The 245,263-nt window shown below is 45.1% G+C and overlaps 8 protein-coding genes across 12 annotated transcripts; 5 read left to right on the plus strand and 3 right to left on the minus strand.

The window, feature by feature from the left end:
• Positions 1-10,117: 10,117 nt before the first annotated feature.
• Positions 10,118-26,868, plus strand: LOC115915219 (urea transporter 2-like). The gene is made up of 8 exons (XM_030968449.1): positions 10,118-10,283; positions 12,196-12,385; positions 12,796-12,924; positions 19,752-19,944; positions 21,500-21,647; positions 23,121-23,255; positions 25,280-25,329; positions 26,599-26,868. Exons 1-8 carry the CDS (start codon positions 10,118-10,120, stop codon positions 26,866-26,868), a joined length of 1,281 nt encoding a protein of 426 aa, XP_030824309.1.
• Positions 26,869-38,505: 11,637 nt separating this feature from the next.
• Positions 38,506-51,665, plus strand: LOC115915218 (urea transporter 2-like). Its single transcript, XM_030968448.1, has 9 exons — positions 38,506-38,553; positions 43,656-43,818; positions 44,540-44,729; positions 45,162-45,290; positions 46,374-46,566; positions 48,176-48,323; positions 48,914-49,048; positions 50,018-50,067; positions 51,071-51,665. The coding sequence occupies exons 2-9, from the start codon at positions 43,671-43,673 to the stop codon at positions 51,245-51,247; spliced, it is 1,170 nt and encodes a 389-aa protein (XP_030824308.1). The 5' UTR covers positions 38,506-38,553; positions 43,656-43,670; the 3' UTR covers positions 51,248-51,665.
• Positions 51,666-67,178: 15,513 nt separating this feature from the next.
• SIGLEC15 (sialic acid binding Ig like lectin 15) lies at positions 67,179-77,711 on the plus strand. The gene is made up of 5 exons (XM_030969474.1): positions 67,179-67,230; positions 69,068-69,451; positions 74,091-74,450; positions 75,485-75,515; positions 77,639-77,711. The coding sequence occupies exons 1-5, from the start codon at positions 67,179-67,181 to the stop codon at positions 77,709-77,711; spliced, it is 900 nt and encodes a 299-aa protein (XP_030825334.1).
• A 2,001-nt stretch (positions 77,712-79,712) lies between these two features.
• On the minus strand, positions 79,713-134,631 carry EPG5 (ectopic P-granules autophagy protein 5 homolog). Of its 3 annotated transcripts, none has more exons than XM_030968751.1 (44): positions 134,523-134,631; positions 130,016-130,933; positions 127,648-127,891; positions 126,680-126,816; positions 126,012-126,119; positions 124,962-125,035; positions 123,141-123,249; positions 122,717-122,831; positions 122,077-122,227; positions 121,027-121,182; positions 120,517-120,674; positions 116,901-117,055; positions 116,204-116,344; positions 115,841-116,005; positions 114,477-114,596; positions 112,421-112,683; positions 110,411-110,551; positions 109,867-110,011; positions 108,867-109,064; positions 108,028-108,138; positions 107,047-107,166; positions 105,458-105,624; positions 105,042-105,266; positions 103,052-103,175; positions 102,007-102,148; positions 100,769-100,940; positions 99,439-99,601; positions 98,705-98,847; positions 97,291-97,447; positions 96,117-96,311; positions 94,963-95,176; positions 93,995-94,155; positions 93,680-93,887; positions 92,844-92,919; positions 91,913-92,016; positions 91,543-91,718; positions 90,878-91,063; positions 89,197-89,406; positions 88,902-89,046; positions 87,658-87,900; positions 85,708-85,927; positions 83,981-84,196; positions 82,762-82,876; positions 79,713-81,660 (listed from the first exon to the last, which is right to left on the minus strand). In XM_030968751.1, exons 1-44 carry the CDS (start codon positions 134,568-134,570, stop codon positions 81,478-81,480), a joined length of 7,722 nt encoding a protein of 2,573 aa, XP_030824611.1. In that variant the 5' UTR covers positions 134,571-134,631; the 3' UTR covers positions 79,713-81,477. The 3 variants fall into 3 exon arrangements, with proteins under 3 accessions (XP_030824611.1, XP_030824612.1, XP_030824610.1); XM_030968752.1 differs by having other exon boundaries at positions 91,913-92,013; positions 114,477-114,599; XM_030968750.1 differs by having other exon boundaries at positions 114,477-114,599.
• A 1,924-nt stretch (positions 134,632-136,555) lies between these two features.
• On the minus strand, positions 136,556-158,287 carry PSTPIP2 (proline-serine-threonine phosphatase interacting protein 2). Of its 2 annotated transcripts, none has more exons than XM_030968708.1 (15): positions 158,228-158,287; positions 150,029-150,129; positions 148,366-148,443; positions 147,487-147,521; positions 145,910-146,016; positions 145,165-145,227; positions 144,223-144,321; positions 143,323-143,368; positions 142,861-142,940; positions 141,037-141,135; positions 140,449-140,545; positions 140,067-140,148; positions 139,340-139,374; positions 138,989-139,046; positions 136,556-136,758 (listed from the first exon to the last, which is right to left on the minus strand). In XM_030968708.1, exons 1-14 carry the CDS (start codon positions 158,258-158,260, stop codon positions 138,997-138,999), a joined length of 1,005 nt encoding a protein of 334 aa, XP_030824568.1. In that variant the 5' UTR covers positions 158,261-158,287; the 3' UTR covers positions 136,556-136,758; positions 138,989-138,996. The 2 variants fall into 2 exon arrangements, with proteins under 2 accessions (XP_030824568.1, XP_030824567.1); XM_030968707.1 differs by having other exon boundaries at positions 136,556-138,469.
• A 2,922-nt stretch (positions 158,288-161,209) lies between these two features.
• ATP5F1A (ATP synthase F1 subunit alpha) lies at positions 161,210-168,810 on the minus strand. The gene is made up of 12 exons (XM_030968757.1): positions 168,632-168,810; positions 167,458-167,533; positions 166,271-166,440; positions 165,317-165,490; positions 165,073-165,239; positions 164,803-164,951; positions 163,729-163,880; positions 163,374-163,598; positions 163,162-163,269; positions 162,500-162,644; positions 162,134-162,284; positions 161,210-161,463 (listed from the first exon to the last, which is right to left on the minus strand). The coding sequence occupies exons 1-12, from the start codon at positions 168,689-168,691 to the stop codon at positions 161,382-161,384; spliced, it is 1,659 nt and encodes a 552-aa protein (XP_030824617.1). The 5' UTR covers positions 168,692-168,810; the 3' UTR covers positions 161,210-161,381.
• Positions 168,811-173,110: 4,300 nt separating this feature from the next.
• On the plus strand, positions 173,111-181,957 carry HAUS1 (HAUS augmin like complex subunit 1). The gene is made up of 9 exons (XM_030968759.1): positions 173,111-173,178; positions 174,246-174,420; positions 175,389-175,524; positions 176,503-176,637; positions 177,634-177,757; positions 178,318-178,383; positions 179,576-179,647; positions 180,732-180,779; positions 181,716-181,957. Exons 1-9 carry the CDS (start codon positions 173,125-173,127, stop codon positions 181,773-181,775), a joined length of 870 nt encoding a protein of 289 aa, XP_030824619.1. The 5' UTR covers positions 173,111-173,124; the 3' UTR covers positions 181,776-181,957.
• Positions 181,958-188,957: 7,000 nt separating this feature from the next.
• CZH18orf25 (chromosome Z C18orf25 homolog) lies at positions 188,958-234,665 on the plus strand. 2 transcript variants are annotated; one of them, XM_030968711.1, is made up of 5 exons: positions 188,958-189,090; positions 205,676-206,489; positions 224,733-224,915; positions 229,065-229,191; positions 232,754-234,665. In XM_030968711.1, the coding sequence occupies exons 2-5, from the start codon at positions 205,766-205,768 to the stop codon at positions 232,935-232,937; spliced, it is 1,218 nt and encodes a 405-aa protein (XP_030824571.1). In that variant the 5' UTR covers positions 188,958-189,090; positions 205,676-205,765; the 3' UTR covers positions 232,938-234,665. The 2 variants fall into 2 exon arrangements, with proteins under 2 accessions (XP_030824571.1, XP_030824572.1); XM_030968712.1 differs by lacking the exons at positions 224,733-224,915; positions 229,065-229,191; positions 232,754-234,665 and adding an exon at positions 212,620-219,476.
• Positions 234,666-245,263: the final 10,598 nt, after the last annotated feature.

Here is a 245,263-nt window from a genome sequence, read left to right on the forward strand (position 1 = left end):
TAAAGGAACATGGCTGCTCTGCACACTCCTTCAAAATCCTCCACAAAAGGAAGAGCAAGAGAAACCTTGCTCCATCCTGCAGTAAACAAGTCCCCACTTGCAAACAGCACTAGAAACATTTTTTATGTACAACAACAAAAATCCAGAGCAGCTCCACTGAGACTGATGGATACGACCCTTCTCTCACTTATATAAGTGATGTTTTATTAACTACAGAGGAATAAAACCTGAGATGACAGCCAGACTCTATCACATAAGTTTTTATCTGCAGCCCTCACACCTCTCCATCTCTCCCATCTTAGGTCTAATGAAAAGACCATTAACATTTTAGGGGAATCCCTTCCACTGCACTTCCAAAAGACATAAAGCCATTTCTCCAGTGCACAAATGCCAATCCCATGGCACATGAGCAGATAAGCTGCAACAGGGGTGTGGAGACAGCACCCCAAATTAGAGAATCCTTGAAAAGTTTGATTTAGAAGGGACCTTAAAGGTATTTTAGTTCCAAGCCCCCTGCCATGGACAGGGGCACTTTCTGCTCGACCAGGTTGCTCCAAGCCCCATCCAACCTGCCCCTGAGTATCCTGCAGCATGCCACCACATTTCACCATTTTATTCCAATAACTCTGGAGCCAGCAGCTTGGGAAATTTGTCCTGTCGTTTACAATCTTTGAAGTGCAAACTTCAGGCTCACACAGAACAGAGAGCACGAGTGATGTCTGTGTTTTCAGGTGAGCAAAGCTGCAGACTTCAAAGGTTCCGCACTAGTCTGTGAAGCCTCTTAAAGATTGTCACCTGAGTTTATCAAAAGCTGGCAGAAAATGCATCCATACATGCAGATAAATGCATTCTTTGATCTGAGTGATAAAAACAACTGTTTTTCTTCATGTAAACTCCTTTTTTGTAAATGTTTATGAACTGTGGGAAATTATGTCTCTGCCAGAATTTAAAATAAAGTGATTCAATGGGTTTGCCTTACACTTACCATTCATTATGCTCACAAACATTGCAGGAATCCCAATGGAGTTTTCAAGGAAGGTTCACGATGTTGTAGTTACCAGGGAAACACATGATAAATTGTTGTTATCTGAAAAAGAAAATCCCCATTAACTTTCTATTAAGGAGCAAGCAATGTGAACTATATGGAGAAATGCCTTTACAGTTTCCATATTAAAATGCTGAGTGCTTTGTCCCAAGATTAACCAAATAATGGCCATGCTCTGACATTTTAATCCACTGTGAACAGCACCTAGCACTTTACAGTCTGTGGTTTACCATGCATTCCTAAGCACAGCCCAGTATTCAGCTGGATCAGCCCAGGAACAGCAGACACCACGTGATTGTGTTTGCAGTTAAAATATTTACAAGCAAAGCTTTGCTAAGCTAAGCTAGAAAAAAAAAGCAATGTATTTCACACCAAACTGAAGGGGTTTTGCCAGCTCCCAAGGCTTGTACAGGATATCCAAGCCCAGATGAAGATCTTAAAGGTTTAACAACGAGGTAATTTTGCATAGAATAAACAAGGTTTCTCAGTGTATGTTAACATCAGCCATTTGGTCTTGGAGCACAGGTGTTGCAGACCACCAATCACCTGTCTGCAGAGCACTGATGGAGTCATGGATGCTGCAACCCTGCCTTACCCTTTGTGCTCCCCAGCATGAGAAAACCACATGGCACCACCTGAACAGCCACAGAGAAAACCAGAAAAACTTCCTTGTTCAAAGCCCTCTTTGAGCTCTTGCAGTCTGGGTGGGCAGTTGAGGCAGGAATCATCACCCTTAACCACTGCCCCTCTGACAGAGCTAATGTCCCTGCCCCCTTTTGGTCACTCCCCAGCCTTTGAGACTGACCATAAGACTGCCTCCAACCTTACTGCAGCATGAGGAGGCTGCTTAAAATCACCTTCAGCAGAAGCTAAATTAAATCTGCCTTCTTCCATACTAAAATGTCCTAAGGCACACTTCCTTCCCTGTCCTCTCTTTCACACCCACCAGTTATAGTATCTCAGCCTGGCAGAAGGTAGCCCTCAACAAAGAACAGTAATTTCTCTGGCAGCTCCAAACTGATTCACATTTGTCTGCCCATGTCTGTCACACTCAAACCTTACAGAGCAAGACACTGAATCACTATAGTGAGTTAAAAGGGTTTATTCTCATTTAAGAGGTCACCTCTGAATTGATGAGAGACATTCAGTAGCTGACTTGCCCAAGTTTTCACTGTGAATTAATAAGAAAGCAGAGATATTGTCCAGTTCCTTGCTGTATTATTCCCACCTCACTCCTCTCTGGATTAAAGAAGGCATTCATTTCATTGGAGCTCGTGTTAGGATGCCTAAGCTTTGCACCACAGGAGAGAACCCTTAGAAATACTTCTGACAAGTAGAGGCAGTGTTATGGGATGTGGGAGTTAATTTTTCCCTCCTGATGGGACAGAGCAGTGACTGGTTCTGAAAATGAAGGCAGGCAGCTCATGGTCGGTGTGGAGGAGAAAGACAGGGAAACATCAAAGTGAAACTCAGGAAGATGCTGACACAACAAGGCAGGTGTGACCATCAGAACGGATCCTGTGCTGAAGGAGAGGAGATAGGACAGGACAAGAGGACACAGGAATTCTTCATTGGAGTCCCCACACCTGGAGGTGCCTAAGGAAAAACTGGACGTGGTACTTTGGTCTGTGTGACAAGGTCAAAGTCTGGACATTGGTCAAAGTTTGAACTTGATGATCTTGGAGGTTTTTCCCAACCTTTATGATTCAATGAAAGAAAATACAAGGTTTAGACACAACCTGAAAATGAGGCTCTAGACTAAACTGAAAGAGCAGCATGAGCTGAAAGTGGATGACAGCAGAGAGAAACAGGAGAAAAGGAGGGACAGGGAAGGGACAGTGAGCCCAGGAGCACTACTGACAGGGCTTTTCCTTGACCTATCTGCAGGTCCATTCCTGCTCCAGATCAGAGAGGATATCTCACACTTCCTGTCCCCTCTCTTGCAAGAAAAGGCTGATTCTGGTGATGGTCACATATCTAAGGGCATAACACTCTAGGGAAGAGAGGGATATTGGGTTCTCTCTGAAGGCAGAACAAACATCCAACCTCCCTTCCTAGCTGTCAGGTCACCTGGCTGGTTTCTCATAATATCCAGAGGCACAACTTTAGTGGAATGTTTGACATCACACAGCTTCACACCACAGATTTAGCCCTCACTGTAAATCAATGTCAGCAGGATGCAAAATAATGGAACAAAAGTCTCATTTTAGTCTGTTGACCTGTTTTCTTTTTCCTTGCCTTATTTTTACTTTTACTGCTCTGCTTCTTAAATCCATTCCTAAAACAAGCAAACCCTTTTTGTTTCCATTTGCAAAGGATTAAAAAAAAAAAAGGAGTGAGAGGGACTCACAAACACAAAAAGCCAAAAAGAAACAGAGGAGAGGTATGTGTTATTGGACAAGTGTTTAATTTATGGAACTTGGCCGGCAGAACAAGAGTTTGAATTGTACTTCAATAAGTGGAGCTCTTAGAATAAATGTGGCTTGTAAAATTGTTTTACAGTCTGCTTTGCTGAACAGCCAACACCTCATGGAAACCTTTGAAAAACATTCTGTTTAGAAGCTACGGTTTTTATATTTCATATTTTCTCTATTTGTTTTCCCCTCTGGTTTTATAACTGGAACCATATGCAGGAAAACAGGATTTTTGTGTCTTAAAATATCTACCTGACCTGACTACTTTTATTACTAAAAAACAGGTAGCATTTTGAAAATTCCTCACATATGAGGCACTTGGTTCAAACAGGAAGGTGTTCTGGTTTGATATCCCAGTGAGCTACAGATTTCCTGAAGAACCTTAGGACAGTCATTTAGCTGAGACTCATCACGCCTCTCCCTGCATCCACGTGGTGCAGCTGTGTGCATCTGAGCTGTCTGTCTTTCCCATTATAGACAGAAAATGTGACAGCATTTGGGACGTGATTCATCTGTGTAGGATGGGAGAGGGTGAATCATGCTTTAGATGCATACATTGACCAGCTCTTCACTGGAAGTCAAGGCAAGATGCTCAGGTACAGACATCCAGACTGCACACGCCAACCCACCTCAGTCTCTCTGTGTCACTGCAAGGATGATGTAGCCACTTCTGGGAGTCAATCCATCCCATCCCAACAAGGAGGCCCACACACCTGGGTGAGCTCCCTGGAGATGATACTGATCCTTCCATGTCAGCCATGGAGAGGCAACACAATGATAAGCCATTAAATGGTTACAGGGAGTCAAGAGGAATAGAACTAGAGTTAGATAATATATCACAAAGAAATCCTTCCCTGTGAGGGTGATGAGGCCCTAGCACATGTTGCCCAGGGAAGCTGTGGCTGCCCAATCGCTGGAAGTGTCCGAGGCCTGGAAGGTGATCCTGCCCATGGCAGGGGGTGGGACAGGATGAGCTTTAATGTCCATTTCAACACAAACCACTTTATGAGCCCATGAATCCCTTTCTAGCGACGACATTCAGGAGATCTGTGCTAAGGAAGCCAAAGCCTCCTCTTTCACAGTTACACACATGTGCACATGTGTATGTGTGTGTGTGACTGTGGCTGTACAGACAATCCAAATACAAATGGTGCCAGCACAGCTCCTACCACAGACACCAATAAAATCCATTGAATAAACTCTGTGCCTCCACTGGCAGAATGGGACATACTGCTGCAGCAGAGGGGGAAAGAAGAAGTAGTAAACTTTTGCCCTGGAGCAAAGTATTGCATTACACTGTACAGAGACTGGGAAAGGAAGACACAGAAAGATTCCAAGACCACACTGTAAAAGCCAATTATCTAAATAAGGATGTAAGAATCATATTTAGCCCCATTAAACTACCCCAACTGCTAATTGTTGTAGCTGCGCTTGTAAAGATATGATAGAACTGCTGCAGGATATGGCTTCTTTTAATGACTGTGATAGGAAAAAAGGTCACCTGAGCCCCTTTTTGTTTTATTTTTGGGTGTTTTTTTTTAGTTGGTTGGTTGGTTATTTGGTTTTTTGTTCCTTTTTTCTTATTTTAAAGGTCTCAGAAACTATTCTCAGAAACTCTGCTGCATGCATCCTCAGCAACTGTTCTGAAATGCCCTGATTTTTTCATTTGCTTTCAACATCACAGGTTGATCCCTGGTAGAGCCTCACTTGGCAAAATCATTACGACTCAGCCAAGCGTTCTGTCACCATCCCAAAGTTTTTCCCTCTAGCTGTACATGGTATTTCTTCTCCATTCTTTTATGGCTTCTTATGAGAGAAATGTGCTTTTGCAAACTGTTTCTTTTCAAGGCCCTTGTGAGGCCACGTCCCTTGAAGTCAATGCGTTTCTGATGACTGTGCTTTCAGCACAGAAGGGGAAAGATAATTTATCCAGGCTTGGCTTCAGGTATCTTAACACATGGCCAAGCTCCCTACACAAACAGCAGCCCTGTAGAACATTTGGCTCAAGTGATATTCGTCACCCACCACGCTGGTCATGCACCATCCCACTGTTCTGACCAAAAAATCGGGTTTGTTTTTTTTTTTTAATTTGTGTGAGACCACCAGATCACTGAAGGCTTTGTGATATTGGTATGCTGGCAACGTTTTCTTTAGCAGCACAAGCCAAAGAGAAACCCAGAGTTTGATCCAGTGTGAAAGTGAAAGGCTTTAAAAATACACATCTCTGTGCTGTCAGCACCCTGCACCTCAAAAGCAGGCTGCAGCAGCTGTCTGCTGGGGATGAGCAGGCACAGGTAGGTCTGGAGGTGAGTCCCAACCACCTGGCACTACCCTGCAGTCTGGAAAATGTTCTTAACAAGCAGGACTGCTCATTACCACGCTGATGAGTTGGTGTTTGCTAACAAAAGGCCCTTTCTCAAAGAATTCCTCATCAGCCCTAGGTGTGCCATAAGTGATTCAGGCTCTCATTAGCCCTAATTAGATAATTGTTAGAATGATTTCTCTGTTATTCATGCAGCCTGTACCAGTGAGCACCAGCCCATCCATAGACTGGCAGGTGTTCCCTGCAAAGAAATGGTGTTTTTTTCCCAGGGTGGAATGATCCTGCAGGGATCACTGTGACCATCACAACCCTCCAGGGTCTTACCCAGCTGTTGCAGCCCCTCGAGCTGTTCTTACATAAAGCCCCACGAGAATCACCACAGCAGCACTTCAGAGGCTTTCAGCTCCCCCAAATATCTCTCTTTTTTTTTTTTTTTTTTTTTTTTTTTGCTCTACTTCTTTTCCCCCCAAACCTGGTAATTTTTCAGCCTTCTCCTCCAGCCATGTCCCAAGTTGCTTTGTGCCATCTGAGCAGGGTGAGTGTGCTCCATCCAAAATGAGACTTAGTTCCCTCCCAATCCATAAGAAGAAAGCAAGCAGGAATCATAAAGAGGGGCAAGTTTTGGGGCAGTTTTCTTAGCCCCAGAACTTCAATGCCCAACTTGACGTCAGTTACAGGCCTGTTGCAGATGGCTCAGTGACTTAAAAGCATTAGCCTGGGACTACAGATCCATCCCACTCCCAAAATATTCAGGGTTGACCTTGGCAAAGTCTCTTAGGTTGGAACTTTTCTTGCCTGCAAACAGACCTCTAAAAGCTCAGCCACCAGGCTCCCTCTGCAGCCAGTGGAAAAAGAGAGGCAGAACACCCTTTTTTTTTTTTTCCTTTTTCACAACTCAGCTAGGTATGTTAGGAAAAAGAGACACCAATCACTCTCTGGAGATATTAATGTCTTCCTACAGAGAGGAATTGACTGGAAAGTGGTCTCATATGACAACATTGCCCTTAACCCCTGACAGTTAAATGATGTGAGCAAGACAAGAATTTTTAAAATACACAGGTCCCACATCTCCATTTCAGAGGGAATTGAGCTATGCAGCCTTGTAAGTACAGGGTTTAGGAGCTCTGAAGTCATGTTTCTGCTTTGTAAAACCCCCAAGTAATCTTTCCTGGTGGGGTTTAAAATAAGCATAAGCTTTTCATATGCTGTGATGACTTAGACACAGCCCCTTGGCATTTATTCTCCCTGCTGGTGACAGCTGTACTGCACAGCTCATGGAGGTTACTGTCCACAGCAAAGGGACCACTCACCTTTCTTTATTGATGCATCCCAAAAAAACTTCAAGACTGTAAGGCATGTTCCAGTCTTCTTTACATGGATCCAGAGCAGCTCTCTGAGCCCACCTCAGCCCTTGAAATCCTTTGGAAAGACTTCAGGGAGAACATGAGCAAATAAACAAAGCAGACAAAATGGAACAGGATCACACAAGCATAGAATTGTTTAAGTTGGAAAAGCACTCTAAGATCATCAAGTCCAACAATAACGCAGCACTGCCAAGGCCACCTCTAACCCATGTCCCCAAGTGCCACATTCACACAGCTTTTGATCACTTCTAGGGATGATGATTCCACCACTGCCCTGGGCAGTCTGTTCCAGTGTTCACCAGAGAGTTTTCTCTGCTAGCAGATCAATGGCTAAATATGGCTGTGAACCTCTGTAGGGAAAGCAACCCCATTGACAGCCAGGTGCTGGCCTGGCATTGCTCTGGTGCTGTTGACTTCAGACCCCATGTCCCTCCCAAAAATTATTGGGTGCCTCACTAGAGCACCCACGTTGAGTTGTCAGTGGGAATAGCAGGAACTTTCTCTTGGCAGCTGTGGGTTCAGATGGCCTGACTTCCACCTGAAGGCACCCAGAGCTACATCCAAGAAAATTGTGCATCTTACAAAGCCGCACTGGTCATGGGATGCAATATTTTCCAGTCAAAGCTGGTCTCTTCCTGCCTCAGAGGGATGTAAATTCACAATATCTAACCACTGCAAATTCCCCCAGCCTAGCGGACACATGGAAGGAGAAGGGGAACTCCAGCTCAGTGTTCCCTACACCAAAATCTTTCTGGCTAGCCACAAGGAACAGCCAAAAAATGGCATCCACCAAGGATGCCTTAAACTGAAACCAGGAACTGGACCCAGCTTCTGGGCAGAATGAAGTTACAGATCAGAAAACAAAGCAGGATAATAAAACAAACCCTTCTCTCTTCTTTTGCTCCTTGTTTGCTCCTGCACTGAGCACAGCTTTGCAGAACCCCAAAACCTCTTTCTTAACAACTCCATAAAACACCCCTGGGCAAGGGCTGGAGCCCCTCTGCTCTGGAGCCAGCCTGGCACAGCTGGGGCTGCTCAGCTGCACAAGAGAAGGCTCCAGGGACACCTCAGAGCCCCTGCCAGGGCCTCCAGGGGCTCCAGGAGAGCTGCACAGCCACTGGGGACAAGGCATGCAGGGACAGGACAAGGGGGAATGATTTTAAACTGAAGCAGGGAGATTTAGGTTAGATTCAAGGAAGAAAGTCAGCTGTGAGACTGTGGCACAGGGTGCCCAGAGCAGCTGTGGCTGCCCCATCCCTGGCAGTGTCCAAGGCCAGTTTGGACAGGACTTGGAGCACCCTGGGCTAGTGGAAGGTGTCCATGCCCATGGCAGGGGATGGAATGGGATGGGCTTTTAGGTTCCTTCCCACCTAGACCAATCTCCAATTATCTGATTCAAGATTTGCAGGCCTCTATTCCTTGGACAACCACAGTATTTTTTCTTTTTTTTTAGACCATTTAAAGCCTTCTATAGTATTATAGAATATAATAATCCTCCCCCGTTTGCCTCCAACAAACCGAGAGACGCCCAGGTGTTGTTAATACGGCTCCACACAACAGCCTCTCTTGCCGGTGCAGCCCTGCCCAGGCTGACGCCGATGCTGAAGGTCACCCCAAAAAGTGCCGTGGGGAAGAGCTGCCGGCAGAGAGAGCCAGAGCACTGGGAACAGGCGCCGCGCATCGCGTGTGCCGGGCTGCGCCCAGCACCGGGCTGCCAAGGGCAGGGGGAAAGCGGCTTTCCTTGCTCAAGGACCTCCTTCTGAGGGCGTTCAGAGCCGCAGCTGTCTTTGCCATCTTCCCGTCAGTGCTGCTCTCTGCGGAGCAGCCTTTCCTGCAGCCGAGCATCCCTCCCTGCTGCTGCTCCAGGCGGCCACGCTGACAGCCAGCCTCGCCGAGCCGCCCAGCAGCGGGCTCCCACCGGAAGATGGTGCCCATATTCCACAAAACAGGGGGCAAGCCCTTCACAGCACAGTCCGCTTTGGGGCAACACCGGGAGGAAACCCAGCCACACTATATCACAATCACCAGAGCAAATCCCACATGATGCCAGGCTCCCTCAGGCAGCAATTTTGAGGGTGTGACCTGCAGCGTAGCTCACCAGGCTGCAGTGCAGTGTATTTGTATATTTGTTTTCTTTAATGTTCATTGGTAATAGATTTTTAATGAGCAAAGCCCCACAACTGTAATTGGAAAATTAATAAACCCCTACTCCTGCTGAATATTCACCTGCTAACTAAGCATGCAGCCCTGAGCCAATGCTCCTGTCCTTGTCAAAAGCCACATGTGGATGCTGATTTCTGGGCAATGCTTTGATGCTACCCCAGGTTGCTCTTGCTGGTCTGTCGAAGGCAGATGTGGAATGAGGAGCATCATAGATTCCTGGTGATACACAAAAGCACCAACTCACAACATCAAAAAGGACACACACTTCAGCCTCTCCCTCTTGCATTTTCTTGTCCCCTACTCTCTTCTGCTGTACTGGCAATTTGCATTGCTTGCTTCCAGCTCACTGCTGGACAAATTTCATCAGGCTCCCTTCTCAGCACCTGCCACAGTAGCTACACTCAGCCAAGCATGGTCAGCACACAGGTGCTACCCAGTCTCTTGGCAGATATCATGTCTCACGTCCAGCCAGCAGCCTGCCACAGGCTGCATCAGGAGCTGGAGTGAGGGTGGGATGCTGCAAGGCACCTGTGCCATGTCTCTCTTTCTCCCTGCAGCTCTGTGTGTGTGCCGCATCCCCGTGACAGCAGCAGGGCACTGCCTGGTCCCCATCCCTGACAGGAGACACCACTGCAGCACACACCACTCCCAGCTGTAGATCTGGCAGATCCCTTCTCCATAAACATCCCACCCTTGATAAAAGATATCAGCACTGGGTTCTGAAGATTGTCAGAGCCCAACCCAAAAGGATTTTCTAACACATTGTCTCTGTGATTTACAGTTACCCTTTACCATCACCCAGAAGAAGATGGAGCTTGGAGAGATCGTTGTGACTGAACATCCCAATGAGAGGGAGCTGTACAAGAAGGAGATGCCAAGAGCCCAGGACCTGCTGTGGAGAAGTGGAAACTGGATCCACCACAGTTTTGGGTATCTCACAGGAGAAATGAACGAATATGGAGAGTGGATGAAAAGTAAGCAGAAGGATGTGCTTGGGGATATCCCTGTTGCCATCAGTACTTCCAGTGAAATGTGTTTCACCCCCTGAGGCAGAGCAGGAGCAGCATGGTCCAAGCTCAAGGCAAACTCTGGCCTTTTAATCATCTCACTCTCAGGAAGACAATCTCACTGCATCCTCTGGCCATCACCATGTCAGCAGGCAAAATTCAGCACAGTCCTGAGATGTCTTTCACACTCAATCTGTTACATGTCATTAGCATCACATCTCACATAGCAGTGCCAGAATCACACAGCAGGGCTGGGGGTTGAGTCTCCTTTGTAACTGCCTTGGATCAGCCACTGTCTCTCATCCATCTGTGGGCTGATGATGGGGAATTGCCTCCTGATAGAGGCAGAGGCTCTTGAGTTCCCAGCCTTGGGGGAGCAATAAGCACTGAGAGGGTGTTACAATGCCATAAGATAGAAGCCAGGACTGATCTCAAATGTTCACTGTCCACACAGGAGCAATGCATGAGCAGACAGTCCAAGATACCCATAATTACTGGGGATTGAGAGGCTGTGTAAGACTGTGGGTCCTCTGTCAAGGCTAGAGCTGTTAGCAGTACTCCTCCAGCAATGGGAGAGAAAAAGGAGGCATCCATTTACAGCCAGGCCAGCGTTATCCCCAGACACAGGGGAATATCTCCTCCTGCTTTCTCTTTACTCCAGTGGTCCATGCTTTGTCAACAACTTTTCTTATTCAGTGTTCTGGAAAGCTTTGGCCACTGTCCTCTGTTATATTTGAATTTTTACAGCTAATACTTGTGTCTGAGACTGAGTGTATTGCTGATACCTGTTGCATAGCTCAACACCAAATACTAATTAAAATTAGTTCAGACAAACCTGGTCATTTTCCTCTAAGGAACCCCTTCCTCCTCCTTGTTCTGCCTCCTTAACCCTGCCTGGAAGGAATTCTTAGGAATAAGTCATTGCCCATGTTCAGAAAATACCCTGGCACCTTAAGCTGCATCTAATGAACAATCAAATTAAGATGATTAATTTCAAGTTTTGAAGAAGATAAAACCTGCATATGCACATTGTATGAACATCTGAACATCTTGTGCATGGAAGTAGCTCCCCTTTCCCATCCATTCTCCTTGCATCATCCTTTAATAACACACAGCAGTTCAGAAATTGTTGCAGTTTTCCCAGAAGAGAGGCAGAGGAAAAACTCAAGTCAATTTGCAGTAGGAGAACAAGCAGCAAAATGTTATTGCAATGCCTTCATCCCACCTTCCCCCTGCACTCACCTGAGGTATCTGTGCTTGGTGTTTGTTTACTCTGTCCAGGTTCAATAACCTTCTCCAAAGAGCAATAACTCTTTGTCCTCTGGAAGTGCCTCTTTGCCCTGAATACTGTCCAAGCTATAATTACTGCTTTCTAATTTAGGTTCTTTAGCTCTCAAAATACTTTTTAGAAACCTTTGACCCCCATCTCCCATATACACCATACCTTCATGTTCAAGGTTGCTGATTTTCTTCCTAAAACAGCAAAAATCACTTCCTTTTCGTATTTCCCTATATACATACAAAGTATTTTCAGTCCTCGTCTGCATTTGAATTATACACCAAGAGGAGTCTGTCTCCTTATAGATTTTACAGCAGAATCTAAAGTGATCTACCATGCAAATAATCCTTTGACTATTCTCTGGCAAACATAAATAAATCACTTGTGTGTTTGTCCCTCCATAAATTTTATAGCAGGGCCCAGTACATCCCTATTAACTCTCAAGTGCCAGGTAATACGCAGTGACAACAATCAATCAGAGACCTGTTTTACAGAAATGTTAATATTTCACCTCTGTTCTGTGCCCAGAAAGGGGCTGCAAAGATTGTGCTTTGCTAAAATGATGCCTTTTCAACAGCGTTTTGCCTTGATCTCCTCCAGGCAAGCCCTTAATTGTTCAGCTGGTGGACTGGATCTTGCGAGGGACCTCTCAGGTGATGTTTGTCAACAACCCTCTCAGCGGGCTGATCATTTTAGTGGGGCTTTTCATCCAGAGCCCCTGGTGGATGCTCACAGGCTGCACTGGCACCACTGTGTCCACATTAACTGCGCTGGCCCTCAGCCAGGACAGGTAGGTGGCACCTCATGTCCTCATGCACTTAATAAAAATTGATGGTTGTGATATTATTTGGAGCTCACTGGTGAGTCACCGTGCAGAGACAGAAGACTCAGGTGAAGACAGAGTTGTGGCCCAAGAAGAGCTGGCCTGTCCCTGTGGCTGTCTGTCTTCCTGAAAACATAGAGTTATTTCTCCCTGATAGCCATCCTCAAACCATGCTGGTCCTTTTAGTCACGAGGATCCCCCTCCATCATCCAGCAGTCCCCAGACTTTCCCCCTCCCACACGCCAGTGCAAGGCAGTACATCAGTAATCTCACTGCTTTTTCACAGGGGCAGGACACTTACAAAATGCACTTCTGTGGGCCCCAGAGATGGGCTGCCTTCAGCAAAGCTTTCTGCCTCACCGTTGTTTCCGTGGCAGGTCGTCCATCGCGGCTGGGCTGCATGGCTACAACGGGATCCTGGTGGGCCTGCTCATGGCCGTCTACTCCGACAAGGGGGACTACTTCTGGTGGCTTCTGCCCCCCGTGGCAGTGATTTCCATGGCCTGGTAAGCACCACTGCTCCTCATGCCTTCTGAAGGCTGACCTAGAACAGAGACCAGGCAGATCTAAAGAAAAAAGTAGAAGGTCTCCATTTATTAGAAGGCCTCAATGGATCCACGTCGGGCAGCACAAGAGCTCAGCTAAGGCTACACCCAGGATGAACCAAAATGGACACAAAATGGACTGCTGGTCATGGGGTCTCACACTTTTATAAGTTTTGGTCCATTTGCATGTTGGAGTTAATTGTCCAAGTCCCATCTTTCTTGTTTTTCTCTCTTCAGCCCACACCGTTTATGCTCTTGGGCCTGAAATTTGGGTCATTATCCTTGATTCCCAGCTAGAGAAGGAATTGTTTGATCTCCCTGCTCTGTGAAGAGGGCTTACTATCCCCTAATATGAAGCTCAGAAATACACACTAAAGCAGTACAGAATCTGAAAATAAAAGCTAAAACCTGAGGCATCACTCCTCCTAGGGACAATTCCCAAAGGATGGGTCTGGCTACCAGCAGCTCAGGCACACTGAGGGCCCCTCTGCCCTGCGCCAGTGACTCCAGACTTGATGGCGCTGGAGGATTGTGTTTGTGTTTGTCACCTCACAGAGCTCGTGGGGGACGTGGTAGGAGCTGAGGGCACAGAAACACTGATTATAGCGCACAGGCAAAGCAGCACCACCCCAGGCCTCTGAAAATGGCCCTCAGCAGCAGGATACACACGGGATGGAGGTCATTGCACCCAACACCACAAGGCTTCTTCCTCATCCAGGCCCTGAATCAGCACTGTGCTCATCCTGGGGCTGAATTCAATATTCTCCTTCTCGGATGTGCAACTAGTCATGAGCAGAATTAATTCCTCCAAGTAGCTGCAAAGGACAGGCTATGTGCGTCCAGGATTAAATTTTGCCGTTTTTAAATATAGATCTGATCAGCACTGCAGAATCTGTTTAACAGCCTTAACTGAAATTAATTTAATAGTCACATTTTATCACTGTAAGCAATAAGATGCAAACCATTATTGGATTTTCACTGCTTTTAAGATCAGATTTGTTTTATATTTCATTTCTTTAGTCATTCTCAGCAAAGGTCATTTTATAACAATCTCTCAAAACCCAGGACATGTTGCAAGAATGTTTAGTTTGTCTTATCTGCCAGAATTCCTTGAGGCCTTTTGTTCAAAATTTTCTTCATTGTTTAGTTCACAGGTCTTGAGGGTAGAGCTGAAATATTTTAAAATCAGACACTTCAGTGATTTTTTAACCGATACTTTGACTTTCAGCTTTAGAAGTCAGCATTTATTTAACTGTTTCCTTTTTTCCTGACAAGATGTGTAAGTGACAGAAGCTTTGTATTTCAGCACAGAAATTAGGACACCATTTTCACTGAAGTACTGATTTATTTTTTTTCCCTACAGCTGCAAGCAAGGAAATCTGTAAACTCCTTTGGGAACCAAACTTGTCAAAAAAAGAATAGGCTTCATCTGAGATTACACAGGGAGAACAAAGCATTTTTCCCACTGATAGTATCTGTACAGCAGGACACAAGATGTTGCTATTGAAATGTCAAATAACTTGGATGGAATTGTTTTTTATTATAACCAGCTTAATGACCTTCTAGGGCTCAAATCCAGTTCCTTGAAAAAGTTAAAGTCTTTAAATTGATTTTTTACAAACTGTAATGTTCACTGCTACTTGGAGTAGACCATAAGAGCTATTCAGCTCACCTTTCAGCAGAAGAGCTCAGCTGGAAGGAGACAACTGGCCATTTGCACAAAGGACTGGCCATTTCTTCTCTTCCTTGAACTTTCTGGGACCCATAAAAACCAGATATTACCTTGCCAATATGGTCCCATACAGTCCTTCATGTAGGACACACACTTCAAGTGGAAATCAGAGAGTCTGGAAATGTCCTGAGGAAAGCAGATCAGACAAAGATTATATCCCAGGTTCTACAGACAAGAACTTTGGGAAAGGCCGTGGTATTTCAAGGTTTATAAGTTTTTTGTGTTTTGACTTAAGGTTGAGCCTCACCCCAAATATTTTACATGCTAAAAATATTCAATCAAGCTATTTAAAAACAAGTCTCAGTTTTCAGTAAACTGTGTATGATTTCAGGTGATACCTGGGCAGCATAAAATTACATCAGTCAAGGTCTGAGTGAAGTCTGGTACCAGCACCTTGCCCAGCTCTGCTACAAATGGTGATTTCATCTTACACTCTGTTGGGCCTCATAGTCCCCAAAAATATATATATTTACTGTCCAGCACAGTAAATATTTTTATCTTTCTTAATGGAAGATTTTCCACTACCTTTGATCACTTCTGCTTTATTTCTCTTCCAGACCCATCTCATGATACCCTTCATATCATTTAAACAAGAACAAAACAAAACAAAACAAAAAAGACCCAAAAAAAAGCAAATTGGATAATTTCCAACTCCCTCTTTCCTCCTCAAGACAGCAGCTTTTTTAGAGCATCTAAAGTTCTCCCCAGTTCTTCATGTGACGTTCCCAAAATTTCCTTTTCTGCTTTTTGTTCAAATTTTAAACTGAATAGTAAGTCAGATTGCCTGTCTCTGTCCATGCTCAAATGCTGTATTGGATGCATACATGGATGTGACAGTATTTTCTCTCAGGTTGGCTGTTTTGTTCTCTGCCCTGATGTCGTCGGTTGGTCACAAGATTTTCGGGGTGAAGGAAGAGACGAGATGGGCTCCATGATCAGAAGGCTTGATTTATTATGTTATGATATATACATCTATTATACTATACTAAAAAGAAAAAGAAAAGGAGAGTTTCCAGAAGCTGCTAACTACCTAAGAATAGAAAGTAAAGAATGATCAACAAACCTTGCTCTCTCAGACTGTGTCCGAGAGAGCTCAGTTCTGGATTGGCCATTATTTCCAAACACTCAATCTGGGCCAATCCAGAACTGACCTGTTGCATTCCACAGAAGCAGATAACCTATTGTTTACCTTTTGTTTCTGGGGCCTCAGCTTCCCAGAAGGAAAAAATCCTAAAGAAAGGATTTTTGTGAAAAGGATGTCTGTGACATGTCACCCTTTAAATTTAATTAAAATTAAAAGAAAAATGTTTGTAATTTTCTCTGCTGAGCCATGCAGAGGAAAAAACAAACACCTGACAGGTTATCTGTTGCCAATCAAACTCAATCAAGTGCTTCTGTGGGATGAACAGGGAATTTCTTCACCTATAAAACATAAAATTCTATGATATCACTAAAACAATCTTACAATATAAGAAAATGCAAAAACAATGCAAAACAAGTCCAAGTCCCAACAGCTGAGTTTCAGGAAAAAGTCCATGGACTGAAGATGTTCTTCTTTGCCATATCTGAAAGTCTCTTTTGGTCCTGAAACAGACTTGCTGCAGAGAATCCATCAATAGTTATCAAACAGTTCCAAACAATTTTTTAAAAAGTTTCTAAAATGTCTTAGACACAGCCCTTTATTGAACAACTTGGGCTGAAGCTAGGTTTTGGCCCTTCAATGCTTTTTGAGCTGCTGCTGCAGGTATTTCAACCCTTTTTTCTTAAATTTTTTTTTTTCTTTTTTTTTTTAAACAGCAAGCAGCAGAGGAGCCTGAGAGAGACCCTGGGGGGCCAGGCCCCTCAGGCAAGCTCTGCATTAACACAGGCCACCACCCAGCTGCTAGTACAGTGGCAGTGACCAAACGCCTCTGCTCCCCAACACCACCGACACATGCCAGCAGTGAGGGAATAGAAGCACCCCCGAGAGTCTCCGCCTCGGGTTTAGGAACATTTGTTCCCCAAAGCAAGCGAGCCATGAAGGCTTTCTGCGTCTGCAATGCAAATGCAGAAGGTGCTCTTCTCATCATTGTCTTGACAACACCCCCCTTGGGCTGCAAACCAAAGGCAGACCCCTTGGGACCCACTGTCCCCTCGCCACTGGGGCGCACGAGGGGTGTCAGAGATGACAATTTCCAAGGAAGGACCCCAAACCCCCCAAAAACGCTAATTTTGAAGGCAGGGATCTTGGCTACGCCAGCATTCAGCTGACGAGCGACACCCCCCCCACGGAAAGGGAGGCTGAAGCCCTCTTCCCTTGTCCCAGCTCCCCCAGCAGGAACAGCCCTGGGACAACCCGAAAAACTCTGGGTGAGAGCCACGCTGGGTACAGGGGACACCGCAGGCCCATCGCCGCACTCAGATTCCTTTTGGACTGGAACTGGGTCGGCGGGAGGCGGCGGGGCAGTCTTCTGAACTGCGATCTCCGGCATCGGCGCTGTGGGCAAAGGCGGGGCCGCCGGAGGCTCTGGAGCCGGAGGGAGCCCGTCCTCCACCGGGACAGAAGCAGCCGTGGTCTGCAAAAGCGGCGAAGCCGGCCCGGGAGACAGAGGAGGAGGCGGCGGGGCCGGCCCGGGAGGGGCCGGGGGGGGCGGCGGGGGCGGTGAGTCGCTCTTCTCAGGTGGAACATCCGACCTCGGCGCTGCGGGCAAAAGCGGGGCCGCTGGAGGCTCTGGGGGCGGCGGGAGCCCGTGCCCCACCGGGACGGAAGCAGCCGCCGCGTCGCCGTCGTCACCAAGCAACGCCGGGGCTGCGGGGGCGGGGCCGCCGCGGGCAGAGCCATGGCCGGCACTGCTGCCGGTGCCGCCGCCGCTAGGGCCACACGGGGTGGCACCTGCCCCCGCAGCGCCGGCTGGGGCGGAGTGTACGGGACTGGCTGGAGCAGGGCCGGCAGCACTGGCTGCCCCCGCAGCGCCGGCTGGGGCGGAGTGTACGGGACCGGCTTGAGCGGGGCCGGCAGCGCTGGCTGCCCCCTCTGAGAGCGGCGGGGGGAGGGAGAAGGTGGCCCCATCTGAGCATGCTCCGAAGACGGAGGAAAAAAACCTGCAACTCCGGGCGAAACTTCGCCCCCCCTGCTGGGACGGGGGGGCTGGGAAGCAGCCGTTTGTCCCCCTCCGAAGGGTCGTCCCCCGTGAGTCGGGGGGAACGGCGCCTGCCCCCTCGCTTCCGCGATCCAGGGAAAGGCAGCTGCTTTTCGTTTCAAAACCGGGAACAATGCCATGAAGACGGGATAAAGGCGAGGAACACGGAAAGTCCGATCCCAAACAGCTTGGCAGACAAATTCCATGCATTCCCATACATACGAATCCAATGCATATAGAACATTAGTAAAAAATCCAAAGAACTTTGCCCATCGAAAAAAAGTCATATAAATCTTTTTTCAACAGGAAAATTCCATCCTCCTCACCCCATTTTTGCCAGAGGGAAATAAGCCTCTCCTCTGACGGAGAGAGATGGACCTCTGCTTTAGTGGGAAAATTCATCCACCATTCCAGCCACCACCATTGCAGGGCAGCATCTTCAGGAAGGGAAAACCTAATAGTACCTTCTGAGAGAGTCCAGCACGCTCTGGCCAGCTCCTGCTCGAGGCTGAAAGGCTCTCTGGGCATCTTCCTGGAGGCTTCAAAAGGTCCTTTTTGTGGTCAGCCTTGCTGTGAACTCTGTCCAAATCTGGATCTTCGGTTCTTCAGCTCCTGGCTAAATCCACTTCTGTGGTCACCTGTGAGATGACTATCAATGCCACATATTTGGGGTTTACCCAAATGCAGCAATGCTCCTCTGGAGTCTCACCAAGTGATAAATGTCCTCAGAAACACGAGGGGTCACCAATTGTCGTCGGTTGGTCACAAGATTTTCGGGGTGAAGGAAGAGACGAGATGGGCTCCATGATCAGAAGGCTTGATTTATTATGTTATGATATATACATCTATTATACTATACTAAAAAGAAAAAGAAAAGGAGAGTTTCCAGAAGCTGCTAACTACCTAAGAATAGAAAGTAAAGAATGATCAACAAACCTTGCTCTCTCGGACTGTGTCCGAGAGAGCTCAGTTCTGGATTGGCCATTATTTCCAAACACTCAATCTGGGCCAATCCAGAACTGACCTGTTGCATTCCACAGAAGCAGATAACCTATTGTTTACCTTTTGTTTCTGGGGCCTCAGCTTCCCAGAAGGAAAAAATCCTAAAGAAAGGATTTTTGTGAAATGGATGTCTGTGACACCCTGAGATGCATAGGATGGTTCTGCTGAAGCCCGTGCTTTTGAAGAATGAGTCTGGACTCTTCACTTTTCAGTCTTGAGGTTGTTTATTAATTCTTATCTATAAAATTTTCTTTTCTTTCTGAGATCTGCTCAGCAAGGCAGCCACAAGCACTCTGACCACCCCCGAGGCAGTGTTGTCCTTTTATGCTACAAATTACGTTTATCATATTTACTTTTAATTCCCAGTACCTATCACCTATGTTAGACAGTGCACTTCTACTCTAAACCAATCCCAAAGTGCCAACATCACAGCAGAAAATGGAGAACAAGAAGAAGAAAGAAGGACTAGACATGCCCTGATTCCTCCATCTTGTCCCTATAACCTGAATACCAAAAATCCTAAAATCTACATTTTCACCCTTTGAATATTTTATTATTACACCATTCAACCTGTGTGGCTTTCACATCCCCATACAAAGCTGTCAATTCATTGGAAGGGTCGAAATCAAGCCACCAGGTGTTCCGGGCAGCATGCCAGGGTCTCCGAGCCCCCCAATGGGGTTCTCGGCAACTCTGGACACCCGAAGGGATGTGCTGAGTTCCCACAATTTTCTTCAGAAAGATAAACAGTCTTTGACAACTCTTTCTTTGATGCAGATTAAGATATTAAGGTATTCACCACCTGGCATTTCTACAAGGAACTGTATTGACCTTTGTTTGCCAAAATTATCATTTTGTGGCCAAAGAGGCAGGCTGTCTCACCACTATAAATTGTGATGAACAAGTTATGATTGTATTTCTTCTCCTGTTTTCAGCCCAGTACTGTCCAGTGCTTTGGGATCCATCTTCAGCAAATGGGACCTTCCTGTTTTCACTCTGCCCTTCAACATTGTGGTGACCCTGTACCTGGCAGCCACAGGACACTACAACCTCTTCTTCCCCACAACCCTCATCAAGCCCATAGCTGCAGTGCCCAATATCACCTGGTCTGACATCAATGTGCCACTGGTAAGCTTCACACCAACAGGTTTATGGTATTTCACTGAGAAGGTGAGCATGAGGGCGTTCTCCTCTGGGTGATGCTTTTACGTGGGTCAGAATTCACAGAAGTACATGGGTTGGTTCAGTGCCACAGAATCCCCAGGGACAGTCCTGGTTCACCCAGCAGAAAGGCTGGTGGAGCCTCAGGGAGCAGAGAACCCGAGCCTCTCATTCCCCTCAAACTTGGCTTGGCCCAAAACTAGTCTTGATTGTACATCCAGCACACATCTGGATATGACTTCCTCCTGTCCAGGTTGAAAAAACATCAGCAATACTGCCAGTGGCAATATGAAAATTCAGAGGGAACATCAGGACTTCAAAGTGACAGAAACTCATTTATATCCAGTCCCCTCATGTCTAGCTCTAGCCCTGGAGGATCACCTTCCCAGAGTGGAATAGGGTAACTGATCCAGAGGGTTGTGGTGAATGGCTCAGGGTCCCAGGGGGTCCCTCAGGGGTCCATCTGGGCACCAGTGTTATTGAATATCTTCATTAATGACACAGACAGAGGGATCCAGGGCACCCTCAGCAGATTTGCAGATGGCACCAAGCTGAGAGGTGCAGCTGACACACCTGGAGGATGGGATGGCATCCAGAGGGACCTGGACAGGCTGCAGGAGTGGCCCAGGGGAATCTCATCAGGTTTAACAAGGCCAAGTGCTGGAGCTGCCCCTGGGCCAGGGCAGCCCCTGGGATCAACCCAGGCTGGGATGAGCAGAGGGAGCAGCCCTGGGAGAAGGAGCTGGGGGTGCTGTGGGTGAGAGCTGGGCCTGCCCCACCTGAACCCCCTGCCCTGGGCTGAGCCCCAGCGTGGGCAGCAGGGCAGGGGGATCCTGCCCCTGTGCCCCTGGGCTCAGGTGAGAGCCCACCTGCAGAGCTGCCCCAGCCCTGGCTCCAACAGCACAAGGAGCTGGAGCTGCTGGAGGGAATCCAGAGGAGGCAGCAAGGCGATCAGAGGGATGAAGCAAATCTTTTATAGGAAAAGGCTTGGAGAACTGGGTTTATTCATCCTGGAAAAGATGGCTTTGGGGTGACCTAAGGCCTTCCAATACCTGGAGAGATTGTGTAGAAAAGTTGGAGGGAGACTACTTACAGTTGGAGGGACTTTTGAAGGCATTCCCCCCAAGGAGAAATGGCTGCACTTTGAAAGAGAGTAAGTTTAGATTAGATATTGGGAAAAAATCTCTTCCCTGTGAGGGTGGGCAGGCCCTGGCCCAGGGTGCCCAGAGCAGCTGTGGCTGCCCCCGGATCTCTGGCAATGTCCAAGGCCAGGCTGGATGGGGCTTGGAGCAGCCTGGGACAGTGGAAGGTGTCCCTGCCCATGGCAGGGGCTGGAATGAGGTGATCTAAGGTCCCTTCCAATTCAAACTATTCTGAGATTCTATGAGGTGCTCAGACTCCAGCTCAGAGCCAGCGTTTCTTCCTTCCCTTTTCAGCCAATAGCTTGGACAGAACATCTGCTGTGACCCTCAGGGCACAGACAGACAATAAATAACAAGCCCTTTTCTGCCATGTGCTGCAGCTCTTACAATCCATCCCAGTTGGGATTGGTCAAGTGTATGGTTGTGGAAACCCCTGGACTGGAGGGATTTTCCTTGTGGCTCTGCTCATCTCCTCCCCACTGATTTGTTTGCATGCTGCGATTGGATCAGCCGTGGGGATGTTTGCAGGTAAGAAATACTGAGCAAATTATTTTTGCAATCAAGGTATCTTGATCCAAGCCAGATTCTGTCCAGACTTTAAAGTTGCATCAGCTTGGCTGCAGCTGGGACAACACTCTCATCTTTCGAACTGTCTCTAAATTTGAAAGCTCTTAGCAAAAGTCACACAACAGAGTGCAAGCAACAACTGAAACAGGTTTTCTTTAAATTTTGCATTTTTGTTAGACTTGTAACTCAGACAGGTGGTTTGTTCCACCTTACTTAACTCTCTAGCTACTGGATGTGATAAATCACATGGAGATCATAAGGAAATCTGGAGAAAGACTTTCAGAACTGATTTCTTGCCACCACAATTACTTTAAATGATGACCACAAGCAAAGGTCTGCCACAGAACTAATCAGCCAAGGAAGAGAAACAGACTTCTCTGGGGTGCAGTTTGCTCAGCCCTGCTGTGGATTTGTCAAAATACCAAAATGAATGCCACCAAAAATGTCCTGTCTCTCCACTAACCAGAGAGAAACAATATTGAGAGACATGAACCAGACCCTAGAGGTTAGATAACATTAATGCCACTTAAGAGACCAATTTTAATAAATACAGATGACAGAATAAGTGTAGTCTGATTCCTTGGAAAAGGCAGTGATCCAAAAATTTCTCTGTTCTCTGAAGCACTTTATACATGATGTAGCTGTCTTATATTCATGATTTTAAACAAAACTGTCCACAATTTGTATGGCTAAGAGTGTATGGCAGATCTTGTAGAGGTGTGACATTCAATCTAGAAGGGAAAGGTCAGGGGAAAGCTTCTGGGAACAAGCATGGTGAAAAAACAGAGGACAGATGAGGACAATATAGAAGGAAATGCATTAATATTACTAGTGGTCTGTGCACTACCTATTGAACTCTCCTTTTCACTGGTACTCCTGAAGCCTGTGAGAAATCCTACAGAAGTTTCTGAGAGGTCAAATTTGTGGCAGACCCCCAGCTCCCATCCCCGTGGAGAATTTCCACTGCACAGGTGAAGCGACCACCTCTACTAACTAGACCATATCTCACAAAGGTCACTAGGAAAAATGGAAAACTCTGCTTGCTCCCACAAAAGACATGCAGTTGTGCCTCTGATACTCAAAATTAGGGTAAATATGAGGTGTAAAGAGTGTGTGTGTGAGCACAGCAAGGAGGACACCCAGGTGAGAAGGTTTTCCCACACTCTGGCTGGATCCTCCACCTGTGTGTGGATACACTCAGTGAATACACAGGAAGTTTTGTCTGAATTAAGCCTTTGAGACTGGTCCAAATTCCACCGCAGGGACATTACTAGAGCTCCAAAATAATGAGAGCCTCCTTTGACATCCTCCTTTTCCTGCGTGTGCGTGTGTGAGAACAGACAAACCCACCTTGATGTTATGAGGAAGAGATGACAGATTCCTCCTGCATGCTCCTCTCACACCTGAGCTCACAGCCTTGCCTTTGTCCTGCAGCTCTGAGCATTGCATCCCCCTTTGACAGCATCTACCTTGGCTTACACAACTACAACTGTGCCCTGGCCTGCATTGCCATCGGGGGCATGTTCTACGCCCTGACCTGGCAGACACATTTGCTCTCACTTGCCTGTGGTGAGTATCTTTTACATAAAGGGAAGGCAAACATTTGGGCAGCTTATGAGGAGCTGTCTTGGTTTGAAAAGACAGGTGTCCTCTAAGGAAGGCAGGAGCCTCCCCTGAAATGGAAAATGCAAACCCTCTACCTCCAAATTATTATAATTTTTAAATTAAGAGGCTCTCAGGCAAAGATATGGGAGTAGGAATATCAGATCTTTATTAGGAAAAAACTAAAAATTAAAAGAAAAAATGAAAATAAAACACAATAATACAAAACAACACTGACAGAGTCAGGATAGGCCCTGCCCCTTGTGGGTCAGGGTGGGGGCACAGTCCCATTCCATGGTGGCTCAGCCCTCCTGCAGTGCCAGCTGTGGTTCTGCTGGAGCAGGGATCCTGCACAACGGTGGAGTTTTCCTCTAAAGGTCCAGTGGTAGTGTAGATGGGCCTGGTCTTCCTCTGGGAATGCAGGGGAGAACAAAGCTGCTCCTCTGGGAATCCAGTAGGAAAAGGCTTCTGTGGTGTCCCAAACCTCAGATTATATCCAGGTAGGAATGCTTGACTCCTCCCACTGGGCGGAGCCTCTCCCAATGGGATGATGGCATTTTATCAGCCCTGCAAGGACACTCACTGGCCATGGACAGAAGATATTTTCCAGAGGGAGGATCGCTTGTGGAAGAGATTGAAAAAACCTGCCCCACCTGGTTTTCACAGGTGGGCCAATTAATTGCCCCACCTCTAACAGATGGTGATAGAATACACACCCCCAGCCACATCTTGCACTTCCAACCTAAGAGAGGAGCACAGGGTTAGAGCCTGTGTGTCCCAAAAATAGGTACAGTGCAAGTCGTGTTTCCCTGGTAGCATCAGCACTGGGCTTGATTGTGCAAGTACAGAGAGAAGAGTGTTAGATCCTGATAACATGGAAACATCTAGAAAGGGTAGGAGTACTGTTTGTGGAATGAGCTCAAGTTAATCCATGAGCATGTTTCACCAGTTAGGAACTCAACAGATTCATAGAAGCAGCCTTTTCATGGTTATATGTATCACTGGGGGAAATGTGTCATAAGAAGGGAGCTGTTGCACCAGGCCAGTTTAAAACCCATCCACCCAAAGACCCCACATCTAACAGCAGCCCAAACCAGGCACTATGGGAACAGTTGGAGAAATTTCCCAGTTAAGACATTCCTGTGAAGATATGCCCAGGCTCCAATTACATTTATCTCAGTGTCCTGAGCACAGTTTCTGGGTTTCTGAGTAGCTTTTCCTTCCTTGATTTAACCCTTGGGTGCCTGACCTTGCCTCCTGTTCTGCCATTCTGGCATCCTGGTGCAAAGACACCCTTTGGTAACTGGTTGTGGTATGAAGGCACAGGGGAGAGAATTTCTGAAGTCCAGCCCTGCTGGAGAATTTCAGCAATTCCCACTGCATGTGGGTCAGGTAGTGCCAAAAAAAAAAAAAATAAAAGAAATGCCACCATCACTTCATCTTGACAAAACCATGTTCTTCATTCACCATCCATCTCTACAGAGCAGACAGGACAAAATGCAGTCACAGAATCATTTGTGTTGGAAAATATCTCCAAGATCAAGTCCAACTGTGGCCCCGGCCCTGCCAAGGCCACCACTAACCCACATCCCCAGCTGCCACATCCACACAGCTGCTAATCCCTCCAGGGATGGGAACTCCACCACTGCCCTGGGCAGCTGTGGGGTGGGACACCCCTTTCTGTGAAGAAATTTTTCCCTAATATTCAACCTAGATCTCCCTTGGTGCGACTTTAGGCCATTTTCTCTAGGGACATTTCAACTAATTGTTGAAATGCAGTAATCCTAGCAGTAATCCTCACATTAGGTAACTGGGAGAATATTTTGCTGTGCATTTGGACAATGTTGCTTGGGTTTTGGTGGGGATATTTTTTGTTTTGTTTTTGGGGGTTTTTTTGGGGTTTTGGGGTTTTTTTGGGGGGGGGTGTTTAAGAATTGAGAATTGAACAATGTTTTCCTCATCCTGAGCTCTCTTTGGTCTTCTCTTCTCAGCATTATTTTGTGCCTACTCTGGAGCAGCTCTTGCTAATGCACTCTCTGTGGTAAGTGTGGGGTTTTGTGTTTTACCTGAGGTTTTTTTATTATTTTTTTTAACTGCATCTTGATTTGTTCAAATATAACATTAAGGAAATGCCTCAAAATTCTCCATGTCAGCTTTGACAACACTGAAATGAGAATGCTGCAGCCAGTTGGCAGGTCTTGTACAAACCCTGTGTTGGCTGAATTGTGTCCCTGAAGACTTTATATCTGATAATAAGATTTCAAAGACCTTTGGAGCATGTTATCCACAACAGGGCTGTGCATGTATATGTGAGTTACAGGAACAGCATGTGGTTTGAGATTAAATACTTTGTTGAACATTATCTTTCAGCAATTCCAAATGATCTAAATTTTCATTTTCTTCATTCAAGCTCTTTCTCCAACACTGCCCACTGATATTATTGATGTTTGAACTGGGTATGAGAACTAAAATGAGGGGGAGACTGTTCTCTTAAGTACAAAGTTATTATATTTGGACAAATCAAGAAAGGAGTGAAGACAGAAATGCCAGACTCTGCTTCTTCTTTAAGATCTGAGAGATTAAAGCAAAACCATATTTTAATTAAATTGATTTACTAACTTAAAAGAAAAAAAATATTAGAACTAGCAGCTTCATGCACTGAACATTTTCATCTGGCACCCTCTCAGTACCACATAGGTCCCCACATATGGGCTGCTATAAGCACACCTGCTTTTGGGAGGCATCAGGAAAAAGGACACCCGTTTTTTGTCCCTGTGATCTTGCTTTTGGAAGACCTCAATTCAGGTCCAGAGGCGGGGGAACAGAGAGGACAGAGGGTTGGATGTGATGCCAGCATCATATTGTCACTGGGGAGAGGGAATATGCGTGAATAATACTCTCCATACGTATTTTACAGAACAGAGAGGTAGAATTTGGCTCTTCTGTTAGAGAATTCAAGTGTCCATGTGTAAGCTGGGTGTCTTGCTTTTCATTGAAGTGATGACAGCTCTGGAGCCTGATTCAGTTGCTTCAGTGCTGGTTCCAGGTTCCATCAAGCACCAGCATTGAAGCTGCACCTCTGGCAGGGCTGAGGTCTGCAGTGTCAGATGCTTGGTGCAGCCCCAGCCCTCCAGCTGAAAATCAGACCTCTGTGTGGCCAGCTGAATCAGCATTTGGTGCCCACTGTGCCTTCAGGGAAAGCAAGGCCCTCCCAGCTTCCCGAATGGAAGAGTTTAGCCACAAGCAGGCATAAGCACAGAGACCAAAAACGGTACCAAAGTGGTGTTTTGTGTGTTGTGTCCCCTGACAGCTCGGGCTGCCAGTGTGCACCTGGCCCTTCTGCCTCTCGGCGCTCCTCTTCCTGCTGATCACCTCCCAGAACCCGGCCATCTACAAAATGCCCCTCTGCCAAGTCACCCACCCAGAAGCCAACCGTATCTACTACCTGAGGATGAGGAGAAGGGCCTCGGAGAGCAGGAGGGAAGAGCAGAAGCGAAGGGAGCAGAAACCCTCTGACGGCTCAGGAATTAACAGTGGGGGGACCCCCCTGTGCAGCCCCAAGAGCCGCCACGGTCACTGATTGCAGGTACCCACAACTCTGCAGCCTGGGGGCAGACTGGGGGCAGCTTTTCAGAAATCACAACAAAGCACACAAGCACCACTTTTGCCAGCAGTATGCAGGCTGGGGATTCAGCATTCCACACTGGAGATATCACGGTTTGCCCTTGAGCTAAGCTTTCCAAAAAGCACTCAGGTAACATAATAACAGCTGCCTTATCAATCCGCTGGCTGTTAACTTGAAAGTCACCTCTTATCAATAATAATTATAAGAATAGGCAGAAGAACATTAAAGCTGACAAGAGGCTGCATTTAATTTCAGAGGTGTAATTTAACAAAATAAATATGCTGAAAAGGCATTGGTGTCTAATAATAATAAATAATGTAAGAACTAAGTCAAGAGCTGCACTTCAAATTAAGAGCATGTATATTTGAAAGTGAAATAAACAGACTGTTCTCTTCCTTTCTTGTGTGCCATCAATGTCTAACCCATTTAATACCTCTTAACAGCTACAACACACACAGGTAAATATTCTTACAGAGCTCTTCCTGTAGCACTTCTGATGCCATCTCCTGGCTCCTCATTAAGTGCCAAGGCAATGAATATATATGCTTTAATCAAACTAGAAGAGCAACTAGCTAGCAGTGATCAAACATTCTTCTTTTCCTTGAATAATTTTCTGTCTTGCAAATTGAAGATCCCGCTCTCCTGCTGATTGCAGGATAGCAAGTCTAGATCCCTACACACATCCATTGGGAAATAAAAAAAACTTCATGTAAAGAATCGGATAAACATTTACTGCTGGTGGCAGTTCTTTCTCTGCCTTTCACAGAGGAGCAGATCCTTTCCATTAGACCTTGAGAAATTAACAAATCAAAGGTTAGCACTGCCACTTTATACCCCCTCAAAATCCTTACAGCAGGGAAGCTCCAACTGCCCTAAGAAGGATTTTCTCAGGAACCTTTGCCAAAACATCTGTGAAGAAGGCCTGACAGAAAGGCTTCCTCACTCTAAAGTTGTTTTACCAGGTCAGTTTAAAATCACAGACCCAAGGGATGTGAAGATTTAAAATCCAAAGGGACTATGCAACCACAAACACTCAGACCAGAAGCTGCCCTCTCTGCCTCCCGATGTGGGGCTGTTTTGCAGATCCATGTGAGCATTTTTGAATAGGTGGGATCCCACCTCCAAAAACCACTTTTTAAGAAGGTGAGCCTGCATTGTGCTCATGGGATTATTTGTGCCTTAATCACCTAAAATCCAGCAGCACCAGCATCTGCTACCCCTCTAAATGTCCCCTAGAACAGCATCCAAGAATGACTCCATCCTGGGAGACAAAAACACCGTGTTGTTTATGTTCAGATGTTTAAGTTTTTTCAAACAAGGGAGGCCATTCCAGGAATTCTGGTAAAATTTAGGTCCTACTTCCTCCCCTCTTTTCCAAGACATCTTTTGAGCCATGATATCAGCAAACTAATGCTAGCACCAAAGCAGTCTCCCAAGGTCACTGCAAACTGCAAGATCAGGGACATCCCCCTGTGGCTGCTGCTGCAGAGAGACAAAGAGAGGAAGAATCACACAAGACGTGACACACAACTGTCTGAAGACCTTCTCTCTACAGCAGTCAATGAAATATGAAGCACACAGAAACTAGGAGAACTTATTCATGAACAGCTTAATTTAGCTCATGCACAGCGTTAGAGAAATATTTGAATAGTAGAAATGCAAGGTTACTGGGAAAATTACTGCAAAATAATGCTTTTTTTCACCATATATGTGAAGAAAAACCACAACTGCAGTTAGTTATGCCAAACATATTGTTTGTTTTCCTAAAAATAACAGTGAAGCCCAGGCACAATATGGCTATTGGAAAGGATTTGTCATCTAAGTGCCACTGCAGGCATTAATTCCTCAGCCACAAGAAAATCCATTCTAAAATCAATTAGTAAAGCAATTTCTAGAGTTGAAGCCTTCCATAAAAAATAGAGTATAAACAGCTTTTTTAAGTCTCTAGCTAATCAAAAGATTTGAGTAACTATAGCCAGTACTAATAATTCTTGAAAACAGGCAAGACAAATCAAGTGTCTCCTGCAAGGGAACAGCAGACAACAAAAGCACTAACTGAAGCTATCAGTGGTAGCCCAGCAGTGTGATACCTAGAGAGTTCTATAAAAATTTTCATCAAGAGAGAAAAAATGTACAGTTTTCAGTGGGACTAATAATTTTGCGACAGCTCCCAGAGGCCTAACATAAAACAAATATGACCATTAAAGGAGAAAAAAAACCAAAAGTTTCTTCTGCAGTTAGAGTCATCATTCCACCCAGCTCACCTCCACCTTAATCAGCATTAAATAAATGGTCCTGTACAAACCAACACCTGGCCCAGCCATAGCACATGAGAAAACCAACCTCCTAAAAATTTGCCTTAAAAAATTAAAAGCAGATCAGACTTAGCAAAGTGAAGGAATTACAAGAGAGCTCCCCAGTGAATTAAGACAACTCTAAGTGGAGATCAATGTAAAAAATTGTAAATACACTATGCAGTTCCAAGAAAAATACTTACTTTATTGCTTATCAAATATAATTTTTCTTACTTTTGCATTTTCTTCATACCCCCTAAAAGGTAAAAAAAAAAAGGCAACTTTGCTCTTTGAGAGGAAGCTCTCAACTCTTCTCCCATAGACATAGGTGCTTCTGTTGGTAAGATCAGTCACAGAACTCATACAGAAAAAGCTGGGGCAAGCCCTTTAGATGTCTTGGCTTGGGTATTGGTGGCTCCAGGATGACTGACCTGGTAATGACTCCTCATGAACAATTAGCAAAGCTGCACAGAGGGAAGGTGGAGGGAAGGGATTTGATTTCCCAGTGGACATTTGCAGCAGAGGTCAGAGCCACGCTGCCACCTGCACTGGAGCATCCTCGTTGCTGAAGCACAAAGTTTCCCTCCTGATTCACAGAAGCACAGAATCCTTTAGACTGGAGAAGCCCTCTAAGATCCTCAACTCCAACGATTCCCCCAGCACTGCTAAAATTTCCACTAGTCCATGTCCCCAAGTGCCACATCCACACGGCATTTAAATCCTTCCAGGGATGAGGACTCCAAAACTGCCTTGGGCAGCTGTGCCAGTGTTTGAAAGCCCTTTCCAAAATGAATTTTTTTCTGATATCCACTCTAAAACTGGTTTCCATCATCTGATCTTCTTTGAGACTTAATCTGTCTTCCAAAAATCTCTGCTCTGCAGAACCACCCAGCCAGAAATCAGGTAGATTTCTCCTGTCTTTGGAGAAAACAAAAAAGTCAGGGCTCAAGAGCTGATGGGAAGGGCAGCAGCACAGAGAGAGACCACAACAGGAAATGGTGGCACCAGGGAAGTGCAGACATGGAAAACCCAGTGCTGTGCTTCCAAACAGTGATGGGGCAAAGTGGCTGCAGCACTGCATGACACTCCCAGGCCAGCAAAGGATAGTGAGTTAAAGTCTGATGAACAGATTTCCCTGTTGGCCTCTACTCTCAGGCAACCAGGGCTGCTTTGCTGCAGAGCCTGGGCCCTGCTCCTGTTCCATTCAACATTGCTGTGAACTTAAAATAAATATTTTCCTTTTCTTCAGCCCTTCTGCAATGCAACACCTCTTCTTCCCATACCTGCAAGCAATCAGAGCAGACCTGCACTGATTCAGGAGCCTGAAATCATCAGATACAAGGAGAGTGTGCAACTCTCCCCAGCACCTAGGCTGCTGGCATAGGGAGCCAGCCAGCATCCCAGCAGGCACCAGAAAATACCAGAAAAGGCTCTGTGTTCCAGAGGGGCAGTCAAGCAACACGGGGCCTTCCTACAAGCTGAAAAACCCAAAACTTCAAAACTTGTCAGAATAAGATAATTCCTAAAAATATCCAGCTGCTGGGGAGTTGCTCTGTGCTCTGTCCATGCCAGACATCTCCAGTCTGCAACGACAGACATCTTGTCCAACACTGCAGAATTATTTAGGCTTTCTGTAGATCACATTTGCCAGGGTTGCAGAAATGTCACCACTCTTAGGGGGAAATGTGTTTGCTGAACACTTTCCCTCGCTCTCTCTTCTCCACATCAGTTTTAATTTGGGAGATGGAAGTAGTTCAAACAGGAAACAAGCCCTTGATTGCAGTTGATTTTACAGTTCTCAGGGGGCTTTTACAGATTCCTACAGCTGTTGCCACAGCTGGAATTCACACATCCCAGTGGTGGGATGAGACGTGGGATGGCTGTGTGGGAAGCAAAGGTTTCTTCCACCGCGTTTTGCCTGGCAATGAGTTTGGGTATCTCTGACTTGTCATTCAGCAGCTCCTGAGTGCACTCAGTAACCTCTGTGCATTCAAGAGCTTAAAGCCTCACTGAGCTGCATCTTCACATCCACCTCCAGGGGCAGCTTTTTGCATAGACAGCTGAGGCAGACACAAATCCCTGCTCCCAAAATGTGCATCTTCACACAGCACAGCAGGGTTGAAACGCCAAGTGTTTGCAGAAGCCCTTCCAAAAACACCCAGCTACGTCACCACCCAAAATGCACAGTTGTTGGGGCTGTTTAGCACATCCCAGCCCCTGCAAATTAAACTCTGTTGCGCACTGAATTGCAAAAGGCAAAGGCAGAGAGACAGAGGCATCCTTGACCTGTGCCCAGGATGGTCTGGAGTATTATTCCCCCAGCACACCTTGTCCTGTGCATGACATTGCTTTTCTACACTTTCCTTGTTTCAGCCAAGTGCTGACAGGTCTGTTGCTCTGTCTTCCAAAAAGCTCTGCTCTGCAGAACCACTCAGCCAGAAATCAGGTAGAGACTTCCTGTCTTCGGAGAAAACAAAAAAGTCAGAGGTGATGACAAACTGTCAGCCAGCAATGGTTTCTTGCTGTTGCCAAGTGAGCTTAATTCACTTGTGCAAATTAAATCACATTTAGGACGTTTACCTTCACAGAAACTGAGTTACCCAATAGATATGACATTTTTTTTCTTTTGCCTACACCAAAATGTAAAATCTTCTGCAAATGGATTTTTACCTGTTTGTGTTTGTGCATGAAAATGTCACTTGGTAGCACTGCTTGCAAAATCCCATAACCACCCACAGCCAGAGTAACTCTGCCTCTATCCATTGCACTGACTATTAATTTTCAGTTGTTTCCACTGTCTGATGCTTCATTTCGAGATGCTACCAGTCCTCCTTCTCCTGTTGATCAGCAACCCATGCTATGTACAGCATCTTCCACTTTTAGTAAGAATTACTTGGCAAGAAAGTAGTAATCACTGGGATTTATAGGCTGGAAGAGTTTCTTGCTGGAGAAATTATAGCATTCTGCTCTATGTTAAGGCCTAACACATACATCTCCTACAACACACAGCTTTGTGAGGATTGATTATTTCCTTGGAAGCAGCCATACCCTGGGTGACACTCACAGCCCTATATCAGGGCAAGGGAAGCAGAAAGGCAGGGAAGTTTATTAAGCTGAGAGTGGATGCAGGGAAGTGAATTGACTCTCAAATTGCCTTGCGTCGTAAAAAGAGGCAAGTCTGGCCAGCTTTGTTATTTCTAACAGGATCCTGCTGGCTTGAGGTGGATTTAGGAAAAGAGCTTTTTTGAATTTAGGTTTTTCCTTGAAGCCAGTAGAACAGGAAGGAAGTTTGAAGTTGAAACTTAGAATTATTACAGTTTCAATTTCCCATCTTTACTGAAATACAGCAATACAATCAACCTCAGTCTTTCAAACCCCTCCAGTATTTCAGACAGATTCAATATAATGGTTGGATTCAATAATCTCAAAGCTCTTCTCTGAACAACTATTCTATAATGCTGTGATTCTAAAGTGGATGATCCAGTCTGTTATGCTGGAGATGACCAGAAAAACAAACAGCCTTGAGGTTCAGACTCAGGCATGAACCAGAGAGCTTTTCTCCCTCTCAGCTCCTGAGTCCCAGGAGTTGCTACTCAATCTCATCACCACAGGCAGCCAGACCAGCCTGGAGAAATGTCCATTGCTCCAGGAAAGATGATCCAGCTGATTGGAAAAAGGGAAAGGGACACAAAACCGAACAAGAACCAAGGGGAACCAGCAAGAACAACACACTGGGCTTTTTTTTACCTGTATTTCACTGGGTTTCATGACACACATGAGTGTCTGGTCCTTCCTGGAGCCTCAGGCACATTTCCTGAGCTGGACACCATGGGAATCTTGGCACTGGTGAATGGGATGGTTCCAGGGGGCAGCTCCTCATCACCAAGCTGCTGGACCACCCTGCAGTCTTTGGCATGTGGTGGCCTTGGCTAACTGGTGCCTTTCCAAACAATTCCCCCCTCCCACTAGCAGCAACGTTTTGAGCAAACACCTTGAAAAACTTGCAGCTGGAATAGAGGAGTTGTTTCCTACCCCAGCACTCAGAGCACCAGCCTGCAGGAGGAGAGTCTGCACCTCCCTCTGAAGTTGCCACTTATTTTGCCATGAGAGAGCAGAGCTTTTTTACACACTGCTGTAGCTGCAAGACAACTACAACCTGCTCTTCACACATTCCTGCCCCACTCCTATCCCAGGATGCAGAGACTGCCACTCCTAATCAATAAGCTGGTTGCCAGGTATCACTTATGCACCTTTGGAGCTGCATGGACTGAGAAGGTGAGTCATGAGAGCATGTCAAGGTGGACAGAAAGGACAGTGGGTCTCCAGAGCAGGCAGGAAGAGAAGTGATGTGTGTGCATTAGGAGAACTGGAAATTTTGGGAACATACATCATTAAGAGCAGTGCACAGAGCAGAAGATAGAGCACAAAGAGTTTGGATTGTTCCAGGGCAAGGGAACTGCTGTTTGTGAGCCCTCTGAACCTGGAGATCTGAATATTTGCTGCGATTCCCACAGCTGCACATGTGGCTGTGCTGGAGTCACACCACGAGAGGGAGACGGACACTGGAGCAGAGCACAGACTGTACCCAGCCCCATCCCACTGCCACACAGGGGAATGTCAAACAGCAGCTTTCTCTGGAGAGTTTCACAGGCCAAAATGCAGGGATAGACCTTCCCATTCCCATCCAGCTGCTGGCTTTGTATAAACCCAAAACTATTGCTCTTAGCAAACCAGTCCTATATTGTGACAGACCCTGTGGTGCTCTGTGCTGAAACAGATTTTTCCACTCTTCACTCACTCCAAAAAAAAAGGTGATGAAAAGAAAAGTGGCCACAGATGTTGGTGGGGGCTGACCTGCTCCTCCTGCCTGTGGGACAGGACAGACCATGGCTGGCCAGAGCAGCCGTGTCCTCAGCCAGGACACAAGCTCTCTCTCACTCCTGCCACACTTCCATCACCACTGCCAGCTCTCCACACACCTCAGAAGAACCACAGACTGGCAGTACTTCTGGAAGTGAAACATTAGGTTTGCTTACAACCAGCCCAGGTGAGCTGCAAAAGTCCCTTACCTTGCTGTAGCAAATTTGGAGCATCACCTTATTTTGACACTCTGTCCCATAACATCCACACAGAGAAGTTAATGGAGTATGGGCTAAATAAATGTGATGCAAGATGGATTGAAAATTGGCTGAATGGTTGGGCTCAAAGCGTTATAAACAGTGGCACAAATTACACATAGAAGCCAGTCATTAGTGGTGCAAGCCAGGCATAATAAGTTTAACTTCTTAATTAAAGACCAGAATGTTGGAGCACCCTCAGCAAATTTGGGGAAGGCAGAAAACTGGGAGTAGTGTTGGGTATACCAGAGGGCTGTGTTGGCATCCAGAGGTCATCAGCAGGCTGGAAAAAATGGGCTGACAAGAGCCCCTTCAGGTTCCAGAAGAAGAGTGGGGTCCCACATCTGGGGAGGAACAATTCCATCCGTACATGCTGGTGGCCTTCCAGCTGGAAAGCAGCATGGCAGAAGAGGCCTGGAGGGTCCTGGTGGTCACCAAGGTGACCACAGTGCAGCAAGGTGTCCTTGCAGCAAGAAAGCCAATATCTCTGTGGGCTGCATTACGAGGAATTCTGTCAGCATTTCCAGGGAAGGGATACCTCCCCTTCTCTCACAAACCCTGGTCATGTATCACATAAGCACCCCCAGCCTGGTAAAAGCAGACCAGGACTTGGGGTTTAGCCACCTGCAAAGCTCTATACATGGATTTACACTGTTTTAAAGCACTTGTTGGAGTCCAAGAGCTGATGCAGCTCCCTGAGCAGGCCTATTCCCATTGGTAAAATGAGTCAAGGAGTGCAGCCAAAAACAGCAGTAAAAGCCAATCTGCTACCAAGTGGTTTTAATGCACCACTTCAAGGCCATTTAGGCTTGAGAAAGGAGTGAAGCCAAAGTGTGTGAAGCTGAATTAGGGCCATTAGAATCTTTCCTGGCACAGCTGACCAGTTCAAGCTTTGTACCCAGCTGATGCAGCCGGGCAGCTCCTGCCGGGCGAGCTAAACCAGTGAGGGATCATTCAGCTTTTTTCTGGTGCTGTGTCTGGTTGAGATCCAGTGGTGACATGGTTCTGACCACATCCAGCACTGGGCTTAGTCCAAGGGATCTTCTCAGAGACACCCTCCCAGAGAGCACAGAAGAGGAAACATCAAGCATCTTCACCAGCAGAGAGCTGATGAGGTAAGTCACAGATTTAGACCTCCTAAATCACACAGAGCTTAGCTGTCAGACACCAACACCAGCTGCCTTGTCCTCAGCACCAACTGGTCTTTACACATGCCTAAAATCAAGAGGAAACTCTTTAGTGCCCTGTGTGACCTGCATGATCAATTTGCACACATTTACCTCATGTCCCAGGGCTGGTGGCCCACTCCCAGTCAGGTGGATAAGTGATAACTGGTAAGTGACAACTACATGACAAACACATGGCACATCTCAATCCTTTTGCCTAGGAATGGCCACTGCAAGTTTTTTCCCACCTAGAGCCCCAAAGGATACCTACATCACTTACAGCACTGGAGGTTAGTGCTGGGCACCAGAACGGGCACTGAGTTACACCTGGGAGATATTCTATCATTCCCACCTTTCTACGCCAATGCTTTGCAGGAATCTCAGTCCTCAGGCAACCAGGAGGGTTTTCCTAGGGCACACAGCTGCAGGGAGACATTCCTGCATCCACCTTTCCAGCAGCTGGCTGCGCCTGGGATCCAGAGATGTGTCACATGGCACTGGAGGCTTTCCCTGCTCTGCCTCCATCCCAGAGCAGGCTCTGCCAGGGACCTCACTCCCACACGGGCATCAGCAGGCTGTGATCCTGTTACTGATTAACCAGCTCTGATAATCCAAACAATGCTCCACTCCAAGATATCCATCACTGACCCGCCAGCCACTGGCTTCTTTGTGTGTCGCTCCAACCTGTCAAGTAGCTCATTAAGGCACCAGAATCAGACAGAGCAGTCCTGAATCTGGTTCCTTTGTACAGGTGGTGACAGCACAGGTGGGAGCGGCTTCATGCTGACAGAGAGCAGTCGAGATCAGATGTTAGGAAGAGATTGTTCCCTGTGAGGGTGGGGAGGCCCTGGCACAGTCCCTGCCTGTGGCTGCCCCATCCCTGGAAGTGTTCCAGGCTGGGTTGGGCAGTGCTTGGAGCAACCTGGGAGAGTGGAAGGTGTCCCTGCTCAAGGCAGAGGGTGGAATGAGATGGGCTCTAAAGTCTCTTCCAACCCGAAACATTCTGGGATTCTGTAACCAACCCAAATCCTCATTTCCTGTTCCCAGGAACTCACCCAGAATTCCACATTTCCCATTCCCATTCCCCATTAAATTCTCATTTCTCCCTCTCCATTCCCAGTAACTCCCTCATATTCCCATGTTTCCCACTCCCATTCCCAGTAACATCCTCTTGTTTCCCCCTCCCATTCCCAATAACTCACCTGGAATTCCTCATTTCCCATTCCCTCACCCTGACATTGGCTCGGTTGGTCAGAGCATGGTGCTAACAAGGACAAGGCTGTGAGTTCATTCCCTGTGTGGGCCACTTACTTTAGAGCTGGACTCGATGACTCTTCTTCTCCAACTCAGAATATTCTGTGAATCTGTGATTCCCTGGAGGAAAGAAATACCCTACAGCACAACCCAGGAGTGAGCCCTGCCTGCCCCATGTGCTGAACCCCTTTAGGGGAGAGCTGAACAGATGTTGCTTGAAATAATTTGAAGCCAGGCCTGGGCATCCCTGAATTATGAGAGGTGTGAATATTAAAATTAGGTCTGAACAGGCTCCCTGTGAGGCTCTCCCATCCAAATCACTCAATGCATTTCCCTTCTTTAGCCATGCAAGGATTCATTTCACCAGTCAGAAAGCAAAGGCAGCCTGAGGAGAAATTAATGGTAAAGGGAAAATATGTTAACTGCACCAGAGTGAGGCAGCTTCCCCTGCAAAATTTCATGTTCTGCTGGGTGCAAAGGCGTAGGATGGCAGTGTCTGGCTCACCCACAAGGGCTGCTGCCTGTTTGATCAGAGGAAGAATAGCTCTCGCAGCAATGCTCAACTGACAGCTTGTATCAGATGCCCTCCTCTTAGGGGAGAAAAAAAAACCCCAGTCTGCTGTTAAAAACATCTCCATCAAAAGAGTTGCACCCTGGGAATGAGTGCAGGGAGAATAACATCCCTCCAGCTCATGTGCATGCTGAGGCTGCTTCCACAGGGCTGGGGGAAGCAAAGCCATAAAGCTAGATGGGCTCTGGTTTAACAAGAAACCATTCTCTCCAGCACCCAGATCAATTTGCAGGGTTGCTTCTCCCAGCCATCCCTGTGAAAGAGTCCTAAAGAGAATTCTCCTATGGATTAAATTAGCCTATAAGGTCCCTTAAGTTCACCATCTTCTTCTCTGCCCTTTCTCCTGCATTACTATTCAAGACTTCCCTCTCCAGCCTCCTCTCTGTCATTTGCAGCACTTTCACAGCCTTATAAACCTCTCAAATATGCCACACTTCTGATATTCCAGATTCCTCCAGTGAGATGGGGAGGATAGGTTAAAAAAATAAAATAAAATAAAATAAAATAAAATAAAATAAAATAAAATAAAATAAAATAAAATAAAATAAAATAAAATAAAATAGAAAAAGAAAGACCTCTTGAATTCCTCAAATAATATGTAAAAGCAATTAAACATTGGAAGGTCACCAGGTCTTCCACTGCATTTCATTAACAGAACAGTGCTTCTGAAAGGGACCCAAAAACAGGAAAGCTTGATAGGCTGCTGAACACAAAATGCTGTGTTGCACATTCCCAGGTCAGAATTTTGATAGGGAAGGATGCTAAGTTGTATTGGATAAGTAAGATAATGTTGAGGATGATCTTGAGGTCAAGCTCAGGTATACTGAGAGTCCATTTTAAAATCTTCTGTTATTTTAAGTGGTAGAGAAGGAGAAAGGACAAAGTTAGAAGAGAATTAATTTTTTTAAAGAAGGAAAAAGTAAAAATAAAATCATTTAAAAAACTAAAAAAAAAAAAAAAAACAAAAAAAACTTAAAGAAAAAATCCAGCAGGAAAGAGGACATTTGGATAGATTGTTGGCAAGAGACCCAGGACAGAGCAAGAGGAAAGGTGGAGAATTCAAAGGGGAACTTTCTTAACATTCACTTGGAGCTCGCTAAGGGGGAGGAGAAACAAATCAGTAATATCAGGACAGGAGCCATGCTAGCCTATATAAGCTGGTGGGACACTTTCTTCTTCCCTACTTTCCTTCTGGCCTAACCAGCAAACCTACAGCTCCTCCCAAGCTCGTCTGAGAGGTAAGAGCACTCTGTTCTTTCCTTTTAATGCTCCCTGTTACTGACTTACCTGGGTCTTTCCTCTCCTCAAAACACCTGGCAAACAGCATTTGAGCAGCCCTGCTGAAGGAGAGCAGCTGAGGCTCAGGAGGAGCACAAGAATATGAGTTATCAAGCAGTTTCTAGCAGGGTGAGGATTTATTAGTACTGCATAGCCCAGGTGGCCGAGCTTTGGAGGAAATAGAGAAAGAAATAAATTTTTACAAGAAATAACCAGAACTATTTAACATTTCCTTTTACTGCCTTTCCATTCTGCCAAATGAAAATGCCCGGATAGTAATAATAGACAGCTGATGAGATAGTGTCTCTGTATTTCTCTGCCCCTGAGAGACAGGTCTCTGAAAACTGAATTGCATGCGAGCTTAATGAATATTTGAATCTGAGGTGTAAGCTTTCTTTGGATCTAATACTTTGAAATATATCTTCTATGGGAGAACCTGAGCTATTTTCTTCCAGTGAGGGTCAAGTGCATTATAACCTGTTTCAAGGATTGTGCTTGTGCTTGCGTGTGTTCCTATGCCTAACACAATATTAATCCAGCTTTACTACACCCCTGGTAACATCACACAGGCTGTGCTGGAATTAGAGCTGCTGAGAGTCTGGCCCTTTCCTCCTATTGTGCTTGGATGCAGGAATTCCTCTAAAAACAGGCTGCTCACAGAGCTTGGCTGCCTGCAGACTTCACAGCAACAATTCAGAGAATGCAAGATACAATGGCCGCAATTGTGCGGTAGCAGGTCCTTGCACAAACAAATACCTCACCATAAATTAAACCCTCAGAGAAACCTGGATTTTGGCAGGGAGAGAGGAAAATTCCAGAAAGAAGAGAAAGCACTAGATAGTTTTGCTGCATTTCCACAGGTAAAAGCCCCATGCCCAAGCTTGGAAGTGCCCATTACCTGGAACATTAATCAGCCAAACTAAAGATTCCATCCCTCTCCCAGCTGCAAGCACAACGCTGCTCTTACCATGCACAACACAAAACCAACCTGTGGCCAGGCTTGTCTCCTCCTCAGCAGGCGGATAAAGGAGTGTTTGCAGGGCCAGGTGCTGCAGGAGTGCAGCCCCGGCTTTAGAAGGCATGACTGGGATGCCGTGGGTATGGCCTGGCAAGGGAGGAAGTGCACACCAGTGGAAGGAAAATTGATTTAGGGAGACACGGGGTTGCATAACATCAGCACTTTGCTACAGGACATTTATTAACTCTGAAAGGACGATTAGAAAAACACGGTAGATTAACATCTCGACCCTGTGATGATTTCGTCTTCATAGAAAAGAAACATCTTCTATGTTTTCTGCTTTGTTTCATGGGAAGCTCTCACTTCCCATAAAAATGGTTTTCAGTAGTTTCTCTGCACTTACAGCACACTACAAACCACTTGCAGCACTGAGATGAAAAGTGTGTTCAAACAGGCTCTGCCTGGGTTCTGCTGCTGCTCGTGTATCTCACCAGTTACACACCAGTACTGAGAGCTTGCAGTGCAGGGCTGGAACACCTCTCGAGAGTTTATGTGAGACGAGGCAGTGTGCTCCAAGCTGCCTGCCTGAGAACAGAACTTAGTCTTTAATTTTTTTCTTTTTTCCCTGGACTAATAGAAATCAAGAATACAAAAATTACCAAACCGACCCCCCTGCAGAAGCCAAGCAGTCTGTTCCAGCAGAACACTCCTTTTGCAATTATTTCCATTTCCTTGCTTTGTGCACTAAGAAAAAATAACACTTTCAGTGAAAACCATGTGTTTGCATAACTTCAGCTGCAGGCCTTCAAAAGACCTGCTGCTGATCAGCACACATGAAATCCCCATCAGAACATGTACACTTCAGTCTGCATTCTTATTCAGATATCACTGTGTTAAAATTCTCTGAGCATATCCAAAATTCTGAGATAAGACACCTTCTGTATTCTCTCCTTTCCTTAATACCTGCTACAACCTACTCCCTGAAGCAACATAATATGTTAACAAATCATTAATCCGCGCATATATATGCTAGGTACTGCTTTGTAAAATCACTAAAAATGCCTAAAAATGTTTATGCTGGTACCAGTTTCCATGTGTTTCACTACCTCTTTATGCTCTTATTGGGAAACTCAGTAGAAGTGGTGCAAGTCCTTCATACTTTGTGTTTCTGAACAGATGGGACAAGCCTCAGGGCTGTGGTGATAACAAAACCCCCTCAGACAGGATGCAGCCCCCACACAGTGCCTGGGATGGGATTCAGGGGAGTCATGAAACCAGTGGGGCTGGATCTGGGTCTTTACTGTGTCATGAGGACCACAAACCAAAGGTTTTCTTGGCCTACACCCACTTCCCACCTGGCTGTTCTGCAGGTGAGGAGGCTGTTCAGTAATGGTTTCATTCTCCCTCAGCATAAAAAAATCGCAGAATGGTTGGGGTTGGAAGGGGTTTTAAAGCTCATCCAGTCCCACTCCCTGCCATGGGCCTGGACACTTTCCACCATCCCAGTTTGCTCCAAGGCCTGTTTATCCTAGCCTTTAACACTTTCAGGGATCCAGGGGCAGCCACAACTTCTCTGGGAAATCTCTGACAGGGAATCTGACATGGAACAATTTCTTCCTGGTGTTTAATCTAACCCTGCCCTCTCTCAGCTTGCAGCCACTGCCCCTTGTCCTGTCACTCACCACAAGCTCTACTGAAAAATGAAATTCCTGTGGTCCCTCTAGAGAGACCCATGGCTAGCTCAAATGGGAGCGCCTGAGGGTCTGGAATAGGTGAGCTTTAAAGGTCCCTTCCAGCACAAAGTATTCTATGATTCTGTAACATAATGAACACGAGTTGAGCAGCCCTGCAGGACAGAGGGTAACCAGGATTACCCTGCAGCCTCTGTGACTCGGAATGCTCCGGAACTCGCTGGGCATTCACAGGGTGTGAAGCTGGAGACAGGTTAGTGCAAGTGACTCACCAGGTCACCTGGTCTGATTGCCGTGCCAGCTGCAGTGAGATGGCCTCATTTCTGCCCCTGGAAAGGGCAGAGGAGCCCTGCCAGCTCACTCTTGCCTTTATATGGCAAAGAAATACATCCATTTTTTGGTGAATTCAGGCCCTCAGCCTCATCTATTTTTTATCTCCGCTGTACAAGTAGAATGGACAGTGACTGCAACACTTCACATGCACATTACATCCCATTCTGCAGACCCCTGAGTGCAAGCAGCTCCTCACTCAGCATGCAGGGGAACACCCAGGGACTCACAGCATCGTTCTGCACTGCAGCAGCACTTCATTTTGCAGGTTAGCAACAGAGAAAGCCCAACTGGCATAAAGAGGGAGATCCTTTGAAAGGAAAATGTAAATGCACTTTCACCAAACGGAAAGTGTTTATCTTGGCTGGAAATTTTGATTTAACTGAAAGTACATTCCATTCACTTATTCCAGAATAAAGTATGAAAAAAGTGAAGGTTAATGAATTAATATAATAAGTTATAATAGACACAAAAAAAAAAAGCCTTTCTGTATCAAGACACCATCCCTAGCACCCTCTTTCCTCCTCTTCTTTTCTTCCTTAGCCTTTTTATTCCAGGTCCTTACCTTCATGTCCTACACAAAGCCAAACTCAATACTCTTCTGTATTTACTGGTCCTGTAATCAGCTTCTCATATGGAACCTATCCTTTTATTAGCTGAGCTCTTCCAGAAGGCAGAAAATGTCCATTAATTATTTGTGCAAATATTTACTCCTTCCTGAAATGTCACCACCATCCCTCCAGTACCACAAAAGAAGAAAATGTCCAGGATTAACCAATGGTGCATGGACCAGGCTTTCTCCTACACAGAGTCAGAGCTGCTTAACCACACTGGAGGGTCTGGAAGTGCAATGCCCAGGGGTGAAGCAGCTTAAGTACTCAGCACCTGTGTTTCTGAGCTATAGGTTCTCTCCCCACGCTGTTTACAAGGCCTTTAATAAAGTTTTGAGAGAGTCAAGAACACAAGACCTATGTGTCTGTATCATCCCATTTAGACTATCAGCTCCCAGTATAAATTCATTACTTTCTTGCACAAGCTGGCATTCACCAGTGAGACCTGAAGCACCACTGGCTCTGTATTCACACAACAACACACTTTGTCTGATGCTTGTTTGATAATCACCAAGAATTAGTTCAGGAAACAGAGTATGCTCCAGGCACAGGGCTTTTTATTTATTTGATGACTTCACACTCAGAATTGTCTCTTAGACAAACAATAAACTGGCTATAGGCACTGGTTTTTACTGTTAGGTGTAAGCCTCTGAACCATGTGTCTGAACGATGCTGTCTAGGCTGTATGAGGTGCCAAAGGTTATTCCAGCAACCCCTTATGCAAAGGATGTGTGTCCCAAAGGGGACCCATCTCCCAGCCCTGCACCCCAAACACCTTATTTAGGCCTAAACACCTGGGCCTAAAACAGTCCTTCTCCTTATTTAAACTTTTTATAGCATCTGGTAAATTTAATGTGTATTTTCATTTGTCTCAGAGGGTTTCTTACTACAGCTTCCAACATGCAGTTCCCAAAACTGTCTCAGCAGAGAAGAAAGCACCATGACTAAGGCAGAGTGGAAAGCAAGAACTGTGAATTCTGGCATCAAACTCTTGAATCAATGCTGGGTACTTCTAAAGTTTGGTCAGCTTAAAGTGCAGTTCAAATGAGAAAAAGGAATGTATGAATGCGTGCGAGTTATGGAATAAGACACCATGGACAACCCCAGGCTAAGCCTGTGCTCACAAGAAAGGTTGAACTTATCCCAATAGGCGATTATAAAACTGAATTTAGGTGCCTATTATTGATGGCTGATGGATAAATTCAAACTGGAAATATGGGTTAAGCAGCAGAGAAGCTTAATAAATGAGGCATATTCTTATAACTGCATGGAAGTCTGGGAGGACAGGGAATGTGAAGAGGGAATGTGCTCATGGAGACAAAAGAAGCAGGTGCTCAGAGCAAGGATTTTCCTCTTTCTGGTTCCAAAGTAACATGTGGCGAGCAGTAATGTGGCAAAGAGAATAAACAGGGATCAGAAAGAGACATTGTAATGAACTCTTGTTTTTTCTTTTCCCTTGAATTTTACCAAAGGTTCAGAACATCAACATGGAAAACTGTGTTGATGTCAAGATAGAAACCAAGGGGGAAGGAATGCCAATAAAGCAGAATCCACTGAGCACAGGTGGGAAGAGTTTCTGCAGAGCTGTGGGTTACCTCACTGGAGACATGAAGGATTTTGGAACCTGGCTGAAAGGTAAACCTACTTCATTGTGACTAACGACAGTGGATTCCAAAAAAAAAAAAGTACATCAAAGGAGTAATAACTAACTTCTTAGTGATGTGATTCAAGTTAGAGTAGTATAGAAACTACCTCTACCCTGATTTATGTTCGTTTTGTAGGGGAAAAAAATCAGTTTTGTGCAGAGATCCACATAGTGCTTAAATCTTGGGGATGTCTGAGATGACATTTACCTCCCAGCATGCCATGTACAAAGTGAATTTAGTCCCACAGAACATAGCCCTGGATGGTTATTCTGTGCTCTGCCATTCTTCTTAACACACCATGTCCTTTCAGCTGAGCAGTTTCTGTCAAGCCTAATGCCACTGTGAAGTTAAATTACACATAGGTAGGTGTGTTTGGTCCCTGTAATAAATCAGCAGTGGGATACACACACGATTTGCCATCTGAGCCACAGACATCATAAATTAGCTGGTTCATATGAATCTGGTCCAGGGTACTTTATAACACAGGGTTCTGGCAACCTCACTGTTCATCTCAGTTTTCCAGCTGTAAGCCTTCACTGTGGACCATAATAAATCCCTGTCAGGTTTTACAGTCTTGTTGATTCATTGCTTCAGCAGTGGTGCCAAGTCCCACTGCCAAAACTTTTTCTGAGTTTCAAAAATACATCCCAAATCAGTACCATCTGCAGATTTGGGGGGCTTGTTTTATTGCTGGATTTGATCTTTTCCAGACAAACCCCTCGTGATCCAGCTCCTTGACTGGGTGCTGCGGGGGATATCCCAGGTGATGTTTGTCAACAACCCCCTCACTGGGCTGGTCATTCTGGCCGGGCTCCTGCTGCAGAACCCGTGGTGGACACTCACAGGATGTGTGGGAACACTTGTCTCAACTTTAACAGCACTTATTCTGGGTCAGGACAGGTAAGCCCATGCTTTCCCCCCTCAGATGGCCACTTCAGTGCTGATTTATGTGTTAGATGTTTGGTGTGGATGAGGAGCCTGAATTTAGTGGGCGGTATCCCTGTCCATAGCATAGGGTAGAACAAGGTGGTCTTTAAGAAGCTCTTTCCAACCCAAATTTTCTGTCATTGTGTGATCCAGCCTTGACTGGGCATGTATCTGGTCTGGTAGGGCCAGAGAGTTCCCCCAGCAGCTGCACCTGGCGCAGGGGGACACTGGACAATCCTGCAGAAGGGGGTAGGTGCTGACCCAGGTGTGAAAAATCGAATTTCTGTGGATGAGTTCCAGCAGGTCATCCCCAAACAGAGCCACAGCTGGATGGGGAGGGAGTGCTGATGTGAGCAAAGCACCCTCAGGGGAGAGGGCTTCAGGACAGCTGTTCCCTCCCCACAGATCAGCCATAGCAGCAGGCCTGCACGGATACAACGGGGTCCTGGTGGGATTGCTGATGGCTGTCTTCTCTGCTGATGGAGACTACAACTGGTGGCTCCTCCTGCCTGTGGCACTGGTGTCCATGACCTGGTAAGACAGATGGCTCCTCTGCTCCTCCTTCCACCCCCTAGAGTCCTCACACATGAGTCTGAGCCGCTGCATTTCTATGCAGGCAGCAGTGGAGAGGCAACACAACTAACACATACGTACTGTTAAATCTGCATTGTTATTTACACTTTTAAACTCAGATGTAATCCAGAAACAAACAAAAACACCCACATAATCAGAAATAATCCCAGTGGGGAAAACAAAAATCAGTGACTGATCATATGTAATTCAATGTTCTGAACGTGAGTCATATTGCTGTGATGCATCAATTCATTTCTGTTCAAGAGGAACATTATTTTCACTATTTCCTACCATCATCAACCACAAGTGTTTCATCTATTTAAGTCACCATATAAAAATGTCATGAAAATTTACTTCTCCAAGCACAGAAGCTGTTCAGTGGTCCCAAGACATGATGGTTGACACTAATCAAAACAAACAACTAGTAATATTTTACTCATATATATGACACCATAATCCGCTGGGTATTTGGCCAGCAAAAAATTTTGAAACCTGGTCTTTGACCCCAAAATGTCTAGCTGCAGATTGCTAAAACCACACATGTAATTTGTCTGCCTGAATTTCATGTGGTGTTACAGTCACTTTGATGTCAGCTTTTACTGCTGATTCACAAGCTTGAGCAAGGGCACACAGCCTCATTCACAGTTCACTCAGACCCAGCATGGGTATCATAGTCCCAGTCCACCTCAGGTGCTAAAAATAAAAGGTAAACACTGAGACTGAGCTGGGGAATAACTCTGGATCCAGTCACCTTCACATTTCCAAATTCACCATATATACTAACATAACAAGACAGGAATCTGTACATTGATAATTGCATTTGGAGGGGGAGCAAATTTATGGAGTCAACTTTCTGTCTCTGATTTGATCAGAAAGGTTGAGGAAATTAAACAGCTAGAAGGAAGAGAAGGTTGTTTTGGTTTGGTTTGGTTTGGTTTTTTTTTTTGGTTTTTTAAATAGACCAAATATAGAGCAGCTGGGTTTATAGCTGGATGTGGTGTGATTTTTGCCCATCTGACAAGCTTCATTTTGTTCTTCTTTCAGCCCTATTTTCACCAGTGCTTTAAGTGCAGTTTTCTCTAAGTGGGACCTGCCTGTTCTCACCTTGCCTTTCAACTTGGCCTTGACCCTCTACCTGGCTGCTTCAGGACCACACAACCTCTTCTTCCCTACGACTGTGATTCGTCCTGCAACGGCAACACCGAACATCACCTGGGCAGATGCTGAAATCACAATGGTAGGATGTCTTAAGGGTCACAGTCCCCTCCATTTACAAGTTAAAACACTACAAAAATGTATTTTCTTCCTTTGTAAATTCCTATGGATTGGGTTGGATGGGACCTTAAATCTCATCCAGTCCACCCCATATGCCATGGGCAGGGATACCTCCCACTATCCCAGGCTGCTCCAAGCCCCATCCAGCCTGGCCCTGGACACTTCCAGGGATCCAGGGGCAGCCACAGCTGCTCTGGGCACCCTGGGCCAGGGCCTGCCCACCCTCCCAGCCAGCAATTCCTAATTCCCAATATCCCAAAATCTGTCCCTGCCCTCTGGCCCTGGGAAGCCATTGCCTGGCTGCTGTCCCTGCATGCCTTGTCCCCAGTGGCTGTGCAGCTCTCCTGGAGCCCCTGGAGGCCCTGGCAGGGGCTCTGAGGTGTCCCTGGAGCCTTCTCTTGTGCAGCTGAGCAGCCCCAGCTGTGCCAGGCTGGCTCCAGAGCAGAGGGGCTCCAGCCCTGGCAGCATCTCCGTGGCCTCCTCTGGCCTGGCTCCAATGGGTCCACCTCTTTTGTTACTGCATTATGGCCTGGCAGTGCAAAATTTGATTTATAAGAGAACTATTATCCAAAATATAAGGGTTTGTTCTAGGAATGTAAATTTTTTTGATAGCTTGAAAAGGAGAATCTTTTCATGTGCAGTTGGAGCCAATTGTATAGATTATAATCTTCAAATACTCTCTTGAATCTAATTACCTATTTCTATTTCTATGCATATACTGATCATCTCCCCATAGCTAAGGTTGTGCTGAGAATTCCAGTTAACTCACTGGGTAATTTTAATTTTTCAGATACGGGCTGTTTGTAAAATTGCATCTTTCTGATTAGACCATGAGCAAGCAGATCTTACTGTGTTAGAATGGTCAAAAACTTGGGCGCAGGTACACATTCACACATTTTTAATTTATATTCAAGTGGGACCTTTCCAAAGGAACATTTTATTCTCCTGGATTACACCATATACAATACAGATACCAGAGTAACTATTTTCTCCTAAGGCTCCGCTGACTATTTTAAGGGGTTCCCAGGGAGTGATTAAGAAAAGGGAGTTAATTGACGCTAAATAGAAACCCACAAGTGACATTTCTCAAAGAACATTTACCATGGCACATAGTTTTATGGGGACTGTATACAAAAAGTGCCTCAAAACCATCTCTAAGCTGTGACCAAGCTGGGCTCTGTCCCACCAGTCCAGCAACTCTTGCTCATATTCCCAGTGGATCCCAACCATCTCTTAAGTTCACTCTCATGGTCCCTATGGATATGCAAAAATCAGCACATGCAAAGAGGATGATTAAACCCTTTCACAAAATCTTTACCTTTGATCTTAGAGCAAAAACCTGGCAGAGGAGCTCAGGGCAAGGGAACAAGCCATGACTCATTTTCATGGAAGGGGAAACCCTGTGGAAATGCCCTGCTGTCTCCTGAGACCTGTCCAAATATTCCAACTAAAAAGAAAGACTGCATCCAACAAATGCCAAATGTGAGCCTGGCTAAGAAAAATAGGTTTAAAAAAAAAAAAGTTACAAAGCTGGTAACAAATTGTCTTGTTTGGTTTGTTTATTTCCACAGCTCCTGCAATCCATCCCAGTCGGCGTGGGCCAGGTTTATGGCTGTGACAACCCCTGGACTGGGGGAATTTTCCTGATTGGTTTATTTATCTCCTCTCCACTCATTTGTGTCCACACAGTGATCGGCTCAGCAGTGGGGATGCTGGCAGGTAATGGTTTGGCTTGTACCACAGATTTATATAAAAGCGTGGAGAGTAAAACAGGAATTACAATAACTGGAGCAATTAAAGTCACAAGTGTTTCATCCAATGGAGAATGGCTAATTGCAAACAAAATATGCTCAAACTTCTGCTTTAAGACTCCTTTTGATTCACTTCCCCATTCTCTTACCTTGTTTTATGAGGATGAAAACTTTCAGAAGAAAAAAGTGTCTGTTCTGCTGACATTAATTTTTACCACAAAATACTTAATTTCTGGGTGTATCCTGATGGGTTTAGGGGCAGATCAATGAAAGTCATAGCCATCGGCCTGAACGTGCAGGCCTCAGGGATTCATTTAAGGTTCACATGTAGGCTCATTCACTCATGTGTGTTCTGCCGAAATGAAATCACCAAAGCCAGCTCAGCAGCAACAGGAAAATTCTGCCACGATTCCCTTTTAGACCCTAGCAACACGACTACAAACAGCCCCATGTACAAATGCTGGCCAGAACCCTTGAAAATCTGGATTGATGCCACTTCTCCACCGCTTTCATCCCTTTGGCCAAGGAATGACACATTTCTCTGGCTTTATTTTCCAGGGCTGAGCTTAGCAACACCGTTCAGCCAAATCTACTTGGGGCTGTGGGGCTACAACAGCTCCCTGTCCTGTGCTGCCATCGGGGGCATGTTCCTGGCTCTCACCTGGCAGACACACCTCCTGGCCATGGCCTGTGGTAGGTACCCAGCAGGTTCTCACCTCCCTTTGAAGTGAGACAGGATGAGAAGAGACCTCTCCTCACAGCAGAGGTGGGCTGGAGCCAGATGGGCACCCCAGGCGGGCAGATGGATGTAGGTGAGGCTGACGAGTGGTGGGGCTGGGTGTTGGAGCCACGGCTTTCATGCACTCTGTGCTTTCATTTTTGGCCAAGAGCTGTGTTTAGAGAAAGAGCTGTGATAGGTGGGCACGTGTGAACTGAGGTCTTTGAAATCAAATCAGCTTTGTTTTGAGTCATTAGTTGTGTTTGTTCGCTCATTGCTGGATGAATCATGGGTGGGGTTTTTTTTCCAGCCATAGATACCGGCTCAAATTCCTTCTTTGCAGAAGGACATGCCTAATCTTTGAGAAGAGTGGGGCTCTGCTCTAGTTAGACAGTACACACTCCCCATTCTCTTGAAATGGATCAAAGGCATGAGCTGGGCAACACAGCAGGATAGAAGAATTATTTATAAGGCAATTCCATATGAAATTTCAATATCAGAGCGAGCTGGGAGAGAAACTATTGCTCATTCAGTGCTCATATAAGAGAGATTTAGCTCTGCATGTCATTGACCCACCTTCAAGCCCTGGAGGCAGGACAGATGAGAGTGGAAGGGTTATTTTCCTATTTAACCCCATCCATCAAGCTACATACTTTCCCCATCAGTGCATTTTTCAAAAGCCCATTATACCATTGCACATTTTTCATCACTCCAGTTTTGTTTGTTTGTTTGTTTGTTTGTTTGTTTGTTTGTTTGTTTGTTTGTTTTTCCCCTCCCCTAAGCTCCAGGTTGGAGGGGACACAGGAAGGGGTTTAGCAGGGTAGTGCCCAGACAGGGTCATAATCATTGGCTGAGCTACCCAAGGCAGAAGGAGACATGTTTGTCATTGCTGTTCTGCTCCATGAGCAGCTGAACTCACCAGGAGTTGCCTTTCTTTTCCACAGCACTCTTCAGTGCCTACCTGGGAGCCGCAGTGACCCACATGCTGTCTGTGGTAAGTAGGGTGTCAGCTAAGGGCTGATTTCCCTGACTTGTCAGACAAAACACCAAGATGTGGAGAAAAACTCAGCCAAAGGCAGAAACGGTCTGGGACATGGGGTTACTATCTGCCCAGGGGGTTGGTGTGATTCCTGGTGGAACCAGTAACTTGGAATTATCACTTGCCACTTTCCATCCTCGGAGTTTGTGTGAACTTCCACAGCTCAGCTCCAGACACTTGTGAGATCACAGAATCATGGAATGGTTTGGGTTGGAAGGAATCTTAAAACTCATCAAGTTCCACCCCCTGCCATGGGCAGGGACAACTTCCACTGTTCCAGGGTGCTCCAAGCCCCATCTGCCCTTGAACACTTCCAGGAATGGGGCAGCCACAGCTGCTCTGGGCACCCTGGGCCAGGGCCTCATCACCCTCACAGGGAAGAATTTCTTCCCCATACCCAATCTAACCCTGCCCTCTGTCAGAGGAAAGCCATTCCTCCTTATCCTGTCTAAGTCCTTCCCCAATGTGCCTCCCCAGCTCTCCTGGACCTGCTTTAGGCACTGGCAGGCTGATAGAACATCTCCCTTCTTTCAGATATTTACTTCATGCCTGAAGCAATTGGAAAAAGGGCCCTGCACATGTTAAAGAGACATTAAATTTAGGTTAACTTCTTTTCGCATTTGCCAAAAGTCAGTCAGTACCACAGCCCAGGGAAGAGCTGAATGTTTCTGGTATCTGCTCTCTTGTCTCATTGTCACCCTCTCCTACCTCATGTGCACCCAAGAAACCTTCCCCGTGGCAGATGAGGTAGCCCTCTCACCAGAGCTGGTGGATGTTTCAGGCTGATGCACAATGTCAAGACATCATAAGGAAACCCAGCCTCCCTAAGGAAAGACTCAAAGCCAAACTGAGTCTAGAATTCCTCCAGAAGCCTTGCCCCAAGGTGGCTGGCCATGGGTGTCAGTCTAATAAAAGAAAGACACACGGTAAATGCGTGGTTTGTTGTTTTTCTTTGCAGTTTGGGGTGGCATCTGGAACCTGGCCCTTTTGCTTGTCTGCCCTGACCTTCCTGCTAATGACCACGAACCACTCTGGGATCTGCAGGCTGCCACTCTCCAAAGTCACCTACCCAGAAGCCAACAGAGCTTATTACCTGATGATGAAGAAACATGAGAAGTCTTGCTGTGAGGCATAGAGACCCAAGAAGAGAGAAACTCAGCTCATTTTAAGGCAGGAGCATGAGGTGTTTGCCCAGCAGACTGTGATTTGTGTGCTACAATGTCCAACACTACTTCTGCGTGCAGAGACTTTTCCCACCACCTCTGTTCTATTCAAAAGATTTCTATTGGGTAGGACTGGGCTGTGCTGGAAGGACCATTCGCTAATATCAACCCGTTATGATTTTAAAGCACACATGTCTGAAAAGACACTTGAATTATAAGCAATGGGAAAATGACTTATAAGCCGAAAAGAAAAATCTCTCTGTGAAGTTGAAGACACCGAAATCAGACGTAAAGAAATAAAGAGCATCTTTCAGCATATGAGAGGACTTCAAATTAATGGCTAAACACCTTATGACAGCAATAGGAGGCATCTTAGAGAGTTTCATTGTAGTAGAGAAGTGGAATAAGAGTGCTCCTTGCCAAGCATAAAATAGGTTGTGAACAATTCTACCTGGAGGACCTCTCAAGCCTCATGGAGGGAGATGTTCATTAGCAATCAACAAACATAAGATAGACATGATTTTTGTGATTTTTTGTGTTAATCTCATGATTTCTTTTAATACTTGAACTTGGTGATGGGTTAGCAAAGGAGGGGCAGCAAGAAAGTCATTGCTGTCCCTTTCCTATGCAATAAAAGGGCTCTGTTCAGTCAGTGCACAAATAGAACTAATCTGAGCTGATCTTCTGAACTCGTCTCCCTACACTGTTCCACTCAGCCCAGGAATATCCAACAGCAAAATGTGGCCCTGTCCCAGCTTGCTGCTGAAGCTCAGGAGGCTCGTGGGGACCCTGTGGCTCTGCAGAGCTCCCTGACAGGAGGGGACAGCCAGGGACAGCTCCAAGGGAACAGGAACAAGAGGATAGGGAATGGCCTCAGATTGTACCAGGGAAGGCTTAAATTGGATTGGATTACTGGGGATAATATTGGATTGGATTATTTGGGATAAATTGGAGTGGATTATTGGGGATAATATCTTTGTAGAAATAGTTATCAAGCCTAGGAAGAGCCTGTTTGGGGCAGTGGTGGCGTCCCCATCCCTGGAGGGTTGTAAGGCTTTGTGGGGGTGGCACTTGGGGACATGGGTCAGGGGTGGCCTTGGCAATGACTCTGTGGTTCTGTGAAGCTGCCGCTCTGCCTTTCTCTCTGTCCCACGGTGGGAAGGGGACATTTGGGGTCAGTCCAGCAGAGCTCTGCAGGGCACCAGCCATGTGCCACCTCTGCCCAGGCTCCCAGGGTGCGCAGGGAGGGAAGAGGGAAGCTGTCCTTGCACCCAGCAGTGTGGATCACCTCAACAGGCATCAACCTTTCTGCCTGGCTCACTGACATACTCTGTCCCATGTTGAAGCTGGTATCTTCACCAAAAATATTCCATGTCCTCAGGTCCTTCAGCTGACAGGAGCTTACATGCATTAACATCACATCAGGAAAAGCAAACCAAAACCTGCCTTCCTTATAGCAGATGAAATAAAATCTAGCATGATTTCTGAGTTTGGGAAGGGAGAAAAAAAAAAACAAACCATGTATTTTTGCAAACATCACAAAGGCCTGAGTGTAAAATATTTGTGATGAACTGTAGGCAGTATCTTCTGGTGAAGCTTTAGGTTTTCAGATGTTCAACAGTATTTCTGTATGACTGACACTCACTTGTAAAATGTAGCATTTCCATGATTTACTTAATAAATGTCTACACAATGTTCTGTGGAGTCAATTTCTAAAACAAACATTCATATTTTTTTGAGTTTGCTATAAGTTCCTCTCTCTTTATTATCATTAAGCTCTTCCAAAGACAGGTTACCTCTTAAGCAAGTAGCGTAGAAGACGCTGGAAAATTTTTAAATCAGTGTGTGGGGAATACATGGTAAAGTTTTAAATTCTCCTCTTTGTTCTTATCACAGAACCACAGAATCACAAAATCGTTTGGGTTAAAGGGTCCTGGTTCCAGCCCCTATGCCATGGGCAGGGACACCTTCCATTATCCCAGGTTGCTCATGCCCCATCCAGCCTGGCCTTGGACGCTTGCAGGGATCCAGGGACAGCCACAGCTGCTCTGGAAAATTGATGCCAGGGCCTCATCAGCCTCCCAGACAGGAATTCCTTCCCAATATCCCATCCATCCCTACCCTCTGGCAGTGTAAACCCATTGCCCCTGTCCTGCCACCCAAGACAGCCAAAACCTCCTCCAGCTCTCCTGGAGCCAGGTCAGACACTCAAAGGAGCTCTAAGTCCTCCTCAGAGCCTTTTTCAGGATGAACAGCCCCAGCTCTCTCAGTCCTTTGGCATTTTGCAGTCCTTTGGCATCAAACCTCCTTAAACCTGCAAGTGCAAAGCCTGGTTCTGTACAGAAGGCACAATCAGCCCAAGGGACAGCACTGGGTCAACAGAGCTACGGAAACCCCCTCGAGACCAGGCAGGGATTCATTCCTAGGGGAGATGCTGGACAGGTCCCCAGAGGGGGCTAGATGAGGTCAGGTTTTTCTAGAATATTCCTGGAGCAGGCACAGAGGGCCAAGGAGATGCCCTGGGCTTTGGAGTTCCTCTGCTTTGGAGCCAGGCTGGGAGAGCTGGAGGTGCTCACCTGGAGAAGAGAAGGCTCTGGGGAGATCTTTTTGTGACCTCTCAGTACTTAAAGATCTCTTTAAGAAAAATGTGAACAAATTTTTTATCAGGGCCCGTGATGATGGGAAAAGGGTTTGTGGTTTTAAAGTAAAAGAGGATTGATTCTGACCAGATAAAAAGAAGATATTTTTAATGGGTAGGGCAGTGAGGCACTGGCTCACTGCCCAGAGATATGATGCCCCATCCCTGGAAAAAGTCAAGTTGCAGCTGGGCAGGTCTCTGAGCCACTTGGTGCAGTGGAAGATGTCCCTGCCCATTGCAGGGGGCTGGGCTGATGACATTCAGGTGTCCAACACAATCCAAATCATTCCCTGGTTCTGTGATGTATCAAACTGTAAAAGGGCATTTTAATGCCTGAACTGAGATCTCCCCACCCAGGACCACGAGTGCCCCAGAGAGGCAAACCAACAGAGGCTGCTTTCACCCTTCTGTCAAAATATGCACTTGAGCAAGAGAACACAGTTTATGTCCAGTGTAAATCAGTAGATTTCCTCTGACTGGTGCTATTCCAGCCTGCTGTTGCTGAGCAACAGGGACATTTTGGCAGTACCATAAAGAAATCATACACACAGAACCAAAAAACAACAGAAGATGAAGGCTATGTCCCAGCCATTTAGAAAGATTTTGCACATCATTCAGAATTAATTCTACATTTTACACTATCCAGCGAATTCATTCTTCCCATCACCTCTCAGGAAATAACAGCCATTTGGAATTTTCACATGTAAGTCAGTCAGAACATGCATATTATGCTTTTTCCCATTATCGTTCAAAACACTGTCTTTGCTAACAGAACTAATTTATCTTATTACTGAAACTGGTTTTTTTGGCTGGTTTTTTTGGCATTTTGGGGTTTTTTTTGGTTTGTTTTTTTCCTTTACATCAAATAAATATATTCAGATCACCCCTCTTCTTCGAGCATTCTTTTTTCAATGTTGTTTCTGATACATAGGTGATGCCAGACTCATAAGAAACACACTGGGCAGAAATTTTGGGGTATTTTCCTGGACTACCTCCCTCCCAGTGCCAGCAAAGAGATGTCATTCTGTTTACAGTTCTGAAAAGAAATACATATATAAATAAAATACATAAAAACTATTAAAAGTAATTCATGGGGGAGAAATTAATAAAAACCATTTTTTTTAAAAACCCACAAAAACTAAAATAAATAAATAAGTAAAGTTTATATAAATAAATAAAACCCTAAAAAAATAAATACATAAGTAAATAAAGTTTTAAAAACCATAACTACTGGGAAACATCTTCTGGGAGTCACATTTTATCCAAAAGTCTAACTCAAATGAACTGCATGACTGCCACTTCCTAAGCTGCTCTCATTGAGGATGTCTGATGTGCATAATTCTCCCCCAAGACTCCCAGTTTGATGTCAAGTGCTCAAATCTGGGGAAATGGAACAATGCAATGTCCTTTATCTAGATCCTCCAGGACTGCTGCAGGTTCTGTTTGGTTTTACTGAGCTGCACATGAAATATACCCAGTATAAAGAATGCTGGTTTTGATAATTATCTAATCTTTGGAATCTTGACACTAAGTGAGAAGGGACTGACACAGAATTTGGCCATAGCTGGGCATAATTCACCTGCTAAGAAAGATGCTACCCACAAGGAAGCAGGACTGTGCATTGAAAAGATTATTCTTGATTATTCCTTGATTGTTTCCCTCTGCCTCATTCACTGCCTGACAGGTGAATTGTTAGGCACAAATTAACACCTTTCTGAAGTTTCTCTTTGTCTTGGCATGGAAAACTGCCTTCAGGTAGTAAGGCCCATTTTGTTACCAGCAGCTGAGCTTTTTCCAGGTTTGCAATGAGATGAGGAAACTGAACAACTCTCAGAGCAAATTCACCTCCATGACTTAGGGCCCTCCATGTTCTCAGAGGCACAGATAGACCATGGCAATTAATTTCACATATATTGAAACAGAAACTGTTTAAACAGGAGTTGGAGGCCTTAATATTTCAGGGATGTGGGTCAGAAGGATCATTTTAGGTCCCCAAAGGTGCTTTACTTGCAAAGGGGCTGTGAAGATTAAATTACTTACCTTGAGGCTGAGGCCCCCTGACTTGCTATTACATTCCAGTGCATAGCAGAATCATAAAATAGAATCACAGAATGGTTAAGGCTGGAAAATATCATCAAGTTCCCCCCAGCACTGCCAAGGCCACTACTGGCCCATGTCCCCAAATTCTATATCCACACAGCTTTTAAATCCCTCCAGAGATGGGGTCTCCACCATTGCAGAACCACCCAGGGTGGAACAACCCTTTGAGTAAGGATATTAATTTTTCCTTAATATTCATAACCCAACACTTCACTTACCTCCAACTCACCCTTATCTAAACTGTGTGGGTGACTCAGCCCTGCCCACACACAAAATACCTTGAAACACAAACTCTCCCTCCCCAGAGAGAGAAATACCACTCAGCAGCATGTGTCCTGTGGTGGTGGCTCAGCAACCTCTGCGCAGCTTTTCTGCCAGGCACCATGAGCAGTGAGCAAGCTTGCTACACAAACCAAACAGTTTTGTCCACAGACCAAACAAATCCCCTGAGGGATACTGAATTTCTGTTCTTTGCCCCAAGATACACCTCCTGTTTTTGGCTGTCCCATCATGAATGGCTCTTTGAGCCATCACTGCCTTTTCCATTTCCCCAACCCTGTTTGCTCACAGTGCACTGGTGGTGGTGCACATGGTCACCAACCCCTCTGGGAAAGAATTCTGACTTCTCCACACCTTTAAACATCACAAATCCACTAATCCTTGACATTCTTTATCCACAACACCTCCAGTTTCTACCAGAGCTTACTCAGTGTCTCCTTGCACCCACGTTCCTTTACTGTCCACCTGCAGTCACCCATGAGCAGGACCCTCACTGGAGCTCACCCCAGCCCAGCTGCCCTCAGCAGCTTCTTGAAAAGTACATACCATCCATTTCCCCCCTGGAAAAAAACCCAAAAGACACAGAATTCCACTTCTATGGGATGAAGAATAATAAATATGTATTGTATAAATTATTATTATTATTATTATTATTATTATTATTATTATTATTATTATTATTATTATTATTATTATTATTATTATTATTATTATTATTGTATAAATATGTATAATAATATAATAAACATGTAACCTGACAAAAGGCTCCACAGCTCCAGCAGCTTACTCCACCCAGGGGCAGGATCAACACCAAAGAGCTGGGAAATCAACAAAACCATCACTGAGGCATTCAGAAAGGGCAGATTATGTGTGATTTGACACCTTTCAATCTCATGACAAAGAAGACACTTTTAAATTACATTTAACAGGAAAATACAAAAAAATTAATTGGAAAATACAAAAAAAAAACTGATTCAAGAAAGAAAGGATGCACACAGCAGTGCAACAAAAGACCAAAACAAAATGAGGTTTCAAATAAGAGAGCACAAGATTACAAACATGAGTGATACAGCTTTGGGATTAATTTGCCACGTTATAGTTTTTTATTTTGCTAAGACAAGGGTGAATGCTGATTCGAGGCAGAGAGAGGAGATAGAATAGTTTTGAAAGGGCAAATTCCCCTAAAAAACAAAATGAGAGATGTTTGACCTGGCCTCAAGCTGTGCCGGGGAGGTTTAGCCTGGATATTGTGAAAATTTTCTTCACAGAATAGATGGTCAGGCACTGGAAGAGGCTGCTCAGGGCAGTGGTGGAATCTGGAAATGCTCAAAAGGCATGTGGCACCTGGGGACATGGCTGAGTGCTGAATTCAGTGCTAATTCAGGTCAAGGGCTGAACTCCACAATCTCAGAGTTCTTTTCCAACCTTAATGAGGCTATGATTTTATGTTGTGAGCTGCAAGTCCTGCTGGGAATAAGAGCAGAAAAGGAGATGTGTGCTTATCCCTGGGGTGTTTGTAGATGTGCTGAGAGGCAGCAAAGGGGTGTCACAGAAATTAGTGACATCTAACATCTAGTGTCCTGCTCCAGACACAGGCTGAGTGAGACTGGGACATCCAGGCTCCATCCAGAATATGAAGGCTTTTTTCATTATCACAGAGGAGTTCATTTTATCATATTTTGCCTGCAATGGAAATTCCAGAAGAACATTTTCCCCCTGACTCGTACCTGCTGAAAGCAGAACTTGTCTCTCACCCTCAGCAAAAGAGGAATTACACACAAGGGATGCAATCTGCACAGCTCCAGCATAAACTCTGCTGAGACTTTGTGGGATGGTCCTTCACAGCAAACCAAGCCATCCATCAGGTCCTTCCCAGTGCTGGAAATCTCAGCTGTAAGCACATCACTGCCTGCCAGGGTGGGAATTCTGCAGGGAACCCACCAAGCTTGCACACTCCATCCAGGCAAAACCAGTGCCACCCTCCAAGCTGGAGCACGTGGCAGGCCAGGGGATTTGGGAGCCCAAACAGATGAGGAGGAATGTCCACAGGAATGCCATGCAGGAAAGTCACATTGTCCACACAATAATGCTTCTCCCAGAGGAGCCTGCTAACTTGTGTGCTGCTGCAGGTTTAGGTAATAAATCTAAGGAGGCAACAGAAGCCCCATTTGTGATGTGACTGATAATCATGCCAGCAATTTCTGCACATTTCTTTGTTCCATTTTCCTTCCAAAGAATGATGGCTGTTAGTAAGACCTGCAGAAGTGCATGATTTTAGATGAAGCTGTGAGAAAGCAAGAGAAGGAAAGCACCCAAACAGGCTGGCTTAGACACGTGGGGCTGCTCCAGTGCTCCTCATGCACACATAACCAGATTTTCCACTGGTCACAGGAGGGCTAACCACAAACCAGGACTGGAGAAGACAGCTGCCTACAGGCATGTTACAAGATTTAAGTTCTCCTGGGAACTTATCCAAAAGCATTCAGAAGATAACTCGGAATTGTTTATATACTCATAGAAAAGGGGCAAAACCCTGACTATTCAAAATAACTGAACCTGACAGACAAATGAGTGATTTTACCTCAGAGGATGCACATGTCTGCTCTTCCTCTCATTGCTAAATCATGGGCTAATCTTTCCACAGTGTGAATATCTGTAACAAAACAATGCTCTTTGTCTACAAGAAATTGGCTCTGTTTCGTCAACATGGGCTTAATCAGAAATTCTCTCTATGGCAATACTGGCACAGGGTGCCCAGACAAGCTGGGGCTGCCCCTGGATCCCTGGAATTGTCCAAGGCCTGTTTGGATGGGGCTTGGAGCAACCTGGGATAGTAAATGGTGTCCCTGCCCATGACAGGGGATGGAATGGGATGAGCTTTAAAGATCCTTTCTAACCCAAACTATTTTATGATGCTACGACCTGCATTCCACTCCTTCCAAGCCTGCCTGTGGATGGCCTTAGTTACCCCAACAGAAATAGAAACCTCCTTTCCACCTTACATGCTGGGAACTGCAACATGGGTAATCCAGGGCCACGTGTTTTTAACCCTTTGCATGCTTAAGGAAACGCTACAAACAGGGCAGAGTGAATTTCAAACAGCCCAAGGTCAGCCCAGGAAGAGTTTGCCCCCAGGGCCTGCAGAGCCTCTCAGTTAGCTGCCCCAGGTCTCTGAGGATGTCACATGAGAAGCAGAGCTTTGTGAGAGCAAAGCCGGCCTGCCCTGACTGCCAAGAAGTGCCATTAATGCTCTCTCCATCCATCATGTCCACTCCCAACCAGCACAGTCCCTTCACCACCTGCTCTACCTGATCCCAGCTTTAGTCCACCAGTGTTTTTTCTGCCCTGCAGCCTGACCTGATGCCATTGTGCTGATGCCCTGGCCCCATCCCATCACACTTTAAGGCAGTCTCTCCACAAAGGTCACAATCCATAAAGGGGGCTCAGGGCTGGAGAGAAGAGAAAGGACTGTATGGAAATGGCAGGCAGAAATCTCTGCTGGGACAGTACCCAGGGAATGGTTGGAGCTGTGCCAGGTAGGTTTAGGTTGGATATCAGGGAAAGGTTCTTCCCCCAGAGGTTCCCCAGGGATGGGCACAGCCCCGAGGCTGCCAGAGCTCCAGGAGGGTTTGGACAGTGCTCTCATTGTAGGTGGGATTGTTGGGGTGTCTGTGAAGGGCTGTGAGCCCCATGATCCTGTGGGTCCCTCCCAGCACAGGACATTCCATGAAATATCCTCATGCAAGGGTCAGCTCCTGCCCTCAGCTCCGTGGCTCTGCTGCTCCCTGACACTGCAGCGTCACCTCTGCCCGGGCCCAGGCTGCCCCTCTCCTCCATCCCCACTTCCCACCACGCTTCCTCAGCTTCCCTCACCCTGCCAGCCCTGTGTCAAGCATCTTCCCTCCTCTGGGGAAGCTTCCCTTTCCAATCCTGCCTGGACAGGAACGCTGGGCTCCCAGCAAGGCCCTGCCAGTGAGGCGGCAACGTGCACACGGGGCTGTGGGCGGGGAGCACTGCGGAATGTAAATTATCTATTGTGCGCTCCAACCCGCATGAGGGAGAGGCGATATGAACCATGCACTCCCCATAGCACCTCTCCTCCACCTTATCAGCCCCTGATCTTAATCCCAGGAGTCAATGCCACCATCAATCACTGTTAATGAGAGCGAGCTCCCCTAGGCAGGGGCCTTATCTCACTCTGCATCTCCAGAGCCACATGAGGTTATGTCACTCTTGCAATTAAGTAAAGGTTACACTGGCCTGAAAGGGTTAGCACCGGCTTTTTTGGGAACACTTCTGGGCCCTCAGAGATCAGAGGAAGCAAAAGTAAAAAAGGAAAGTTGTCTTCAAACTGAAAGAGAGTGGGTTTAGATTAGATTAGATTAGATATTAGGACAAAAATCTTCCCTGTGAAGGTGGTGAGGTACTGACTGACACAGGGTGCCCAGAGCAGCTGTGGCTGCCCCATCCCTGGCAGTGCTCAAGGCCAGGCTGGACAGGGCTTGGAACAACCTGGGATAGTGGAAGTTGTCGCTGTCCATGGCAGGGAGGTTGAAAATAGGTGATCTTTAAGGTACCTTTTAACGCAACCCACTCTATGATTCTACACATTCCTTTACATGCTACAATTCACATGTTACTTCAATTTTTGGTACTTTCTGATCCAGCAGACCAACAGCACAGAAACAGCAGGTTTGGACACTTTCACATATTTTCCCACCTATTGCCACTAAGTGTTCCATTCTCTACCAAAAATGTTTCCTGTGGAGGTTAAACTAATGAGTAAACACACAGGCAGTAACCCTGATTCTGTGATTCTGCATTTATGTTATTTTGATTTAATACGTCCTCTGCACTCCTGCTGCCTGCATCAGTCAGAAAACCAGACCCACTGAGAAAACCAAACTCTAAGAACGCCAGTGAAAGTTAAACTGCAAGAAAAGCCCACCACCAAACTGCTTTCTGGGGAACCCCTGCACCAGGGCAAAAATTACTCCTGCTCTTGGCTCTGCCAAAGCACATCACTCCATCAGGGCAAGGGAAGTTGCTGCCTTCATCTCTCTCATCTAATTCCTGTCCCAGCTAGAAAGGAGCTGATCTTGCACTGAGAGGCTCTGCCAAGAATTCAAGTCAAGGTCTCCTGTTCCAACAGCAGTTCAGAACTGCTTGCTCCTCACCCAGGTCATGTGCTCCCTACAGAAATTATTTGTTGTGGTCTCCTTAAAGGCACAAGTATCTACAATGCCATTAAAACACTCTTGCCTCTGCCTATAACTCAGCTGCAGATTTAACTGCAGCACAGACAATCCTGGGACAATCAGGTCAAGGCTGTCAGTGGATATTGCCTCTGGACACAGCTGGTGGGGAAGAGTGATCACTCAGCCCTGCCTCGTTTATTATCTCAACAGCTTGGCTCCAGAACTGCAGCTCTGCCCCCACGCTGGCCCAGTGTAGGGGCTCTGGGAGCTGTGGTAACTCAGTACCCAGCTCAAATCCAAGGTTTGGAATTCAGTTCAGGAGAAAACGGATGAAAACCCTCTGTGCCATGCTAGAAATTACATAGCAGAACAGATTAGCCAACACAGTGGTATCCTCTGGCCTTTATTAATTTCAAACTCATGCTGGGCCATATTTAAGAGTAGAGGTGATAGTGGGGTACCCTTGCAAGGTGAGAAACCTGTGGATGATGCTGACAGATGCTGAGGAGCAGTCAAAGCACTTCTGGAGCAACACAGCAACAGTGTGAGAAATTCAGCTGAAGTTCACCAACCAGGGGAGATGGCTAAAGAGTCCAGGTTTAACCACCAAGGTTCCCCAAAAAACAAAAACAAAAAACCAAAAAAAAACCAAAAACACCCCAACACCAAACCTAAAAAATCCCACAAACAAACCAAAAATCCACTAAAAAAAACCAAACAAACAAAGACCATGACAGCATTCTGGTTAAACTTTGCATTTAAATCAGTGAAAACACTATAGAGCTATCAGAGCTTAGGAAGGACAAAGGACAAGAGGATGGAACATTTCTCAGAGAAGATGCCACAATAAATGCCACTCCAAAGGGCACAGGATCTCAGGCAAGGCAGGATGTGGGTGGGTGAGTGACAACATGAGGTGCAGAGTTATTCTCCAGAGGTACATCCTAGAGAGGTGCCACATTCATTACCACAGATCTCATTCTGGGTGCTTTTGAATCTGTTTGGAGCCTGTGAAGTGAGGCACCAAAGCTCAGATCATGGATCAGACCCACCCCTTCACTGGCCAAGAGTGTTCTGTCAAGGGAAAGTTCAGGATGTGCTTCAGATATTGTGTGGCCTGGTGGGAAAAAACAGCCCACACTGCTTTCCAAAGGAGAGCAGCTCTCACCCCAGAGAAGGGCTATGAAATGTACAACTAGAGGAGCATAAATCTCTTAAATCACCAGCTGTGCCCATTCAGCAGGGAGAGACAGAGCACATAAATAAATCCCCAAAGGCTCACTTTCAGTAGGAAGGGTAGGCAGGGACCTCTGTTCTGTGGCATTTCAAGTGCCTTTGATCAGACACGTAATTTGGATTAGTCTACAGGGATGTGTGGTGCCTCTGCCCTGCCAGCTGGCTCAGGCTAATCCCAGCATCACACAGAGACCAAGCCAGACCCTCTGTGCTTGTTTGGGTGGCAGAATGGCCAGGCCAGGAGAGGACACTCAGCTCTGGAGAGCTGGCATGGGGCTGAGGAGGGCTGGCAGTCCTAAAACATTCCACAGCTGCCATTTAGCAAGTCAATGCAGATGCCCTGTGAGTCAGAGGTCTCTTGGGGTTCCTGCAGTGAGTGGCCACATCAGCACAAAGCTGTGATTGTTGGCTGGGCTTGGGAGCAGGAGCAGCCTGCAGGAGGGAGCAGCAGCCCTGTTGTGGCCCCAGGATCATCCCTTGATGGCTTTGCCCTGCCTTGGTGTGGGCAGAGCAGGGAGCAGCACAGCGCTGCCTGTCTGCAGGTGTGCCACACTCAGAGCAGGGCACAGGATGAGCACAGGCAACAGGAATGCAGAAGTTTGGGAGATCAGAGCAGCTCATCCACCTCGATGGATGTGACTACACCCAGCTACATCCACAAACAGCTTGGAGAGAGACACTTCCTTTGCCTTTCTCCACAGCCACGCACACGAGCTGGTTTTCATGCAGTAATTGCCCACTAGGTGCAAATTACCCAATTATACACTTAATTTGCTTTGGCTGATGCTCACCAGAGGCAGCAAGGGTTCACCAGCATTGGTGTTCCAGCTCCACCAGCCTGCCAACCCAGCTTTGGTGATGGAACAGCCCCACACTTGGAGCAATGGGATGGCAGGCAGGAGAGCTCCCCAGGTCAGGAGCATTGGTGAGGGGCTGAGCAAGCACCACAGACAAGAAACTGAACCTGCAGACTTTCAAACCAGATCAGCAGGAGCTTGAGGCAGTGGTGACAGTGCTCTGCAGCAACACTCAAAGCCAGGAAACAGCATCAGTGTCACCAACAATAATGGTGCCTGCATTTTACACCCTCCATCCCTTTCTACCTTCCCTGCTCTGTAGGTTCACTCATAATTCTTTTTTCCTGCCTCTTGCTTGGTGAGGATGAAGTGGACACAGAGGGAAGATGGGCAGTCCACAGCAGCTTCACAAAAAGGGGAGCATGGCTCTACTTTCTGCTGCTGACAGGGACCAGACTGAGGGAAAATCCCTCTGTCCTCCCAGCTCCACTCCCCAGTACTTCACAGGGCCAATCCCTTCAGGGAGGAGAACCAGATGTGACAAAACACGAGGATTTGCTTTGAATGTGTGCAGGCTGGCACTCTCAGAGGACTAAGAACACACATGATGCTGAAATAATTGAAGTGGAAAACCTTGGAGCTGAAACTAAGACCTAAAGGGAGGGAGGGGGAACACCTGTCTTCACTCTGGCCCCTGAATAAGTGGGTGAATTGTCAGCACAGGTACAACTACACAAGTAACTCTTTGCTTTGGTCCTCAGTGACAAACCTGGGACCAGGAGGGATGAGCTCTGACGTGCTTATCTCCAGCCACATGTTGCAATTTGGGTGCAGATCATCACCACCCAACCACAGAGCCATGGAACCATTTAGGTTGAAAAGCCCTCTGAAACCATCCAGTTCATCACAAAACACTGCAGGAATTTCTTAGGGAGGCAGGAGAAATGTCATTATTTGCAGCCTTTAAATTTACTAGTACTAAAACCAGTATTTGATAAATATGGACAGCATCCTGGTTTTGGTATTGGACCAGAAGCAGGCTTCCATACTGAAATCTTACACACAATTTAATCACGGACCAGGGAAAAAAGGTCGCAGAGTCTGTGGATCATCATAGCCATGGAGGATTTTGTTTACAAATTTTTTTGGCTGATTCAAATAACTGTAAATCTTTTCAGCTATATGTTACCAACTCTGTATTTTAAACACTAAAATGCTTCATTCCAAGAGCCATGGTCCAAGAAGAAAATCAGTCCACAGATAAAACTCAAAGGATTTGTAGTTCTGCTCTGATTTACCAGATATTTTTCTAGGAGATGCTGCAGTAAAACATTAAAGAGGAAGAGGATCATACTGGTGTTAACTGCAGCTATTCTTCACATGAATCATTTATGCTTCACTGTAACAAGATGTTTTTAACATGGATTTCGCTTTAATCTTTTACTTCAATCCACTGAGTCCCACTGTGCCATGAGTGGTGAAAGGCTTAAAAAGAGTCACACCACCAAAAACTTTACATCACAAATAGATGAAATCAAACTGCACATAGGGGAGGAAGGGTGAGGTACACAGAAAAGGCACATATCACAGATGTGATAGGGATTACAGGTCTCTCACTTGCTGCTTCCACCACCTTCACCTCAGGTTTCTCAGCTGCTGGTGGCATTAATTATGTTTAACAGCTACTAAGGACAGTTTGCAAAGTAATCAGACCACTGGTCCTGATGCTCCTGCTCAAGGATGACATGCAGAGGGGACAGGGCAGGGATCTAAGTGGGTATTTGAAAAACTAACACCCTTGGCTGTGTGGCAACAGGTGCAAACAGCCCTAAATAAGAGCTGGGTACTCTCAGAGCCTCCCCTGAAAAGCCTGGGGAAAACAGAAATCTCTCCCTTCACAAACACTGTAAACAGGAGGAAGCAGTGAACACACTGCACACTACCACAACTCAGGGTCCCTCCTAGGAGATTTTCCTCAAGCTCATGTTAGGAAAATTAATCCACAAACACCAGAGGTTTATGTCCGAAAAGGAGACGGGGAGTCCTTTTTGCTTTATTCGAATAAAGGGAGAGGCCATGGGGCATTCCCCTGGGGTCTCTCAAATATTTGGAGGATGCAGCCTCCCTTTTTATCCCAATTTCCCAGCCACATTTCCCTTCTCTCTCTCCCCACTGGCTGAGGTACTTGAGAGGGACAGGCTTCCCAAAACACCTGACACCAAGGATTTCCCTCTAGTGTATAACCCTCCCTTTTAATTTTTAATTCTTACGGAATCTAGGGGTTTTTCTTCTCCATTGTTTCTTTTGTCTTTCAATGTCTAATTTCATTTATCAGCAACCCTAAAGTTTATTTGTAAAGGCAAATATCTTTTTCCATTCATCAATCAGTGGAATCCTTTGCATTGTTTCTTTTATCTCCCAGTTCTGGTTTTATCTACCAGGTTTGTAAAGACAAACCCGCTATTCCTCTCAATCAGAGGGGAGCAGAGGCGCAGGGGAGAAGGGCCAAGGGGAGCCCTGCCTGGCTCCTGCGGGTGGGCGCTGGCTCCGGGCTCAGAGACAGCGGCAGCAGCGACCCAGCAGCATCTTATCCTGGCTCTGGGAGCCCTCCAGCGGCTGCTGCAGCGGGAATCACGGAATGCTTTGGATGGGAGGCGCCTGGAACATCATCCCATCCCTCCATGGGCAGGGACACCTTCCGCTGGACCAGGATGCTGCAAGCCCTGCCCAAGTGAGTCCTGTGGGTGCTCTGTCCCTGTCACCATCCTACAGCAGCACCCTAGACAAGGTGAGACCGTTCAGGCACACACCTGTGGCCTGAAGCAAAGGCAGCAAACCTCAAGGTGAACCCAGACAGGGAATTCACACCCCAGGGTTCTTAAACATAGCATGAGATCGCCGTAAGGGAGATGGCGAGGGGAAAACACGATCAGCTCCCCACAGGCTCTGCAGATGAGCAAACTGCACAGTTAATTTGCTAAAACTAAATCCAGCAGGAAAGCAGCAAGCGTTTGCACAAAGGTGCTGGGCAGAAAGCTGGAATTCATCTTATTTCTCAGGAGGGAATGAGTCATCTCTCATCAGGATCATGTGAGTGTGGACAGAGTGGGGTGCCAGGGGACACCAAACCACTGATCCACCAGTGAACCTCAGAATAGACACACTTCTTCTTCAAAAGAGCGGTTTGGGGTTTTTTCTATACCTAGGGATGACAAGGGGTAAAGCACAGTTGGTTTGCAGGCTCCAGGTACAGGAGAAGGAAGACAGAACAACAAGAGCCTTGCTTGTCACAACCTCAGGCAGATTGCAAGGATTTCCTCTAGGCTGGTGAATGGGTAACAAAAGCCATCCCCTCCTGCCCCATCACACACATGGCATGGATGTTTGCAGCTCCAGTCTGCAATTCCCCCCCTTTAGCTGGAAAATGGTTAACACTGTGATTCCTTCTGGTGTAATTTTCATATGACTGACCACAGAACTATTAATACCTGAGCCCAGAGCTGGTTCAGCTAAACAACTCATTCCCTCCAGGGAGAAGAAAACCACAACTTCTCCTAACCCTGCAAAAACCTTTTGTCACTGCAGGGCCAGCAGCTCAGATGTGAGGAGATGGCTCTGCTGTGCTGATGCCCCTCAGGGGAGGACATCGAGCAGCATGAGAGAGCTCAGCTTGGTTCTCCTGTGCCTCCTTCGCATCTCCAGGAAGGGTGAGTCCCGAGCCTGCTCCCAGCCCCTGTCTGCTTACAGCTCCTCCTCTCACCCCAACCCAAGTGCCAGGGAACTGCCTGCTATGGCCAACTCTGCAGGAATCACACTCTCTTAAAGGTGTCCTGAAATTCCAAGCGCACGTGACAGCAGTGGGAAGACTCAGGCTTAGCAGTTGTCAGAGAGGCCATCAGTTTGTGGGGTTTTTTGGCATTTTTCTGCTTTCCTAACTTGAGCAGGAAGTCCATCTGACTTTTCCCCAGCTCTGTCGGGTGGATGCAGTGTTTTCATCCCTGCCCTGCTTCATATTCCTTAGGAGTTATTATGCAACAGGCACAATGTTTCCCAGTTCCACTGAGCACTTAAGCTCGCATTACTTCAAATGTGTGCCTAAATTCCATTAAACTCCATAGGGTTTGCTTAGCTTCACTGCCAAACAGCATTTGCCAGAGCAAGGGTAGCTGTGAGCTGGTCCCCAGCTCTTGCTGTTTTCCTCATGACCTTTCTCACTGACCACCGACTGTAACCCTGAAAACTCCTTTTGGGAGTTACCTTCTGCAAGGTGTGCAGGCTGTTTGCCTCTCTCTTCCTTGTGAGAGCCTCAGTTCCATTAGCAAATGGAGGCAGGATATTAACAAAAGGAATGTGAAAGACCTGCCACGCTGAGGCTTTAGAGTTAAGGGTAAATTATACAGAGAATGTTGACAGCTCCCTCCACTCATAACTAGGCAAACTGTGTTTCCATGGAAATGGGCGGAGATGCTAACATTAAAAGCACTTATTTTTAACATTATTTTTCATCTGGAAGGCAAGGGGGGATTATGTACTAAAAAAAAAAAGTGTTCTTTGCTTAAGATCGAAAAAAAAAAAAAAAAAAGAAAAGCTAATCAAAGGGGTGGCAGAGAGAAGCAAGTCATACTCAAAAGCACACAATCTACAGTTCTCCTAAAGTAAAGGTTACAGTGACATGCTGCAAAATAACTAAAACAAGAGCAAATAAGCTAGAAAGCAATAGCAATTACTGTTTTCAGTGCCAGATCTTTGTGCTCAAAGCCCATGAGCTTCATGAAGCTCCTGCAGTGCTGCAGCATTGTTTATTAGATTACCTGGGGTGGAAAAGGTGCCCATACCATTATTGTGTATGACAGGGCAGCACGACTCCAGATCTCAGTAATCAAAATGCTGGCTTGGAGCTGACTCTGTGTAAATATCTGAACAGGGAACTGGCCCTGGGATGGCCTTTGTCCATTGTGTAACACACAATAGGTGAATACAAGCTGCACTGCCACGCAGGTGTTTGTCAAGTGTTGTGGGCCACAGATGGAGGAACAAAAACCAAATCTGATCTTTGAGTCTGCAGGAGTAATCCGACAGCTGAATGCCCATATGGTGAAGCCAACAAGACCAGGGATGGGTGGAAATACTTACATTTACATTTTACAGGTATTCTCAGCTACTGAGAGCCCCTGATCTAATGGAGTTTCATGAGACAGGGATGTAGGCACAGATGTGTTTCTGAAGCCACAATCTGCTGCAACAGCTGTTGATAGCAGCAGAACACTGGGTAGACAGACATGTCTATATATTAAACTGAAAGAGGGGAGATTTAGATTAGATATTAGGAAGAAATTCTTGGCTGTGAGGGTGTTGAGGCCCTGGCATGGGTTGCCCAAAGAAGTTGTGGCTGCCTCTGGATCCTTGGAAGTGTCCAAGGCCAGGCTGGATGGGGCTTGGAGCAACCTGGGCTAGTGCAAATCGTCCCTGGTGGTGGAATGAAATGAATTTTAAGGCCCCTTCCAGCCAACCTTGTGCGGTTCCATGATCCCTCCTTGCTTCCAGGTGTGCAGTGCAATGGCTGGTCTGTCCACGTGCCATCTGACGTCACTGGAGAGCTTGGGAAGATGGTTATCCTGCCCTGCACCTTCACTCACCCCTACAAAACATTTGACCGGGCGCTCACGGCCATCTGGAGGATCAAGGAGCCTTACAACGGCACGGTGATCTTCAAGTGTGTGAGCCAGAGCAGCAGTGAGCTCTGCAGGACTGCCATCAGCCACAAGAACAAGTACAAGCTGCTGGGCAACCCCCGGCACAAGGACCTGTCCATCAGGGTGGACAACCTGACCTGGAGCGACAGCGAGAGGTACTTCTGCCGGGTGGAGCTGGCTGGAGACAGCCAGGACAAGTACGAGAGCAGGAACGGCATCAGGCTGCACGTGATTGGTAAGAGGGCCTGAGAGGCACAGGAAGCAAAGATACCCTCGAGGGAAGAGCCACAGGGTGTGGGAAATGACAAATGGCAGCAGGAGTTTACCTGAGGTGGTTTTACAAAGGGCTGTGTTTTCTTTCTCCATTACAACAGGGAAAATTCATTGTCCTCCCCAGTCTTTGTTTTCCAAAAAGCTGGGTTTTCTTCATTATAACAGGCCAAATTCATTGTCCTCCTCAGTCTTGGTTTTCCAAAGGGCTGGGTTTTCTTCCTCCACTGCAAGAGGGAAAATTAATTGTCCTCCTCAGTTCTGGTTTTCCAAAGGGTTGGGCTTTCTTTCTCCATTGTAACAGGCCAAACTCATTGTCTTCCTCAGTTTTGGTTTTGAAAAGGGCTGGGTGTTCTTTCTCCATTACAACAGGCCAAATTCATTGTCCTCCTCAGCCTTGATTTTCCAAAGGGTTGATTTTCTATCTCCATTATAATAGGAAAAATTCATTGTCCTCCTCAGCCTTGGTTTTCCAAAGCATTGGGTTTTCTTTCTCCATTGCAAGGGGGAAAATTGATTGTCCTCCTCAGTCTTGGTTTTCCAAAGGGCTGTGTTCTCTTTTTCCATTATAATAGGGAAAATTCATTATCTTCCTCAGTTTTGGTTTTCCAAAGGGCACATTGTCTTCCTCTTTTTCCAAAGAGCTGGCTTTCTTCATTATAACAAGGAAAATTAATTGTCTTCCTCAGTCTTTGTTTTCCAAAGGGTTGGGTTCTCTTTCTTCACTCAAGAGGGAAAATTCATTTTCCTCCTCAGTTTTGGTCTTCCAAAGGGCTGGGTTTTCTTTCTCCATTATAACAGGGAAAATCCATTGTCCTCCTCAGTCTTGGTTTTCCAAAGGGATGGGTTTTCTTTCTTCATTACAACAGGGAAAATTCATTGTCCTTCTCAGTCTTGGTTTTCCAAAGGGTTGGGTTTCCTTTCTCCATTACAACAGGCCAAATTCATTGTCCTCCTCAGTCTTGGTTTTCCAAAGGGCTGGTTTTCTTCCTCCATAATAACAGGGAAAATTCATTGTCCTCCTCAGTCTTCCAACATGAGACAGTGGGCACAAGGCAGGGAAGGGAATAGGAACAAAACTGGTAAGGAAATGGTGAGGCTCAGGCAGCTGGGGTGAGACTCCACCAAAAGCTGTGCATCCCACTTTGTCCTTGCAGCACAGGATCAGGGCAGGCAGCAGAGGGAAGCTGAGGCTAGCTAAGCTGGGGTTAAAGACATCTGTTAAAACTCCATCAGACCCTGAACTGGACAGCCCAGGTGCTGAGCATGAGTTCACTGGTGTTAGCACTACAGGGCCTGGGTGGTAACAGGGGATTGGAAAGACAAGATACATGATACCCAGGTGCCATAAATCCAGAATCCTCTGGAGCATTGTCATGGTTTGACACTGGCACAATGCCAGTGCCCCATGAAAATATACTTCCCTGGTGTTTGCTGTGAGATGTGACCAGGAAATAAGCAAAGCAGGCCTCTACCTTAGAAAAAAAGTTTATTAACTAAACTACAAAAGGAAAAAACCACACACACACACACACACACACGCACACACACACCTGGAAAATGAAAACTCCACAAAAAGCATTTCCTCCTCCCCCCACCACATTTCCAATACATCTTCCAAATTTCAAGTCTCCATCCATCACCCTGTAAATACTCAATTTCAGTCCATCAAGAGGAGAGGAGTCCTTCTTGGGGCCATGGTGACCTCTTCCTTGCATGCCCAGCGCTCTCACCACTGGACAAGGAACAGAGCTGCTTCAAGGGTTATCCTTTTAAGGGTGCTTTGACCAGTTCCAAAAAAAGCACAGTTTTCTCTCATCTCGGGACCTCTTGTCCCCCCCATACTTGTCTACCCCCTGGGGCCGGGGGGTCTCCAAAACTGAACCCTCTCAGTTCTGAGCCATTGCCTCCACCCTGCATGCAGCCTCTGTGTCGCGAGGAAGCGTGGTTCTGTCCATGGCTGTACCAAAAAGAGTCCAGCAACCAGCTACTCCATCATCTCTTTCCAGCCTCTTCTTTACTCTCCCAGCCTCACTCACTGCTCCGACTGTCATTCTCTTGCCCATTTCCTCTTTATCATCCACTCCATCTCCCCTCCAGGAAAGGTCCAAATGCTCTGTGAGGTCTTCATTGTCCAGAAAGGGGTTAACAAACTTCTGCACTCAGCCAGGCTCCTTCCCTGCTGCACTCCCCCCTTCCCCCCTCCTTCTTCACAGGCCGATATCACTTCAAGGCCACAGGCCTGTACCAGCTTTCCCTCTCTCGTCTTCTGGCTGGGGGGCTGCCCAAATCTTCTCGGGGCCTCTCTCCCTCTGTCTCTCCTGGGGGGGGCTGCCCAACGCCTCCTGGTGCCCCCACCACCCTTCCATCTTGAGGGGTCAGGCCTACCTCTGCTGGGCCGCAGGTTTTCCCCTGCCCCGCCCAGCTCGAAGCCGGGCAGGGGAGGCCTTGGCTCTTTGCTGGCCGGAAAAGAGAGAGCCCAAGGGAGTGCTCTGCTTCTAACCCCTGTGTTCTCAGAGGCGCATCCACCCTCAGTGGCCAAGCCTGGTGTCAATTTAAAATCTGAACACCTATTGGCCTCTGGCCACTCCATTCCCAGAAAACCTGCTTCCTGTAAACCCACGACAAGCATGAAACACAAACCTGGAAACATTTTCTTTCCTGGAAAACCAGCTCAGAGCAACAAATGTCAAATGCTAATCCCACTTTCCAGGGCAAGTTCACAGATCAAGGGTGGGCTAGGAGACACAGGAGGCCTCAGAAGCAGACTCAGATCTTACCCAGGCCATTGAAGTTGGATGATTTTGGTTTTGAGAGGGAAGCTCCTTATGCCTGCAGTGTGGGTGTCCAGGTGGGACCTGAGGATGAACTTGGCTATTTCTTGAGAAGTTCTGCACAGCTGAGGCTCTCCTTCAGTCGCACCAGCCTCTGACACCCACACACAGCAGGACCAGGACAGGATGGCAGCAAGACTTGTCTCTCAGGGGCTGCCTGGACTTTAACACCAGAGGAATGATAACACACACAGATACAGTACCCTGCTTGGGAATGGGCCCTGAAACTGGGATTGGGAGGGGTTAATTAGTGCTTGAAATGTTAATTTAAACACCAAAACACACAGACCCATGACACACAGACTCAGATTCCTCTTGCACTATGTGGACAAAGAGGACAACTTGTAGTAGGTGTTTGCAAACTCTGTTTTTGTTGTCTAGTCTGAAAAAAAAATTAATTTCTGCTCTTCCTCTGTGAGGACACTCATTTAGTGCCCTTCACTTTCCATAACACCTTTTTGAACACTTCCAGGGATGAAGGCTCCACCATTTCCCTAAGCAGCCCCTTCCAATATCCAGTCACCCTTTCTGTGAAGAAATTCCTCCTAATGTCCAGCCTGAAAGTGACCTGGTAACTCTGGGGCTGAAAAAAAAGTAATCAAAAATAGGTTGTGGCCAGAAGCAGATATTTCCCCTATAACTAACCTGCCAGATCTGGCAAGTCTCAGGCACTGAGCAAAGGGCTCACACAAACAAGTCCATCCACGTGCACTCTGGAGGTGAGAGATCAAAGGAACAGCCACAAAAAGCTTGTGTAGAACACTGTGGGTGACATGTCCTGGACCTCATGGAGATGCAGCCAAGTCCAGAAATGTCACCAGCTGCACCTGTGCCTACAATGGGGGGTGGCACTTCTCTGCCTTCTGCCAACGAGGAAGGGCAGAGCTGAAGTTGGGCAAAGTTCAGGAAAATGTGTGAGCCATTGCTGGGATAGAACATCCAGGCTTTGCTGAGTGAACCCTTTTGCCCCTCTGTCCAACACAGGCGGGGTGGGGAAATCTAGAAGAAAGTGCCAAGAAAAACAAGGAAGGAGGGGGCTGATCCCAACATCCATGGAGTCATTACATAGTTTCTGTTGAAGGGAACCTTTAAAGCTCATCTTGTTCAACTCCCTTTCCACGAGATGATGTTGCTCCAAAGCCTGTCCAACCTGCCCTTGGAGACTTCCAGGGATCCAGGGGCAGCCACAGCTTCTCTGGGCAAACCTCTTTTCAAAAAAATTCCTCCTTACATCAAATCTAAATCTCTACTCTTTTGGCTTCAAAACATCAACCCTCACCCTGTCACAAGTCCTGCCAAAACATTTATCCTCATTTTGCTTGTAGCCCCTTGGGGCGCTGGCAGGGGCTCTGAGGTGTCCCTGGAGCCTTCTCTTGTGCAGCTGAGCAGCCCCAGCTGTGCCAGGCTGGCTCCAGAGCAGAGGGGCTCCAGCCCTGGCAGCATCTCCGTGGCCTCCTCTGCACTGGCTGCAGCAGCTCCAGCTCCTTGTGCTGTTGGAGCCAGGGCTGGGGCAGCTCTGCAGGTGGGCTCTCACCTGAGCCCCGGGGCACAGGGGCAGGATCCCCCTGCCCTGCTGCCCATGCTGGGGCTCAGCCCAGGGCAGGGGGGTTCAGGCTGGGGCAGGCCCAGCTCTCACCCACCATTACCCATCTTTACCCTGACAGAACAACGCTGGGGCTCCACCAAGACCAAATCTTCATTGCAGCTGTTTTACACCAGATCTGCCTTTGCAGCCTGACCTGCTTTCCCTCCCCGTTGCCATCCCCACAGCCGCCCCCAGGATCATTAACATCACGGTCAGCTCCAGCAGGGATCACACCTTCCAGGCCCGCTGCACGGCCGAGGGGGAGCCAGCGCCTGCCCTGACCTGGACAGGACCCCCCTACAGCAACCTGAGCTCCAGCAGCAGCTCCAGCCACCGCGTCACCAAGGAGCTGCGCTCCCTGACCCACGACGGGAAATACACCTGCACCGCTGTCAACAGCCACGGCCGGGCAGAGGGGGCCGTCTACTTCTACAAATTCAGGGCCTCTGACAGCTCCTCCTTCATGATCCTCATCTTCGTCCCGCTGGCAATCAAGGTGGTCATTCTGCTGGTGATCCTGAGCTTTGCTGCTTTCTCCAGAGAAGGTCGGTGTCCTGATGCGCCTCCATCCCAGGGAGGGATGTGCAGACAAACCAGGCAGGAGGTGTGGGAATTTGTAAAATTAGAGGGTTTTGGGAAAGCTGCAAGAGGCAGGCTTTAGAGACAGCAGAACTGTCAATAAACAGGGACTGGGTTTGTCTGGGGGGAGGGAGTGTTAATGATTTCATGATTTTCTGCCCTAGGAGAAGGACATTTCTAGCAGGAAACTTAAAAGCCAAGAGCTGGCTGGTCACAGCCTGCTGAGAGAGGAAATTTGGAAATTTCCTTTGGAAGTTCAGAGGGAGCAGGAGTTTCCCTGTGCGCAAGAAGAAATGTTAAACCAACAGGGAGGAAATCAGTGGAGACCACTGCCTACATAACCTGATTTTTTTTTTTCCTTGAAGCAGGCTAATTAGCAGGTTCTCTTCCCCTGTAGCCCACAGCCAGGATTTACCTTTGCTGCATCCCACACAAGTTTAATCTCCAGGGATGGACATCCTCATTTTACAGACCGCCCCTGTCAGTCCCCCAGGGCCTCAGTAGCCAGTACTTCCCCAGCATTTGTGAAAACTTCCAGGCTGTGAGAGCAGGGAGTGCCCAGCTCACAGGAGATGGGAATCACCCCATGGACTGAGGGATACCACATCCCAAGCAGCCAGGAGGCCACTGGTCCCCAGTGCTGGTCTTCCAGCGCTGCTGAGTGGTGGCACGGGCAGGAGGGGACTGGGAAGAATAAGATGTCACATCACCCTGACTCATCTGTAGGGACAGTCTGGTGTCACACACTCATGGAAGCCACCACTTGTCCTGAATAGTAGAAGTTGTGAGACCAACCAAAAATGCTTTGCTCCTTATATTCCAGTGCCTAATTCCCAAGCACATGGAGAGAACCATATGCCAGACATCAGGGCTTCTTCCCATTCATTGTAGTGTCACAACCACCCTCCAGTGCAGCTTCCCAGCAGCTCTAGGTCACTCCTGGCTCGCCCAGCTCACTCTGACCTCGTGGCTGACCCACATCATCATTTCCGCTCCACAGGTCCCCCCTCTGCTCCACCCAGCCTGGCCAGGTAAGGATGTCTTGCCTTCTACTCGTGTTATCCTGCAGGAGAGTGAGGATGGCCCAGGTGAGAAATGCAGCGTGTCCTTGGTCGTGGTACAATTTTCTGGCCTCAGAGCACCCTGTTCTCAAGGAGAGGGTTGAGCTGATGGCCCGGTGAGCCAGTGTGAGGGAACAAAGTCTGACACTGCTGGGAGGAGGTTCTGGCTTGGGCACAGCTAAGAGGAGACCCCAGTGGAGTGAGGAGAAGGGACTGGGCAGCAATTTGGAGAGACCAGAGCACAAGGCTGCTGCACCAGAGCCTGACAGAGGTTTAGATGTGCCATAGGCCCAGAGCATGGAAGGCTGCAGACAGCAGAGCTGGGGCTGCTCAGCTGCACAAGAGAAGGCTCCAGGGACACCTCAGAGCCCCTGCCAGGGCCTCCAGGGGCTCCAGGAGAGCTGCACAGCCACTGGGGACAAGGCATGCAGGGACAGCAGCCAGGCAATGGCTTCCCAGGGCCAGAGGGCAGGGACAGATTTTGGGCTATTGGGAATTGGGAATTGCTGGCTGGGAGGGTGGGCAGGCCCCGGCCCAGGGTGCCCAGAGCAGCTGTGGCTGCCCCTGGATCCCTGGGAGTGCCCAAGGCCAGGCTGGATGGGGCTTGGAGCAGCCGGGGACAGTGGAAAGTGGCATTCTACCCCATGGCAGGGGGTGGCACTGTATGAGGGTTAAAGTTCCTCCCAACCCAAACCATTCCATGGTTGTGTGGTGCCACATTAAACCAACAATGGATCATCCACCCAAGGGAAAGGGATGGGGTCTGTGCTGACGCTGTGAAACAGAAATCTTCCCCTCCCTCTGCACCCCAGTTTGTAATGGAGTAGAAAAAGTTGCCACACCAAAGCTGATGAGCTCAGCCAAGTGTGCAGGGAATGTATGGAGAGACAGCAAATATCCCAGGTCAGGTGTGGCAGGGACTGATTCTTGGGCTGGCATCCACACCACTCTCCCATAAACCCCTGGTGTTCCCCATGATTCAACACAACACTGATCTTGGACACTCCTTCCAGCTGGGGTGGCCAAACCTCTGGGATGGGAAAAAACAAATTAAAAATTAAAACAAAACAAACAAACAAACAAAAAAACCAAAAACCCCACAAAAACAAAACAAAAACAAAGCAAACAAAAACATTAAGAACCAAAAAAAAAAAAAACCACCCAAAAAAAAAAAACCCAAACCAACAACACCACCACCAAAAAAAAAAAAAAAAAAAAAAACACAAAAAAAAAATCCAAATCCCACCAAAACCAATCCTTGATCCAATGGTAAAGAAGACTTGTCTGAGGTGAAGGATAATTACATCTGCATGGGGCCACTCCCTTTCAATCCGAGTAATTTCTTTGTGATACTTCCTTCCTGAGTTATCCCACATGTCTCCTTCCCTGACCATTCCTGAGAACAACAGCCATTCCAATCAAGTGTACAGGGCACAGCTAAAGAAACAAGGAATTTAATCCTACATTCAAATCTGTAATTTCTTATAAAGAACCCACAGTTTTGCTGATTTACCAGGGTCTAAACCATATTGTACCCCAGGTTATATTTATATAGAAACCTACACAGATAAGCTTACATGAGAAGATTCTACTAAGGAGAGGTTTCCCAGAATCCACAGCATCACTGGGTTGGAAGAGATCTTAAAGATCATCCAGTCCAACCCATGCCCTAACACCTCAACTAAACCATGGCACTGAGTGCCACATCCAGTCTTTTTTTAAACACATCCAGGGATGGCGACTCCACCACCTCCCCAGGCAACCATTCCAGAACTTTATCACCCTTTCTGTAAAAAACTTTTTCCCAATATCCAACCTACACTTCCCTTGGTGCAGCTTGGTTTGTCACAACCTCACGAGGTTCTGGGCAGGACAGCAGCACAGTGGATGCTAAAGGTGCAGGGGATTGCTCTGCATGCTTTAAGATGAAAAAGCTTTAAGGTGTAAAACAGCAGTTGCAGCTGAGACTACTGTGAAGTAGAAGAGGCTCTGTCTCAGAGTATCACAGACGCTTCCCCTGACATCCACTGAGCCACTGGCAAATCCCAGAGCAGCCTGGAATGCCCTCACCTTTCCCACCTGTCCCCTGCCAGGCCCCAGCAGCTGGAGTGCACCTACGAGAACTGTGAGCACAGGCACGGCCAGAGCCGGCCCCGGCGCAGCTGAGGGACACACGGATCTCCTTCCCCAGGGAGCACAGAGCCAGCCTTGGCTGAGGCACCAGGGTCACACCAGCCTCGGGGAGGATGGAACTCCATCATCTCCAAGGTCCCATGCTATGAGCTCCAGCCCTGCGTCTCCTCACAAGTGACAGCAGCCTTTATGGGGAAAAGAGAAGAGTGATGGAGCTGGAAGAGCAAAACGTGGTCAATTGTAACTTATCTGTGTTTTTAGCCCCTATCAAACATTTAGGCAAGCAGACAATATTATACAATAGTATAGAATTGCCTTTTGGTATTTTTCAAACATTGCTTTGAAAAGCATTTTCACCACTCCACTTCTTCAACCGCATCTAAGTGGGCTACTGACATGATGGAAATCCTTGCTGTGGCAAAACACTACTGGAATTTCTGATGGGGCTTGTTCTGCTTTTAAAATTATTATTAATATTTCTAAACACCCAGAAGAGTTTATTTTAAATGAAACATTAACTTTAAAGAGGACTCCAAGCAAAAAGATATTTTCCAGAAACTGGTAGAGCTGAAAGCAGGACATGAGAAGTCTAAACTAGTCTGTGTTCAAACTCTGCTTCAGGTCCTGAAACTTAGAGCTTTGTGATAAATGTTCCAATACACAAAATTGTTGGGTTGTTGGGTTTTTTTTATGGCTAAAAAAATGTTTCAAAACCATTTCCATCCCTGCGCTGCACAAAGGAGTTTCTTTAAGGTCTGACTACTCATTTCTTAAATCTCTCCCTTCTGAGATGAAGTCACTACTGCAAAATCACGAAGGCCATGAAGTCACAAAGGCCAACCACAGACAAACCTCTTACCCAACTGTGAACATCCTCCAAAATGTTAATCAGGTGAAGAGATCCAGCTTATGGTATAGGGCAATGTGGGTCAACCTGGAGAGGCAAGCAGAGGCCCAGGACAGGGCTGGAGACAGCAACAGGCTGGCACAGATGAGGAGGAGGAGAAAGAATTAAGAAAAAGCATGTAGCTTGAACTTACTTTCACATTTACACTGCTGGATTTGATGCTCTGTGCAACCATCCCAGTGCAGCAGCTCCAAAACTGTTCCCCAAACAATCCTGCTCCTGGTGACAACCACCAAACTGCTACTGAAATATCAAGCTTGCAAACTCGATCCCAGGCTGGGAATCATTATTTTAAAGTTCACCTCTTCACAAGATCTGCACTGGGAAAGCATAGCAGAATTTTAAATGACTTGGCCAGAACTATAAGGGGGAAAGAAAAAATAAATGGGAGGATATATTTGAACCTGATCTTTTAAATCCCTGCTTAAAATTCCAGCAGTGACAAAGCCAGATTTAATAAAAAATAAGAAGAGATGCAAAGAGAAAAGGGAAGTTACAGCAGACAGTGTAGTCACAGACCTGTAAGCTCAGTTTCACAGGTGTCACAGAGGAAAGATACTTCAGAGATATCAGTTGGACAAACTGAATTGGATTTCTGAGCCCTTATGATTTACAGACATACAGTAATGAGAACTCACTTCTCCTTGTGCATGGGATTTAGGCTTGGCTTCCTGCATTTTTCTCTAAAAAACTACTTCTTTAACTCAAGTAGTTTGGGTCCAAATAGAAGCATCAGACCTCGTGTCCCAAAACCAACTGGTTCCCCCTGGTCCTCATGGGAGAATCAAACACCCACTCAAACCAGTATAAACTAGAGGCACAAAACACAGCAGTGCACCCACCAGGATGCCTCTGGTATTGGGCTCATCTGGGGGGTGCAGGGAATGCCAAAGCCCTTCCAGTAAAACTAGAAGGAATAAAACGTCAATCAGTTGGGCACCACCTGGAAAATAAGGCCCCAAGCTCTGTAGTTCACATGTGCACAGAGAAGTGCAATACAGGTTCAGGCTTCAGCCACTGCCAGAAGATTGGTCTGCAAGGGGCACATCCAGCAATGATTTGTTGTCTGATGTGGATCCTTCTACCAGGCTGAAAACATCACAGTGTCTGTCACCAACTGCTTGATTTTCCGTTTTTATTTTGCATGGTCTTTGCAGACAGAGCATGTTATAAATACAACATTTGTAAAAACTCAACAGCTGAAACAATTCCTCATTTTGAAAGTGCATGTCAAGCACGTACTTCTGACTTCACATTTATATGCAACTGATCAATAACATTTAACCTAATAAACCCAGTGCTTTTAAGTCTTTGCGGGGGAAAGCAGCAGAATGTATTCCTCCAGACATGAATTTTCCAAAAGAGTCTGTTAAAAACCGTGCTGCATTGGTATCTGGTTACTATACAGAGGGATGTACATATATATATTTATTTATAGGCTCGCAGATAGAGCAAAGAACTCTAAGACCACATTAAAATGATGGTGATCGAATGACCCAGCTGGCATAATTAGCAGAATGTGCCACGAAGGAAAAGGTGATCTGTCCTCTAGCACCAGAACCATGGTTTAAGAGCAACAGCTCAAAGCATCATTGACCAGTAGGTAGCACATTTCTATCCCCTATTGACCAGAACTCATGTTTTAACGTGCAACCATGTCAAAAACACAAAGGCACAATTAATGGAGGAAGAGAAAAAGTGATCAGTTCCTTCACAGAGCTGTAGGGACTGGGACTGCAGGACCTTGGGCCAGCTCAAACACACCAGTGATTAAAGGGACATCAAACAAGCACCAGGAAAAATTCGCCTTCTGCTTTTCCTAGACAAAAGTGCATCCTGTGATCAGACAAGGCAACAAAAACAGTGATCATTCAGCTGAAACAACAGATTTACAGGCTCATGGTTCATGCTTTGGCAACAGAATTTTAACAAGTGATCACCAAATTTAATACAACAAAAATACCTCTTCACAGTGTCATCTAAAATGCTGTTATGTCATGTCCAGCCAGGCAGAAGAAAATAAGCTTAAGTGGTGGTGGTGGTGGTGGTGGTGGTGGTGGTTAAACATTTCCTAAACAACCAGACTAAGGAATTAAGGAATCCTATTTAACATGATTGTAAGTGACTGTTCCCCTCTCAGACACTGGAGATCCAGAAAATATGTCTCTGGATTTAAATCCCCTTGAACTTGGCTAGAAGTTATTTGCATTTAATCAAGCAATATAGATGCAGACACACTATGTTTAGAAAACAGGAAAAAACAATGTTCTTAGTTCCCATTTGTGCTGATATTTACAGAAGTGGGTAAAGATTGTAGGCATGCCTCTAAACTACAGATTTCTGTGGGATAGCAAAAAAGTCAAAATTTAAAATACCATCCTTTCAAATACAGGGATTTCACAAAAATCGCTAGACACACACTCATCAGGTAAGACTCAGAGGGACACTGGTTAAGAAAGTCAAACCTCTTGTACACACAATCCTCCACTCACTTTTGAACTGGCCTGAATGATGACACACTGGAAAATAAAAGAAGGCACCAAGCAAAAACTTCAGACACTACAGTGAGCTGTGCTGACTAGTGATTTGTACACCTATCCCCAGGCACCCTTCTCTCCAAAGAGCACCACACACAGAAGATATTCAAGTGCTTTCAGTAAAAAAAAAATAAATAAAACCAAAGCCCCCCCCCGGAATTGCAAACCATTAAGCAATTCCACAGGCCTAAAACTCAAACAGAAATCAAGAAAACCTTGAAGTGGAGAAAATTGACTTTGTGTAGCTGTTCTTATTCACAGGTCTGACTTAATTAAAGTGGAACTCTGAAGGTAAAAATCATTTGTGCAAGAAGGACACTGTTTGTAAACCAGAGCCACCGCCCACCCGGCGCCGCTACCGAATGCTGTCCAAAAAATGCACTTCTGGGTACAGCGTGTTCACCAGGAGGGACAGGAGGTTATTGCCATCCTGCAGGCAGTGCTCAGGGTGCTTGATGAACACAGAGGCCTGGGAGAGCTGCTCCTGGTAATCCATGTATTGTTTGTTGGATGACATGGCTTCGAGAGCACTCAGTGCCTACGGGGAAAAGGGAAAATTCTGTTAGTTTTGTGTATTTTGGTCCATAACACAACACCATCTGCACAATTCCCCTAAAGGATCCTCACCTACTACAGAACACAGAGTACTCAGAACAAAACAGTTGCAAACTGCCATCTCCTAACAGTGCTTCAAGTCAACTTGTATTTTTCAAGCTGTTCTCTCCCCAAGATCAACAAAAACTGTCCTATTATTGCTTCCTAGGATTCTGTAACCCAAATATTGTCAAATATCTACTTCATGAACTCAAGACATGGTTTCACAGAAATTATGTCAAACTACAGGCTGCAACACACTTAAATCTTCACTTTAGGTTGTTCTTATGAATATACTGACTTTCACAGAAGTATTGTTTTCCTCCCATTAATAGTATTAAAGTTAAATACTAACTGTCACATTAAAAATCATATGTTGGCAGGACTAGCAAGGGCAAATGTAGAAAATATTTCTGAACAAGTTTTGTACTTTTCTTAGAGAAACAAGCTGTACCAAGCTACTTTACTTTGGTTTCTAACTAACTCCTCCTTCCTCTTATCAAGTGCTTACTGAAAGAACACCGTGGTCAGTGCACATGCTAAAGGGGGAATGTTTATTTGTCACAGGCCTTTTAAGCCCTGACCTCACATAAACAAATGTCAGCGTGAGTGTAGCCCTGCTTTATCACTGAAAAGCAGTGCAAATCACAGCAGCACTGTTTTTTCCTGTTTGTTTAAATTCCTTCTACCTGCTACTCTCCAAACTTTCTGAGTCGGGCTTTAGAGACGTAAGTTCATCTGCCCCTTTTAAATGTGTAAGATTCAAAAATGAAGTTTTGAAAAAGAATGAATTCTTCATATTAACACAGAACACTGTATAAAGTTGTATAAAGTTGTACCCAGGATCACCTTTAGGACAGAGTCAAACACAAAGTCCTGCTGCCAAGGTTTAGCAACAAAGTGAGAGCAGGATTTACCTTGAAGAAATACTTGCGACTCTCGTGTAGGGGTCACAAATACTTGTGACTCTTACAAAGCTCACCCCAAAAGCTGAACGAGCATGCAGAGAGGGCATGCCAAGCAGGCAGAGATGGGCACACCTCACCTGCTGAGCCTTCTGAGACAGCCTGGGCTCCGAGCCAGCCTTGAGGCGCACCTGGCTCTCCGCAGGGATCTGCACCAGGAGGAAGGTGGACAAACTGCGGGCAACCACGCGGAACCTGCATGGAGAGACCGAGGGGCACAGTGACACCAGATCTGCAAGTCTCAACAGCAGACAAATTGTAAGAGCTACCCACTAAGCATCTCTTGCATGAGGAACAGAGTAAAGGCTTGAGAGGATCTATTCCAATGCATCAGAAACCACTTCAGTATCACAGAGTCCCAGAATGGTTTGGGTTGGAAGGGAACTTAAAGCTCATCTTGTTCCACCTCCTGCCATGGCAGGGACACCTTCCACAAGACCAGGCTGCTCCAAGCCCCACCCAACCTGGCCTTGGACACTTCCAGGGGTGGAAGGGGATCCTAGGTATTCTCTGGGTATACACACAATAGGACACAACACATACTAGAAGATAATGTAATACCTTTATAGGAAATCCTGCCTCTATTTCAAGCCTAGCTGAAATACTCCTCAGGTGACAGAATGTAAAACATTACTATCACCCAAATCAAGGGATGAGTTGGATGACACCAAGAATTCAGGGCAATTTGAACAGCAATGCATCCCAGATGATCTTTAAAAACATGAAGTTATGTTTAGGTGCAGGGTTGAATTGCTGTTGCACAAACATTTATGGGGTTTTTCCTCAGTATTCTTTCCAGAGTGAACTTGATTTTGACACATGACAACCAAACTTCGTGTCTCTGTTTGGAAGGTAGAGTGAATCACAATGCTCGTTTGTGCATCACTTAACATTTCCAATACCTCAAGGTTAGGACAGAAATTCCAATGTGTCTGTTTTTATACAAAATCTTGAGAAGTCAACTGAATTAGTTTTTTATAGACCAGGTAGAAGTACCTTCCTCTAACCAACACTCTGCCTACAAACTTTGCTTGAGGGGGACATTAAGTCAGATTCAGAACTGCATTTTCTTTCCTTTTTCACCACAACCCTTGCAGAGGTTCATACTTGCTTCTTAAGCTGATTAACACACTCACTGTGCTGTTTCTGTGACAGGCCCAAAGAACATTATAGCTCTGGGAGCAATGTGGGTTCTCATCCCCTTTTAACACTGCGCTGGACCCAGACTGGGCATGCTGGACCCAGGTTTTTAACTACCATGACTCAAACCAATTAACTCCTCACAGCCTCAGCCCTCACCTGGGTGACAGAGGAGACCGCCTGCCCAGCCCAATAGCACCAAGTATTCCAGAGGTGAGTCTCTCTTCAGCCAGCTGGCTCTGCCGGGCCTGGATGGACAGCAGGGTCCGGATGACAGATTCAATCAGAACGGGGTCATCCTGCTCCAGCTGCACCAAGGATAACTGCATGGCTTTGTGCCACCAGAGAAACAGCTTTGCCTCTTCCTTTGCTGAGCTTTAGGCAAAATTTAAAGAAAAATGTAAGAGAAAATAAAAATTTAAGAGTCAGCGCACAGGTTAAGAAGTTTATTCCCCTCCCCATTAGGTCTGTGAAGTTTGTTAATTAATAGCAGCTAATTTTATCACATGAGAATAGCATAACTATACTACCCCACCAGTTATTATACTGCTACTGTTATGGATTTGCTCCACCAGCCAGCAGGTTTTAAGGGCCTGTGACTGGACAAAGAACAGTGCTTCCTTTTAAGCTTTACAACTGGAAATAAATGATACTGCAGTCATAAGTGGATTTAAACTTGCCTAAGACTTGGCACAAAAGGAATGAAGCTGTTTCTCTACTCGTTTGTTCTTTTCTTTACTTACCAATAAAACACTTAAGAAAGCACTGGATGTTGTTACCACAACAACTTAGATGTTTAACATGATCCTTGAGAAAAGGAAACATTGAAGCTTTTTGTTGTAAAGCCCAGAGTGAAGTTCCCCCTATGCTATTTTAATCTTTCCCCAAACAGTTGGCAGTTTAAGTTAACAAGCTCAGATTTTCCACATAAAGCACATCACGAGTTTCCTGCATCAGACTATCCTCACATTCCTCCTCCCAGTTGTTTCCCATCACAGGCAATCTCAGATCTGATGTTTAGAGCAAGGTTTAATCTGCTTTATATGGTGGCTTTGCTGTCTCCTTCATACCTTGGCAATGAAATTACTATAGCACCTACCACAGTGAAAGTATTTTTTGCATTTCAAGAAAACAGTGGGAACATACATTTTTCCAAATTGTTCTTTTACAGAAAATATGAACATTATCAACATTAACATGGAAAAAATAACAATCAGGTTTACTAAATCCTGGCAAAACCAGGAGCAATTCTAACTCCCATTGCTACATGCATTAAATATTTTTATTTTGACCCCAAAGCTATGCATCCTTTCCCCTCAGAACCCAGTTATCTAAGGTGTTTTACAGCAGCACAGGGCATGTTGACCCTGGGCATCCCATCAGATGCTCTGGCTCCAGGTTTGGATCAGAGCTGCTGCATAATCCTATCAGCAGCTTTCAACACCAGGTCTCTCAGAGTGCCAGACTGAATACTCAGCACATAACTCATCCCACCTTGTGGACACGCTGGGAAGTGGAACTCAGAATCATTCAGGGTTTGTTTTGAGTCATTTTAACAGAACACAAATCCAGGCTGTCATTGAAACCAAGCTCATCTGACTGAAAAATGACTCAAACTCACTAATTTTCTATCAGACTAAATTCCTTCTTCCATTTAACCACCACAACTACCTTTAGTTGGCACTGCAGATGGAGAGACCCTGTATTAGTAAATCCAGCACGACAGGCAATTTCATCCAGCACTCTGCTGAAGTTAACTTATTTAATCAGGACTAGCTAATTATACCAGCTATATAACCTAAATAAACCCTAAATAAACTTTAATCTAAATAACAATAATAATAATCCAAAAGTCCAGGCACATTGAGAAGCTCCAAGTTTCACACCTGGGGTACACTTGCTCCAGCCATTTGCTGATGGTCAGCAGGATCTTCATTTCATTGGTAAGGGTTTGGTCAGTGTTCAGGCACTGCAGCAGGTACACATAGAGGGTCAGGTAACTTCCTAAAGACAGGCACTCCTGCAGGAATTCTTCCATGGTTAGCTCAGGAACTTGGAGGGAAGCAAGTATAGGGCCCCAGCCTAACTCCTGGTGGTGAGGGGAATCTTTGAAGAAAGAAGAAGGAAAGAACAGAAAGCATGTGAGAAAGCAGCACTTGGTAAAACCTAAAAAACAGGACTCCTAGTTAAGGGAATCTGGGCTGGTTAAGCTGTTTTTCAGGTAATCAGAATGTCATGCAACTCTGATAGACAGAACAGAAAATTCCACTATCACAGGGCACCTCCTTGAGGTCAAGGTGAGATATTTTCCCAGCATTCAGCCAGGACTAAAATTTGAACATTCTAGCAATGGAATTACAAGTATTTCCCTCAGGTGTACTGAAATCTTCCACACAGTGAAAGAAATAAAAATGTAGTTCCACAAGGATTATATAAACAGAAAGAAGGAAAGAAAAAAAAAATCATGCATGCCACACTTTCAGAGTTTTACCAAACCAGAGTGGTTTTTTCCTTAAATTAGCTTACAGAACACTAGAGAAGGGAAAATGGAGAAGAAAAAATGTCTTCAGTTCTCCTGGGGTGATTTTTTTATAAAACGACTTTATCTGGAAAAATGGCAACACTACACAGAGCAAATCAGTTTTCACAGAGATGGGTATGGATATTAAGAAAACACACAATTAGGGCAGCTGTAAGACCCAAACCACAGTTACAGAATCCCAGAAAGGTTTGGGTTGGAAGGGACATAAAAGACCATCTTATACTATCCCCTGCCATGGGCAGGGACACTTCCCACTATCCCAGGTTGCTCCAAGCCCCATCCAACCTAGCCATGGACACTTCCAGCGATAGAGAAGCCACAGCTGCTCTGGGCACCCTGTGCCAGGGACTCCCCACCCTGAAAGGGAAGAATTTCTCTCTGATACCACATCTACAGTGAGAAGCCATTTCCCTGTGGCAGAGGGGCTGGAACAAGGTGATCTTTAACGATCCTTCCAAGCCAAACCAGTCCATAATTCCAGACAACTTGTGCTCAGTGGCATCCCATATCAGATTAAGCCCTTTTCTGACCTAGAGATGGGGCAACTGAGAGGCATTTTAAAAACTTTTATTCCGTTTTCAGTCTCATGTGAAGAGTGAGACAATACAGGTATTATAATTCATGCCATCACAATCAGAAGCCAACTATTTCTTAATTGCAGTATACTGTAAGCGTCTCTTGGCCTCTCAGTTTTTGCCACACCATGCTGTAAATGCCTTAAAGCCAATCATCTAACACTACTCGTTGTGGGTCCCACTACAATGCACTTTTCATAGTTCTGTTTCTCCAAAGTATCCAGTCTTATTTGCAAGGCCATCCTTTGAAACTTGTTTCTAGCTCTGTTTCTCTCTCAACAATGTCTGTCCTATTCCATGGCATCTCTAAGTCAGCATTTTGTATCTCAAAGTTTGCATACAGATGCACACTGTGTGGGCCATCTATGGTACATCAGTATGCCTCTTCTACTTCAACACTGTCAAGTTTTCCTGGTTTTACAATTTGGAACCATTTCTGAGTCACAGAATCATAGAATATGAAGGGTTGGAAGGGACCTTAAATACCATCTAGGTTCCACCCCCCCTGCCATAGGCAGGGACACTTCCACTAGATCAGGCTGCTCAAGCTCTAACCCAATGTGGCCTGAAGCACTGCCAGGGTTGGGTACCTCCAACTTCCCTGAGCAACCTGTGCCAGTGTACCACCACCCTCACAGCAAGAAGCCAGGCCCTGAGAACTCTCCACAAATCTATTTCCCACAATCCCGGAGTGCCCAGAGACACAGACAAGCTCCTACCGTGGCTGAAGTAGGAGGTGATGCAGGCCTCGGTGGTCTCGGCCATGTGGCGCACGGAGGCCAGGCTGTGGCAGGCAGCTGTGAGGAGGGGCATGGCCAGCAGCCCCTGCACCCTGCCCTCGATCCAGCGGCGCAGGCTGCCCCGCAGCGACTCGGCCGTGGTGATGCTGGAGTTGTTGAGCATCATCAGCGTCTCCGTGAACAGGCTGCTGAGGGCCAGGTGGCGCGTCTGCAGATCCATGTCTGCCAGGAGAAGCCACAGAACCCTTTCAGGGACAGACACTGGAACCCAGATTACCACTGGGAAAAGCCTCTTCCTCGTTACACACCCATGGCCAGAAAGAGACACAACCCCTCATTTACTCCATTTCTGTGGAGTACCGTGAGACATGGATTTCACCTGAATTCACAGACTGGCAGACGAACCTCAAGATGGTACTAGTACAAAAAATGAGACCTAGATGATCTCACCACACAGTCCTGCATGTCTGGACATGTTATACCACTATGGCACATCAGTATGCCTCTTCTACTTCAACACTGTCAAGTTTTCCTGGTTTTACAATTTGGAACCATTTCTGAGTCACAGATCATTGAATATTCAGGGTTGGAAGGGACCTTAAATACCATCTAGGTTCCACCCCCCCTGCCATAGGCAGGGACACTTCCACTAGATCAGGTTGCTCAAGGCCTTACCCAGTGTGGCCCAGAGCACTGCCAGGGTTGAGGCACCCCCAACTTACCTGGGCAATCTGTGCCAGTGTATCACCCCCCTCACAGCAAGAATTTCTTCCTAATGCCTAACATAATCTTCCCAATTTCAGTTTGTACCCATTGCTCCTAATCCCTCAGGACCAGGAGAATGGATTCGTGCCCTTCTTCCCTTTAAAAAATAGGTAAATGACAAGTAAAATAAAAATTAGAAAAAACTCCAAACCACCAGCTGACAAAGAAATTAATCACTCAAGCTCCTGTATGTCAGACAGTTTTACCCACAAACTTAACCCCTGTTTTTAATGTTGGTTCTGTCACTCCTGACAGCTCTGTAGGGCAAGATTCATATTTTTGCTTTGTGCTAATATACCACCTATGTACACATCACCAAAGCACCATGCCCTGCTGCCCATAGGGGAGATGTGACAGTAATGCAAATAATTAAACCATCGAAGATGTTCATCAATCCACTCAGTGGAATAAAGGATTTTGACAGCTTTAAAGTAATTTGCTGTTTCCTCAACACAAACCTGGGGGATTAAAGATGACTACATCATCTAGCAACTTGGCCATTTCTTGTTCCAAAACTGCAAGGGTTATCTTTCCACTTTGTTCTAAGGTGCTGAGGAACTGAACCACCTGGCGAATGTACACTCGGCACTTCAGTGTTGCATCCTGTCAAGCAAAATTAAAAACAATTAGGGACAAAAAAAAAATAAAAAAAAATCACACCTAGAACTCTTTCCATATTCTATAATATACACAAACAGAACTTCACAAAAGCCAAGAACAGCAAGGAGATGTTTCAAAACTAGTTCAACTCACAAGGTGGATGTGACTATCTGAAGATGCCCCAAAGCCTGCTGAGATTTTCAGGAGCTTCACAATCAGTTCAGCTCCAGCATCCTTAGCAAGGATAACAGAGGGAGGGTAGTGACTGTTGCAGTAGCTGATGATGCTTTCATAGGATGAAATGCCCACAAGCTGCCAAGGAAGGGAGCTGGTCTGTCCAAGAAGATTTATGAGTGGAGATTCCTGCAGATTTAAAGACATCAGTTTAAACTTCTTTGCAGTTTTCAATTCATACTCACAGTACTCAATATTGGAAGGAAGCTCTGGCTTCAGAGAATTTGAAGGAGATGGAGCTGAAAACCCACAAAAATAGATGACCTTAGGGAGTCTGTCTGAAAAGCAATTCCTTATTCAAGCAGTAAGCTAACACATGTACTTCATCTCCAGCACTTGCAGAACTGTATTCAGACTGTTGCAGCAGCTCTAACAAAGTCTGTGAAAAATATTAAGATTTGACAAGTAAACATGTAAAATATATGGAGACCCTTCAAGTTAAAGTCACTTCAATATGTGTTTAAAAGAGGCATTAAAATATTATTTTTGAAAATACATTAATGCAAGTTCACAGGAGAAATCGTGTCCCTCATTTTCCATTTAGTGAGTCATCCACCAACCTGGGGACTCCTCATGTTGTTATTCTCATAAAATACCACCCTGAACAGCACAGCAGTCCCACAGCTCACACAGGCAGCACCAGTCAGCAGATGTAAAAGCCTCTTTGTCTATGAGCAGTTCTCATCTATTCTTAAACAACTGCAGTGAAAAAGAGCCCCCTGGACACAGAGAAACAACAACTGGTATGGAGCTTTGTTAGAAGTTTACACTGAATATCAGGGAAAAGCTCTGCCCCCAGAGGGTGCTGGCACTGCCCAGGCTCCCCAGGGATGGGCACAGCCCCGAGGCTGCCAGAGCTTCAGGAGCCTTTGGACAGCACTGCCAGGGATGCACAGGGTGGGGTTGTTGGGGTGTCTGTGCAGGGGTAGGAGTTGGACTCGATGATTACTTCCAGCTGATGATATTCTATATCCCATTCTATGTTTCTACAGGTTTTAGAATGAAGAAATGCTAAAATTGTGGGGACAATCCAGAACCAACCCAAATTACACTACTTCTACAGGAATGTGACACTGGTACAACAAGTACTCCTCAGGTTGCTCATGCCCTGGAACACAGGGTTGAGAAAGTCTGAGATTTAAATCAAGGTGTCACAGGAGTGCTCTGGGAGGCAAAAAACCTCCTGACAGTGGGTCAGTTTAGCACACTGCTGGAGGGAAGGAGGGAATTCCTGAGGCTGACTCACACTGTGTGCAAACAGCTGTCTTCTGAAGCTTGAGAAGCTTCTGATAAGCAAACACATTCAGGTCAAAGCACATAATGCTGGTAATTTTCCTAAACTGAAATACAACAATGGTCAAAGGCTGCCAGGGACATCTTGGTGCAGCATCTTGTAATGCCTCAGAGGAAATGGAGAGCAGAAGATTCTGCAAGTGGAAGAAAGCTGACAGATGTGAAATGGGGCTTTTTAAGATGATCAAGACCCTCTGAAGAGTCCTCCAGAAGCAATGAACTGGATTTAGTCACAAGATCTCATGTCCTTTCTAGTAAAGGATTATTTTCCTTTTAAGAGATGGGTATGAACAGTCACAAAAATTACCTCTTCGCCTATAAGCTGTTCCTCCTTTGCCAGCAGGACCATCATATACAGCAAACAGACAATCATGCTGTGAGTCTGAGGGTGAGGGTTGGGATTCCAGGCATCAGAGAGGACACTGACCCAGTTCACTTCACATAAAACATAACCCAAGAACAAGAAACAACTCTTGGGGCTGCCTCTTTCGATCTAGGAAGGAGAAAGGGAAAAAGACATGTGCATAAAATTATGTAAGACATAAGTACTTTTATACTTTTCAGTTCCTTAGCCAGCTGTAAATCTACAGCAGCACTTTAGGTCAGCAGAGAAGTAGAAAAATGTCTTTTCTCCATCATTTCGTTCTCCCTCTTGCAGCTTTACCTTGTCTCAGACAACTTGGAAGTGAGAACAACATGGCAATAGCAAAATATACTGAATCTACCTAAAAACATTAAATACATATGCAATAAATGAGACACTCCAGCAGATCAGCAAAGAGGGAGCTGTACAGCTCCCCACAACTTAGTCTAAGACTCAAAAGCACTTCTTCACAAAAATCCATCACAAATTGAGCAGCTGTGAATGCTAAAACAAACTTTAAAAGCCTACTTGCTAATAGAACTGTTCTCCAGCTATTTTCAAGGACAGCACTGACTATGAACTTAATTCAACAGATGCCACAAACTCACTTTAAAGAACTCTTCCATAAGCATCTGGTCTGGATGCATTTCCTTCCATGGAAGCCTTCTGAACTCAGTGTGGAAAGCATAGAGGATAAACTCTGGCATTTTGGGGGCTGTGCAACACTCACAGTAATGCATTAGGTGTAACCAGAGAGCCCCATGGTGGCTTGGCAACAGCTTTTCTAGAATCAAAGAAAATGGCTGAATTAACAACAGAAAAAAAATCAGATAAAACTTGATTGCAGAAAAAAGTCTATTTTTGAAGATTATGAACTTGTAAGTTACACTAAAATACACTCGAAAAAACCACACACTAAACTTTAGTATTTTTTTCCTCCAAATCAACAAGTGGGGAGGCTTAGGATTTCATGCTCACCTTTGAAGCTCTCATGCAAAAGCTTGATGCAATCTGCAAACAGACTGACCACGGTGGAGGCTACAGGAGTGTCACTCTCCAGCCAAGGGTAGCAGGGCTGGCTACTGAAAAGAAGCACAACACAAATTTCAGTGTTCAGTTACCCGAGCATAAATATGTGCAATTTAAATACTCTAAAGCAGTGAACAATAGGTATCAGCAGTCCTCCCAATTTCAGATTTTTGGGACTCTTCTTCCTTAGAAGAGCTGCGTAGTTCACTATCCCACTGAAGATCCACTGAGTAAGCATAAATTACTTGTTTCATATTTCATAACAGAGTTGAAACAACAGAGTTTCTCAATAACATTATTCACCAGCTGCAAACAACCTTCTACCTTCAGTGCTGAAGACTGCACTCACAAGTACAAAAGCTTTTAATTTTGAAAGAAAGCAAAATTTGAATGTATAGTAGCATAAGTAACTTTTCATGTGAAGACAGAGGCACACAGGGCAATAGATGATCACAGCATTCATTTAGCCTAAAATTTCTCTATACATACCACTGGCACTTGGGGTTGTATTTGTTTGGCTTTTTTGTTTTCTTTTAAACAGGTATTATAGATATTATGGAAGTTAAAAAACAGGAATCCAAAATTCAAGTTTCAGCATTTTTTAAACTGAGTGAAACGCTTCAAATAATCAAGCCTTGCTCGTATTATTACAAGATCTTTCTCATATCTAAAATAATTATTCTACCTAAACCTTGGAAAAATTGATGTAGGTCATGAAATAGTTCTGTAATTATTAAGGAAATGACAAAGTGAGAGCTATTTAAATGGAAGGCAAGACAGTCACAAATTATTAAAAACCAGGTAATAATGAAAGCCATTCTTACAGGACTAAAGTCTCTACTTTAGCAAAAATTCATTAATTTTAAAATGCAATATATACCTTGCATCTTCTTTCTCCAGGACCAGTATCCATGGTTTAAAGAGTCCAGCAATGACTGAGTACAAGGACTGCAATGCTAAAAGGAAACAAAACAAAGTTGCTTTTTTCCTTCAAATCAAAACCAGTGAACATATTACACTTTTCTAAATGTGGATATAATATCCGTTTCTCATTCTAACATTCACAGAATTATAGAATAATCAAGACTGGAAAAGATCTCTAAGATCATTGAGTCCCACCACTCAATCAGTTTTTTCTGGTCAAATAAAAATTTAAAATACAATATGCTTAATAATAGCTTAAGTTAACAATAGGGCTGTTTTAACAACCATCATAAGCATTTTGCATTGTTAAGATGTTTCATTAATACACTTTTAATAACACACCAGAGATTGTGGGAGGAATAACGATTCACACTTTAAACTTGCACATATTAAAATGTGTAAATTAATATTTAAATTAAAATTAGTTAAAATAAAAAGTAAAAGCTGACTTTTTCCAGATTTAAATCATGCATGATGAAATTCAGCAGTGTCTCCTTCCAAACCTCTGCTCAGTGCGATTGTACTTTCTTTTTCTTAAGAAAGTACAATCGCCTCATAAAATAATCTTGAAGCAAGCTCAAATATTAAAAAAGTTTCCTCTTAGATTATAAAGCATAAAGTCCTACATGGCCATGAAGTAGCAGCAACATTTCCCATCCGTATTTTAATATTATCATTATTGCACAAATGCAAAGCAAGAAGATTTTGCTGTATATTTAAATGGTCATTAAAAGAGGGAATTGGAGAAATCAGGTGTCTGTTCTTAAGTAATTTGCTTTTAAGACACATTACCTGCTAAAATTCTGCTACTGCCAACAGGCTCTTGGGCTAAATTAGCAACTTCAGTGTCAATCAGTCGTTTAATGAGATACTCCAGGAGCGTGTTCACTGCAGCCACATAAGGAGTCCATTTGGAAAACAGGCCAAAAGTCCTGAAGTCCACTGAGGCCAGTCGGAGTTTGCAGAAGGATGTAGAAAGCCATTCTATTGTCTCTCTGACCTGTAAAAAGAAGGAAGCTATAATCAGCTGCAGAAAGGCTGCACAGCAGTGTTATCTGTCACTGGAGGGCATCTGTATCACCATAAATCAACTCAAGAGGCACCCACCTGTTCTGTGGAGAGCAGAGTTTTTGCAGCATCCCTCACCACAGGACCTTCAGCAGAATCACTTTTCTTGAAACTGCCCTGCTCAGGCACTGCTGAATCACACCCCAAAGCCTGAAGTGATGCCTTCCAACAGTCAGGGCTTAGAAGCTGCTCTGATGAGCCTTAGGAGAAAGAAGAAGGGAATGCATTTGTGAAAACCAGAAAGATGTTAGCGCCTTTCTCCAAACAAGTCAAACAAGGTTGAAATTAGAGCTCCCTGCTTCATGAAAAATTAAGTGAAGTGAGGGTTTGAAAGCCCCAAGTTTAAGGGTGAGAGATCATCTCTAGTTTGCAAATGTAACCGACTCAACATTTCCTTTTGGAATCTACATTGTTTCTCTTCTTAGACAACTTCCCAGGCACTTTGTATATCCCTGGCTGCAAACACCCACTAAGACACAGCTGCTCCCTCAATAGGTATGGTCTGACAAAGAGAAGCACTTTTGTTCTCATTTGAGGGGTACATCAGAATATGAGTGGCATCAAATGTCAATCAGGACATTTTCAGCAGATTTCAGCATCAGTTACACATCTTCATAATTCCAGCTCTCCACCTGACATTGAAGGGTGATGAAAAACAAGGGTTCTGCATAACAGACTGTGGCACAACCATCATTAGTAAGTGCTAAATTGGCCTAATTGGTGCTAAATATGGACTAATAGTCCATTAACAGAAGACTCTCCTCCATCCTTCTCCTGTTACATGGGCTGAATATCTGTTGTCACTGATGTGTATGCCTTGACACACAGAAGAGCTACAATATGTCTTAAAAAACCACATTACATAGCAAGGCACATAAAAACACCCAAGGTAGGAACCTAAGGAAGAGTAAATCATTCTGCAGTTTAACTCTACTGCACAGAGTTCATATTTTTAAGCCAGAAGGGTTCTGCACAAAGGCTTAAGATGCATCATCTCAGATACTCACTTTGCACGAACAACCTTAAGAAATCACTGTAGTGGTCAGGGAACTGATACTGGAGAAGGTTAGTCCAATGCTTGCAAAAGATATTAAATGGCATCAAAATATCTTCTTCAGGTTCCAGGCCACATGCATTGAGAGCCAGGTGAATGGACTCCAGGAGCTGGGTGCGCTCCGCGAGAGGCGGCTTGGCCACGCTCAACCACTGCGTCAGGTCAAACTGCAACAGAGCACAGGAAGCATTTGTGAGCTGGAGATTCAGCAGACACAACACCTTTGGGAGGAGGGAGAGGTCACCAGGGAAGTTAAATCATGACATTTTTATGTATCTAAGAAAAACCTCATGAATTTGCATGTTGTTAGCCCGAACTCCCAACCTCACTCTCCAAAGGCTATGATTTAGCATACTGCAGAAGTATCCAAGATCTATGGAACAGTCCTTGGCCGAGGGGCTCAGATTCATAAAGATGAGTCTGAGTTTCCACACAAGCATTAAACTGGACTGATGCTCACAGTCCATACATTTTCAGGAAGAGGAGCAAAGCTTTTGTAGCCCTTGAGCACCTGCTCAGACCTTGGTCAGCAAGGCCAATACTGCCACCATGGACAGCTCAGAGTCCTGCCCAGCACAGACTGCCTGCTGCTCCCAGCTGCCTCCCTGTAACTGAAGAGGAGAATCACAGCACAATGGAAGGCCAAATGTTACACTAGTTTCTCCACTGGCAGTACCATGAGATGTGCAAATCACATCTTGCTATTACCTTACTCCGTTTTAAGACAGGCAGGAAGGACACGGGTGCCAAACAGAGCTGGAAAATGCAGACACTGTCCCAAATTTTGTTTTGATTGTTAGATACCTGGCATTCCCTGGCTATTGTAATCAATGTCTTTGCAGAGATACCAGGCAGAAGAAGTCATCAAGAGACGGTTTTAATTTCAGCAAAAAGCCCTGGGAAGCACAAACTGATACTATGTAGGCTTGAAATGGCTACTTAAGCTATTTGCTTTTGACTCCAGCCCCTCTTGAGCTTAAATGTAACACTCATTCACTATGACCAACACAGCTCTACAGAACCTGTCAATGCTATTTTAAAGTACCTCTTTCCTCTAGCTCAAGGACATGGTCTTTAGGCAAAGAACACCCACAGACCAGACTTCACCTTTGTCAGCAGCATGAAGACAACATCGCTGTTATCCTCACTCAGAAAGGCCACGACTTTTTCGTATAAAGTCACAAATTCACTGGGAGAGGCTGCAGGAGTGAAGTAAGGAGAGAGGAGAGTACAGAGCCTCCGGTTCTGCAGGATGGTCTGGAGCAGACGCTTGCACTCTGATTTGGTCCCACTGATGAACACCTGAGAGAAGTCGGAATGGTGGAAAAAATAACAGCCAAATATCAGTCAACTGGAAAATATGCCTCTTAAGCTTGTTCATGAGACACACAGTTTTGGTCCTTTTATAAAAAGGAAAACTTAATAAGAAGTTTTTCTCAAAAGAAGAGACTGAGATTATAAGATTAACATCAACTAAATGCTGTTATTCCACAAGATATAACACAAAATATGCTTCCCTAGCTCACTTTAGACCAGCATTTGTGATAACATATGTTGTCTAAAATACCCAGAAATACTATTTTTTCTGATAGAATAGCATAAGAAAATTAATCCTGATTTCACCAGCCCTGCTTGATAATAGGAAAAATTTAACAGAATTACAGCTGTGAAGAACTTCTCAGTACTTCAGCTGTTAAGAGGTGCTCAAGGACAGCTGCACATTGAAATAAGCTGTATCTAAGATAAAAGTAAGTATCTGGATCCAAAACAGAGGCTAATGATTTTCTCAGAGCACAAACAGAGCAAACATTACCACCACCACCAAGCACTTGTCTTCTCTGCCAGTAAACTTCTGATATAACTCACTAGACAGAGAACACTGCAAGGCTGTAGAAGAAAGGTGTCTAAATACAGAGGCTGACAAGATGTGCATCAACCAGAAAATTACAGGTAAAAGCAAAGTCTATGCTGAAACACGCTTCTACAAACTGAAAGTATCCAAACCTTAGTTACCTGCTCAAAACTCCAGCATTTAAATTAACTAACACAATGACATTTTATTAGCACTAAGCAGAGGCACCACAGAACAAGTTTTTATTTTGCTTAAAGCAAAATATAAGCTTCACCTCTCCTAAAGACTGTGCACATTGCACAATTAGCTTAAAACAAAATGGGATAGAAGTTCAGAAATTAAGACTTCTTTGTCTAGGACCACCTCCCCCCATTAAAAGCAGTGAATAAAAATTTAGAAAATACTTTCAGATTCAAGAAATAAACTCACTTGGCCCAGAATCTCAATGCAGGATGTGAAGAACTGTCTTGTGGGAGGATTACGTTGAGTTTCATCACACACATATTCTACCAATGTAAAAAACAAACCAATTCCAACCTTCTTGATTGCAGGCATAGGCTGCACCTTGTAGATATTGATCAGGGCCCTAAAAAAATTAAGTTAACAAGTCAAATTAAATTTACATACGGAGAATAACCTGTGATAATAAAGAAAGGTTTCTTGCCAATACAAAGCCTTGAGATGAGTATTTGTGATACTCCCCGAGTATCCCTCCTTCTCATATCCAGACTGAAGTCACAGATTTAGCTCATGTAATTTTGCTGCCTGAAATGGATACTTCCAAACCTTACAAAGTCTTCATAATCAGAGTCAGAAAGTGAAAGATATCCAAAGCATAATTCCAATGGATTGTTTCTCCCTTTAATCATGTATCCCTCATATTCTGATGGCATCTCAACTGCCTTGCGTTGCAAGAAAAACTACCCTATTTTATTTCACAGGCTCAACAATAAAAGAACTAAAACAGAATCAATCTTTTCTTGTGCACTGCCAAATAAATGTTTCACTGAGACCAAACCCCTGTCTTCACTAAATCTGAATAAAAACAGGTGAAGAAGATGCAATGCCACAGACATAAATCCCAAGAACTAGCTCATTCACAGAATTTTTCAGATTAGTGATCAAGAATGAACAAGTAGAAGTAGTACATAAATCTTCTACTTGTACAATCATTACACTCTATAGTAAACCAGTTACATTAAGAGAATTCCAGCAGAAATCTGGAAGATTGAGGACAAAGTTGCTAAAGTGGACCTCTGGGATAAACTGTAAAAGTGAGGAAGAGAGCCTTGGATGACCCCATTTCATTCATACCCATCCCCCAAAAAAGTGCTATTATCTAGCCAGCTTTCATTGCACCATTTTGTTTCACCTATTGAAAAACTACTTCAAACTTTAGGACTCTATTAAAGATTTATGTCCTGCACTATAATGAAGAAAAACCCATAAAGAGTCATATTCACATCATGTAATTTAGCCTGTGGCTGAGACAGCTGTGGTGCAAGTTTGCCACTTCGTAAAGTTTAGCACAGCATCCTTGTCATCACTCAGTGTCCTCTTACAGCATTAGGAGGGCTATTATATGCACAGAACAATAAAAAGAAGTAGAAAATAATAAACAGAGTACAACACCATACTGTGTGCCCTTCTGAGCCTGAGTGACCCTCTGATAATAAGAATCACTGTGTCACAAACACACAGGTCTCAGGATTCCAGCTCTGTTGTTGGCCTGAGCTGATGAGCACGACGGAAACCACATGAACAGGTTCCACATTTTAACTCTTTAACACACCAAAATGGAATCACAAACACCACTACCCAGAGCAGCATCTGAGCAACCTACGTTATGAAATTCTCCACGTGCACAGCTGCCTCCACAACACCCAGGGAAGGTGGCTTCATGGCTTCTGCCTGCAGCTGTCTCACTTCTTTACGAAAAGCATGAAGCTGCTGGCTCACTGCTTCATTTTTGTGCTTCCCTTCAAACTAAATGACAAAAAGACACACATTCATTGCAGAATTAACACGGTTTTGCTAGAACTCTTCCATGTTGCAGCTGTTTCCAAAAACTAAGCAGAGTCCAGTCAGAGAAGTCTGATTTTGGATGGCTTTCCCCCTGAGAGCTTTCATCAGATTTAGTACATCGTGCCCAAGCACACATCCTTGGTCATGTTCCTAATTAATTATCACACACACTAATAGCATTCATGTCTTTTATCTGAGGCTTTTAATCCACAGGGACTGAAACTTAGAGGGGATCAAAAAATTAATTTACTAAGCAACATGGGAGTATTTCCATAAACATTTTCATGCTTCTATTCCTATCAGCAAGCAAATTCCCACATCCATACACTGGGAAGCAGTTTAGAATGGATGCCACGAGCAAAACAAATTATGCAACAACTTATTCTTCAGCTGTTGATCTGCTTCTCCTTTTGAGCATTACACACAAAGTGTTTCAGATATGTGTGTGGATTTATTCAGTCAAATGCTATCACTTTTATAATAATTCAGCCATTTCACACTCATCCTCTCTGTTCACCAGCCCCAAAACAGAGGTGGTGCCATGCCTCTGACCTGGATGGTGAGCTGAGCTGCTCCCTGGCAGCCTTTATTTGAAATTCCCCGGCACTCCAGGTGGAGGGTGATCTGCTCCTCCCTGTTGACATACAGCTTAGGCACTGTGTCCAGGATCTCACTGTTCAGAGCAACGTGCTGAGACTCCCAGAGAGCTGCAGTTCTGAAAGGCATTTATTAATAAGATTACCAAAATCTTTCCTGAAAACAGCAATGCTGAGAATTTTTAAGAGAGGAGACTTCAATTTAATGTGCTGTACAAAGACTCATGACACTTTCCTGGAAAACATAAAAGGTTATTAAATGAAATTGAGCTGAAACTTCAAAGTAATAGCACTTCAAAGTAAAAAAAAGGCAAAAAACCAGGCTCATAAGAACAAAACTACTCAGGTAAGTGTGAGTTCTTTTGAATTACTTGATATGACAACCTGGAAGGAAACTGAACAGAATAATGTCTACAGGAAATGCAATTTTCCACCAGACCAAAACAAAAACAAAACAAACCAGAAAACAGAAAAAAGAGAATCCACCTAAATCTGATAGTGGAATTGTTTAGACACAGCCCCTCATGGGCTTAATAGTTTTTGTTCTGGTTCATAATATTGTTATTAAATTACTACATTAGGTAAGAACAGCTATAGATTGACCAGTTGTGACTGAAAACAATTCAGCTGGATTATCTGAGTTGGAATATTAAAAACAGAAAGTCTCTTTCATTAACAAAGCCACCAGAACCAGAAATCAAATTTCTCTCCTGGGTGCTTCACATTGCAACTACTACCTTAGTGCAAAAGGGTTAAATAACTCATTGTCAACAAATCTAGCCTAAAAAGAGGCTTTAGATCAGGAAATATGCCAAATGAGAAAGTAAACTAGATGCCATCTGATGTAATCTCAGTCATTAGGTAAGACTTGTGCACTCCTATGTCAGTTGAAGATGTAGAATAATGACCTGATAGATCAGAAGAAAGAGGAAACAAATGGGACAAGAAGCAGAAGTCAAGTACTGACAGTCTTGTGCTAGCACCATAAATGAGGCTGCTGTGAAGGGCATCTTTAGGAAGAAACTGTTCCCTGTGAAGGTGCTGAGGCCCTGGCACAGGGTGCCCAGAGCAGCTGTGGCTGCCCCTGGATCCCTGGGAGTGTCCAAGATCAGGCTGGTGAGGCTTGGAGCAGCCTGGGACAGTGCAGGATGTCCCTGCCCATGGCAGGGGTAAGATGGGCTGAGCTTTAAGGTGCCTCCCAACCCAGGCCATTCTGTGACTCCACAATAATTTCAAGGCACTGCTGGACCCACTGGAGAGGTACAAGGAGCACAAACATGACTCACTTGGCATGCTGCTGCAAGATGTTCAGGTCCCTGCGCATGAGCTGGATCGCGTCTTTCTGGCTCACCAGAGTGGCAGAGGAAATCACTGGTACGGGAGCTTTCATCGTCTGCAGAGGCAGAGGGGGCTTGGGAGTATCAAGCTTCTTCAAATTATTCATGATCCTCACTTTGGCTACAAAAAGATTTAAAAAAAAAAAGCAGAAGCAAGTTTGGTCAATAAGAAAACTTTAGGGGAAACTGAACAAAAACATTAGTTTTTTTGCATTAAGCATTTTTAACTGCAGGCAAATATTCCTCAGGTTTCCCCCTTAAAAAAATCACTCAACTAATATTCTTATTTTTGTCAAACTTTATTTCACACAGCTAATTTTCATGACCAACTCTTCCATCACACAAAGGTTAGGATGAAAAGTCCCACTGGTTTCTGTGTTTTCCCCAAACACTCCTAACTTCCAGTTTTCCTGTCACTCCATTTATCTTACTCATCTGACACATGCACCCAGACAAATTCTGAGAAAAATTCATCTTCCTTTCCCTAAACTGATCCTCATCAGTAGTCCTGTCAGTGTCAATTCCTTCTCAGAGCACAGCCTCCCTCTGGGTCAGCCCTCTCCTCCTGCTGATCTCCATTCAGTTTCCCCGTCCAAACAGTTACAAAACTATTCCAGTTCCCTTCTATTCCCTCACTCCTTCCTCTTCTTTGGATCAGCCCCAAATCCAATCTCTCTACATCCTTAATGTATCAGCTGTGACTATCAGCCCTTTCTGTGCTAGAACAACCCTTGCACTATGCCAAAATTCCAGCGGAAACACACAGGGAAAGAAACAACACAAAAACAAACAAGCTAAACTAAACTAAACTAAAAAAAGCACCCAGAGACAATATGTTTTCAAGAACAGTTGGTTTTACCTTTGCTTTCACCTGTATCTCCCTAAATTTTGGGAAAATGTCTGGAGCACACTCTGTGCAGAGGAACTCTTGGGGAGCTCACCCATGGTGCCCTAGCTCTGCTGTGTGACATGGCAAACTTGAAGCTAAAAAGCATCAATGTCATCATTTCCATGTCATCATGAAAATCTGAGTGAGAAAACCATGACAACTCCATGGAAAATATTGTACCCACAGAAAACAAACCATATTAAATATCTTTATTGACAGGCATCATCAGAAACCAGGGCTTTGACATCCCAGTAATTCTTTAAGACACAGTTTCCTTAACAGTATTTTTATCTCTTACCTGACAAAGGGTTGGTGAAATCTGTTTCCCCTGCAGAAGCACAGGTTGGATGTGATTCCAGCTGAACCTGCAGCCAAAGGTTCAGAGCTTCCTGAAACTCATGGTGAATGAGTTCCACATTGACATATTCCATCCACAGATCCTGGAGCACAAAAGAATTAAATTATCATCTCTGTTTTGGTCAGCACCACGTGCTGTCCACCCATTCTAGTAGCTGGGCAACCAAAGTAGCTACATAAAATATATACCCTGCAGTTTTAAGTCACAGGAAATTTATTATTAAGGGCAAAAAGAAAAACTAAACTGAAGAAAAACATTGAACTATTTTTATTACATATGTAGATATCTACTGAAAAGCATTTGTGACACTTAAAGATGAAACCTGACACATGGTATAATTTATAACACATAAGAGACAAAGAGAAAGACAGGTTATTAAAAATCTGCTCCTAAAAAGGGAATAGAAGAGATCGAGATAGTCTAAAACATCATGGCATGATTAACTGCAGCCAGGCTAAAGCAGGCTGCATTTCTAGTAGTCATAGACACTGGAGGAGTGAAAACAAAGCAAGTATAAGAAAATGCCCTTCCAAAATAAGTCTTTAGGCTTTAAGAATAGAATAATAGAAGAATAATTGAAGAATAGAATAGCACACACTAACTTATATTTGAACCTGACATTTTACAAACTACCAACACAAGCAGGTTTTGGCTTCCAGTATTTAATTATTTAAAGCTGCAACTTAAATAATCCTCTAACACTAATGCAGAACATAAAAAGAATTACAGAGCAGTACAGAAAAAGGATTGTGTTGCAAGAAATGACAGATATGCAAAGAATCTACATCTGAGTCCTCTTTCAAACATAAAAGAAGGCAGTTTGGGATAGCACAGGATTTTAGAAAAAAAAGGTTAGAGCTATGAAGGTATTATACATGCTGTATGTGTATTAAAGACCAGTAACACAACTCTCTCACTGATTTCAAAGAATCATTTTAGCAAGTGGACTTTAGATTTCAGAATTTCAGTGTTATTAGCAACCCACCTGTTGATTCTGCATAACTTTAGCAAGCCTATGTGCATCATACTGCTTTGGTAAAGAGGGAATGTATGTATCTCCTTTCTGGAAACTCTCTTCTTCCAACCACAAAATTAAAACATTACAAAGTCTGAGGGGAAAAAAGTAAGAAAAAAAGGGAAAAAAATTCAGTGTGAACTTGATTGTTCTGAAGTAAGAATTAGGGCAACAAATAATGCTACAAGGTGGCATGGTCAAAAAAAATATTTCAGGTTCATTTTCACTCATTTACTGCCAAGTTAAAGACCCACAGTGGAAAGGAGGTACTTAGAAAAATATGAAGGACATCAACAAAGATTAAGAGGACAAATTCTGGAAAGGAAAACATTTATGCAAAATAGCATAAGACCCAGGACTAGAATAGTGTCGTATGTCAGAAAGTATCACCACGATCCCATACAGAAGACCAATGGAATACAGAGTACATGGGAGCAAGCTTCTCATCCCAGAACCTCTCTGCAGTGCCTGATGAAAAAAGTCATGCCTGAGTTAAGTCACATCTTTTAATTTCTTTTCAGCATTTCATTCATGACTAGTTCATTCTCATTTCCTCCTTTGTTAAAACTTTAATGTAAATACACCTTTTTTTTCAGCTGACACGATTCCACCAACTGCTACCATTTTCACAGTCACACCATCCAAGCCTTCCTGACAAGGAAGCACTAGAATGCCATTAAATCTTCACACTGTGGTATTAAATATCACTATCACTAGCAAACTCCTGCTTCCTTCATCAGTGTCACTGGTGAAAAAATGGAAGTAGACCAACTCTGAGAATCAGCCCCTATAAACCCTACCAATAATTTCCCTCCTGTCTAGGAAACCAGACAGGTCATTAAACTTCCTGAGTATAAGATTTATTTGGGCGTAGAGTACTCTGGTTTTCTGCTGGAGCAGGAAACTTATTTGAAAGCAAAGACTGAAAATATTAATCAAGTTCACCCTCTGACCATCTCTGGATTATTTTTCACAGACAATCAAGTGGTATTTATGATCTCCCTCGTTTGTTTGTACAGTACCTACTGACTGCTGAGGGGAGCACTGAGCAGGAGCTCCGATTCCACACATCCAGGGTCCCTGAACAAGGAACTCTTTACAAATATTTCAAATAATCCTTTCAACTATTTCCTAGCAATATTCATATACTTTCTCAGGCTTAGAGTACATGAGGTATAGATATCTCTTAGGAGCTATTATTGCCCACAGAAGTGGGAATTCACCAGCTGAGTAGCAGCGAGTGACTGCGTCTCCCTTTTTAGCCTACTCCAAGACAAAAAGTGAGTCCTGTGGTGAGGTTTTGGTAAACAGATTTACCATTTTTCAGGGGGCACAGAACACACTTGGCAGAACTAACCTTTAGGTCACTAACCAAGCAAACTGCTTGAACCATGTGCTTAAGACAACAGTAAATTATGTGATGAAGTAATCTTACTCAGACATAAATTCAGGCTCTGGTCTGTGACAGGCATATATATATACACACCAACTTTTACATTTATAGCTAGTGATGTACATGAGTGGCAGATATGCCTAAATAATAAATATTTTGCCAGCATGGGGCTACCATTCATTAAAAAGCAAAGCTAATCCCCTAAAGGGAGTGACAAACCTATCAACAATGTTTTATTTTTAGTAGTAAAACCTCCCACTCCCCTCTCAAACTAAACAAGTTATGCAAACAGAGGAATGAATTTGAGCCCAACTATGCACTTGGGGACATAGGTTAGTGGTGGCCTTGACAGGGCTGCTGGGTTAAGTGCTGGACTTGATGATCTTGAAAGGCTTTTTCAAATCTGAATGTTCTATGATTTTATGCTTTTAATAAGTGCCTGCAGTACATCTAAGGTCACATCCCTCCATTCCTCACACAGCCACGACTGTGCTGTAGCAGTTACTCAGGCAGTTGCACTGATTAACATGAAACTTTGGCAGGTTTTTTTGTTGGTTTTTTTTTTACCTGACAAGTTCCTTATGCAGCTCAGGTGAAGTCAGGTAATCAGGTGAGCAGCTGGCCTTCTCTGGTGACGTGTCACTGCCCTCAGGACTGTCTACTCTCAGTGCTTTACTGGCAGCGTGGTGGAAGTCTGCCACCTCTGTCAGCCGCTGCTTCATCTCATTTAGCAAGTTAACATGAGCTGCACTCTGAAAAAAGCGTCTTCCAATACAGCCATCTACAGGTAATCTAAAAATGAACAAAGAGGCATAACTAAGTCCTGCTGCAAATGTCAAATCAGCATCTCTGCAGACAAACTGGCTCACCAGAGAAGCTGCTGGTACCCACTGCTTTCGGGAGCAGTCAGTGTAATGCATTGACTCTCACTTGCTGTGCAGTTAATTAGTGCTTGATAATCTGCTGGAGCAGGTCAGACTCACCCATACTGTGGTCCTGGTCGGTGAAGGTACAGGAGGAAGAATTTCTGCCAGACCAGCGGCATGAGAGGGTGATCTGCAGGGGTAGCAAGGGCCTGGTGAGCCCAGCGGTAAATCATGAGCCTCTGGAGGGAAGGGACGATGGGCAGCTTCAGCTGGGTCTGGGCTTTCTGCAGAAACAACATTTCCAAACATGTGTGGTGCTGTAACAGGCTGTCACAGGTTAACTGAGCAGATTAACACAGTGTGAACACTTGGTAATTACAGAGGAGAAAACTCTGGAAGCAGTCACACATCTGTTATAAGCCTTGAAAGATGAGCTGCCCATCTCATAGTTATGCTGGAGAGCAGACCTACACCTCTGATGCTTACAAACCCCCAGCGTGATGGCTCTGACACAAGGCAAACATATGGGCCCTGGAGTTAATTACAGTTAATTACTGTTCTTCCTCACAGAAGTAGATGTCCCTAGTTTAGATCTCCAGCATGCTTTTAGATCTCCAGCTCCAGTTTTAGCTTTTTCCAGATTACATTTAATACAGCTCTAGTGAAAATTCAAAATGCACAGCATAAGTAATGTGAAGAAGAAACACAGAAGAAAAAGCAGAACAAAAACAAAGCAAACTATGAGTAGCAGTATCCCATCTTAGCAACACCACAAATCCACTAAACCATTAAACAGTCTCACTCCAAGCTCCCTTGGACTGTGCCTGAAGCAGGGGACTGAGAGGCTTTTCTGAGCTCCCAAAACTGGGAGCAGACCCTGGCACTTCCTCATCCCCTACACCAAACTTCTTTTCCACACACTGCCCACACTCTTTCTGTTTTCCGGCTAAATCAAGACATGCAAGCCAAAGAACAAATGCTCTCCAGACCAGCTCCAAGGATGCAAGACATGCACATGACATGGCCAAGCAAACCTATTTTTACAGGGCCACCTCCTTTATTGAAACACGCTGAAACAGCTGAGATGAACGATGGGCCATAAGTTACACTTGGAGAATGGATAGCTTTGGGTTCCACTTGCTTCTCTCCAGAATTTCTAACTGAATTTGGGCAAAGAAGCTGGAAAAGGCTGCAATGTAGCCTGAAGTACAGCTGATTAAGTGCCTTGTTAAAGGGAAGACCTAAATAGTTTTGAAAGCCTTGGAAAACAATTCAGAAAGCAGAGAAAAGCAAAGGCCAGTCTTCTGCACAATTCAGGTCATCTAAGAAATCATCTGTTTGAAATACAGACACATTTTCCCACCTGAAAAATAAGCACTCCCCATATCAGGGGTATAGAATAAATCCACTGAAGGTTGTGAGGCATTTAGATAACCCAGAAAATTATGCAAAAGCACAAATTAGCTTTCTGTAAATATTGATATAATCAGGTATTTCCATTGTAGCTTTTAAATGTAAAAGAACTCAAAGACACTCAAAATGTCAATGAAATTTTCCCTGTTGTATATTTTCTCCTGCACAGCCAAGTAAAGCATAATTTATACATTTATCCTGGCAAGAAAGTAGTACATAAGAGAAAAACTAAATTATACAAGGGAACACTTTTCTCTCTAATTTTAATGAAAAGACATGACCAGTTCTCTCACCTTCAAAGCTTGATCAGGAGTTAAAGCATTGATAACCAGCTCCCCCTCCACAACTCTGCGAAGCTGTGAATCTTCTTCAAATATTGATTCCATATTTAACACTGTCCATGCAAACCAGACCTGCACAACACAGAAATGACGGAAATATTGATAACAAAACGGCAGGGGCAGGATCAGGAAGCCTGATGATTTCTTAAGAGGAGTAAGTGTTTGATGGATTCTCATTGCAGACTTGCAAAAGGCACTATCACATCTCAACAACAAAACCTCTTCATCCTTTAAATTCAAACTTTCCCTTTGTACAATTTTGGGAAAGAAGGGGAAAGGTAGACAAAACTAATAGAATCACCCAGGGAACTCTGGAGGAAACAACCTTTTCAAACTCCGTAAAATAAGATCTCCCCTCTTCCATCTGCACTACACATCTCTGTCTGGGATACTGCAAGACTTTTTATTCCTTTTTGCTTGAATAAGGAGCTCACTTAAGCAGAGAGAAAGTAACTCAAATTCAAAATATTTATCAGATGAAGACTGACCTGAAAGAAAAGTCAGGCTTTACAGATTTTGTCTTGTTAAACAGATCAAGAACAGTAATAGTTTAGAAGAAAATTTAACTAGTAAATCCTACTATATGAATTCTTGGATGCAGATTAGACCAACTCTCCTTGTGCAAAATATCCATGTTCCTTTTATTGCAATAAACCCAAAGCATTCTCTTAGGCTAAACTGGGATTCTTTCACAAGAAAACTCTGAGGCAGGAAGAAAAAGTGACCAAGAGAGAAAACTGGGAAGAAAAAAAAACAAACTCAAAAAGGGAAAAAAAAAAAACAACCAAAAAAAAGGAACAACAACAACAACAAAAACCACCAAAAAAAAAAAAAAAAAGGCAAAAAAAACCCACAAAAAACAAAATCACCCCACAACAAACCCTAAATCAGTATGCTGCTTTTCCCATCACAAAACACCATCATGGCACTCACCTGAGAGGAGTTGGCATTGCCCTCCACAAAGGATGGTGTGACATTGCCTGCCACGATCCAGCTGACCAGTGAAGACAGCATTCCCTTGTCACAGTGATAGCCCAAAGCATTCTGCACAGAAAGAGAAAACATTTGGGGTTTTTTCATGACCAAGTGATTTAAAAGCTACAGGTGGATCACTCAATCTTTATCCAGGTTCCTTTCCACCTCCTGTTGCTACTTTCCAATCTCAGCTCAGCCAGGCACCACTGAAATGCCTGCTGAGACTTTCTATTTCAGTGAAAAAATCCTGTCGCAGTAACTGTGTCTGTCTGGCTTTTTCAGGAGAGGGAGCTCCATTTTTGTCCTAAACACTCCATCAAAGATTTGAAATGCAAAGAACACAAAAAAACAATAGACGTCATATGAAATGAAAACTGTGTTCCAAACTGGTTTTAGAAGTAATTATTATCATTATTATTAAAATATCAGACACTTCATTAATCTTGGCCCACTCAGAAAAAAAAATTTCTTGAGCAACTCAGAAAAAAAATCAGATAACCTCATCACTGCTCATCATCATGACTGGCTGCTCAGAGAAGCTGTGGCTGCCTCATCCCTGGAAGTCCTGAAGAACAGTTTGGACAGGTCTTGGAGTAACCTGGGATAGTGGAAGGTGTCCCTGGACAGTGCAACTGGATGGGCTGTAAAGGTCCCTCCCAACCCAAACCACCCTAGGACTTCACAGTCGTTCTTGCTGCACTTCAGGAAAATACATTCCCATCAAAATCCGACTGTGCAACACACGAGCTGACCATTTACCCAAGAGCCACAGCAAAACACCACAGCTATCTGCTTACCTTGTGCTGCTGGTAAAGCAGCTTTTGCACACAGTCCTCCTGGCTGTACTGGAAAGCAGCTTTGCACAAGTCATCCAGCAGGCAGAGCGTGGCCCGGTCCCTGTGCCACAGCTGCTGGCTGGTGAGGACCTGCACCCAGAACTCCAGGACTGCAGCTGGCCCCACTCCATTTGGATGGTCACTTAGGAAAATGTGAGTCTGACAAATTAAAGGGTAAAACTGGTCAACAGATTGCAGCTTTAGAATTTATTGCAGGACTGTTTGATTTCCTTGAGGCTGTGGGGCTATCCTTAAATTAAAATAATTTACAACAATACTCTCTATGCCCAAGAAAGGACAGCTCTGTCATCTTCAGCCTCCAAACTTCTGCAGATTCTGAAGCCTGGAGAGCAGAGGATCTTGTGCAATCAGCAAAAACAGACACAGAAGCCTTAAGCAGGACACCTGCAGGCATAAACAGCACCTATTTCCAAAGTCCAGGCTGGTGTTCCTGCAAAAGGCCTTCCCAGAGTAAGTCTGTTTCTACTATCCCTCTAATGTTACAGGGCCCTGGGTTTTGACCTCTCTGTATTTAAAAAAAACACTACTGCTCCCTAACTCAAGAACATTTTTCCATTCCAGGGCCCCAACTTAATGGTAAAAAGCAGAACTTGCAAACATTAATATCTCTGCTGCATTCCTCAAATAACACAGACAAGAAAGGAGTGCTGCATTTTACATTTCCTTTTTTAAACAGTTTTGACCTGGTGTGGGAAAATGAATTTTCCAAGAAGTCTGAAAGGTAAATATTGTTGTTAGTGTCACATGCCTTGCCAGATTTAGGCAAGTTTAAGCAGGAGCATTTCAAGAAACCAAACCCAACAACCAATGCTTGATATAGGGTACTCTGTGACTGAACTGCTAGGTTCAGTATCCTTTCTAACCTTTAACACTAACTCAGCCAAATAAGCTTGGTTTTAAACACTCTCTCCCCCCTTTCTTTTTTAAATAATCTTCTTACCTGTATCATACTACTGAGCAGCTTAACATTTTCTCCATAGTTCACTCCTGTCAAGTGCTGTGTTACTTTATGGGTAACCTGCTGGGTCACTCCTTGAGGGACTCCACTGTCCAGATGAAGGAACAGTTCCACATAAGATAAAAACCTAGGGATGTCAACAAATGAAATTAAAATACCTCTTACTGCATATTAAATAGAAAGCCTGCTTCTAGAGAATTTAAAATCAGCTCAACAGCACCAGTGAGACACATACACAAAGGCTTTGATTCACAGCCACAATGCAGATTTAATTGCTCTAGTTCAGCCATACACTGGGCACAGCACAAACATTTCACACCAGCCTGTAATTCAAGGCAGCTCATCAGAACCAAATACCAGCTCTTGATCTACATCAGCACCCAAATCTTACTCAGGATTTGTCTGGGAGACTGTCAGGTGTCTAAACCAGAACGTTATTATTAACTTTTAGAGCAACTGTGAATAAATTAGGTAAACAAATGTATAACATTTAAAAATTAACATATCATGAACATATAATGCTTACTGTTCATTCTTCAGGAGGTAATACTGGCAAGAGTAAAACAAGGGTAAAATTTTATCCAGCACATGGACTACTGTTCTCAGATGTCTAGACTGGACTAGTACACCCAAAAGAGGGATCCCTTCAGCACAGAATTTCTCGATGCTGTCAGAAAAAAAAACAAAAAAAATTTAAGAAAAACACATTCACTATCAGCAGAAAGGAAGACAAGGTGTTGATTTAATTTTTATTAACTGAGATGTAAATATATTCAGAACTTCACATTTTATCTTTGAAAATATAAATAGCTAAATACAGAGTTCTTTTCTTCAGCTAGGTGTCATTCAATAACTGACAGATTTGCCAAGTATTTCCTTCTCAAATATTTACTAAGTACCCCCTTCCTTCACAAATTCCTTTCTGGGGATCAGCGTCCCATCTCCCAAAAATCACTAGAGATTCAAGTCTTCATCAAGTTTCTATCACTTCAAACTCACTATTCTTGCCTAACTTGGACAATTCACTTCCCTCTCCAGGGAAAAGAGCCAAAGACCAAACATAGAAGGTGCAGGGGAACAAATTAAAGAGGTTCTTTGGTTTTTTATTTCATGCTCAAAGTTATAGAAAAATTTCCACTCTCAACCAAAAATACCTTAATATCAGTCTCAAACTACTCCAGTGCTTTAAAGTATCCATGGCATAATCTTATAATGAAGCAATGGCTTCCCTGGGGAAGAAGAAAGGCCAGACAATATTTCCTTAAAAGAGTAATATAATAATATATGTAGAAAACAAGTTAGTGAAAATATTGAATAGCACAGCACATAACCAAAGGGATCACAGACTCAGGGAAAAGAGTTCTAGTGAGAACTGATCAAATTTTGTGCGGCACTGTATGTCAAACAAGAACATTTGATTACATTCAAAAACCTTACCAACTTAAAAACCAGCTAGAAGCACTGGAAAAGACTGTGTTGGAACACAGTCAGGGCTAAAAGGTCTACTGCTCTTATAATGCTTTTTATTCTCCATTCCCAGAGTGAGTGGGGTTTTTTTCCCTCACTATTTTCTGAATGTAGTGCTGCCCTGATAAAAGAAATTACCTCTAGTGCAACCCTTTCAGTAAGTGTGGCTCAATCTTACTCCTGTCCAGAGAAATTACTGTTAAGCCCCAGTTTCAGTATTATTTCTTATGACTGAACCCTAAAGTGCAGAAGGCAAAAAAACTATTATTAGCAAAATAAAGGAAATAGCAGGTTGTTTGAAAGAATTCAAGAATAATTTCTTCACAAAAAAAGGATTATTAAGCACTGGAACAGGCTGTCCAAGAAGCTGTTGGACTCCCCAGCCCTGCAGGTGTCCAAGGAATGACGTGGCACTCGGTGCTCTGGGCTGGGTGACAAGGTGGGGATTGGTCACAGGTTGGACTTGATGACCTTGGAGGTCATTCCCAACCTAAACGATTCTGGGATTCTGTGAAACTACTATCACAGAATCACAGAAAGATGGGGTTGGAAAACGCCTTGAGATTATCCAGTCCAAACACCTCCAAGGCAGGGTCACCCAGAACAGGAGACAAAGGAATGAGTCCAGGTGGGTTTGGAATGTCTCCAGAGAGGGAGAATCCAAGTTCCATGGGCAGCTGCTAAATATTTTTAGTATTTGTAATTGTTTTGGTGGGCAGCTGTTCCAGGGCTCTACTATCCTCAGCATAATGAAGTTCTTCCCCATGTTGAGGTGAAATTGCTTGTTTTTTAGTTGTGGCCATTGCTTGCTGAAAAGAGTCCAGCACCATCCTCTGGACATCTGCCTTTGAGATGTTTATCTGCATTAATAAGATCCCTTTTTGGTCTTCTCCAGACTGCCCAGGCTCAGCTCCTCCCAAGAGAGATGACAAGCTGCTCAATGCCTTGCATCACAAGCCCTTTACTCTTTAAACAGACACAAAACTGTAAACGACCCTCAGCTCAGCACTAGGGAGGCTGCTCAGTCCCTGGGGCCACCCACCCGAGGCAAACACCCAAAAAGCCTCACCTGTGTCCCAGGGTGGTCATTGCCAGTGCCAGGTAGCAGCCGATGGGGACGTTTGCCTTGACAGCCTTGAGCAGGGGGTGCAGCGTGACCGACTCGGCCGTGTCCAGCGCGCTGTCGCACACAGGGACAGCAGCCAGCCCGCTCTGCTGCACCCCACGGTCGTTCCTGTGCAGCTTCAGCCTCAGAACCAAACTCCAGGCCCACTGATTGAAGGAGGTCTCTGGGGTTTCCCCGTAGCGAACGATGCTGGCCAGGTAGGAGACCTGGAACAGAGCAGCAGGAATGAGAGGAAGCACAGCCATGACACAGCATGTGTGGCACTGGACTGGGACTTGGTCCATGGAGGGGGAACTGGATGATCCCTGGGGTCCCTTCCAACCCAAACCTCCTAGGATTAGACCAACAGCAATTATTTTTTAGACAGACCATGTAGTTTATCTAACCACTCTCTTCCTATGGCCTCAATTTCTACCTCCCTCTCCTTCCCCCATCCCTTTAAGTAAAGGCCATCAACTTACACTGTCTGCTTAAATTTTTCCAAGCTATATACTGACCTTGAATTAAATTTTAATTTTAATACTGAAAAAAAAACAGGCACAACCTTTAATAACATTTAAAACATTTAAGACTGTTAGTGAAAGGAAACAGAAAAATCTATGCAAAAGTATTATCTGTCAACAAAAAGCCTAAAACCTGGCAGGCTTTCCTTAGAAAAAAGCCTGTATGTGGACAGGCAGAGTCACATGTGTATGAGCCCACTGTCACAAAGACCATGTCTAAATCATAAGGAATTATAAATCTCTGGAGAAAAAAATATGTACATGTTCTGACAGAGCAGTGTAAATTGCAGAGCTGGAGGGCAAAGCAGATATTTCAGCCTCTCTGAGTAGGGGTACACGAACCTAAGCACTATTTTCTCTCAAATTCTAGTTATAGGCTCATGCAAGTCAGGACAGATTCACCAGCACAAGTGGCAACTAGGGCTGACAGTGGATTAAAAAAGAGAACTCATCTGGCTGGCACAAGACAACAAACCATGGGTAAGTGCAAAGGAGCAAGTCAGAACAGAGCAGAGACAACAAAGAACATTTGGAGTGTGGGAAGAAAAATCTGGGGAGAAAAATACAGAGGAGGAGAAAACACTGTACAAAAAATACTGAGAAGACAAAGCCCAGCCCAAAACCTCTTGGACTAAATATCCAACACAGGGATTTTTTGATCTTTCTATGCTTCCATTTGCACTCTGTAACTTGGAGCTCTCCCCTACTGAATCCAGTGTGCTGTAAAATCAATTTAATAAATGTCTGTTGTTTGTTCAGGTCACATAACATTGCCCACTGCTGAGAAGCTCCAAAAGGGATTAACAGTTAAGTCTTCAAATAAGATAAGAGCTGAAGTGAGTTCTCTTATGGTCACCAGTAATGGAAAATAGCCTTTCTATTTTATAGTAAGTATTGTCTACCTCTGCATGAGTAAAGGAGGAACAATTTGTGACTGCTCACAAACCTGCAAGTGAGTCAAAATTAAAATGTCTGTTTCAAGAAAGATGGAGAGAGACTGTTAAGAGCATGGAGTGACAGGACAAGGGGGAACAGCTTCAAACTGAGAGAGTAGATTCAGATCAGATGCTGGGAAGAAATTCTTCCCTGTGAGGGTGGGCAGGCCCTGGCACAGGTTTCTCAGAGCAGCTGTGGCTGCCCCTGGATCCCTGGGAGTGTCCAAGGCCAGGCTGGACAGGGCTTGGAGCAACCTGGGACAGCGGGAGGTGTCCCTGACCATGGCAGGGGTGGCACTGGATAATCTTTAAGGTCCCTTCTACCCAAACCATTTTATGATTCTGTGATTCTCACACAGACGCTCAACAGAAGCCTAATAGAATTTTCAAATAGTTCTGTGGGTGCAGACAACACTGAGCGCTGGCATGTAACGAAATTGTAGTTGGACAAAGAACAGCTTTAAAAAGAAGGGAAAAAAAGTGAAAACAAGGTCTTGCCTGCAGCTTTTCCCATTTACAGCCATCCATAAGTTACTCCTTGTAAGTAAGAAGAAAGGATACCTGTTTTATGCTTTCAGAAAGCAGCCCAGCATATGGTTTTTGGGAGAGATATTTCTGATACGCTTCCAGGACCATCAATGCAACTTCAGAATGGACAGCTGGATCCAGGTGAAGAGTATTCTGCTAAAAACAGTGTCAGAACACAAAACCTTGAGTCATTTAAGAGGTCTCTACAGCTGTACACTCAGCTGCATCACAGAGAAATAAATTTTCTGGCTGTTCAAATTAATTATTGCAATATCAAGGCAAAAATCTTCCCCAGTGAAAAATTTCAGCTCAATGTTAAAAGAGTACCAGGCTCACACTGGGCAATACAAAGCCCAACAACTAGATTATTTTTTTAAAAGGCATCATAACATTCACTTTCCACATATGATAACATATGATAATTAATCCAAAAATCCATAGATGCTATTTTAAATTAGGTAATACAGACACTTGAAATCTTGCCTTTAAAAACAAAACCAAATCACATCACCATGTTTTTTGTATGAAAACACAGCAATTCCTGTATCAAGTGCCACACTAAAGAGCCATTTTTCACCACATCAAAGGGTACAGACATGGAATTGGTATTGCACAGCAAAGAATTCTATTCATTATCCCTAACATTCATTTTTATTTACATGTCTACAAGAAAGAGGGAGAAAAAAGTGAGTCCATAGCCATGTACAACCATCAGCATGGCAAAGAGAAGAGTTCAGCATGACCAAATGCACAGAATGCAATGCTGAACTATATCAATGAACACAGGCAACATTATTCCCCCAATCTATTTCTGTTTTTCTCTGAAAAAGCATTCACCCTCAATTATAACCCAAACTCATGGAGCTCCTGGAGCAACCCAATATTATGGAATATTTCCCCATCATTTAAATGATGCTCAGAGTTTTGAAATGTCTCATTTCAATAATTACTTTTCTTGCACTGTGAAAAACATACCTAGATACCAGCATGCAAACTACAGTCACACCAGTCTCCTGAACATTTTTGGAAGATTCCTCTATTTCTGCTAAAAGCATTTGCTTTTAAAGAGCATTGCTTTTTAAAATGCTAAAAGCATTTTAATCATATGATTCATAAAAATTGTCCTGTCAGCTATTTCCTCCTTTAGAGAGGGAAAATTCCCTGCTTAAATATCTCTTTTAAACTCAGCTGCAGCACTGAAAGAAACCAGCACAAGCAAATCTTCAGGCAGTGTTGTAAAATTATTATGACATTCCCATTTTGTGCCATTAGGTGTACAGCCATAATATAAAAAGCATGCAAGTAACTGTTTTCAAATTCTGCTCTACTCCCCAGCTGAGTTAAACTTTTGCTCTGAAAAGGTGAGAAGGTTCAAGGCTCCTGTTCTCAATACCTACATGCTCACCAAATCCCCAGTTCAGCCCTTCCAAGATGATGCAGGCCAGTTTATTCTCCACTGCTGTCAGGCTGTAATTTAACAACCAGTCACGGATCAGGGCTATCTCGGATGAAGAAGGCTTCCACAGGTACAGGGGCAGTTCTTTAAACAGATATAAAGAAACCTTTGAGGAAAGAGAGCAAAAAGTGCAAATCACTACTCAGCACACAACAATAATCAGCACTGTGCCCTGCCATCTAAAAGGGACCAAAAGCCCCACAGAGAGCTCTTTAATACATCCATTCATAACAACCTGGCATGGCCTCTAGGTTTAACTGGGTGTCTGATTTAAATTATTTAAATTATAGACATCAGCACTTACCATCCCCACCTTCTCAATGGTCTCTCTAATCCGATCCAGCAGCACAGAAATAATCTGTGTGTGGATGCTGGCAATGGCTCCCAAGAGTTCCCGACCAACCTTGGAAAACGTCTCCCTTGTGGAAAGACTAACATAGGACACCTGAGAAGATGAGCAGGGAGAAGTTATTGCTTCTGGCTGACCTCCACTAACATGGAAATAAAATGTCTTTTGGAAAATAAATTGCTCTTGGGCATCGCAGACAAAGTTGATAAATGTCCATATGAAAAGTGAAGCTGACTGCCCTAAAAGACCAGGAAAGTTCTGTGTCACACTGCCGAAATAATGTCCAAAACTAAACACAGGAACAACATAGTCACAGGCACTAAAAAAAAAACACCCACAAAAAACAATGGAAAAAACACCACATAAGGAATTCCAGAGCGACAAGTTAGGTCTGCATGAGAAAAATAAAACAAAATAAACGCATTTTATTTATTTGTTTCATTCTGGCTTCACTTACAGAAAAACTGTTCTTGTTCCCAGAAAAAACAAGTACTTCAGGCAATTTTAATTCACAGCTTTTTGAATACATAGCACTTTTTTAATTCCATGGAAGAACAAACTACAGAAGCCATGAAAGCTCCACACCTTCCACTGTTACAAATAAAAAGAGCATTTTCATTCTTTTCCTGAATGGACCAGTAACATTACTCACCTCATAGATCTCCAAAACAACAATTTTGATAAAATCCTCATCAACATCAGCCCGTTTAGTTTGTGCCATCTGAGCAAATGTGGTGAGCAGACAAATTTCTTCTGAGCAGTTCATTGACTGGAGATACTTTTCAAACTGTGCAAGGTGCTCTGGATCTAGGAAAAAAAAAAGTCAAGTGAAAAAAACATGATACAAGTGCAATAGGACACACATCAGCAGCATTTATACAGTTATTCACTCAAAAGTGATCTGTGGAGATCATTCCATGCCAATTACAAATAAAAATTCTGCAAGTATCTAGCCCCAGGTCTTGATTACACCCAAGAGCTATAAAGAAAGGCCAGTCTGACCTTCCCAAATACAATACAAGAAAAAACACCGGATGCACTTGTTTGCAATCCATCTCTGAAAACAGAGAACAGAACCTGTACAAGCAGGAAGGCTAAGATACATTTTCACTCAAATTCAAAGCAGGTTTTTCTCTTTAAACCCAAAAGAGATATTGCTAAAAGCAAATAAACATTCCATTCCTCAGGGTGTGGGACAACAGGAAGGTAATGATACAAAGGAACCTCTACAGGGCTTTAAAATGTTTGGGGTTTTTTTTTGCTTGTTTCTTCCAAACAACTTTAAATAGAGTCTGTGCAGCAGAACAACCACTGAAAGCAGCATTTGAGCTGTAAAAAGTTTTGGAGAGTGAACTGCCTTCTGTGAACCACAACAAGCCAACAAACTCTGTTTACAGTGATTTTATCATAGCAGCTGAATATACAGAAAAAGCATTCATTGTGCACTCAGCTATCTAACCTGGACACGCATGTGCTCAGCGTGCTTGTGATCAAACACTTGCACTTAGGTTACATTCTATTTTAAGGGCTTTCAAGAATTTTGCAACTGTACTCCAACCTGAGAAGGTCAGGCCTGTACAGGCAAAACAGCTCATGGAACAGCATGCTAGAGGATTGTGCAATTTCAGAAAACAGTTTCTTCCAAACAGTAAGAGAAACCACACTGCTGACAGATACAGCAGGCAAACAGGGGGCGCCTCATCCACTCACCTCCATTTCCTAATGCTATTTTTTATCCTTAATGCAGCAGTTACAGACAACTCTGTTTCCCCTTGTACTTCAGTTTGGTTTTTTTAACATGATGGAGAAGGACATTAAAAATGACCACATCATTATTGTATCAAAAGGCACAGCAGGGTGACAGTGAGGAGAAGGGGTCAGCTGTGGGCTCCACACTGACCTCAAACCCACACCAAGCCATAGCCTGGGACTGAAGATGGGGACAAGGAATAAGGGAAGCAGGGAGACTCCCCCTAAATCCTGTCCTCTCATAGTGGAGAAATAACATCATCACCATCAGCTTGGTACTTCACCCTATCCTTTCTTCTAATCACACTGTAATTCAAGTTCAGGACGCCCTAAAAATCACTGACTTCCCAAACCTTGTTACTGGTAGCAAGGAAACTCTGACCACAAATAAACTCACAGTATCCCTGGATTAAAGGGATATTCAATATTATCTAGTTTAAAATCCCTGCCATGGGCAGAGATGCCACTCACTAGAACACCAACTATGCTTCTGATGCCTTAGGATTTTAGCTTTTCTATTTTTCATATATTTGTAATCCTGCAATTCTTTAGTGTATAACCCTAAACCCCATATATAGTTAGCTACTTCTTTGCCATTTTTGTCAGACAAAACAATTCCTCTCTAGGCCTGGGAATCAAGGGAATATGGGAATCAACCTTACTACCTCAGACCCTGAGAAATGTAAACAAAAGCGAACTGGGGAAGAGCAAACTTGTGAAGCTTTAATTGGAAGATTAACCCCCAATATGCAAATGGACCAAACTTATTGAAGTGTGAAAGACCATGACCCACTGTCCATATTTTGGGTGCAGCCCTTGGGGGGTAAATGCACCTGAAGGCCCTTCAATAAATATAACTGCTTTTTATTGCCTTAATTTTGTCTGGCCTCTATTTTTAGGTAATCCCAAAAATGCATTACTCCCAACCCCTATGGACTTGCTGCCTAAAGCTTCCATCAATTACCAAGGTTTGCTTCCACCTGTAGATTCACCACCCTTTTCTCATGCTTAATTTGGGAGAGGAAAGCACTAAAAAACCAAGAGAATGTTAATGTCATGGTCTTCCAGGGCATGAATTACAGGAAATTAGGCATTAATTTGTTAAGTGTCCATTGAAAGAAAACATTTCAGAAGATTAGATGGATTTCACTGGAAGAACTGCTGATATTCTCTGTCTAGGTCTAGACTGGTGAAAAACAGCATTATGCTGACAGAACTCACTGAGGAGGATAAAGAGGATAAAAAAATCCTGAATCAGCATACCAAGGACTTTGAAGCATAAAAGTTAGCTAGAAGCAAAACAATGCCTGAAAAAGATAATTATATTAAAAAAAATCTGTGTTTGTTACTGCAACCCATAATAGATGCAGTAAAAATTTTCTAGCAAAACCAAAAATAAAGATGTTCTACTGACAACTGTAACAGTTACTGTTTTGGCTGGCTAGTGCTTATCAGATCAGCACCTCATCAAGTGCACACAACTACAATCTTGGTATCTCTCTCCCTTTCTGTGTAAATCACTTTAAATGTTACCTGAGATTGCACAGAGTCAAGATACTCAGTAATGTCTCAGAATCACCATTTTCTTTTGCTTCTCCACCAAGACTGGGTACATGGGGTAACAGCTACCTGGGATACCAGCCAGCTGAGAAGTGAAACTGACAAAAACGAGATCTGCTCTCCCTGAAGACAGCAAAGAAGCTGCGAAGTAGGGAGCAGTAAACTGTTTGTTTACCTAGCCCCCTGTCAATCAAGTCCTGAAATATTATCCATGAATGCAGCAGAAGAGGGAAACTAGCATTCCAGCTGGCCTCTAAATAGTTCTGCTACAACTAAAGACACCACATTCATTGTGGAGATCAACATGGGACAAAAGTCAAGAGGAAATAAAGTGTGCCACTGAGGACAAGAAATGCATGAAAAGAAGGCTTGAGACAAAGGAAACAGAGGTGGGGATGATAAGCAGTCTCCCACGATGTGAGTTACTGAAGCCAAAATCAGCAAGTTTAGCGGGGAAAAAAGGACTCTAAAAACATGTTACTTATAGAACTATCAGCAGCTCAACAGTCAATCAGTCACACAAAAAAAATAAACACACAAGAAAAAAAAAAAACAACAACACCAAAAAAAACCAACAAATTCAAAAATTTGCCACACCAACCCTAAGTGATACAAAAGTCCGTACTTCAGGATTTCAGCCTCACTTTCCAAATACTGTTGAAGGTCAAGATGGGAAATCATACAAGAATACACAAGAGGTACCTCCTGCATGTCACTCCAGCAGCTCTGAGGCAGCCACAGAGAAAACCAGGACAGTAAATCTATCAGTTGCTGTTAAATGACAATTTGGGCAAACAGGTACTGGAAAACCATGAACTGCCCAAGACATTTCAGCAGCCATTGGACCAGTCATGCTGCCAAGGGTGCATTTAACAATGCAGCCTGCCAAGAGTTAAACCCACAGCTGATGCAGCAGCTGCTGAATGGATTAGAATTGGTTCTGTGTGGGGAAATTTTACCTTTGAGTCTCTGCTTGTAGTCAGCAGGTTGAAGAGTAGAGCAGAGCTGCTCCAGGTGCTCGTTCTCAGCACAGTGCATGACAAAGAAGAGCCTCCAAAGCATGCTGCTGGACAAGGTTCCATAAGGCATCTCAGACATGAACAGCCAGACACCCAACCTGTTGGATTTGAAGAGGCTCTTAGAAACAGTTCCACCCTGATAAATCCCAGCATTTGGAAAGGAGACATCTCTGGCCCACACTTCTGCTATGTAACAGAATTAGGAACGTGAGGATGTGTATTAGCACCTCAGATTCTGAGCCAACCTCATTATGAAGTGACCAAGATTTCAGAGCTTCTCTCAGGTGCTACAATTCATGGCCTAATTCCTCCCCACATTGATGCTACCAATGCACTGAAAAATCCTACTTCTTTCAGTCTTGTTTAAACCATTAAGTATTTAAAGCTATCCAAATCCCAGTTTCAAGTATTCAACTCCTCCAAAACTAAGCCAGTGAAGAGATTACCCACCTTTTTGCCTTCAGAACATGTAGAACAGCTCTAAAAAACAGCTCATCAAACTCCAGCTGCAATTTTTCCACAGAGTAGGGGTGCTCTACTGATCCATATTGTTTATTGCCACTAACATACTGGGCCCAGTGGTCACTCACATGACACAGTGTCATCCTACACAGCAGAGCAAACAAGACAAAGAAGGATCATTAAGTATGTCACCATCACAGGAAAACACAGACAAGGGCAACCAGGTTAGAGTCTAGCCACAAGAGATGTGTCCAACATTTTGCCTTCTGGGTTCCAGAGCTTTCCACATAAATTGTATCAGTCAAATTTCTGTGTTCTCTTTCCTTGGTTTTGCAAGCTCACAAGGCACAACATTCTGTTACAACAAATTAGTTTGTGTGTGACCTTTGGAGCCTTAAGGTAACTGTACAGGATGAAATGGCAGAAAGCTCATATGGGAATAATTACACTGAGAAAGCTACTGCCTCCATAACACAAAGAAAAAGACAGATTCTGTTTCTGATTTGACTGTATTCCCCATTGAGAATACACTTATGGAAGCCATGTAGACTAAATGCTAGAGATTTAAAAATAAAGAGCAACATTTAGGCTTCAAATACATTTACTTACTGCAACAACAGGACAATTTGCAGGAAGCAAACTAAAAACCCCAAAACAAGTTTTAATAACAACAGAAATAAAGCAGTAACATTGGTTATAGATATGAGAAATTCAAGGAGTTCCTGTTTGTTGGGTTTCAGTGACTACCCAAGACAAGCCTAACAACAACACAAATGGAAGTCAGCCTGATGTTCCACAGCTCACCTGGATGCTCCTTTGCACCCACAGCATTTAGATTTTGCAGTTTCCCCAATTCCCAGATTGCCTAACAGTGAACTGACCAAATGTCACAGCAAAACCCACCTGAGAATCATTTGGGCGGAGTTTGAATTTTTTTGGTTGTTTGATGGTTGGTTCTGGGGATTTTTAGCAGCTCTGATTATCTAATCTATGTATAAAATGGGCTAAATCACTCCACAGAGGAAAAAAATCTCTTACTTGATGAGCTGACCAATTCTTTTCACAAACTGTCGGTACCGTGCTCTGTTAAACGTTTCTAATCCCACAGACAGAAGTTCCACTAAGGAGTTTGCAAAGGCAAAAATCTTCATCATCTTCTGGGGAGATGTTTTTTCAGGAAAATAAGCACCTATGAGAGAGACACAAAAAGAAGTGTGGAAAAAAAAAGTGAATTTTGGATTTTTAAGTAACTTAACAAGCACTCACAGCATCAATATTGTGAACTGGAATGTATGCTTTGTTTATGAAATGAACAATAAATACCTGCTAAGTATAAAATACAAATAAAATATGCACGTAGTAACACCTCTGGCAAGCAATTACAACTAAGAAATGAGGGGGAAAAATAGGTCTGAAAGCACTTTTGGGAGTTAACTGACAACCAAACCCAAACTAAGGGAAAAGACTCTAATGTTTTGCATATTGCTATGAGGTTTTTATTTATCCCATACACATGGCATATACATCCAGCTCATCTCTTTAGCCTGCAAGCTGCTGCACAGGTTCATTATTATTTTTCTCAGAGAGTTTCATAATACAGTAGCACTCTTGGCAGTGGCAGTCATTAATAAAATTAGCATTAAAAAAATGAAGAATAACTGTCTAGCAAGTGATTTACCTTCAGATGTAAACCCGAGGAACTGCTGAAAGAGTTCATGAAATGGGAACTGTGACAACAGAGCAATCAAGTCATCTTCCAAGAGCAGAATCCAGCTTGTTTCAGGATCCTCATCCTGTAGATAAACACAGGTATTTTCAGTATCTCTACAGTGAAACCAGTAGTAAAGGGCTTCACTATTGTACTAATTACAGTTTTGTTAGGAGCAACTGAAATATTTGAATTCTCTCTGCTAATACTCACTACTGGAAGCTCCTCTCTACAGTTATACCACAGAGATAAATGAGACTAAAATAGAAGCAAATTCAAATCATGCTTTTTAACTTAACAAGTCAGATTTTCTTCACCCATTTCACAAAGATAAAGCTTGAACAAAAGCATAAAGGACGAAACAAAGAGAAACAAAAGAAGTCATCTTCTGTACCTCTTCTCCTCCTTCATCTACCAGAGTCCAGTTCCCAGATTCCTTCCCAGAAGAAGAGGAACTTTTCCTTTCACTTGGTTTCATATGGCACATGAAGTCCACACGATTTCTGGTTTAAAGTGAAAAATCAAATGTAAAAAATTAGAAAACTAAAAATTCTGAATTTAATAATCTTTCAGTTAAGGGAAGATATTAAAAAATCCAGATGCAAGAGGAAGAATTTAGCAAGCAAAGCAGAAAGATGCCTGGCAGAGAAGGCCCTGGGTGTGCTGGTGCCAGGGGCTGGACACGAACCCAGGGTGCCCAGGAGGCCAATGGCCCTGGGCTGTGCCAGCCAGGCTGTGACACAGCCCCAGGGCAGGGCCTGTCCCTGTGCCGGCGCTGCTGAGGCACCTCCAGTGCTGGGGACAGCTCTGGGCCCTCAGGACAACAGAGACACTGAGGGGCTGGAGCGTGTCCAGGGCAGGGAACGGAGCTGGGGAAGGGGCTGGAGCCCCAGGAGAGGCTGAGGGAGCTGGGAAGGGGCTGAGCCTGGAGCAAAGGAGGCTCAGGGGGGACCTTGTGGCTCTGCACAGCTCCTGACAGGAGTGCAGTGTCCCCCCCCGGGACAGTCAGGGAGGGTTGGACTCTGCTCCCAAGTTACAAGTGACAGGACCATAAACAGCCTCAAGTGGCACTAAAGGAGGTTTGGATTAGATATTAGAGAATTTTTTTTCATGGAAACTTGGTCAGACACTGCAACAGACTGTTTAGGGCAGTGGAGGAGTCAACACCTCCGGAAGTGCTCAGAAGACTTGTGGATGTGGCACCAGAGGACACATGGCTCAGCAGTGGACACAGTAGTTCTGGGTTAAGGGTTGGACTCAACAATCTTAAAGGTGTTTTCCAAACTAAACAATCCTGTGATTGTAAATGACTCTAGGATAACCTGGTTCCTGACATGCAGGAGCTGTAACAGATAAGCCTCTGCTCTTTTACCAGTAAGAGCAGAGCCTGTGGAGGCTCTGAGTTCTGGTATCAGCATTTAGAGCAGCACCCCAGGCACATTAAGTTGGCCCTTGTTCCAAACACAAGTGTCAAAACACACTGGCAACACACATTCCCTCAGGATACACTGGTTTTCCCAGGCAGTTCTAGAAATTAAACATAAAAATTATACCCTTTAAAATACCAGTTTTCAATAACAAGACTCCCACTTAACTCAGACCTAAGCTATCAAGATCACAGTGACAATCCCAAATACCCACAGTTTGATTCTTTGACCTCAAAATTTGGGCAGAGGCACAGGCAAGTTATGTATTTTATCTACAAAATACAACTGCTTTCACTCGTGACTGATTTCATTAGCTACCTTCTCCAAGCAACACATTCCTACAAGATTTTTTTTCTTTTTTTTTTTAAAGGATGAAAAATATATCAAGAGTCCAATCAGTGTGTACACCATCTCAACACCTTTACTCAGGGGATTCTATTGCAGCAGAGAGTATAAAAAGAGGAGACAGTATAAAAAACAGGCCACAGTGCAAAGCAAGAGATATTTCAGAAGCCACAGTAACAAAATGTGTAGGTTTGTCAGTCTTCACAGCTATTTCACAGCTGAAAGAAAGCTGCATCATACTGTGTACAGCACAGGAGGTACTGCCAAGGCTGAATTCTAACATGAATGAGTAAAAAGAGCTTAAATTAAACTGCGAATCTACTTGTGCCTACTTTTATGACTTTGCCTGCAATGAACTTTCAGAGTTTTACATGTAGATTGTGTGTTGTGTCTTCTACTCTTAAATAATCAGAACATATTTATAAAATTATGTTCATACTTACTTGACAGGAGACATAAGCAAGGCAAGAGATTGCATGAAATGAAAGACACCCGATGGGTTACCCAAGACTTTGATCTGAAATTAAATGCAAAAATCTAAGTAAACGTAAATAAGCAAAGGGCAAATTATTCTCAGCAGGGGAATTCACATTTCTCATTAGCTTTTTGTTAAGACTTAGAAGGATCCATAAAGGACAGCACCCACACCCTGGACAAAGTACTGCCATGGCAAAATATTGTGACTTGTCAGAAGAATTACTTAGAAAAACTAAAGGAGGGGTGGGAGGGGAAAAACCCAGATCAAAAGCTCCACAAAAAAAAGACAACGTCTCACTTTGTGCCACAAGGTAGGTCTGGGCACCAGGGGTAATTCAGACTCTGAGCACAGGCAAAGATAAAATCCTACCACATTAGGTTAATTGGACTCAACAATATTAAGGGTCTTTCCCAAGCTAATTTATTCTATTCTATACTTCTATTGCATTGTTTTCCCTTCCTGTTAGTGTAATTTTCCTGTGACTAAATTTCCAATGTTTTCTCCTCTTAGAAGAGCAAATATGTTCTTTGAAAAACACCCCAGTGCCTTTGGATATCCACACTCCCTCTGACCTAGACAAAGTGAACCCTTTGTCCCTGAACTTTCCAGGGAAACCAGTCCCACTTCAATGCATAGGATATAAAGAAATCTGCTCCTCCTGATCAGCAAAGAGCTGACTCCAATCTCACTTTTTATATACAGCTGCTGCTTCAACTTTAAATATGCCTTCCACTTTTTGGAGAATACTCCCAAAACCTGGTGCATAAGGCCTTGACTGCCTTTCATGGAATCTCTCCAGTCAAGAGTGAAGTGTGTTCCCCTGTCAACCTGCACATGGTTGGCCTAACGTGGAAAAACATATTCCCTGGCAAACCCCTCACTGCCACCATGATTCCACACATCTGGAAAGGCAGTGTGGGTCATGAGGGATTAAGCAGGCACAGGACACTCTCCTCCCCTAGTCCATGCCACCGCCACTCCAACCTGCTGGCAGTAAAGAATTAAACATTCACACCTGGATGAATGGACAAGCCCACTCGCTGATGCCAGCTGGACACCGAAGGATGTGGTTGAAGAGGAAGAGATGGTCACCTGGACAGCCAATTCTCTGCAGCACAGACACCTAGAGGGAAGGGTATTGAAATCAACTAAATAACTCTGAAATTCATTTACTTACAGTCTTGCTAACTAGAGTAATACTGTTCATTTCTCACCCTTTCTAACAAACTTAAATTTTCAGTGCATGTTACAGGAGAACAATATTTAAAATCTGTTTGCTTGCCTTACGAGCCACATACCATTTTTTGGTGTAAAGTAACTATTTTTTCTACAACTGCATTAAAATCTAATTTACTTAGAAATTGGCAAGAACAAAGGTTTCTCCAACATGGCAAGTCTGAACAGCTCTAATTTCAAAATAAGTAAAAGCACAATGAGTATTATTAAGTTCACTGTGAGTAGTATTGGCTGCACAGGTGCCAATCCTCACTATGCTGCTTGAGTTTATCAGACAAGGGAATCAATTCTAAAGATCTGCTAAGAGATTCTGTTCCTCAAATAGAACAAATCCCATCAAAAAAAACATTGCCCAAGAGACAGGAAGTGCAACAGTGACACTTCCAGAAATTATTCCTGAATTCATCCTGTGTGTTGGATCAGATATATCCATGTCTACTCCCTCACCAGTCTCTGCAGCCACATGAGAAGGTCACTGTGAAACTGAGGATCCTCAATAACTCTGCGAGTGAAGCTGAAAAGGACACTGATACATTCCTTCAAGTGGCTTAAGTCTGAAGAGAGATTTTCTGACTGCTTTGAAACTGTAAATTAAAAACAGAATTAATGAAGCTTTGACAAGAAGTAGCAGCATGAACAATGGGTTTGGGGCTGGACATAAAACTGCTCTTGTATGTGCAGACACCAAGACATTTCAACATTAAATCTGTCAGAAGAGAATACTTAAGAGCACTTTGTTTAATCTTGTAATTAAGCTCTGGACACTAATTATAAGAAGAATATACTGTGGTTACTCTCACAAAAGGCCTTCCCACAACATCAGCTTTTTAAGAACCACCATTTACCATGCACATAAACTATCTGAGAGGTGGAGAGCAAAAAAAGAAAAATCTCTGGGCCAGGAGGAGGAGAAATATTTTAGTTAAAAGATTATATTGGCACAAACTCAAACAAAACACTCAGGATGAAAACCAAAAAGATAATTCTAAATATTAAGAGCTTAAGATTTCAAAAGGCCTTCTGAGAGAAAGTAAACTAGGAAAAATATCCAGCTTATTTTAGAATTGGGAAAAAGAATTGTATCAGACATTGCCTTGAACAACAAAATATTGGGAATTTGGGTGTCCCATCCACACAGTGTTTCTGTACAGCAATCAGTGTCAGTCTGCAGCTCAGACAGCAGAAGTCACTTCTGCATACAGCTTTTACTGCCCAGGTGATAAAGCCAAGAGAATTGGACATCTTCCTGTGAGAAAAAAGTTTCACTGATCCCTACAGAAGACCAACAGTTTTCTGTAACAGAGGAGAAACACTCCAGCACACAAATTCCACCACAAGAGCCCAAAACTCCAGCCACACAAGGAGCTGGCACCCTGACCACGAGGACTGGGAGCAGCCCAGACCAGCAAACACACCTTGCTCCTGCTGCTGCAGGGCCACAGATCTCAGCAGGGACGAGCTGCTGAGCAGCCTGTAAACATAGGACTCCACCTGCAAGCGGGACAGCACTGAGGTGTAGGAGTGCAGTGCCAGGGTCTGGTGCACGTGCTCTGCTTTGGCCTCAAAGAGCTTCTTCAGCTCCCCCAGCACGCTCTCGTTCAGCTCCACTGTCTGGTAGCGGTGGTGACCTGTCACCTTGCACTGATCTGCACACACACCCTGAAAAGAGAGCAAATGTTTTATGTCAGTAGCTCTGACATTTTGTTGGGTCACCCCAACTGAAATCAATCACGGTATAACCCTCTCTTAAACAGATTTCAAGGCTTTCATAAAAGGGGACATTTCATAAATGGAAAAGACAAACATTTGGCAATATCCTACGTGCTTCTTAGAGGTACTAACCACTGAAGGTTCATAGCCTTGATTTCTGAAGAAAAAATATTTCATGAACCCTCAGTAAATCAGGTTTGGAAACAGCCACTTGCCTGCAGCACTGAGAGATGTGAACAAAACCAGGTGTCTCACTCCCAGTGAATGCACCTGCTTTTTAGTTTACAGATTTCCATATATATTTTGACCTGCTATTTTAAAGCTAAAACATTCACTGGAATGAGATAAATATTTCCCAAACTCCCAGGACTAATAATTTGCAGCAATTCCCTACTGCATGTTTAAAATGTTTTCCTCTGCCTCATCACTACTTCAGCACAAGAAGAATACAATAAATAACATTCTTGCTATTTCTACAATAAGTAACATTCCTGTTAATCTTTTATGCAATAAGGAAACATTCCTAAGAACCAGCACTGTGAAAGCTTACCTTGAAAGCATCCCTGTGTTTCCTAAATTAGCAGAATAAGAATTTTAAATTGATATAAAGACAACAACTATTCTGTACACACAATAAATATATAGTGAATTGGGATGAAATAAAGCAAGTAGCAATCTTACACAACTTTATGATGGCCTTAGAAGATGCAAGAGTGAAGCCAAAATTGCTTTTGGTACAGAAAATGATCACTGCAACCCTTAGAATCCAGTGAGGCTCAGTGTTATTCCCCAAGAAAAAGGAAAGAATTCGGATATGTTCAGTTCCTCAACTGTGATGAACTACACTCGCAGAAAGGGTAAAATCTACCCTATGCATAGGTGTAGAGCACCCTTGGACAATTTTGATGATGTGTGAGCTATAAACAGCATCAGAACAATTTCACTCACTCCCACTGTAATGCTGAGCTCCAAAGGCAAGTGTCACAGAAGGAGTCTGGGGGAAAACTTTTCTGATGTGTGCCCCAAAGAGCTCCATAAACCCCTCTGGTTTGCAGGTAAAAATGTTAGAGAGTACCATGCCCATTCTGGAGGTAAGAAAAACCACAGCTACACTTATGGAACAAGTTACAGCAAGTGGATGGCCCTAATGCTCCCTCTGAGCTATGGAGCTGCTCCTGAGCACAACTCGAGCTCCCCGCAGCAGGAATGACATCAATGGAAACTGTCCCTACACTTGGCAGCAGGCCAGATGGGACATCACTGCTACAGTCACTCCACCACTGTCCCCCACGTCTGCCTGGAGTGCTGGGAAACTTCATCTGACACCACGGGCAGAACTGGGTGTACACAGCTCATCCTTTCTGACCCAAAAAGAAATCACCAACATATATCCCACTGTCCTGCACACGCCAGAGGTTAAAAATCAAACAACAAACTGTCTTTAATCTCAAAAGGATGATATTCTGAAGTACTGGGGGTCAGTGGAGAGACAGAAAGCAAAGGCAATAATCTCTGGACATGGAACTTTAGAGCCAGAGGAAGTCCAGAGGAAGCAAAGAAGTCAGTAAGAGGACTGGACCATCCTCCCTGTGAAGACAGGCTGAGAAAGGTGGGGCTGTTCAGCCTGGAGCAGTGCAGAGACCTCACAGCACCCTCCAGTATGTGGAAGGGGCTTACAGGGAAGCTGGACAGGGATTCTTTATCCGGAACTGTAATAACAGGACAAGGACTAAAGGGATTAAACTGAAACAAGGGGAAATTTAGGTTAGATATTAGGAAAAAAAAAAACTTTACTGTGAATGTGGTGAGACACTGGCACAGTCTGCCCAGGAAGGTTGCCCCAGTCCTGGCAGAGCTCAAAGCCAGGATGGATAAGGCCTTGAAGAACTGGGTTTTGTGGGAGGTGTCCCAGCCCATAGAAAGCAGGGTTGGGATTAGATGATTTTTAAAGTCTCCTCCAACCCTTAACATTCTGTGATTCTTTTACAACAAAACACCTTAACTATGATCAACCTGGCAAGTAAAGTTAATTTCCAAATAGTCTGGGTTCAAAAGCAGCTTCAGCAACAGCACCTGCACAGTTTTCTGCTGTTCCTTGAAAGTCCATAATCTCCCCTTCACATTCTGGCAGTCTGTTGTCATGGCCTGCAGCTCTGCCTCAGCCAGCAGCAGCTGCTTCCTGCAGCGCATGTAGTTCAGGAGCAGCTCATAGAACTCGTGCCTGTCCTGGTGAGCCACACTCTCGAATTCCTCGGCATAGGAGTCGACGTTCTCCAGCCAGGAGCAGGGCTCAAAGATCTTCAGCTGCTCCCTGGTGAAAGGCACCAGCTCTGGCTCGGAGGGCAGCTCTGGGTACAGCCTCTCGTGGTGCAGCAGGGGTTTCACTGCCATGATGGTGGGCTTCTCGTAGGACAGCTCCAAGGACAGGTCTGGATAAACCGGGCGCGGAACGCGCGCCTTGGATTTCTCAGGGCGCTGTGAGGTGCTGGGGGGAAGCTTCTCTGAAGAGCAGGAGAGAGGATCTCTGAAGTCTTGTCGGTTTTCAGCTCTTCTGCCCTGTACAAAGCCCATCACTGACAGAGGGGGAGCAGCACTGGACTGAAAGGTACTACTCAATAAGTCAGAATTTCTAGATCCACTAGCAACTGCCTCCACAGGGCTCTGAGGTTTGTCCAACTTGCTCTTCTCAACATCCCCCACACATTCCTCCTGGGAAGGATCAGTTTTGACCTCTTCTGCATCTTTGGGAGGCTCCAGAGCCACTGCCAGAGCCCCTTCATTTGCTGAAGATAAATTATTTTGGGGGGTGTCAGACACATCAGTTATAGTTCTTCTATTGTCTACTTCATCTCTGAGCTGAATTTCTGTGAATTCTCCAGGATGTTCCACCTGCACTCTCCCGGCTTGAGAAGACCCTTCTGCCACAGGAGGCAGGAAAACATCATCAGGCTCTTGTACCTGGGGCTCTTCATTACTTCTTTTCTTTTTTTCCTAAGAAAACAAAAAATTAACAGCGTCACTGCCAAATTAATCCCTTCATCTTGCATCCCAAATCCCACCAACACCAAAAGAAGTATTTGTCAGCATTATGACTCCAAAAGCCCTTTCAAACATATTAATTTTCATAATATTAAAGATAAAAACAAATATACCATACAAATCTGTTCTTTAGCTGCCCTATGAAGACTGTCTACCAGCGTGTGGTTTTGTGCTCTTGCACAAGGCTTCAACACTTCTAAGCAAAAATCTATAAATATCACAGGACAGACTGTTTCATCAACACAGAAAATAATCAACATAACAGGTCCCTGACACCTAAGAAGAGTTACTCAATTTCACCTATTGACAAGAAAGCAATAAAAAAATTGACTCCGTGATCCAGATCTATCTTAAGTTTTACAGAATATTTTAGTGACTGGAAAAATATTTTCAAAACAGTAATTTCAGAACAAAGCAAGTCTGGAATGTAGCCCTTAGCTACATTCTAAAATCATGGTAACATCTGAACAATTACTGAAATACCTATTTTCAGTAGGCAAAACACACTGGAGACGTAGAAAAACTTAACAGTGCCATTAAAACTGTTAATCAATTTAAAATTACAATTAGTTTAAGGCTAAATAATTCCCATAAATCTAATCTAAAGTGTAGATTAGTTTCCTTTCCAAAAACACAACATAGGAAATGAACTAAGATTTTGATAATCTGTACATTGTTTGCCAATTTGTAAAACAAAAAACCGGCACAGTGATTAGCCAATCTGTAAATTGTGTAGATCTAGCACTTTATTAGGAGCAAAACTGAGGAGTTAGGTCACAGTGCTCCAGTTTTGGATGACCTAGATAATGTAACAATGAATACAGGTGAAATGAGTACAAGCTTTTAATTTTGGGGAAATAATAATAGGAAAAAGACGACAGTTCTGGAAACTTGCTTGCAGTATCACATATAATTTTACTAAATATTTGAATGTTTTTGCCTTAAGAGAAAGCATAAATGACAACAGCCCAAATCAAGGCACTAGCTCACCTTGATCTCAAGGCTAATTTTATTCTGAACATATGGTCATAGGTCCTTTACAAAAAAAAAGGAATTACTATGGCTTGGGTTTCATACTGTTTTCTGGTGTATTAAAAGCTGTAAACATTTCTGATCATAAAACAGCCCTGACTCACTACCTAAAGCTGCAGGTGAGAGGCTAAAAATACATCAGTGCAATTCTTTAAGCCGGGACTTGTCATAATAAGCCTCTCCTGACAATTACCTCAAAGTCAATAATGTCCACAGGATACTGTATCGCTAAATCATATTTGTTCAGTGTATTGATCCACATACTTCAGGAAACACATGCTGGTCCTCTCCTCTCTACAATCTCAACGTTCCCTCTTACACTCCTCATACAGACTAAACTCCCTTTATCACTCAGTATCAGCCTGCATCCCTCCCAGACACAGCTGTTTTTTAAAATTTATGATGTGCCTTTCAGTTCTCACTTTCCTAGGCAAAAAAAATGGCATAATCATTAAAAGAGATTTCATCTGAGAAAGAATGAGAGAAATCAAGTTCTGAACTAACACAGAGGAAAATTCTGCTTAAGCCACATATGAAAGAACCAGGGACCTTAAAGACCATCTCATTCCAACCCTTTGCATAGGCAGGGACACTCCCACTAGACCAGGTCACTCCAAGCCCCATCCAACCTGGCCTGGAACACTCCCAGGGATGGGAAAATGGCAGTTGCTCATCAGCCTTGCCCCATGCCTGATGCTGCTGGTGCTGCACAAGTTTAACTTTGGGGCTACTATTGTCAGAAAGCCCTGGGCTCCATTCCACCACTTGGCAGCTCTGTAGCTGAGCCAGCCTTTCTCTCAGCTCACAAGAATTCCAGCTTTTCAAAGGATTACATTACAGCTTTTCCTGTGGCATGGGAATGGAAAAGTCCTTAATGTGACTGACCTGCAAACTGCATCCTCAGGCATGCCTGGGTATTAACAGAGGTGAGCACAGTAATAGCAACAGAAATACCAGAAATGGGTCGTGTGCAGCACTGGAGAATTCAGGGTTCTCACATGTGACACCTCCAGTGAATTGTTTCACAGTGAATTTCACCTGGAAGGGATGGCTAAAGACTGGAGTCACCACACACATGCCCTTAATGAAACAGCAGTGTCATCCATGACTCACCACCTTCCTGCAGGGAACCAATTCTCTTAGGCAGCAGTTTGAAGGTCTGACTGCCTTGCACACGACAGGGGGCTGAATCAAAACCAAAACAACGACACAGTAATTCTTCTGGGATTGCTTTTCCCTGCAATCTTTACTTGCCTTCCCTTCAGGAAGCACACCCACACCTGACACTTAGATTTAACCCTGGTTTTACAGAACACTGATCGACTAATTCAGTGTTTTCAAAGAGCTTTGACAGTCATGACTTCAATGTCCTTGCTCTATATGGGTGTCCGTAGGGACAACAAGAAAGAGGTCAAGAAAACAAGAAAAACATTTCCACTTTGTCAGGTAGTTCAAATCATTCCCATAAACATTCTGTGTAAAGAAAATAAAGCCGTCAGAAAACTGTCAGTACTAATATCATTAACAAGGAACACACTCAAAACTGAATAAAAACCTAGGAAGAGTGATACTTAAAAACTGCAGCACCAACTCACGAAGAAGCAGCACTATCGTGAGCTACACACAGCATCATGTTCTCAGCATCTCAAAGCCAAACGCAAACAAGATGGAGTATCACAGAATCACTGAACGATCTGGGTTAGAAGGGAACTTAAAGATAATCTCATTCCACCCCCTGCCATGTGCAGGGACACCTTCCACTATCCCAGGCTGCTCCAAGCCCCATCCAGCCTGGCCTTGGGCACTCCCAGGGATTCAGGGGCAGCCACAGCTGCTCTGGGCACCCTGGGCCAGGGCCTGCCCACCCTCCCAGCCAGCAATTCCCAATTCCCAATAGCCCAAAATCTGTCCCTGCCCTCTGGCCCTGGGAAGCCATTGCCTGGCTGCTGTCCCTGCATGCCTTGTCCCCAGTGGCTGTGCAGCTCTCCTGGAGCCCCTGGAGGCCCTGGCAGGTGCTCTGAGGTGTCCCTGGAGCCTTCTCTTGTGCAGCTGAGCAGCCCCAGCTCTGTCTGCAGGACTGTCTGCCCACACTACAGTGAAACACTGTAAATGCGGGTGAGCTCCAGCGCTGCACATTGCCCCGGCTCTCCCACAGGACACGGGACCCCTGAGGAGGCCGCAGGACAACGTAATAAAAACCTTGTTTACATCCAGCTACAGCACAAGGCCTGTCACCACCCTCACACGCCCGGCAAACACTACAAACCATGGAAATGGAGTACAGAACAGCAGGAATCCTTTTACGGAACAAAAGAAAAAAAACAAAACCCACAACATCACACACACACACACACACTCCCCCACTCTCCACCCTCCACCATTAGAGGCCGCACAAACACGGATGTAAACACGGCCTGGCGCGGCCACCCCCACACGCGGGTCGCTCCCTCGGCCCAGCGGCGGCGGAGCACGCCCCGAGTCCCCCCGGTGCCGGTGCCGGTGCCGTTACCTTGGGGCGGGAGCGGGCGCGGCGCGGGGGTCGCACGGCCTCAGCCATGGCCCCGCTCCCCGCGCTCAGGCGGCACCGGGCCGCGCAGGGACGGGCGGCGGGACACGCCCCCGCCGCGCGGCCCAATCACACACAGCGATGGGCGGCGGGACACGCCCCCACCGCGCCGGCCAATCACAGGGCGCGGCTAGGGTGGGGCGGGGCCGAGGCCGTGAGGGAGGGACGGGGCGGGGCGAGGGGCTGAGGGGGGGGGGGCCAGAGAGCGTCTGTGGGGACAGACGGACACTCAGGGGAACAGACGGACGCTCCATAAGGGCTGGCAGATACTCTGTCGGGACAGACAGACACTCATAGGGACACACAGACACTCCGTGGGGACACACAGACACTCTATGGGGACAGACAGACGTTCCATGGGGACACACAGACACTCCGTGGGAACGGACAGACACTCTGTGAGGACACACAGACATTCCATGGGGACAGACAGACACTCTATAGGGACAGACAGACATTCATGTGGACACACGGACACTCCATGGGGACACACAGACACTCACATGGACACACTGACACTCACAGGGACACAGAGATCATTCATGGGGATACAAAGAGTGTTCGTGTGGACACTTGGACCATCCATAGGGAGCCACAGAAACTGCACAGGGACACGTAGACCATCCATGGGGACACGTAGACCGTCCATGGGGTCACACAGGCCATCCATGGGGACACAGAAAGCATCCATGGGGTCACACAGGCCATCCATCAGGACACAGAAATCATCCATGGGGACACACAGAGCATCCACAGGGACTCACAAAGTGTCCATGGGCACACAGAGCATCTGTGGGGACCCCACAGACCAGCCCCAGGTGAGTGGGGTCTGCTGTAGGGATGCAGAAACCAGCCCTACGGACACACAGACAGTCTGTCCATAGAGACTGACAGATGCTCCATGGATGACCAGGGCCTGCTACAGGGACCCAGAGATCATCCACAGGGACATACAGGCCATCCATAGGGACTGACATAGGGACAAACAGACCTTCCACAGGCACAGACTGCCCAGAGGGACTCACAGAGAGTCCACAGTGAAGCAGAGACTGCTACAGGGACTCAAAGGCCATCCATAGGGCCAGCCCAAGCTTCTGCCACAGGGAATGTGGGATGAGAAGCCAAGCCCCCACTAGCAGGATGGGGAGTGTGAGGTCACTTCCCCAGGTGTGCCCCAGAGCGTGAGACATCTGCAGGAATGCTGGCTCAGCCCCAGAGCAGGAACTGCTGTCCCCCAGAGCCCTGTCCTGGCACCCAGCCATCCCCAAGGAGCCACAGCTGGAGCAGGAGGGACTTCTCCCAGTGCCCAGGAGGATGAGCTCCCCCAGAGCTCAGTGGCACTCTGCAGAACACATCACAGTCCCGTTAATGGCCTTGAACAGGCACTGCTCTCTCCCTGGGACCTTGTACCTAGGGCTTGAGAAGTCTTTGTGTTACTAGTGAAACCTGGAATTTGTAGTACCTATGGGAAAGGTAAACTGGACATGGGTGTAGGGGGAAACCTTCCCCAGCACTCTGATTTTGGGATTACTTCTGTGCTTTTAGTAAATGTACAAGCCAAATTTTAGCCCAACGGGGCACCTCTACATCGAGAAAAGCCAAACAGCATCTGTTGTGCTCAATTAGTGGAAAAATCCCGGAAGAGAAACCATGCAAGTTTTTGCAGAGCAAACACTCCTCCAGGGCAAACAGCCCTGCATGGTCTGCAGCTCATGGCTAACAATAAGCACTTCTCATGCCATTCTTTTTTGGGGCTTTTTCTCCCACTGCTGTGTTGGTGTTGAGCAAGGACTGAAATAAAGGATGTGATCTTGTAGGTTTCCATCCAGGAGAGACTACGATGCTTTGCATGGATCCCAAACCCATCCCAACAGAAAGTGAACACGACAACTTTAAAAAAAGAACAAATATCCAGAACACAAGACTCAGAGGTTATTTTTTAAAATATATATTTATAGAACTAAGACTACAGCAGGCTCCTTCAGAAGAGTATTTGTATCCTTGGTCATTCAGAAATAAATAGGATAGCGGATTCCTTGCCATGTGCACTCTGCACAGCTCACTGAGAGGCAGCAGGGCAGATGTTGGAGCTCACTGCCATCTTCCCCACACAAATAAATCCAGTGAAGACCCCAAGGACTGGTGAGCTGAGGCACATGCTGAAGCCATGCAGATTCAACTTGAAAAACATCATAAAAACAGCAAATCCTGTTATTCCAGGTTAGTGGCCTGGCACCAGGTTTAGACAGGTAAACTGTATGTTTATCCCCATGTCCTGTGTCCCTGTATCCAGTGAAATAAGGCAGCGAGGAGCAGTGGAGCAGCACTGCACACAGGGACATCAGAGAGACCAGCAGCCCCAAGGCACGTAAGCTTCTGAATCAAAGCCATAATCATATCTATATCTGTGGTAACAGCAAGGGCAGGAATTTTCAGGAGAAGTGGTCAGAAAAACAGGTTTCATGGCTCCAGTAGTAGATAGGTTTGTTTCCAGTGGTGCATAGTCAGAACAAGTCCAGAGTTTAGAGAATCACAGAAGTTAATTAAGTCACAGAATCAGAGAATCCCAGGATGGTTTGGGTTGGAAGGGACCTTAAAGACCACCTAGTTCTGATACCTTAGGATTTTACCTTTTATATTTTTCAAATATTTGTAATCCTGCAATTCTTTAGTGTATAACCCTAAACCCCATATGGAGTGTTAGCTACTGCTTTCCCATTTTGGTCAGACAAAACAATTCCTCTCTAGGCCTGGGAATCAAGGACCCCTTACTGTCTCAGGCCCTGAGAAACATAAGCAAAAGTGAGTTGAGGGGCAGCAAACTCGGGGTAAATGTCTTCATTACCTGAAGCTGCAATTGGAAGATTAAATCCCAATATGCAAATGGACTGAACTTACAAAAATGTGAAAACCCATGACCCATTGTCCATTTCTTGGAGGGCTTTGTCTACCCAAAATCTATCTGAAGGCCAATCAATAAATATAACTTTTTATTCCCTTAATTTTGTCTGGCCTCTGTTTTTAGGTAGTCCCAAAAAGGCATCAGTTCCAACTCCCTGCTATGGGCAGGGACACTTTCCCCTAGACCAGGTGACACCAAGCCCCATCCAGCCTGGTCTCCAGAGCCTACCAGGAGCAACCTGATAAACCTAAAAGCCCACAAGACCCTCATCAGAGAAGTGGCTGGAAGAGTTGAATAAATTCCTTAGAACCCTCCTGGGACCTCCCAGCAGGTTGGATGTGACACAGCCCCTCCCTGGGTAGATGCAAAGCAGCTTCCACTTAAGCCTGGAGCACAGCTACAGCTAAGCCAGATACGTGGTGCAACTGCTGGTGCCCCTCTAAGTAAGACTTCTGAGAGATATGAGTAAAATTTCACCTAAATGACCTAAAGTTTCACCTAAATTTTACCTAAAGTTTAATCCCCACTAATGAAAGACTTCAGGTACAGGCAAGAGCCTTTAGGAACAGGCAAAACCTGAGATCTGAGAGGGATGCACATACCCTGGACACAAGCCAGCGTGCCCAAAGCATCGTGCAGCATTCCTCTCAGCACAAACAACTTCTTAGTTATACAGAGAGTGGGAGGCCCCAGACTTTCTAGATGGCTACACTTTAGAATAACTTCAAATCAAAACCTTCTTCCAACAGAGGTCACCCCTGTGTCTGGTCCTTTTCCTCCTCTGAGTGTGAAGATCCATCCAAGGAGTTTGCTGATCAAAGGCATAGGTTTTTAGTAAGCGCTTTCTGAATGTACAAATAATTATCGGAGTCCTCAAATATTCTCTTGAAAAGCAGAAGCACTTCAGCTCTGTGTGTCTGGGAATAACTGAAAACACCATCTCTGCCACACTGGTCAGACCAACAGTGTCTTCTGCCTTCTGGAAAACCTAGAGAACAGGATCAACAGTGTCTAAACCACAGCTACAGCTCAGACAAATGATGGGAGGGCTGACAGGAGCGCCACTTCCAATTAGTCACCCCAAAATGTCATTCCTTAACCAATGGCCATTCTTTCTCCACTGTCCCTCCTCTGTGTAGCTTCACCTCATAGTACATTCTAGCATTACAGAATGCTAGAATGGTTTGGGTTGGAATGGACCATCAGGACCATCTAATTCCAACCCCCTGCCATGCCAGGGACAATTTCCACTACCCCAGTTTGCTCCAAGCCCCATCCAACCTGGCCTGGAACACTTCCAGGGATCCAGGGGCAGCCACAGCTTCTCTGGGCACCCTGCTCCAGGGCCTCCCCACTGTCTCAGGGAAGAATTTCTCCCTTCTAGCTGATCTAAATCTACTCTCTTTTAGTATAAACCATTCCCCCTTATCATATTACTATATGCCCAGGTAAAAAATTCCTCTCCCTCTTTCTTTTAAGCCTCATTTCATCAAAAGTGGGTACTCACTGTGACTGTTAGAAATGTACCAAGCTGTAGCCATCAACTGTGGCATAATCAGGCTCCCCTGAAACACAGAGCACAAAAAATCCCCTCAGGTTTCCCAGAAGTGCTCATTATGTGACTTTAAACAGAGCAGAAGCACCACACACTGGCCATCCATGTTAAGGTGAATGAGTGAATGAGGTTCAAGCAAGGCTGGGAGAGCTGGGGGTGTCCACTTGGAGAAGAGAAGGCTCCAAGGAGACCTCAGAGTTCCTTCCAGTGCCTAAAGGGGATCCAAGGGAGCTGGAAAGGGATTTTGGCAAGAGCTGAAGTGATAGCTCCCATGGCAAGAAAGCCCAGGAAGCCGTAACTCACCTGGTGCACTGGTCGGGGTGGGCAGAGGTCCCCTCCTGCGCAGAAGGAAACAAAGAGCTGAGGATCTGCATGGCTAAGAGACTCCCCTTGCCCTGGTTCTGCACCCCCCAGCTGCCCCCCAGAGCTGGTGGGAGGGAAGGAGGTTTGGCCAGGCTGTGCTTTATGGAGACTTGACAAGGCAAGTCATGGTGGGCTCACCACCCACAGCCCACTTGGCAAACATGGAAATTGAACCTGACACAGTGAGTGGGGAAGAGGAAAAAATAACCAGAAAGCACTGACTCAGAGGAAAACTGACAAGTGAGCCTCAGGGCATGTCTTTGTACGTGCCTTTGCCCAGAGTGAGACATCAGGAAGCCATAATTGGACATGACTGCTCTCTCAGTGTGGCAGCCAAAGTGGCAATTCATCCTTAGCATGAGTCTTGGCCCCAGTCATCATCTTGCCCCTGACAGAAAAACCCTCCACCGTGTCCTCCCTGCCCAGCTTCTGTCCCACAAGAGTGAATCCAGCTCTGCAGTTCCTCCCTCCACTCACAAATGCTTTTAATTCTCCTCAGATCTCCTCCTGTGATCTGTGTTGGTGACATATCACACAATGAGCCATGCAAGCAAATAATGTCCTCTAATACCTTTAAGTCCAGTTTCCAATAGACTGAAAGGAACAAACTATGCCTATTCTAGGAGAGTGAGCATCATCTGCAATAACAATTGCAGTTGTACCTTACCTTGATATAGGCACAGGAGCTGGACTTCTCGCAGGAGTCACATTTCTCTGGGCATTATAGTAGTTTTCATAAACAACAGGAGCTAGGAAAAGTTGACAGTAGTAAAATACAAGCCTCTTACAGACATAAAATACTTGCTAAACCAGCATTCAGCTGCCAAGTCTTTCCCCTCTCTGAGAAAATGCCTGATAGGAAACTAAAAAGATTTGAGACTATGATCTCCAGGGGCTGTCAAAGGTGGCAGAGACCAGTGCTGCAAGGCAGTGAATGAAATGCAAAATGAGTGTTTCCTGCACACAAAATGATGCTGACCAGAGCAGCCAGCTCCATGAGGAGTACAGAGCAGTCAGAACTACTTTTTGAGATTCTACTAAGCTCTTACCTGGGGCCAAACTTCCAGTTTTGCGTAAATTTACAAAAAAATCAACATCCTTCTCAATGCTGCACATTTCTAAACTCTTGCGGATTTCCTCGTATTTCTGCAAAAGGGAAATAAAGTGCATTTGTATACATCAGGTCAAAAAACAAGGCTTTTCTCTTTGCTTACCACACATAGGGTGCAAGCGCAGTACTCACACAAGCTCCAGTGTCAGGGGAATCACAGAATCCCAGAATGGTTTGGATTGGAAAGGAAATTGGACACCCATCCCATTCCACACCCTGCCATAGGCAGGGACACCTTCCACTACATCAGATTGCTCCAAGCCCTGTCCAGCCTGGCCTTGGACATTCCCAGGGATCCAGGGGCAAGCACAGTTTCTATGGGCGACCTGTGCCAGGGCCTCACCACCCTCAAAAAACGTGGAAATCCCAGAGGAAACCTCATTTGCAGGAGTTTTGGCCAATCCTTCTGCTCGCCTACTCATGCTGGTGTCTTTGGTCAACTCAGATGTAACACAGCTTAGTGCACAGGGAAACAAACTGGGCTTTGCTTTCTACACAGAAGAAGGAAGGTTTTGAGTTGAGGTACCTCATCATTCTGGACACAGCCTAGGGAGAGCTGGTTGACGTGGAGCCAGAGGGCATTACGGAAATAGTTGATCCGCTCGCACTCCTGAGTCTCAAAGAACTGAAATGACACAGACAAAACTGCCCATAACATCTTCAAAATGAGGGCAAATCTCCTTTGTCCTGATTGCTTCCCACCCCCATGTGCCACAACAAAGCTAACTGCCAGGAGCATTGGTCTTCTGCAGGAAGCAAGGAAGCTGTGAGTCCTCTGGCTTGTCCAGAGCAGAAATAATCCTTCTATGCATCCAGGTGATGTGCTAGGCTTGGAAAATCTGCAAGATTAATGTAGAGGGGACCACCCAGCACATTTCTACCTCTGGGGAGACCAAGCCAGCTTCCTAAAGGCAGTACAGGTTCCCAAAGTATCTGGTCCTCCTGTGGTCCCAGCCCACTTCCCTCACCGAGGTACCCTTAAATCCCAGAATCATTTAGATTGGAAAAGCCCTCTAAGATCATCAAATTCCACCATTACTGCTGCACTGCCAAGGCCACCACTAACACATTTCCCCAGGTGTCACATGTACATGGGGATTTTTTTAACATTTCCATGTTCAAGATATGGACTAATAAAAAAGAAGAAGATGTATGAAAACAGAGGTGTTTCTGTTTCTTTCCTGCCCAGCCCTTTTCCAAGCAGGGTTAAACCCTTTTGAAATCTGCTGTCTGGTACACCTCAATTTCACATGTTTTTACACATTCCCATGAACATCCACACTTCTTACCACTTATGACCTTTGCAGAGGAAAACCTCCACATCATCCATCTGCAAAAGCAAAACTGCTGCTTTCCACTCCCCACCACAGAACCATTAGGGTTGGAAAAGCTGTCTAAGAGCATTGAGTCCAACCACTAACCCAGCACTGCCAAGCCACCACTAGACTGTGTCCCATCCTAGAGGCTTCAAGAGAAGACACCAAAAAAGCAGCACACCAGCACAGAGAGACCCACGCATACCACACAAATCAGAAAATTCAGTTCAAAAGGGAAAATTGGGATAGCGGCCTGAAGAGAGGTAACTTGGAAGGGATCAGCACTGCTGGGAATGGGAAAGCTGGTAGCAAGCCTGAAGCAGATCTGAGATAAAATCTGTTTTTGCAGTCCCAGTCCACCCCTCAGTCACAGATCACAGGCCAGCAGCAGAGCAGCTGCTCAGCCCTCTTGCTACCAGTCTGGAATTCCCCAGAGCATGTGCTGGAAATCCCTGCTGGACCACTTCCCTGTGAGGCTGTCTGCTTCAGGCTGATACACCCTCTCAGAAGGGTTCCCACACTAGTGCATGGTCTGTGAGACACCAGGTGAAGAGCTCTTGGCACAGTGTGCATGTGGAGATGGTTTCACCTGCATCCCCAGCCACCACCAGCCTCTGCTGAAAAGTCATGTAAAGTCTTCCAGAGTTTCAGACAGTCTTCTGAGCAGCAAAGGTGTTATTGAGGCTCCAGGACATACTGGCCTGGGGTTACTGAGGCAACCACAGCTGTCCAAGATGACAGCCATGCCACACCTGCAAGCAGGTAGTGGGCAAAAATGTCACTACCTTGACTCAGGCAATTTTAGAAGCTGGTGGAGAAAATAATAAAATGAGAGCAGAAATCTTGAAGCAGTGGGGCCTTGAATCCAGAAGCCATTCTTCACACACGCACACAGGATTAGCTGCAATACATCCTGATGCCTCACTGCCAGGGGAATACAAAACCAGGAAATCTGCACTGTTCCTGAGCCCTGCAGCCAGGACTGCAAACCCAGAGGACCACCCTGCCTCGTGGAAGTGTTCAGGGACATTTACCTCACAAGCTTTGATGTGCTCGTTCTGCCACTCGTCCCGGATCTTCTCCATGGTGGTCACACTCTGCTGGTAACTCCTGTCTGTGAGACAAATCATATTTTGGCTGAAGGTGCCTCTGCCCTTCAGTGGGGTTGGAATGAGGTGACCTTTAAGGTCCCTTCCCACCCAAATCATTTTATGATACTGTGATTCCATGATTAACATTCATTAAAAAAAATCCCTTCACTAGAAGGTAATTCTAGGGCTGGGAAAAAGGGGGGGGAGATCAGGGATAAAGCAGAAGGACATGGCTTTAGTTGGATCATGTAGGTTTCTCCAGGGACATTGTCCACTGCTGCTATCTTGGGAATGTGTTTCCAAGGAGTCATGCCTGACCCAAGAGCTAGAGCTCATCCATGAGCCGTGCCACAGCTTCACAACCCTCTGCCCCTCACCTTCCCAACATGGCATTTCCACACTCACCAGTGTCCTCCAGTGCTGATTTCGTCTGAGCCAGCTTCAGGAACAGCTGCCAAAACCAGCAGAGACAAGGAAGGTGAAGAAGAGGCAGTGTGCATCACCAGTGGCACTGCGGCCCCACTGGGGAGCATCACCAGCCTCCCCATCTCACCCCAAACCCAGAGCTGGAACAAGAGCTGTGGGGCATGAGAGCTGCAAGAAAAGACATCCCTTTCCTCCCCCTACACCACGGCCTGTTGGGAAGGGTGAAAGTTTGACAAGAAAGTCTCACAGATATGTATGTTTAGCAGAAAGACTTTTAAATGTAGAATCTGAAAAAGGAATAGAGATGGAAGCAAGTTTTGATATAGAAGAAAAGAATCGCTGAGCCAGTCTTACCGGATAACCAAGGAGGCAAAGGGTGTGTTAGTTAGAAGGGGTTTTTATGACTTATAGCAAAGGATAAACCCTCTTCAAACAAGAAGGTGTTTTTACCAAGCAGAAAGATAGCACAGGCAAAGAAGTCAGCAAATGTTGCAAGTAGAAAAAAGGTCTCAGAATCTTCCACTGCAAGAAAGCTGAGAAACAACTTCTAGCTTAAACTGTAGTGTACTAACTTTTAGTGATTGGAGAACAGTAACATGAATATGGTAATTACAGTAGTTATGATAGGCTAATATAGATAGCAGTTAAGGTATAGATTGGTTCTACTGCATTAAGATGCTCAGCAAAGAAAAGTATATAATGCATTGTAACCTAAACCAAAGGGTCTCCAGGCCTGCCTGCAGCTGGAGCTGACAGCTCTGTCACCCACAACCCTGGGCTGCTATAACATCTTGGATGGAATAAACTGCATTTTGGAGGGCCCCTGGAGTCCTGCAACTCTCATTCAGGGTCTTACAGGGGATGAATGCCTGCCCATACCTTCTCCTGCTGCTTCTGCGTGACCAGGTTGGCGTTGCGGTGCACGGCCTGCTCCGCCTCGTCCTTGTCGCGGCAGCGCTGCTCGTACAGACGCTTGGCCTGGGACAGACAGCACACACACGGATGTTTGATACAGACACAGCATGGGGGGGAAAAGCTCAGCCTGCGAGGGAACAGCCTGCCTGCAGAGCAGGGAATGGCACAAAAGGTGCCCTGCAGCTTCGGAAATGCCTTGCGAGGCAAGGACTGGGGTGAAAAGCTTCTGGCAATCGAGGGCACGTCCAGGGAAGGGCTGGGGAACAGGCAGGAGCACGAGTGGGATGAGAAGCAGCTGAGGGAGCTGGAAGGGGGCTCAGCCTAGAGAAAAGGAGGCTCAGGGGGGACCTTGTGGCTCTGAACAACTCCTGACAGGAGAGGGCAGCCAGATGGGGGTTGGGCTCTGTTCCCAGGGAACAAGAGACAAGAGGAGAGGAAGTGGCCTCAAGTTGCATCAGAGGAGGTTTAGAGTAGATATTCAGAGAAACTTCTTCACAGAAAGGGTTTTCATGCCCTGGAACAGGCTGCCCAGGGCAGTGGTGCAGTCACCATCCATAGAAGTGTTCAAAAAAGGTGTGGATGTGACCCCTGGGGAGATGAGTTAGTGGTTGGCTTGGCAGTGCTGGGCAAATGGTTGGACTCAAGCATCCTAGAAGCTTTTCCAACCTGAATAATTCTCTGACTCTAAACCATTTGTATCCAACATGCAAGGCTACCACTGGCCTTGTCTTTGGCATGCTCTTCACTTTTTCTGAGCACACCCTGCACAGCACTCACACAGACACAGCATCAAGAGTCACAGCAGAGGAGGAAACCCCTCTCATTTAAGCCTGTCTCAACGCTCTGTGTGTGTGTGTGGAGCAGCATTAACCCACATGGCAAGAAATAGCAGCACATTAGCTTTACCTCCATGGTCTTCTTGTACTGAAGATTCCTGTTTTTGTGAATGGCCTCCATGATCAGTTCTATCTGTGAAGACAACAGACCTGGGGTCAGCACATCAATGACCATCAAAGCTCCAGGACACAGTGTCTGTGGAAGAGCCACAGACCACACTGAGATGTGTTTAAAGACCTTTATTCACTCAAATCATCTTCACAAAATTCATCTTTTGTGCTTCTGCCTAAGCCTTGAATTGTAGGCAATTGTAGCCTTTGTGTATGCAAACGAGCTCTACAAATTAAATCCTAGCAATATATAGTACTGTACCATCTCCACAGACTCTGGCAAAACTGGGAAACCCACTCCCCTCTGCTAGGACCAAACCAGTCCCTGGTTCTAGCAGTTTTCCCTGGTTTTCCAGACAAAGCAATCTCAAGCCAGAAGAAGTTAAAAGGCTTGGCCATTTTAGCAGCCCATATGGAGGAGACCACACAGCCCTATAAATAAATGTTTTAAAACCATTCCAATGCTGTGGCTGGCCCCAAAACACACACGAAGAAGATGTAGAAGTGAGAAGAAGGAAGTTGGAGGTTACTACACAGTTCAACACAGTTACAACACATAGGAAGGAGCTCAGTACTTCCCAGCAGCACAGGCATTGGGGGCGTGGCAGGGGCTGGGACATGGCATGAGACAGCACCGGGATCAGCCCCTTGCAGGGGCAGGATCAGCACCCTGCAGGAAGGCACATCTTCCCACCGTGCCTGACCTTTTTCCGATGCAGCTTCTGCTTTTCCCTGAAATCCTCCATCTTCTTTGCTTCCTCCCGAAGGGTTTGCGCCAGCTGGATGTGACCTTGTCCCACATTGTCTATCTCTGCAAAGAGAAAACAAATTCATTATTTATATATATATATATATATATATATATATATATATATATATATATATATATTCCTAAAGAGACTGTTTCTCAAGTCAACTTAGAGCACACCACACGTCCCCTTTCAGAAATGTGATAAAGCTCCAGCTTGTTTAAAGCAGCCTCCAAGCAGCGCTCACCAATGTAAGGATCAGCCCTGCTGGGACCTGCTCCCCAGTTTGAGAAAACTCTCCCCCTCGCACAGGTAAATCTGGGCATGTTTCAACACATTGCCCCAGACCAGCAGACAGCAGCTTGGAGCACAGAAAAATGAAGGCTAAAACACCCTCAGGCTCCTCTGGCTGAAGGCGAGGTGGCCACACTGTGAAACACCCTCAGGATCCACCAAGGGAGCAGAGCCAAATGGCAGCTCCTGATTCAATCTCCAAACCCACAGCTGTGAACTGTCAGCAGTGCTGAGGGCAGAGCCCTGTTAGGGAGGTCCAAAGGGGCAGCAAAGAAACCTGGGTCAGGTAGGGGATGGACTGGGCACAGGATAGCAGAGTGCTCACCCTCCAGGTGCTGTCTGATGGTACCACGGCAGGATGTGACACGTGACAATGTACAGTGGCCAAAGCACCACCTTTTAGATGCCCCAGTTAGAATCACACAATCATTTAGGTTGGAAAAGCCCTCTTAAGATCTTCAAGTTCAACCATTCTCCCAGCACTGCCAAGGCCACCACAGACCCACGTCCCCATGGGCCACATCCATATAGCTTTTTAATCCCTCTGGGGATGGGGACTCCCCCACTGCCCTGGGCAGCTGTGCCAGGGCTGGACAACTTTTTCCATAAGAAAATTTCCCCAATATCCAATCTAAACCTCCCCTGGCCCAGCCTGAGGCCGTTCCCTCTCCTCCTGTCCCTGTTCCCTGGGAGCACAGCCCGACCCCCCCGGCTGTCCCCTCCTGGCAGGAGCTGTGCAGAGCCACAAGGTCCCCCCTGAGCCTCCTTTGCTCCAGGCTCAGCCCCTTCCCAGCTCCCTCAGCCTCTCCTGGGGCTCCAGCCCCTTCCCCAGCTCCGTTCCCTGCCCTGGACACGCTCCAGCCCCTCAGTGTCTCTCCTGTCCTGAGGGCCCAGAGCTGTCACCAGCACTGGAGGTGTGAGTTGCAGTGGGTTTGTGAAGAGGACAAGCCTGTCCAACAAACTCCAGATGAGCTTCCTATGCACAACACAAATGATCTCTGAGCTGCAGCCAGACCTGAAAGCCCAAGAGATCCCAAAATGATGCCCTGTGGGTCTCCCGTCCCACACATGTCCTGGCGCACTTTGTCCCAAGCCCCACACACTGGGATAAACCAGGCCAGCAGTACAGCCTTTGCCTGGCCTCAGCACTGCACAGCTTTAGAGATTTCTCTGCTATTTTATTTCCAAGCAGTTGCCTTCAGGCTTTGGTGTCCTGGCAAACACAAAGAATTACTTACGTTGCTTGAAAACATCAAGGGATCTCTTCAGCGTGCTGAAAAACACAGGCAGGGCATTAAAAAGGGTGGAGAAGCACAGTCAGGCACAGGCACAGCAGAGCACCTCCTCCAAAACAGAGCTCACTCAACAATGCCCAAAGAACCTCAAAGCACATTTATTTACCCTCTTAGTACCTCCAGCTTTTTCCCCTCTCAGCAGGTACAACACAGTTCACTTGGTTTGACATCTTTCTGAACACTGGATGCTATTAAAAATTCAAAGTTTCACAACAAACGCTTCTGGCAACCTCCTGAAACCATCATTTGGGACAATTTCAACATGGTGTGTTTGCCAGTGGTTGGAAAAATAGGGAGCTTTTCTCCCTATTAATATTGCACAGTAAAGATGGTAAAAACGTTTTAAGTGACACCTCAGTATGAAACTGTAAGTAAATGACCAGGGCGTGTATAAAGTGCAGAAATAAAGGAGGAAGCAGAAGGCACTGAGGAGCACTTGGGAAATGGAACAAGCCGTGGTGGCCACAGCATGCTGGGCTCTAAAGATGTGCACGGTTTGAGTCAGGGAAGTACCTGTACTTCCCTCTGGCTACAAAACCTGTCCGGAGGTAACCCAAGGTCTCATGATCCCCAGCCTTCTGCTGACCCACCAGCCCACATCCCCCTGAGCATCTAACAGTGCCTTGGTTAATCTGTGGCTAAGGGGAACCTGGTGGGCTCCAGCTCAAAGCCAATTAGAACCCAACTGAGCGCTGCTCATTCATGAGAGCGATTTCAGCTCATCTTCTGACTGTCTCAATTGTTTCAATTGTGTTTTGTCTCATAGCCTCCTTCCTTCTCTTCCTCCTTCAGGGACACCCATAAAAGCAACTGTGAACTTACTTCAGTTCTGTCTGCCCACAGGGCTTCTTCTTTGACAAGTTAATGAGCTCCTTGCCATATTTTTCTTCTATAATTGCTCTGTTGAGGAAAGAGAGACATCACAGAGAGAAATCATCGATTGGTTTGGGATGGAAGGGACTTGAAAGCTCATCCAGTTCTACCCTCTGCCATGGGCAAGGACACCTTCCACTACCCCAGGGTGCTCCAAGCCCTGTCCAACCTGGCCTTGGACACTTCTAGGATGGGGCGCTCTGGACAAACTGTGGCAGAGAGGGTCCTACCACCCTCACAGCCGGGAATTCCTTCCCTATATCACATCCAGCCCTGCTCTCAATGTGTGGCAATAAGTACTCTCTGTACCTGGCACTAATCCTTAGGGTGAGCATCTGAAAAAGAGACCAAATCTCATGAGGTGACATAAATAACATCTTTGAGAGACCATATTATCTCCCCCTCTTGGAAGAAAGGAAAGAGGAAAAGAGAGCTCCTGTGTTGCAGTGTAAGGATAACCAGTTCTTTGTTTTTTAAATCACTACAGACAACCAGGACTTGGTCAAATGTAGTTCTCTCCATGTGGCCAGCAGAAAGCAACAAGAACTGCTAGAGGCTGCCATTGGAACATCTACTGGATAAAACAAATAACGTTCTAAAATGCCTTATCTACTAGCACAGATGGAGACCCTTGTGTGGTTGATTTCTGGAGTCTGGCAATGAAATTCTCCAGAAGCTAATAGGGAAATCGAAAAAAAATGTATTATAGATTGATTTTTTTATATACCTAGCAACATTCTCATGAACTTTGAGACAGAACATCCAGCAGGCACATTTTCCATATCTGGAACTGTGTAACAGCCATGCTGGACAACTGGGCCAAGTCCAGAGAGTGGCAAATCCAGGCCCAGCGTCTGATCTCCTCCTAGCCAAACACTGCAGGGGCAACCCACACCTCCTTCAAGGCCAAAGAGGGCACAGGGTATAGAGGAGGCTTCTGGCACTCTGCATTGTCACTGATGAGCAAGACTTGGTTCTTAGGGTCCACTTCCTCATGTGGAAGGTCCAAATTTTTCTGGAACGTGGGATTACAGTCTGAACAGATATAGGTGCATTAGACACTTTTAGGCACAGCTCCCCTCCTGTTCATCCCCATTTTGTTTGTTCCAGGATGCTCTGTACAGAGTGCAGTCAAGACTGCTCTGTGCAGTCAAAGGTTGGTTTTCTCCAGCTGTCATTACCATTACCAAATGACATTAATTCAATGTATGGTGTTCTACAATGCTCTTCATATTTAGCCACTGTTAACCAGGTGAGCCATAAAGGTAAAATACATCAGATTTTAGTCAGATCATCACCAGCCACAGAACCTTTGCTTATGCCTTCTCCTCTGATTAATAATGGCAGCACCTAACCCTACCACTTCTTAACACTGAATCTGTGGGGTGTTCATAATGCACAGAGACAAAGACAGGACAAAGCTATGGCTCTCCTGGGCCAAGATCTTCTAACTTGATCTTCTGCAAGGCAAACAGCAAGGTGAACTTAATGGGACAGCCTTTTAGCCTCAGTTAAACGCGGCAGAAATCAAACTGGGAACACCAGGAGAAGGAGCAGTGCCGCAGCACCACTCCCAGGCTCCACCCAGCCCGCCCCAGAGGCAGCTCCCTACCTTTCCTTCAGAAAGTCTTCAAACTCTTTGCAGTTCTTCCTGCCATCGTTCAGGTGCTGAATGATGCTGTCGTAGCCAACTGTGCTGGTCAGGTCCGTGCTCTGGAAACACAGGAGCAGGAGTCATGTCCCTGCCAGTGCAATCCATGGACACTGCCACCCCCTGAGGCATTTGCACAGGCCATGGCTCAGGGGGAGAAAGCGTGCAAGTGCCTCTTTATGAAAGAAAATATTTTATTTTAGGGGTGGGAGAAACTCCAGAATGAGAGCAATGGTGGCAATTTGAGACAAGGTACATCTGTGCCACCCACACTTGCCAAAGATTCTGAAGGGTCATTGTCTTCCATATTATTCTTTAAAAACATATATTGCATGTATGCATGTAGAACAAAAGAAAAAGGAAAGGAAAAGGAAAAAATAATAAAAAGAAAAAATGAAAAGGAAAAGAAAAAGAAAAAGAAAAAGAAAAAGAAAAAGAAAAAGAAAAAGAAAAAGAAAAAGAAAAAGAAAAAGAAAAAGAAAAAGAAAAAGAAAAAGAAAAAAAAAAAGAAAAACAAAAACAAAAACAAAATAAAAAAGCAAATGGGAAAAGGAAAGAAAGAAAAGGAAAAAAAGAAAAAGAAAAAAAAAGAAAAGAAAAAGAAAAAGAAAAAGAAAAAGAAAAAGAAAAAGAAAAAGAAAAAGAAAAAGAAAAAGAAAAAGAAAAAAGAAAAAGAAAAAGAAAAAGAAAAAGAAAAAGAAAAAGAAGATGCAGCAATGATGTAGGCTGACTTATTCTATTCTAATCCTCATTCTTTCGCCATTCTTATGCATGGCTGCAGAAAAGGGAGCAATAGTAGGAGCAGGTATGAAACTCAGCAACAGGACACAAAAGCCACGAAAGGTTATCAAGAAGCCTGAAGAGGATTGTGGCAGGATGGAGAGATTCAGGAAATGGTTCAAAGGCAGGACGAGCATGCACCGATCTGGCATGACAGTGTGGGCAGCAGAAGAGGGGATTTCTCAAGAATTTATTCCTGCTGCAATAAAGGAGAAGGAACAGGGCTGGTATCTGTGATAAAGGAACAGTTTAATTAAGTGGAATTCCCTATTCAAGTACTTGATTGTCAGTGACCAGAAAGCAAGAAGTGAAGGGGAGATGTGGTGGAGTGGGACTGGCAGAAAATCCACAGGTATCCCAGACCAGCTTTGCATGGGAAGACAGGACTGTGGAGCAGGATCTAAGCAGAAAACAAACTTCCTTTACAAAGTACAAATGTCCCTCCAAAATGAGGTTGGTACTGATAAACCCACAACCAGCTCTCAGGTTCACATCTTCACTAACCAGGTCTGTGAAAAGGAAACACTGCACTGGAGTCAGGCTTCATCACACTTGCAAAACACAGGATCAGGAATTCACTCACTTGAATCCCTGTCCCCACTTTCAAAGGACACAAAATGGATGCAAAGCACAGCTGCTGGTCACTGCAAGGCCAGGCAGGAGGGAGGCTCAGAGCCCCATCACTGATCACTGCACATCCCGGGGAGGCTCAGAGCCCCATCACTGATCACTGCACGTCCAGGGGAGGCTCAGAGCCCCATCACTGCACGTCCAGGGGCACCCAGAGGCTCATGCATCCTGCTCTGCTCCCCAGGCACTCTTGGCCTCTCTGTGCCAGGCAGAAGGGTCAAGGGGAAAACTGGGAGTATCCATCAATAATGTGCACTAAGCTCTTTGTTTTAATCACTGTTCCTCCTACAGTAGAAGGATATAAATCCAGCACGTGTTGTTTCCTAAGCCCCTAAGGCAGGACCAGACCTCAGGGTGCAAGGTGTTATATGAAACACAGAATCACAAAATTGTTTAAGTTGGAAAAACCCTCTGAGATCATCGAGTCTGAAAGCTCCCCAGCACGCCCAAACTATTCACCTACCGATGTTCCTGAGTGCCACATTTATATGGCTTTTAAATTCCTCCAGGTGAGTTTTCCATGGGAGGAACTCCCGGCCCAGATGGAGCTGGGCAGGGTTTTATGGTCTCAAATCAGCCTTTGCAGAAAACTTCTGGGCAGGTTTGGCACAGAAAGACTCAAAAGGACCAGCATGACTGGGGGTGCTCAACCTGGAGAAGGCTCCAGGGACACCTCAGAGCCCCTGCCAGGGCCTCCAGGGGCTCCAGGAGAGCTGCACAGCCACTGGGGACAAGGCATGCAGGGACAGCAGCCAGGCAATGGCTTCCCAGGGCCAGAGGGCAGGGACAGATTTTGGGATCTTGGGAATTAGGAATTGGTGTCTGGGAGGGTGGGCAGGCCCTGGCCCAGGGTGCCCAGAGCAGCTGTGGCTGCCCCTGGATCCCTGGGAGTGCCCAAGGCCAGGCTGGATGGGGCTTGGAGCAGCCTGGGACAGTGGGAGGTGTCTCTGGTCATTGCAAGGGATGGAATTAGATGGTCTTGGGGGTCCCTTTCAACCCAAACCATTCTGGGATTCTGTGACTGCAAATGCAGGGCTGGCAACAGCAAGGGAAGAGGAAGTGCAGCACGGCAACCACAGAGCCACGGGCACAGAGAAGATTCAAAACCATAATAAACTAACCCAAAGGCAAGTATGAAAGATGGGGAGCTGCACCAAACCCTGCCTGAACAGAGCATGAGGATCTCTCCTGCCATTTTCCTGCACACATCTGTCCGGGTCCTCCCTGCTGGGCACAGCTCTGAGCCCACGTGCTATTTAGAGGCCAGCCCATGGAAACTGCAAACAGATGATTTCAAGGTGACAAAGCAGCACCTGATGTTTCCCAAGCTCACAGGACATGCAACCCCCCTCCCTTCCTGATCTGCTGCCTGGATTTGCACCCAATGGAAGCAGTAACGAGAAGGAATTTGCGTGCTGCTTGTGATGTTTCGGGGTTTGGTTACACCTTCAACCAAAAGCAGGGCTAAAACGCTCTGCTGGGGATGGGAAAGCACGTCATGATCCTGTCTGAGTCACAGCAAGCTGCTGAGGTTGATGCTTCCATCTCCTACCCCGATTTACACGGAAAACCCGTGCAGACACACACCCTGTGAAGAAAATGACAGTGGAGAAATGTTTCAATTAGTAAAGTTCTCTAAGACTGTTAAGTCTTAGAGGGAGTTAACCACTCCCCAGTATTGCCCACCCCACCATTAAACCATCTCCCCAGGTGCCACATGCCTTTTGAATCTCTCTGGGTATGGGGACTCCCCCACTGCCCTGGGCAGCCTGTTTCTAGGATTAATAACCCTTGCCATGAAGAAATTTTCCCTAATATCCAATCCAAACATCACTTCACACAGCCTGAGGCCGTTCCCTCTCCTCCTGTCCCTGTTCCCTGGGAGCACAGCCCGACCCCCCCGGCTATCCCCTCCTGGCAGGAGCTGTGCAGAGCCACAAGGTCCCCCCTGAGCCTCCTTTGCTCCAGGCTCAGCCCCTTCCCAGCTCCCTCAGCCTCTCCTGGGGCTCCAGCCCCTTCCCCAGCTCCGTTCCCTGCCCTGGACACGCTCCAGCCCCTCAGTGTCTCTCTTGTCCTGAGGGCCCAGAGCTGTCCCCAGCACTGCAGGTGCCTCAGCAGTGCCGGCACAGGGACAGGCCCTGCCCTGGGGCTGTGTCACAGCCTGGCTGGCACAGCCCAGGGGCCATTGGCCTCCTGTCCCCCTGGGCACCCTGGGCTCATTCCAGCCCCTGGCACCAGCACCCCCAGGGCCTTTCCCAAAGGGCCCTTTCCAGCCCCTCTGCCCAGCCTGGAGCTGCAGGGAATGGTGACACCCAAAGCAGGACCCAGCTCTTCTCCTTGCTGCCCCTCACCCCACTGGCCTCAGGCCATGGATCCAGCCTGCCCAGACCCCTCTGGCAGAGCCTTCCTGCCGTCCATCTGTCTATCCCAGCCTTCCCAAACTGAAAGGTTTGGGGCTCTGCACATGTTCATGGACCACCTCCTGAAAGATCCACATTTATTCCAAGCTCCCAGTATGTTTCCTCAGCCTTGTGTGCTTAGAGAAACGCACCAGAAGCTGGTGACTTATTTTAGTAGTTGGAAACACTGCAACTGTGGCTGTCTGTGCTGTCCTTGCTCAGTCAGTGCCTGCAGAAGTTACTGAGACAAAGAGAAGTGCTTCATGCGGGTGCCCGCAGGGAGCAGGGCGAGGAGAGGCTGCACAAGGCTGCAGCTCCTCCCCACCCCACAACCAGGAGGGTACAACAGGACAGACAAAACTCACTGCAGGGAGGAAAAGGCCTCGCTGCAAATCCACCCACCTGGGACCAGCATCCTGCAAAAGGCAGCTTTTTGATTAGTAATTTTCCACTTGACATTTCCTTCCCCTGCACCAGCACCTTCCCTGCTCGTCCCAGAGACACCAAAAGACATGGACTGTTCTGCCTTGATGCAATTTCTTCTTCCCAGAAATCCCACCTTGTTCCTTTGAAACAACGACCTGGGGATTTCACAATGCTGCTGCCAAGTTCCACCAAGCCAGTGCCCATTTAGAGAAGGACAGGCAGGGCAAAGGGGAAGTGAAACAGCCACCATCAGACAGCAGCCCGGGAATAAACCCAGGAACGCAGGGCTACATCCCCCCAGACATGGGTTGTTTTAGCAGCATTGGTAAAAACACCACAGGGAGCAGAGCACTGCCTCGTTGAAGGCAAAATTACCGAAATTTCATTCTCCAAGCTGCAGCCTGTTTAGCCCACAGATCAGAATTAGAGTGGTTCTTAGCATTAATGTAATTTCTGTTTTTACCACATGGTTTTACAACACCAAGGTGCACTGATGAGACCCAAGGCTGTGGGGTTACCCGAAACATGTGTAAGAACAGGCTTGTGGAAAACAAGGCATGTACTAAGAAAGTGGAAAAAAGTGAAAGAAAAGACCTCACACAGTGAAAGAAGAAGAGCAGATTGCAAAAACAAATGAAAACAAAATGTCAGGCTTGCCCAAATTGCGGCAATCACTACAGGCAGGACAAGGGCAAACAAACATGAGCTTTGGGGTATTTTTGTTTTTGCACAGCTCACTCACAGGCTGAGGGAGTGAGTGACATGGGAGTCAGAGCATGCAGGGCAAAAAATGTTCAGCTTCAGGCATGTCTGGACTTCAGTCCCTGAGCAGCAGGAGCTGCAGTGGGGTGCCAGGGAGCAAACATCTTTATTTAAGGAAATTCATCATCTTGTATTGGGACCCGGGAGCATGAGCAAACTTCAGTGCAGAGAGCCAGTGGGGCTGTGTTTTCCCACCAGAGCACATCAGGAATATCACACCACCAGCTCCAGCAGGGAACAGGAGCCAGTGCAGAAGCAGACACAGCACCCACTAAAGGAACCACAACTGCTGGGGTTTAAAACTAAATCAATCCCCAGGTGAGGCTGGAAGCACAGCCCTGCTATCCCAACAGAGCAAAGGGTGGGCTGCAGCTTAGCCTGCAATCACAGAATCCAAGAATGGTTTAGGTTGGCAGAGACCTTAAACCTCATCCCATTCCCCCCTTCTGCCATGGGCAGGGACACCTTCCACTATCCCAGGCTGCTCCAAGCCCCATCCAACCTGGGCTGGGACATTGTAAGGGATCCAGGGACAGCCACAGCTGCTCTGGGCACCCTGAGCCAGGGCCTCCCACCCTCACCCTTACCATCCTATCCCCACAAAGAAATCTGGAGGTCATCACTCACAACCAGTCACACTTCAAAGCTGGAAGATCCAATACCAAAACTGGCCTAGGTTTTGAGAGTTTGAAAATTTTTTAGACTTTGTCCCATCAGTTGGAGCATATTTCCCCTGAAGCACTCCCAAAGTCTCCTCCTTCTCATCAGGCTGTCATAACCACCAAGAAATTTGTTCCCACAGGAGTAACATACATTTTTTTCCCAGTATTTAGGGATTCTGCAGGTAGAATGGGATGATGAGTTAATTTGGGGGGGATAATATGTGTACATTTTGTATCAGCAGATCTGAAGCTGAGCCATCATCACCCCTAAAAAACAGTGTGTGGCAGCATCTGCCACATGCCCAGGATCATGCAGCAATGGCCCTCTGGGTCTCACCTTGTCTGACAGGTGAAGAACCTACAGAAGACAAAAGCTGTGTCTCACCAAGCTCTTTGTAATGACAGGACAAGGAATTATGGTTTTAAACAAAAAGATGGGAGATTCATATTAAATACAGGGAAGGAATTGCTTGGATTGTTTATGAGTGAGGGTATTAAAACACTGGCACAGGTTACCCATACAAGCTGTGGGTACACCATCCCTGGAAGCATTCCAGGCCAGGCTGGACAGGGCATAGAGCACCCTGGTCTTGTGGAAGGTGTCCCTGACTATAGCAGGGTGATGGACTGGATGGTTTGTAAGGTCTTTCCCAACCCAAACTGCTCAATGCTTCTATGATTCTAAGAAATCACTTGCTTCAGCAAAGACTTCTATTTTTTGCCTTACGCAAAGCAATCTAAGAGGAAAATTGCAGGAGGAAGTGCTTGCCCACTCACAGCACTCAGCAGCAGGTGGAAGCTGGATGTGCAGCCCTCCACTCTTCATCTTGATTTGGTTTTTTCCCTTCCCATCCTTATTCACCCCTCCTCCAGCCCTCGCAGCTGATGCACAGTCACCAGTACGTGGTGTGGCAGCTGCTTTGGGGTGGTACCTGCCTTTTCCATGGGCCCAAGGACTGCAGAAGGGCCTCAGTCTCTCCACTGAGTCACATCCATCACGCTCACATCCAGCCTCAGTCAGGGGGCTTGGAGCACACAGGCTGCAGAAAGGACAAAACCCCGGAAAAATCCCTGGCAGCAGTGGTTAAGCAGGGGTGAGTGCCCCATGCAACACCCCAGATCCTCCTAGTCTTGGGAGCTGGAGGCTGCTCCTGTCCTGGTGTTTTCTCCCACTGAGCCCCCTCCTCCAAGATCCTCCTTCAAAAAGCACCACACCACTGCTGGAGAGAAACGAAGCAGGCAGAAACAGCCGAAGTCAGCCCTGCGGCGAGGAGCTCTTCTTCAATCCCATGTGCCACTGAGGCACCACAAACCCTGCCTGCTCAGCCTTTCTGCCATCACAGTGGTTCCTACAGCACCCTCAGAACCTCCCCTCTGCACGTCTGCAACGCAAAGGGAGCACTGTGGAAAACTTCTGTGTAACAAATAGCTGGGAAGCAGCTGCCAGACACAGAGCTGGCTTTATTCTCCACAACAGGTTTGACACCTGTGTGGGATTTACGTGTTTGACAGTGCTATGCCAGTTAACTCGTTAATGATGCTGGGCAAGGCTCTCCACTGATTCCTCAACACTCAGGAGCCCCAAACCTGGTGCCAGCTCTTCCTGGGGCCTGTGCTTCTCTCCCACATCCTACAACATGGGAGATGCTTCCAGGCAACATCTGGGAATCCCCAAGCAGCACCATTCACAGATGAAGATTTTCAGCCCCACAAGACCAAATTTGGTAATTTATTTCCTGGTCACCAATACCTAGAATGAAGATCCACCACAAGAGGAACCGAGTAGCCACAGAGTTTTAGCTTTGCAGCAGATATGTGGGTTTCCTGCACTTCTCCTTTTATAAAAGCATAATTCAGACTGAAAAGAATAAATTGTGGTTTTCCCTGAACTGTGGGTTTTCTTCCATGGCTCAATAGCTGGCAGCAGCATCATACCAAGTGACTTGCTCCTAGTCCAGGATTAGCTCCACAAGAGGAGAACATTTTTTACCATGGTGTCTTCAAGTAGTTCACCGATGGCAAATTAATGGTATCAAACCTTTCAGCCTGGCACTGACTTCCTCCAGCAAGACAGCAGCCACTGCTGGGATTCTTTCAGCTACATGGGGCAGGCTGTAAAGCCACAACTCTCAAGACATGCATGATGGGCAGTGCCTGCTGGGGATCACAGAATGGTTTGGGTTGGAAGAGACCTTAAAGCACATTTCATTCCATCCCCTGCCGTGGGCAGGGACACCTTCCACTATCCCAGGGTGCCCAAAACCCCGTCCAACCGGGCCTTAGACACTTCCAGGGAGCCAGGGGCAGCCACAGCTCCTCTGGGCACCCTGTGCCAGCGTTCTATCGACAGAGAGCATTCAGCAAAGTCACCCCACGACCACGATCGTTGGCTTTGGAGCCAAGTCCAACCAGAGAGCAGTGATCCCTCCACCTCCAGCTGCGGCCCCCGGCCCCGGCTGGCTCTGTCCCCGCTGTCCCGGTCCCGCCGTGCTCCCACTCACCCAGAAGTTGTCCCTGAACCGCGCCTCCCGCATCCTGCTGCCGCCGCCGCCTCGCTCCGCCGCTCCCTGCCCTGCCCGGCCCGGCCCGGCCCGCCCCGCCGAGTCTCCTCCCACGCACGGTGCTCCCGCCCCGGGATGCCCGCGGGTGGACGAGCGGGACGCGCAGCGGCAGGCGGGCGGGACCGGCGGGGAAGGCAGGCTCGGCACCGCGGGACGAACCCACCCGTGCGGTGCCCCAAGGACAGAGGGAGCGGAACCGGAGCAGCTCGGCCGCCGGCTGCACAGCCCTGCCCACGCCACCTGCAGCACCCTGCCCGCCCGGCTCGGAGCTCCAGGAATACTTTGGGAAGGTTTCATGGAATCATAGAGTTGCTTAGGTTGCAAAAGCCCTCCAAGGTCATCGAGTCCAACCATTCGCCCAGCGCTACCAAGCCTACCCATGTCCCACACATCCACATCCACAGGACTTTTTAATGCAAGTTTGAGTTCACTACTGCCCTGAGAAGCCTGTGCTAGGGCAGGAAAACTCCTAGGGCAGGTCAAGAAACTTTCCTAATATCCAATCCAAACCTCCCCTGGCCCAGCCTGAGGCCGTTCCCTCTCCTGCTGTCCCTGTTCCCTGGGAGCACAGCCCGACCCCCCGGCTGTCCCCTCCTGGCAGGAGCTGTGCAGAGCCACAAGGTCCCCCCTGAGCCTCCTTTGCTCCAGGCTCAGCCCCTTCCCAGCCGCTCCTGAACACACACAAACCTCCTTCACCACACACATCCTGTGTCACAGTTTATTAGGGGCCATTGCCTGACACAAGGCGCTCCATGACTGAGCTCTGAGCAACGCTTGGAAAATATGAAAGCAAAGATCGGACACTGTGTACTGAAATGCCTCAATCACACCCACCACACTCAACTGCTGCTTTTGCTTGAACACAGGGACAGCTAAAATACTCCAGTAGTGTAAAAAAATGCATTTCCAACTTACTGAAATAAGTCTGTTCAGTTGTAACCTGAGGCTGCTTTAGGCATACTAACCCTGTGTGTAGCCTCCTGACAAAGAGAGCACAAACCATCAGCATGAATCCACGCCACCAAGCACCTAAATGTGCTCTAACAGAGCTGGCGAGGGACTTTGGGCACAGAGTAACAGAGCAAGGGAGAATTGTCTTTCCACTGAGAGAGGGCAGGGATAGATGGGATGTTGGGAAGAGACTCTTCCCAGAGAGGATGGTGAGGCCAGGGCACAGGTTTCCCAGAGCAGCTGTGGCTCCCCACCCCTGGCAGTGTCCAAGGCCAGGCTGGATTGGGCTTGGAGCAGCCTGGGATGAGGTGGTGGATGAGCAGGTGGACACAGATGATCTTTAATGTCCTTTCCAAACCAAACCACTGTGATTCTGTGATCCACTTGCCATTTCCCAGCTGCCCAGTCCCAGCCCTAGAAAAAAATACGCTACTAAAAAAAAATACATCTCTGTTTTGGACTGAGATACTTTTGAGCTCAGGACTTTCCAACTACAGCAGCACATGAAACAAGGCACAGCAACATCAAGTAGTAACCAGGGTTTAGTCACTGGGCAGAGAGTCACAAGCTGTAAAAACTGTCCTGGAAGGAATGTGATGTTGGGCAGATCAGAGTAGAAATGTTCCACAGCAGTATTCCCTCACACCTGTGAGGCCCCCCAGCCACCTCTTCTGGGGCTGTGGGGTAAAAGAAACAAGATGGTGAAGTAGCACAGGATCCTCCTTCTGGAGCACAGCACTAACTGCTCCCTAAAAGGTACCGGCCATCGCTGAATTTCAAGTGTGTGTTTATTTTTGCCTGGTACTGCAAAGCCCACTCTCTCAAAGCACTCAGGCCATTAACAAGAGAAGCTTGTTAGCCTGAGCCACATGAGAATGTTTCCAGCTGCCCATAACTCCACAGTTAGACTGGGAGGCAGGACACTGCAGTACAGGAAGTTAACTGGGGACAGTGCACACACATCAAGAGCAGTCCTGCCCCAGCCTGAACCCCCTGCCCTGGGCTAATCCCCCAGCGTGGGCAGCAGGGCAGGGGGATCCTGCCCCTGTGCCCTTGGGCTCAGGTGAGAGCCCACCTGCAGAGCTGCCCCAGCCCTGGCTCCAACTGCACAAGGAGCTGGAGCTGCTGGAGGGAATCCAGAGGCACCAGTGTGATCAGAGGGATGGAGCAGCTCTGCTGAGAGAACTGGGACTGTTCAGCCTGCAAGTGGCAGCTTTGGGGTGACCCAATTGCAGCCTTCCAGCCCCTGAAGCGAGCTGACAAGAAAAATGAAGAGATTATTTACATGGGCCTGGAGTGACAAGGAGCAATGGCTTAATAGTGACAGAGGCCAAGGTTAGATGGGATATTGAAAAGAAATTCTTGGCTGAGGCCCTGGCACAGGTTGCTCAGATCAGCTGTGGCTGCTCCTGGATCCCTGGAAGTGTTCATGGCCAGGCTGAACAGGGCTTGGAGTGAACTGGGATAGTGGAAGGTGTCCCTGCCCATGGCAGAAGGGTGGAGCGAGACAAACTTTAAGGTCTTCTCCAAAACCATTCTGGGATTCTCAGATTTAAATCTCCATGTATTACTGCTGTGACAGCTACACCTGCAATAGTCCCAAGACACAAAGGCTGGTATTCCAAAGACCAGGCACCAGGATGGGTCAGACAGCAATTCCAAAAATGCTCTACCAGTGACACAGTTAAAAGGATTCCTGTGAAGCCCAGTGGGTTATCCCTGTGACCCCACCTGCAATGCCCTCTGCAGGATAAGCTGCCTGGCACAAATGATGAACACTGAGAAAGTCCCTCAGCTCTGTCACTCTCCTGGCTTGTGTAAGGGGAGTTTGCCCACTCAGCCATTAAGGATATCCCTAATTTCCAGAGTTCCTCCAGCAGGGCTGTGTCCAGGGGAGTTCAGATCTGTGATTGAACAGGTGCAACAGCAAGCCAGAAGTACAGACAAAAAGAAATCACACAGAACACAGTATTTTTACATTCAGAACAGAGCCTTTTTACATGGGAACCTTTATTCTCACCGAGATCTGTACATTCAAGTCGCACATGCTTTTGTCGTCTTTGATGGAGCTGGAACACTGGATCACAACAGCCTGGTCTGGCCTGCTAGAACCAGCCTGGTCTGGTCTGTTAGTTTTAAGAGTTTATGCCTCAAAAGTAGACAGGAATTTTGTGACTATTTCCTTCAACTTTGCTTCTGTCTGGTCAGAGATCTTCCCTTCGGTCCTGTGGGAAGAGTTAAGTTAAATTCCGACACAGCAATCAAAACAGGGTCAACCCCAAGACAAACACAGAAGCTTTACAACAAACCTCCCCATTTCTAACAAATTCAGTAGATAAACAAACACACTTGTTTGGTGTATGAAGCCATCCCACTGATAGAATATCCCTTCTCCTGAAAGAGCCAGTCCTGTTTAAGAACTGAAGTTTGTTCACAAATTCTTTCAGAACAGCTATATGAATTCCAACAAGGCCAAACCTACAGAGCTGGACCCCAGAGATAGAAGGCATATGATTGTCTTCATGACAAAAAAAGCCAGGACCAGTTTCCAGGACAGGACTATGGAAATAATCCCCAACAGTTCACTCAGCAGCACTTAACCCACAGCACTCCAACAGCTCAAAGCTGTCCACAATATGGGAACTGAACCAATCAAGATTTCAGGAACAGTTAGAGCAGACACATTGCCAGAAGGTTCACTTTAAGCATCAGCTGCTTTTCCCAAGAGCTGAAGCTGAGGACAGCAGATGGTAGTAAGGCTGATTTAACCCCCAGTTTTGATACAGCCAGCTGAACGCCTGATGTTCTAGCATACACTAAACTAACAGTTAAGTGACCATTATCTGCATTCCAGACATCAATACCCTTGGGATAAAGCAAGGTAAACGATCATACCTGATTGTGGAGAGGAGGTCCTGGTGCTGGCTAAGTACATGAGCCAGGAAAGCACTCTCAAATTTTGTGATCTTGCTGGGCTCCAGCTTGTCCAAGTGACCTCTTACACCAGCATAGATGACAGCCACCTGCTCCTCAATAGCCATGGGCACTGCAGGAAAAAACAGCACTCACACCACTGGAACTCTTCCATCAGGACACAACAGACTACAGGAGTCCTTGGAACACCAAGCACACACGGACAGCTCAGTTCAAGCAAATCTGCATGTACCACGTGCACAGAACAGACACAAATGCTAACCAAGCCCAACCTCGCTAGCACGAGGCACCAGTGGCAGGCAGCCCTGCCAAGCCTGGGGCACTCACCGTACTGGCCCTGCTTGAGCAGCTCTGTCAGGCGCACGCCGCGGTTCAGCAGCTGCTGCGTGGCTGCGTCCAGGTCAGAGCCGAACTGGGCGAAGGCAGCAACCTCCCGGTACTGAGCCAGCTCCAGCTTCATGGTACCGGCCACCTGCAGGGCACAGTCACAGCCACTGACACCACCTCTAAGTGTGTCCAGGAGTTTGAAGGTTAGCTGGCAGCTGACAGGTGCTACAAGTCAGCTCTGCCTTGCACTCCATAAAAGTCAATTTAAAAACTAACAGATGATTATAAACATTACAAAAATCCCACACTTTATCATAACCACACTATTTCTCTGCTGAAACAGCAACTGTTGATATACATCTGTCTAATTCTAGATAATTTAGTCTGGACTAAAAGCCTGTGGTTAAGAGAGCATTCTCTATTTTGTAAGTGATCAGTACCCAGTTCAACACATCAAAACTGAATCCTGCATCTTTATGCAGACACTACTTCCCTTTCTCCCATGCCTTTCTCAGCAGGCAGTGGAAGCATTAAAGAGATATCTAAAGTTTGTTCTTTTATAATTTTGTAACACTAAGAGATGCAAAGCTTTAATCCCTCTCTGATCACACCTACATACCACCCATCTCTAGCATGAGGAGGAACAGCAATTTCCCAATTACCTGCTTCATAGCCCTGGTCTGAGCAGCAGAACCCACACGGGACACAGACAGACCAACGTTGATGGCTGGACGGATACCTTTGTAGAACAACTCAGTTTCCAAGAAGATCTGCAGGACAGAATTGTATCATTATCTTGTTCAGAAGCATGGAGGCCTCCTCAGAGACCAGCCACTAAGCTCCACAGAGATGCTGGGCTGTGAGGAAGTCCTACCTGTCCATCAGTGATGGAGATGACATTGGTTGGAATGTAAGCAGACACATCCCCAGCCTGAGTCTCGATGACAGGCAAGGCGGTCAGAGAGCCGCCCCCAAAGGAGTCGTTCATTTTGGCTGCTCTCTCCAGCAGCCGAGAGTGCAGGTAGAACACATCGCCCGGGTAGGCCTCACGGCCAGGGGGGCGGCGCAGCAGCAGAGACATCTGACGGTAGGCAACGGCCTGTGTGGAGCAGAGACAGCCTTCAGAGCTCTGCACCCCACTGAACATTTTACAGTACTAAACCTGAAGTGTTCTTACGGCTACAAACACCAATGCCACAGCACAAGGCCTAAAACCAAAGTTTGCTGACCTGTTTGGACAAGTCATCATAGATGATGAGTGCGTGCTTCCCGTTGTCTCTGAAGTACTCCCCCATGGAGCAGCCTGAATAGGGAGCCAGGTACTGCAGGGGGGCCGCATCGGATGCCGTGGCAGACACCACAATAGTGTACTTCATGGCATCTGGAAAGAATTGGAGACACCTCTGAGTGCATTATGTCATCATGCCCAAAATCAGCAAACACAGTAAGCATGTGAAGGACCAGTGCTGAAGCACATCCAGGCAGTGTCACTGTTGCTACAGGAAAGCCCAGCACACCAGCTGAACACATCTGCTAGCAAAACTGACTCAGGAAGTCTCCAGGGCAACTTTGTGTCAGCTAAATCTAACACTTGCAGACTTCTTTCCCATTTAAAACAAAGCTTAAGATGAAGACAAATTTTTCTTCTTAAAAAAACTCATATTGAAAGCCCATGGTTTCCTGGCTGCTGTAATAGAGTACAATCCTCTCTGACAGTCTCAAACAAATTACTGTCCTTAACACATGGGTTCTTCCATGACAGCTGCCAGGACCACCAGGCATGAGGTCAAAGTGCCTGATGTCCTGAGAGCTCTGTTAAATGTGGAGCCTTGGTCAGGGAAATCACTGATTCTGAAGAGATGCTATTATTTAACACCTTGTGTTTGGGCAGTGAAAGCTCTTCACTGCATTTCCAGCTGCCATTCACACTGACTGGCAATGGAACACAAGGAACAAATGCCAAGTCAATGACTATTTGAAGGCCACAGCTTGTCACCAGGCCTGCCTGACTGCCAAGATGAAGCTTTCAACTCTGCTGAAAGAAACCTAAATCCACAGGGTGACTCTTCCAGAAGCAATTCAACAGTTTGGGGGCCTCAAATTAGTCTTCCTAATTGTGATACAGCAAAAATGAGATTTATTTTTCCCCTGGACAGGTAGAGAGATTTCTTGTTCATAAAACTGAGTAATTCACTCATGTAATATGAATTCTGTCTACACCTGCAGCCAGGAGAGGTCACAGCATTACAATGAGAACAGGATGCCATTAGGCGCCAGGCTCAACCATCTCCCAAAATCCATACCTGCATCAGTGAGCCTCTTTACCAGCTGAGCAACAGTGGATCTCTTCTGGCCAATTGCAACATAGATACAGTACAGCTTCTTCTTCTCATCTGTGCCATCATTGAATCGTTTCTGGTTGATTATGGTGTCAATTGCAATAGAAGTTTTCCTGTGGAACAGAGAGGCTGGTGAATTAAGCTGCCCAAGGCTCTCCCAGCCCTTCCCCAACCCTGTGTCCAGCACCTGAGTCTCTGTTTAAGGAACATTTTAGGTTTGAGCACTTAACTTACCCGGTCTGTCTGTCACCAATGATCAGCTCACGCTGGCCACGGCCAATGGGCACCAAGCTGTCCACAGCCTTAATCCCAGTCTGCATGGGCTCACGCACAGAGATCCTGGGAATGATGCCAGGGGCCTTCAAGCCAACTCTCCTACGTGTCTTAGATGCAATAGCACCCTAAAAGAGAGAAAAAACTGCTGAGCTCTGTATCACACAGATAACAACAGAGGTACTTAGCACCCAGCTACACTTACCTTCCCATCAATTGGATTGCCCAGGGCATCCACAACACGGCCCAGCAGCTCCTCCCCCACGGGAACATCCACAATGGCACCAGTCCGCTTCACAACATCTCCCTCCTTGATCAGTCTGTCGTTACCAAACACGACAACACCAACATTGTCAGGCTCCAAATTCAAGGACATGCCCTGGGACACAGATCACATCACTCTGAGAAAATCCATACTGACACGCATAAAAACTTTGATATTGACATGACCATTCCACTGTGTACAAAAACCTACATGATCTACCTCAACCTTGTGACAATGTTCTGCTTTTATGTACAAGTGTCTATTTCCTTCCACACTGGCTAGAGAACCTGCCTAAGTTTTCAACCTACCAGGTAGTTATACACCAGCAGCCTAGCACCCAAGTCAATTGTTTCTCTAAAAAGAACAGAAAGGGTAAGCAAGGCTCAAGTACAACATTACTCCCTTGCCTAGAAGCTGGACAAGAGAAAAGGACTGGCTTCTTCTCTGCGCAAGGTGAAATGGGTCATTAAAATGCTCAAAGAGCTGTTACAGTACACTTGAAACAGGCTTCAACCCTAACCCACTGATAGGACTACAACAATCCAGCAAGCTGCATAATGTATTGAAGCAGAGAGGTCATTATTAAACAACAAACAGAAAAGACACCCTGAAATCAAAGAAAAAAATCTAGTGCCAAGTTAGTCCTTTTACTTTCTAAACGAAGACAAAGACAGCTCAAATGTTCAAACTCTGGCTGAGAATGAGATGCTGCTACTGAAAACAGTGTTATAAATTAAAAATAAAAATCACCAGTTACTACATATTGAAGTTGCAATGAAGCTAATGCAACATTCATAGTGGTGCCTCCAAGCATAGTCTCAGGTTCTCCTTAAAGAACTGTAATTTTAATATCTCTGTGCTACAGAGAGACTGTGCTAAGTGGCAGCAGCTTACCTTCAGCCCAGAAGAGAACTCAACCATCTCCTCTGCCTGGACATTCCTCAGGCCGTACACACGGGCAATACCATCACCGATGGAGAGCACGCGGCCCGTCTCCTCCAGCTCGGCCGAGGTGTCGGCTCCCAGGATGCGCTCCTCCAGGATGGAGGATACCTCGGCAGTACCTGGGAAGATGTTTGAAATCAGATTAGCATCTTAAGGTACAATGAGCACTCAGTAAGCTTGCCTCCAACTCACAAGATGCCTTTTCTCAGCTGTGCTCCCAAGTCTAGCTAGTTACACCTCTACTTAGGGTAAGATAAATACCAGCCTCTGTATTGCCAGCAAATAAAAACAACTTCAACTCATCATCACCAGCCAGCTTCAACCAAAACAGGCCTGATGTGTAGTTATCCACTTTCCTGATTATATCCTATGCTCTCTCTGCCTAGAAAACAATCAGATTAATTAATCAGCCCAAGCCCAGGCAAAACAGGCCTGCTGGCAGAGCAGCTACTAAGCCTTGGATACATCAGAACACCCTGCCAAATGATTTGTGATCCAAGATCCACACATAAATAAATGAATTTCATTATGTTTCAGGAGCAAGTCGTTTGATGTAAGATATAAAAACATATTCTCCATACTTCAATTTGACTTCCAATAGCTTGTTATCTCCTCAGCTAAGAAACAGTAAGTAACACTGTAAAACTTATTTATTAGTAATGCCCTTAATCAACTTAAACCACTTTAAAAAAATTTGCATAAAGCGCTGCCAAACACATGCCACACAGTGCAGCTGTCTTCTCTAAACACTAGACTGCTGGCAGCAAAATAAAGTTATGCTCAAGGACACAAGGTCAAACCCATGCAGGCCTGGGGAAGTCACCCAGTCCTTCATTCTGCCGCAGGCAACTCCAGTCTGGGGCTATTTTTTTCCAAATAATGCTGCAGGCGACTGGAATGCTAGCGAAGCAGGTACTCCATGTAAGCCAGGTGACACACAGCCACTCCCTGCTCTGGGGGCATTGTCAAGGTATTAAAGTGCAGTTGGCTGCATGTGAACAGGTAACAGTTCACCTAAATATGCTCAGAACATAAATGTCCTGAAATCCTGTCAACTAACACTCATGATATTCAAATTCCTTTATGTATGACAGATACAATTCTTAAACCACACTCAAGACCTTCCTCAGACTCACCAGTTTTCTGAAAGCATGCTTTGGAGGCATGGAGGTTTCTTGTAGCAACAAATGCTGCACCGAGGTTTCTGGAAACCTAGAATAAGCCATTGTTTCAGTAAGATTTCTTTATTCATGCAGAAAATTGCTGAGAGATTAACACATCCTTGATCTTGAGTTGCTTATGTGTGTGTCAGCTTTGAGCTAAGCTCCACAGCACCCCATTCACACCTATGGAACCAAGTCCAACACCACAAAGAAAGGACAAATAATGAAGGAGATTGCTCCAAATCCCTCGATGCATTCTTCCGCAGTGTGCTGATGTCACCATCAATCGCTGCAGCAGCTCCCAAAGAGAAATCTCCTCACATTTGTCATTTCTGTGCTGAACATGAGAACCTCGGGGCATAAAGAAATCACTGCACCAGTCAGTGCTCCGCCGAGAGAGAAGGTTGTGTCTTCTAACACAAATCTGACTGCAGTGATTTTGGTATTGTTTAAACACATAGAAAAAAAAAACCCACAAAGCACCATAACAAAAATACCTCAGAATCACAATTACTTTGGAAAAGAGCTCTGATATCAACCTATGATCAAGCACCACCTTGCCAACTAGAACATGGCACTAAGTGCATTAAACATCTCCGAGCCTGGTAACTCCACCACCCCCTGGGCAGCCCCTTGCAATGTCTAATCACCCTTAGTGACAAGAAACTCTTCTCATGGCCAACTTTGAACACTGAAGATGAAAAAAAAAAATGTGGTAATGAATGCATTATAAGACCATGCTTTTGCACTTTAAGCAAGGCTCCCAGGGCACCACCATGCAGCAACGGTGATGCCATTTAATATCCTGCACCCCAAGCAGGCCTCTCCCCCGTTCACAGTCATTGGAAAGACTGGTTCCTCACGGCTCTTCCCACTCTCCATTTCCTCACAAACACTGAGGTGTGAGAGGGATAAACCCCTCACCCCCTCAACCTTGACCTTCCCCTGACAGCTTTAAACCACTACCCCGAGCCCGCGCAAGGACACCCCGTTCCTCAGGAGGGTCTGTCCCACAGCGCTGACAGCACACTCCGTGCTTCCCTCCCCACACTCCGAAGTCACCCCCTCACACCCTCAATGTCACCGCGGCCCCCAAAATGGCGGCGGCGCCGCGTCCCCCCGGCCCCGGGGAGGGCATGGCGCTCACCAGGCCGGCCTGCCGCGGCAGGGAGCGGGCAAGAGCGGCGGCCACGCGGGCGGAGAGCATCGCGGCGGCGGCGGGTCCCGGGGGAGGCTGAGGCTGGCGGACGCTGAGGACTGCCGGCCGCGCGCTCTGCACACAAAATGGCGGCGGCGCCTCACGCCCCTTTTGGCGCCGAGGCCGCGCCCAGGGGGCGGGGAGCGCCAGGGAACTGCTTCCCGTGCCCCTGATTTGGATGCGTGTGTGTGTATCTACCTGTCTCTCCGTCTACACACGAATATGTAAAATGGGCAATAAAAAAAATAGAAATAATTTTTAAAAACAAAATAAAACACTAAATGAGGCTTTTAGAAAAAAGCCCGCTGCGGGATATGTCCTTGAAACGGCCCTGAGCGGGCGGAAGGGGCGGGGAGTGAGGGACGACGGGAGAGGGGACAAGGGCAGGGACACGGGAAGGAATAGGGACAAGGGCAGGAACACGGGAAGGAAAATGGACAGGAACTAAGACAGGGACAGGGATAAGGGCCGGGGACACGGGTAGTGACAAGGGCAGGAGCACGGAAAGGGACTGAGACAAGGGCAGAGACACGGGCACGGAAGAGAACGGGGATAAGGACAGGAGCAGAGACAGGGACAGTGACAGAATCAGGGACAGAAGTGTTACCCCGCGGGCTCATTCCCCGGTGTGTAGCACCATTTCACACACCGAGGCAAGGTATTTCTACCTCTTTTTCTAGTTAGCACAAAGAGCAGGTAATTGGGTGTGTAGATTACCCATGATCAAAACGTTACTCTGTTTATACATTCCAACAACCAAAGGCGTCAGCATTCATTGCTTACCAGTTACACAATTTCTCTGTTAGTTAGTACCGTTCTATTAACTACTACTTCAATTAATTACCACTCAGACCCTTCTTTCCTAGTTAAATCTCTCACTTTTCATTTTAGTAAGTCTGTTTTGAGTTGGTGGTCAATGAGATGCTGGCCACAATCTCCCGCTGCCAGAATTACTCTTCTCCCAGGTACTGACTGCTCAGTCCTGCTGACTTCAGTCCTCGTGGCTCTCATCCAAACAGCCATTCCTCTTGGAATAATTTTGATTTCCTTAAAAAAGCCAAACACACAATGCTCACAACATGCAGCTGCTTAATCATAGCTGTCCTGCTACAGCTACTGATTAAATCTTGAGGGGTGCAAAGGTATCAGGGGTAGGAAAAGGGATGGGGCAGTGACAATGCTGTCTGCAAAAATCTGATTCCTTACCTGTTGTGCAATAAGTCAATAATTAGACACACAAGAGAGACATTGATTATTTATTGCAGGGTTGTGCAAGACTGGGTGCTCAGTGGTATTCTAGAACAATCAAAATGCTTAACAATTTATACTTTTTCGCATACAAAGGAACTAGCATCCATTGGCTACATGTTACATAGTTCTATTAATTAGTATTGGTTAATGATTCTATTGTTCCTCATGCCCAGTCTTTCTCTTCTCTTGGGTCAGTTGTCGCAGATTCCCCCTGCCAGAATTACTGTTTACCCAGTCAGAGCTGATTTCAGCACAGATGCTGGGTTCACCTTATTCGTTTCTTCCTCATCTTGGAAGTTCAAACAGTTGTCCCTGTGGCCTGTAAACTCTGCATTCTCTGTGCCCACTATTACTGAAACATCCTTTCTTCCCAAGTTTTGTTAACCTCCCACTGAAGCATATCAAGCTTGACAAGGCAATTCCACCAACAAGTAATTTGTTTTCTCTAACACATGGACATTACTCAGAGCTTGCTTGTTAGCTGCTATCTGTTTCATGGATTAAATCTGGTTGGCCTGAGTACAGAAGCCCAGAAGATTAGAGGTTGTGTGCCTCAAACACCAATATCTGGATAATTGTATAGCCAACTACAGGTTGTTGGTAACAAGAATCAAGGTTTGTTGGTAAAAACACAGCTGTGAGGAAGAACAGGATGTGGCTGGAAAAGGGGCCATTCAGAGATTGGGCAGCGCTTTTCTGGGACAAACATCCTTGTTCTAGTTCTTGGAGACAAACACAGCACAGCCCAGCAATGAAGCCTAGATACAGTCTAGGACTGTACAGGGAATCAAGGCCACCACAGACCCTTGAAGCCCTCCAACTTATTTTGAGAAAGAAATGAAGAATGAACTGCAGATTATAAATTTGCATAGAAAGTGAGAAAGTAAACTCCAGGGCAGGGAAGGTCATCTATAAAAGGTGCCCCCACCAAGACCTTATGTACAGGCACCCCAGAACCCTAGATAATCCACCAGCCAGATCAACACTGGAGCCAAGCCTGGTGATCTCTTTCTTCCTCTCTCCCCCTCTTTAATCCTTTCTTCCCTTTCACCCTACCCCTTTATCCAAAACCCACTGCCCTGGGCTTATATGAGGAGGTCAGAGACTAACATTAATTTCCATGCCAAGTGTGTAATTTAACTTGAAAAACTTTTGTGAACGCTCTGAATTTTGTCGTTCCTTTTGGCCAGGAGCACGTTTGAATCTTGGATGCTCCATTCCCCTAAAGGGTTGGGCACCACACCAAGCTCCGTCCAGCCTGGGCCAGAACACTTCCAAGGCCAGGGCATCCACAGCTGCTCCGGGCACCGAGTGCCAGGGCCTCCCCACCCACACAGTCAGCAATTCCTTCCCAATATCCATCTATCCCTGCCTTGTCCCCAGTGGCTGTGCAGCTCTCCTGGAGCCCCTGGAGGCCCTGGCAGGGGCTCTGAGGTGTCCCTGGAGCCTTCTCTTGTGCAGCTGAGCAGCCCCAGCTGTGCCAGGCTGGCTCCAGAGCAGAGGGGCTCCAGCCCTGGCAGCATCTCCGTGGCCTCCTCTGCACTGGCTGCAGCAGCGCCAGCTCCTTGTGCTGTTGGAGCCAGGGCTGGGGCAGCTCTGCAGGTGGGCTCTCACCTGAGCCCAGGGGCAGAATTGCAACGCCCCAATCCCTCAATCTGCAGCTGGGGATGATTTTATGTCTCACATGTGAGAAAGGATTTGGTCTGCAGTGAGAAAGTGCTGAAACTCAGGCACAGTGTGATCAGTCCCGCCAGTAATCCAGAGAGGTTGGTAAAGCCACAGATTCCAGTGAATTTCCCTTCTGGGAATTGAAAAGGTTAAGTGAAAAATCCTCAGCTACTTTGGCACGTGTTGTACCAAATGGGATTCTTCACCAATTCTTTCCATGCTGATTATTTTGGAAATCACTTAAATTTCTGTAAAAGTGCCCGAGGGAAAAAAAAAAACCAACCAAACCCACATGGATGTTAAGAACTAAGACCACCACTCCCCCCGGCCAGGACTTCAGACCCCTTTTTGTGAAGACAATTTTCTGAATATTAGATCTAAATCTACCCTGGCCCAGCCTGAGGCCGTTCCCTCTCCTCCTGTCCCTGTTCCCTGGGAGCACAGCCCGACCCCCCCGGCTGTCCCCTCCTGTCAGGAGCTGTGCAGAGCCACAAGGTCCCCCCTGAGCCTCCTTTGCTCCAGGCTCAGCCCCTTCCCAGCTCCCTCAGCCTCTCCTGGGGCTCCAGCCCCTTCCCCAGCTCCGTTCCCTGCCCTGGACACGCTCCAGCCCCTCAGTGTCTCTGTTGTCCTGAGGGCCCAGAGCTGTCCCCAGCACTGGAGGTGCCTCAGCAGCGCCGGCACGGGGGACGGACACTGCCTTGGTGTTAAAAACGAGAGCAGGCTCCCGGTACTAGAGTGATTTCAGCATTTATTATAATAAAAAGAAAAGCCTAAAGCAGGAGGCCCGCGGGCCGAGCAGGAGCGTTCCCGTCGGGGGTGCTGCAGCGCCGGCGCTGGGGCTGCTCAGCAGCGATGGCCCCGATGTCCCAGATGGAACGACACAGGTTCCCCGGGTCAGAAGCCCCTTTTTATTCCGGGTTTTTTTTTTTGTTTGTTTGTTTTTTGGCCCCTTTATATTGGTTTCTGTTTGGATTCTTCATTTGCATGAAGGTTTAAGGTCCTTAATTGGCCCATTACAGTTCCGTCCAGGCTGGCTCGTTTCGCTTGGGGGCCTGGTGCACTTTACTTAGGTGTAATATGGTACATTGAGTACCCCATTTCCTATAACTACCCTTTTAACCCCTTTTACAATAACCAAACTAACAGTACACGCTTAACGGATCTACCAACTATTTTACAACCGTTTCTAACCTATTTTTAACACTGGGGCTGTGTCACACCCTGGCTGAGACAGCCCAGGGGCCATTACCCACACGGGCACCCTGGGCTCATTGTCCAGCCGCACCCCCAGACATCTTTCTCCTCTACTTTTTGATGCCTTCCTCCTGCATCTCTTCTATTTCGTTTTTCTGTTGCTGGGGTTCGTTTGGCGTTTTTTTTTTAACATCTTCCCTTAACTGACAGACGGCGTTTAACGCTCCGATTAACTGTTAAACACGTTTCCATCGCTATTTCCCCGGCTGCGGGGTAAGCCGCGGCGGCGCCGCCCCTCAGCCGCCCACTCCCGACAGGCTCCGGGCAGGATGGCGGCGGCGGGAACGCCGGGCGGCGATTCCTTTCAGGAGAAGCTCACACGGGTAACGGGGGCCGGCGGGGCTGGCTTTCTCTTTTTTTCGCAGTTTTCTACACACACACACACACACACACACACACACACACACAAGAGACATCGTTCGTGCTTTTTGCGCCTTATGCTGCGGTGGTTTTCTCCATTGTTGCGTGTGTGCACGTACGGCAGCAGGATGAGGGAGGAGAAGAAATACACTTAAAGTTATACGGCTGCGTCCATTCTCCGTCAGGTTAATTAGGCGGGCTTATGCGAGAGTTTGTGTTCGTTACATGCTGTAGAACTTCCATGTTCTTCAGTTATTACTGGTCATAATCTAACCTTTCTAATCTAATTAAGTTGGATATTAGGGAAAATTTCTTCGCTCAAAGGGTTGTCCAGGCCTGGCACAGCTGCCCAGGGCAGTGGTGGAGTCGCCATCCCCGGAGGGATTTACAAGCCGTATGGATGTGGCACTTGGGGACGTGGGTAGGTGTTGGGCTGGGCAGTGCTGGGGGAATGGATGATCCTGGAGGGCTTTTCCAGCCCAAACAATTCCATGGTTCCACGATCACAGCCCTACCTGAGAGCGCTGTGTTGATCTCTTATTTCTGACCTTGTTTCTGATGGTACAACTACTTTGCAGGGCTTTTGGCTGCACATTGTGGTGACTCTCTCCCCCTTTCCTGCAGAGACACTGTTCCCAGTGATGACTCAGGCAGTTTTATCCCACACAATTTAACACAGTGTTCACTATTTTTCCAAACGCCTATTTAACATCTATTGGGTTGTTACTGTGTCTGTAGCCAACAGGTCACGTGAATAAAAAGGTAAAATTTTATCACATGGAGATAAGCAGGTATTCCAAGAAATGAGGGAGATTAAAAAGGATATAATATAGTTTTCTAGACCACAGAAGGTGTTTAAAGAAGAGGGAAAGGAATTTTTCTCCCCTTTTCCCACCCATGCCTCCTGGACTGATGTAGGAGTTGCTCTTCAGGAATGCAGAGTTTGCAGTGGTTTACGTTCCTCACGTCTATCAGCTATTTTCTGTCATTTCACATGATTGCTTGCTCTTTTGTCTCCCTTCTCTGGCAGGTTACTATATGGCTAAAGAAATTGTATGGGGGTGTCCCTTTTCCAGAATATGAGGTGAATGAGAGGACAGTGGATATTTTGCATGAAATTATGGAGAGCAATGAAGAGAGAGACAAGGATGTTATGTTGCTGATAGAGGACATGAAGGACAGGACAAGCAAATATGAAGCAGAAGGTGAGTTTGAAGCTCCATTTCTCAGTTCCACCTGAGTCAGGCTGTTGTGAGTGGTCCTGAAGATTGTATTTGTTAAAAACTTTGGAATATATATGTAATTGAAACAGACTCAGCTTTTTTTTTTAATGCGGTTTTTACTACAATTTACAGCGACGTAAGATTGCTCAAGGACAGTTTTTTAAGCCATCTTGAGCAGGCCATAAATGTGGACAAGCAGGTTAATTGCTAAAACCTCCTAGTCTGCTGGGCCTGATAGCACAGCATGTAAATATTGTCTGGGTAGAAAGGGAAGTGTCCCTACAGCTCATTCAAGAGTCTGAGCTGGTGCTAAGCCACTGTTAAGGAAAGCCCTGGGGGAGCCTGAAACAACATTGAGATGATTAAGTTGTGCTGAAGCTGCCTAGAGTGACTATTTTTAAATTTGTTTGGGTTTTTTTGAGCAAGTGAGTGGTTCAGGGGACCAGAGTGTGTTTTTAAAACACATGATAAAGGACTGTCACTTCATAGGCTTTTCTCAGGAAGCAATTTTACTTTTCTGTGGAAAGGCTGGCATAGTACACATAAAGATGTTTTTGTTCCTTCAAGTGCCTTGCCACCAAACAAAAAATGATGGAGACACACTTCCTGGGTCTGCCATGATCAAGGCTCAGGCTGAGCTCTGTGGGGAGGTGACCTGGATGTGCTCATTGCTGTAGCACAAGGTTGAGCTCTTGTTTGTCTGATGTCAGACAGACTGGACGGGGAGAGAGTGGAGCAGTGCTTTCTCCCTTTATACACTGAATTTGTTTGACAAACGGAGATATGGCATCAGTTTTGTATGTTTAATCCTTTTTCAAAAATGTTGTTTCCTCCAACAACAGGCAGGTAGCGAAATGCCCAGTGTGGGATTGGGTTCTAGCTTTGAAGAGTTCCATTAAAGAGCAGTAATATTAAAAAAATCACTGCTTTGTTTTGTATATATTTTCCAGCTGACTACTGGCAGGATATTCTTGGAGAAAGCCTGGGTTTTTTGGAAGGCAGTATGTCCAAAGAGGCCAACGATGACCTCACTGACCTGGTACAAAGTGCAATAGAACTCGAAGTGGAGGACACGTCTCTTACCAGGTAATTCTTCACACTCTGCATTCGTGGTCAGGGTCTGTGCTGTTTTCCTCTGTTTTTCCACATCAGCAGCTCCAAACTTGGCACTAGGAATCTTCTTTGTCAGGCTTATTTTTCACCCCTTGGGCAGCTTTGGAGTGCATGGGAACTGAGCACAAAGTGCTAGCTCTAAGTTATCCCAGCATGGAATCGCTGAAGCCTGAGAGGAGCCTGGGATGGAGTTAAATCCCTCCTTTTTCTTCTGCTTTTGTGGTCAGTGGCTGCAGGCTGCTGCCAGTTGGATTGCTGTGCCAGGTATGCCAGGCTACAGCAGTGTTCACACTGCTTAGGCAAGGACTGGGGAACTGTGACTGGTCTTCCAGCCTCGGCTCCTCATCCTTGTCTGTCTCATCTGGCCTCAGTTCATGCGAGGAGATTCCCTCTGCCATGGAGAAATGGCATCTGCTAGTCTGGTCTCCTTGGGCCTCTCTCCCTAGCATGGCTTTGCAACACTTGCAGCAAAGAAGGGGCAAAGTCTGCCTTGGAACCCAATTTTTATGTGATATTTAGGATCTTGGCACTTAGATCTCTCTTCCTGAGCTGGAGGGGGAAGAGCTTTGGGCCACTTGGGAAGAGGAGGGTACTCAGCTGCTGCCAGGCACATCTTGTGACTGTGCATTTTCAGGGACTGAATACAGTTTCTCTCAAAGGCAGTGAGGCAAGCCAGGAGTGGAGCACATGGTGGTTTTATTCACCAGAGTGCCAGTTGTGTTGTTCACTTGCTCTTACTCAGGTTGCTGGACTGTTTTCCCTTCCATGTGGAAATCTGTGTTAGTTATGGAAAGCAAATTCCCGTAGTATATCTTATTTAAATTTACTTCTGCCATAACATCAAGAGGAAACTAAGTCATTCATTTAAAGTGTGGAGAAAAGAATAACAACAACTCTGACTTTCAGAAGAAGCTGACTCCTAAGCATTCCCACTGATTCTCTCTTCACCAGCTTCTACAGTGCCATCAATGACATGACCTTGGAAATGTATAAAACAAAATCAAAAAATGAAGAAATGGAACAGAAATTGAGGACCCTCAGGAAAAAACTAACTTCAGCACTGATGGTGGAAAAGCAGTTAGAGAAGTGAGTAATGGATGAGGAAGAGGGAAAGATTAAAGTAATACTGGTGATTTCTGTCTCGGGCAATGTTGGTTATGGTAACTAACGAGGAAAACTGAATTTTTAGGGGTTTGACACATCTCCAATTCAAAGTATTTGGAAGTATCTATCAAAACCCATGTTATGGATACTTTCAGTAGTCAAAAGAGATCTGGCAAAGCATCAAACCAATTATTTTAAAGCAAAAGTGATCTACAAGCTGTTTTCAGATACAAGTTTCCATCTTCCAGTTACTTTTGTCTGAGGCTGAAGACAAATCTGATTTTCTTAGCACATTTAGCATGGCCTCTGTAGTCAGACTAAGGGAGGAAAAACAAAAACCATTCTCAGGTAAGAAGTTCCCTTAACCAGTGTGTAGAAGACATAATAATAGTGATAACTCAAAAAAAAAATCAGTGTCAAGTCATTCCCTGGAGGATATAATCTGAAGGGCTTTGCCAAGCACAGCACGATCAACTCCAGCCTTGAGTGGGGGCTGGCCCAGATGCTCTCCACAGCTCCCTTCCAGTCTAATTATTTCTAGAATGTTTTGGGTTTTTTTTTTGTTTTTTTTGGTGGTTTTTTTGGGGGTTTTTTTTGGTTTTTTAAGTGGTAATTGGGCTTGTAAAAGAGATTCCCATGTGCTTTTTGCAGGTTTGCCTCCTCTTGATCTGAGGTTTAGCTCATGTAACAGGTCTCTAAGTGAGTTGAGGAATTATGCACAAGACTATTACCCTTTGCTTTTAGGCATATGGCTTTCTTCTTTGCCTCTGTTTTCCCTGGTCTGTGGGGTTCTGGAGGTAATAGCTGTATATGTTCCCATTGGAAAATCTCACAGGGAAATACAGGGTTTTCTCAGTTTTCTTTTCTTGTATTTGTTGTATTGCCGAATTTAGCTTGAGCATAGAGGTAAGTAACAGTATTTGTATACTGATACATCTTTGAATGTAACAGCTTTTTCTTTCTGTGTTATTTCTTAAGGGATATTGAAAAACTGAAGAACTCACAGGAAGCACAACAGGCCAAAGCTGAGACTCAATCCAAGAACATGAAGTTCCTGGAAGATAAATCTAAGGATCTGAAAATAAGGATCTGTGATGCTGAGGTAGGTGGAAGGAGTTTTCTTACATGGCACTGTGATGGGATGACAGCTGTGGTTGGTTGAGCCCAAATTTGTAGTTACAGAGACATTCCATAAGATTCCTAAACTCCCCTACTGGGGACTCTTGAGCTAACAGAACAACATGTGGATATAGTTCAGTTGTCCCTGCTGATCTCTCCTCAGTGCATCCTGTGATCAGTAGAGTGCTTTCTCCTCATTCCCTGAGAAGCTCTGGCAGGTTACTTTATGGCTAAAGTAAAGCCATACCTGATATGTTGACAAGCACGGGATGGAAAGTGTTGTGTTACAATTGACTTTTTCCTGAGAAGCCTTTCTTCAGCCTTGCCGTGTGCCCTTCTGCCACTGCTTTTCTGGAAAGACTTGTTATCCTTAATACAAATTTTAGCAGCACCTCCTTTTTTACACCAGCTGTAGCTGTGGCTCCAATAGCACACGTTTCTGCCGTGGACAACCTGTGTTCTTCCCTGCCTGTTTAGATTTAAACAGAAGGAAATGGTGAAATCTTTCTCCTTGTTGCATCTTATGCCCTCTCCTGTTTGCAGGCTAAGCTTGTTGCCAGTGGGTTGGACCAATCCCTGACACATGAGGCGCTGGTGAAATCATCTGAGGTAGGTTTTTGGATACAAGAGGGATGTTGCTGCAGTGGGACAGGCCAGGCTTACTTGTTGGGTGCTTTCAGGAATTGTAGTTTGCTCTTTGGCTGCCTGAACAAATCTTAATGGACAAAGAAAGCACAAATAAAAATCCTGTAGGTGGAGTCCCATGAACTGGGCTCTTTTGGGTGGGTTTGTCTCTCCTAGGGCATCTACTGGAGAATTTCCACACAATAAATTCCCTGCCACCGAAACCAGATCTGCCTCCTTTATTTCTGATCTGTGTTATACACAGAGTGGATATTCTGTGGACTATATCCCATTACATGGCTACCTGTGTATTGCAGTTTCTTGATAGAATGACCCACGTGTGAAGTAAATCCCTTCCAAACACTTAAAAAAAAGGAGATAAGGTTAAATGAAACCCAAATTCAGAATCACTGTGTGCTATTTTTTTTTCTTTTGCTGTGTCTTTAAACAACATTTTTCAGCTTTATTGTAAGCCTAGTGGAACATCTTAAAGAAAAAACACATTTCTTGAGTTTGTAACTACAGACTTTACATCTTTGTCCTGTGCACTCAGCGCATCTTCATATTTTTTGCTGTTATTGTAGTGGGAACTCAGTCCTTCTTGGTACTTTTGCTGCCTTTTTCTTTATGTTTTCGAGTGGAGCAGTGACAACAGGTTTCCTGGTTTCTCTGTTGTACTTCTCACCAACCAGCACTGGGTGGCAGTGCTCACATTGCCCAGTGTTACACGAGGGTGCTGACCAGAACTCATTTTTGTTGGAATTTTGCATCCAAAAAGCCACAGGCAAATTTTCTAGGCTTGTCATCTTCTATGGCCCAAGCATAAGGTACGGTTTGACTCCTTGACATTTATAGAACTGCTTTGCCAGGACATCAGTGAAATGGGCAGCACAAATGCCTTCATCTTTTTTATTTAACTTTGATTATTTGAAAAGAGTTCAGGACTGTGGAAGGTACTCAGTTTGCAGCCCCAAAAATAAATTACTCCCACTTGATAAGCATAAGGGAGAGTCTTGTTGTGCCTGTGTGTGCAAAATTTTGTTTTTCCATGTGTTTTATAGAGGATGAAATCTCTCAAGTTCTCAAATGTTGTAGGTAACTGTGGATCTATCTCACCCCTTTCCACCAATTCTGCAAATAATTCCCTAGAATATGATCTGCCTTTCTCTCTCTGCAGGAACTGGTTGCACTGCGTGAAGAAATCAAGCCGTTGAAGAAGGAACTGGCATCCTATCTTGATTTACCTCCTGTAACTATTTATTCCACTGTTATGTTGTATTTGCCATCAGGTTAACTTTGGTGGACTTCAGAATGTAAGGGATATCCTTGTGATGCCTTTGGTGGACAGGTAGTTGTCCTACAGGTCTGGTAATGATGCAAACCAAAGACTTGATCTCTGTTTATTAATCAAAGCCAAGAAATTAAGCTTCCTCGTCAGGCAAACTTTGTTCTAACAGAGTAGACAGATTTGCTGGGTAAATTAGTATTCAGGTGAATTAGCTAGAAATTGGACAAGGAAATATGGAAGAAAAGGAATCCCCTAGTATAACCAGCTTCTTGAGATTTACCAGTATTTTAGCTATAATGCTCGTCAGGCCATATTGGTGGACACAGCATGTGTTGCAGAGTTTGGAGCTCTGAACAGGATTTTAAGGATCCTGAAGAAATAGCCAAATGTAGGTTTTGTCCCCTAAACTGGCTGCTCCATCATTTTCTTTGATTTCTCTTGAGGGTGCTGGGCACTCAGCTTTATGAAAATGCAGGTTTCTCTTCTCCCTTATACAAACACTGATGTCTTGCTACTAGAAAAAAAAAAGCCTGTGGCTGGAAAAGTGGGTCTGCTGCTCTGTTTAATCCGTCTTCCTCCAAGAGGCAGCATTCTCCTTCTCTCAAGTGGAACAGGACATTCAAATGGGATTAGGGTCTCCAGTTCCCCCCTCCAGCCTTGCTGTCAGTGGAGACAGGGAGAGCCCCTGGTGCAGGCAGGAGGAGGGAAGGGAGGTTTATCCTTGCAAACTTACTGTCCTTTGGAAACATCTTGCACAGATATTGTTGAAATCAAGTCCCTTGGTTGGGATATTTGGAAAATTGCTTAAAATGAAGGGGTTTTTTTAGACTTTAGGCCATACCAGACTTTTGAAAAATACATGATTGCCCAAACCAAACCAATACTAGACTGGTAATGGGAATACCTTCTGCATGTGAAGTGCCTACACAAAACTTCATTAATTGTCCATTAGTTTACCTGAGGCTCATCATTAGACTCTTGTAAAGGTGCAGGGACTCTTGTATCTTGATGAAATGCTGATTTTTATGCCATTTTCTCTCATTAGAGCATTCCCCTGGCGCAAGTGAAGGTTGAAGAAGTGAAAAAAGAACTTGTAAGATTTTTTTTATCTTTTCGGGAGCTGCATGTATTAATTGATTACAGATTTACCCACCTTAGACTGTAGTCTTAATGTTCTCATGGGGAGATTTGGTGATGCAGAAGTTGTAGATACTGATCAGGGGAACTAGTGGAGCTGCAAAAGCAGTTGGGCACAGTGATATCAGTGCAGATTAGGTAGCTATATCCCCAGGAATTTTGTCTATTGGAATCTTTATCCACTCACTGTAGGTCTCAGAAGCTTCCCTGCTCCTCCTGAACGCTCAGAGGGCTCCAGGCTTATTTTAGTCAACATCTGCCTTGTAGACTGCAATGGGGACGTTCCCCTGTAAAACACAGCGCCCATTTCCTCCATGCTTGTGTAATCTGCAGGTGTGGCTGTTGAGCCAAACACTTTAAAACTGTTTGGGAAATTCATATGTATCTTTCCTGAGTGAGTTGAGCCACATTTGAGCCCCATAAAACATGTTTTTGTTCCTTTGGGCTACTGCCTGCTTACTTGTAAAGCACAAGTGGTAAGCCTTAAACCTGTGATCAAAAATCACATCTAGGTAAGAGCATTTTGCACATTTTCAGGTGAGACTGCCTGGGTTGGTACACCACTTGTTTTTGATTCAGGGAGTACCGGCTCCCCTTACCAGCCTGAGGCTGTTCTGAGGTCAGAATGCTCACTTCTGGGGAAGACCAGTGAGCTGGGACGTGTCCAAAATCACATTGGGGCACAGAGTGAAGGCAGCTGAGCTTGTCCAGCCCGTCATTTGGAGGTTTCCCTGTGGCTGTCTCCCCTTTGCAGTGATGAGTCCATCCAGCTCAGCACCATCACTGCTGACAGCCTCCCAGGGTTTGATCACTGCAGATGTGTTTGTTTGCCGGCAGCTGTGTGGAAGCTGTCTCGTGGTCCCTGATTCCTCTTGGTTTTCTCTCCCGCTAGAAAGCCTTGGATGAAGAGCTCACAAGGGAGATTGAGGCTCTGCCTTTCGAGCTGACATAGCCCAGCAAACCCCAGCTCACCTGAAGGGGCCTACCTGGAACATGATCTTCCTTCTGTTGCCTACCTACTTGCACTAGCAATGCACTTCAGAACTCTTACCTGTACCTTGACAGCTTCCTGCTGTGTTCTTCTCTCTGTCAGCCTTGTGTTTATAAACTTCGCCTCTTTTTCATTAAATAGCATCCAAACTTGCTGTTGTCTTTATGAGTTATTTTTCCCTCTGTGATAAACATCTGTGTAAAGCAGCTCTATGGATAGTGCAGGCAGGCATAGTTTTCTAACAAAACAAAAAAAAAAACCACAGAGTAAGACCTTTCTAGGTCTAAAAACAGTATTTTTGCAGAACCCCTGTGGGACATGATGATTTTGAAATCAGATTGCCCTTAACAATTTTACCTCAAATGTCATCTTCCACAAGGGTTCCCTGAGCCCTGTTATTTCCATGCCATCACCACACCAGCCTTCCACACTTTCAGAAGTGTTTTGCATATGCCAGCTTTTAGAAACCTTTTAATTCCAAAGCCAAAAATCAGAAAGTCTCCTGTGGGTAGGGAAAAAGCAAAACCTAGAAAGAGTGGTAGCACCAGAGGACATTGAGCATGGGCCTGTTTGGTGTGGGAGGCATCCAGGCAAATAGTGGTGGTCTCAGTGACAATCTGTTTGCAATTGGAGTTGCAGGAGAATATGGCCATGAGAGCTGTTGCTTCACTGCAAAAGTTGATTTTCCACTGATCTGCAGGACGAGAGATTCAAAATTACACTGGTGTGAATAAAACACCACAAGTGTGACCTCTGTCCTCTCCTTTTTTGATGTGATGGGGAAGAACAGAGGGATGCTCAGAGAGCCACTGGCCATGGGAATCTCCAGCCTCTTTCATACAGCAGAAGGAGTTGCTGTTTAGTTCCAGGTATTTAAATCAAGCTGTGAGGAAAGGGTGAGTTGCCTTTGTTTTGGGGCTATTTATCTTCACTCCTTCTGGGGCAGGAAATGAGGGCAAAAGCAAGTGGAAAATTCATGGGCTAAACTGGCTGAAGAGAAATTACCTCTGGGGTGACTGATGTGAAATTTGGAGCAGGCAGCATAGTGCAGGGATGATTACAGGTACAGCTACTGCTTAAGAGTAAAACCCACACAAAAGCCATAGGAATGGTGTTTGAACCTGGAAAGAACAAGAATATAATCTGATTTTCCTGTTGTAGTTGAAAGAAGTTGTAGTCTTGGAAGATGTGAGTACATGGCTGGGTAGACATCAAAGAATGATCTAACAAGAAAGCCAGTGTAAGGCACTGGAGGTCATAGCCTGGCAATTAGGAAATCTTAATCACTGGAAGCTCTTAAAAGCAAATTAGAAATTATTTGTTCATGTGTTTAAAATGTGAGGGAGTGTTAATCACTCTTTAGGATACAAAGATGGGATAGATGAGGGCTTGAGGGTGCTGCCAGCCCTGCTTTTTAACGAGACCCTCAAGACTTACTTGGCTAAGATTAGGAGAAGACTTTTTATCTCGCACGTGTAACCATGACTCCAGGCTTGGGAGGATTTCCTGGGGACTGTGGCACTTCCATAGCTCCACCTCATCATGAAATGCTGCGCCGGTTGTGAAGCCTGGGGCTGTTCTTCCCTCCCCACGCCCACGGAGCAGCTGCACCGCTCCCCGGCTGCTGCTGTTTCACAGCACGTGAAGAGCCTGAATCCAGAGAGCAGCAGGGCCAGGCTGTCTGGAGAGCTGCCCAAACACAGCCACGTGTTGCTTCCTAGCGCTGGAAACTCAAGGAGGAAAATAAAAAAAAATCCCCAGCAGCTGCATCTGAGCCATGTGTCGCAGCTGAGCTGTCCCCGGTGCACGCAGTGTCAATCAGCAAGCAGCTGTCAGGTCTGACTGCTCAGCTCTCGGTTGGAAATCGGGAAAAGTCAAATAAACGAGATTTGTGGAGCCCTTTGGGAAGGTTTGTCAGCTCTCTTTGGTCAGAGTGCTTTAAGGGAGCCCTTTCCTTTGGTGTTTTGGGACAGACCGGCTTTTCCCATGTGGGAATGGATGCTGGAGGAGGAACAGCTCGCTGAAGTCCGGCTGAGACAGGAACACACCAGGCTGGCTGAGAAAACCCCTAAATCTGGGCTTCCCCTTCTGCCCTGGCAGCTGTTGGGTGTTTTCACGGGAGTCACAGCGGGTGGGTGCCAGCTGACCCTCGGCTGTTGGATGGTATGGAACAATCACCCAAGTGAGAGCTGGGGAGCCTCCACTGCTTCACTGTCCCTGCAGGGCACATCAGCTGCTCCCCTCTGAGCTCCCAGACTGAGCTTTGGAGACACCTGTGTTAACACCTGCAAGATGAGAGCAGGTGCAGGGCCAGGCTGAGCTGCAGACATTCCGTTTTCCCAACAATGTGCAAGAGGTGTCTGTGTTTTATTGCTGTGTGCTCAGTTCCTCCTCTTGGAAAACATGAGGAATTCCACCAGAAAACAAAACAAAACAAAACAACAACAACAACAAAAAAAAACCACCAAAACCACACACACACAATAAAAGTAATTAAAATTGTGAATTCAATGTGAAAAAATGGGGATCAGCCTCAAGTGAAAACTCATATGCATTTTATCACAAATTGACATACTGTTCTTATCAGGCCAATATGCAAAATAATAACTCCTTCAGGAAAAAAAATCATCTGCAGACTAGCATAGTATTGTGAATCCATTTAAAAGAAAACATTCAGATACTAAACCCAGAATAACTAAAGTAAAATGCTAGAGAAATACTGAATCCATCAGTTAAATTTAAGGCTTCTGAGGTGACATATGTATCTTTTTACTTAAAATGCATTGAATCAAAAGGTGGGGCTGGAGTCTCTTTTGGCTGTATCTTTTGGCTAGTACTATAGAAATACTCCATCTGTTGCAAACATTTCATTGTGGTTCCTTTCCAGTCTTCTTTGACTGTTGTGGTTCCTTTCCAATCTTCCTTTGACAGAAAGTATTCAAAAATATCCTTTCATTTATATAAATCCTTTGGTAGATGTAGGATATTAAGATGGGACCTTAATTAAAAATAGCTAAAAATATTAAAAGTTTCAAGACTTATTTTAACAGTAAGTTCGTTGTATTTGGTACCATGTCCAGTAAAACATTCCAAATATCTTGATACTCAATGCTGTTTTGGGTACTTAAAGCAAAATTTTATGTGTCAAATGGTAAGTGTATAAAAGATTTTTCAAATTACGTTTAGAACTGAATGGGTCTTAGAGGTCTGGGAAATGTTTTGTATTTCTAAGCTAGTCTTTGAATTTTTAAAGTGCAGGGTCAGCAGTGAAACAATAGTGATCCTGGTCTCTGTGACCTTGCAGGAAATCCTTCACTTTGCCTGCAAGCAGGCAGTCTCTGTGTAACTTCAAGCAACTTTAGAAACATTTCTTATTTTGTTAAATGCCCACTTCTCTAAAGATTTTCAGCACTGGGCTGTGTTTCTGCTTCTCCAATTCACAAATATTTCTCTTACAGAACAACAACACATTGGTAAGCAGAGGCTTTTACCAATGGGAGTGTTTAAAGACTCGTGATTCCTTCTGTCTTTGCCAGATACCACCTACATGGGAGGAGGACATGGAGCTGCCTCCCTCTGCCTTGAAGTCCTCCAGCATTGCACCGTCCTGAACTGTGCAAATTCTAGTAAAAAACCATCCAGTAACTCCAAAATTACAAGCTAATTTAATAAATGCTTCCTTTAGCCCCTTGATAAATATGCCTCTAATGCTAACGAAGCAGCTGTGCTGGTTAATTAGATTATGTTGGCTGGTAAAACCTAGCAGCAAGGAAATGTTTTATTTCTTTTCCTTCCCAAGGAGATTCTGGCTGTACATTGTGGGTGGATGAACACTGTGGTGTTCTGGATACCTTTTCCGTGGTCCCTGTTTGGCCACTGCTGTGTCTGCAGGAGAGCCTGGGTGTCCTCAGGAGGAGCAGAGGGATGGCTTGGCTGGATCTTGGCAGCACATTTGTGATTTCAGAGACTTGGAAAATGGGTGTTGTTTAAATGTGGCTTGGAAGGTGAAGCTTCCTTTGCAGAGGACGCTTGGTAATGTGCCTAAGGATCTGAGATGAGCTCTTGAAAAGTCATTCTTCAGTCTGGAGCTGGAGGGAAACTTTTGGCCTGGGGCTGGGAAAGAGAAGGGAACAGGGACAGAGGGGTGTCCCCCTGCCAGGAGCTGGCTGAGAGAGGCCAGCCTGGGAGCCCCAATGAGCCAAAATGCTCTCACAACCAACTTTTACTTTGACGAGAGAATGTGGCTCAAGGTTGTGCTCCAGCACTGAGCCGGTTTCCTCCCATTGTCCTTGGGGAAGTGCCGAGATTCCCTTTGCTCAAACGCGTTTCATCCTGGCGGGGGAGTTCTTATCACGTCCTTGTGGGGTAACTAACGCTGAAATCATTGCGCTCTTGGCAGACACAGTCAAAGAATGATAACGTGGAGCCAGAGGAGCCTAGAAGATGTGCTGGGCTGTACTCCCAAAATTGCTGGAGCCAGCACCACCTCCAGCCTTTCCTCTTCCCTTCCTAATCTTTCACTGCAATCTCCCTGATGTTTCAGAATGAGTCCCTTGGTATTTCCCCTAATCTATCATTTAAAATCTCAGGCAATAAAGCTTTCACCACTTCCCTTAGGGAGACGATTTTTCCAGCCCGTGCTTCTCCATTCAAAAGCTTTCCACACGGATTCCCAGTTTAGACATGTCCTTCTGTAATTTCACCCCATTAAAATAATTAATGTACCCTCAGCCCTCTCCCTTGATGCCACTTGCTTCATCCAGACATTTACACATGACTGCTGTCTCCCTGCTCAGTTTACTAATTCCGCGGTACTTAAGGCAGTTGGGATTCCTTTTCCTCTCTTTTTGTAAAGCCTGCCACTGATTCCTTCAGTCACGGAGTCCTGAAGCTCCTTCCCGTGTATCATTCTTCCTGCAAATCCAAGGCAGATGCTCTCCACCCGCGTCTTTGTGCTGTCCTGTACTCCATCCAAAACTGTTCCCGACTGCCTGCGAGCTGCGTGGTGTCCTCCGGGTGTCTTTCAGGAGGCAAAGCACATTGTTCCCCAAAAATGCAGGTTCTGGGTGTTTTGTCCCCCCTGGAAATGCAGGTTCTGGATGTTATTCCCCCGTGGAAATGCAGGTTCTGGATGTTATTCCCCCCTGGAAATGCAGGTTCTGGATGTTATTTCCTCCCTGGAAATACAGGTTCTGGATGTCATTTCCCCAGGGAAATGCAGGTTCTGGACGTTATTCCCCCCTTATTGCTTTCCTTGGTGCTGACACCACAAATGATGCATTCACCTTCCTCGACCAGACTTTTTTTTACATATTTGTGAGAAGCACGTTGCAAAGTACCAGTTAAAAAAATAATTGTGGAAGCCTGAATGCGTGGTTCTGCTTCCAGATGCATCTCTCCATCTCTCCTAATATGATAAATGCTTCTGGGGTGGCACGATGCCTGTTTTCCCGAGTCCATGCCCACGATTTGGGTGGTGGTGCAGGTACATTTCCCACACGTTTCCCTGCTACCAGCCCTGGCACTGAGTCCTGCTAGGAGCAGCTCTACGGTGAATGCTTAAATCCTGAATTCCCCTGGTGCTCCCAGCCCTGATCAGGGCTTACAAACCGCGCTGAAATTATTTCCTTCCACCTTTCCGAGTCTCAGGAAACACCTGCAGCTGCGCAGGACAGCTCTCGGGGTGCAGAAACGTGTTTAAGAGGGCATTACAATGTTAACATGTGCATTACAGTGATTAAAATGTGCATTACAATTACTGAAATGTGCATTACAGTGTTTAAAGAGGGCATTACAATGTCGCTGTGATTGAACCACAGCTTGCCCCCAGGCAGCCCCCGGGGCTCGGGTCTCCAAAGGTGCCTCCCAAACCCAAAGATCCCGAGATTCTGCGGTCTCAGGGAGCGCAGGATCGCCAGGATCGGTGTGCTCGGAGCGTGTGAGGGGTGCTGGGGGATGTGTGTGACAGGGACAGAGTCAGTGACAAGGGACAGTGATGGGGACAGGGACACTGAGAGTGACACGGTGACATGGGCAGTGACACAGGGCTGGTGACACAGGGACAGTGACTAGGGACTCAGGGACACAGGTGGACAGGGACACAGGGACACCGACAGAGGGCCAGGGACACAAGGCTGGCAACACGGGGACGGTGACACAGGGACAGTGACTAGGGACACAGGGACACTGACACATGGGCAGTGACACAGGGCTGGTGACACAGGGACACAGGGACACAGTGACACTGACACAGGGACACTGACACAGGCACGCAGTGACAGTGTGTGTGACACAGGGATGGTGATAGTGGCCCAGTGACACAGGGACACAGGCAAACAGGGACACAGTGGCACAGTGAGAGTGGCACAGTGACAGGGACACAGTGACAGGGACAGGGACACACAGGGATACAGATACAGAGACAGGGACGTAGAGACACTGTAGCAAGGGGATACAGGCACACAGGGACACAGGGACACAGGGACACAGGGACACGGGGACATGACATAGGGACACGGGGACATAAAGACACAGGGACACAGGCACACAGGGACAGGGACCCAGGGACATGGACATGGGGGTAGGGGCATGGGGACATAGGGAAACAGGGACCCGGGGACACAGGGACATAGGGACACAGGGACATGGGAACAGGGATACAGAGACAGAGGGATACAGTGGGACGGGAACACGGATATGGGAGCAGCGGCACGGGGACACAGGGACACGGGGATGGGGACATGGGACAGGGATACAGGGACATGGAGACACTGGCACACGGGAGCAGGGACACAGGGACACAGGGACACAGACACAGTGACACAGGCACACACAGTGACACAGTGACACACGCACACGGGCACACAGACACACAGACAGACACACGGACACAGACACACAGACACACAGACACGGGCACACAGACACACAGACAGACACAAGGACACACACAGACACACACACAGACACACGCACAGACACACACACGGACACACGGACACACGGACAGACGCACGGACACTGACGCGCGCACGCCCCCGGAGCCGCTCCCGCCGTTCCCTCTCCGGCCGCGCGGGGTCGCTGCGGGGCACGGGCGGCCCGCGCGGGCGCTCGCGGCGCGGCGGGCGGAAGTGACGGCGCGGCGGCCGCGGTGACATTCCCGGAGCTTCCCGGCGGCCGCTCCGGCTGCTCCCGCGGCTCCGGCTCCTCCGGCCGCTGCCCATGCCCCGGCCGCTGCCCCCGCCGGGCAGGCCGCGAGGGGCCCAGCCTCGCACAGGTGAGCGCGCTGCCGTGCGGGCGGGGGGCCGCGGGAGGGGCGGTACCGGCCCGGCCGCCCCGGGCGCGGGCGGGGGCTGCGCCCCTCAGGGTGGTCCCGCGGCTGCCGCCGCTGCTGCTGCTCCTGCTCCGGCCCCTCCGCCCTCCTCTGCCCTGATCCCGCGGGGGTGAAACTCCCCACAGATCCCTGGAGCAGCTCGGGGGCCGCTTTGTCTTTCCCGGGACTTTTGTAACGTGCCTATTTTTTTTTTTTTTTTTTTTTTTCTCTTCCTGCAACGACTTTTGAAGTCGTGTGAGCTGTTGGAGGGTTGGAGAGTAGTCCTTGTTTCTCCAAGGGGTCCCTTCCGTGCTTCTCCAGGGGTTTCTTTGCGTCTTTGTTTACCTTGGATGGGGTGTTCGTCTGGTGGGAAAATGTGTTTTCTATAGGAAGGACGCTCGAGTCGCTCGTTGCGTATCCAGCCCAGGTTCCCCGTGGGCTCCTGACATCTAATGGGTTGCAGATGTGGCTCCGAGCCGCACAGCCATCCGAGGGGAATATAAAAACTTAACTGTGCTACTGGTTCCTTTTTAAAAGCGAAACAAGGTGGGCTGAGCAGACTTGTAATATTTTAACTATTCCCCCAGTTCCAGTATTGTAACTTTATTTGCCTGGAGGTTATTGGACAACAAAGACCACTTTCTGAAAGACTTGTTGTTTTGGTTTTGTTTGTCTGGCTTTTTAAAAATTTAAAATTTTAGGGTTACATTGCTTCCACCTTTGTTAGGTAGCATCAAAGTGTATTTATGTGTTAGTTTGTTAACCATGTAACAAGACAGCTTGCCTCAAAGTTTGTGGTCCCTTGGTGAATCTATAACTGTAATAACTTAGTTAAGCAAGGTCGTGGTTGTAACTAGTTGTGCACTTTAAACCAGCACAAAGTACCTAACAACACTTCAAAAGCTGAAAAGAAACTTGTGTGTCGAGATGGCAGAAGTCAGTCCTGTTTGACTTTTTTTTTTCCCCTGACAAGTAATTCTAGCTTTTAAAAGTCAATGAGTAAGTAAATCTTTGAACCCTTGAGCATCCCTTTAAAAATGTGAAATTTATTTTCATTCCCCCTCCCAGGGATTTTATTAGGTTTTAGATCTTTTCTGGTACTTGCCAAGCATCAAATAATAGTTTCACTTACAGGCGAGGTCTGTACTATTTCCACTCTTCAAGCTAAAAATTTAAGTACGAGCAGTAATGCCTCTCTCCTTGGAACAGGAAACAAATGCTACATTTAAAATGTTTCTCTTAAAGCATGCTAAGTTGCTTAAGTCTATTAAGAACACAGCGTTTGACCTTGAGGTGGAAACTGAGCGTGGTGCTCTTTGGAGCTCCCCAGCGTGTGGCTCTCCTGCCCCAGTGCCACCTGCAATTGCTGCTCCTGTGGTTCCAATGCTGGGAGCCAGGCAGCCAGGGCAGCACAGCTTTCCCTTCTGCCCTGGAGGAGGGAAACCTGGCCTCTGTGGAGGAAACAGGTCTGTAGCAAACTCCCAGGACAGCAGTGAGGTGCTTGTCATGTGTTTGCTAAACCCAGACATCCCCCCCATATATATACACATATATATAGATAGATAAATATAAATAGATATACGGTAGGAAAGCAGTGAGAGGAAGTGTGGGGAACTCATCTGTCCAGCAGCAGTTGTTCTGAAGAGTCATCTTCTGATATTTCTCACCTCCAGTGATCTAGAGGAGGCTGGTGCTGGCTGGGGAGGCTCCACAGAGGGTGGTTATGTGGCTACTGAAGGCCAATAAAAGCAGTTTTCTGTGGTTCTGGCTTTCCAGGGACACTGGTGCTCTGTCTGGGGAACCAAGGGCAGGGAGGCTGCAGGTGATGGAAGGCGCTGTGTGAGTCTGGGCAGCTGGTATTTCTGCTCGGGTACATGAGGGCAGCAGTTCTGACTCATTTTGAAACACTTGAATTTTTTAATTACACTGTGTCAACTATTTTCTGTTTGCTCTCCAGCCCAGTTGCTGGTTGGCGTGGTGAAGAGGTGCAGGGACAAGTCAGGAAGGAGGAAGGGCTGTGGCCTTGCACATGCAGACGTGTGAGGTGTGTGGCAGTGCAGCTCTGCCTGCTTGGAGGGAATCACAGAGCACAAACCAGGAGTGGGTGCTGTGGAGGGAGGGGAAACGGGAAGGAACCTGAAGCCACCCACAAGGCAGTTGAGAACAGCCACAGCACACAGAAAATGTTGCCCTGCTCTAGCTGATAAAGAGGAGGTAGGAAGGATGTTTGGGTGCCTTTGACAAATGGGCACTGCGGAGGGGATGGGATTAATGGGGTAAGTTAAGGTTCAGTGAACAAAGAGTAAATATGGATTATCATGAGGGGCTTTGAACATCAAACATTAGGGAGATAAGTTGCTGTAACTCAATGAGAGCAACAAGAAATAATTGCCTTGCTGTCCTGACCTCCGTCTCCTTGCTGTATATTTACCTTTAAAATGCAGGATTCTTTGCCTGGATCCTGTTCACTTTCTTCCCTTTCCCTTGTATATTATCACATCAACTCCCTGCACCACCAGGGATGTATGTGCCATCTTTGACCTGCCTGTACATCAACATCTCACTGAAACATCTGTTAATGAGATGGGGGGGTCTCTACGTACCACACAGAGAAGGGGCTGCACGCTGAGTGATTCAACTCTCTGGTTACCTCTGACCAAAATACCACCAATTATGTAGCGATATGAAAGCTTTGGAAAGTTTTTCAAATGACTAAATAGTTTCAAGCAACCTACACGTACTTGTCTATAACATTTCAAACTTGTTTAGTTCATGGTACTTTTTGACAGATTGGGTCTGTGGTCCATCGCAGCTTCCGTGTTTTTATCTGCAGTTGGCAGAATGGCTTAGAAAACTGCAACCATTGACAGAAACTCAGCAGCAGATTTAATAACACGTGTACTAGATCAAAGTAAAAGATTTAAATATCATAATTCCCAGCATGTAACTTGTACTCTGGAAAAGAATTACTAAAACTTGAATATTTTTGCTGGCTTGAACGTTATTGGTGGTGATGGGAGCTCAACATGAAGCAGCACTGGGAGAGGGGGCCAGGCATAGAGCTGGGAAAGAGCTCTGAGATAAAGTGTGGTACAGTGTATGTCGCTGCTCTGAGATGACCTTATGTGGAAAGGAAACAACTTTTGGTTTTCCAGAACCAGAATAAATGTTCAGCACATGAATGGGAGTTCAGCCTTTATCACTCTCAGGAGCAGCCAAACTTATGATACTGGAATCCGTGGCAGCAGATGTTAATTGCAGGGAACTTGGACAACAATCACCACAGAAATAGTACTTTCTGTCACATCTTTGTTCCAGGTTTTTAATGCATATTGCAGTTCTGAGTCTGCTACTTGAGGTTTAGAACACAACGTCCACAAATGTGCAATTTTGAGCAAAAAGAGAACTGGATGAAAGGGGCTGTAAATCAAAATGTGCGTATGGTCTGAACATCAGCCTGTGCTGTTGCCTCCTCTGATGGACGCAGTCGGTCTCTGAGCTAAGCTGTGACTGATACCTCATCACTTACTCAGTGTTACTGTTTAAGGATTCAAATTTAATCTCTGCTTGCCCATTCCCTCTCGTTAGTGTTGCCTCTCCCAGTGTCTGATCAATATGAATGGAGCCTGTAGCAGTTTCTCCTGGATGTGGCTGGCTCCTGCAGCTGGGCACGCCTGGGGTAACTCACGCAGGGCTGGAAATGAGGTGCAGCTCAGCAGCGCAGGTGTTGCAGTGACGCCGTGTCAGATGCATTGCTGACTGCTCCAGGAGGTCGAGTAACTTGCCCATGGTCATGAGGTGTGTCAGCTTTTTGTTCAGAATGATTCACCTCATTATTTAAGAAGGTGTTTCAGGGGTTTTGTATCAATTTGACCACATAGTCTGTCTCTCCAATGCTCATAAATGATCTAAGTAGCGGAATAGTGTACAGGCTTCAGCCTTACCGTGCCTTGTGATATTTGGTCTCCAAGAAAACAGCTTGGAAGCTGTTAATACTCAGTCTGACAACTCTTGAGTCATAAGTGGAACAGGTGGTCACTTTTTAAATAAATGCAAGTTTTTGAACATTCCTTCAAGCTGACATTCTTGTTTCAGTGTGTGTGGATTGTGGATTTGACATTATAGTGAGGATTCTGCAGTGTCCTGCAAGATGCTCTTCTGTGCAAGGCTTCAAAATTTCCTGAAAATGAGCAGGAAGACCCAGACTTGATTGTTCCTCTTGCTACCTCTTTGCTCTAGTGTCTTGTTTCATGATGCTTGATGGTTAGCATTTCACAACTTATTTTAGAAAAGGCAGATTTCAGTTCCATTCATCCAACATGGGTAGAGGCCAAGTGACTCACAGTAACAGAGCTGGGAATAACTAAGAGCCAGACTTTATAATATCAGTTGTCTGCATGATGAAACAATTACCATTTCGGTAATTTGTTTTCCACTGGGACTGTTTCATTTTCGGTGGTTCCAGTATGAGGCCGGTGCTCAAACATATGAAGAAAAAAAAAAGAATCAAGTTGTCCTGATAGCAAGGTGGGGCTGAACCAGTGCCCTTCTCTTGTACTTTGGATTTCTCATCAGCTGGTAATTCTCCTGGCTCCTCAGCTCACTCTCTTGGTTCATGCTCTCTTGGAATGCCTGATCTTGCCAGAAAGACATTTCTAAGTAATCTGGCAATTTTGGGAAAAAATCTTGGTAAAGAATAGATCAGGAAAGTTGTATAGTAATTCTGTCTGTTTGTGGTTGGAAATGCAATGATTTAAAGGCTGCCTCCTAATGAAGGAAGTTGTGAGCCAGTGAGGAGCGAGGGGTGGAGCTTCCTGAGTTGCTGCTGAGTGGCTGATTGCTTATAAAAGATCGTTGAGCAGGTGAGACAATTACCATTGTGAGCATAGTGGATGCAGGAAAGGCTGTAGATGTTGTTTATTTGGATTTCAGCAAGGCCTTTGACACTGTCTCCCACAGCATACTCCTAGACAAGCTGGCAGCCTGTGGCTTGGACAGGAGCACTCTTTGCTGGGTTAGGAACTGGCTGCATGGCCGGGCCCAGAGAGTGGTGGTGAATGGTGCTGCATCCAGCTGGCGGCCAGTCACCAGTGGTGTCCCTCAGGGTTCTGTGCTGGGGCCAGTTCTGTTTAATATTTTTGTCGATGACATGGATGAGGGTTTAGAGTCTTTCATTAGCAAATTTGCAGATGACACTAAGCTGGGAGCATGTGTCGATCTATTAGGGGGACAGAGGGCTTTGCAGAGAGACTTGGAACGGTTGGATGGATGGGCAGGATCTAATGGGATGAAGTTCAATAAGTCCAAGTGCCGAGTCCTGCACTTTGGCCACAATAACCCCCTGCAATGTTATAGGCTGGGGTCGGTGTCGCTGGACGGTGCTCAGGTAGAAAGGGACCTGGGGGTGCTGGTTGACAGTCGGCTGAACATGAGCCAGCAGAGTGCCCTGGTGGCCAAGGCAAATGGCTCCTGGCCTGGATCAGGAATGGTGTGGCCAGCAGGAGCAGGGAGGTCATTCTTCCCCTGTACTCGGCACTGGTGAGGCCTCACCTTGAGTATTGTGTCCAATTCTGGGCCCCTCAGTTTAGGAGGGACGTTGAGATGCTTGAGCGTGTCCAAAGAAGAGCATCGAGGCTGGTGAGAGGCTTGGAACACAAGCTGTATGAAGAACAACTGAGGGAGCTGGGGTTGTTCAGCCTGCAGAAAAGGAGACTCAGAGGTGACCTTATCACTCTCTTCAACTTCCTGAAGGGTGGCTGTGGTGAGCTGGGCGTCGGTCTCTTTCTCCGGGCAACAACAGACAGAACAAGAGGACACAGTCTCAAACTGCGCCAAGGGAGATACAGGCTAGAATTAAGGAGGAAGTTTTTCACAGAAAGAGTGATCAAATATTGGAATCATCTACCCAGGAAGGTGGTGGAGTCACCATCCCTCGATGTGTTTAAAAAAAGACTGGATCTGGCACTTGGTGCCATGATCTAGTTGAGGTGTTAGAAGATGGGTTGGACTCGATGATCTTAAAGGTCTCTTCCAACCTAGAAATTCTGTGATTCTGTTGGGTGAAATGCTTGTGAGGTCCTCCTCATGTTTGGTGAGAAGTTGTTTAGAAATGAAGTTGCCCTTGTAGGAAAGAATGATCTTTTGGATAGTAGCGCCTGTGAGCCCATAAGTGCAATTTCTGTTTCCAATAACTAAGGTTCAGCCAGAGGAGGTAACACCTTTTGGTAGCACTGTGCAGAATCTATGAGGAGTTACAAAAAACCACATATTTCTTTGAATAATGTGTTTTGAAAGCCTTCAAGGTGAAGTTCTATTTTTCATGGTTCCACTTACTGTTGTCAGCAAGTCATCTTAAATGCAAAATACAGGCTTTGGATCCACTCACTGTAAAATCCAGGAATTGTTGAATAAAACTAAGCTAAGGAAGTTCATTGACTATCTTGCCAGGGTTATCTTCATAAGCCCTCAATAATTACTTATAAACCTCACCTCAACCTTAAGTGAGTTTGATAACAGACACCTGATTTCTCTTGTTTGTTTTACAAGATCAAAATGGTCTTGCTGTTTAACACCTGTAGTGGATATCATTGTTTGTCTGTATGGAGCTCTCCAAGCTCCAGCAGCAATAAGGCTGTGTTGAATTAATGGAATGAGGTTGAATTGATAATCCAGGCTCCATGTTCTTTTGGTTTTTTTCTTCCATCTCCCATTTTACTGGGAAAGCTGTTTATATAGTTTGTCTCCTGTTACTAACCATTAGTTCTGCCAGCTGAGCCACTTTTTCCTAAACAGGAATAATAATGTAAGAAGCAGTTTTGGGGTAAAAGATGCATTTTAAGGATTGTTTGGTTTGCGTTTTTTGGGTGTGGGGGGGAGAGGGTTAATGTTTGGTTTTATAAATTTTTTCTCTCATCAGTGCTTGCTTGCATGGTTCTACTGAAAATTGCCTTTTAATTTTCTTTTTCTTTTTATGTAGCTGGTAACTTGGTATCTTCTTACATACTGTTATTTAATTTCTGCAGTCAAATACATGCAAAGTCTTTTGTGTCTTGTGGGAAAGAAATGTCTGTGTTCTGGTCTGTCTGTTCTCTTGAAGTAGAGCTCAAATTTCTTCTCCTCTGCCAACTGGAAGTAAATACTGTAGAAAGATAGTAAAGCCCATGTTAGAGGCATTTTTGGTTATCACACATGTGACTGGCTTTTGACCCAGTCTGTTCTTCTTTTTTAAATACCTAAAGTAGTTTTTGTTCATTTGTAGAGCCAGCCTGTGTTTGCTTCATACTGAGACCTGGGATGTGAATCCTTTGCTTTTTTGGGAGCACTTTGGACATGTAAAGACTGCACTGTGATTGTTAGCAATCTGGTGGATGCTGAAATCAACTGGCACCTCTTGGTGTCAAGAACATCCCAACAACTGTTAAATTTCATCATTTGAATGCCACATGACTTTAGTGTACTGATACCATTTATTTTTCTGTGGTATACCTCCTGTGAATCTCTATTGCAGTATTTAGATTTGATACTGCTAGCTCAGAAATTAAAGAAGCAAGTGAATACTATGAGTGGCTGTGTGGATAAGAAAATTATTTGAGATCAGGGCTTGTTGGGCTTGCAGCTCCTTTTCAGCCCTTCTGTAGAATTTGGATGTGTCACCTGATGGTCAGACCATAGAGTGGATATCTTACTGCCCTATACCTTATGGCAAAAACATTCATTGGTGTTGAATTAAAGCCTTTGAAACTTTAAAATACCTGAGAGTTGGTTTTGTTTGTTTACCATGGCAAAGATGTGTAAAAACATCTGACCATAAAATATTTACAAACTGTAGAGTTACTTAGTATCTCATAAGTTGTCTTTGTTAAAGGGCTGTCCTAAACCCACAGCAAGTCTAGTTCAGTGCCTTGAGCTTTTGGGGAGATGTGGAGATGCTGGAAAATTGCTGTGGAATGTGGCTCTTGAGGACATGGTTTAGTGGTGAACTTGAGGACTAAACTTGAGGACATGGTTTAGTGGTGAACATGGTGGTGATGCTGGGTTGAAGGTTGGAATTGATAATTTTAGAGGTATTTTTTTACCTTTATGATATCCATAGTGAATATGGCACTGCTGAGATGTATTTACTAGTTGGAAGTTACTTTGCAGTTGTCCTGATGTACCAGTTGGAGCTGTTGGCAAATGACATAATGTTGATTACTTTCAAATATTCCTAACTTCTGCTCTGAAAATTAGGATTCATTTGTTACATGGTGTTCAAGCGATTCAAAATGTGGCTTTTACGTGAGCTTTACTTTTATTCTAGTAGAACAACAGACCAGCATTTCTTTAGGATATCTGTTTGTATGTAGTGGGGAAGCACAGAACCTATTTTATTCAAGAAACAGAAATGGATGGGTAAAGTGGGAAAACCTGTTAAACTCAGTATCTTAGATAAAGGCGGTCCATCCCTGTGATGATCCTCTGTAGAGTGATCTGAAAACCAATGTGTACCAGAGAGAAAAGGGAACTTTTGTTGTGTTGATTTCTGCCACTTGTTTTATTGAAAGAAAAAATGTGAAAGTGAGTAATTTAAAGTTTTAGGAACAGGTAGTAATAAAGATATGCCCTCTAATTTTTAGAGTAGAGGGCTTTGTAGACTTTTGTTGTGCCCTTGAGAAAAAATGGTTTCATTATGAGGAAGAAAGGAGATTCTTAGAAGGCTAAGTGCAGCCAACCCTGCGTGCTTTTATCTGTGTGCAAGGACTGTGATTTTTTTATTGTGGGGTTCCAAGTGCACCTGGTGAATGTTTATGGAAGCCTGTGTGCAGAGTTGTGAAATAAACCTTAGCTGGTACTTGCCTGTCCTTTGAAAGTGGCAGAATGTGTGCATTAAGCATTACAATGCAAAAACCTGTATTTAAATGTGCAGTCTTACTTCTTGTGTACGATAAAAAAATGTTGCTTTTCAAGATTGCAAAGGATGCTCTGCAAAGCTTTGTATTAACACATACATTGTAATTTGTATTCAGGCCTTGGTAATTTGTATATGCAGCATGTTGAGCACTCAGTAGGAGCAGCCTGTTTTTAACCTTCATTTATTTATGCAAAACCAGTAGAAACACAGAATTAGTTTAATCCTTTCTTCTTTTGCTTTGTACTGCAATTCTGGTACCCTGTCTGTTCCAAAGGGTCCTATTCTTTGGGGTTGCTACCAGGCCTGATTTGTGAATCATCTGATAAAGATCCAGCTCCACTCCCAGAAATGTGCCTTAGGTAGAATCGCATGCCAGTGAGTCAGCTTTAGGGCAGCATTTTCAAAGGAACGCTATATAAATTACACAGTATCCCTGTGGGGGCGGCTCAGTGTTATGAAAAATCTGCTGTGGAGCATCGTGCACACACATCCACACAGAGCTGAGTCAACTGTCTTGACTTAAATTGACTGAGTGCTGGTCTCACTTCTGTTGTTTTAAGTGCACCAGTTTGTGTGAGACTTAAAAGAAGATGAAAAGGAATGTGTGGTATCTTTGGGAGGAGCTGAACAAGCTGGGAAGTCCAGAAAGTGTCAGTATTTCTACATTTGTCTGGATGCAGATTGGTCTTTCCTGATAGATGTCTGATTTTTTGAAATTTTTAGTTAATTAAGCATTCTGCTCTCTGGCGTAAGGTAATGGCTTTAAACTGACAGTGAGCAGGTTTGGATGAGGTATTAGGAAGAAATTCTTGGCTGTGAGGGCGGTGAGGCCCTGGCACAGGATGCTCTGTCCCAGGAAGCGTCCAAGGGAAGGGTGGATGGGGCTTGGAACATCCTGATCCAATGGATGGTGTCCTTGCCCTTGGCAGGGGACTGGAACTGGATCATCTTTAAGGTCCCTTCCACCCCAAACCATTCTGTAATTCTCTGATATGTCTATGTGTTTTTTGTACTAAAATGTCACTGGTGAGTTCACTGGATTAGTTGTGTTCATTTTCATTGGAAAGGAAGGTGATTTGAGAAGAAAGAAAGGATGATCGAGACACCTACAGCAGCAGTGGGTTTTGGTGAAGCTTCAAAGTGGACAGGTTCTTTAGCACTTCACATCTTCAGAGTTACACGTCCTTCTGTCAGAAGAGAGCCTAACTTTGTTTTTTGCCAACAATTTATCCTGTATTCTGAAGCATACATGTATTACAGTCAACTCTTGAGTACCCAGGCTGTTTGCAGCTTCTCTCCTTTCCCAACCCACCCTCCTCAGACACACAGTCTATCAAGTATTTGAGTCAGAGTTCTTAATGAGCTTGTCTGTGTGTTTACATTTTTAAAAATAGTCAGCTGTTTTACATAATTTTATTAGCCTCTGTTTTATGCATTTGTCGTTACCTCTCTCACACCTCTGATTTATTCCATCTCTGTTGGGTAAATGTGAGATAATGTAATCCACTGGAGATGGAAATAATTGTTTGTGTAAAAATGAGCCATTATAGCATTTAGTTCCTTATAAATATAAAAACATTCATATTTAGATGAAAATAACTGACTTCTGTGGCACTGAAGCTGTGAGGCTGGGCTGGAAGGATATGGAAGGATCTCTAGTTAACTCTGTACTCTGAACAAATAACTTGTATGCAGCACTGCAGTTTAACTTTTCATTTATGTAGTCACAAAAGCCTAAAGAATGTACATGGTGTTATTTGCTTCAATAATATAAGTACAGTTTCTCATTAAAAAAAAATGTATCTTCCAGTTGAATGGTAAGTGGTGAGAGGAGTTGGGTTGTTCAAATTGTTTTCTTTTAGCACTAACTGAAAGGGCACTAAAAGACAGTGTTCTGATAGATAATTCTTTTTCATTTCAACAATTGCTAGAATTGGCATAAGAAGGTTTTATGACCATAAGCAGGGAAAAGAAGTGGTCTGTTGGACTGTGATTAAGAGGAAATGTGTTAGTAATAAGCTAAAGTGAGTTTTCCAGCAAGCTGCTGTGAAAGCACTGGTACCTGTAAAACGAGAATCTGTCCTGTTCACAGGTTCAGAAAAAGAAGAGCTGGCTTGCTGCATACAAGCTAGGCATTCTTTATCATTAGTCAGCTCAATAACACCTAAAATGACAACGTACAATTAACGTTAGGGTGTCATGGGGTTTATTAAGTATTTCAGGCCGTTGAGAGGTACTCCTTGTTCAGCTGAAGTAAGTAAGTTGTAAGTAAAATGGGTAACATTCTAGCTGTTAATATATGACACATGATTTAGTATGTTGATTGCTTGGCCTAAGTAGCTGGATTTGATGAAGCCTTCAGCATTAAGCTGTGTAATTTAGCTAATCTTCCTAATAGCTGATACAGAGCTGTGTTTTATCTGTGTTGTGGGAAGGACATGGATAACAAATGGATATTTTAATTGCTGCTGAGGACTGCTTACCTAGGTGAGGGCTTTTGTAGTTCCCTGTGCTCTGCCACGCAGAGGCATCAGCAGCTCAAACCAGAGATCAGCAGGCAACCACCACCAGCAGCAGCTGCAGTTCCACACGAGTTGAACAGCCTGCCTGGACATGGAGAAGGACCCAGTAAGGTGCTGTAAGGCCCCAAAAATCAGCAGTGAACTAAGAGGTGCAGGCAAGATGGGTGAGGGGCAGGTACCTAAATTCTCTAATTGCCTGGGGATTTCTTTGTTCAGGGTCCCTCTCCAGAGACACACAGCTTATCTGCTGCTCTAAGACTCTGTTAAATTATTTACTTTTATAATCTGATGCCTGAAACTCTGCTCTGGGAAACCTGCTGTCTTTAATATAAGTTTTTGTGCTGTAGTACATATTACATGAAAATTGTTCTTTAGGAAGCTACCAACACCTCTGAGGCTTTTTGCTCTTAATCTTTTTTTTTATTTACAAAAGTCTCTTCCCAGAGCAAACGGTGCTGAGAAGGAATGCTCAGGACCTCCTTCTGTGTCTAGGCAGAACCTGTGAGTTCAAGGTGTGATGATACAAAACAGCAAGCAGCTTTAAATCAATTTTTTTTTTTTTTAATAGAGATGATTTGTGCTTGCTCTCCCTTCCCTCCTTCCTGCGAGCTCTCGCAGAAAATGTCACTTACTTTCTCATTTTGACTTCTGCTGGCTTATTGAAAGGCATCTACACACAGAAGGGTGGGCCAGTTCTGTGCACAGGAGGGAATATGATGGTGCAGTCACAGTTAGGTGGGGAAAGAATGGGGACAAAACCAAGAGAGGCTGGGCTGTCTCTGCAAATCTGACCTTCAAAATCCTTCTGGATTTTTCCCCTGAAGTGCAGATTCCCCAGTGTACAAATTGTGTGCCTTTACAAATGAGTCCATGATTTGAAAATATTTCCCAGGATAATTTAGTGGCTTCCTCACACTGGTGTGTTGTATGTGTGACTTGGAAAATAACATTTTCTGTTGGAAAAATTAAAACAGAAGTTTTTGCAAAATTGCCTTTTAAAATTTTAGTTGCAATATCTGTTCACCAGTAAATGGAGAATGCCATTTCTGATCAACATCTAATTAAGTATCTATCTGTGTCTGTAAGCATCGCAACTTATTTTCAGTGCTGTGTTCTCATTTCAGTAAAAAAATGGTCTTTTGCTTGCACCACCTTGAGATTTCCTCTTCTAGTAGTGTTACTAGAAAGGTGAGTGGCAAGAAAGGAGTGGGAGTTTTTCAATAAAGTCTCTTCTTGCTGTTCTGTACATTTTTCAGAGGGAACTAAATACAGACATTTTTTTCTTTCTTTGAGACAAGGATTTCCTTGGCATAGATATTTTTGCGAAATGGACTATATTCTTCCGTGAAGCAAAGTCTGTTTGAGTCATGGTAGGGTTATTTTTTTCCCACTGAGAGAAAGGCAAAGCTCTGGTGTATATATATATATATATATATATAAAGGAATTGATGATGTCTGAAGAGCCAGCTCAATGGACCTGTAGAGTACAAACCTTACCAGAACATGTGGGGTTTTTCTATATACACAGAAACACATCAGTGCCATGAAATTACTATTCCCTCCACTACTGCCAACTCACTGAAAGTCACTGTGTGAGGGATCAAACCAGTGTGGTTGGAGTAGTTAAAGATCACACTTAATATTAAAAAAATCCAGTAAAATAATTTTAACTGAGCTGTTAGCAAGGTGGCAACGTGCAGATGAAACATATTTTTTTCTGGCTGATAGACCAGAGAGATAGAAAGGCCAGTTCAGGTGTTGTTACAGCCCCTTTGGGAGCTGTGAGGTAAAGGATGTTTCCAAATAGGACATTTGTGGAGAAAAGTCTACAGCTGACTTTGGCTGCCCTTTAGCTTCATGTCAAGCTCTGTTCTTTGTGCTCCCCAGGCTAAAAGGGTGAACAGTGCAGAAATTGTTCTGCAGTTATTAGTATGAATATTTAAGTATGTTTTCATTTGGCCAAGCTAATACTCTTTTGGTTTGTGTCTGAGCAACCAATATTTTCTCTGTGTGTACATTTCAAAACTCTCAAGATATTTTTCATTTTAAAGAGGAAAGCTGGGAGCTGCACTAGCAGGTACAATACAAATTCCACTTATTCCATCATCAAATCTGTGTTTTACTTACCTGTCTAATAGGAGAATTATTTGATAATACATATTTGTGAGTGAATTACGTACAAATATTGATTTTACTGACATGCATTTATGTCTCAGAATGTGTGTATTCATCATTTAGGTTTGTTGGTGCTCTGCAGTAGCTTTGGAAATAAATTGTTCCTACATGATGTTTACTGCTTACATGAAATTACTGTCTCCAGAAAGTCTTCTTTGAAGTTGCTTTCAAGAGAGGGTTACTCAGTGAAAGTATGCACAAATATTTTTCCTGATATACACGTTCCTCTTTTCCACAATATGCATTTTTGTCTGTTTTTTGGAAGGGATATGCTGAGTTTATTGTTTGGGATTTCAGGTTTGTGGGGTTTTTTTCCTCATATTTAGCAGGTTTGGTCTTGCCATCTCCATCTTTCTTGTGACGTCTGTTATTAACCAACCCTTCTTTCCTGAGTTGGCGTTTCTCTCCCATGAGTGTTTTCATCATTTCCTTGCACCATACAGCAGTTCATTCATTAGCCTGAAGGAAGCATTGTTGCGGTGCGGTTGCCCCGCATTTAGGTTTACAGTTATGTTTAAAGTTCAAGTTATAATTTCATAGTTGTCCTGTATTAAGTTAGTATGTTCCAGTTCCCCCCTATGTTCGGTTACACATGATTCTGTCTGGGCTCCTTTTCCCGCCAGTGCCCTGTCACTCCCTTTGGTTGCTTGGTAACTGCTCCGGCCCTTTCAAGTCACTCATTTGGTCCCTCCTCAGTTTCCTTGGTTACTTTGTCAACCCCTCCCCTATTACCCCGGCAACCTCAGTGTCAGTCACTCTCTGTCCCCACCTCGGTCCTAGAAACTTCCATCCTGGGCAGGGAGTGATTGGCCCAGGGGTTGCTACCCCTCCCCAACAAACTTCTTATTGGTCCCTGTTCCCTGTCAAGTATTCTGTTCTGTTACCTGACTGGACAAGGGGTGGGTTGCACCGCCCCTCCAGGAGTATTTATAACCTCTGTTTTTCCCCGCCCGCAGTGCCGTTTCTTGTAGCCTTTTCTGTTCTTTCGAATAAACTCGAACCCTGCTGCACAGAACTGTCTGGCTTCTTTTCTTTCCTGCGCGCTCAGTTGGAAGCTTTTCCTGCTCCAGCGGCCAAAGGTGAAGCTCCTCTACCTCGGCCGTAGGGAGTCACCTTAGGGAGCGGCCAGCCGGAGCCTGACTCCGCATGGAACCGCCGCCCCCAGCCAGGCTGCTGGTGTGTTGGGAGCTAGCCGGAGCTCAAGGACTTGTGATGTCTGATATTAACCAACCCTTCTTTCCTGAGTTGGCGTTTCTCTCCCATGAGTGTTTTCATCATTTCCTTGCACCATACAGCAGTTCATTCATTAGCCTGAAGAAAGTATGAGCTGTATTTTGGTATTCTCTAAAAATGAAGTTTCAGAGTGGGTTAAGGTGCACAGGACAATGCTGAGCTGGGCACAGCACCTTTAGAAGCAGGGAAGTACCCTTATATTGTGTATTATGTGCATGTATTCTGTATTACATACATGCTTGCAGGCAGCTTGGGATGGATCAGGAAAACAAAGAAGGATTCTCAGGGTACAGAAAAATCTCTCTGAACCATTGGTGCTTCCTCAGGGTGCTCAAGTGCTGATTGGCTGCCTCTGCAGAAATGTAGTTTTTCAGATAAGATCTCACCACTGCTTTTTCTTGCCTACACTTTGTTTTTTGAAGTGCCATAAATTTGTTATTTATTGTACTTCTGAAGCTGTAAAGGATTTGTTCCATGCCATTCATCTGTAAGTGAATGTGGTAATTGAAGGGTCTTTATTCTGTGTTGTATTCCAAGAGAAAATTCAGGTGAAAGGCAAAGTGTGAATAATGAAGACAGAAGGGTAACTATTGATCTCTTCAAGAAAATTTCTTTGCAGTTGCTTCAGGTAGTTTTGGGTAGATAACGTGCAAGTTATCAATCAGATAAATAGCTTGGTCTTTTTATTTGCAGTGAAGCAACACAATTTATTAAATTATAACTTAAAGTAAAATGTAGGATACTGGTGTGGTGTGGGTAGATAATGTTTTTTGCTTGCAGCCCCTACTATTTAATGCTTTTTTCCTGGCAGATTTGAGAGAAACTAAATCAGCCTTGAGGTTCTCATATAAACAGGGTTTGTATGGGAGACAATCAAGGACTTCTTGAATGGTACATTAGATATTCCTAAAACATCTTTGTGTGACTCACCAGCATGGTGGTGCTCTGCTGAGAGCAATCTGTGTGACACCTCTGGAGACAGAGCCTGTAGCTGTGCCTCTGACAATTCAGTAGCACTTCTTTATTTAATAAGTCTTTGATATATAAGGTTCCCATGCAGAATGGTTCCACTAGGAAACCCATTCAGTGTGACTCCAGTACCATTTTTCATGGGTATGTAAATGAAAGAATAATTTGGTGTAACAGGATGAGTTCACTAGGAAAAGGTAAATTAAGAAAACCAACTTGATGCTGAGCAATAAGATGCTCTTCCGTAGAGCCAGCCTGGCACAGCTGGGGCTGCTCAGCTGCACAAGAGAAGGCTCCAGGGACACCTCAGAGCCCCTGCCAGGGCCTCCAGGGGCTCCAGGAGAGCTGCACAGCCACTGGGGACAAGGCATGCAGGGACAGCAGCCAGGCAATGGCTTCCCAGGGCCAGAGGGCAGGGACAGATTTTGGGCTATTGGGAATTAGGAATTGCTGGCTGGGAGGGTGGGCAGGCCCTGGCCCAGGGTGCCCAGAGCAGCTGTGGCTGTCCCTGGATCCCTGGGGGTGCCCAAGGCCACGCTGGATGGGGCTTGGAGTAACCTGGGATAGTGGAAGGTGTCCCTGCCCATGGCAGGGGGGTGGCACTGAATGAGCTTAAAGGTCACTTCCAACCCGAACCACTTTGGGGCTCTGTGAACCCATTCTGTCTGGAACCAAAAGCAGTGTGCTGTTTAAGGTAACACTGTGGAGAGCAGGCTGAGCTACTTGTGTAATTCTTTCCTGCTGTTCTGTTCCTGTGCAGGCTGCTGCATTGCTGGAGACCACATCTAGCTCACCCAGCCTCTTAGACAACGTGCTCAATGCTTTGAGACTGGAAGGACCTTGCTCTGCAATGAAGATGGAGGCAGTAGGAAAAGCAGAAGAACTTGTTGATTCAGAAATTCCACCAAAGACTTCTGAAAAGCAAGAGACTGCTCCTGATGAAGACAGACCTATAGAACTTGAGACACAACCTCAGAAGGACAACACGCCCACTGCAGCAGACTCTGCGGTGCTCTCTTCCATGCCTTGCTTGCTGATGGAACTCAGGCGGGACTCCTCGGAGTCTCAGCTGGCATCTACAGAGAGTGACAAGCCAGCGGGTGGCCGAGTTTATGAGAGTGACTCTTCTAACCACTGCATGCTTTCCCCTTCCTCCAGCGGGCACTTGGCCGACTCAGACACGTTGTCTTCTGCAGAGGAGAATGAGCCCTGCCAAGCTGAAGCCGCCGCGGAGGGAGACCCTTCTGCAGTGTCCGGAGCTGCAGTTGGGAGGAAATCCAGGAGATCCAGGTCCGAAAGTGAGACTTCAACAATGGCTGCCAAGAAAAACCGACAGTCTAGTGATAAGCAGAACGGCCGAGTTCCCAAGGTGAAGGGTCATCGGAGCCAGAAGCACAAAGAGAGGATCCGGCTGCTGCGGCAGAAGCGGGAGGCGGCTGCTCGCAAGAAGTACAACCTGCTGCAGGACAGCAGTACCAGCGACAGTGACCTGACCTGTGACTCCAGCACGAGCTCGTCAGACGACGACGAAGAGGTTTCAGGGAGCAGCAAGACAATCACTGCAGAGATACCAGGTAGAGGATGTTTTTTAAACTGAACTGTAACGCGCCTGACATCGTTTCTCAGCTGTCATGCTAAGTTAGATGAGTGACACTTGAGAAAAACCCAGGAGAACTGCAGCTCTGTGTAAATTTGAAGAGTGCAGTGTAATAACAAGATGTGGGCAAATTAAAAAAAAATCTCTTCTGTGAGGTTCCTGTGCACTTTTGCACACCAACAAAGCATAGATATGGTAAATGGGAGGAAGGACTACCTTTGAATTCTGGATTTTTCAGATCTTTGTAAGCCTATATGAACTCATGTCAGTGCTGTCAATTCCCCTTAGATGGTGATAATCTAATTCTTAAGATAAGTGGCCAGCTTTGCTTTAATATAAAAAGCCCACAGCTTGGCAGCTGTGTTAGGAATGGCACGGCACACCTCTTGCCTGTGTAACAGAAAGGCCCTGGCCATTATTGCACTTTTTCTGTGCTTTCAGCTCAACATGACAGTGCATGACAAACCTGCTTAGCCTTATTCTAAGTTCTTTCAGATTGCAGCTGGTCACCTATTTTAGGATACAGATATGATTACACAGGTGCCCAAGCTACATTCACACGTAAATTTTCAATATTTTAGACGAAGTTGTTAGCATTTTCCTATGTCGTTAGGATCAATAATTTCTACACTTCAAACTTTCTGACATATCTGTGTTAAGATGGAAGCCAGCAAATTATAGGGGCCTTCTTGTCATTTTGTTAGCAGGAGAAAGTTGAATTCTTCAAGGTTTTTGTCTGCCGAGTCTTTGTTATTTTATTAGTCCAAGTGCTGTGGACAGGACTTTGTGTGAATTATTCTTGCAGCATATTATACCATAGAACCATCATCATATGGCAATCAAAAATAAAATCCATAAAAATAAAAATGCATAAAAATAAACTTTTTTTGCTTGCCAATTTTTACTGGGTTACATGCCTTTTTGCCTGTTGTGCTAGAAGTTTTTTCCTTTTGAGAAAAATAGCATCTTGTATAGGGCAAGAACATTTAAAGGAAAACTGCAATATTAAGTTGCTAAACTAATGCTTTCTGGATGAATTATTTAAAATACTGAAGCAGATTTTACAAATAACTGACTTAACTGAGTTGATTATGGTGGATGATGTTGTCACCATGAAAACTGGCATTTTTCCCACACCTGCTAGGAAGCAGGTTGCACAAAGGAAGTAAATGTTTATTATTAGAATGTCTGGAAGAGGCATAATATCCTCCTATAATTATTGTGTAGTAAACTTTTAATAGAAATCTAAAATTATTTTTACCAATTTAGTAGTTAGTCTTGTATCTTTCAGAGTTTTTGCTTTTTTATTTATAATATTTACACTTCGGGCAATTTAATCCTAATTTAAAGCCTGTTGAAGAATAACTATTTCACTGATTTTTGGGACAGGTTGTTCCCCACCTCTCAGAAAACCCCAAAACACACAGAATAAGTCCCTCAGGTCACATTCTTTTTTTAAGTCATAAAAGTACCTTGTGACCCAGAGTGGCACCACATGGTATTTTCAGGTTTCTGTGGGCCATTATGGGGACGTGATGGGACCATTCCTGGATATTGTTTGTGTGTCCCTGGGTGCCTCTGTATTTGACTCTCAGTCCTGAGCACGAACCAGATGCGTTTGGTGGAAGGATCCCATTGCATCGAGAGCTTGACTATTAGTGATGATTACACCAAGGCCCAGCTTTACCTGCAGTACAAGATTGCCCAAACCATCCTGAGGGAGGGACAGTAACATTTATTCTGATTTCACAGCACGTGTCATCTGCTCGGTGCTGAGTTCTGTGTAAACCATTAAAAGATTTGAGCTGCCCCCTTGGTGCAATGGGGTGTGATGTGTACCTGGCACATTGTGGTTTTCCTTTAAATAGAAATGGCTTTGCTTTGTGGGAAACGCCTTCCAAGTGCAAGGGAAAAATACCCTCTGTAGAGATAAGGATGTGGTTTGTCCAAAAAACGCATCCTGTGCTGCTCTTGGGTGAAGGAGACGTTGTGGTTGTGAGAGCTGTGGTGGAGCTGCGAGTCTGGTCGGACTCCCAGCGCTCCATCACTGCAGTGGGTTCCCAGGCCATCTGCCATCCATCTGCCTGGAGCTGGCAAAGGACTCCGTTCCTTTTTCTGGCTAGAAAGCCATTTTAGTGCACTTAGCAAAACACTGCAAATAGCCTCAAAATTGAGGGAGCGAATTGAGTGTGGATAGAAAACAATGCAGGGTATCAAAAAGCGTTACTGGAATTTCAGTCTGCCAGTGTTCTCTGCACACAGTGGAAAGCTGAAAGGTTTGACTTCAGTGTCAGGACATAAGCGTGGAAAGCTTTTGCCTTTACTTTTAAAAGAGTTACCTGTACACATTGATGCAGAAGAGTTTTTTACAGGCAGCTTGTGTTTCCCTTAGTCTGTGCCTGGACATTTTGCTGCAGTCTTGGTTACTTACTCAATCACTTATTTTCATATAATTTTCATTTTTAGCCTTCTGTTGCCCGAATACCAGGTTTGCCAACAGAGATACTTAAAAAATTTAGTGGCAGGTGATTTGGCCCTCGTTACAAAAATTACACAGAGTCTTAAGCTGTCAACAACACAGGTAGTGCTAACAGCAGGCAGTTTGCTTGTGTGTGGTCTGAAAAATTAAATTGCCAGTAACCTTTCATGTTGTGGCACTAAAACTCTTCAATTTAAATAGCGCAATAGTTTAAATGAACCTTTTTTTTAAACCATCCGCATCACTGGCTCTGAAATATGTTTGGCTAAATTTGTAAGGTAAAGAAAATGTTTAGTGCAATACATGATGATGATGATGACGCCATTAAGTTAAAAACAGAGCAGTTGGTCAATAGACAGTCAGGTCTCTCTGTTGAACTTAAAGGTACTGTGGATTAAATTAGTGCCAGGCTTGTTTTTCTCCTCAAGGAAGACTGAAGAGTTGAGATTTTAGTGGTGATATTTCAATACCAGAACTGTGAGCTGCACAGGAGCTCAGCACAGTGCAAGTTATGCAATTTTGACTGCATCCTGTGGTGTTAATTTACGCCTGAAAGTACAGGTTCAGTCTAAACTTCAGGGGTGCTCCTGAGAACCTTTTCATTGGCATGAGCAGTCATAATCTTTGGCTCTTCGTTTCAGGGAATGCTGTGATTTTTGGATTGTTGCAGATGAGGAACAACTTTTTACCTTTTAATGACTGACACTCTCTCTTGGCATCTAAAATTTTGCCATTCTTCAGCACTAGATAAACATGGCATAGGAATCCTGAAATAGATTCTGCTAGGCTTCCTGCTGTAATAGCAAGTTTTTCCTTTAAACAATTTCCACATGATGTTGCCCATTAACTCTGAATGAAATTGGCATGAGAACAAGTCTGGGAATCAATATTTATTGCTGCATAAACACTTCTCTTTTGGAAGAAGCAAGGCATTTTTTAAAATTCAAATAATATACAAAAATATTTTGTGTTTTACCACCATTGTGGTTTCTACAACTCAGAAAAATCTGAATTGAAATAGGGATGACTTATGTTTTAGGCTATCACAAAAATCTGTCCAAAAGTTTGAGTCTTAATATTGAAAAAGGCACATCTCACTTTGTTAAAGACAAGTCTTTTTAAATATGCAGTAAACCAAAAGAGATGGGCACAGGTTCCTTCCTCCTAAGGATGCATAGATCTTGGATAAAGCATCTGCAAAGGATGAATTCAGAATGACACTTATAGTTAATAGATATGAAAAAGAATTAGTCTGGTAAGAATGATTTGCTGATACTTATTTGGAAGTGTCTGCAGCAGAATAACACAGAGGAACCAACCATTGCTAGTTAGAATGAAGATGAAGCATATCTTACATTGTTATGTTGCCAGACTTATTAAATTAAATTACTGTGGATTTGGTTATTACTTAGATTGTACTTAAGAGATGCCATAAAATGACAACATCTAGGCATTTCTTGGGTGCTGTTTTGCAGGAGGTGTCGTCTTGAAAATGAGAGAGGAATCTTTGATTCTGACCCCTTTGTGACCTCAAATTTCTTCTCCTTTAAGCTTAGCATAATCAGAAAACTACAGTTTAAAGTTTATAGACAGAAGAGGGACCAATTAAATAAATGCTAGCATTTTTAATATGTAAAAATGCATTTTTAGGCTTGGGGATTTTTTTAAAATAAAGATTGAATACAGCTTGTTGTAGTAACTGCACAGGAAGTATTTAAAACATTGTTTTGCTGCTGCTGTAAATTTGAGATACTCTATCATGCTCTATGATGCCTTTTAAAATTTGTATTGCAGGGCTATATATATTTCAATACATACTTTATTCAGTTTATAAGACAGTTTTGTCAACTTTGACCATTCTAGTTCATTTTTAACTTCAAAAACTTGAAAAGGTTGTCTCACTTATCAACATCAATAGTTTTTACTTAAATTGCAATTAAAAATTAACATTACTTATTTGTATGTCTATGGAAATCAGAAAGATTGTAAGTTAGTTCCTTGAGTTTAAGTTAAGATCTGGGCTAAAGACAAATAAACTGAATCATATTTGATGTTCAGTTGTAGAAGTAAATGAACAGAAGAAATACTTCTTTTAGGGAGGAAAAAAATTATTGAACATACAAAAGGAGCCATGTTTTAGGAAAAAAAATACCATTTTACTTAATTTGTTTTGGTTAAAATGCAGTTGGAGGCATGTAAATTAGTATAAAGTACATATTTTTAGCAGAGGACCTGAATGCTGAATTTTCAGCATGTCTGATAGGTAAACAGATGGGCAAGAAAGACATAAAACTACTCTTCAGAAATGAGAGAATAACCCAGGGCTTTGTTTAGCTGTCCCTGTAGGACCTGTGTATACCTCATTTAAACAGTTCCTAAAAAGAATGTAGTGTTTAAGTGATACTGTAATTTTGTGTACTCAGTGAAATTCCAATAAAGATTTAGTGCCTTAGGTTTTTATTAGTAAATATTTACTTAGGTCATGCAATGATTTCTCTCATTCTTAGGGTATTTTGTATTATTCTTAGGCTAGAGAGTGCCACAAGTTTCACATTTAGATATTAAATTACCATCTTCTGTACCTTTGTGTAGTTTAATGTGATGCTTGTCTTGTTTTGGTATTACCTTAGGTGACATTTGTGTGTTTGGATGGCATGCAGATACTGTTTATTATTCCTCAAGCGGGTACAGAGCCTCATTTTCTGTGGGGTTTATTGCTTCCCAAATGATTCCTGAGTGAACTCTAGACTTTTAAAATATAGTTTCCACTGCCTTTTGTTATTGATATGTAGAGTAAGGCCATGAGGATTGGCCTTCTCTTCAGGCTGCTGCAGTTCTTCGTGATAATCCCAAAGCCAGTCACTTCCACCATCCTTCTGATGTGTAACTGGAAGCAGAACAGTTTCCTTCCAACCATTCCCTGTTTTCTGCCTTGCCTGGGACTGGCTGTAGGAATAGTGGCTCAGGGCAAGGTCCTGGCTGGTGTGAGGCTGGTCAGGGCTCCACAGTGTGCAGGTTGTCCCTGTGATGGAGCTGTGTCCATCATGCCTGGCAGAGGATGCTCTCTCCTCCTGTGTCAGCAAAACACTCACATAACTCCCCCATGTTCTTGTGTTTTGTGTCCTATGTTCCCCTCATTCTCTGTGCTTCCCAAAATCAGGCCAAGGGCTTTGGACCAATTCCACCTGTGTTCAACAGCCTATTTATAAAAGGGTCCAAGTGTGAAAGCAAAATACACATAATTATTTAGGTTTGTCAGTTAAAAAATAGCATTTTGGATTGCAGCTTGATAGAACTAAACATGTTACTGTACAATGTTTTTGACACCTTCAGTTGAATTCAAAACAAATTGCAAGGGAACTGGAGTAATTTGGTAAAAAAAGAGACCTTTGTGACAGAATTGTCTGAGACTTTGAGAATGATGCCAAAATTTCTATTATAACCTCAGTGGGTGTAAAATTTTATTATAAGAGTAATACTGTTGGTTAATATATGCTAATTCCTGTCCTGTTGTTGTATCCAAGGGGCAGAATTAGAAAAGTTGTTTTCCTCAGTTAACATGCCTTAATAAACAATATTATGTTCTTACTTAATGATGTCTTATCAAATGGCCTCAATGTCTTTAAAGCTGGCTTCAGTCGTGCTGGGGGATCTGGAGGAGCGACCAGGGAAATTCCAGGATTGCTTGACAGGGGCACCGTGTGGGATAGGAACTGCATAGGCAATGTCCTGGAAGAGGCCATGAACTGCTTTGCCGAGATGCAGAGGCAGACAGAGGAGAAATTCCGCATGTGGATAGAAAAGCTAACCCACCTTGACACGGACGAAGAAAGCAAGCAGCAACTGGAGCCCAGGGAACCTAAAATCCAACTAGTTGGCCAAAGAATCCCCCCTACCACCCAGTCAGGGGCTTTCGTGCAGATGCCTGATAGCCAAGTGCTTCCTCAGCAGCCCTTTAATTCGTACGTGGGCTATCAAAATGCCGATGCCGCGCTGGAGTTTCCAGTGACTTTTAATAACAATTTTACACCAGTCTTTCCAGAGAATGGGAATATGGCAGAGCCTGATCTGAATAAATCATAAACTTAAAAAAAATTAAAAATAAATCTGATTTTGCAATCTTGATGTTATTTTGGATTCTGCTAAAAACGAAGTTTGCTTTTCTCTTTGTATGTGTTTGTTTTGTTTTCTCTTTTGGGTTTTATTACCATGATATTATTTGTTTTTCTTAATTTATAGTGAATATATGTAGTTAAAAAAAATCACAATATACCCACCTGCATGTGCCAGTGCACACATATAAACAACCACCTTTAAAGGTGTATGGGGGGAGCCACCCTAAGCTTTCATCATCAAACTCGGGACAATATAACTTAGAAACCATGTCTAGATACCCCAAAAGCAGTAGGGCTGTGTTTGCTACAATAGGAGCATTCGGGGTATTCATCCAGATGCCCTTTTTGCATGTTAAAACATTTGTATAAGGAACAAAGTTTTATATTTAAAGAGATAAAGCACCCTAGAGATCCAGACCCATGACATTTCCTTAACTCTCTGTTTACTCTCAAGTTTTGCTCTCGAGGTCTCCAGCTTGACCATGCCACACATCAGCTTATTGATTTTTAGGCAGAACTAATAAATAAGCTTACCCTAAAAATTTGGCTGTCTGTAACAAGCGTGCACAGCAGATTTAATTCCTTTTTGTCTCCCATTCAGCAGCTCAGTCTCTGTCCAGGGTTTTTATCAGTGTCACTGCTGTGTTGCAGTATTTATGGAGGTGGCTGCCTTACCCTGTGTGCGCACACAAGCACACTCACACATGTCTCTGTATGCAGGTCATCTCCACCGACTCCAGGTGCCTGCTCTGCTCTTCCCTGGGTCTCAGTGGGAAGAGATAAGGCTCACCGAGGATGCCTCCAGGCAGTGTCTTTCTCTCCCATGAGTTGTCCCTACCCTGGCTTATCAGCGGTCCCTAAGAGATAACTTAGGGTGAGATGAGTCACCCCAACCTGTGCACACAGAGCAGCTGCTGCTTCCTCCTGCGAATGCTGCCCAGCCACATCCTTCACACTGGAATAAAAACAATCCTGTCTGCCCTCAGATAAGCAGCCATCAGGGGATGGGTTGAGCCTTGGCACAGGAATTTAAAGGAAGGCTTGATAAGCAAACACCATGGTGGTCTGATAGCTGCTGGCCTGGGTCAGACTGTACCACGCGTGAACACCACTGAAATAATTCTTTACTTGTGATGGGGAATGCCACAGCATCAGGTTCATTTAAGTGAGGCAATACTTTACTGTTTTGTGAGTTCTTTTTTTGTACTAATAGTTATCCTGAATAGGCAGGCTTGAAACTGATGTTTAAAGTAGGATTAATTTAAACTAGATATTAGAAATACTTAATTCTTACTATTATTGCTACACACAGGGATTTTTGGGTCACCTCTCCAGTAAGGCCTTCCTTCATGTGAAGTAACTTCTCTGTAGCTACCAAAAAATGTATTTTTTAATCAGGTAGAACTTGATAGAAGTTTCTAATGAAAACGAAATAAAAATTTTTACAATGGAAAATGAAAGCCTGCAGTTTAAGTAAAGAAAACACTTAGGGCTCCTTTAGGTCAGTTACTCTGCTTTTTAAACCACAGTCACTTTTTTCCCCTAATTATTTTAGTTTACTTTCTTTTCCTCCTGTTGGGAGTAACCACAGTATCTTCTGTAGGTCAGGCTTTTTTTACCCTCCCTGAAGTCAATGGGAGTTTTTCCATCAATTTATGTGACAGTTTGGATCAAACCTGTAACAGGAACTCAAGAAATACTTTTTGTTATCAGTATAATATCTACACTGGAATTTTAACATTATTCTTGCCCTAGACTGACTTTTTTTTTAAAGTATATGATGCCTTCATTAAAAAAAATTAGATTAGAGACCTGTGTTATTTTCAGAGTATCTGTTTGAAAGACTATGCAGGAGATAATTTTTAAATACTGGGATAAAGTGTTTTCAGATCACCTTCATGCATAATTTTGATAAAAAGATTTTGATACGAACTTGTTAGAAAACTCCCTTGTCTGAAATTGTGTGCATTTCAGGTAAAAGTTAAACAAGTTGTTCTGTGTTTGATTGCAATTTAAAAGCTTATCCTCATCTGTTTAAAAAGATTTTCCTGGGAAGAGTATTTGCTGATAAAACAACCCCCACCAAAGTGGATCCATCTGGTGTTCATAGATTTTATATGTATATATATAAAATACATATTTTATATATATATATATATTAAAAATCTCTTTATGATGATAATAAGAACAGAATATTCTAAAGCATGACAACTTTACAAATCTTCCCGTGCATGCAAAAGCAGCTTTTTGCAGTGACTGGTTTATTTTAATGTGTATGTCTGTAAGCATGCCCATAGTATTTTTTGTAAAATAGTATAAATGGAACAATTAGGTATTTCGGAACAAATTGTGTAAGGAGTTCAGTTGACCTTATTTATGTCTCAGACTGAAACACCTTTACATATATATCTCATAAATTGATAATAACTTAATTACATATGTAGCCAGTGAACTTTCTGCAAATTTTCAATGTTTTAGTCAGGTAGTTCTCAAAAAAGAAAAAAAAAAGAAAAAATATTAAAATAATTCAGTGTATGAATAGATAAAAATTTGCGTTTGTTACTGGAGGCAAAAATTTAAACATTTTATTTTTTCCATCACTGCTAACTGTTCTTTTCAATGCAAACAGCTGTGAACATGAAAGAGCAAGCAGAGGATGACAGAAGTTGAACATACAAACTTTAAAGCTGTACTCTTTCTAGGATAAAATTATCTCAAGGCTTCCAGAAGACTGGGGGAATAGTTCCTGTTAGAAATAACTTCAACTTAATTTCCCTACCAAAGCTACCTAGCTGACAGCTAAAACACTTGTGCAAGATCAGTGGCTGCAGATTGTTTTGTAAATGGTAAATAATATTTCCTTTCCTCTCTCTTTCCACTTGGCTCACAACCAGAGCCAAATCTTCAGTTTTGTCACAAACCCTCTCCTTTGAAAAGAAGAGTGTGCACTGATGTGCACAGCTGGGTACTGCTCCATGAGCTGGTTTTCCCCTTCTCCATGAGCTGGTTTTCCATGTGGGGAAGTGTGTTTGCCCTGAAACTGAGAGGGGAACCCCACCTTTCTATTGTTCAGGTGTAGCATAACCTGCCTGTTGAAGGATTTGCCCATAAACAGGAGCATTTCTCTTCTTGCTCTGTATCCTGAATCCAGGAGGAGCCAATCGCCAGATACCAATACTAGTGATAAGTCTGTGTTTTAACTGTGTGTGACAGTCTTTGGCATCTCTTTGAGAAAACAGGTTCCCAACACATACTTTCAGATTTTATATTTTTTGCCTCCTGGGAAAATTTTCACTATATTTTTATGACATGGCTGCAGTTGAGTTTGTCATGATTTCCATTATAAGCTCTTATTTTCAAAGGGCTTCGACTAGAAACCCTCAGGGAGTTAAAATTTCTTCAGATGAAATTTTAACATAAATTTTTATCTTACCCATTCTGTATCTCATGGAAACAGTCTGACTTATCTACAACTACTTTAGGACTATTGGAAGAAAGCTCATCTACTTTTCAACCCTGGGTTACATTTTGAATGTGTGTTTATGCTCACATCTCATCAAACTACTTCAAAACCACCACATTTAACAAGTAGAAATCAGTAGGAGTTTTGCACAGACACGGAGAACCACAGATAATTTAGAGTTTCTCTAATTGCCCCAGGATTTGTACTTCAGAATGGTGTGAAGAAACATTTTTGTTCCTTTAAGGAATTTTACTTATGGTTTGGAAAGGTCAGATGCATCGTGTCAGGTGAGCTGGTGTAGACTGGTGTAATTCCAGGGATGGTTGTGCCAGTTTAAACCTAACTGGCTTGTTCACAGAATCATGGAATGGTTTGGGTTGGAAGGGACCTTAAAGCTCATCCAGTCCCACCTCCTGCCATGGGCAGGGACACCTTCTTCTATCCCAGGTTGCTCCAAGCCCCATCCAACCTGGCCTTTGGCACTGCCAGGGGTGGGGCAGCCACAGCTGCTCTGGCTCAGCTCCTATATTGCCATTTTAAATACTGAATTATGTGTTTTTAATATGGCAGCTGTTCCAGCCTGGGAGCAGTGGACCACCTTTACAACCCCGGAGTTGGAATATAGCAGCAGGTGAAACAGAGTGGTTTTGGTTTCATGTTTTTTTGTGCAAGTGCACAAGAAGTAAGCCTTTATATAAAGGCTCTGTTTAAATTTCTCTAAATGTCAAAATGACATTGCAGTAAAAGGACTTTCTTCTAGGATCAGTCCCTTTTTAGGAGTTCCTGGAAGTCCAGGGGCTTCAGTGTGCAGTGTTTTTGCAGGCTTGCCTGCAGGTTCTTCCCAAGGCATTCATTCTCCTTTCAGTGGGGTTTGGTGAAGAAGGTCTGTAGGGATAAATATCTGAATGGTCAGGTTTTATTTAGGAAAAAAAAAATTTACATACAACATTAAACAAACTCAAGGCAATTAAACTTTTTTCAGATTTTCTATTGCAAAAATAGTGCAGGGATAAAAAGAGTCAAAATCTAAAACTTTCACTGTCATTTTTAACAGTACTAGGACAAAATAATTTAAGCAGAAATACACATTTATTTTTTTAACCTCAGTGTCTTTTAGTGTTTGTGCAGGATTGTTGGGTTATTTTATCTGAGCTGCTACAGTAAAGACTGAAAAACCAATCTTAACTTCAATGAAAGGGGATTATATTTGGCAGTTATGTTACAAATTGGAACATATTTATTATCACTGTTTTCTCTTTTAATGTATTTTGTCTTTTTCTATATCCACATACTGTATGTGGATAAATTTATAAATAATATTTCAGGGGCATTAAGAAATTAAACTTTTGCCCCATTGATAGTTGTAGAAATTTTCTACTGGTTTTAATGGGGCTGCCATTTAATCTCATTAAAAATTGAACTTATTCTGCAGTTTTTTGTCCAGAGAATCCTCTAGCTGACCTTGAGGGGAGCCTTTGCCTGATGGGGGTGTGTAAATCAGGCCAGTTGAGTAGATGTTTTTGAAATAATGGGGGTCTGCGCTGTGACCACTGCAGTTACATGTGTTAGAACAAATGCACTGTGTGATTTGTACTGTAGAAGCCAAAATAATCAGGCTGATTGATAGAGATGGACAGTACCTTGCAAAAGACGAAGCCAGAAGTTGATATTTCTCACAAATTTCATTAGTCTCTTGGTGTTAGGTCAGCAAAATGAAGGCACATGGAAAAATAGGCTTATTAAGTTAGCAGGGATTCAAGTGCAGAGCGATGGAGCAGGGGATTAGTCTGGACCATCAGAGGCTGTATCAGGCCTTCCATGGAAAGGTGCAGTTTGTGCTGGGGAAAGTATGATATATTCTGCAGGGGTGCATGTTGTCTGCCTTTTCCTAATGGAAGTTGTGTTAACACAGGGAATTATTTACTTTTTTTAACTACCATGGCTATGTAAGGATGTGATGGTTTCCAAAACTCTCCTGAGACACTTCTCCAAGTAAAACTGGGGAAGAGATCTGGTTGATATACCTGCTACCATAATTATTGCATTGTTAGGCAGCATCACAGAAGACAACTCCTGTAATGAGATACAAAGTGAATTCCACTTCCATAGCCATATTCCATGTGCCTTTGCTTAATGCACAGTGAAAAATGCTTTGTTATCTTCATTCATAATTCGCTAAATTAAATCCAAGATATTTTCCATCCAGTCATCAAAAAGCCTGAAAGTATGAATGTTGTTTAGCAAGACTTGAATTTTTGGGATTTCTTTTCTTGTGATATATTAAAAAGTATCCAGTCTGAGAAGAGATAATAATTTGATCATGTTGTTTTGATTTTATTTTATTATTATGGTTAAAAGAAACGCCAAACAGAAAAGCTTTACTGTGTGAAACAAAGGAAATGTCAGGAAAGTGGATTCACTGATTAAGTTCACTTTATGATTTTAGAGAGAATGTTGTTACACTGCTATTGTTTTTTATTGTACTTAAAATGTATTATTTGCGTAACCCTGTAAATTTTGAAATGTAACTACTGTAACCTGGAATAAATAAATAAACCTAAATAGCAATGAAGCGTTTCATGTTGCTAAACAACACAAGAAAGCACGAAGGTCCAGCCCCCACTCCCCTTTGGGAATTGTTTGAGGGTTCAGGTAGTTTGTGCCATTTGAGTTTCACGTACGTTTGAAATGGAAGGTCCTGGGTCATGTTTTAATTAATACCAGGTTTGTATTGCTTATCTGAAACAAAAAGGCTGTCACTTCATCCTGGAGTTTTTGTATCAGTATATTATTTTGATTGTGGTCATCTGACCTTACAATTTATGTAGGTTATAAAGTCCATTTTATGTTTTATGTAATCCGGAAGTAAGTGGGAGTTACCTGTTAAATTTAAGCATCCAGTGTAAATGAGGGCATTCTTAGGTCTTTAATTACTCTAAAACATCTCAGTATTCTCATTTGTTCCATAGAAATAAATTCATTTGGAGTAGTGAGGCTGAGACCATCAGGGCCCACATTCACAGCATGGAGGTGGAGGTGAGGCTGGCAGAGGCTGTGTCTCCCAGGACTCTGTGTGCAGCCTTTTTTGCATTTGCACCTTTCCCAAAAGCATTCCTAAGCGCTGCTTCTGAACTCCTCAAACATTCAGCAGTTAAAAATAGCCCAGTAATTGGAGGGGAATGTTGTTTTCAGCCAGACTGAGCTCCTCCGCTCCTTAGCCTTGAGCAAGCTGCAGGCTGCTGCCTGCCTCAGTTTCCCTCGTGGACAGAGGAGGTTAATAACCACCTTTGGAGTTCTCCAGGATACACCAATGGAGAGCTTTTTATAAGAACAAAGTGCTGTAATTATTGTTGCTTTTATTACTGTACTGGTCTGTGTCTCTTAAAACTTGGGGTGATATTCATACCTAAATATGGCTCTGTGTCTCTTCCTTGCAGGGATACTAATGAGCAGCTCAGACAACCAAAATTAGGGGTTTAATTTTGCATTTATTTTAATCAGAATAGTCCTCTGGAGATTTCAGTGGTTTTTCCTCTACTTTTAGAGGAAACGTTGCAAATTTTAAATCCCATCCCTGAGGCTGGAATTCATCTTGTGGAACTTGAGCACTGTCAAATTGAGGTGCTTGGGCTGAGGTGGTGTCTAAGCTTTTCTGTTTGCTGGGGAAGGAGGGGAGATGGGGATGAGGAAGATGGTGCTCTTGATGCTCCAAGCTGCAGTTTCCAGGCTGAGCTTATCTGACTCTGAACTTCCTCTCTCTGGCTGCAGTGGGGAGGAGTTTAGGTGATGAACTCTGCTCAGCATGCCTAAATGTAAGAAAGGTGAAGAGAAATAATGACTTGTAATCATAGAATGGTTTGGGTGGAAAGAGACCTTAAGGCTCATCCCATTCCATCCCCTGCCATGGGCATGGACACCTTCCTCTAGCCCAGGTGGCTCCCAGGGATCCAGGGGCAGCCACAGCTGCTCTGGGCACCCTGGGCCAGGGCCTGCCCACCCTCCCAGCCAGCAATTCCTAATTCCCAATAGCCCAAAATCTGTCCCTGCCCTCTGGCCCTGGGAAGCCATTGCCTGGCTGCTGTCCCTGCATGCCTTGTCCCCAGTGGCTGTGCAGCTCTCCTGGAGCCCCTGGAGGCCCTGGCAGGGGCTCTGAGGTGTCCCTGAGTCCGCAGCTCTCAGCCTGTCTCCACAAATTTCAAGGACTTAATTCCCCACTCAGGTTCTGCCAGCTAATATCTTGTGTTTCCTTTGCAATGGTAAGCAGCCCGTGCAGTGCAAAGGGACAGTGCTTCTTATGGAATGGCTGCTTTTAACCTACAGCTGAAATTTTACGCTTGAGTTCCCCTTTTTGCTTGTGCTGCCATTATAATGAAGTAAGGGATAATAGGAGTGTGGATCTTACAGCATGGGTTAGGCTGCTGAGTGTTGAGATGTGGCTCTAAGAAAAGCAAGGGAGCAGGTAGCAGATGAGAAGTGATTTAATTTTCTGTGTTGAAAGTTTGAAATGAGAATTGGTTTGTGTAGACCTGGATTTTTGTGCATGTGAGTTCTGATTCAGTTGTTCAGAGTGGAATTAGTTGTGATGAGCTGTGTAAATTAAGGGAGACTTGGACCCTTGGAAATGCTGTCCCCGTGATGACCTCTCCCTCTGAATTCTTTGGGGAAGAGAAAAAGAAAGCAGGCTTTCCCTCCCCCCTTACAGCATTAAATGTCAACAGCTGTATTTTGCTGCTGGTCCTTATTAACTTTCAGCCTTGCCTTTTTCAAGCGTTTATTGCTTTAGAAATGAATTAATGCTTGTCACCAGGGAAATGTACTTCTTCCAGCTACGTTGGGTTCTCAAAAGATGTAATTTTTCTAAAGTAGATAGTTTAAATTACTGACCAGGGGACCTCCTGACTGTTCTACATTAAGTCTTGGTTCTGGCATGGTTTGTCTTGATGTCTGTTTTTTAATCTTTTGAAATCCTGTTAGGGTCAGTAATTACGTGTAGTGTCTCTATTATAAAGAAAAGATGATGAATTATACCTATGGTTTTAGTTAATCCTTTTTACCTTTTCAACCTGAAAGCATTTTTTCACTTTATTTCCTAGCTGAAGCCAATTGTCATTATTTCTTGGTACCATTCATTCACTTTGCATCACATCACTGGATGATCATGTACTTGGCTAGGGAAGTATTATTTATTTCCAAATTTAACCACTCCTGTCCCTTCCATGCAGCCTTGAGAAGGAAACAGCTTTTGGAAACAGAGGATTTTTATAAGATTTTTTTTAATATGCCTTCACTGCAACTTCCATCTAGTTGTTGTTGCCTGCAACTTCTTTATTGTTTGGTTTTGTGTGGTTTTTGTTGAGTTTTTTTTTTAACACAAGTGAGCATTTATGCTTATTTATTTTTTTGTAAGTATGGGGAACCTGAGGATTTGTTGCAGTTTGGTGGCCATTATCTTGGCTTTGTCTGTCATTTGCTGGTGATAAGTGTGGATAAACCTGGTGTTGGGGGCCTTTCCAGATTTCCAGATCTGATCCTGAAAGGCAAGGCTGAGAAATACAAAAATAGATCTCTGCTGTGCTTGCTTTGTAAATAGGCATCTTGTTTGGGGTTCTTTTTTCCAGATTGTTAAATTGGTGGCTATTACCCTGACAAATATAATTACAGTGTATAAATTATATTGAAAATATTTTTGTCTGTTTGATGTATACTGAATTTAAGCTAAGTTATAAGGTGTGCTCTTTGGAAGTGTGGAAGATACAAGAGTGGAGCTACAGATAACAAGTTTATGCTTGTATTTCCTACTGATGAAGACTTTCACACAAGTTATTTCTATGGGTAGGTGATGAGAATATCACTCTGCATGTATATACATTTATTATACATTTTTGCATGATTATACATGTAGGAGTGGTACAATTTTGACTTGAGACTATTGGTGCCTTTTGTCCAAATACAATTTTACTCGTGTGGACACGTCGATCTAAAAATCAAATTTCGCTTCTGCTTTTGGAGGTCTGAGTCAGAAGTGAGAGAAACAAAGGCCTGAAGGAACAGTCCCAAGCTCCTGAAATCTTAGATAACCCGTTGAAAAAATGGTCAAATAGTCAATATTGTACTTGACCCTCGTATCTTCTGCACTTGACTGTTTATTTTTACAGCTCACATTATATATGTTCACGCTGAACTCTGATGATAAGACTGAAGGAAAACATGCCTCCCATGATTCAGTCCAGCCCTAACTTCTGCATGTAATTTAATCATCAGCTGTCACAAATAATTAACTGAACATCAGCCAGCTTAATTCTGAACTCGGTATTCCATTATTTTGTAATTGCCTTTTAAAAAGACAAAGATTGCCTTCCAGTTAATTATCAGGAATTCTGTTCCAGTCATAATCATCAGCGTTTCATGTTGCGAACAGTTTGGTCTTTAATACATTGGCATTTAACTACTCATTTATTTTTGTTGGGTCTGTTTTAAGTTTGTAATGTAACATTGTTTCATGGAATTGTTGTTTTGGAGGCAGGTCTGAGCCGAAATATTTTTCTAATTTCTTCATACCTTGTTGCAAAACTGATCTTTAGTACGACTTAAGCAAAATGTCACTCTCTGATGAACTGTGTTGCTAATCACAAAGTAGGGGTTCCTGAAAATAGTCAGTTGAATTTTATTTCAGGCGCCAAGTTTCTAAAAAACACCCCCTCCAAAAAAAACCCTAAAACCAAAATCCGCTCTAAAAACTTCAGAAGAACAGCTTTTCAGAGAAGTAAATTTGAAACTTCTAGTTCATCATGTTCTTTCTGTCTTCAACAGCCACACAAAACACTGAAAAGAAACCAGTTTTTCCTAAAACTTTTCATTTTATTCTTTATCACTTCAAAATATTTCATTAGTCATTTTGTAACTCTGAAAGTCCTGTCTTCCTGAACACATTCTGAGTTTATGATTATTTTATATTATCCCATAGAAGTTGTACCCTCTATGTATCACACCCATAACAAAAGGTCCTGCAGATGCTCAGCTGCAGAGCTCCAAGAACCTCCTTGGAGTTAAAGAATTGCAAAGATGCTGATCTTTGGCCCAGCCTGTGTTTGTGTCTCCTGCTCATTTGTGGATGAAGCCTTGGTCCAAATAAAGTTTTGATCCTCTTATTTGGGGAGGGGGAGCTCCAACCACTTTCATCCATGCTGGGTCAGTGAGCTGCAGATGGGGCACGGCATTTGAGCTAAAACACTCACATCCTCTCAGAATTGCATTATTTACCCATTTTCTCTGCTTCCACATCAATCTTTGTCTTGAATTTGCCTGTTTTTTTCCTGAGCCTCCTATGTTTCTAGCATGCTTTCCAGTTAAAAGTTATTTTCATTCATCACAAAGAATTTAGTTGGTCCTAACAAAACAGATCAAAAATAGTTTTTTGTTACTCCTCAAGGACAGATTTCAGAATCATGTAAGCAGTTTTATCTCCCTCTTTCTCCTTCATTATGGTGGCCAAAAATTCATATGACAATCATGCTGAATAAAAAGCATATTTATCACTGTACAATATAATTTTGCTTCTTGTTATTATTGATCTTATAAAAAACCCCAACAAACACCACCAAAAAACATTGCACTTTTGAAAAATTCCCCTGCTCTTGACAGGTGAATATTATGAAAAGAAAGTTGCCTAATGTTAAATTCATTGTCACTGGATCAGTTTTATGAAAAAGTTAGTTTTATTCAGTTAACCCTATAATAATGTAAGCTGTCGCTTGACTTCTGTAAAATTCTCAAGATAAATATCTTGTCTGCCCAATTTAATGTCCTGTGATTGATTTTTTTTTTTAACTGGAGGTTTTATCCTTTAAAGATTGTAAATGTAACATTGTCAGATATGGAGATGTTTATGTGTTAATGTAAAAGACAGTACACAAATAACTGATACTCTGATAAACGTGTGTTTCTGACACTTGTGTTTTCTGTGTATGCGAAGGTCAAAATGTCTCTGTAATCTCAGGCTATGTTCATTAACTGAAATTTAATAATTCATACAATTTACCACTATGTAACTACAAGAGCTTCATGTAGGATGTTGCATTAATCCTTAAACAAATTATTTGTACTTTTTGAGGTGTCTTTCAGTCTGTGCTGGTTTCCAACCCATGTTGCTTTTCTCCCCTGCAGATGGACCCCCTGTGGTGGCTCACTATGATATATCAGACACAAACTCAGACCCAGAAGTGGTAAATGTGGACAATCTGTTGGCGGCTGCTGTAGTTCAAGAGCACAATAATTCTTTAGGAAATCAAGACTCAGGATCTGCCTGGAGAACCAGAGGGCTGCTGAATGAAATGAGTGCTGATACAGGTTTGTTTAAATTCTCTGACATTTGTGCCTGCGTTGCAGTTGTTGGGTCTCCCTTTCTTGCTTTCAGTGTTTTTATAGTTTATACAGCTGTAAAAGCTCCCTATGTGGGTTTTGTGAGAGAGCAGGACAGGTGCTTATTAAAAAGGTCTGACATTTACTCCAAAATACAAATTATAAAAATTGACAAATATTCCTGCAATATATTTTTGACATTAATTTTCTTAACTACTTTTCTTCTTCTTCTTTTCCTTTTTATTACTACGGGGAGCTTAGATCTGGGATTTTGTTGGTGGGGTTTTTTAAAATTAAAGTGACCTAATCTTGTTACTGAATGATTGATTATGACAATGCATGTCCCCACCTAGTCAACTGGTCCTAATCTCATTTTTAGGATTGGGATTGCCTGTGTATGGGGGTTTTTAAATTTTTTCTTTGTTTGTTTGTTTGTCTCTTTGTATCTCTAAAATACAATCATTAATTCTTCCCATATTCCGCCTGCATTTCCAGTACCCCTTAGAAAACTGGACAGCGTTTTGAATGTTAGCAGGGATCATTTTCTATCAGCTTCGTCCCACAGCTTTTTATGCCAATTTTTTACTTCCTTTCCACTCTTTTTCTTAACTCCCATGTTAGGATTTCAGGCTGCATTAGACACATAAGTCTTGTCTGGTGGAGCACAACAGGTTTGTGTTTTGTCCTGTTTCCCTTAGGTCTCCTGCCACAGGGGACCCACATGGGGAGTGTTGTGGAGGCTCTGAGCTGCTTTACACTGTCTCTAAGGCTTGAAGAAACACAATTAGGGTGTGCTTGGTGAAGAGATGCTCCATTACTATACAGTCTACAAGTGCACAATTTGAGTATGAGAATCTCTGTGCGTTATTTTCTCTGTGGTCCCTGGCTGGATGTTGTTCCAGCCTTTTTGAAGCTTGCCTTTGTTTTCCAAGTTCACTGCTGTTTTTTGCAGGACAGCAGCTGACTGATAGCTATTTGACCCCTAGAAATCCCAGTTCTTTATTAAGGGATTTATTAAACAATTAGAACAGCTGAAATCACCTGTATTACATAGCACTAATGGATAAGTACACCAAATGAATGTAAGGAAATAAAAGGTAATGTTTCTTACCAAACTTTCTTCCACTTTTCTCTTAAAATGCTGCAGTAAAGGTAGGATTTTTTTTTCCTTCCTCCACATATATCCAAGGGGACTTGCAGGTAGAAGAAAACTGGAAACATCAAGAGACTTCTTCATCCCTGGGAATGTTGATATGGATTTGGTCCTGGTTCTATGGCTATGTCAGCAGCTGAAAGGATGAATCTCTGTTTGCTCTGCATACACCTTACCCTGCAGCCTCAGCACACATCTGACTGCACCTTTGCCAGTGCTGGCCTTTTCCTGCCAGGTCTAGGGTTGCACATTGGGAAAGCAGGATTTTCAAATCTTGCATCTGGTTCACAAGTGTAATCTTCAGCCAGCATCTTGTTTAGCAGACTTAAAAGAATGTGTTCCCATGGGAAAAACATCAACATCAGCAGCTCTATCAAAGTGAAAAATCTTATTACACTAGCACATCTTTGTGCATGGGCAAATATTTGGGGCTCTTTTGCAAGCCCTGATGGTGTAGGGCAAACAAAACATCACTTTGGGCGTCATCCTAATGTTTGTGCAGAGAAATTAACAGCGTGTGCATGAAATTTGTATGGCCAGAGGCTGTAAATCTGTCTGTCTGTGCTATAATCATGATTAACACTCAGCTGCTCTTGCAGTATTTACTCTGCTAATCATGGTTTTGCTACTGCTAATTGTCTTTTTGTTGTCTGAACTTAAAGCTGTGATAATATGTGGAAGCTCTTTTAGGACTCCAATTTATACCTCTGGGGATACTTTTTGGGGCTATGCAGGAGCTGGTCTGCTTTGCTCCTTTGCCAGACATTACCCTGACAAGATAATGAAGGGTGGTTAGGCAGTAAAACAATAGATATTATATGAATAGGTATTTTATTATATTATATTATGATATGATATGATATGATATGATATGATATGATATGATATGATGATATGATATGATATTATGGCCATCCCATTCCCACCCCTGCCATGGGCAGGGACACCTTCCACTATCCCAGGTTGCTCCAAGGTCCATCCAGCCTGGCCTTGGGCACTCCCAGGGATCCAGGGGCAGCCACAGCTGCTCTGGGCACCCTGGACCAGGGCCTGCCCACCCTCATGGGGAAGAATTTCTCCCCAATGTCCAATCCATCCCTGCCCTCTGGCAATGTGAAGCCCCTGGCAAGTGAATTAAAGCCTCTGAGCACTTTAATTTCATGTTTCACAGTCTGCCCAGCCACTTTAAGAAATACCCATGACCCAGTTTTGGGCTTTCTGGCAGTCAGTGATGTTTGCCAATAAATGCTCAGCTCAACTCCAATACTGGGAAGAGACTGTCTGGGCTATTAATTTGTTTTAAGTTCAGCTGACCAATATTTTTTTGTCTTGTGAGGTGGAAATTCCTCTTTCAAGTACATGGCAGCACATGTGTTCCCTTCCCTTGCTAACCCTGATCCAGTGACCAAGGGTCTTGGCTTTCCAAAAATGGCACACAGAGCATGGTCTCTGCTCCTGCACAAGAGCTGCACAGCCACTGGGGACAAGGCATGCAGGGACAGCAGCCAGGCAATGGCTTCCCAGGGCCAGAGGGCAGGGACAGATTTTGGGATCTTGGGAATTAGGAATTGCAGGCTGGGAGGGTGGGCAGGCCCTGGCCCAGGGTGCCCAGAGCAGCTGTGGCTGCCCCTGGATCCCTGGCAGTGCCCAAGGCCAGGCTGGATGGGGCTTGGAGCAGCCTGGGACAGTGGGAGGTGTCCCTGCCCATGGCAGGGAGTGGCACTGGATGAGCTTTAAGGCCCCTTTCAGCTCAAACCATTCTTTGATTCCATTTGCTTGCATCTTTCCCACGTGCTTAAAGCAGTCATTAGAAAGTTTCCCTGGCACTTGTTTCAATTTAATTTCTTCTGTTTCCTTTTAATGTCCCTGGGGGTATAATCAGTTCTGCTTGTTCACACGCCTTTGAAATCCTGTGGATCATTATTGCTTCTCCTCCTCCTCTCATCTTTGAGGAGGTGTCCACTCAAAACTAGACACACATAAAATATTCACCTACTCTCAAATTTCCTGCTAAACAAATGACTCTGCCCTGTGCAGTACAGCTGACCAAGTGGTTTTTCAGAAGCAGGCAGTACGAGCTACTTCAAGGCTGCCCAGCATCCCTCAGGCTAATGATAAAGAGAGACAGTGGAATTAATAATTTTCTCTTTTTCCTGAGGAAAAAAAAAAGAGTAGAAGTTATATCTTTTAATTAACTGATTTTTCAAGGAATCTATTTTCTGTGGGAGAAATAATAATTTCTGCTGCTTTGTGTTTCCCATGTAAGTATTATCCTGTATGACTCAACACATTCTCTAATTGGGGTGAAGAACCTTCTTAGCAGCACTTGGCAGAAAAGGCAAAAATGTGCCACACTTGCTGTATTTAGAGAGGGCCTGTGGTTTGACTGACTGACAAACTGGATGTCATTGAGGAACTGTAATGGAAAAACAGCCCTGCTGCATATGGGGCTTAAATAAACCACTTCTCAATGTTAGAGCAGATGTGTGAAGCAGCACTGCCAGAAATGGATGGGTTTGCTGTGTTTTTTTGCTGACGAGTTTCCCCTAGTTTTTTGCTTGAAGAAATTAAATCAATTTTCCTTGATGCCTGAATGTTTCTGTCCAGCCTATTGGCTTTTTTTTGCTGTAGTATCATTGTGTTTGCTTAGATTGTTTTGTTTCTTGATGTCAAGGAGGTTTAGGGACAGTCTGATTCTTATCATAAGGGTCTGTCTGACTGCCATAAGATTTCAGCTGGAAATTCTGGTTGTTCTTGGTGCAACAGTCAGGCTTTTTTCACTTCTGTGTGCCAGCACCATCACAAAAGCTGCTGACATTGGCTAAATCCAGTGATTTTCCTGTATCAGGTGATGAATTGTGAGTTGAAAAACTTGGTCTAAAAACTTTGGCTTTTTGTTAGGTTGGCAAGCTCCTTTTCCAGCTGATTTCTGGGTCATGTAAGCTGTTAAACACTGTGTGTATTCCCTTTTTTCCCACCTCTAGGTCGTTTGGATCCAGGCTTCCTTGCAGGTGACAAAACCTCTTGTGGCAATGCCCAGGCCAATGAAGAAATTAACATTGCCTCTTCTGATAGCGAAGTAGAGATTGTTGGAGTTCAGGAACATGCCAGGTATGAATTATTGTTTCTCGCTCTAATATTAATTTAATTTTATCAGAATGTCTGGGCTACCAAAATCAATAAAGAAAGAATTACTGACCTTCACTTCTCTAGTTACCCATTCAAGAGTGATGCCCAAAAGGCAGCAAATGTTGCACTTTTCTTTTTCTGTTTTGCTGGTCATGGTGATTTTGGAATGTGTTTTTCTTTAGAAAGTGACCAACTTGATAGTTATTCAGATTAAAGTTGTGTTTCAATATCAAACATTAACTGGCTAAAAATGTGTGGTACAAAAATACCAAATATTGAGATACTAAGTGTACATACATCAGAAATTCAGATTTTAAGGGAATTCATAAATATACAAATAACTAAGTGAAAATCTTTATGTGGGTTCTTATTCCCTTTCAAAATATCAAGTTTTTTAACAGTTTCCACTTAATTAGTCATTAGGGGTAAAAATACTATCATTTTTTCAATGGGTAGTGTCATAAGATATCCCCTTTAGGTTAAAAATCAGATAATTTTGAATCTTGGGTTTATTTCAAGATTCAAGAGAGGTCAAAGTAGATGAGGGTAAGAGTGCCCGAAGTTTCTCTCTCAGTCAGAAACCTGTGCAGCTGTTCTTCTTGGTAGAATTTTTTTAATGTTACTCTTAATTTTTAGGCTGTGGTCTTTCCTTGGCTTAAAATATTATGAAGCAGTTGAACAAAACTGACATTTTCTAATAGTGTGGAGTGTGAATTTGGTGGAATAAAACCAAGTTAAAACAGTACACAGACAAGCTGCTTCCAAAATTTTCTGCTGCCTAGTGGGTGCTTGCAGGCAGAAGAGGGTGTGAGGAAGATGGAAGAGAATTCCTTGTCCCTTCACTGCATATTTCTTGAGGAAAGAAGAAAGAAAGCGTTCAGGACCCAATTTCCCAGGCAGGAAACTTCATGGATAATGTGGGCACAGCCCAGTGCTGTTGGATGTGACAAAAGGAAATTTTCAGGTCCAGAAAGGGGATTTAATCTTAGCTTTTGGAACAGTGAGAAGGTCCTTGCATGGCCAACTCTTTTGGAGGATGGTAATTCCTTAGGAAGCAGCTCTCCTGGCTGTTTATGCAGCAGAACGCAGGCTGGGAGGGTGTTTGTGCTGATGGTGAGGGGTGTGGATTCACCCTCCAGCACTGGCTGCTGTAAATCTGTGCAGCACTGCACGCAGGACCCTTGTGCTTCTGTCCCCTCTTTGAAAGCTTTCCATGCTGCTGCCTTGATAAGACTCACTCTCTGTGGAAATGGAAACATGAGCTAAATGCAGAGTTGCTGTTTAAAATGAGTTTTAGTAGATAAAAACTAAAATGATTTCAACAAATCAACCTAAAAGCACTCTCCTGTGCTTTCCTTTGTTCCTGTACCCGTCTCCTGCAGACCTGTGTTTACTGCCTCCCTGGAATACTCACTCACACATTTCAGTTGTTTGAATCCTATTTAGAGTTTTATTTCTCTTGCAGGTCTAGGCTTGCAGTTATGAAGTATTGATGGGCTTCTGGCAGGGTTGTCGTTTGGACAAGAGTTAGGTTTTTGATCAGTAATTTCTGCATGCTTAGTTAGTGTGGTGTTGGGATCCTGGTTTTTATCATGCTCCCTCTTCCATGTCTGGTGTGAGTTGTGATTCCCTGGAGTTTGTCCATTGTTTGTGGTTCTTCAGATTCTGAGTGAATTGGTGCTGTTTCTCATTGGGATATTCCTTGGCATCTGCTTAGGACACTGATTCATATTTTTCAGTTTGTTAAATTTTTCACCGGTAGAATTTTTTTAAATCATGCATGCATATAAACCAGTTTTCCTCCAGTTTCTCCTAGGAGGTTTTTTGGGTTTTTTATTGCCTTTACTTGGTATCTTCCCTTAGCTGTAGATTGGAAGCATGTTCTAGCTCATGTTTGACTCAATGGTTTGCTGTTGGCTGCTTGTGTGACTAGTTTGAGGATAAACATTTTATTTTTCAGAGGTATCTTTTTTTTTGTGAGATAGTTTATGGCTTGTTTTCATAATCTTCAGGAAGAAAAGTTAGTCTTAGCTCTGCCTGAACACTTGAGGACTGTTCTCAGAATGGTGCATCACAGTCCCTGAGACCAAACATCATATTTAATTTGCTCTCCTACAAGCTTTTCTTGCCAGTTAAGCTTAAAAATACTTCTCTTTAAAAGAAAGCTTTAAAAGAAAGAAATCTCATACATTTTTTTAGACTTCCAGAGTATTTTTGCTAATTCCTTGTAGATATATACTTTAAGTATGTGTTTTTATTGCAGAAGAAGTAATAAAAGAGCCATTCTGAACATCACATCTAAACCTAAGCAGCGTATCTGAGAAGGCAGTGAGACATTTGTATTCAGAGAAGTTGCAACTCAGAGAATGAGATTTTTCATTCTATTTCACGAAACTCCAACCAGAACCAAGAGAGCTGAGCACAACCTAAGTTTTGGAGAAAATAAATAGCACGGACTTAAATTGGAATAAATAAAACGTAAATGTCAGGGATATTTGATCAGTGCAGGAAATTGGAGTTCCTGGAATACACGTGCCTTCACAAAGAAATGGGAAAAGGTTACCCCAGCAGACAGAGCACCTCGTGTTTATCCATGCAGCCAGGAGGAGCTGCAGCCACTACCAGTGCTTACAAGAGCAAAACAATTTTTGGAGCACTAGGTATCAGGTTTTATTAGTGCCTGTGCAGGATTTACAGCTGGAAATTGAGTGATCATCCTAAAGCCTCTAATAAATTCCTGTCATCACTTCATCATACACAAAATCATTCTGCCTTTCATTTTGCATTTATTTTTTCTAATTGCTCTTAACCTGAGCTTCATTTGTCACGTATCTACTATGGATACAATAGATAAAAATGCTGTGTGAAAGGTACCTGTGTATTGTGCTTCAGCAGGGCACCGGAGCCTTATCTTCAAATACACCTTTTCATCTCATTGGCTGCAGTCACTTAAAGCTTAAATGTTTTGCTGAAGTGGGGCTGAACTGTTGTCAGTGAGCATTTCCCAGAGTGTTTGTAATTTTCAGTTAAAAAGACCAAAAGAAAAAAAAAGTCAGGCATAACGACTGTAATAACATAATTAGCAAGATCTCTTTTGCAATTATTGTAATGAAAGTATCATTACCTCCTTGTTTTAATATGGCTTTGACTTAATATTGCAGTATAGCTTTTCATTTTCTCTTAGGCAGCCTCACTGCAGATTTTTCTCTTCTTAGAAAGTCCAATGGGTAACGCTGCATCAGGAAACTGTGCATGGGATTACACATGGTGGAGCAGGCTTCCTCAAGATCCTTGGGATCCATGCACATATTTTTTAAGAAGGATCACATTACACTCACTAGCATTCCTTTGGAATAATTTGATCCCCAAATTTAAATTTAGCTTTGTTCACTGGGCGTTCGAGATGCCACAGACTCTTCAAGTGGAGAATCCAGTTTGGAGAGGGAAGTGCTAACCAGCTAACGATGGAACACCGGAGGGGGGTGTGTGGTGTGTGAGCTGAGCAGTGTCCCTGACGCTGTGTGTGTCCCTCTCCTCGCTGCAGGTGTGTGCATCCCAGGGGAGGGGTGATCCAGAGCGTGGCCTCCTGGAAGCGCGGCTCGCCCTTCGGGAGCGCCCAGCCCGCGCAGCCATGGACAGCAGTGGCTCCCCAGCAGAGCTGGTCCTCGCCCCCAGAAGTGGTGGATCTGACTCTGGACGAGGACACCAGGCGCAAATACCTCCTGTAAGGCCGTGTCACTGTGCTCTGCCCCCTGCCCTCCCGCCCTCCCTGGCACAGAGTGGTGAAACCATCACCTCCAGAGGCCCCGTCCTTGGCACCAAGAAACCCAAACCCACGGCGTTTCTCCACCTCCACACAGGAATGTAGTCTGATTTCAGTATCACTTCAAAGGGTTTTGCCTTCTCCGAGGAGGATTCCTGCCCAGAATTAACAGCACCAAATTTAAAACACATCTGCAGTTACTAACGAGTGCGTGTATACCTAACGAAATAACTGCGTGCAAACTTACGTCCTCCCACGCTCCCCACCTCCCAACTCCAGGACTTTTTTAATTTATCAGTATCTTGAGTTTGTTAGTAGAAGTTAGTGTGTTGCTGTGTGAGCATCAGTGATTTTGAGAAATGCTGTGTCCTCACTGATTTCAGTGGAACTGGGGGGTATTCAACACTTCCAAAATTTGGGCCAGGAGTATTTTTACCCAAACTGATTTTGGTTATGTTACCAGCAGGAGGGATTGTCTTTAATGCAAATGGCCCATGAAAAATGCACTGAACAGCTTTTAATTAAAACATTTTATATTTTCAATGTAATTTATAGTTTATACTCTTCAGTGCTGAGTCTTCTGTCCACTTGACTACTGTGTTTCACTGGTCAATTCCCACAGCTTGGAATGGCTAAAATAGTAATAGTAGTGACTTAGGAACAGCTGAACATTGCAAAAGCACAGGAAAAAGTAATAAAAAGGCCCAGCATCCCTCTCCTTTATAATTATAGCTTATTATTATTATTACCTCTACCTGAGTTTTGCCTGGAGTAGATGAAGAAGAGGAATTAAATGTTTTACTCACAGTCCCCATCTCTACTGCTGCTTGTTTGCGTCATTCACCATCTCAGAAAACAAAAAACAAATCCCAAGCAAATTCCAAAGCTCCAGCCTGGCGAAGGGGTGGTCAGCTGGGACCTGTTCCTGGAATTTGTGGGGCCACTCAAGTGCTTAAAACTCTGTCCTGAAAGATGTTGCAGGATCAGGGTCAGAAACTAAGGTTGTGGTTTTCAACTTTTTTTTTTTCTTTTTTTTTAATTAGTAATCTACACCATTTCACTGGCTTTCAATCATGCCTCTCATGCTAGTTTTGGAAATGCCAAGATTCAGGAAACACTTTCTACCAGAATATTTACTAAAATCAGTGGAACGACTCATTTTAGCGGGCTGCAGTTTCTGTCGTGTATATGGAAATTCCTGCCCCTCATCTGTCATTTTGAGCCTTTCCCAAGGCAAAAACCAAAGATTAAACTTTAACAAGATGATATTATTCACTTTAAATGTCTACTGTGCAATTGAAACATTCCTTCATATTCCAGAACTTTCCATTGGGAATTTTGTACAGGTCTGCCCTCAGATTTTTCACTATTTAAAGCTGAACAAGGGTGGTGAGGACATGGGAAGTTCTGCTTTCCTTTCGTGTCAGCTGGTTTTCAAAATTTATTTGGCTTCCCTTAATTTTATCTGTGGGCAAAATAAAAAATTAAAATGGAGTTACCTGTGTTGTTACATAAGGGCAAAACAGCCCAGCAGGGGATATCTAGTAACAAACATCTGTTTCTTCCACAAGCAGAACAGCTCAGGCTGCACTTTACAGAGCAGCTAGGTAAGGATTGATATTCCCATTTCCAGCTTTCTAGAACATTGAACATTAGTGTCTTGCATGGCCAGAGAAATACCTGTGGTGTTTTTAGTGACCAATTCCTTTCTGTGGGAGGGAGGGAGGGGAGCATGGATGGATCCTGTTGGCCCCGCAGCAGGAAGAGGCCCCGTGCTGCTCTGCCCATCCTTTCTCCTCGTCTTTCCATCAGCTGTGGGCTCACACTCCTGCTGTAAAGGTAACTTTGGAACAGCCACCTCCTGTGGCTGCTTCTTCCCGTTTCACAGAGTCTCCTGAAGAGTGGTTGTGAAGAAAGCTGCAGGGACCCTGTCTGCAGCCCTTCCGTGAAAAAATGCAAACTATCTCTCCTTGTTTTTCAGTTTGTATATGATGTGACTTCCACGTGTACATAAAAAACAACTGCCTCCTCACCAAACTTCCTCCAGCTGTGCACTGTGTTCGTTTAATCAGCTCATGTATGGTAGTCCGATGCAGGTTTTCTTTTATTTAAAACACTATGTATTTTCTCTTAACAAATTTCAAGGCTAGTGATCTGAAAAAAGCAATCACTGGATATAGGTAGAAAATAGTTTGGTTTTTTTTTTTTTTCTTTTTTTTTTTTTTAAATTTCTTTTTTTTAACTTCTGGGGGTTTTTTGTTTTGTTTTGTTTTGGTTTTGTTTTTTTTTTTTTTAAAGAGCAAAACGTGCCTGGGTGGTTTTTGCTCTTCTCAGCAGGAAAGAGAAAAGTTGGCCATTGTATGGCTGTGAACCAATGCACTTGGGGCCTGGACCAGAACCCACTGGGGTCGGTGTGTGGCTGCCCATCGACCTCAGTGTGCATTGGCTCGAGCCCTTCAGGGTTTAGCAGTTTTCCTGAATAGCTGGAGTGGTGAGCTTGGAATCTTCTGTAGTGAAGACAAATCATTGCTCAGAATATAAATGTTTAAAATGTGCGGCTCTAGTCAAAAATAAAATTCGATTCTTCTCGACACTCACTATTTAGTTCTCATTTTCCATCTAGTATTTAATGGTCTTTGGAGAGAAATAATAATAAAACAGAGTGTTATATAAATATATATATAAATATATATATTTTTGGTGCAAGATGAGACCTTCTGTTTTTTGAAACAAGTCTGTAGCATAAAGGTTAAACTATTTTAAGACAAAATAAAATAGAGTGTATTATTTAAACAGTATCGATTTGTTGGGTTTTTTTTCCTTCCACTTCCATCAAATATGCTACTGTTTGTCACATCTACAAATTAAACTTGTAAATTCTGGGTTACAGTTGCTGAAATTCAGCGCTGTTTCTTGCTGTAACACATTTAATTTTGCACATCCAGAATGTTGAAGTGATTTCCTGGCTGCAAAACTTTCCTTTTATCTCAGACCAGGGCAGGAATGACACTTCTCCCTTTAGCCTTGGTGCCAGGGGATGTGCAGGTACCAGTGACAAGTGGCTGCTGCCCATCACAGAATCCCAGGACAGTTTGGTTTGGGTTGGAAGGGACCTTAAAGATCTTCCAATTCCACCCCCTGCCATGGGCAGGGACACCTCCCACTACCCCAGGCTGCTCCAAGCCCCATCCAGCCTGGCCTTGGGCACTGCCAGGGATCCTGGGGCAGCCACAGCTGCTCTGGGCACCCTGAGCCAGGGCCTGCCCACCCTCCCAGCCAGCAATTCCTAATTCCCAATAGCCCAAAATCTGTCCCTGCCCTCTGGCCCTGGGAAGCCATTGCCTGGCTGCTGTCCCTGCATGCCTTGTCCCCAGTGGCTGTGCAGCTCTCCTGGAGCCCCTGGAGGCCCTGGCAGGGGCTCTGAGGTGTCCCTGGAGCCTTCTCTTGTGCAGCTGAGCAGCCCCAGCTGTGCCAGGCTGGCTCCAGAGCAGAGGGGCTCCAGCCCTGGCAGCATCTCCGTGGCCTCCTCTGCACTGGCTGCAGCAGCTCTCTGCCCTCCCTGTTCTGGGGCTCATTGTGCCCTGCAGAATCCCCTCCAGGGATGCAATTTCAGCACAGCCTCCACCCCCCCACACACCTGAATCCTTCAGGGGTCTGAGCAACCTTCCCACCTTTATTCCTCCGACTGCATCCCCCTGTGCCATCCCCCCAGACACCTTCTGCTGCTCAGTGGCACTGGCTGGCTCACAGGCTGATGCTCCAGGGCAGGTCCTCTCTGGCCAGGGGGATGCTGCCAGGGTCAGCTGCGTCCAGAGCGCCACAAAATTGTATGGGGGAATTGGGAGCCACAAGTAAAGAGGAGGATGGTAAATGACAACTGCACTGTGCTGAACGTGGGGTCCTCCTGCCTGCCTGCACCCTCACAGGCAAAATGGAAATGGCAATAGGAGTAAAAATAATAATTATTATAATTCAGTACCTCTGCTATGTTTTATATGTATTTATCACATGAGAAACTCCCAGTGCAAGTCAGTAAGGCCACTTATCCATGTATTTTAAGTACCAATATGTATAATGAAGGTAAAGTGGTTTTCAGCCTTACTGAGTCCTTGGCATTTGTGGAGCCTGAAAATACAAAATCTGGGCCTGGTGGTCATTGCAGAGGTGGGCACCAATCTCAGATTTTATTTTGTGTTTATCAGCAGCAGAGGCAGAACAGAACCCTGTTCTGGAGTTTGGTGCAGATGTGGGAAGAGGACAGATAAAATATCTGCTGAATGTTTTCTTCTCTATCACCAAGAGATACCCAGAGTCTGTAGACTTCAGGATACACTGAATGGAAAGCTTAAAATTGCTCCTGTGGCTCTTGTCACCTCCTTATGCAGGAGCCACTTGACTTTGTGGGAATTGCTATTTCTAGGGCAACACAAAAACTGATGAAAACTATCCAGAACCAGGTTAGCTTTTGTATTGTGTTTCCCCCAATGAAGTAGTTGCAATGCAGATTAATTCTGTGGCTGAAAGTTTGGTTTGCCCGCCTTGAAGTGAGGACTGAAGGGGTTGTGCTAAGCGGCTTTGTGCCCCTGTTCCCTGGAGCGTCTGCAAATGGTGCTCTTTGCTGAAGGCATCGCTTCCCTTGGCTGAAACTCTGTGCCAGTTTTGCCTCTCCTTTTTGGGGCTGTCATCTCTGAATGTCAGCTGCTGCGGCTTTCTCCCCAGAGCACCCCAGGGATGCAGTTTCCCTTCTGTCTCCACAGGCAAGGAGCAGAATGCCTGCAGAACGCAAACTTGGGATGCACAAACCCTGCACTTACTGACAACTCTGGTGCAATTAAGGTGAAATCCTCTTGTTACTTATGCTAAAGGGCAGACGAGGATCCAACCCATGGATCCCCCCAGTCTGTATCTTGAGTTTTTGAAAAACTAATTCAATCCTGAGAGTCCTGATGACTGCTGATTCACAAATGCCCCTTGGAAGCTTTCTCATGGATCTGGTTAGTCATCTGGGTTTGCAATTTAGTTTAAAATTAGAATTGAGTGCCAGCCACTGGGAAGGAAGCATCTTTCAGACAGTCTCGGGGCAAAGCTGGAGCGGGCAGGGGGAAAGCTGTCTGGAAGTTTAATTTCAGATAATTTTCTACACTTACTCGCTGCATCGGCAGCTTCGGGTGAATCCAGGGCAGCCACATCAGAGCTGGGAAAACAAACAAGAGTGCTCTGTCAAATTCATTTTCCATTGCTGTAGGTGCTGTGAATTGAACACAGCTCCTGGAGCCTGACTGGTGCCTCTGATGAAATGCCATCTGCAGCTGAGCAGTGCTTCTGCTTTGTCCCTGGCTGGCCCGTGATCAGCGACTCCCAAACCTTTCCTGCTTTGTTTCTTCCACATCCTTGTGTGTCTGCTTCAAACTTGGAATTGCTGAATGCCAGTCAACCCCAGTATCAGGCCAACCACAGAATCACAGAATTATTTGGGTTAGAAGGGAACTTAAAGACCATCTCATTCCAACTCCCTGCCATGGGCAGGGACACCTTCCACTATCCCAGGTTACTCCAAGCCCCATCCAGCCTGGCCTTGGACACTTCCAGGGATCGAGGGACAGCCACAGCTGCTCTGGGCACCCTGGGCCAGGGCCTGCCCACCCTCCCAGCCAGCAATTCCTCCCCAGTATCCCATCCAACCCTGCCTTCTGTCCATTTAAAGCCATTGCCTGGCTGCTGTCCCTGCATGCCTTGTCCCCAGTGGCTGTGCAGCTCTCCTGGAGCCCCTGGAGGCCCTGGCAGGGGCTCCGAGCTCTCCCTGGAATATTCTCTTCTCTAGGTAACACACCAAGACCAGAATACAAAACCACAGTGAGCAAATCCTAATAAAAAGGGGGAGCATTTCAAAAACAACCTCACAACATGTCTCAGAAGAGGCCTGGCAAGTTGAAAATGTTGTTTAGTTCAAACCCCCCCACAGCAGAAGGAGAATGAGCCCCTGGTGCCCACCTAGGAGACCTCCACAGTTCCCAAGCATTTTCTGTGGTTGGGAAGCTGTGTAAACAAAGTCTCAGGCCATTAAAAACCCCATCCCACTTGCAGCTGACGAATCCTTGACTCCTTGGATAATCTCTCTTTCCTCCATCCGCTTGTCAAAAGGAGGAATTAGGGCAATAATTAAAGCTGTCCCATCTGGGCATGGCACAATGCAGGGAGTGAGCTTTCTGTGAGAGGCTGAGCTCCCTGATGCTCAAAAAAGTCTTATTTTAATGCTTTATTTTCCCAGTAAGCAGCAGCATTGCAAACTACAGCCAAGTTTTTGGAGGGGTGATGCAGCACTCCCTCATCCTTCGATGGCCAGGGTAAGGTCCTGCCCTGGACCAGCATTCCCAACTTATCCAAGGGTATAGAAAAACTCTAAAATGCCCTTAAATTATCCAAAACGCTCCAAAAATTATCTTTACACCTGCATCCTCTCATTCCCTGTGCCTCAGGGAGAAATCCCTTTAATTCCTGGGGCTCCAGTCTGGGCTCAGCCTGCTCCCAACCCCACAGGATGCTGGGGAAGGGTGGGTGGGTGGAGGTGAGGGCTCTCTGCAGCACCCTTTTTGCAATAACAATGATTTTTAGCGCAGTTTGGCCGCTGGTATTTTCTCTCAGGAAGCCCTGGCTGGAAGCAGCCCCTGGGAAGGCACTAGATGGCACCAGAGCCAGAGGATACAGGATCTGGCTGCTGTCTCACCCTCCTCTGCATCCCCAGAACGGGGAAAGCGCCCTCAAAAACAGGCAAAGGGGCTTCTGGATGTGAAAAAACCCCAAATTTATTTATTTATTTTTTAAAATTTTCCTAAGGATGCTGGACCCAGTCACCTTGGTCAGACCCTGTCCATGCAGCCAGCATCCATCCCAAGGCAGGGAAAATGGCCCTGGGAAGAGCAAAAGAAATCAAATGGTCTGGATGGAATACTGAAATTAAATTATCCAGCTGTGATTTTGAAGTAATTAAACACTAATGAGTCATTTCTCCAGATATTAAGCCCAGGATCTCGGAATGTGGATGGGGGTTGCTGACCTTGCCTTATTTTTGGTTTTTGCAAACCAAGGACCCGATCTCATAAATAAAATAGTTCAATGTCCTTGACTAGTGGCACAATTTGTGGGATTTTGCAGCAAAGCATGTTTCCAGGAGAGGGCCTTCCTTTCTTCACAGTTCCTGGTTGCATCCCAAAGCTGCTGCTGCTGCAGGGAGCTCCTGGGATACTGGGATGGGGAGAACACTGGGGGGCTACCAAGGAAAACACACCAAAACCTCTGCTCCCCAAAAATAAGGGCAGGATGGAGGAGAAAGGATGAATTGGGGTCATTCTACTTGAAACAGGTGGTGTGACACATCCTAAAGCCCATGCCTGCCCTCACCTTATGGAGGCACACAGGGAGTAAGGAGTATTGTGAGATTAAAACTCTGATTGAAAGGAAGGATTCAATCAGCCCCAAAGTCCCTTGGACTTTGGACTCAATGTAGTGAATCTCCACCAGCTCCCATTCTGCAGCAACCACCACAAGTCAGAAAATCCCCAGCTCTGCTTTGTCATCTGCCACGCCCGTACAAATGGAGAATGAAATTCCTCAAAGAAAAATAATTAAGAAAAATGCTAAGATACAAGTGGGGCATCATAGACTCATTGAATTGCTTTAGTTGGAAAAACCCTTTAAGACCAACGAGTCCAGCCATTCCCCCAGCACAGCCAAAGCCACCACTGACCCACATCCCCATGGGCCACATCCTCGTGGCTTTTAAATCCCTCCAGGGATGGGGGCTCCACCACTGCCCTCTGTGCAGCCTGTTCCTAACCGTAATGACCCTTTCCATGAAAAAATATTCCCTAATATCCACCCTGAGCCTGCCCTGGCCCAGCCTGAGGCCGTTCCCTCTCCTCCTGTCCCTGTTCCCTGGGAGCACAGCCCGACCCCCCCGGCTGTCCCCTCCTGGCAGGAGCTGTGCAGAGCCACAAGGTCCCCCCTGAGCCTCCTTTGCTCCAGGCTCAGCCCCTTCCCAGTTCCCTCAGCCTCTCCTGGGGCTCCAGCCCCTTCCCCAGCTCCGTTCCCTGCCCAGGACTCGTCCCCTTTGCCACCATAAATTGTGCTCCCTCCTGAAATGAGCCTCATGAGGGCTCTGGATGTGTGCTGGGTTCCTTCGAGTGCTGTGAGCTCCCAAAAATCCTCTTTTCAGGGAAAAAGGGAAAAGCACCTCCTGGGCCACATATCTGAAACAGGCTACAGCAAAATAGTTGCAAAGTGTTTTCTTTCTCTCCCTTTCTCTCCTCCCAAATGGCTGGTCTTTGGAGCTGAGGTTTTCACCCATCTGCTTATTTTATCTCTTACTTTATAAAACTGGAAAATTGAAATGCTGAGATATTACACTTTAATCAAATGCATAATGATTTCCTCTAGATTGCCTCTCTCTCTCTTTTTTTTTCTTTAGCTAAAGAAACAAGGTAAGAATCGGACGAGAAAAAATTCCAGGGAGGCAGAAAATAAAGCAGCAAAATAACCCGAGATGAAATGTCAGTATGAAAAATCTCAAATAAAGCCCTTCCAGTTTCTGAGTCCCCACTTGGCTTTGGGTTGCTGCTGCTCCCAGGCATGGAACAATGCTATTTGCTGTAGAGATTTCCCCTCCTTTTTTGCTCTTTCTGTACCCATGATACCTTAAGTGTTTTCACCCCCACTTTTCCCTGGAGGTTCTCCAGTGCTGCTCCCCCAGGCCCAACAGGCTTTGTGCCTCCCAAACCTGAGACTTGAGACCCTCGGGGCCCCAGGCCAAACCATTCTGGGATTCCATAAAAAGGCTTCAGGGCAGTGTGAGATATTCCTCTGGAGCGAGCCACGGGCTTCAAAACTGCTGGATAAAACTGTCCTGCCTGAGGCCAGCCAAAAAAAAAATCCCCTAAATCTGAAGAAAAAGGACTCATCGATTTTTGAGCCTTTTGAGACCATCCTGACCCCCCCAAAGGGTTTTTCACCCAGCTTGGTTTTTCAGAGGGGGTGAAATGTCCCATATCAGGGTGAAGTTACAGAGGGCTTTAGGGTGGGCAGAGTGTGACCGTGTTCACAGGGGTCTCAGGTTGAGGGAAGAGACGAGGATCTGACTTTATGTTTTAGAAGGTTTGATTTATTATTTTATTATATATATTACATTAAAACTATACTAAAAGAATAGAAGAAAGGGTTTCATCAGAAGGCTAGCTAAGAATAGAATAAGAAAGAATGATAACAAAGGTTTGTGGCTTGGACTCTCTGTCTGAGCCAGCTGGGCTGTGATTGGCCATTAATTCGAAACAACCAACATCAGCCAATCACAGATCCACCTGTTGCATTCTACAGCAGCAGATAATCATTGTTTACATTTTGTTTTTGAAGCTTCTCAGCTTCTTAGGAGGAAAAATCCTAAAGAAAGGATTTTTCATAAAAGATGTCTGCAACAGGCAGAGGGTGGGGAGCGGATCTTGCAGCTCTGGAGTTAAGGTCACCCTCAGACCCGCCCTGGGATGGTGCTGATGTGCCACGTGTGGCCCAGGGCTGCCCTGGATCACCTTTTAACTCCTGGATATCCTCCTGGATAAGGGGAGAATCCTTCCCCACGGTACCGAGGGGTGAGACATCCCCCTGTGCCTGCAGCATCCCCAGAACTGCCGCCCGCGGGGACACCTGGAGGCCCGGGAGCATCCAGGAGGAGCGGGATTTTGAACCTGGGGCAAAGGCGGGAGGATGCCCCAAACGGGGGGTGCTGGACCCCAAAATCTGCTCTGGGGATGGGCAGGAGGGAGCCAGGGGCTAATTTTAGCATCAACCTGTGCCTGCGGCATCTGCGGAGGATCGGGTGTCCGGGCAGGGCGGGGATGATGCAAAGCGACAGCAGCGGGGGCTGAGCCCCGTGAAATGCCCGGGACAACTGCGGGGGCCACGGGAGCAGCTGGGGATGGCAGCTGGGGCTGCTGGAAGGGCTGCAGCCCGGCCCGGGGCCAGCAGCGTCCCGGGGCGCCGCGGAGGGGACGGCAGCGTGTTCCACAAACTCCTGGGAGCCGTGCTGGGGATGGGACAGGGAGGCGCGGGGGGCATCGCTCCCTGCCGCATCCACGCGTGGGCTGGGCTGCGTGGCACCCTGAGGGGTTTTTAGCGATTAAAGAAGCGTCCCACGAGCAGAGGTGTCCCTCTGTCGGGTGTGTGTGACACAGCCAGCTCGGCATCGCACAGTGACCCGTTGCTGCTGACAGAGACGGGTGGGGAGTGGGTGTTTTTCCATGCTGCCACACAAACGGGGCTCAGGAGGCGTTTCTTTACGCTTGGAAATGGGAAATTAGATTAGATTGGGTGTAAGGAAGGAGTAATTTACGGGGAGGGTGGGGAGGGCCTGGCACAGGGTGCCCAGAGAAGCTGTGGCTGCCCTTGGAAGTGTTCAAGGCCAGGTTGGGCAGGGCTTGGAGAAACCTGGGGGAGTGGAACCTGTCCCTGCTCGTGGTTTTAGACAAGCCTGGATGTCCCTCCAAGCCCAAACCATTCTGGGATTCTAGGGGAAAAAAATGAAACAGCAAATTTTGCTCTTTTCTTGGAAATATTAACGCTGTTGGGGCATCATCATGGGCTGCCTGTCGGGGCTGGCCGAGCCCTGGGGCGGGCACTGCTCACAGCAGCGCGGTGACAGAGGGGACAAAACCCAGCCCTGCCCTGCCGAGAGCCCCCCATGAGCCAGAGCAGCCTCCCGAGGGCACTAGGGGGAAAGGCAGGAGGGCAAATCCCAGCTGGGATGCGATGGGATGGGCACCGGGAGGCAGCGGGCCCCTGGAGCTTGTCCCGCTGCCGCTTTTGGGGAGCTCAGAGCAGCAGCTGTGTGAACAGCGCCCAAAAGGGCCCTCGGGGCTGGAGGCTGCAGCTCTGGAAAGGCTCCGGGGAGAGCTCGCAGCTCTCCCTGCGGATCGAGTTAATCCTTCCCAGCATCTGCCCTGGGGCTGCGGGACGGGCAAGGAAAGGGTTACGCAGATCCAGGTTGCCAAGCTCACGTTTTTATTCAGATCGGGAGGAGGAAAAAAAAAAAAAAAAAAGCAAAAAAAGCAAACCAACCCTCCCCTCCTCCCCCCTGCAAACAACAAACCCACAAACGGAGCCCAGCGACAGACCCGATGCCGTAATCCGGGCGGACAAATCCATGGCACATCCGCGTCCGGAGGCTGCCGGGCACTTAAACCTGCCAGATGCACGGCACGGATAAGGCTAAACCGGGATTAAGGGGGCTCCCCACGGCGGGACGGCGGCCGCAGCGGGCGGGGGGAATGGGGGCGAATAAAATAAAATAAATAAAAACAGCCTGGGCAGGGTGGGAAAGCCACGGAAAAGTCGCTTTGCGGCGGGGTGAAATGATTCCCTGGAAGCTGCGCTTTGCCAGAAATCCCTCCTGCGCAACGGGGGCTTTGACTCCCTTAAAACAGTTTGGAATGGAGATGAGCGTGTTTGGGTTTTTTGGGGGGTGAATGGCCCTTCCTCAGGCTGGGGGTGTCCCTTGCAGCAGCAGGGGGTGGCTCCGCGCTCCCAGGGCTTTCCAGCGCTCTCCGCGCCCCTCCGGGCTCGGCCGGAGCCGTTTTAGGTCAGGGATGCCCCAGCGGATAAATTCTGTCAGCAACTGGGGCGTCAACACAATGGGCCACTGTGTCACCGCGGGGAGGAGGGATGGGGACAGCGATGGGCGTGGGCATGGTGGCACCGGCGTGGCGACAGCCACAAGCCCTCGGTGGCCCTGCTTGTGGCACGGCCTGGCGGGTGTTTCCCGAGTGCCAGGGCGAGGGATGGGCGCTCCAGGGTGTGACCCACGGGAGTGTGGGGTGGGACAGCTCGGGGCTCTGAGCAGGCGACAGCAGGAGCACTGGAGGGTGTGGCGGTGTCCGTGTCCCACTGTGAGGGTGTGGCAGTGTCCGTGTCCCTGTGGGAAGGTGTCTGTGGGGGCTCTGAGGGTATTTGTGGTGTGTGTCTGTGCGTGCAGCTGACAGGGGTGTGAGTGTGTGGGAGGATGGATATTGGATGGATGGATGGATGGATGGATGGATGGATGGATGGATGGATGGATGGATGGATGGATTGATGGATGGATGGACAAACAGACAGACAAATGGAAGGATGTATGAATGGATGGATGTATGAATGGATGGATGGACGGACGGACAGACGGAAGGATGGATGGACGGATAGATGGACGGACGGACGGACAGAGAGACGGAAGGATGGATGGATGGATGGATGGATGGATGGATGGATGGATGG

Source organism: Camarhynchus parvulus, chromosome Z, assembly GCF_901933205.1.
Source record: "Camarhynchus parvulus chromosome Z, STF_HiC, whole genome shotgun sequence".
NCBI classification, from domain to species: Eukaryota; Metazoa; Chordata; class Aves; order Passeriformes; family Thraupidae; genus Camarhynchus; species Camarhynchus parvulus.

What these genes read in the sequence shown, in the direction of transcription:
- HAUS1 (XM_030968759.1), top strand. Translation starts at nt 173,125, where the DNA reads ATGGCGGCGGCGGGAACGCCGGGCGGCGATTCCTTTCAGGAGAAGCTC. An exon ending in TTCAGGAGAAGCTCACACGG is followed by an intron (nt 173,179 to 174,245) that starts GTAACGGGGGCC and finishes CTTCTCTGGCAG; the next exon opens with GTTACTATATGGCTAAAGAA. An exon ending in GTGGAAAAGCAGTTAGAGAA is followed by an intron (nt 176,638 to 177,633) that starts GTGAGTAATGGA and finishes TTATTTCTTAAG; the next exon opens with GGATATTGAAAAACTGAAGA.
- LOC115915218 (XM_030968448.1), top strand. Translation starts at nt 43,671, where the DNA reads ATGGAAAACTGTGTTGATGTCAAGATAGAAACCAAGGGGGAAGGAATG. An exon ending in TTTTGGAACCTGGCTGAAAG is followed by an intron (nt 43,819 to 44,539) that starts GTAAACCTACTT and finishes GATCTTTTCCAG; the next exon opens with ACAAACCCCTCGTGATCCAG. An exon ending in CTTATTCTGGGTCAGGACAG is followed by an intron (nt 44,730 to 45,161) that starts GTAAGCCCATGC and finishes CCCTCCCCACAG; the next exon opens with ATCAGCCATAGCAGCAGGCC.
- PSTPIP2 (XM_030968708.1), bottom strand. Translation starts at nt 158,260, where the DNA reads ATGCGGGAGGCGCGGTTCAGGGACAACTTCTGG. An exon ending in GGTTCAGGGACAACTTCTGG is followed by an intron (nt 150,130 to 158,227) that starts GTGAGTGGGAGC and finishes CTGTGTTTCCAG; the next exon opens with AGCACGGACCTGACCAGCAC. An exon ending in GAAGACTTTCTGAAGGAAAG is followed by an intron (nt 148,444 to 150,028) that starts GTAGGGAGCTGC and finishes TTTCCTCAACAG; the next exon opens with AGCAATTATAGAAGAAAAAT.
- LOC115915219 (XM_030968449.1), top strand. Translation starts at nt 10,118, where the DNA reads ATGGAGCTTGGAGAGATCGTTGTGACTGAACATCCCAATGAGAGGGAG. An exon ending in ATATGGAGAGTGGATGAAAA is followed by an intron (nt 10,284 to 12,195) that starts GTAAGCAGAAGG and finishes GATCTCCTCCAG; the next exon opens with GCAAGCCCTTAATTGTTCAG. An exon ending in GCAGTGATTTCCATGGCCTG is followed by an intron (nt 12,925 to 19,751) that starts GTAAGCACCACT and finishes TCCTGTTTTCAG; the next exon opens with CCCAGTACTGTCCAGTGCTT.
- EPG5 (XM_030968750.1), bottom strand. Translation starts at nt 134,570, where the DNA reads ATGGCTGAGGCCGTGCGACCCCCGCGCCGCGCCCGCTCCCGCCCCAAG. An exon ending in AACAGCTTATAGGCGAAGAG is followed by an intron (nt 89,407 to 90,877) that starts GTAATTTTTGTG and finishes TTAAATCTGCAG; the next exon opens with GAATCTCCACTCATAAATCT. An exon ending in TGTCTCAGAAGGCTCAGCAG is followed by an intron (nt 81,661 to 82,761) that starts GTGAGGTGTGCC and finishes TTTTCCCCGTAG; the next exon opens with GCACTGAGTGCTCTCGAAGC.
- ATP5F1A (XM_030968757.1), bottom strand. Translation starts at nt 168,691, where the DNA reads ATGCTCTCCGCCCGCGTGGCCGCCGCTCTTGCCCGCTCCCTGCCGCGG. An exon ending in ATTGGTGACAGACAGACCGG is followed by an intron (nt 164,952 to 165,072) that starts GTAAGTTAAGTG and finishes TCTGTTCCACAG; the next exon opens with GAAAACTTCTATTGCAATTG. An exon ending in GACCTCCTCTCCACAATCAG is followed by an intron (nt 161,464 to 162,133) that starts GTATGATCGTTT and finishes CTCTTCCCACAG; the next exon opens with GACCGAAGGGAAGATCTCTG.
- CZH18orf25 (XM_030968711.1), top strand. Translation starts at nt 205,766, where the DNA reads ATGAAGATGGAGGCAGTAGGAAAAGCAGAAGAACTTGTTGATTCAGAA. An exon ending in AATCACTGCAGAGATACCAG is followed by an intron (nt 206,490 to 224,732) that starts GTAGAGGATGTT and finishes TCTCCCCTGCAG; the next exon opens with ATGGACCCCCTGTGGTGGCT. An exon ending in TGAAATGAGTGCTGATACAG is followed by an intron (nt 224,916 to 229,064) that starts GTTTGTTTAAAT and finishes TCCCACCTCTAG; the next exon opens with GTCGTTTGGATCCAGGCTTC.
- SIGLEC15 (XM_030969474.1), top strand. Translation starts at nt 67,179, where the DNA reads ATGAGAGAGCTCAGCTTGGTTCTCCTGTGCCTCCTTCGCATCTCCAGG. An exon ending in CATCAGGCTGCACGTGATTG is followed by an intron (nt 69,452 to 74,090) that starts GTAAGAGGGCCT and finishes CCATCCCCACAG; the next exon opens with CCGCCCCCAGGATCATTAAC. An exon ending in GCTCCACCCAGCCTGGCCAG is followed by an intron (nt 75,516 to 77,638) that starts GTAAGGATGTCT and finishes GTCCCCTGCCAG; the next exon opens with GCCCCAGCAGCTGGAGTGCA.